The sequence below is a fragment of the Sciurus vulgaris genome (assembly GCF_902686455.1).
Source record: "Sciurus vulgaris genome assembly, chromosome: 12".
Classification (NCBI taxonomy): Eukaryota; Metazoa; Chordata; class Mammalia; order Rodentia; family Sciuridae; genus Sciurus; species Sciurus vulgaris.
Genome location: NC_136473.1, coordinates 74,462,621 through 74,689,469, shown reverse-complemented (window position 1 = coordinate 74,689,469; position 226,849 = coordinate 74,462,621). Strand labels below are relative to the sequence as shown.

Genomic DNA, 226,849 nt, shown 5'->3' with positions numbered 1-226,849 from the left:
AATGGCCCTGGGGATTTACCATGTGACTAAAGCTGGCGTGGTCCTATGTTCTAGCTATCCAGACAGTTGGTCAACTTTTCTGTATTCCTCCCCAGAACCAGAGAGAGAAGTGGGCCTGGAATGTTCCGGAGTCATGAAAGGGAGCCAGTTTCAGGCAGGGGCCAGACACACAGGACAGGAGACTGAGGCCACCTGAGATGGGATGACTCTATTCTCCACCTTCCCCTCTCCCTAACCTTTGCCTGCTCAACCTGAATATTTGCCTAGCTGACAGACATGCAAACTAGCTCAGGCCTAAGATCTTGGAGAAACCAGGCAGCCTGATAACCACAGCAGCTGACAATTACAGAGTGCCCTCAGTCTGCCGGGCACAGCTCTAAGTCCTCTCCATGTATTAACTCATTTAATGCCTGCCATACTGAGGTATATGGGGGCATATACCTCAGTGCCTTACTATGCAGATGAATGAAATGTGATCCGTTTTCAATCATTTCCAGCTAGTAACTGGCAACTTGAGCCAAGACTGGTTTGCTCCAGCACTCATATTCTTGATAGTTACATAGGGCTGCAGTTGTGCCACATCACCTAAGGTACCACCTGCACCCTCACTAGTCCACCAGACTCTGAACTTTATGCCTTTCAAATCTCATCAAGACCCAACATCTCAAAATTCCTACTCGTGCCCTTGTTCCAACCCTTGGAACACTGTTGTTGATTGGGATTCCAGGGTGGTCCTGATGCAATAGAAACATCCAGAACAGACACTACTCTTTTCCAAGTGCCTGGCATATAGTAAATGCTCAGGGACCTTCCTGTGGGTCTTCCATATCCACAACTTCTCTTATGTGGGAACAGATGGGAAAGGAGCTGTTTCAGTGGCTCTGGCACACACCAGCATGGCTCTCTTCTCCACCAACCGATTTGCTCCAAGGAAGGACAGGAGTGCACCAGGAGGGGTGAGAAGACAGAGAAGTTGACGGGGCAAACGTGGCAATGAGCTGACAGATTATTAATCGAGGGCATGATCAGATAACACAACCTCCCCCCACCAAAAGATGGGAATTCTCTGCCCCGGGGTCAGGATCCTGGGCCACCTTGGGGCCTCCACTCCTGCTCTGCCTCTCAAAGCACATTCCCAGTGGCTCACACTTCCTGAGAGGTACAGCTCAGAGCTGCCTGCAGCTTAATGGAGCCCTGTGCTGACCACAGCTGGCTGGCTCCCAAAGAAGAGGGAGGGATGACTGGACTCTCCTGCCTCTCCCTCCAGCTCCTCCCAGATTCTCACCTTCCTCCAGACAAGCTGGCCCATTGCCATGCCCCTTCCTCCACTCTCCACCCACTCTACCTCTGTTCAGCCACTGACCTCTGGGAACTGGGTTCTCAGGACCTAACTCCAAGTTCTGTGAACTTTGGACACAGATTTGCCATGTGGAGCTGATCATGTGGCAATGGCCCAGCCTCGCCAAGAAAAGAGATATGTACACCTGCCTGAAGGGGCAACATGTAGCCTCTCTGGCATGTCAGAGCATCTGGGGAAGTGGGGACATAAGTATGCTTGAGAGTGAGGGGGGTGTCTGCCTTCTGACATCCTTTCCCCAGCTTCCAAGGAGCTGCAACATGGGTTTTTAACATTCTAAACATGATCCACAAAAGGGCCACCAGAGAGACAGACCAAATGTCTTATGTTCGAATTGGCATTTGAGGGCTGAGTGTGGAGAAATAAGCACCTGTGGTTTGAGGGAAAGGGAGTATGGATTTGTCTGGGGACCTGTCTGGAAGTAACACCATCTAAAACCTTTTAATCAGCACTTTCTACAGAGCCTGTGGCCACACAAGGGTCTGTGTATGAACTTGACCTAGCTCCAACTCAGATAGTGTAAATTCAGAAAGCTTGAGGCTGGGGATATAACTCATTAGTACAGCATGCACTTACCGTGAACAGATCCTGGGTTCAATTCCCAGAACAAAAATTGAAAAAAAAAAAAAAAATTAAACACCTTGGGCAAGTCACTCCCTGGGTCTCAGTTTTGTCATTTCTAAATAAAGGGGTTTAATTCTCATCCAGGCTGCCCCTCAGAATTATTCAGAGAATTGAAACCATCATACACCAAGGTCAGACCAGGTCTCATCCAGAACGTTCATTAGCTTACAGATGGACAGGGACGTTCATGTGTTTTAACAGCTCCCCCAGGAATGCCAAGGTGTAGCCAGGGGTAGAAAATATTGATAACATCTCCAGCTCTAGGTGCTCTGCTTAGGCGGCTTAGGACACTAGTGAAAAGCTGAGATTTTATAGTGAAAGTGAAGAGGACTCAAGTCCCACTTCTGCACTCACCAGCTGGGTGACTTTGGACACTGCAGCTAACCTCCAGAAGCCCCATTCTCTCAATGGGAATCATGACAAAGCTCCCCACAGATCCTGTGAAGATTAAGAGAAACAACACATACACAATTCTCAGCAAAGTGCCTAGCTAGGTTTTTGCTCCACAAAAGCTGTTTCCAAGTGCATGAAAGCTCAGGTGTTGAGTGCCATGGTTGATAATGTTTGCAGTTATTAACAAAATGTAAATAGTACTCCCATCCAGATGTTTCATAACTCACCTGCCAGACAGTCGACTGACTCAGGCTGCTCCCTTGGTCCCTCAGGGGAGCCCCTGGCCCCAAACTGGGAATCTGTGTGTTCCACCCCATTTCTTAGAGGCTGCAAACTCACCTGGAGAGAGAAGCCCTCAAGAGACCTGTTTCCTAGGCATTGGCTGTTTCTGTTCTTTCTGGACAGGAAGGGAGAAGGAGTGGTGGTGGGAGAGGGAATATTTACAAACACAGAGTGCAAAGGGCAGAGGGTAAAGGAATAAGTGTAAATGTGACAGACATTTTATTTTATGACCTTCTAGAGATAGTGAAACCAGAGTCCAACACCTGATAAAGACTGCAGTCAAAGCTAGTCTGGATGGTACTTTGCAACTGAGCTCACAATGTCAGCAAGTCTGAGGGCAGTTGAGAAAAGGCCCCTTCTTTTCCTGGGGCCTCTGCATTCACAGATCAAAGTTTCGTCAATTTCCCATCAGACAAGGGTAATAAATCCTCACCCAATCTAATTCTTACCCCTCAAAACAGAATCTAAAACCAGCCCTCTTCTGATCTAAAATATTGATAAAGACATTTTTGTAACTTTGGGAAGTGCTTATGAGGTAGTTAACTAAAGGTGGGAGAAGAAAACAAATCTGAATAAAATCTACTTCACCCTAAAAGGATAAAAACAAGTACCCAGAGAGAAAATATCCAAAATGTTAACATTTTCCATCTCTTTATGTTTCTCTGTGTGCTCTCATCTTCCACAATGAGCTTATTGTAGTAGAATAAAATCAGAAACGATAAAGATAATAGGTTCAGGATAAGGAGAGTGACTTGGGTCCAGGACAAATCACCTTTCAGGATCTGCTCCCTGCTTCACCCTGAACCCCCTTCCACTAAACCCACAGACTGCCTGAGAGTTTGCTCTGTTCATTTTCAAAATGTATTGATGTACCCTTGCATGTAGATTTTGTAAGATATGGTTTCCCTTCTTAAGAAGCTTTGCCACCAGGGGCTGTGAGACATGTTACATCAGAAGAGTACTTGACATGGTTCCTCAATAAACCCATGTGTGAGAATGGAAGGAAAAAAGGCAGGAAGGAAGGGAAGGCTGTAACATGACAAGGAACCAGGACCATCTTATCTTCCTGCTTCAAAACTAACTGCTTATATGGATTAGGGTAAACCACAAAGAAACACTCATTGCTCATTTATCTATATTAGGGGGGAAAGAAGACAGGATAACTCAAATTATTGCCCTCATCCAACCTCTCCCATTCATTTCTCTGGATAATGCCAGCTGATTCTGATCTTTCCTGTTGTTCACTGAAAAATGTGTATCCCAGAAGCTGACATTGTTCAAGGGTAGATGTGCACATAAGTTCATGACTGTGACGTTGCATCTCTATCTTGTGCATGTGCACTGTCTCCAACAAGAGACTACATAAGCTCCCTATAGCCAGGATTGCCACAGAAAATACAGGAATCCCAGTTAAATTTGAATCTCACATAAACAAAGAATACTTCAGTGATACAAATGGCTCCAAATATTATATGGGACAGACTTATACTAAATTATTATTTGCTGTTTATCTGAAATTCAAAGTTTACTGGGCTTCCTGTATTTTTATTTGCTAAATCCAACAACCTCACCTGTCATGGATAGTTCATCTAGTCCCATAACTTCCAGATTTTTCCTAACCTGGTCATCATCTTTTAGAAGGTTTCCCATCTGTCAATATCCAAAATATGATGCCTCAACATGAATGTAGGTGTCCTAGTTTCCAGATGCCTTGACATTGTGGCAACCTTGGCTCTTTACCAAAGGACTCTCCAGGTGTAGGATCAAGAGCTAAGCCAACAATACAGAGATGAGCCTATCCCTCCATCATTTGGAGACTGCATGTGTGCTTCTTGGGTATTTATTCCTTTGTTTAAGTACCACTCCAGAAAGAAATAGCTGTATGTTTTGCTAAAAGAATACAAAAGAATAAAATATTTTCCAACTCCTGCTGTGTGTCAGGCCCCATTCTAAGTAAGACATACACAGTATCTCATTTAAGCATTGCTGAAGTCCTTTAGGAAGGCTGGGTGTGGGGTTGAATGCCTGTAGTCCCAGCTACTGGGAAGTTGAGATGAGATGATCACTTGAGCCCAGGAATTCAAGGTCAGCCTGGGCAACATAACCAGATTCCTTTTCAAAAAAAAAAAAAGACTCATCGAGGGTCATATTATTATCTTCTTTTTACAGCTTCAGTATTATTGGCAGCTTTTAAAAGTCACAGAGCTAGTGTTTCAACTCTAATATGTTGCAGTAATAAATTCACCATAAACTCTCAGCAGCTTAATTCCACAAAGGTTTATTTGTTGCTTGCACAAAATAATATGCAAGACAATGGTGGGAGGAGGGACCCTGTGTTCCACATAGTCACTCAGGGACTTCTGCTATCTTATAGCAGCACCAGCCAGAAACATGTAACCTGGAAAGTCACAGCAACAAGATTAGGGAGGACATGAAGGAACTCCCCGACTGAGTCTGTGCTTCAGTCCCAAATTGACACTCACTCAGGCTTCTACCCCAGTGGTCAGGACTTTTCACACAGCTCCTAAGTAATCTTCTGTGTGCCCAGAAGAGGAAACCAAAGTAGAATTTGGTGAACACATAGCACTCTCTATCACAACTAGTATAATGTGAAACCAGAATTCAAAGGCAGATCTTAAGCTTCCAAAGTCTCTTTCCACCAGAACATTTGCCCTCTCAAGATTGAGGCAATCTATTTTCCTGAAAGAAAATGTCATATGGCAAGATTTGCAGAATATGATGCCTCAAGGAAACTGATTGGAAAAGTGGCTGTGATGAATGCCTTAGATTTGCTAAGCCTAGAGCACAACATTCTCCTCCCAAGAAAACATTGAAAACATAGACAATGAGACCTCTACAAATTATAACCAGCAGACAGCTGAGATGCATTTGACTCTCCAGTCTCTGTGAGAAAAATCATGGGGGGAAGGGGTAAATCTTCAAAGTGAAGATTCTGGTCTGACTGGTTTGATCAGGGTTCTCCTTTTAACTGTGAAAGTTGCACACCCCAGGAAACCCTTCAGGCCCCAGCAAATTGGAACAGTTGGTCACTGCAGTTGTACGTCAATATTTTACTCCCGCAGAGTTTTTGAAAGTGTCACCTCAGGTGGCATTTTGTGACGGTAAACTCTATGTGAAGATGTACAACTATCTGAGAAAGTAAAATTGACTCTGAGTTCAAGAACAACCTGGAGGGAAACAGCCCATGGGAATAAAACTCTCCCATGAGAAAATGGAAAGTTCTGGAAAAAGGTTGGCTCACCTGAGCAAGCATTCCTCTTTGGCATAGAGATAGAAAACAGCATGCCAACACGAGTGTTATTCTGGAGACTACCCCACTGCTGCAGCCTGCTGGTCGGGAGGCTCATCCCAGGCAAGTCACACCATCAAATAGAGTGACCTTATAGATACTTGAACACCCATGTCTTTTTCAAGTCAAGTGCTGTTGAAACGGGTTGCTCCATCTTGAATTTGTGCCATTCTTAGAACACGTGAGCACACATGTTCACAGATGCTCACATGCCTTTGCACTTTTTCTTGCTGTGTTTTATCTTGTGAGTTTGGGCTTTTGCACCACTTGCTATGAGTTGGCTTTGGTATGGACTTTGTCCCACGCACACTCTCCATCATCTCCAGGTTAAAATCCAAAGTTCCTGATCAGGTATTCAGAGTCCAGCCAAAAATTTTCCTTTCAGGTCCTAACACACAATCCCCTTCACACGTGTGCTTTAATCCAGCCATCTGGTCCCTTGGCCACACATTCATCCAACTCTGCCTGTCTACACTGTCCTCTCCACCTTCTGTGAGCTTGGCAAAATCTTCATCCAAGACTTGGATTCAATTTCTGAAACAGTGGTGGCTTCTGTGGTAATGTCTGTAAATTCTTCCCAACTTGGGCAGCAGGTGTTACCTATACAATCGAATCGGCCATCAGTTCCATTCTGTTTTGTAAATCCCATTCATAAATATCTCTAATTTGCTTCCTTTGTTTACTCAGCTTTTAAATATTTTGCAATTTGTCCCCAAACATGGAATATAAACTCCTCAAGGTCAAGGACAACCCTTAGGTGCCCAGCTTAATGCTTGTAGTAGTATTCAAAAAATAGATAGTGACTTATTAGTATGTATTCTTGGGGCAAAGGAAGCCCTATGAATATGATGCCATGCATATTACTCCCTACATTCCTCTCAAGACTCCCTCTCCTATTCAGAAAAATAATCCTACCCCTAAGAACTGGACTCGAAAGTTCTGAATAAGCCTACGTGACCTAAAGTTCAATGCCAACTTCCTATTCTATCCACCATCACTGATGCTTAGGGGTTGGAAGACCAGAACCCAAACTCATGCTAATTTGGTATTTAGAAATACTTCTGGGTCCAACTATGAATCGAGTCACTAGAGGCTTCAAGTCCCAGCCTTTAGAACCTTGAGACATGATGAAAGAAGAACCTGTGGGTCTTCTGAGGAAAGCACAGACAGAGGGTGTTAAGGTGCAAGACAAGAGTTTTAAGGATTCTATGTCTCTCCCAAAGAATCAGAGAACACATGAAGCAAGTCTGTCAATTGCTCCTGTGTGCTAATAATGTGTCCACTGGGAGTTTCAGGCCCATCCCAACCCTTGGTCAGTGAGCACCATGCCTAATACAGTACACTAAGAAACCTCTCCCCACAGCCAAATATGAATATTTTTGTAAGTCTATTGCCTGGGGGTCAACAGTGTCAGAGACTAACATAGCATGGAAGGGAAGCTTCTCTCATCTACAGCCCATCTATGCATCCAATCTGCTGTTTGTCTGGTCTTTCTCTCTGGATCTTTGATGGTGCCTGTTATCCCTCCAGTCGTTCTGCAGCCTGAAGCTAAAGTCTGAATCCTCCCAGAAAATCAGACATCATATTATACCTTTCTACTTCTGTCTGGTCCTCTTCCTCAGTGCCTGAAATTTTCTTCAAGTTCTTCACATCAGCAGACCATTCTGACTTTTAATCTAGAAACACAAAACATCCAGAACCATCAACAAATATTTACTGAGCATCCACCCAATGTTAGGCACCTGGTAACACAGTAGTAAACAAGTTAGGCGCACTTACTATGCAGAGGAAGACCACTATCACCTGGGACACAGTTTATTAAGTTTACAACCAGCATTAATTCAACTTTTTTAGCCATCTAAGAGTCGCCCTTTCCTCTATTATATCAATAACAATAATTCTAAGAATTCTATGGTTAGATGCTCACATAAAAATTCATTCTAGCTGCTACCATCCTCAAACACCTCAAGCTTTTTTTTTCTAACCACTTCTCAAGCTGGCCTCAATCTCTGTAGCCTAGTTTGGCCCCCAAAGCAAAGGATGAACACATGTCCTTCCCTCCATTTTCTGAAGAACAAAATACACAGCCAGTATATATATATATATATATATATACTTTCACTGCCCCCCAGAATCCATCCAAGATCATAGCACATTTCTGTTGCCATCTCACCAAGTCTTGGCTTGCTGAAGTCAGGCCTCCCTCCCCCAATAGGAATACCTACCCCTTCTGTGAAACTTTTTCTCCCTTCCCAATCAGCGGAGATAGTCTCTTACCGGGTACAGTCTAAGCTGACCTGTCTACCTTGAGCTGAATCTGCTCACTACTCTTTGTCATACATCAGCCTGCATTCATTCATTTGTTCACTCATTCTGGAAATATTTAGGGGACCTCAGGAAGGTGAGGATGCCTCTTCAGGAGGGATAGAGAGGTCTATCTGAGGAGGTCATCTTGGGATGAGCCTGAAAGACTTAGAGTTAGATTTTCCAAGGCTGGTTAAACACATACTTAAGGAAGCAGCAAAGTAGCAGTACCAAAATTCCTTTTGAAATTTTGTCTTTTTAATATTTCAAAAAAGACAAGAAGTAGATACCTTAAGAAAAATTAGGATGCTGGAGGTCCCTCCCTACACATATTTTCAAGTTTAATATTGTTTTAACTCATATTTATACAACCGGGAGGAGGACTCAAACTTTTCAGGGATTAGGATCCTTAAACTCACACTCAAGGCCCTGGTGATACCAGAAAGGATTGTTCCAAGCAGAGGAAAAGCAAGCACAAAGGTCCTATGGCAGAAAAGAGCTTGGCCAGGGCTGGGATAGAGCTCAGTGGTAGAGCACTTGCCTAACATATGCAAGTTGCTGGGTTTGATCCCCACTTACACACACACACACACACACACACACACACACACACACACACAATAGAGCTAGACCTCTTTAAGGGATAAGAAGAAGGGGTGAGAAGAGCCTGAGCCAGATAAGGATTGAAACAAGGGTGGGAGGGACAGGCAGGGGCAGATCACACAGAAGAGATGATTCTCCTCCCTAGTTATGTATAAGAATTCCTTGGAATTTTTTTTTTTAAATTATGATCCATAGGCCTTACTCCAAGAAACTGACCTGGTCTGAGTAGGGCTGGGGAACTGATATTGTTTTAAGTTCCTCCAATAATTTTAATATGCAACCAGAGTAAAGACCCACTGACCTGGGGCCTGTGACCAGCCAGAAAGACAGAGAATTGAATGGTGAAGAACCTGGACCTTAGAACAAGACAGTCTGTTTTAAATCCCATCTCTGCTGCTGCTGACTAGCTGGATGAGCCCAGGCACCTTGCTTGAGCTTTTGGTTCCTCAGTTTCCTCATATGAAAAAAGCAGAAAATAGTACATCCATCTCATAGAATTGCTTGTAGGATTAATGTTAATACAGAGCCAGATCTTAGAAAGCACATAAGTAAGAATGCAAAGACTTTTAACTCCAACCATCCTATGGGAGTGACAACAGAAGCTTGGCCTAGGCCAGAGGCAGTGCAGACGCAGAGAAGTGAACAGAATCAAATTATCCATTTGCAAGTAGAACTGACAGGACCTGATGAAAAACTGGATGATGGAGATGTGGGAAAGAGGGAATAAATGGTGGTTTTTGAAAATAGAAGGGAGACCAGTAGAATAGAGGAAGAGGACTGGAGGAGGGAGAACGAGAAGGAAAAGGGAAGTACTGGGGAATGAAATTAACCAAATTGTGTTGTGTGTAGGTATGAATATGTAACAACAAATCACACTAACATGTATCATTAGAATACATCAATAAAAATTTTTTATAAAAAGGAAAACCTCATAGAAAAAAGTAACATATACTAATAATGAAGGAGGAAGTATGTGTCTGTAAAACTTTAATTTTTCTACATCTAGTATCTAATTGGGACTACATTGTACAGTTTTGTACTCTGCTCTTCTAAGTTTAATTGTTCACTAATAACATTTGCTAACTAAAAAAGAAACAAAAGATGATGGTGGCTATGGTTCAGATCTTAAATCCATATGCTAAAAGCTTGGTCACCTACCAAGCTATTGTGGCACTATTGAGTATTGAGAGGTAGTGGCACCTTTAGAAAGTGCATCCCAGTGGAAAGAAGTTAGCTCATGGGTGGCATGCCCTCGAAGGGGATATTGGGACATGGTTTATAAGTTATCCAATTCAACCTAAGACAAAGTGGTTGCTGTGTACTAAACACTTCCATGAACTATGCATTGTGCTAGCTCTGAGAACACTGTACCACACAAGACAGAGACTGTCCCTACCCTCAGGGCGCCTTGAGTTCTCCAAGGGAGACAGTCAACAGAGTTACAAAATAGAAAGTGAGGCAGCTGTGGGAACGAACAGTAAGGAGAGCTAGCTTCATCTGGACAAGAGAGGTCTCCCTGAGCATGACAGGACACTGACATTTGAAGAATAAGTAGGAGGTCACCAGGTGAGGGCGGAGGGGAAAGTGTTCCAAATGGAGAGAACAACATGAGGAAGATCTGAAGTCATGAAGGAAGAGAACGGTGTGGCTGACACCCAGAGAGTGAGGATTGAGGATATGGAATGAAGCTGGAAAAATAGATAAGGATAAGATCTTGCATGGCCCTATGAAGGCATGCTGAGAATCAGGGCATTATCCACAGGGCAAAGAGGAGGTCCACGGAAGGATTTGAAGGAAACCAGGGACACACCACGTTTGTACTTTATTCTTTTACATTTACACTGGTTAAAGTGGAGCAGAATGGAGTAGAGAGAAGTGGTCCAGACCCCAGACAGAGGCCAGCTGTGAGACCACACCAAGAGTCTAGGAGAAGATGGGGCTTAAATTCAGAGGGAGCAGAGAGGATAGAAAGCACATACAATCAACAGACATTTCAGAGGATGAATGGCAAGTCTTGGTGATTGTTTACAGATGAGAGGTGACAAAGGAAAATAAAGGAGGGCTCCCGGCCTTTAGAACTGAGCTGCTAGGTTAACATCTTAGACTAAGAAAGTTGATGGTAGAAATATTGAATTTGTCTTTAGACATGATAAGCTTGATATCTGTAAGACAGTCAAGTCAAAATGTGGACTAAGTAGAGGGGTAGACAGATGTAGAGCTCAGACTTGGCTATTGTATATGTAGAGGCAGAAATAGAAGTCCTGAGGGCTGGGGAGATAGCTCAGTTGGTAGAAAGCTTACCTTGCATGCACAAGGCCCTGGGTTCAATTCCTAGCACTGCCAAAAAAAAAAAAAGAAAAAGAAAAAGAAATGGAAGTTTTGCCAGTAAACTAAATCACCTAAAGAAAACAAAGGAAAAGAAAAAAAAAAAAAAAAGATGCTGAGGTACGCCGAGAATAGATTAGGATGAAAACTAGAAGAATACGGTGTCATGGAAGCAAAGGAGAATGTGTTTCTAGAAGAAAGGAGTGGCCAACTGTTCCTAATGTAAGCGATCATTCACACAACTGTTCATTATCTGGCTCCTGACTGCTACTTCCTCCTCATTTCCTGGCATTTCCAAAAACCCGTTCTTCATGCTGTGACACCAGTCTTGCCTAACTTCTCTTGGACTAGGCAATGCTTTTTCACACACCTCCCCTTTCAATAGGCAGGCCTCTTGTTCAGCTTCCCCCAGCCTGGGCACCCTTCCCTCCCACAGTCACCTGGTAAACACTGTACAGGCTTTAATTTCCTAAGCTGCTCACAGATTGTCACACTTAGAAACCTTGATCACCTCCTCCCCAAACTGAATATACATTCCAGTCTCTTTGTTCACCAGTCATATATGTCTATTTTTGTGCTTAGTCTAGTAAATTGTAATAATTTTATTGTATGTGTGGCCCCAACTGTAAGTTTCTGCAGGTCAAGAACAGTTTGTATTCTGCTTTCTATGACTATGTTTAAACACAGCATCAAATACATGGATGGCTTCAGCAAATGTTTCTGGAGCTTCCTGGGAGCTTCCTAAATGTTATCCAGGAAGTGTGAATGTCCCAGCTGGGATAAAGGATCATGGAAATTGCATACATGTAGCAGGAGACAAAGACAATTGAATAATAATGGCTAGCATTTATTGGTTGCTTCACTTGTGCAAGACAGCACTCAACAACTTACAGTTCTCTATCTCATTCTTTCTTCACCATACCCCATTTAACAGGAGTTATCATCACTCTCTATAGATGAGGAAATAGAGACCAAAGAAGTTAGGTTGCTTGTCAAAGGTCAGAACCCAGCAAGTGGAGGAGTCAGGACTTGAATGAATCCAAGTTTGCTTGACTCCAGAGCCCCATATTCTTAAGTCCAACTAGCATTTCAGCTTGAGGGAAGTTCCTGGTGCTGATTCAGACTTGTAAAGCATGCTGTTGTGATTCAGATGTGGTATGCGGGCAGGAGTGTGCAGGTGATTCCAACCACACCATCCATGGCAGTGTAAGGGTCCCTTGAACTGCCTGCCTGTTCCAGCAGCTTGGTGGTTCTAATTGACCAGAAGCCACAGGGTCAAATGCAAAATGTCCATGAAGTGTCTGTTCCTTAGTGTTTTGTCCCAGGGCCAATTTGGAGGGGGAGCCCAGAATGAGCCAATGACTGCAATGCCAGACACTAAGTTATGAGTGGAAGTGAAAGGTGAGGAGGACAAAGATGAGGAATTTGAGCCAAGTTGCCAGGTCTTGGGCAATTTCAATCCCAGTGCTCTGAGCCAAGGACAGGCTACCATGCCTAAAATAACCTCCCGAGAGAATCCTAACTGGTCATTTTGAAATATCTATCCCAGTACTGACTTTTTAGGTCAATGTAACTCATATTGCTTGGACCCCTATTATACCTTAGCACCATGAGAGATTTTATCTTCCACAGAGATGGGGCAAGCCCACAAGAAACAATGAGACGGCTGTATAACTCAGCGTACAATCCAGTGCCAACCCATGCAGGAGCAGTCACAAAGGCAGCTGAAATTCACAGAAAGGAGAGATCAAGGTGTGCTGGCGGCCAGTGGGTTCTTAGAGCACAGGAACTTGGACGAGGTCTCAAGAAACGCAGGAAGTCAGAAGAGAAAGGGCAGCATTTTAGGTAGGAAGAGCAGTGTGAGCACAAGGGAGCAGCAAGAATTGCTGAACAGCAACAAGAATGAATTATTTCTTGGTCTGAGAAGAAACTCCTCTGTGGAACAAAGGGTTCTTATGGGAGATGAATGGGAGAGAAAGCTAAATGGGTAGGGAAGATCAGCCAGAGAGGTCTTGGAAAATATTAGGTCATGAAATTTTATATCCAAAATTCAGAAGTTCATCATCTCAGGTTTTAAAGAGGCAATAAACAATAAAAAATGAAATTTTAAGAAGATTCATTTGATGGCAATGCTTGGGATGAATTAGAAAACATAGAACTAATGGCAAAAAGGAAAATCCAAATGCTTTATTGAGTATCTACTGACTGACTATGAATATAATAAACATGGTCTCTCCTTTTGCTTCCCAGTCCACTGCAGAGGCCATCTACTAATCCCACAGTTACCTGTTAAAGACCTACTATGTGCCAAGGATTATACTAGGCACTGGGAACACAATGAAGAGCAAAACAAAGTTCCAGCCCGCATGAAATTTATCCTCGAATGGGTGTGAAAGACAATAGAAAAACCAAACCCATCTCTCTATCAACATCAAGTCAGGTAGCAAGGGCTGTAAAGATAAACACAGCAGGACACTGAGTAGAGACGGGTGGAATCGAGTAGTCAGAAGCCTCATCAAGAAATGGACACAGTATTTCAAGCCCAGAGAACCAATAAAATAAAGATGGCACTGCTAGAAATAAAGATATTGAGAAAGGGACTTAATTTGAAAGAGTACAGAGAAGGCGAAGAGTCTTGTTTTAAGGGTGTCAAGTTTGTGATAACAGCAGGGTATCCACACAGAAATATCTAAACTCTACAACTAGTCTATAAGACTGAAGGAGAGAAAGGTTACACATGTAAATTTTAAAATCATCCACTGAGAGTTGGGGGTACAGCTCAGCAGCAGATCATATGCTTAGCATGTGGAAGTCCTTTGTTTTGATCACACACACAAACACACACACACACACACAGAGTCATCCATCAATATTTAAGGATAAGAAGTCTTCTCTCTAAAACTGATTTACATGAAATGAAAGCAACTCAAGGATTAAAGCAATTTTTTTAAGTGGCTGCAAAATAAGCAAGTACTTTTCTTGCCTATCTCAATGATGACCCCCTACCTCCAGCCTCTCAGAAACACAGGGCTGAGCTGTGACTTAGTGCAGCAGCTAGCAGCCGGTAACAAAAAAACAATATTAATAATTGAGGTTCATACACAACAAACCACCTAAAACACCTCTGTCCCCCATCTCCTCAATATCCAAGGCACAGTATTAGAGACAGCTCTTCCTCTTTGGCACTTACCCCTCGGAACTCATGTTGCCTCTTTGTGATTTTCTTCCTCTACAAATGGCTGTGTGTGTTTTAATGTGCAGGAGAAAGAATTGGAAAGCAAAATAAATTTTAAACTGGTCCTTCCAGGATTCTTGGAAAGGGCAAGAATTAAATGTTTGATAGACTCAAGGGTAAATGCTGTGGTGTGGATACAGTTTGAGTATGTCTGCTACAGTTCCATGTGTTGATAATGAATCCCCATTGTTGTCAGGGGTGTCTAGAGGTGGGGGCTTTGGGTGATTAAGTTAGATAAAGTCATTAGAGTAGAGCCCTCATGATTCAATCCATGTAGACTATACAAATAAGGAAAGAAACTAGAAGAGACACAGGTTCACACACATGTTCCCTGCCTCTTGTCATGCAATGTCCCATGTCACATGAGGATTCCACCAGGAAGAAGGTCATCACCAGATGTGGCCCCTTGATTTTGTACCTTCAGAACCATGAGCCCAAAGCAACCTCTATCTTTAAAAAATTTAACCAGTCTGTGGTATCAACAAAAAATGGACTAATACAGGTAGGGTGACTAACTGTCCCATTGTGCTCAAAACTACCTCAGTTTTAACACTGAAAGTGGTGCATCTCAGAAAATCCCTCAACCCTGAGCCAATGGAATGATTGGCCACCCTCTGACTTGCTCTGACGTTCATAGCCATAACCTGTCATGTGATGCAACACATGCTTTACTTCTCTAAAAGTGATGTCAGCCAGATGAAAGAACTTGTTTGGTTCCCAAGCCTGACCTAACTTCCCACACCCCCGCCACCCCAGGAACTGGGTCCTCTTTCCCTGCTCAGAAAGAGGAGGCATGCTCAAAACTTCCTAGGCATGAATTGACCCTGGATTCCCTGGCCTTCTACTCCCAAGACCTTCTACTGATCCTCAATTACCACCTAAACCAGCAACACCAAATCTCCCTGTGACCTTAATCCATGGCATTTTGTACCCTATGCCCAGTAAGGTGGGGTATGGGGGTGGCTACCTGGGGGTCAAATTCAGACAATCAAAGAGGAAAAGAGACAAGCTCATGGGAACTGGTGTGTGCTCTAGCACAGGAAATCACACAAAAGGGGAACCCCAGGGAAATGACAGCCTGCTGACCGTGAAAGAAGTATGGTTTACGTCTTCGAGTTACAGAAGCACAGGAAATGCTTACTACCCCATTTCAGAGTTTGGGGCTGGAAGCTGGCCTGACTCACCTTCAGAATGAAAACCAGGAGCCACAATACTGGGAACAATCCCCAATCATTCCTGCCAGTTATTCGGGGAATGCTCCGAAATTATAAGGAAGATTCAAAGAGAATGCCAAGACTTGGCTTGATCCTTGTTACAGAATTTTCCTGCCAGTCTAGGTTAAAAGAACAATAATCAGGGGACACAATCCTAGAGGGGTGATCTCCATTTGGACCCTGGTCACTTTGACTGCATGTGTACAGATTAAAATGCAAATCTTAAATTAGCTATTTTATACGTAACATTGACCAATCTCTATCCACAAATCCTCACCTGAATTACTAATACCCAAAGTAAAAGATAGTTGTTATTTATGCCTTTTTTGACTGAATTGTCCGGGGGAATACCTCAGACCACCCAAGTAAGGCAGCCCTTTCCACTTTAGCTACCAGGGCTCAGCCAGACGGACTGTGAAGGTTGTTGCGAGATTGCATCAGTGACCTTTACAATTTTCTAGCCAATGCCATTTCCCCTTGCTCCCTCAGCTTCTCCCTGTCCCTCTTAAAGTCCTTTGGCCTATTCACCTCTCCTTTCCCTCCATTTTGAGAGTTATCTGGTATATCGATAATCAAAGCTAAATGAGAACCCAACCTACCCACCACAGCGGATTATGTTTAATCCTAGTCAAATTAACCCATTAAGTCCCCAATTTTCAATTCTGAGAATATTTCAATGAAATTGACACAGGTGCAGTACCATAGGTTGAAAATCATGATCTAGAGCTAATTTGTCCTTTATTATCATTAAGAATGAAACTAGATTATCCTATAAGTAGAGCTCTGGGACAATATAATATGTTTATTTATCTAAGCCATGCTATGACTAGGGCAAATATGCTATCTAGGAGGCAGGGATAAAATATTAATCCTATATTCTCAAGTCTCCATGATTATCCACCCTGGTTTCTTACCCGACCTGTCTACTTCACCCCCTCCTGCCCTCTACTGCTTCTATGATACAGCTGAGGGAGCACATTGAAGTTGTATCCCCAGATCCAGGGAGGTGGCAAAGAATTATTAAAATATTTTCATTCTAAAGAAGCAAATTTTTACTAACAGCCCCTTCCATGCTTGCCTCCCCTAATGAAGTTGTCATTTTTCAAATGGGAGTGAGGACAATTTGGATTTAATGGCTGTTCCACAGAAACACCCTGGAGGTACAGGGACTTACCCCCACCCCACTACACACACATACCCCTACCTCTGTGCATTAAAGTCATCCTCAATGAATAGTGTTCTGTTAAGTGGCTCCAGCAATGCAGGCACCTTTGAATAAAGTCAAAAACAGGCAGGAAAGGAATAGTGTAAGAACATACTGATTTATCCATTATGTGACCTGTTTTCTTCTGTTCAGTACCTGGATACACTAAGAAATTGTCATGTCAGAAATGTACCCGGACACCTCCAGGGCCCTAGGTCCCTCCAGCGGCACACGCCGGGCGGGGGATCTTGGCATGCAGACCTGCCCTCCCGCGCAGCCCGCCGCAGTGGCCCTGTCCAGGGTTCCGCAGCTCACACAGTCAGGGCGTGCGCAACTCGTGGCACCTCCCGCCAGGTTTCTGCGGGGATCACCCCTCCCCCTCTTCCTCCCCTTCTTCCTCCTCCTCCCGCTCCTTTCTCTGGCCTGTGCAGCGCTAGCCCGGGCCAGAAAACCAGGAGGCGGGTCTCCCGCAAAAGATATAAGCGGCCCAGGGGCGCTGACGAGGTGCCAGCAGCAGAGTCTCCATCTGGAAGAGCTGCAGCTGCAGAAAAGGAGGAGAACGCCGAGGCCGGCCCGACAGACGGACGCGCTGATCGCTGCGCCGCCACCCCTGCTCACGCTGCGCCACCAAGGTAAACCCCGCCAGGGCACAGAGTCCCGGCCAAGGAGCCGGCGCCCTGTCCCGGGGAGGCTTACCACAGAGAGCTGAGGAGGGGAGGGGTGACCGGAAAGCTGGAGCCACCTTTGGGGGCTAAAGGTTCCCCCTTTTCTTCTCTGCTTCTGCTGCAGGTAACTCCCACCCCGAGACCCCGGAGTCGAAATGGAAACGGTCCAGGAGCTGATTCCTCTGGCCAAGGAGATGATGTCGCAGAAGCGCAAAGGGAAGCTGGTGAAGCTGTACGTGCTGGGCAGCGTGCTGGCCCTCTTCGGCATGGTGCTGGGCCTGGTGGAGACTGTGTGCAGCCCCTTCACGGCCGCTAGCCGTCTGCGGGGCGAGGAAGCAGTGGTGGCTGAGGGGCAGGGCGCTGGTGAGCGACAGGCCCTCGGCAGGCAAGCCCTGCCGGAGAAAGGCAAGCAGCAAGAGGCCCTTCTCGGTAGCCGGGCCCACTCCCACCGGCAGCATGCCTCCTAGGAATTTCAGTCCAGCAGAGGGAAGGGGGAGAGAGACAGACAGAGAAAGAAAGAAACAGACAGATCCTGACTCAAATGGGAGAGAAGAGGAGCCATGTGCCCTTTGAGAGAAGCCACTGACACCTAGAACTGACCTGCCACCAAAAAAAGCGGATCCACCAAAAAGAGTTTGGGATTGAGTTTTGCTGCTATGCAGTACTGCGTTGTGATAATATGTCCAAAACTCTGTATCTTTAAGCTATCTGAGAATATCATTTTGCACTAGGGAAGAAAGAGAAATGCTTTTTATACTATTATTATTTTTATTATCATTAAAGTGAACACCATTTTGCATTTTGAAATAAAAATGTTTTATACTATATCTCATAAACCAATTCCTGAAAGATGGGGTGACCTGGAATGGGCAGAATGGAAGGTGGGCATGCTGGTGACAGGTCTTCCTTGAGTACTGTGCACTGCACAGCTTATGACACTGGCCTCATGGGGACTCTGATACTGCTATTATATACTCATTCATATTGAGGACTCATTTTTGCTTCACATTAGGGATAGGAAGTGAAATTTTTATAAGTCCCACCAGAAGTAATTTAAAATCAGAACATAAATCAATTTCTGACCTAGAAAAAGCTTGCGGAGATAACTGATGAATTCCAAGGCAAGAAAAAACAAACAAACAAACAAAAAACTGTTTATTCCTTACACTTGTGTGCTGGGGTTCCTTACCATGACTGCTGATACCTTTTTCTTCCTAATTGTATTTTCATGAAAAGAGAGAGAAAAGGTGGAAGTCTGGGAGAAGAAGAAAACTACCTGGCAGAATAAGAGGCAGGCTCCCAAGAATACCTTATCAGATGAGTATTGCTGTACCCAGCCTTCCTCCCCAGGAACTTAAATTCTGGTAAGAAGTTCTAGGTTAGAAAGAAAATACTGCTTGTCACAGACCTGAGTCCTCTTCCTCCAGGAACCAGTTTGCTCTGATAAGAACTATCTCAGAATCTCTGTAGGACCCAGCAAAGAGGTAGCCAGGGGACTGAGCACAGCTTGATGCTCCTCCCTGGAATCGTTAATGTTGCCAACCCTAACTAGGGACAGACACTTTACTTTTGTTATCAAGCTGTGCAGTTTTGCCAGACCTGTGATTCAACTGACCCCCAGTCATCCCTGTACACATAAAGACACTGCATTTTATTTGTTTCTGCCAGCTCAAATTCCACCCAACACTCCTGGATTTGATCAAATACCAGCTCTCCCTAATATTTATTCTTATCACCCCAAATGAAAGAGTAATAGGCATGTGTTGAGATTAATCAAGAAAAAGAAACATATTGGGAGTTTGAAAGGAAAATAACGTCCATGACACCACTGCTCTTCCTGTTTACTAAATGGGAAATTTAACCTTATTTTAAGGCAGGGCCTAACCTTAAATGTCCAAAACCTTCCTAGGAATTCATCCAATCAAATCTTTCCATTTCAAAATGCATCTTCTATGTCTATACTCCTCTGCCCATTCAACCACCACCTCGTCCGGCTTTCAAAACCTCAAACCATGGCCTACACTCTAAAGCATGTTCACCCTAACCCAACCACTGCCAGATTGTCTTCCCTCAATACCTTTCATCTTCCTGTTCTTTGGCTTAGAAACACCAGACTTAACTCCCCTGCAGGGTTTCAGTGCCTCAGTGATCTGCTCCCAACTCTGCTCTCTACCAATTTCTTAAGCTACCCAGCATGAACACTGGTATCCTAATATTTTCTGAATCAAAGTTTTGATGTGGTCTCATAAGATTATGTCGGGTTGCAATCAAACAATTGTCCTTGGGCCTAGTTTATTTGACAATTTTATCAACAAGTAGGAGAGGTGACAGAAGGTGTGCTTATCAGTTCTGTTAGTGACACAGCACTAGGAGAAAAGTCGGGATTCAAAATAGCAGGCTGGAACCATGCATGGATATGAACCAACTGAAACTGAACAAGGAAGAAGATATGGTATAGAATTAGGTCCAAGAAAGTCAATGGCATGACCACAGAATTAGGAAGGCTTATTTTAGCAGCAGATCGTATTTTAAAAACCCAGAAATTTTCAGTGCTTACAAGCTCAATTAAAGCTAACAAGAGCTTGTAATTGGGCTGCTACAACAAATGAATTCCTTCTTAGTAGAAGTAGAATGTACAGATAAAAGAAATAGTGGGTGATTTGTTACATGTTGCAATCTGTCAGACTGGAAAACAAAGAAGTTAAGTCAACCCCTGGATTTGCTTGGGTTTGACTTCTGACTCCCCTATTTGCTATCTCCTAAAACCTTGAAAATTTCACTTAAACTCTGCCTTAAGTTATTTATATTCTTTCCTACCTACCTTCTTCAAAGGATAATTTTGCAGATTAAATGAGATACTACATGTTAAGTCCTTAAAACAGTACCTAATAGATAGTAGACAGTCAATATTATTATTACTAAAATGATTATCATATTTTAACATTATTATTTAAGTTCATCTGACTAAACAAGGATTAAGCTCATCTGACCAATGCTTTTCCATAAAATACCTTAACATAATGGTTGAAAACAAAGTTCTCAACCTTGATCATAGTGAAACACCTATTAGTTATCTTGTCCTTTATAAAACACCACAAAACTCTGACCTACTCATATAATAAATATATAATTATGCTGCACATGGTGGTACACACTGGGAATTCCAGCAACTTGGAAGGCTGAGCAGGATGATCAAAAGTTCAAGGCCAACCTCAGCAATTTAGCAAGAACCTAAGCAACTTAGCCAGAACTTATCTCAAAAAAAAAAAAAAAAGGAAATATACAATCTCATACTAGATCAGATACTATCTCATACTATACCCTATGAAAATGAATATTAGGTATCAATTTTGAGAATATTAAAAAATTCCCACGTTCTTAGGAAAAGTTTGGTTGTTCTTTAGTCATGGTAACAGAACCAGTTTAAAACCCTTTGGCTTAATCAATAACAACCCACTTGTTAACAAGCTTTTACAAGCCAAGATATGGGCAATCACTTATGAGTGCTGACCAATCAAAAATGGACTCACACCATTAATATATATCTCAATATGCCAAAAAACCAACAGTCATGCTTTTGCAGATGATGTCAATCTACTTACATCTAGGAAAATACACCAATCTCTAATCTTCATGCTCTCCAAAATCCCTATCCTGTACAAGATCAGCAGTCTTCCCTATTCAGAGAGATTGAGCAGCAAAACTCACCTTCCTATAATAAGCTATAAATTCACCTTTTACATTTTATCTCAGGCACTAAGTGGTGATTTCATCATTCTTTGACAATTCTACAGGGGTCTACTGTGATTGTTTTAAAGACCACTGCTTGGCAGTATTCCAGGATCAACAGGTAACTGACTGAACTTCCTCTGCCCAAATTCTATTTGTCTTTACATCTATTCCCAGGTAAGTAGATCTCAACAATAGTCTGAGCCCTGACCAGTCTCATTCGAGTTGTTATTGTTTTTGTTTAATTTGTAACCAAGCAAATCTTTGTATAAGATCATTTGCTCCCATTTTTTGTTTAAAAAAATTAGAAAATTTTAGTTTATGGGTGCACTTTCTGGTAAACAATTATACCCAGACCTTTGTAATTACTCAGTAATTAGACCCAGGTCTTTCTATAAGATCACATGACATTCTATGTGGGAAGTATATCATTAGCTAGCTCAAGTATGATTCTTTGTGAATTTATGGACATTCTGAGATGCATTTAAAAGATAGTTTGTGAAAGTTCATTAAACCTTTTGCTTTGGAGGCATACCATCTGATTAATTTATTTTACTACTAAATTGCTCATTCCCCTACTGCTCACTTTGATTTTCTTTGTTTGTCTGTATCATGATGTTTGTCTGGTACTGGGGATTGAGCCAAGGGGTGCTTAACCACTGAGCCACATCCCCAGCCCTTTTTTATATTTTATTTAGAGATAGGGTCTCACTGCATTGCTTAGGTCCTGGCTAAATTGCTGACGCTAGCTTTGAACTTACAATCCTCCTGCCTCAGCCTCCTGAGTCATTGGAATTATAAGCATGTACCACCACGCCCAGCTAACATAAAGTCTGGTTTTGTGTGTTTCTGTTTTGTTCTTATTTCTTATATATGAATAATGGAGGGGCTCAATGACAGAGCACTTGCCTAGCACATGCAAGGCAATGGGTTCAATTCAGCACCACATATAAATAAATAAAATAAAGGTCCATTGCCAACTAAAAAAAAAAATTATTTTTAAATAATGGAGCATTCTATAGGGAATGGATGGAAATATAGACCCAATAAGTTGCCAATGAAACACAAACTGGTCCTCCAGGGTAACCATGGAGATTCAAAAGACTAGTGCCTGATTCAGGAAAAGGCAATTGATGAACAGCTGTGAGTCTCCTACAAAACTTTCATGAGAGCACTCTTTGTCCTGTGAATGTGTGCAAGGTCACCTTCAGTCTATATTCCAGGGTCAAGGATTGGAAGGTCATTGAGTTAATGGCCTTTTTGCTTAGAAAGGGAACTCAAGATACCATTCATAGGCACACACTCTATTCAGTGGCCTCTCTTATTGTTCTTAATTTCTTCAATGTCAGACCTGTAGCCTACTCCCAAAGAACTGTTTCTCATATAAAACTGTACTGTGGTCCTAACTCTTGCACTTACTTCAGTAAAGGGCAAAATTTTGAGTCAAAATAGCAATGGCCATCATGTAGAACTTTTGTCACATCAAAATCAATAAATTAATAAATTTAGAGGTATGCCAGAGTCATTAGGAAACAAAACTCATTCCCAGCCCTTCTTATTTTTCAATTTTGAGGCAGGGTCTTGCTAAATTGCTAGAGTTGGCTTTGAATTTTCAATCCTCCTGTTTCAGTCTCTCGAGTCACTGGGATTACAGGCATGTGCTACCAGGCCCAGACACAGTGCAGGATTTTATTAGATATAGTTATGTGCTATATAATGACATTTCAGTCAATAATGGACCACATATACAATGGTGGTGGCTCCATAAGATTATAAGAGTTAATAAATTTCTATTGCTTAGTGATCCCCTACCACCTTATAGGTTTGTAGTGATGCTAGTGTAAACAAATCTACTGCAATTCCAGTTATATAAGAATATAGCACATACAATTATAGACAGTATGCAATACTTTCTATGATTACTTATTTTAAAAATTGACTATAAAATAGTATTCCATGTTACACCAGCAGCAGCCTCATACATCTCATTTACCACAGCATCGGGATGGTGATTGACCTAGACCCCTAGGTCTGCGCAAGAACTCTCTCTGCTATTCACACAATGATAAAAGCACCTAAGCATGCATTGCTCAGAATGTATCCCTGCAGCTAAGTGACACATGACTGTACTTATTGTTCTAAACTACAGATCCCTATCAACTGGTTCCATTGTTTTTCCCTCCACTACCAAAAAAAAAAAAAAAAAAGTTTAAAAGTAGCAGAGTAAGAAAGAAAAAAATTTAGGTTAGGGGCATAGCTCAGTGGCAGGCACATGTTTAGCATGTACAAGGCCCTGGGCTCAATCCCCACCCCACAAAAAAAAATAATAATAATAATAATAAAAAAGGAAAAAGGTGGGAGATAGAAAGGAAGGAGATGAAATAAAGAAAGAATGAATTTACTAACTCAGTCATAAGCCAGGTGCAGTGGTGTATGCCTGTAGACCCAGCTACGAGGAAGCTGAGACAGGAAGATAGCTTGAGTTCGGGAGTTTGAGACCAGCCTGGGCAACCCAGTGAGACCTTGTCTCAAACAAAGAAACAAAAAGCCCAGTTGTATAAAAGGAAGAACAAATGTCTTAAAAGAAAAAGGAAAAAAACTGAAAATTCAGTATAAAAAGCAATTTCAAAATCTTTCTTCTAAAGAAACTACTATAGCTTGAATGTGACTTTTCCCTTCCAAAACTCATGTTGAAACTTGATTGCCATTATGGTGATGGAAAGAGGAGGGACCTTTAAGAGGCAATTAGGCCATTAAGAAGGATTAATGAAATTCTCTCAGGACAGGATTATTTACCACCAGAGTGGGTTGTTAAAGCAGAGCTATCCCTCCTCCTTTGCCTTTTTCACACCTGCCTGCTTGCCCCTCCACTTTCTACCCTCCATGAGTTGAAGCAGCACACAGCTCTCACCAGAAGCTAAGAAGATGCAGGCATTATGCTCTCGGACTTCCCAGCCTCCATAACCATGAGCTGAATAAGCTTTCTTTCTATTTTTTTTTTTTTTTTTTTCCTTATGAATTACCCAGTCTCAGGGATTCTGGTACAGCAACAGAAAATAAACCAAGACAGGTACATTGGACAAAGATTAAAAATAATAAAACTACATAGAAATGAAAAGAGACTTCAGAAAACTTTCAAAGAGTATTCTGAAATAGACCCAATATCTGAAGTAAAGGAAAAGATTTGCCTTTTTTCCCCCTCTATTTTCCTTTCATTGGTAACATGAATTAAAGAGAAAAAAATGAATTGAAATGGGAACCTGGCAACATAGAAAATATCCACCATGTAGTTAGACATTTTCAAAGACCTTTAGAAAGTAACAAAGCTAGAAATTGAGATAATTCTCTAGAAAAAATAAAAAATAAAAAAATAAAAATAAGACCAAAAGTTTCCTAACCTCTAAGAATTGGGAACATACTGGTAGAAATACTTATAGATATTGCAAGCAGAAGATTCCTTGAAAGACCCAATATCCCATGGTGGCTAAGAAACAGAAGATCACCATCCAAAATCTGTCCAGTGGTGCTTCTCCAAAGGAGACATAAACACCCAAAACACCCAACCAGACTAAAATTATTTTCTAGTCCTTCTTCTAAAGTCCTAACTCTGAATCTTAGAGGTCCCAGTATTTAACCATGTGGATTAAACTCTATCTAGCATAGCTTACTACTTTATCCCTAGCAGAGTAGGTACTCGTAAAATATTTGTTGAATAAGGGAATAAGTAAAGAAAGGAAGTAAATTATATATATAATATATATGTATGTATGTTACATGCAAAATATATTGCATTATATATTGTATTTTATATATATGTATATATGTGTATGTACGATAATCCATTTCTTAATCCAGAAGAATTCAAACCTCTGAACTGAGATGTGATCTTCCATCATTAATTGATGTGGATCTGAGTGGAATTATTGTCTATACTTACGGAGTATCTACCCCTTATGGGTTCCACTGCAGACTCGTGTCTCCCCTCTATCATCCACTCCACCCTGCTGTTGCGATTACCATAATAGAAAACCTCCTAAGCAATTCCCAAGGAGTTTACAATTTAGAGGAATTTGAACATACAGGCCTCATAGAATACACCAGATTGCAAGAATCTCTCCTGGTAGGAAAACCTGCCCAAATCCAGTTCTTGTTCAGTAACTTCCTCTAAGGCAAAGCCAGGAATCTGAGAGTGAGCACCTGCTAAGGGTGGGACATGGGCTCTGCCTACTATGCTTCCCCACATTTAGAGCTAACAATAGTAATGGGTAAGTCTCCAGGGCAACCAGGACCACTTCCAAGTATTCCCATTCAGAGGTGCTTGGGGGGTCCTCTGTCATTTGGGGAGCCCTGATGCCCAATGCCCAGGACAGGCGCACTCTGGCTTCCCTTTGGGGCTCCCCCTGCAGGCACCTCCTGACTGCCAGCTCCGTCCTAGCATAAGGGCCTTCTTCTTGGCCTGGGTTTCACCTTCTTGTATCAGGTGGCAGACCAGCTGGTTTCAGTCCCGAATCAGGTCTTCTGACTCCTCCCAGAAACCAACCAACTTCTGAGCAGGAAATCCTGCCCCTCCCCAAAGAGTGGGAAACCACAAAGGAAGAGAGAGATGAAACAGAAGGAAAGGCAGAGGAGGAGGGAGAGAGAGAAGAGAAGCAAAAGAGAAAAGGAGATCAATAAGAAGAAGTCAAACTTATTTGAAACCTCAAGGTAAGACTTTTTAAAAAATCAGATTATATGTAATAGTATCACCATTTGTGTCAGGGCCTAGTCCATAGTAGGACCTCAACAACAACAACAACAAAAAAAATGCTGTTGAAATAATGAACTCATTGAAATGGACGGGAGGGCTGTGTTGAAAAGAAAAGAAATTTCAGTGTCAAATGCTGGTCGAAAAAAAAAAAAAGAAGAAGAAATGCCCGATGAGCTTTCAAATGTGTAGGAGGGAAGATATGATAAGATGCAGATGGAACCAGACTTCTGTTACTGGCACCGAGAGCATTCTGATCATTTTGGGACAGAAAGTTAAGTTGGAATAAAAAGTTGCAAAGATGGTATAACAAAATGTCTGCATGTTCTTTTGGAATTACACAAAAATTCCAAGTCATAAGCATTTTTTTTCAATCGGCATTAAACCAATGACAGACAAAAACCCTATGCTTTAGCTTGGAAATTATTAAAAGTACTGATATCCGCCTGTTGCATTCAATCATTGGCTGATTTAATATTGTTAATGTTTAAAGCTAGAGCTTTGAGAAAGGTTTATTTTATCTCAAGAAGTCTCATTCAATGGACCAAGGGAGGCCTAAATTTGTCCATCAAAATGCTTCATGTGCTGCCCACCTATACGTAATCCCCGTCCAGCCTGTCTGCTCGGGACACTGACCTTCTAGCCTTAAAAGGGACTGTTCAGAGAGAATTCCAAGGCACTTCTTTCAGGTCAGGGAGTTAGAGAAACCCTGACAGGAAAAGGAAATGCCATTCCCCTCCCTTACCACTTACCCAAACCCTCTTGTCGTCAATAGGCAGAATCATCCAGAGGGTTGCGGTTTACTGATCCAATCACTCGGAGAGATTAAAATAGCTAGACTCATGCTTCAGAAAACATCTATAGATGGTGATGATGTGTTTTCACAACAGTTGGCTTTTAAGAGTCCTGTTCCCCCAACTTTCCCCACAGAACTTAACAATATCAGAGGGATACACTTAAAGTGGGTTTTTTTAGTGTCCGTATTTTTCTTTGGGCTTTGCGTAAGCTAATTAGAGCTGGAAGCTGAAAGGAGGGTGGGAGAGGTAAAGAGAGACGGCACAATCTCGCTTCTGCTTGCTTGCCAAGATTTTAAAGGAATTGCCTTTCCCTATTTAGTATTATATAAAAATAAAATCCCCAAACCCTAGCTCTGTCTTAATACTCATTTCAGTACAACTAAAAGCTCCCTGAATCCAATTTCTGAGCTGGAACAAATCTTGAAGGTAATCTAATTTAATTCCTCTTGTTTGCCAGGTGAGGGAATTGAAGCCAAGACAGGGGAAGGACTTTACTCTAGGTCGTACATATGTCAATGGCAGCGGGAAGGCTAGAACCTGTTCTCCTGATCCAGGGGTCTTCAAGAAATCACCCTAACTTTACAGGAAGGTACCCAGAATGCCCAACAGCTCATAAACACTGCCACTGCTGACAGAATAAGATGTTTAGTTCAAAGATGCTCAAGTTATCCTTGCCTGGCAGAAACAGACAAAAGGAAAAGATTTTCTTAATAGTTAGGTTTTTCTAGAATCTGTTTCATTATTGTTAGGAGACAGACTTAAGGTAGGTTTGTCATGAGAAAACTAGAATATTTTCTATTCTTATTACTGATTCAGTATTTTACATATCTCATTTCTTTCTATAATCTTTGTATTATCCTCGTATTGCAAATTGTATTTAAAAAGTTTGTTTTAAGCTTGCTCACATTCACAAAGGTAATAAGATACTATTATTTCCAGATGTCTTATTGTAGGCCCAGGGTCCCACTCTGGCCTAACATGGATTTATAGCCAAGTGACTACTAACAAACTTAGTCCCTTCCCCAGCATGAGCCCTTGCTCTGGCCATTTCAACTGACTTGAGGTTACTCCGACATGTCATGCTGTTTCTAGACTCCTCACCTAAATACATACAGTTCCGTTTGGAATGCCTTTCACTCAACTTTATTTCCAAAAGTCACACTAAGTCTTCGAAATTCAGTTCCAAGGTCACCTCCTCACAGAAGTCTTTCCTGCCACTTGGGCTCTCTGAATGTCCCACTCTTTGTGCTGTGGCACTCTCTGTGCACTCTCAATATAGTACATTACCATGCCACTGTAAGCTCTGATTCCCTTGCCTACTTTCCTTCCACTTAACTACAATCTCCTTGAAGGAAGATGCCACGTATCACTTAGCCTTTATGTTTCCAGCACCTAGCACATTTTCAGGCATATGTTAGTGCTTAACAAACACCTTATTTTAAGAATGGTGGATGGATGAACAAATGAAATACCCCTCTTTCTTCTTTTAAAATCATTTAATAAAGTCTCATTTCTATGCCCTTGCCTCTTGGATAACTGGGGCGGCAGGGGATGGGGGGTGGGGGAAATAGAAGATGTCACTAATATAAAAGTCCCCTGCTTTCAAGCCTGACAGGCCACTCAAAAAAGCCTCTTTGGGGTTAAACGTAGCTCCCTGAACAAACGTATTAGTTTCTACTTCCTTACAATATACACAGATCCCAGTAGAAGAGTTTTCATGCTATGGACTGTAAGGACAAAGAGAACGAGAACACGGGAACAGGGAGACAGCAGCAGTTGAGAAGAGTCAACACCGTTTTTGAAGATGGAAAGCTAATGCCTAAATGATCAGTGACTTAGCAAATCTGAGCCTGCTGAAGCCCAAGTGCTCGCGATAGGAAGTTGACAAGAAGCCAGGAGCCCAGAAAGGGTCTCAGGGATCAGGAATCTCAGCAAACAGAGAGAGAGATGAGAGTAAAAGTAGAAGACTCTTGCCTTCCATACCTGCTCCACCTGGAGAAAGAAAGTTCATTTTCTGGAGAAACTAAAGAGACACCAGGCACAACCAAGGGTGGGGTTAGGCAGGGAGCTAGAAACAGTGGGATTAGAGAAAGCTTCCATCCTGAAAGATGAGATTCCCCAACCCCTTTTTCTGGCTCAGCTCCCAGAACAAGAACAGCCTGCCTTATACCCCTTTCCACCCACCCTACCACAGCCCACAGTAGGCAAAAGAATTAAGGAGTCATTCCTGTAGAAGGAACCCAACCAAAGAGAAAAATATGACCAACACTGATGAATGGGGGGGGGGGGTCTCCCAGTGAAATTGCCAGGTACCCTCTGGATTATTCCACAGTAGCCAGCAACTGACAGACCCTGTACTTACTTGCAAAGCTTCCAGCAGCCAGGGAATGCACTGCAAGGAACCCAGGTATGGGATGAAATCTGTGATTATTGAAGACCCCAACAGAGGCCATCGAGAAAGCAGAAGAAACCATTAACACAGCAACAGCAGCATCATTTCCCCCTAGAGAGAAGGGAAGACAACACATCTGTGAAATAAGATCAAAAAGCCTTTCCCCCACCCCCCTGAGTACAGAGAGCAAGAAAATGCTCTTCGAAATAAAAATACAACTGGAAGCTTTAAAATTATAATGAAGCCATGGAAGATATGATTATGGAAATCTCCCTGAAAGTAGGACAAAAAGGAAAAAAATAAATAAATAAGACAGAAAAAGATAAGAAACTTAAGAGATCAACCCAGGAGTTCTGACGTCTTCTAGTAAGAATCTAAAAGGAGCATACTGAGAAAAGGGAAGGGAATTCATTAACCAGCAAATAATTTCTCCAAAAATTTCCATAAATATTTAAATTTCCATATGGAATGGACCATGTGGATGCCCAACACAATGAACTAAGAAAAAAGAAAAAACAAAAAACCTTCATCAAAGCATATTATTGGGACTGGGGAGATAGCTCAGTTGGTAGAGTGCTTGCCTTGTAAGCACAAGGCCCTGGATTCGATCCCCAGCACCCAAAAAAAAAAAAAAAAAAAAAAAAGCACATTATTGGAAAGGTTAGAACCCCAGCAATTAAAGGATCTGAAAAGTTGTAGAGAGAGAAAAACAGTTCACAAACTAAGGATCAGGAATGCAAAACAGCAACCGGGCTTCTTAGTGTCAACCCTGGAAGCTAACTCTGAGAGGCAATAGAGCAATATCTTCCAATTTGGGGAGAAAATAATCTCCAATCTAGAAATCCTCACTCAGCCAAAAAAAAAAAAAAAAAAAAAAAACAAACAAGGGAAGGTAAAGTAAGGACAAGCAGACAGGGCTGACTGGAAAGACCACACTGGTGTCTGCCAGGGTCTGGTGGATTAGTGCCTGCGTAAAGATGTTAAAAATGTGAAATACCACTTCTCCATTCAAAGTCTCAACAAAGATTTCCCACCATTCCTGAGGAAGTAGCCCAAGAAAGAAAAATGGGAGCCTCCAGGTAGGATGGTCCATATACATGGCCTTTAAAGCTCCTAGTCCAGGTGGGAAGAAGAGGAAGAGCAGAAAGAGGGTCCAAGTGGGATGTCTCCAATTAAGTTGTTTTGTTTTGTTTTGTTTTGAAGAGAAATGATGGATTATCCAGTTCATGAGACCTATTTATTTGAGTTTATAGCTCCTGTTGGAGGGTTTGGAGAACAAGAACAACTAAGAGAGCAAACAAACAGAAATGAGATGATTATTAACTTCCGAGGGAAAACAAAGACTAGAAGAAAAGGGCTGCAATCCGAGTGCACTGCCTCACTCAGGGGTAAACAATGAGTCATGAAAACATGAGAACTGATCAGCCATTTGGATAAAATTGTGATCTTATAGCATTAGGAACCTAGAAAAGGTGTGTGTGTGTGTGTGTGTTGTAAAAACATTAAAAGGAAGAAAAGAAAGTTACAATATAACTCAGTAGGAAGTTAAGAAATAACTTCTAAAATTGCAAAAACCAAAAGATTATGGTTTTTAAAAAATGGAGGTGATGGTGGAATAGGAATTAAGATTTTAAAGAGATTGCCCTCTGAGTGGGACTAGGGCATGGGGACAGAAAGAGCAAAATTTTCTGTTATTCCTTATAAGACGTTTGGTACCATGTGACTTTTTAAGCCCTCCTCATGCATTATATTGATAAATATAAGAATTAGTTTTTTTTTTTTTTTTAAAGGAAATGTCTCAGTCACTACAGAGTAGTCTCCCAGGTATCCCATTCTATCTGCGAAGCCGAGGTGTTGGTACCTATAGCCCCTGCATCTCAAGAAAGCTCTGGTTGAAGTATTTACCTAATTGCCTAATGCAGAACTTCTCCAGTCTATCCACAGGTTACTTCAGAGTCATCTGGAGAGTGTCCAAGAAAATCGGAACTCAGAGGGTGGTTAGAATAGTAAAAATGGATTTTACATAGGACGGTTGCAATAGGACAAGAGGGACCTCGGTACAGAATTGCACTCAGTTTCAGTACAGCATGCACAAAGGAGAATGTGTAGCCAAATTGCAAGATGGGGACTGGTGGACGGAAAATTACCAAAAGAAAACATCAAGAGTAAGGGAGAAGGGAGGATTCTGATCTAACAGGATTCTTTCCAAAGACTGGCCAGGGTGATCAGACATCCCTGGGGAATGGTAGAGGATGAAAAAACGGATCAGATATCGAAGTTGAACAGATATTGAGGATGGTGTGTGTGTGTGTTTGTGTGTGTGTGTGTGTGTGTGTGTGTGTGTTGGGGAGGAGGCAGGTCTTACTAACTGACTTAGCAGAGTTCTTGCTAAAACTGAATTTTACAAGGATGTGCACAGATAAGCCTAGCACAAGGCCCAGGAGCCTGATCAGAGCTGAACCAAGAATCTTCGCCAGAAACTTTGTGAAAACGCAGACTTCTGCTCCCACCCTTGATGAGTCTGACTGGACAGGCCTTGGTGGGGTCTGAGATCTGCCCTTCCTTCCCCAGATGATTGAGCAAGGTTTGGGAACTACCTGACTAGAGCAGAAATTGTGAATATGTAGGGAGGGACCCAAGAGTCAGGTGATGCATATTTTGTGTGTGTACCTGTTTCTGGGCATATGTCAGTGCATTGAGTCTGTCTTTCTCCTTCCCACCCTCCTTCATCCTCTTTTCTTTTAACCCATAATTCCTGCAAAACTACTGAAAATACGATCAGAAATGAAGACTTCATCTCTGGTTTTAAACCCCTGCAGTCTGAGCTTTCTCTTCCAACCCTAGGGCTCCCTCTACTGGCAGAAGTCTGATAAAACTTTCAGTGTCCTAAATCCAGAATCTCCCTCGGTTCCCTCCCGCTTAGGTCATTTCAAAGGGCTGTTGCCAAACCCTCAAACTCCCACCAGACAGAAAATGGAAAATTAAACCTGGGAAAGATTTTCTTGACTTGAAGGTAGGAGTATATAAATAGTAGGAGGGAGCAGACGGAGGCAGAAATGAAAATGAGAGTTGTACACACATGGTGGTCAAGGCTGAGGAGGTGACACTTGAGGAATTTAACTCCCCACCTTCTTTTCTTCACCCTCTCCCAAGATTTATGGGTGAATGGGGAAGCCACATTCATCTGCCTTCCAAAAATGGAAGGAGGGAAATGAGTTAGGCCAAAAAGTTCACCGAACATGGAAGCAGAAGGCAAGGATTCAATATCCACCCTCTATTTTCCTCGATCTTCAAAAGAAGTGGTCTCCTCTTCCAAAGCCATATGCCATGTCATCTGGAATCGAGCTCCATAAATCATGTCCTTCCAGTGATTCTGTCTTCACATTCCCTTGGATCTTTCCCACAAACCAAAAAGATGCTCAGCCTAGCAGTGTCTGGCATAGAGGAAATTCTCAGAAACATTTGAATGAAAACTTAACTCCTTCCCACCCCAAAATCAAAACTCTCTTTCGAATGTGCGTGCTTCTCAAGCTCCTCAAAGGATGTCCCCGTGCTCAAACTAGACACTTCACTTCCTCGTGTGCCTCCAATCTTTAGCTCAGGTATTTCAGCTTTATTACCTTGGAACTCCCTGGCGTAGGTCTCCAGTGTGCTGGAGGAAACACCCCAGCGTATTCTTTTCCCTTCCCACCCTCCTTGACCTTTGGCATCTCCCTGAGTCTTGTCTCTGGGTTCCATATTCTCTTGAGAGAGAACAGCTCTCCCCGTTCTCTCTCACTGGTTTCTTTCTTCTGCTTGACTCTTAAGTGTTGGTGTAGTGTTCCCCCCTCAGCCTCCACCCTCTCCTGGATGGTCTTCCCAGTCCTATGGTTTCAACTTTAACTTCTATTATTTAATTCTCCCCAAAAGCCTAAGTCTTTCTCCTGAGCTTCAAATAGCTACCAGATACCTGCATCTGGATATATCATAACCACTTCATTCATGAACATGAAAAATGTTTACTCAGTGCCTATCATGTGCCAAGCACCATAGTAGCAATGGAGATTCACTGACAAGCAGGATGGGCCAGGCCTCTGTCCTCCCAGAGCTGAGTTTAGTAGGAAAGAAAGAACAGCTAAGGAATCAAGAGTGATGAGTGCTGTGATAAGAGACAAGTGTCCAGTGCTGGGAGCTCTTGTCTTGTCCATAAGAAGGTGAGGCAGCTTTCCTACAGGTGTGACGCTGAGTGGTCATACCTGAAGAACAAGAAGGGGTTGGGGGAGGGAAGATTCCTGAGAAAGGATCTCAAAGATCATGAAGAATCTGTAAAGCTGAAATAGGGACTTTGGACTTTATCCTAAGAACAATAGAGAGTCACTGACTTCTCTAAAGCTTTGAAATGTGCTGATCTGTCCCAGCATGAAGAACTGATGGATTAGAGCCCACAAGGACCTTCTCGTATGGGCAATGCCTGTCTTAAGTTGGATGGTGGGCCCACAGTCTTCACTGTGTTTATTTATTTAGTTAGTTAGTTAGTTGTAGATGGACACAATACCTTCTTTTTTTTTTATTGTGGTACTGACGATTGAACCCAAAACCTCACACTTGCAAGACAGGCCCTCTACCACCGAGCCACAACCCCAGCCTTCCATTATATTCTTATGCTTCATAAATTACTTACATTTTCATATATTCTTTAGTGCATATCAAATATTTCATAACTTTTCAAAAATGATTTGGAGAAGGTAAGATAGAGAGATGAATGAAAAGCTTACAAAAACAGAAAATAGTGACCAGCTGAGTTAGGATAGTCACAATGACTATGTGGAAATGGTTCTAGAGATGCTTAGGAGGTAAAATTTGTGAGATTTGGTGCTTAATGGAATGTGGGGATTTGCAGAGGAAGGTGCAAAGAAGGACTTCTAAGGTCCCTAGATTATCAGTTGAATAGATAGTGAAGCTGTTGATTGTAACATATATCCCTAGGAGATGGTGAGTAAAAATAACAAAGTGGTTAGAGAACTGCTTGGCAGTTCCTAAAAAGTTAAACACAAATTTACTATTCAACCCGGTAATGCCACTCCTGGGTATACACTCCAGAGAAATAAAAACAAATGTCCACACAGAAATTCTCACACCAATGTTCACAGCAGCACTATTCGTAATAAACAGGAAGTGGAAAATTCCAAATAGCTGTGAACTGGTGAATGCATAAACAAAAGCATTATCTCCATACAATGGTATGTACTTAGGCGATAAAAAAGAAACAAAGTACTGACCCCTGCCACAATATGGATGAACCTCAAACTACCATGATAAGTGAAAGAAGTCAAATGCAAAAGATCACAGAGCATAAGGCTCCACTACTGTGAAATGTCCAGAAAAGGAAGGCTATAGAGACAAAAGTGGCTGATTGATTGACTAGGACTGGGGATGAAAATAGGGAATGAATATAAATGGGCACAAGCAATCTTTTTTGGGTGAGAGAAATGTTCTAAAATTGGATCATGATGAGTTTCCCAAGTCTACAAATTAATGAAAAGTCATTGAAGAGTATGTTTAAATGAGATTATTTTATGGTATACAAATCATACTTTAATAAAGCTATTAAAATAATAAGGTTGGTTTTGGTCTGTTGAGTTAGGTGTTTAGAAATTGAGCAGACAGGTGATTATACTACCTGAAGCTAGGATAAAACACTGCTGCATAAGAGGGGGACTTAGGGCTTAGCAGTGTAAACACAGTAATCAAAACTATGTGAGTAAGGAAGATTATTCAGGGGAGAAAGAGAAGGAAAAATGAGGATGGAATCACTCATACATTGCTGGTGGAGCTGCAAATTGGTACAACCACTCTGGAAAGCAGTGTGGAGATTCCTCAGAGAACTTGGAATGGAACCACCATTTGACCCAGCTATCCCCCTCTTCAGTTAATACCCAAAGGACTTAAAATCAGCATACTACAGTGACACAGCCACATCCATGGTCATAGCAGTTCAACTCACAATAGCTAAACTATGGAACCAGCCTAGGTGCCCTTCAATAGATGAATGGATAAAGAAACTGTGGTATATATACACAATGGAATATTACTCCGCCTTAAAGAAAATCAAAATTATGGTGTTTGCAGGTAAATGGATGGAACTGGAGAATATCATGCTAAGCAAAATAAGTCAATCACCAAAATCCAAAGGCTGACTGCTTTCTCGGATATGTGGATGCTAACACACAATACGGGAGGAGATCTAGGGAAGAATAGAGGTCCTTTGGATTAGACAGAGGGGAGTGTAGAGAGGGGAGGAGCTATGGAGGTAGGAAGGACAGTAGAATGAATCAGACATTATTACCCTATGAGCATATACGATTATACAACCAGTATGATTCTATATCACTACAACCAGAAGAATGAGAAGTTATACTCTACCTATGTACAATGTGTCAAAATGCATTCTACTGTCATGATAACTAATTTTTAAAAAGTAAAAAAAAGAAAAGGGAAAACAAAACAGAATCAAGGCCAACTCCAACTTTCAAGGAATCTAAAAAGGAACAGCAGTCTATAAAAAAAAAAAAAAAAAAAAAAAACTGATAAGCAATCAGAGAAGTAGGAAGAAAACCCAGTGAAAATAAATTGACAGAGACCAAGGGAAGGGATGTTTGGGGACAGGGATACTAAAAAATCAGGTAAATGTACACAGGTAAAGAAAGGAAGGCATGGTGGAAAGACCTGGTGGGTATGGGAAGCTGGTAAGATTTTGGGGTATAGCTCCAGAGGGGCTGTAAACCCTCAAGGACAAGCCCACACCTGGATGGCAAAGCAGGGAAGAGGGAAGATGGAGGGAGAGGGCTGAATGGGTGAGCTACAGAGTGCAGAATAGCCATAATTTTCTGCATAAAGCAAAGAGTGACTACAAAGGGCCAGTGGACAAGCAGAGTTCTGGATGGGGATGCAGAGGGCCCAGAGCTGGGAGTCTTCACAACTGGAATAAATGGCCAGAACTACAAACTCCAGTAATAGCTACTTAGGACCCTCAAAGGTCTGCTCTCTGATGACTTCTCCAGGTTTATGTCTCACTGTGTAACCCCACCCCCCAAAATCCAGTGATATAGTCATATGGAGCTATTTGCAGTTTCCCAAACATGCCGTTCTCCTTCACACCTCCTTCTATTGGCTTACACTGCTTCCTGTGCATGGGATGTTCTCAAACCAACCCTCCTCTCTCCCCACACACTCCTGGAAGCCAGCTCAGTTCTCACTTTTACCTTCCTCATTTGCCTGGAGCATTCCTGCTCAGATTTCAATATGGATCAAGGTTAATTTCTTCTAGGAGGCCTTTCCTACTTGCCCATCCCACACATGGGATGGGTTATTTCCTGTTTTACACCCCCAGCATAGACTTCCACCAATGCCCATTGTCCACTAAGGTCTAGAGAGAATTTAACTTGCTTCTTCATTCATAGTATCTGACCCCTGGTAAATACCTACCTAAACAATGCTAGTAGGCGAATCTTCCACTCAGTTGCCACGTGCTATGGACCCTTTTCTTCTTTTCCTACTTAAGACCCTTTGGGGGGCCGTCTACGTCTACCATGGTGAAGGTGGGAGAGCGGGCTATGAGTAGCCATGCTCCAGGGTATTTCATCTACACCTGGGACAGAGTTCCTCAGGCAAAGCCCAATGTCACGTCTAAGGTTGCCAAGTAAAACAAGGCATCTAGTTAAATCTGTATTTCAGATAAATATTTTAATATCTCTCTTTCAATAGTTGAGATAGATTGGTACAGAGATATTCTTTTGAAAGTGTTCAATATTTATCTGAAATGCATTTAACTGGATATTCCATATCCTTCCACTTTTTCAGTGGGCTCCTCTCTCCTCTGTGCTTAGATGTGAGTCCTTGGGAGTCAGGCCCACGCTTAAAGAACTGCAGGGCAACTTAGCATCATCTGGGCCCCCACCACACTAGGAACAGAGATCAGACCAAATTTGTAAGTACAGGAGGGTCCCTCCTTTCCCAAGAGGCCAGTGGCTCTCCCAGGCAAATAAATTCCAGGTATCTGACACACCAGTGCCCCTACCACAGGCCACACATACCGGCAGGGACAGGACAGCACACATGGGGCATTGTATCCAATTTTCCCAGACCTGACAGTCCAATCAGTATAAAATATGAGTAAATCTGCCCATTGGGAATAGAGTTGAGGATAAGTGTTGCCAAATTAGAACTTCTCCCTTCATGAAATATGCAGGAAGAGAGAAAACAAGAAGGAAGGGGAGAAGGAGAAAGTCTGTTATTGGATAAAATTATATACAATGATTTTTTTTTTTTTTTCTGACATGGGAAACAGATTTTGGCAGCTGTGGCACAGATTTGAGTTCCTAAAATCAGATCTGAGGAACATTGGATTGGGGGGGGGGGGTGGGATGAAGAAAACGCATGTGAACACAATGCTAAGATCCTTCCCTGTTTCAAGGAGTTGGTGTCATTCTGCCTGAGGAAGGCAGAACCTCTGAACACCCACCTTTTGCCCCAAGGTCACCCCCTGTGCTTCCAGCAGGATTGGTTTAAAAGGCCACTTTCCAAACGGAGCGACTAAATAATCATGAAAAGCACTAGAGCTGCTGCCTCAGAAATGACAGGTGTTCCTTTCATGATCTACATTTTATGCCACATGCATGGAAATCCACCCCCCAGTTGCTCCTCCTCACATTCTTACATCTCTTATCTGTCCTCCCAGATCTGACCCATCCCACAGAGTTCCTTCACCCCCTACGCTCCTCTCACCTCCGTGCTAGTTCTTCACCCCATTTATTCAGACGGGAATGATCAAATCTATCGAGTTTCTGACCAGGCTCTGACTTGCAACTCCAGCTGGAAGAATCCACTCTGCATGGGTATTTGCAAACTTCTGGTTTTAAGACACACTCTGGGAGCCTGCTGTAGAATGTAGCTCCTCCAGGAGGAGCTGAACCAACGGCTAACTTCCTTGCTGTGGCAGGAAAAGGAACTTTGTCAATCAGGAAAATGTGACTCAAAACAAGTGTAGGGGAAACATTCATATTTTCTTTTGTCTTTGTTTTTATTGTTGTTTAGTTTTAATTTGGTGAAAACCCCCAGAAGAGGACATAGGAATGGGTTTGATCCATTCTGATCAGAATGCTGAATCCCAGGGATTTTCCTGGATTAAACTAGGCTCCAGGAAGATGGCAATTTTCTTATTGCTATAGTATCTCAGAAACTAAACAAAAACAAGAAAAAGTTGATTGAATGCCTATTTTGGAACAAGACTGGAGGGACTGAAGAGAAGCAAAGATGAAAAAGACATAATTCATGTCCTCCAGGAGATTACACGTTAATGAGAAAACCAACTGTGTAAATGTGCACATGCAGTAGATTTGATATTTATTATATGATGTGCAGACCCCAAGAGTCCCAAGACCCTCTTAAGAATTTGAAAGATTGAAATTATTTTTATAATCATACTAAGACATCATTTGACCTTTCTGGAGGCTACAGGATGTACAATAATGTCATTGCTCTAACTGCTAATGGGAGATTTGCTTATGTATTCTTGAGTTGAAAAAAAAAATCTTCAGTCTTAATTTCTAATGTATCAGTATCAGTATCAATAGGTAAAACATACATGAAAAAGTTCTTTGAGGTTCTGGATAAGTTTTAAGGGTATAAATGGGTCCTGTGACCAAAATGTTTGAGAACCACTCAGACTTCATATATCACTGCCTTTGGTGATTTAGATATTCAGTGTCCCCCAAAAGCTCATGTGTGAGACGATGCAAGAACATTCAAAGGTTAAATGATTGGGTTACTAGAGCCTTAACCCAATCTATGAATTCATCCCCTGATGGGGATTAACTGAGTGATAGCTGAAGGTAGGTATGGTATGACTGCAGGAGGTGGGCATTGGGGGTGTACTTTTGGGGTACATAATTTGTATCTGTTGAGTGAAGTCTCTCTGCTTCCTGATCATCACATGAACCATTTTCTTCTGCCACACTCCTCTGCCATGATGTTCTGCCTCACCTTCAGCCCCAAGGAATGGAGCCAAGCAACTAGAAACTGAGTCCTCTGAAACCATGAGCCTCCAAGTAAACTTTTCCTCCTCTAAAATGGTTCTTGTCCGGTCTTTTAGTCACAGCAGTGAAAAAGCTGACTAAAACACTACCATTACTGTGTACTTGTTTCTCATCAACGTATTTAATACAACAATTATTTCATCCATCTGGTTCCATGAAAAATCAATTTATTGGATGTTTTTCCTATTTTTATTGCATTATGATTGCTAGGTCATCTAATTATTCATCTCTTTTGTCTTTGGATCTTTTGAGGCTACACAATGTCGGGCTTCAATTAGTTGAGCCAACAATCAGCCATCATTAGTGCATTTCCTTTATGTTCTGCAGTTTAATCTCACTCATTAGTTTTGTTTTCTTTTAAATTTATGTTTTCTGCAGTGGACTTTACAATTCTTTATTTCTTTTTCATCAGACAATAAGCTTCTCTACTCTGCCCATCTTTCTATCATTTCAGCATCATTTGTATTTTAAAGCAACTCTTCATTGTTTCCTGACATTTACTATTAATAGCATAGGATTAAGGAAATAAATTCTAAGGATGAAAATGGAGTCTGATCTGTAATATCTGTTGGTAGCATAAAGTCCTTTATAAAATTATGCAAATATATCTGGCAGTTCTGACAGTATGTAATCTAATTTTCACTTGAATTGTATCTGTTTTCTATTTTTGTCCTCCATGAACCTTGAGCTCTATCTAGCTCTCCACTGTTCTCAAATCACCATTGTTTTCTGGAAGTGAACTTCACAGCTGTGGGCCTTTGTTGACAAATTGTTTCATCTCCTCTGGGTCTTAAATTATTTTCTCTTACTCTGAAGTGAAAATTCACTAAATATTTCCAGATACTGTATTTAGGGTCATAACTCAATTTCTCCTAAACTTGTATAAATTCCAGCCTCCCCCCATCTCTAAACCCCATTTCTCCACCTAAAAACTGATGCTCATTCTTAATATTTCACTGAAATTTGTTTCCCTGATCTATTGGTAATTTGCAGAATGTAGGATTTGCTTTGTGATGGGGTAATTTTCATGATTTGGTTGGTTGATTTTAAGTTGAAAAACTTAGCAATGACACATCTTCAATCCTTTCTCTGAGGATTACATCTCAGTGAAATCTTGTTACAGATATGCCAAGGTGGTTATTTCTATACTTCCCTGATAACAAATTCTAAATTGCTAGGGTTTTGCTCCCGCTGGTCTTTTTATTTTTACTACATTGGTGGGCATCTCACACTAGCTTTTCTTCAAGTGTGCTAGGTCTTTTCCTCCTGCCCTGGGTTTGTTCTTACTAGCGTACTCTCCATGTTTCTCATTTCTCTATAGCATTTACACGACTCATTTCAATAACTTGGTGCCTTTTTTGTTTTTGTTTTTTTTTTTTTTGAGATCATTATTTCTTCTTCATTTTCTGTTAAAGTAATAAGTGTATGTTCTGTTGCACTTGCCCGAGAGTCTTGAACTGGTCTTGGATTTCCCGCCATCTGGCTTTCTGGCTGCATTGCAATTTCCCTTTGATGTTGTAATACTTTTTCATTGAACTTGAGTGTGGGGCTTATAGGACTTGTTTGCTTTTATTTATTTTTTTCTCCCAAGATGTGCACATTTTTTTCTTGAGCTTATTTTGCTGTTTTGTGCTGTTATTTTTAATTGCTTCCGACTGGGGGGTGGGGTTGAGGGTGAGATTTGGCTTGAATTTGACTCTCTTTGCTATTACTCACATTTCTCCAGAAGCCCCGCATGCACTTCTCTCTCTCTCTCTCTCTCTCTTTCTCCCTCTCTCTCTCTCTTTCTCCTTCTCTCTCTCTCTCTCTCTCTCACACACACACACACTCTCCCCCCATTCTGCCTTTGACAAACCACTTTTGAAAAGCCATTGATCCCTGGCATAAATAGTGTTAAGAGGAAGATGGGCTCGGGGTAGGGATGCTCAGGAATCCAGTCCTGTACAGTCATGAGCTTGGCCATCTGGAAGTCTCCTCTTGCTCAATGAAATGGAGTAAACATTGTCCATTATGAAATCCACCACGCAGGCTGCCAGGGACGAATGGGATCCCACCCAAAGCCAATCGCTGCTCTGACAGGGAAATTGGCTAGCACTGCCTGAGACTACTCCAGCCTCCCCCGTCCCTGATGTCACAATTCAGAGGCTGCTGCCTGCCTAGGACGTTGTAGAAAGCTCTGTAGGTTCTCTCTGTGTGTCCTACAGGGCTCCCTGGGGCCAGGTCCTTGTCTGATGGCTTTTATGACAAAATATCTCCTCCCCATCCTGGTGCTCTCCTTGGCCTACTACTACTATTCTGCAAATGAGGAATTCAGACCAGGTAAGTACCAATGTGTCTCATTTGAGAGGAATACTTTAGAAACACAGGGATGTTAGTATATTCCTAAGGATCCAGATATATTCTTGATCCCTAAAGCTGCTGAAGAAGAAGGAACCGTGAAGTAGGATTGCATCTCTGTGTCCTCTAGCCACAGGCTGTAGGCAGAAGGGGTGCGAGGACGGTCAACCATGTAGCCAAAAGCTTGCCAAATAGATCATGCTTTACTTGGCACCCTTAATGGAAAGCAATTTCAACCCTTCTACAAAAAAGGAAGGTAATACCCAAATTCACAGCTCAGTCAGATAATTGGGCTCAATGGACAGACTGATAATTGGGGGGTAAAAAAGGACTCTGTTGTTGATGACTAAGTAGAAGTAAGGGAAAGCCCTGGAATCTCTATGAACATGTGTTTGAATGACTTTTTAAATTTTCTTTCAACTGAGCAAAATCAAATTAGCCCAGCAATGTCTGGAACTTCAGTGTTTTAGGTGAATCATGACCTTGCTGGCCTGTCCTCATGATCTCTGTACATGGAGGCTTTTAGGCATGACAGCAGACAGGCTCTGTTTTGAACATCCAGGCCAAACCCACTTCCGAACATGTTTATGAACAACTGGAACCATTCCCTCAGTGATTTACACAGTTTGATACAAACTGATCTGGACTCATCACCTTTAAATTTGGAATTTGAAATAAGCCTGCTCACATCCTTAGTGGGAGTAGGAATGTGACTGCCAAGTTAGATGTGGTCCTCACCTCCTTTTGGGGTTCTCCAGAGATGCTCCAAGGAAAGAAAGTGATTGTCACAGGGGCCAGCAAAGGGATCGGCAGAGAAATGGCTTATCATCTGGCAAAGATGGGAGCCCATGTGGTGGTGACTGCAAGGTCAGAAGAAGCTCTACAGAAGGTGAGGGTTCTCTGCCCACATACATATACTCTTATGCGTCCAGATAGGTTCTTCTATGTGCTCACATATGTACATAAAATCCGGCATGTCCTCTCTCTCTTTCTCTTCCTCTCTGTCTCTCTCTTTTTTCCAATTTTGCACTCTCATATACAAATTCAAACACCCATAAGAATATAAAAATATGCATTTCTACACACACACACACACACACATACTGTATAATCAGTCATAAAGTTCTTGAGTTGTACATGTTCACAGTCACACCTATTCACACACATTTACCCATGAAACCATAGATATAAAAATATATAGTTAGATACTGAAATTCCCATATCTGTTCAGGAAGACATATCCTTATACCTCATGCAGATGCTCAGGCACATGTCCTCTCATAGATTCACAAACTTAAACATATACTAACATTCACAAGCCTAGAGCCACCCATATAGAAACCAGCATCCCTAGCTACCATGCTTTCAGAAAGATCTAGTCACAGACCCCATGAGCATATATAAAGAATTTAATCCCCATCACAGTGATAATTTAACAATTTCAGCCCCACTGTGTTCCAAAAGCTATTTCAGAGGACAATAATCATGAGAGTCTATTTAGGAGCATACACACACACACATCCCATTTCTAAACAGGGCTATAAACAGCCTCTCATTTAAGCCCTAATTACTTCAAAGACTGTACCTAAAAGTCTACAGCCAAGACTGATACCATTTCTGCTGTCTCTCTGCAGGTGGTGTCCCACTGCCTAGATCTTGGAGCAGCCTCAGCAAACTACATTGCGGGCACCATGGAAAACATGACCTTTGCAGAGCAATTTGTTACCAAAGCAGGAGAGCTCATGGGTGAGGCTGTTTTCTCCTCTTTCTTCCTCTGAACCTTGCCCTAAAGTTCATCAGAGAGTTTTCGCAAGGGAAAGGGAAGGTATCAACCCCAGGTGGTTTCTCTCAACACAGCCATCTCTTGCAGGTGGACTAGACATGCTCATTCTCAACCACATCATCAACTCTTCTTTGGTTTTTTTTCATAATGATATCAATTTGGTGCGCAAAAACATGGAGATCAACTTCCTGAGCTATGTGGTCCTGAGTGTGGCTGCCTTGCCCATGCTGAAACAGAGCAATGGAAGCATTGCTGTCATCTCCTCAGTGGCTGGTGAGTGGGGCAGGGACAAGTGTGGAAGGTTGGAGCCAAAACAAAAAAACAAACCCAGGGATTGTGCTAGGCTGTAATGAACATGAGTTTTATCGTTTTCCATGCAGACAAGTAACACAGTACAAACTTGAAGTTGAAATGCTCATAGTGATATTAGGCAAAAGCTTATTAACAAATATGCATGGACAGGCAGAAATACTAAGGGACTTGGGTGTGTAAACTCAATGAGAGGCATGCAAACTGAGTAAAAGGGAAACTGCTAAGAACTAGTGGGCCATAAGAAATGAGGATTGGTCAAAGCAGTGGGTTACAAAATTCCTGAAAGTAACAGAAAAGGTGGTAAGTCAGGGTGCCCATGGGAAGCCTGGTGGTTTGTGATCTAAAAATGGAAGATCAAAGGGACATCAATAAGCTGCTGAAGGTACAGCCTCTCCTGGTCTCTCTAGTGGAGAGATCTAGTCACAATGCATAAAAACGACTTTGCTTCCTCTATGACCAAGAGTCATAGGATGGTAAAATTAGTTGATGCAAAGGAAGACATGAAATACTTTCACATCATACAATAAGCAGGTTAGCTAGGGCAAAAGGAAATGAATAAAAACAACAACAACTATTTACAAAACAATTAGCACAACATGCCTATATTAGGGACATTCTCCAAAAATCTCAACTTGTTACTTTAAAAGTCCAATTCAAACAACCAAGTAGGGAGGAAACATATAGAGAAATGTTCATGAACACATCTCTTTGGGATTGAGAAAGGACCCTTGGTGCTTTGGAGGGTGACAGTATCAGAAGTCATCACCAGTAAAAAGCCAGAGTTTCTGGGCTGAGAGATTCCTAGGTGCATTTCATCATGGACCCAAAAGAGAAGTTCTACACACTGTTGTTGATTTGTCAGTTAGAGGGATGTGCCTGGAAGGTCCAAACACCAGGATCAAATCCAGCCATCTTTAATGTAGTTCCTGGCAACATAAAAACAAATGACCTAGAAGACTCTGTAAACTGTGAAGTACTTCACAAATGTCCATTCTTACTGAAAATAATAACATCATCTCTGTTGTAAAGAGTTCCCCTTTCTGGTCCAGGAAAGGCCGCATAGTGATTGGATAAAGGGCCAGTGTGTCTGTGCTACCCGCCAAACAGAGTGATTGATATGCATCCCTGTGCTTCCCAGCCAACACAGACTCCCCACCCCTCCCCAGTCACAGACTCTCTCTGGCCTGAAAGGAAGGGAGAGTTTCCAGATGCATACTGAGTGGGAGGGTGCTGGGCACATCCCCAATGCATCCCGGGGCATTGGCCAAAACCTTCACATCGGTTATCGTGTAGGTGGCTTTAATGATTTTAGTTGATTAAACAATACATTCACTCTAGGCAAAGGATGTGTTTCATCTTTGGTTGGAGAATTTAAACTTTATAATGCATGCACTACCTGAATGTGCTCAGAAGAAATATGAATTACTGTAGAAGTTCAAGGGCATGATGAAATTCTGATAACCTCTGTTTTCACATATCTTCTACACCTACAGAATGACATGTGGTAATTGCTATGGATTTGGTGGAGGGGGTAAAAATTTAGTTGGATTACTATTCCCTTGTGCCTATTGTTTGTATAGCCAAGAGTTCTGCCTTTTTGTTATGAAGCACATCTGTGAACTTACAAAGCACAGACACATTGCTTTCTCTCCCTAACTGATGAGTATTCTGTGTTCCATGATGTATTCTAAACAGTCAGTAAACATATTTATTAATCCTCCCCCTTAAAATCTGAATTCCACAAACATGAGATACTAAACATCAGCGTGGTCCTAAGGTCAGTGAAAGAGTATTGGGATAGAAGCAGGGCATGGTAGTACATGCCTGTAATCCCAGCAATTCAGGAGGTCGAGGCTGAAACATCCAAATTGGAGGCTGACTGGCAACGCAGAGAGACCATGTCTTAAATTAGAAAATGAAAAGAGCTGAGGATGTTGTTCAGTGGTAAAGTGTCCTGGGTCAATCCCCAGTACCACAAAAAATAGAAGTATTGAGATAGAATTTTAATCATTTCCTCTAGGGGAACACATTGTTAAGGAATTACAGTGACAAGAAACTATTTTTGTTCCCAATACCTTTCCAGGTATTGCAATACATGGAAGTATTATATTTTAAATGTGTTCTTTTAAAGACTCAGATGCTACTTTAGCATTAAACAGTATTGATGCTTCTGGGAATCTATGGCACACATTCATCCCAAAGTAACACCTTTGTTTGGCACCTACTGATCTACTTTCTTGTATATGTAACATCCAGTTACATTTACTAGTCTCCCCTCCTTCCACCACGTGCTAGTTTGGACATAAGCTTAGCTACTTTAACAAATATCCATTTTACAATGCCCTAAGCAAATCTATTTTTTTTCTCCCATGAAACAGCCTAAGTTAGGCAGTCCAGGGCTGATATGGTAGTGACACCCCATAAAGCTGTATAAGAACCCTTCTGTCTTAGAGTCACCATCCCTATGGTGCCGTTTTCATCTGCATGTTCAAGATGGTCTGCTGTTATATCTGAATTCTAGCAAAAGAAATATGAAGAAAGAAGGATACAGTCTGAAAATTGTACTCTTCTCCTACAATTGTGATCTTTATTCATGTGTTCAGCTAAAATTCAAGGGTTCTATTTCTATATGAGGCATTGATATTGCTAAACAACTAATGATTTCTCCTGTGTCCCTCATGCCAAGAAACACTAAGTGTAGAAGAAAACACGCCCTTCAGGTGACCTGACACATACAAAAACATGCTTGTGGACACACACACATGCACACCCAGACCCACACTGTCTCTCACATTCAAGGTCCATCACAAAAACAAAACCCCTTCCATCAGTCAGGGGATACAGGCAGTGTGAAAGAACAGGAGAAAGAATGGAAAGAGAATGCCAGATAGTATTTGTTAAACAAACTGGAATTGACATAATTCTTGAATTTGACTTTTTTTAAAAATCACTGGACTGGGCAGAGAATATTTGGAAACATCTGGCAAAAGTTTATCTGTCATTAATCAAAATGGGTTGTCTTAGGTTTAATTCTAGAAGGTGAAGCTGATTCCATTTTTGAGCCCCTTGGTTTTGTGAACCCCATAACAATGGTGCATCCTACCAGTTACATAGGTGACTGTTGGAACTGATCATCTAATGCTGCTGCTCCACACCTCCTCTTTCCCCCTCAAACAGTCCTGGACAAACCCCATCATCGCTCCACTCCTTTCTCCTCTCAAATCTATTTAACTCACACCTCACATCAAATCTTTCTCAGGATTTGATGTGAGCCGTTTAAACATTTCCTCTTTGTCTTTATTACATTTTGATAAATTACCTTTAGAAATTCTACTTCCTCTCTATTTCTCTCTCTCTCTCTCTTTTAATTTCCCAGTGATCCCAATACTACTAATAGCAATAACACAAATGCTAAGCATACTGGGCAAGCATAAGCGTAGGGATAATGGCTCTTCTGTGTTAAAGAAAATGAAAGGCATATTTTGAAATGAAACTAGACATAATAAAAGACTGGGTTTCTTAAATCTCAAAAATGAAAATACTCTGAAAGGAATAAAGAAACTTGTCAATAACCCCTGAATGCTCAGTCCTCTCTTTGGAAGCTGTAAAACTATAACCTACAGTTACCTATTAAGTTTTCTCCCAATCTTCCAGAAGATCAACTTTTAAATATATATATGTATATGTATTTAAGGTATAAATATATTTTTAATTTCTGTATATTTATTTATCAATATATTAATGAATATGTTTATAAAGCAATTAGATTGTTGATTAAATTAATTAATTATATGAATATATAGTTTAAATAAATATATATAGAAAGAGTTTTATTCAAATATATTCCTTTTCTGGTTTACTCTTTTGCATCATTGTTACATACTATTTTTAAAATGTAAATGTACAGTATTTCAGTATACTAGTCAGGGGCAAATACTTCATAAGACAATGCTTTGGTGGCAAAACTAAACTAAGGAATGAAGTCACTTGTTGGACCTTAATCTATTTGTCAGTCGAGGGCTGCCTGTGTGGTCCAAACCTATTTCAAGAATTTGACATTATAAAGAGAAAAAAAAAAAAAAATGTTTCTCAAATATACATATCAACTAACAGGATTTGGAATAGCCATAATGTTGTTTTACATAAAGACAGGAATATACAGATGTTAATATCGTCTGCAGCTCTGGCACTCACTCCTTCCTGAAACACGGGCCAGTTCCTCAGCGTATGGATATGGCGGAGGTCCTGAAAAGATGTGAAAGGCCTTGGAACTAGAGTGGAAAGCAGTAATCTATTCGTCCTCAAATTTGTACTAATTATTCTAAGAAAATATGCATCTTATCCTTAAATCCAGTTACCTCAGAAGTAATTTTCAGGGAACACTATTTCCGAGATGAGCGGAAGTGTTTAGGCATGTGAAGAGAGCCATAGCAAAATACAGAGGAGTGGTCTGTTTATAGATGTGTCATCTACAGGACCTAGAAGAATGCCAGAGACCGAGAGCATGGGCATAAACATTCCAGGAGTCATTGTTGCCTACATTTTAGAGATTGTATTTGGGCAAAACCTGAAGGATCAAGACAGAACTTGCTAGATTTATCTAAAAGCTCTATGTTGTATCTGCCCAAACAGAAGGGGATAGAAGCCAGGCACAGTGGCACATGCCTATAATCCCAGTGATTCCAGAGGCTGAGGCAGGAGGATCTCAAGTTCAAGGCCAGCCTGGGCAACCTAGCAAGACTGTGTCAAAATAAAATTTGAGGATGTGGCATAGTGGTAGAGCACCCCTGGGTTCAACCCCCAGTACAAAAAAAAAAAAAAAAAAAGTGGGGAGACATGACACTTTTTGAAGAAGAAGCAACAGTTTGGCACAGGTTGAAAACAATATAATGCTATCCATAACAAGTATTACTTCAAGTTCCCCTAAAAAGCTGGGGTGGAACTTAAATAGTCAAAGCTACTTAATGACTAGACCACAGGTTTCATTCATGTGTACATCTAGATGAAAATATCAAATTTCTATCATTATTCACGTCTTTATGTTTCCTCACTAGGGGTTTGAATAGGCCTATAACAAATACATTCTATTTGGAAATATATAAATAGAAAAACAAGTCTTAAGAAGAACATAAATGTGCCCAAATTAGACTCAACGCAGATAATATATTTAAGTTTCAAATTTAGCTCTCAAATTTCTTAACAAGAAGAAAAAAAGATCAGTATACTATAGAGATAAGATTATATTCAAAAGAAAGCAAATAACATTTTTTTCATAAAAGGTTATAATAGAAGGCAAAAGTAATGGAAAGAGCAATTCCTCCAACAATTTTTAAAGAAGTTTCTATGACATAAAAGTTTCATATATACACACACACAATAAATATTTGGAAAACAAAAAAATGTATAAAACTGAAAACAAATTATTCATGTTCCTGTAGTCTAGATATAATCATGCTAATATTTTGCAGAATTTCCTTCCAAATATATAAACATATAGCTATTGTAAATTATATATATTATGTATAAATATAATTATATTATATATAAGTTATATATACAGATATAGTTACAGTCAATTCTTTTCCCATTAGTAACCACACTGAAGATACTCTCAATGTTTTCACATTGTAAAAATCCCACAACAAATGTTCTTATATCTGAATTGGTGATGAAGTTGATGACTATTTCCTTGACAGATTCTTACCATTAGACTGAGTACAATAATGGGAACATTTTTAAGACTATTGCTACATATCACCAAATAATTTCAGATAAAATGACAAATAAGAGCCAGGTATCGTGGCGTGCACCTCTAATTCCAGCTATTCAGGAGGTTGACGTGGGAGGATCACTCGAGCATAGGAATTCAAAACTAGCTTGGCAACGTAAAACATAGTGAGACTCTATCTCTAAATAAATATCAAATAAATGAAAGAAAGGAAGAAAGAAAAATAAAAACCTGGACTTTTTCAAAATATACAAAGTAAAAATCAATTTAAATGAATTTAAGAATCATTTCCCTTTCCCATTCCAAATAAGTCTTCATCTCACACCTACTTTGCAGAATTAACTAAGTTTTCAGAATTGACAATTCTGTAGGAAAAAGAAAAAGATGTTTAGTAGTTCTAATTTGAACTTCTTTGTTTACTCGTAAGATGGAACGAGGGCCCTGTCCCCTTGACAGCAATAAAATTCTGTTTTTTGTTTACCATTATATCCTCAGTGCCTACAACAGCACCTGGCATGTAGTAGACATGATACCAAAAGCTTGGTCCTCATCCCTGTTGCTGATCCAATAAGGAGGACAAGGTTGAGAAAAAGGAAAAAGTTGTATTGCTCTGCTAGCAAAGGAGAAAGGCAACAGACTCAAGTCACATAGACTGCCGTTCTAACTGCCAGGGAGAACAGAGGGTTTTAAAGAGGGCAAGACAAGGGCTGTTTTCCAAGGATTGTTATCAGTATATCTAATTGATATTTACCTTATATTCCTGAAGGAGCTGTAGTTCCAATGTCCATGTCCAGAGTTTCTTTATTCTTACAGACAGTGATTGGAGGGGCAGATAACTCAGCATAGGACAGAAGAAATGCTGATCTTGTTTCCCTCATACCTGCAGAGGGGAAGAAGGAGAAAAGGAAGGGGGTAAATAATGTCAGTTTTAAAATAAGCCACCAGCAGTTGAGCGGCAAGTTTTCTATTCAAAGCTCGAAGTTGACCCCTGTCAGATGAAAGGGACTCTCATTACATTTTACCCACTGTCAGTTTCTACCTTAATGGGCAAAGACATCTCCAAGCTGCTTTCTGCTGACAATGTACAACAAAGGGGGTCCCTAGAATTAAAGGTTTTTACCTGTTATTGTCATTTTTTCTTATGGACTTTTATGGGAAGGGATGGAGAGGTGATTCCAAACTTGGTGGTCCCTAGAAGAAACATACTAATTTACTGCAGTTAAATTTGACTGAGTTATTATACAAACTGTTTTAATCTACTTTTTTTCTGTTATAGTCATTTTCCCCTATCTCCTGAGGTACCAGGAAGGGTCTCCCATACACTATTTTATGAGGGTTCTATTTAAGCCTATTTCTGGAGTTACCCATATCTGGAGGACAGCAAGTGGCAACATCTTATCCCACTGCAGGTGGGTTTCTCTGGCAGAATTTAGCCACCATTTTCTTTAAGGCAAGATTCATCTTTTCCATTCTCCCTAGATTGGGGTCTCCAGGATATGCGTAACTTGCACTGTATATCTACTGTTCTGCTCATTTGTTGGGTCACTTTTGCAATGAAAGACAGTCCATTGTAACTTTGCATGAAGTAGAGGAACCTGTATCTTAGAATCAGCTCCTTCAAGAGGACTTGAATTCTTTCCAAAGCTTTTTCTGTCTCGCTGGGATAAGCCTCAACCCACTCTGAGAAGATATCTGCAGAATAAGCCACTATCTGGAGTTTCTTGTGGTGTGGGGCATTTGGGTAAAATCTATTTGCCAATCATCAAAAGATTGTAGTCCTACATATCATGTTCCTTTCAGTCTTGAGATTGTTTGGAGCACACAATACACTGTTGAGTCACCTGCTGAATAGTCTGTTGGACACATGACCCTTGCAAGTGGGGCTTGATGAAATTTACCAAAGAATCCCACCCTTAGTGAGTACTCACTCTCCTGTAGAGTCAAACCAGTGCTTCGGGCAGGAGGCTGATCCCATGGGAATTTCATCTCCACTTGGCAGTGCTATCCCAGGAGTCAAAACTCCACTTTGGCACATTTCTCATCCTCCTCAGTATAAAGAGATTTATATTGGTCTAACTTAAGGTGAAATGTTAGGGCACTGACAAACAGTTTACTCTTTGTGGCCCTTTTGGCTGCACTATTAGAGGTTTGATTTTTCCTGGCCATGGAAGCGTTCATTTCTAATGATTGGGTTAATTCATGATTGTCACCTGCTTTGGTTTGACCACAGTGTATATGAATGCCAATATTTTTATAGCACATTTAATGTCCTTGTTTTCAGCAGTGAGGACTCATCCTCCTGTTGAGATAGCTCCATGTGAATATAGTATCATGGACACACATTTTGAGTCAGTGTAAATGTTTACCTTCTTTCTTTTGGTCAGTCTTGTCAGAACAATTAGCTAAGCTTTCTGGGCTGATAGTCCCAGCAATGAAGGCTTGGCTTCCAGTACCTGTTGCTCTCTGACCATGGCATATCCAGCTATCTTATGGCCATTATGCATGAAACTGCCCCCATCAGCCAGCCAGCCCAGCCCAGCTCTGATAGGCTAATCAAACAAATTCAATCTACTGGAGTAATCAGTCTTTAAGATCTTTGAGCAGTCATGTATTGGCCCATCATTATCAGCAGGCAACAGTGTTGCTGGATTTAACATGGACATGGTTTTGAGGACATTTGGGTTGCCTGTTATCTCCCTATCTTTTCAGCAGTCAGCCAGTAGACACCCTTTTATTTTAATAGGACCAGGACTGGGTGAGGAACAAACACAGTAATGGGTGGTCTAAGATGAACTTCTCAGCCTCTTGTAGTAAATCACAAGTGGCAGCTATTGTCTGAAGGCCGAGGGGTCATCTTTTTTTTTTTTTTTTTTTTTTTTTTTGCATGGCCAAGGTGTTTTGAAAAATAGGCTGCTGGTTGCCATATGTCCCCCAAGGCCAGTAAGAGAACTCCAAGGACTGTACCTTGTTTCTCATGCATATGAGCTCCTTTGGTAGGTAGGCCTAGAGCATGCGCTGTTATGAGGCTCTGTTTTAACTTTTAAAAGACAACATGGAATTCTGGGGTCCAAGCAAAGACTCAATTTCTGTTCCTACTGAGTCCTCATGCAGGGGTTTAGCTATTAGATTAAAATGAGAGATCCAAATATGGTAGAATCCTGCCATTCCCAGGAATCTACATAGTGGCCTGGGGTTCCTGGGCTCTCTAAGTCGCAAGATAGCCTATTTCTAGTATGACATTCAACTTTGGGTTCCTTGGCTAATCTGGAATTCCAGATAAGTAACTTCTTGTTTACAAATCTGAGCCTTTTTAGTGGATACCTCATATCCACATGAGGTAAGGTAGTTCAACACAATTAATAATGTTTTTGAAGGGCATTGCTATAAGCATGTCATCCACATCAGGCAAAAGGATTCCTTCATCCATCCATAACCCTTTCAGGTCTTTTGCTATACTCTCATTAAACAGAGGACAGTTTTCAAATCCCTGAGGTAGGCATGTTCAGCAATACTGGGTGGTTACTTTGGTTTTGGGGTTCCTGCCACTCAAAAGCAAATGATAATTGCAACCTCCTTTCCAGTGGGAGGCAGAAGAATGCATCCTTTGAGTCCAACATAAGGAACCAGTTATAGTTACCTGGCACCACAATCAGCAAGGTATAGGGATCTGATACCATGGGATGAATATACTGGACAGTATTATTTATAGCTCTCAAGTCTTGCACAAAACAATACTCACCAATGTGAAGTTTCTAAACAGGCAAAATAAAAATATTATAGGGAATCTTTCAAAACTGATTCAATCTGTGTTCTACAAATTCATCTAGAAGAGGATGGATTCCTATCAATGTTTTTATCTCCTAAGAGGGTATGGTTTCTTCCTGGGGCAGGTTAACTCTTCCTTGAGTAAACTCTTGTTTGGGGTAGTGTTGACCACCCTTCCTAGACTCATTGCCCTAATGACCTTACTCACTTTCTCATTGACCTTCACTAGAGTGAACTCAGTTTCCTTTCCCTGGTTGGCAAGGGAAAGTTGGAACCAGGGCACATTTCCAGCGGCACTTTGAAAATGGTGTCATTGCTTTTAGGGTGAGATTATCTGTGCATTTAATTTACATAACAAAGCTCATTCCAAGAGAGGAATTGGACAATCTGGCATATGCAAGAAGTTATGTCTTAATCTTTGTTCTGCCAGTTCGTTTTCAAGGGGTTGGAGCAACAAATGCTGCTGAGTCTGATTCATCACTCCTATCACTTCTAGGGTTCTACTGCATGAAAAGGTTAATTTAGAATTTAAAACAGAAAAACTTGTGCCAATATTGATCAAGAAGCCAATCAATTGGGTTCCCAATGTCAGTTATACCCAGGGCTCTTGTGGGGCAATTGGTATAGGAATCTCCACTAAGGCCTGGAGCCCCTTGCCCTACCTTTTGTCATCTGAGCCTTATTTCTAGGAGATCATTTGTTTTACAGAAGAGCGACATTATCCTGGGGATCTCTGCTGCCTTAGACAATTCTCTTTAGTTTTTGCTCCTCACAGGGAATTATATACCTTAAAGGCAATATCAACTAGCTGTGATGGGTTTATGTCAACTGCCCCCTCCCCCTGCTGAAGCATCCTCCTGTCTGGGACACTCTGTCCAATGAAAGTCATATTAATCAAACAGAAATTTTCAGGGGTCTCTCTCTGAAGAAACAATCAGGGCCAAAGGCAGGTGTCTGTATACCCAGAGACTGGGGCATTTGCTCAGCCTGGCAGGCAGAATGCAGTGCTGGACCCAGATGTGTCTTCTGATGGGCAGGAGGGAAAGTGCAGCCATCCCCATGGTGTGAGGTGGTAGAGCAGAGAGTACAAGAGTAGAGGTACCCAGGTGGTTCTCCTCCTCTCCTGTTAAGGCCTGCTGCCCTGGCTATAGCTAAGGGGACTCCAGGTCCTGGAAGCAAAGCCAGAACTGGGTTCCTACTGAGGAAGCTCCTACTTGTTTCTCTGCAGCCACAGCCCCTGCTGCTCTAAGCAAGGTCCTAGGCTGTTTGACTTTCAGCCCTGCCTTTTGCCCCGGAGTCACAAAGTCTGACTGAAGAGGCTGTTTTTTGTTTTTGTATTTTATGTTTTATTTTAGCCTTGAATTCTAGAAGCAGAACCCAGTGTGGGGGTTGTTTTCTGTTTGTTTTGTTTTGTTTTTTTCTCTTGCTCAATTGTTCATCATGCTGATCCCCCTGTGTATTTATGCCAATGGGGCATTGCCCAAGAGGAATTGCCCAGCTCTGTGATGGGTGTTTCACCAGCAAAATGGGATGCATTGTTGAGTCTTAAAAAGGAAGACCATTCTCATACCTGGGTCATAATCTCTCAGGGCCTACAGTAGGGTACTCACTGCTGCCACATTCTCTTCAGTCGGCAGGTCCTCCATGGCATGTCTCACTCATCAAAAGTTTCTCCACAACCTGGACAGTTCACCATGATTTTTTCTCCAGGTGGGGGCCTACAGATCCTCAACTTGCAGTGGGGACAACTTGGAGATGGACCCGAGATAGAGGTTGGCCAAGAGATAGTTCTGGCCAGCCAGCACTAGGTTAAAAGGATTTAAAACTTTCTTAACTTTTCCTTTTGGTGGTCTACAATCCTTGCACACCAGAGGCTGTGCCTTTTATTGCATCATGTACTTCCTGGCTGTTCAAACTGCATAAATGCCTGCACATACAAAATTTCCTTCATTTATCTGACCTCTGATAGACCAAAGGATAGGTTATATAACAATTCAAAACACCATACAGTGGTCACCTTTCCTCACCTTCCAAAACATGCATTGACCAGCCTATGTTACAGTAAAACACCATCTTTTTCTTAGTTAGAGGCTTATAGCTCCATTAAGACAAAATCTTTCCCAAGAGACCACTGGCAGGAATTGACATGGTGTTGACCTTGTCTTAAAAGGGTCAGTAACAGATATAACAAAAACACACAGACACAGAGGGAACTCCTACAAAACCAAGGCCAGTAGATTGGAAAGCTTTAAAACAGACAGATTGGGGGAAGTTCCTAAATTCCCTATGCCCACTTAACTGTGATCCCTATACTAGTAGTGCCATAGCTATTCCCAACAAGAGGGACCAAACGTTCTCAAAAAGGGGAAATCAGATGTGTGGAATCAAAGTTCTCAGTACACACACCAGGAGAGCTTACCAGATGACTGAGGTGTCATTACTGCAGTGCATTTGGTTTTCTTTTTCTTAAAGTAGACCAAATGGTGGAGCAAACCATACCAGCTCAGGGAGAAAAAGTAGGATTTTCCTGAAGCAACAGGAGCTTCAGCAGCTGCTAGGACAGTTCCTCAGCCCCTCCTTTTACTTACAGGAAGAGCTCCTCCTGTCTGACTCGAGGCAAATTCATCCCATCTCCCTATTCTCCATTGATGGGCTCTCAACAAGCTCATACTCAGAGCATCACGCCTACCCAAGAAGTCTGGGGGGGGCCACTTTCATGTCCCACCTGGGTAGCCAGTTTTGTCCATGTCCCTGATTCTGATCCAGTAATAAAGTTTTGAGAAAAATAGAAAACTTGTATTGCTCTGCTAGCAAAAGAGAAAGACAAAGGACTCAAGTCACATAGGTTGCCATTCTAACTGCCTGGGAGAACAGAGGGCTTTAAAAAGATCAATAGAGGGGCTGTTTTGCAAGTATCATTTTCAATATATCTAATAAATGTTTAACATCTTCTTGAAAAAGCTGTACTTCTTAGTTCCCGGATCTGGAATTTCTTTATTCTTGTAGATAGTGAGTAGAAGGGCAGATAACTTGACTTTGGATAGGAAAAATGTTACTCTTGTTTCCCCCATGGTTGGAAAAGGGAAGAAGGAGAAGAAGAAGAAAAAAAAAAAAAAAATATATATATATATATATGTATATATCAGTTTTAAAATAAGCCACCAATAATTAGGCAGCAAGTTTTATATGAAAAGCATGAAGTAGACCCCTAGTATATGAAAGGAACCCCTGCTAGAGACATTTAATTAAAGTCTTGTAACTTGGAAACAAATTTCACTTTCATGTGTTAATGGGCTACTGATATATTTCATCCCATGAACCATTTTTCCATGACCTTGCCCATTGAAATGGTAGCAAACATTTTCTAACAAATATAAGTTAGTAGCTTCTTTTGCAAACTTTGAAAAAGGTATGTCATTGAAAATGTAAAATTAATAAAATAAAAATAAAATTTAGATATTTATTGAGGGTCCACTCTAAGCCAGGCACTATGCCAAGATGCCAGGGCTATGGCAATGAGTGAGAATGGCTAAGATGCCTGTCCCGGAGCCCATAGTCCAATGTGAGCCATTTTGTTATTGTATTGTTTCTAGTCATAAGAAAACTGGGAGCAACCTAAATACCCACCTCTTGGAACAGACTCCTAAATTGTAATGAAATATTATCCAAATGTTATATATATGACCACAAAACTATAATGTTTAAATGTAAAACACTTTACAGAATATTATACATAGTATGAGCTCAACAGTGTTAAATGAAAAGGAGCTTTTCATTTTGTACACTTTTTTTTTTTTTTTTTTTTTTTTGCAGTACTGGAGATCGAACTCAGGGCCTTGTGCTTGCAAGGCAAGCACTCTACCAGCTGAGCTATCTCCCCAGCCCCATTTTGTACACTTCTGAACTGCTTCTTGTACAATTAACATGGTACAAAATTTTATTAGAACAAATTTTTTAAAAAGAAAAGTAAAGGATAGGGTTCTATGATGGTAACCAAAAACAAAATATTTCTGTTTTCAGGATGGGTGACTTCAGGAGGACAGAGATGTGTCCCACCTCAAAGTAAACAAATAAATTCAAATTACAGTCACTAAAGACTAGTGCAGGAGGAGGTTATTGCTATTCGTTAGGGTTTTGTGGCTTTTACTATTGTTTGGCTTTTTGGTTTATCTACAAAGTTATCGATTGTTTAAAACTTTGTTAATGCTGCATAGTAGATTGTGAGATGGGAACTATCATATACTACTAATAGGAAAGGGTATGGTCCTTTTATTTACTTTTCTTTGACAGTGCTAGTACTCGGTAATAGCCTCACATATGCTAAGCAAGAGCTCTACCACTGAGCTACACCCCCATCCCTTTCTAATCATGTTAATTCATTTTCACTCTTGATTTTTAAAAGTTCAGTCTTTTATTTTTTTATTCAGTCTTAAGCAACTTGGCAATGTGTACAAATAACCTTAAAACTATTTCTATCATTTTGCTAAGCAAAGGAAATGCTAAAAATCTATCAAAAATAATCATCACTGCAATAACAGATATAGTTACAAAAACATTTATTGCAGAATTTCTTTCAATGGATCTATGGACTTATAAACAGATAATGATGCCTAAGACAGTCACCTGACATGTCCCTGAAATCAGCCATCACAGTCAACTGAAAGTCAAAACCTAATCAATAACTTTGTTGGTTTTACTTCGTGAGTTTTAAATTATTTAATATTTTTCCATGAAGTTGTCTCTTTCAAGAACTCCCACATAGTGCATAAAATAAATCCTTTATTTCTAGAATAAGAAAATTAGCCTTTCCCTGTACCCTTTAAATAAATAAATGTTGAACAGCATTTAAAGAATGTCATTTTGAAAATTGCCAGTTCTCTGGTCCACATGGGGCACACATCTGACTCAGTCCAAGAGAGATGGCTGAATTTATGAAAAATTGCAGTTGACAAGCCTCCAGGAAATTAGGCCACCCAAGGATCTCCCAGGAATGTCATGGTTATACCTGCTTCTCTGAAAACATCTGCTCCTCTTTCTTTTCTTTCTACTAACCTCTGCTTCATTTGGTGCATAATTCAACCTTAATGCCACAATCCCCTTCTCAGGAAACAACTCTCAGTGTACTGTTGATTTCTGCCACGTTGCCAAGTATCTTGATCATCTGTCTCTCAACTTCAGTTTTCCCCCAAAGAAAAGCTATCTCATTGGTTTAGCTAAATGGAAAAGAGTCAATCCCTCCAAGCCATTCATAATGACCAGCCTAGAAAGGTATAGTCATTGAGTCAGGTCTAATCAATCAAGGTCACAGGAAGGGCAGTCTTAGATCAGAAGGGTAGACAATGAGATGACTAAGAATATACCTCTCTAAATCACTTGCATACCCTTCCCTAAATATTGCTTCTGCCAGGCCATCCAAATGCCAATCAGGAAACCAAAGAATCCAAGTTTATCATTGTAACATTGCATGGTGAGTGTAGAATCAGAGCAAGGAAGGTTCATGGTTGTGATATGTTTCACTGATTTCAAAATGCACATTGATTAACATTTTAACAACACTGAAAGAGATGCACCTCACACAGAGTGCATCTTACAATCACTATCAGCTAAGCAGTGGTTTAGAATAGTTGACATTACCTGTACATGCAAACGTAGCCATTGCTGTTCATACTGTCATGCTTCAATTGAGTGGCATTATGCACTTTGTTGTTAGACACACTTACTTAGTGTAATGTCTTTTAAAAATTGAACCAGGATTCAGTCTTAAAACAAATAGTGACTGTGAATGTAGAAATGCATAGATTCAGAGCAGTGTGGTATAAATTTGACACTAATGAAGCAAATATTATTTATATAGGAATGACTAAAATTTCATTCCAATTGCTGTATCGGAACTAACAAAGGAAAATACTCACAAAAGATGAATCTCTGTTTTGTTTTATTAATGTGAGTATGGAAACATATTCACCCAGCAATACAACTGAAGGAAAAAAGAAATTCCCAACTCCTTTGGAATTGATGTAAAAAAAATCCAAAGTATCAATTACATCTGATATAATGAATTTAATGAATATTAAGACATTACTATCTGTCCATAACACATTATTATAAGATAAAAAGAGTGCCACCATCCAAAGTAGCAATTAGGTATCAGTTACTTGGAAAACACTCTTTCAAGAAATACTGCATGTTAAAGGGTAATATTGCATGGGGGGAAGTGACTTTGATTTTAAAAGAATCATTATGAATGTGTAGGAATGATACATGATTTAAAACAACTATGCATATATGTGTAAAGGAACTTTTCCAACAGGTACAGAATAAAAATTCTAAGGGATAAGAATCATGCTATCATTCTTGGCATTCATTGGCAGTCTTTTTCTTCCTTAGTATACAAAATAATTATGTGTCTTACAACTGCTTGCCCCTTAAAGCTAATGAAATTCACCATTTCATCCGCAGCGGCCTGCCTCTGCATTCTTTAAAGGCAGGCCCTCTGTTTACTCATCTCTGATTTTCCAGTGCTAACAAATTTGGCAAATAATCAACACATTCTTTCTGAATGAATTGGTGGCAAATTGACTTACTAGTACTTAAATCTCTAATTTTATGTCTTTTCTCAAACTATGATGGCAATGCACAGCCATATTTCCCCTTCTGTTTTTTTAACTGAATAGCTTACCTACTTTCTTTTTTAAACTGGTTCTTTTTAGTTATATATGACAGCAGAATTCATTTTTATACAATTATACAAGCATGGAATATATCTCATTCTAGTTAGAGTCCCATTCTTAGGTTATACATGGTGGTGGGATTCACTGTGTTGGTTTTATATATGTACCTGGGAAAACTATGTCAGATTCATTCCACTGTCTTTCCTCTGCCTATCCCCCTCCCTTCCCTCCATTCCCCATTGTCTAAACTACTGCACTTTCTTCCCCTCACCACCTCTCTTATTGTGGGTCAGTGTCCACCTATCAGAGAAAACATTTGGCCTTTTGTTTTGGGGGACTGGCTCAATTCACTTAGCATCATACACTCCAGATGCATCCATTTGCTGGCAAATGTCATGATATCTTATCTAGATTTTCATGGCAGGGTTTTTTAATGGGGACACGATTGGCTTTTGGGATGGGACCATTCTTCATTATGTGAAGAGGGTAAACATGTGGTCTGACATGGGCTTTAAGAGCCCAGGTGGGATGAGGAGGAAGAGGCAAACTGAAGGATGATCACATACAGGGGATATTAATCAAAAAAGTAATATATATTGAGAATAATCGAAACCTGTCTCACTGCTGGTGTTACAAATATAAAAAGGGAGAAAATGAACCCTGTGGTATTGTACTAGAATTGGTGGTGCAGGTATTAGTTGGTTTTTAATATACTTGGATAAATATGGAAATACAGATATATGTATCTATACACACATGCATATATTCCCCCTCATTATATCCACTGAGACCTGGGAACATACTTAGCTCCCAGATCTTATTTTCTAAATATCATTTGCCACTAAAAGAATGAAGTCTTCTTGAAAAGATGATTCCAGTAGTAGTAGTGTCAAGAAAGGTACAAGAGGAGCCTTAAAATCTTGTTTTGCCAGTAAACAAAGAACTTCTCAAAGAATAGTAAGTATACATTACTGGGATACAGGGACTAACTTTAAAGGTATCCCAGTAGCCAAATCTGGGACTACTGGAGTATTAAAATAATAATGACAATGATAGAATATGGTTCATTTCATATGATAGGAAAATTAAAAGCTCATGATGATATAAATACATACATGAATAAATAAATAAGTGAATAAATAAATAAGTGGAGAGAGGAGAAATCTTTTCCAAAAAGTGGAAAGTCAAATGACAAATATAGAAGGAATAATGAAATTGGAAAATCACCAATTAGCAACCATCACAGTAATAATTCAGCCAGGATGGATCAATGGGAACTAAAACAAGCTGTAAAAGTTTAATAAGAAACAAAATATTTACAGAGCCTCAAAATACCACTCTACTCAAAAACAAAAAAGTAAGAAACCTAATTGAAAAATGGGCAAAGGACTTAAATAGACATCTCCCCCAAGAAGATTTACAAATGCCCACATGAAAAGATGCTTCAACATCTCTAATCAATCATAAAGAAAATGTAAATCAAAACTACAATGAGAATTTGACTTACACCCTTCAGAATGGCCGCTATTAAGAAAAAAAAAAAAAAAGGATGTGGGTTAAGTAGCATATGCCTGTATTCTCAGCAACTCAGGAAGCTGAGGCAGGAGGATCACAAGTTCAAGGTCAGCCTCAGCAACTTGATAAGACCCTCAGCAACTTAGCAAGACCGCTCTCAAAATAAAAAAATAAAAAGGGCTGGGCATGTGGCTTTTTGGTAAAAAGAACACCCCTATATTCAAAGCTCGGTACTGCAAAAGAAGTAAAGGAAGGAAAAAAGAAAGAGGAAAGAGGAAGGGAAGGGAGGAGAAAAGAGGAGAGAAGAGTAGTCAAAGAATATAAAGAAAATGGAAACTGTGTACTACTGATGGGAATGTAAAATAATGCAACTGCTGTGAAAAACAGTACAGCACTTCCTCAAAAATTAAAATAAAATTACCATATAATCCAGCAATTCTATTTCTGAGAATATACTTCTTATGTCTTGAATGTAAGGTGTCCCCACTACCACCAAAAAAAGAGATCATGATAGACAATGCAGGAATTTTCAGACTGTTCAGAGGTGAAATGATTAGATTATGAGACCTGCAACCTAATCAGTAGATGAATCCATCTAATAGATTAATAATTTGACTATATTACTGAATGGTAACTGTTAGCAGGTAGGATGTGGCTGTGGAAAGAAGGTCACTACCAGTGTACCCCTGGGGATTGTATTTTGTCCCTGGCTCCTTTCTCTCCTTCTCTTTTCTCTTCTCTTCCTTTTCTCTTTCTTTCTTCTCTCTCTCTTTCTCTCTCACTCTCTCTCTCTCTCTCCTTCCTGGCTGCCATGATCTGGTCAGCTTTTCTCCATCATGCTCTTTTGCCATAATATACTGCCTCAGGCCCAGAACAATGCAGTTGGTTGACCATGTACTGAACCTCTGAGACCATGAGCCCAAATAAACATTTCCTCCTCTAAATTGATCTTTTCAGGTATTTTGGTCACTGCAACAAAAAACTGATTAACAGAAATTGGTACTGAGAGTGAGTCCATTGCTGTGACTAACTTTACCATGTGGTTAAGACACCTTTAGAACTGGCTTGTGAGAGAAGTTTGGAAAAGTTTAGAGATGCAGGGTGGAGAAGTTTAATGGATAATCCTGGTGGAAGCTCAGAAAACCAGAATGTCCATAGGAATGCGGACAATAATGACTGTGCTCATGAGGTTTCAGATAGTAATAGGACTCTATTGGGAATTGGACTAGAGATGATTCATGTTAAATCCTATCAAAGAATCTTTCCACTTTTTTCCCATGTTCTATGACTTTCTGTGAGGCTAAATTTAAAGGTGATGGACTAATTAATCTGATAGAGGAAATTCAAAGTAACATACCATTCAGGCACTGGTATAGGTATTGCTAGAAGTTTTTAGCCAGGTTTACTGTGAAAATTGGGAGCAGAAAGCAGAGAAGAAAGATTTTAAAAACTTATAGTTTGGTCAAAAAAAATGGTTATAAACTTGGGGTCAAGAAAAAGGTGATTGCTGAAGAGATCACTGCCGAAGAAAAGTTAAATACTTTTCACAGAGCAACAGAAAAGATGCCTTGATAGCATCTCAGGAATCAGTAAGACCATGTGTATGGTGGACTAAAGGGTGTAAAAGCAAAAATTAATTTAAGAAAACCAAGGGGAACCAGGCATGGTGACACATGCCTGTAATCCCAGTGACTTGGGAGGCTAAGGCAGGATGATCACAAGTTCAAATCCAGCACCAGCAACATAGGGAGATCCTCAGTAAATTAGCAAGACCCTGTCTCAAAATAAAATATAAAACCAGCTAGGGATATGGTTCAGTGGTTAAGTGCCTCTGGGTTCAGTCCCCAGTAACCTCCTCCCTGCACCACAAACACAGAGAGAGAGAGAGAGAGAGAGAGAGAGAGACAGAGACAGAGACAGAGACAGAGACAGAGACAGAGACAGAGAGAGAGTAAAACTATGGGGCCAGCCTGCTCACCTGGGGGTACATAGGAAAGTGCTTCCCCAGATTGCCATTATATAATAGAAGTGGGTAACTTACTTTGGGTCTTTACAGGGACTCACAGCCAAGAGTTTGTCTGGAGTTTCAGATGAGACTTTTAACTTTTAATTTTTACTTTTGGGCAATGCTATAATTGTTATGACTGTGGGGACTTTTAGAGATGAACTGAATGCATTTTGCACTGTGAGATGAACATGAGCCTTTGGAAGCCGGAGGCAAAATATTATGGTATGGATATGAGGTATCCCTAAAAAGAGCATGTTAGACAATGAAGGAATGTTCAGAATGTATATTCCATAGGTGAAATTATTATATTATTAGAACTATAACCTAACCAGTGGATTAATCCATTTGATAAATTAATAATTTGAATGGATTACTGATGATAACTATAAGCAGGTGGGACATGACTGGTGGAAGCAGGTCACTGGGGGTTATTTCATTACTGATGATGTAAATTAATCTTGATCATTTGATTACAATGGTATTAATCATGTTCCTCCACTGTGAAATTATTCTCTTTCCCTTGTAAGCAATTTATTTTGTAGAGTGGTACTTTTTTGCACTATGTTAATCACATTGTCCCTTGGGGATTATATTGTGTCCCTAACTCCTTGCTCCCTCTCTCTGCTTCCTGGCTTCCATGAACTGAAAAACTTTCTTTCACCACACCCTTCCACCATGATATTTTGCCTTGCCTCAGGCCCAGAGCAATGGAGCAGGCGACCACAGACTGAACCTCTGAAACTATGAGCCCAAAATTCACTTTTCTTCCTCAAGTAGATCTTGTCAGGTATTTTGATCATGGTGACAAAAAACTGACTAAACAATACTCAAAGATCAAAAGCAGAGTCTCAATGAGATATCTGTACACACTTATTCATAGCAGTATTATTCAAAACAGCTAAAACATAAGAGCAACCCAATGGATAAGCAAAACGTAATACATATATACAATGTAATAATAGTCTAAAAAGGAAGGAAATACTGACACATACTACAACATGGATGAACCATGGAGAGACATCCATGCAAATTAAAATAAACCAGTCACAAAAGATAAAAATTATATTAATACACTTATATGAGGTACTTAGAGTAGTCATATTTGTATAAAGTAAGATGATGGTTGTCAAGAACTGAGAGAAAGAGAGAATGAACAGTTATGGTTTAATGAATATAAAGATTATAATGAATATAAAGTTCCATTTTGCAACATAAAAAAGATTTTGGAGATGGATGATGGTAATGATTGCACAACAGTATGAATGTACTTAAAGCCATTGAACTGTATATTTGTATAAGATGATTAAGATCATACAAAAAAGTACTACTCTATAAAATAGTTACTGATTACAAAGAAAAGAGTAATTTCACAGTGGGAAGAACATGACAGATACCATCTGAATCAAATGATCAAGATTAACTAACATCACTAGTAATGGAATAAACTGAAATCATGTGTCACCCAATGGGATGGAATGTGAAGAACAAAGAATTATTTCTATAATTCTTCCAAAAATGCATAGCCCAAATCAAATAGCACAAGGATACATCATCAGACAAATCCAAACTGAAGGACATTCATCCATAGCGTATTGATAAATGTTTAACAACTAGCTCTCTGCAAAGAAATAAAAAAATTAAAACTTCACTTGTAGCATTTCCATAGTGTAAATACTCCCATGACAGTCATAGCCATATGATGTCGACTTGCCTGAAAAATTTGTGAACATTTAACTGTCAGTTCTCATGATCCGGTGTGAGCCAGTCCTAGCATAGGAACTTGTACAAAATAACTGAATGTACTCTTCAGCAACATCTAGGTCATAAAAGTCAAAGAAAGATTGAGTAATTGTTTAAAATTTAAAAAAATTTGGACTGGGGATGTATCTCAGTGGTAGAGTGCTTGCCTTGTACACATGAGGTCCTAAGTTCAATCCCTGGCATCACCAAAAAAAAAAAAAAAAAAAAAAAAAAAAATTGAAGGAATTTGAAGAATGATGACAACTAAATGTAACACATGATCATTGATTGAATCCTTTTGCTCTAAAGGATATTTAGATACATGCCAAAATGTGAAAGGGGTCTGTGGAATTAGATGACAGGATACATCAATATTACGATAGTGGGTTGACTAGCGACTCCCAAAAAAGGTATATACCACATACTAACTCAACAAACCTATGGATATGAACTTACTTAGAAAAAAATCTTTGCAGATATGATTAAGGATCTTGAGATGAGATCATTCTGGATTACCTAAGTGAGCTCTAAATCCAATGGCAAGTGTTCGTATAAAAGGGAAGAAGAAGAAACAAAGGGGAGAAGGCCAGAGATAGAGATTAGAGCAAAGTGATGTAGCCTTAGGAAGCTAACAGCAAGGAAAGATCCTCCCTGGGAGCATGGCCCTGTGACACCTCGATTTCACACTACTTAATTCCAGAATTGTGTGAGAAGAAATTTATCTTTAGCAGTCCAGATTTCCATAAATTATTACAACAATCCTAAGAAACTAATGAATTTCTCATTTTGATTATTATATTGTGGTTATGTAGGAGTGTCCCTATGTGTAAGAAATGGACACTAAAGCATTCAAGGGTGATAAGATATAAGGTCGGCCATGACTTCAATTATAGCAATTATCCTCAAAGGGCTCAGGAAAAAGAAAGGAAGAAAGAAAGAAAGAAAGAAAGAAAGAAAGAAAGAAAGAAAGAAAGAAAGAAAGAGAGAGAGAGAGAGAGAGAGAGAGAGAGAGAGAGAGAGAGAGAGAGAGAAGAGAGAGAGAGGGAGGGAGGGAGGGAGGGAGAGAGAAAGAGAGAGAGAGAAAGAAAAGAAAAGGAAGGAAGGAAGGAAGTTGCATGTACTTATCTTTCAACTTTTGAAATTATTTCAAAAGTAAAAGAAATTCCCCATCCTAGGTGTCTAGTGACTTGGAGGAGATATGAAAATATATTTTGTGGGGCTTTGTCATGAGTTCTTAAGAGATCACCTGCAGGAGACACCCTGCCACTGCAGTTTCGTAGGGGTGAGCAGTGCCTTCTCTAGGTCAATACTTTTGGTTTCGCCTTCTTCTCAGCTCCAGGGCTTTGATCAGCCCCACCTTCTTGGTTCAGTCCATTCCACCATCCCTGGGCAGGTGCTCTAGTCCAGCCCCCAAACACAGGATTCACATTTGATCTCTGGGAAGAATGCCAATCATGGACATAATTGATCCCACAATACATTCACATTTGTCCTCGGGGTTGCCTTTAAACTTCCAGATGTGAGTCAAACACCAGTTTTGGAACTGCAGGGGACATTTAGAAAGTTCTCCAGATAATGTTTTAGAAGCACCTCTCATCTGGCTTGAGGTGAGGGAGATACAACTGCCTCCTCTGAGTCTTGATAGGCAGACATGCAGATACTGATTATTTTTCCTTCTCCAAGCACTATTTAGGCTGGCTATGGATGGTTAGGTAATGTTGGTAGAACTAGTTTGGGCCCACCCTTCCACTCTGAAGGCTCTTCGAATCTATCTCTTTATTTTTGTCCTCAGAGAGGTGCTGATATTCTAGGACAACAGGAGGAACCACATTTCACATCCTGTTACACATAGGCCCCATACCAGCCTGGAAATACTCTTGCAAAAGTCATCTTGTAAAAATTTGGTAACAGATCTTATCTAACTTATCTCTGGAGCATTTTGTATTATTACAACACTATGTACTCCTCCCTTGTCTTCAGCCAAAACACTCCCCTGGATTTCCTGTCAGCTTTACTGGTCTCTTTTAGGGTTCTCTTCCTCTCTCCAACCTTGTTGGTTTCCTGGGATTCTTCCATCCTAAACCCACTTCTCTATCCACTCAACACTCTTCCTGGGCAATTCCATCCATCTCCATTGCTTCAGTTTTCACTGGATTATAAAGTTGTCTCAATACTTATGATGATATCTCAGGTGCTCCACGACCTGGAGAAAACAGATGGATTTATCTTTAGAACCGATTCAACCCAAAATACTATAGAGTTGAGACCATAAGAACAGATTTTTAGGAAAAACTGGAAAGAAAGGCGAGGTGGGATCCAGGATGTGTTTCCAGCCTCAAAGCCATGAAAGCATGGTGAACCTCGAATTGGTGCTCACTCAATAGAGGATGTGGCTCATTTGCCTGGGGTCATTCTAAAAGTCTGAAGGAAGACAGAAATGAAACTTTTCAATCCTGTACACTTTCTTCTGAGCATTCAATCAAAGCAGCTGAAAATATGCCTTTGAAATGGAAATCATCTTAAAGTCTCAGCAAGGCAGTTGAGGATGGAGGGTGGGGAGAGGATGAACAAAAGCACCAAAGCCTCCCTCTGACCTCTTCTGCTCAGCTAACAAGCCCCAGTGCATAGCTTCCTTGCCAGCTCTCTGGCTCTTGCTGTTTCTACAGTGGCTAAGTCCCAGCGTTTCTAGGACAGAGCTAATTGCAAACATTCTGTCCTATTTATCACCACGTCTACACTCATACGTGTCAGACTCCTCATTCCACATTTTGTTTCAGAAAATATGGTCACCATAGTTCAGTTTCTTTGTGGTCTAAAATTTCCCAGAAGAGAAATCTAACTGTCATATATCTATTTTATGCAATGACTCCATTCTCTGCAAATAAACCAAAACTTGACCTGGGGCACAAGCATTTAGGCTTCCCATCACCTCACTTTTATGATTACGTATTATTATAGTACACTTATTCATTGACTAATTTTATTTAATGACACTCATACTCTGGCACAGTTTTTTAACTGGTGGCTGGGTAAGTGGACCTTGTAGGATTCTATCAGGAAAACAAAACATGATGCTTCCCTCCCACTGCCTGTCCAAACCTGCTTTATGGGAACCTGCTCTTCCCTGAACTGTGTGATCTAGGGCAGATAGCAGCACTTTTCTGGTCACTTTGGGACAATAAAAGATGCTCTGGCTCCTCCCAGTCTCAAAAATGGACTCACTTCAGTAGTTAAACTGCCTATCCATGTGTAATCTAACTTTTTCACAGAAGTTTCTCCCCATATAAAGCTGGAAGCTGTTCTTGGTAAGAAACCTGGATGGGAAAGAGAGATGTGTTCAGCTTTTCCTCCTTTCTTCACCTCCTCTTCATTCATCAGGCTCCCTCAAGTCTTTCTTGGGCCAAAGGAAGGGGGACAATGCAGAGAAGAAAAGTTAGAGGTAGGAAAAGTCTTCCTTGGCTAGAACTGGGCAAGTGGAGCCTTGGTCCCTCTGACCCTGGCAGAGGCTGAGAGCTCATGCTTTCTGGTCATGGGGTGGATGATCAAATCCACTCCTGGCATGGGATCTTTCACAGGTTCTTTGGAGGCCCCTCATGGAGAATGGAGTATTAGTATTTCTTTCTGCAATTTGGCAGGAGTTGCTTGTTATTTCCTTCAGGGAATAAAGGGAAAACACACTCACACGTCAAGATGTCCTTTTGGACTGATTGAAAACGGCCCCAGGAGAGAAGGGATGAGCCCTGGGAAGAGGCCCACAGGGCCGTGAGTAGAGCAAAGGTTGGGTTTCAGCCCACCCACAGGGGAAAGTTCCCTGCATACAACACAACTCGCACTGACAGCAGCCTTTCAGTCCCAGCCTCTCGAGTTGGGTCAAATCCCAGTCCTCCTCCGTGTCCCATAGACTCCTGGAGACAGGTTCTCAAAGGTGTCTTTTAAGTTCCCCTTAAAAGGATTAACATGAGGAGAAGCCCCTACCCTTCTTGGAAGATCAATGAGACATTGACTCTGCACTTCTCCTGAACTCCCTCTCTGACCTCAACTTCAGCCCTGTGCTTCCCCTGGGGTGGTTGAGGGTTTAAGTGTTTTTGGATTTTGCCCATTTACTTGTTTGTTTGCATTACTGTGTCCCACACAGGTGAGCAGGTGGTCAGATACGAAGCTATTTGCCAACTACTGGTGTTCTTAGCCCTTGAGCTCAGCTGAAATTAGAGCAGGAAAAGTCAAATTTTAACAACCTGTTGCATATGGTTTATTTCACTTTCACTGTTCTTTTCACTCACAGAACCTTTTCTAAACAATAAAAATCTGGATTTTTTTGAGGGCTTTAATGTTTACAGCTTTCTGGAACTTTTAAACTATATTGTACATGGAACCAAATGCAGAGGTTTCTTCACACATACTAATTGGCATTATAGAGGAAAGAATGTATAAGAACAATATCTGTGAAGAGGAAACAATTTTTAATTACATGCACCAATATTGTTTTGGAATGATATGAACCTGAGAGATTTTTCTCTTTTTTCTGCTTTTTAATATATTCCAGCTCTCCTTTAGTGAGTCTGGACCAATTCACAATCTTTATCTGAAATTCCAAAATGCCCAAATCCCAGAATCCACAAGGGCAAAAGAAGAAAAAAAGTCTCTGAAAGCAAAGAATTTTATTTTCATAATAACTCTACATAATTAATTTAAGCTGAATTGAGGCAAAGTTGGTTTTTTGTCTTGTTTTGTTTTTTGTTTTTTGTTTTGCACAGTACTGGGTATCAACCCAGAGCCTTATGCATGCTAAGGAAGCACTAAACTTCACCCCCATCCCTTTTTAATTTTAAGATAGTCTCATTAAGTTGCCCGGACTGACCTGGAACTTGTGATCCTCCTTCCTCAGCCTCCAGAGCAGCTAGAATTACAGATGAGTACCACCATGCCTGGCAAAGCAAGGCCTTTTTAAAAAAATCTGTGTGAGCTTTCAAATGTTTAAATGCAGAAATTATAATGTGTTTGTTTACAGGACGCCTCCCAACATACTCCCTTCTAAATCCAAAAATAGTTCTGAATTTCATAACAAATCTGGCCAAAGAGTTTTAAGTAGGTACTCATAAGGCTGTGCTTTCATAAAGGAGAAAATGTTATGAACTTGTCTATTATTTTCTGGTCCTACCAGTTTCTCACAGCCTCGCTTGGTCCTGCCCCTTGTCTTTTTATATGAGTGTTAAAACATAAAATGGCATAATTTTCACTTCTGATAGTGAATGGTTATGTGAAAAATGCTAATGACTTTTTTCTTGGCATGTTAGAAGCTTTCTTTTTTTAAATTGTTCTTTTTGTTATACATGACAGTAGAATGTATTTTGACATAGCATACATATATGGAGTAGGACTCCTCTTTTTTGGTTGTACCTGATGTGGAGTTGCACTGGTCTTGTATTCATATATGAACATAGGAAAGTTATATCTGATTCATTCTTCTTCTTTCCCATTCCCAACCCCCTTCCTTCCTCCCACTCCCCCTTGTTCAATTGGGTGCACTTCCCCTTCCCTCCCCTCTGCCTATTGTGGGTCAGCATCTGCATATCAGAGAGAACATTTGGCCTTTGGTTTGGGGGATTGGCTTATTTCACTTAGCATGATAGTCTCCAGTTACATCTGTTTACTGGCAAATGCTATAATTTCGTTATTCTTTATGGCTGAGTAATATTCCATGGTGTATACATACCACGTTTTCTTTATCCATTCATCTGTTGAAGTGTACCTAGGTTGGTTCCATAGCTTAGCTATTGTGAATTGAGCTGCTACAAACATTGATGTGGCCGCATCACTATAGTATTCTAGACTTTAAGTCCTTTGGATATATACCGAGGAGGGGGAGAGCTAGTTCAAATGGTGGTTCCATTCCAAGTTTTCTGAGGAATCTCCACACTGCTTTCCAGAGTGGTTGCACCAATTTGCAGTCCCACCAGTAGGTCTAAGTGTCCCCTTATCTCTGTACAAGCCATTTCCCCACCTTCCTGATCCTTTCTTCATTTCCTTCATCAAAGCAAAGTTCAGAACTTGCCTTCTCTAGGTGGAGTTTCCTGGTTAGTTCATGTCCATCTTCACCTGAACAACCAGTTTAGATTTGGAACACATGTCTTCCCACCCCCATATTAGTTTGGGCTTTAAAGAGATTTAGTAACTAATAGCTCAGCGACTGCTCATCCAGCTGACACTGTGGTACTTCAGCCTCTTCCAAACACATTCCCTTCCCATTTCTCCTGGTAGACCCCAGACTAGGTCCAACAAGCTCATGCTGTCAGGTCGTTATGCCTCCACGCCAACTCTCAAAACCTACGGTTTTGCAGTTTATCGATAAAGCCACTCTTTTCTACTGAACACTTTTGCATGGCTGCCACTCCAGAATACAGACTAGAAAAATCAGGGCAGAGAGCCAGCTTCAAATTGTAGGTTAACAGGCCCCACATGGTCCTTATGTGCCCTGAATTTGAGAATTATTGGTTTAAAGATTTGCAAATCAATAGCAGGTCATGAGCTTTAAGAGATGAAATATAGTTATAATGAAAGTTAATAACAGTTGCAGCCACAGTTAGTTATATTATAGTGTATCTAATGCATAATCTTCATAATAAAAGCTAACAATTTTTCAACAGTCTTCATCTGGACTTGACCCTTGCCTGATACATTTTTTCCCCACTATTTACAAACATTTTTTAAGCCATGTATCTATGTTATGGATTTTTCAGGAAGTCTTCTGCCATGTCTGGCTCCTTTCCTACCTTTCTCTCTTCTTCTTTACCTATCACCTTCCTCTCCTCTCCTCTGCCTCTCCTAAATGGTTCCTGAAAAACCTTTTAGGACCCTTCTCTGTACCTTGAGCAGAAGGTTCAATTAAGGATGGGAAATTGGATGGACTGAGCCCCAAGAAGGGTACAAAAATCACCACTATAGATATTCATATTAGGACTTCTCACAGAGTCCCATTTCTATATCTCTGTTGCCCTCTGAACAAACACATGAAATACCATTGTCAATATCTTTATCACCATTGAGGAAGGGTATAGTAAGCTACAAAAGTGTAACCCTCCAAAGATATGTCCACCTGGATCCTGTGAATGTGACCTTACACAGACAAGGATCCTTGCATATATAAGATCTGAAAATGAAATCATCTGGATTATCGGGCTGGGACAACATCCAATGGTGAGTGTCCTTATAAGAAGACTACAAAACACAGACAAAAGATGAGCAGGCACCCAGGAAAAAGTGTTGTGAAGATGGAGGCAGAAATTAGAGTATAGCATCTATAAGTCAAGGAACACCAAAGACTTATAGCCAACATGAGAAGCTGGAAGAGACAAAGGAGTGTTCTATGTCAGAGCCTTTGGAGAGAAGATGGTCATGTTGATACCTTGGTTATGGAATTATGGCTTCCCGAACTGGTTTTTGTTTTGTTTTGTTTTGTTTTGTTTTGTTTTGTTTTGTTTGGAGTTTTTCTTGTTTTTGTTTTTTTGTTTTGTTTTGATTTGTTTTGATACCAGGAATTGAACCCAGGGGTGCCTAACCACTGAGTCACATCCCCAGTGCATTTTTTTTATGTTTTATTTTGAGACAGGGTCTCACTAAGTTGCTTAGGTCCTTACTAAATTGCTGAGGCTGGCTTTGAACTCACAATCCTCCTGCCTCAGCCTCCTGAGTCACTGGGATTACAGGTGTGTGCCACCACATCCAGCTTGTCCTCCAGAACTATGAGAAAATAAATTTCTGTCCTCTTAAGCCATCCATTTTGTGGTATTGGGAAACCAATATAAAGAGACTAGAAATGACTAGCCTATCTATTTATGGGTACCTCATATGTCAGTTTAAAACAGGAAATAATACTGCCGTTCAAAAATTTTGCCTATTTTGGGCATGTCTGTCAAATCAGAGACATGCCCAACACAAAGAGAGCTGGATTTGACACTTGGCTCCTGGAAAACACTCATATAAAAAACAGTGGTTTTGGTAGAGAAAATACCATGTAGTGCTTGAAAATGTTGACCACGCTGGGTGTGGTGGCGCACACCTGTAATCCCAGCTGGTCCAGGAGGATCTGGAGTTCAAAGTCAGCCTCAGCAATTTAGCAAGGTCCCAAGCAACTCAGTGAGATCCTGCCTCTGATTAAAATATACAATAGGGCTAGGGATGTGGCTCAGTGGTGAAGAGTCCCTGGGATCAATCACTGGTACCTAAAAAAAAATGTTGAAAAAGAATGTGTCAACCACTAGAGTCAAACTTGAATTCTCATTTTTCCATTCATTAACCTTAGAACTTTGTACAATTACTTAGCCTTTGAACACATAAGAGCTAAAAAAAAAATTTAGCTCCTATTCAGCCCCAACTTTTGTGGTTATATCTGCCCCATAGTCCTGCTTATTTCTGCAGGATACTTGTCTCTACTGACTTTCTCTTTCCATGACTGGAAACATATACCCAAGTCCCAACCTTATATAACCTTTTCCAAATCCATCAACAGCAATTAGAGCCCTTGTATCACTTATTTCATTTTTGTAAGAGAGAGACCATGATGTGGTTCAAGCCAGTGTGCATGTTACCTATCACTGAATTGACCTTCTGAGTCTAGGAAAATGTCTCTTTGAAGGTGATGTGTGTAGTAGGACAATGGTATGCATTTCTAGTACACTGAGTCTTTTTAAATTTTATATACTCAAACCTATTTATATCTTCCTTCATAGTGTATGCCTTTTATTTTATGCTTTAAAAGTATCTCTTAACTTCAGATGATAAATTCACCCATATCTTATTATTTTACTTTCCATAAATATTCTCTAATGTAATTTGAATTTATAAGAATGGCATTTTTCTTTCTTCCAAGTAACTAGTTATTTGTCACATCATAATTTTTTGAATAGCTTATATTTTTCTCACCAACTAAAATACTAACACTGTTAACAATAATAGTATTCTCTGAATGCTTTCTATGTGCTAGAGTTTGTGCTAAGTATATTACATAGAGCATTTAGCTCGGTAATATTATTATTCACATACTATGTCTAAAAACTAGCATACTTGGGATTCATATCCAGGTCATCTGACTCTAAAGCTCATACTTTTAACGACCATGCTATCCTATAAATAACTTGGATCTATTTCTTTGTTTTGCTTAAACATTAAGGAAAATTATTGATATAACTGGAAGTTCATATGTAGGGTGGGTTTCACAGTTGATTTGGCTCATGCTCATTGTTCCCATGATTTCTTTGGGTCTGCTCTCTTCCATGTGACGTCATCCTCAGGCTAACAGTAAGCTAGCTAAAATAGTTCTATGCCCTCATCCATGCACAAAAATGCCTATCAGAAGAGAAAGAAGATTATTGCTCTCAGAAACACTCCCTGAAGAAAAAAGCTTTCTGAGACACTCCAGCAAAATTCTCCTCAAGTCTTATTGGTTCAGAATGGGCCACATGTCCATTTCTGTATCAACAATTAGTAAAAAAGGATGAGAGTAAATATATTATCCAAGCGAACACCTAGAGTTTGAGATGGTATCAGATTTTTTTTGGCACATGGACTGTGTAGAAGTGAAAAGGACTATCAAATTCATCTCCCAGATGCAAAAAAAATAAAAATAACAGGGGATTTAACAAAGTAGGAGGTAAATCAAGTCTGAAGGCAGTATACTAAGTTGGCAGCAAAGTACCCAGGCTTTCTCCTTCTATCTCAATGTTCTGCCATCCTCAACATGTGACTTCTACCTCATGGACCAAGACTGCTCTGCAGCCAAGCTATCATATCCAATATCCAGACACCTGGACGAGGAGTGCAAACAAATAGACTGAATTCTCCCTTTAAGGACATATCTTAGAAGTTATATGATAATCTTCTTCCTACATACCATTGGACAGAACTTATCATTTGGCAACATCTGACTTAGGGAAGCTACAAAATGTGGACTTAATTCCAGATAAATATAAGTCCAAATACAAATCGGGGTTTTACTATTATGGAATAAGAACAGAATATATATCGAGAGAATGCTAGCAGTATTTGCAACAATAGAAACATGAGTGCAATTTGGGATTCTGTACAAGAATAAAAAAAAGAAAACTAAATGCTGGTTAAGCAACCCACAAAGTGTTCTTCAGCCTTGCTGAGATCATTGGCCCAGCCCTGGACTAACAAGTAACCCGGTGGTATTAAATGCTCCAGATGGAAACCCTATGTCACATACCCATTCCCATAACTTGGCCATGAGTCATCCCAACCCAATTTTCATGACTGAGATGGAGTTGGGGTAGTTTTCTAAAAAGATAAATTTGTATGTTTTATTTGTAAAAACTCTTTACATATTGAGTATTTAGGGCATAATACTTTTGTCCATCTAATGTGTTGCATATGGTTTTCTAGTTTATTATTTATTTTCCCTTTATACTGATATTATCATACTATTGACATATAGAAATTTTACATTTTATAAGATCAAATATTCAATGACTGCATTTTTTTTACTTTTCTATTAGAATGGTCTTTCATAACCAAGGATTTAGTAAATATTCACTTATATTATCTTTTTTCTCTAACTGAATTATTTTTGTGTCAGTCAGAAGTTGCAATCTGCTGTATCCAAACCCCATTTATAAGGCTTTAAAAAATCGGGTTCCCATGCTTTTACACTGTTGGTGGCATTGTAAATTAGTACCAACAGCTATGGAAATCCACATGGAGATTCCTCAAGACTAGGAATGGAACCGCCAAATATGGACCCAGTTATACCACTCCTCAGTGTTATCCTAAAGAATTAAATTCAGCATGTTATAGCAATACATGCATACCCATGTTTATAGAAGCGTAATTCACAATAGCCAAATTATGGAACCAGCCTAGGTGTTCGTCACCAGATGGATGGATAAAGAAACTGTGGTATATACACACAATGGAGCTTTATTTGACTATAAAGAATGAAATTAGACCATTTACAGGAAAATGGACAGAACGTAAGAACAGTATATCAAGCAAAATAAACCAAACTCTCCAAGTCAAAGGTTGTATATTTTCTCACATGAGTAGAAGCTAGAGAGGCGGAAAAAAAAAAAAAAAAAAGATGGGCGGAAATCTCATGAAAATAGAAGGGAGGGGCTGGGGAATGTAGATCAAGCACGAGGCCCTGGGTTCAATCCCCAGCACCACAAAAAAATAAATAAATAAATAGAAAGGAGACCAACAGAATAAAGGAAGGGGGCCAGGGAGAAGGAGGAGAGGAGGGAAGGGGGATATAATTGACCAAATTATGTTGTTATATTGTGTGCAATTACAAATATGTAACAACAAATCCACTGTTATGTATAATTATACTGCCCTACTAAAAAATCCAGAGTGAAAAACAAACAAGCAAACAAACAGGGGTTCCTTCTTCTAAAGTAATAAGTTCAGGGCTGTTTTGGTGAACTTACAAGGTCTTCAAAAATCCAAGCTCATTCCATATTTCTGTTCCACTATCCTTAATATTAAGCTTTTCCTAAGGTTCACAAAACGACTGCTATAAATTTAGGCATCACATATGAAGTTTATTTAGAAAGAAAAAGAAATAGCAAAATATGAAAGCTGAATCCATCTATTTTATCAAGAAGTCAGTGTCTTTCCTGGAAATCCCATGTTAGATTTCTCATTGGCCAGAATTATATCATGTAGCCAACTAGAGCAAGGAATCTTGGAGAAATGTTATTTCCCTCTGAGTACATGGCTGTCCTGAACAAAATCAAATTATCTTATTAAAGAAGGGGGAATAAATATTGGGAAGGCAATACTGTCTGCCATGATTTTCTACCTAATTTTTCATATATGCTATAAATAATTAACTTTATTTGTTTAAAATTAGCCAAATAACTTTCCCATAATCTTTATTGAATAAGCAATCCTTTTTTCACTGATTTGGCACACATCTACATTATACTTTAAAATGTAGAGGTTTTTAAAGTAGATGTTCTAACAATGTTCAGAAAAGAGTGTAATGTCTCAGTTCACTTCTACTCTCTTCTCTTGGAAAGGGTAAAAAGAATAGGCTATCCTATGAGGTATATATTCATATATACTCCCCAAAGCTATAGTGAGAATCAGGGTAATGAAAATTTTTTAAAAGAGGGGAGGAGTTCCATGTAAAACTCAAAGTCTAGGATTTATTACCCCCTTCACACAGAAAGTAAAACATAACTTTCCCATTATCAATGACAGGTCACTGAGTTGGCAGAGAGCTCTTCAATCTCCAGCACTTGGATCAGAGGTGAAAGAGTTAGCAGCTGTGGGATTGCATAGCTCTTCTGTAACCCAGTTTATTTATCACCCTTACTAAAAACTCTAACCAATCCCTCTTCAATGAACTCCATCTTGCAGCCCACCCCACACCCTACACCTTTAATGCCTGATATTTTTCTCCCCTCAGAAATTCAACACAACAGGATAATTTAAGTGTTAGTGATAAATACTCAAAGAGGTACTCCATAGGGGTTACAAAACCTATCACAAATCAAAATAAGTTGTCAAAAACTGAAATGAATTGCCTTGTTAACCCATTTCTTTAATCTATCATTTAGGGAAAATAGCTTATCCTCTGATTGCTCCTTATTCTGCAAGCAAGTTTGCCCTGGATGGGTTCTTCTCTTCCCTTAGGACAGAATATTTACTGTCCAAGGTCAATGTGTCAATCACTCTGTGTGTGCTGGGCCTCATAAACACAGGTAAGGTTAAAATACTGGAATAAATGATCAACAGTTGGACTATCTGCCTTACTTTTTGGATAAAGGGTGGTAAAGGGAGGTACCGTAGTCCCTGACACATGAGTCACTCAACAAGATGCAGTGACTGACAGAAGTCCAGAGCCCTCTCACTAATGAAGCACTTCTGTCACTGGTGGAGTCTCTAACCACTCTTTGACCCTCCTTTCCATTCTGACCACCAAGTTTATTAAGTGACACCACATTCATCACCTTATCCTTCCCTGAATATCTTATTCCCTCATGGACTCTCAATGACCGTTACATTTTTTTTCTTGGTACTAGGGATGGAACCCAGGGCCTTATGCTTGGTAGGCAGATGCTTGACCACTGAGTTATATTTTCAGTCCTATTTTTCATTTTTATTTTGAGACAAGGTCTTAAAGTGTTTCAGGCTGTCCTTGAACTTGTGATCCTCCCACTTCAGCCTCCAGTGTAGCTAGAATTTCAGGTCTGTGCCACCACACCCAGCTTACTTTTTTTACATAAGACTTATAAAATACAAATGTGTTTCTCTTAGTAATATAAATAGCAATACACGCTTATAACATAAGCCCTTAGTATCCACTGACACTAAGAAGTACACAATATCAATTTTTTAGTATTCTTGCCCAAAATGTATCACCTCACCCAAATCAGATCAATGGATAAACCCAAATGCAGGGACATTCCTCAAAACAACTGATCAGTACTGTTCAAAAGTAACAAGGTCATGAGAGACAAGGAAAGACTGAAGAATTGTCATAGGTTGGAGAAAAAATAAGAAGAAATTTCTACTAAGTAAAATCCTGGATATAATCCTAGCACACAAAAAAGACATTAAGGAAAAATAAGTTCTGTAACAAAGTTAATTTTATTATACTTATTCTTGATCATTGCACAGTGATCATGCATAATATGACAATCAGGAGAAGTAGGACGTGGTATATAAGAGGACACTTGGTACAATTTTTACAAGTTTTCTCTAAGTCCAAATGTAAGTTTATCTAAAACATTCATCAAATGTTAAAATAAAAGTGTATTTAAAAAGTAATTGAGACCAGGCATGGTGGTGCATGCCTGTAATCCCAATGGCTTGGAAAGCTGAGGCAGGAGGATCACAGGTTCAAAGCCAGCCTCAGCAAAAGCAGGGCACTAAAGTCATTTAGTGAGACCCTGTCTGTAAATAAAATACAAAATAGGGCTGGGGACGTGGCTCAGGGGTTGAGTGCCCCTGAGTTCAATCCCTGGTACCCAAGAAATTTAAAAAAGAAAGAAAGAAAGAAAGAATAATTGAGTAGCAGTTACAGAACAGGAGAGACAGAGGCACAGAGTGAAACAACAAAGGGAAGGAGAGAGAGGGAAGGTGTATGAGAAGGACATGAAAACTTGGAAGGAGAGAGAAGGTAGCAGTAGCATTTCTTCTCAGTGAGAGTGGTTAATGTTAAGAAAGGAGGAAAAACCTGGGCTGTATCTTTCCTTTGACAAGTCAGTAAGTCATCACCATACAGCTCTTTTTGCTCACTGACACTTCCTGTTAGCTGCTGGGTCATCATGTGACTTTCGTCCTTATTTTGCTCTTCCTGTATTAACTCCCCACTCCAACCAAAACACCCAAGATAGGAGCATGATTCAGTCTCCCAACTGATCACCTCTAACTGCCCCCACAAATCTCTTTCCAGGGAGGCAAAGCCTCTGTTAGAACCAAGGTGTCTCTAGGACCAACAGGCTTTAAACATACCCAACTCTCCATATATTCCCTATAGGACATGTGATTTCAGACATTGGTAAATAGTCCCCTGACTGCTATGCTATTGCTACCTGCAGTTCTTCAGTCATATATTCTCTACTCATCTTGGATAACCCCACACTTCCCTTGTCATTCTACAGAAACAGCCATGGAGGCAACTTCTGGGGTATTATCTGAACAAGCAGCTCCAAAGGAGGACTGTGCCCTGGAGATCATCAAAGGGGCAGCTCTGCGTAAAGAGGAAATTTACTATGGCACCTCATACTGGAATGCTCTCCTGCTGGGAAATCCAGGGAGGAGGATCATGGAATTTCTCTCATTGAGGAAATATAAATTTGACAGATTATTAAACAACTAGTAACTCCCTTAGGACTGACCATGGTAAGGGATCTTGGAGTATTCTGCCCAATATTTCTGCAAGCTCTATTCATGAAAATACCTTCTGAAAGGGATAAAGAGTGCTTCCAGAGACATGCAAATCACAGGGTACATCTCACAATTGGAAGGAGTTCCTCTAACACTTGCACAGTGGAAATTTAATTGTAATAAATGTCATGAACCACTTTACAGCCTACGTTTGTGGAAGTGATAGTAACATTAGGTATAATTAAAAGATAGTTATATCCAATTTACCTCATATGTAATAATATTATGATGCTTAATATGATATTAATTATAATAAAGGTCACATAAACTTTATAAAATCAAAACTGGGAGCTATAACTTGAGCTTACTCAGCATGATTCCTTTAAAACCAGAAACTACAAGTGACATTTTTCAATGTTCATCTCTTATTTTGTGGTCTGAACTTTTTATCTATTCTGAATTGAAGAAACCATCCTACTCATCATTTAGTGGACATCATATCTTTGTCATTTCTGCATATTTCAGATACTCTTCATATTATTGTACATTGCTTCTCTGAAAAGGAGGACACCTGAACATAAGTCACTAAGGCAAACTCAGAAGGTGGAGGGGTTCCTAGAAACCTGAGTCACAGAACTTAGGCTGGTATATTTCTCTTAGAATCCATTAAGCATCTACATAAGCATCTATCTATATTCTCAAAGTACATTGGAAGTTTGGAGAGAAGGGATTGGAGTTCAAATCCCACCGCTTGCTCATTTAGTCATGCATTCATTCAACAAACATTGCTAGGTATCACCTGACTATGACCAAATGGGAAACAAAACATCAGCTATACTGACAACTCAGCAAAACCCTCTATTGGTCAGCACCTAATAGGTAAGAGATGGTACCCACATGTTAGATGATTTTAGTAGAGTCTAATAAAAAGGGGATTATCTACAAAAGTGTGAGGAAAGCCTACACGAGCAATAGTGTAGTATCTCAGGGCTAGTTACAGTTCTTTCTACCCAGAGGCCTGTAGACACAAGAGGACAGTACTGTTAACAGAAGCCATGATAGACAGACCTGTTTGGAGAGTGCCACATGACAGAGCTGTGCCATTTGGTTAGAGGATGTAGTCACTAAAGACCAAGAAGAAGAAAACTGGGGCAATAAACATCAAGCTTCACTTTTTCCCCCTCTTTGATCTCTGGTCAGTACTTTTCATTAGCTGAACAGGGAGCAAAGCAAAAAACTGGTATAGACCATACTTTTCAGCTTCCCCATGCACCAAGCAGGGTGGAAATGAATGGAAGTAGTTCTAGAGAGATAGATGGAATATGAAGATAGATAGATAGATAGATAGATAGATAGATAGATAGATAGATAGATAGATAGATAGACCCAGCATGAGCTCAACACTCCCAAACATAGCGTCCTGCTAAGTGATGCTAAGACACAGACATCCTTTCCTGTCTCTGAATCTTAATGCCTGGGCAGTAGGATAGATTAGAGTCTATAGAAACCCACCAACCACATAGAAAAGAAACTGGAGCAAAGATTGTGAATATGGCTAGTCTTAGATAGGGATCCTTTCCAGTTATGCTCAACACACGGCAGTAAGAGAGGCCTGACTGCACTTGTGTGCAAGAAAAAACACCATAAGCATGAAGTCTGGTTTCTAACTAGACAGGATACTAAACACAAGCAGGCACGGCTGACACTAGCAAAATGCAATCTGATAGACGTCTCAGTTTCTAATCAATCAGATCAACACCACTCAATCTCTTGCAGAAATGAGGCTCCCCCTCCAGAATGAGAAGAGAAAGGATAGCAATTCCATTCATGAAGGATGGAGACAATATTATAGCTGAGTTAGAATTTGCTGGGGACTGGTAAAAGCTTTCTACAAGATCCTTCCCCAGAATCTAAAGGAGATGATCTCAAAAACGAGGTCTGAGAACTGAAACCATCTACACCCACATAGCTTATCATCTTCATTAATGTGACATTAAAATTCCATTGTCCTTATCAGTGTGACTTTACTATTCCAAGAAACACTTGTGCAGTAAAATAAATGTAAAAAGCCCATTTTAAAATGCTCAGTTTTTCAATAAATAGCATTGAATGACTGCTACTCCTAAAGACTCCCTGGATCCCTCACTTCCAAACCCTGGCTATACTGTGCTCACCAATTCCAAACTGCTGTATTATAATCCTTACCCAATACTCACTGAACCACCTTGCAAAAGCCCCGCCTTAAACTAGATGCCAGCACCTCATAAACACTCAGACTTTACCCTCCCCATTCTGGTAGACTCTGGCTGTATCGAGGTGGTACTCCTCTTTACCTGGGTAAGCAAGAAACCCAGTTTGCCTTATCAGCAAGTTGTTTCAGTTGTTCTCAAGGAGACAGCATTCAATAAGCCCTTCCCAAGAGATCATCTTTTTTTTAATATTCACTAATATTTAATAACAGATACATTAAAAAATTTTACATGATGACTTCACACCTTTTTTCCTTAATAAAATGTTATAAAGGGAGTCGAAGACTTTTGTACTCAGAAGTAACCTCATGAACCTCTTCCCTTTCTGCCATAGGTAAAATAGTTATATCTTAAAATTGGTTTGTAGGTTTCACATCCATGTTCTTGTATGTTAATTACATATGTATCCACCCATAAATGTTACATTATTCGATTGCTTTAAATTTACCTAAATGCCAAAATTCTGCTACTTGCTTTTATAATTTTACATTTTTTGATTTATTTTATTGTACATGATAATTATACATAATAGTGGGATTCATTATGCCATATTCATACATGTATATAATTTTTTATTGTTTGTTCTATTTAGTTATACATGACAGCAAAATGCATTTTGATTCATTGTACACGAATGGATGATAAGTATTATTCCACTGCTTTACAAACATATTACAATTTGTACAACACAATGTACACAAATGTGTATTTCCTCTATATAGTCCAAGAGATCATCTTAAGGGTTCCTAACCTGCTCCCCTGTCCCCCCTTCTCAGAAGTGTCAGGGTTTCCAGCAGCTGGAGTCAACTTCCAATTTTAGTAGTCCACCAGCAGAACAGTGGCCCTTATCATTGGATCAGTTTCACTTACCTGCCCTGTCTAGCTTACTTTATCATGAGCTTAATGATAAAGGCACAATGTCCATGTTCACATCACATGTGGAATCCAGGTGTATATCACTCACATCTCACACTGACATAAAATTTAGCATCACTTTGTGAATTATAAAAGGAATTCTGCCCTCACTGAAAGGATTCATGAGCACTCCAGTGTTATGGAGGGAAAAAAGAAGACTGAGTTTATATCCATTCAGTGTATGTCTCTTAAGCCAGGAGTTTACCCCTTGGCAGTGCCCCTCTCAAAGTGCTTTACCACTTATCTGAGTCCAACTCTCAGGTAGTACAACATCTTTCTTCCTTCTCTCCCATTTATCATGCACAGTGGCCATAGTTGAGGCCACCTAGCAATATCTTTTGAAACAGAAATAATATCTTCCCATGAAGAAGTTATTTTAATCATTAGGAAAATAAGAATTTCACCAAGTATTACATTTGTCATAGCCAAAACAAAATTGAAAACAGTCTTAATGTTTACCCACTGGAAAATGTTTAAATTAGAGGACATTAATATTATGAAACCACTATGTCATAGTAAGAAGGGATCAAGTTGACTTATATGTACTCACACAAAAGAAACTCCAAGGCATATGGAATGAGCAGGGATGGAGAATGGGAAGGCTAACTATATGAGGCATTATTCTCAGACCTTACAAAATTAGGAATGTCTTGCCCTAAGGGGTAGACCTGAGGTTCTTAAAATGGTAGTGTGATGGACCGAGTTGTAAAAGGCAGGTTTAAACCCTAATCCCTAGTACCTCAGAATATGACTCTATTTGGAAATAGATCATTAGTTACACTGAGATGAGGTCATGGTGAATGAGGATGGGCAATATGAGTCCTTACAAGGAGGCATCTATGGGGGGGGTAAAGGCACACAGAGAGAACAGTGTATGGTAACAGGAGCAGAATTCCAGTGATGAAGCTGCAGGCAACCAATGTCAAGGACAAAAACCTCCACCAGCAGTAAGAAGGGGCAAAGAAAGTATTCCTCTCCACAGACTGCAGAGGGACTGTGGCCCTGCCAGCAGTCTGATTTCGATTTTCTAGCCTCCAAGACTGAAAATGAATAAATTTCTACTGTTTTAAGCCACCCAGTCTACTTTGTTGCTGAAGCCCCAGGAAATGAATGCAGGCAGTTATATCATAACCTTGCGCTACCAACAAAGACAAGTCAAGAGGTACAGGTCTCTTGACAGAGAGTTTCACTTCTAGGAAAAATGTGATATGATTAAAACAGAATCATGTCATACCTACATCAAAACCCACTCGGAATAAAGATCTAAGTCTTACAGAGACCTAAAAATCCCACATGATCTCGTTCCTCATTAGCTTTTAGACCTACTCTCCTACTAGCTTCCCCTCCCCTCTCCCACCACATTGGCCTACCTATTCCTGGAATGCGTTCAGCACATTCTGTGTGCCTGGAATGACTCACAGGCCGGCTTCTCTCTTCCTTCAGTTTTTTCCTCAAAAGTTGCCTTCTCAACTAGGCCTACCTTAACCACCCTAAATGAAATTTCAGAACTGCCCAGATATGTTATATCTCCCTTCTCTGATTTTTATTTGTTTTGTTTTTTTGGTGCTGGGGATCACACCCATGGCCTTGGGCTTACAAGGCAAGCACTCTACCGACTGAGCTATCTCCCCAGTCCCCTTCTCTGATTTTTATATCTCCTGCCCGCCCCCCTTTTTTTGTTAATTATCTTGTTTATTTTCTGTCCCTGTTCAAATTACTATGGCTGCCTAACAAACATCCCCAAATTTAGTGCCTTAAAACATGAAATATGTGGACCACTCACAAATGAGCAGCCTGGGCAGAGATCAGGTGGGTTACTTAATTACTGCTCCATCACTGAGACCGCAGTGGCTTAAAAGAATCATCAGATAGTTTGCTCATGCACATGTCTGGCACCTGTGTTAGAAGTACCTAAACAATTGGGACTTGAAATAGCTACTGGGGCCTGAAGAGCATCTTGGGCATCTCTCTACCTTTCTATTGTCTCTCAGATTGGCAACTTCAGAGCTGCTGAACTTCTTACAGAGCCTCAGGACTCCAGCCATAAGTCCTAAGAGAAAGAGTCAGGCAGAAGTTGAATTGCCTTCTAGGACCAATCATACACTTGTGGTCAAAGCAGTTCTGAAGACCCACACATTTTGAGGAGAAGAGAACACAAACCTCACCTCTTGTTGGAGAAGTGTCAGCGTTACATCATAAGAACTACATGTGGGATAGGCAACATACTAAAGTATCCACCTTTGGAAAATACCATCTGCCACGCTCCTCCTCCTAGAACTGGCTTTGTCACAGACCCAAGTCCAGCTGCTTGCCAATTGAAAGGCAATGCTTGGGAGATGAGAGTTGGTGGGAAGGAAAGGAGGTTTACTCAATGCCCACCCTGAGAAGATAGAGGAGCTATTATTCTCAAAGTTCCATCTTGAGGAACTCAGGGAATGCATAGGGCTTTTATAGGGAGGGAAAGGAGGAACAGGGAGAAATGGGCAGGAAGACTATGTGCTGAGAGGGGTCTTTGTCATCCAGGTCTGTGTCTGAGGCTAGTTACAAAGTTACAAGTTAAATATTACAGCAATTTACATGCTAGGTCTAGTTAGTAAATACATGGAATTAAAGAATAAGAAGGGTGTTACACATTCCAGTGTTAACTGAAGGTCACCAGACGTTCTGAGTTCTGTAAAGCTAAAGAAAGATTATTTAGCAGTTACCATCTTAATATTTAGGTATGGCTTTCCTTTAGAATTTAGAATGCCAGGGAAAAGGAGGGGTAATCAAAGGACACTTCAAAAAATGGGCAGCGCTGTTACAGCTTCATGAGGACAGGAGTTTTGTCTGCTTAGTTTCTTATACCCCAGCACCTAGAGGAACACCTGCCACATTGGTGCTGAGCCAGAGAAAAACATGAGGGGTCTGGATGCCAATGATGAGCTATTGCATCAGACCCAGAATGCAGAGTTTCTGGGGCTGACGCAGGACAGGCAAAAAGCCAGGTTCGTAAGAGAAGAGCCCTGCAGATTGTCAACAGGATGGAGGAAGGAAGGCTGATCAGGAGGAGAGATGAGTGTTGAGACAGGAATATGATCAAAGGGCAAATCTACATCCAAAGTCAAGTTGAAATTAGTTTTCCTCAGGCCCAAAGACAAACTAAAGACTTCGGACTGTTCTATGTAAATAGACATTTCCCTGATTCTGCCCACTTGCAGTTTTTCAGATGACCCGGGTGAGTAGGAGAACAATGTAAGCAGTGAAACAGTATCGATGATGTTAATATTAAATTAGATCTTGCTTCTTTTTGGTCCCTGTTTAACAACTAGCGCTCCAGAAAAAAGCAGGGGTAAATGCCTGAATTTCTGATGTGTAGCATCTGCCTATTTCTGGCATGTAAATATGTAAATGGTCAGTTTTAAGCCTCCCACGTGATGTGGCTCTCTGTGAATGAGGAGATGGGTATCATGGGCTTCTCAAGCCTCGACAGCTGACTCTGGCACACCATAGTGACTCTCTCTTCCGCATTCCCGACAGAATTAATTCCTTTTAAACAGTCAGCTCACTGTCTCGCCCCTCCAGGATTTGAAATCAAACTCTGATAACATGAATCAAACTGAATTTTTTTTTTTTCCCTGTCAGCAAGCACGGCCAAGCTGACTAGCTTGGCTCCGATTGCCAGAGAAAGAGAGGGAAGCGGGGCTCCCAAAGACATGGGATGTCCACACTCTTCAGTTCTAAGAGCATTGGCATATGGATGGAACCAACAGCCTCAAAGTGTCAGAGAGTCCTACAGTCTAGACTTTCATATTTGTAAGCCCTGCTTTCCCCTGAGAGTAACAGAAAATTCAACCGTCTGACACGGCTGAATCATGTAGAGATTTACTTTCCTCCCATAATAAAAGTCTGGGTGGGGCAGACCAGAGTCTTCAGAGAGCCAGGCTTCTTCTGTCTTTCCACTCAGCTATCCATCTTCCTCCTCATAGCTGTGTGGCCTTGAGACAGCTGCTCTGCCTTCAGAATTACTCTTTTTTTTTTTTTTTTTTTTTTTTCCCTCAGCAAGAGAAAAGACAAGGTGAAAGGCAGAAGATGCATGTGGGCTGAATTCAATCCCTGAGAGAGTACATCCTGGGAAGCCCTTCATTCAGATCCACATTACATGATCACCTTTCCCAGCAGGAGAAGTCGATAAATGGATTTTCAACCAGGTATTTTGCCAATCCAAACAAAATTCGGGGTTCTCTTAGGCCAGCAGGCATTTGTCACAAGTGTAAATCACCACCAAAGCAGAAAGGACACATAATTCCTAAGATATCAGGCTCTCAAGCACACCGACAGCATCCATTCCCACGGACTATCTGTAAGATTCTAATTGGTCCATATGGCTCCATACTGGAAATCACGCTAGGCCTTCCACCTCTTCAGATTTCCCTTTGGGAAACTGTTAATCCCTCACCTTGGTTAAAAAAAAAAAAAAAAAAAAAAAAAGTGTAATCAAAGGTTCTAGATATCAGGTGTGAGGGAGCCCGGAGGATTGACACCCAAAATCCATCATTTATATTGGGATTCACTCTTGGTACTATATATTCTAAAGGTTTGGACAAATGTATAATGACAAATATCCATCATTATAACATCATACATAGTTTTACTGCCCTAGAAATTCTCTGAGTCCTGTCTTTTTATCTTCAGAGGAGATGACTCTCATTGACAGGCTTCCCACCTGCTGTTCCCAGAGAACTATTCTCAAGGACAGTTAAGTCTTATCTCTATACCAAGTCTTTCCCCAGAGCATCTATGCTTCTGTTCTCCATGTATACTAGATTGTTTTCCTGGGCTAGACTGCTCTCAGCCAGCATCTCAGACCCATCCCAGAGGATGGTTGCTGTGGTCTGAATGTGTTTCCCAAAAGTTCATGTGCTACAAATTTATCCCCAAAGCATCAGTGTTGAGAGGTGGAATCTTTTGGCTATTATTCTGTGCTGATTTTGACCTCATGGATGAAGTAATTAACTCACAGAGTAATGGATTGATAGGTTATCCTATTAATAGTGACCTTTCCTGGAAAATTTTTTTTTAAATCAAGCTCTCTGGTTTGCTTGCTCTGTCTCACTGCATGCTGCTCTCTGCTATGTTATGATGATGTACAAACAAGGCCCTTAGCAGATGCTGAGGCTGGGTATGAAGGGATACTCTTGGACTTCCCAGCCTCCAAAATCACAGACCAAATATATCTTTTCTCTACAAATTACCCAATATGGTATTCAGTTATAACAACAGAAAACAGAGTGAGACAATAGTCTATATGACAGACTTCAAGGGACTTCAAGGGACTGAATTAAAGATTCTCCAGAGTGGTGGTGTCCAAAGCTTTTGATCACATACTTCATCATTAAATCATTAAAAAATTGTGATTAAGCATATATACTTCTAAAGGAGATACAATAATCATTTATGTAACATATGCATATAATAATTACTAACATACAACATGCAGACATAAACATCTTTAAAGGACAAGATAAAATAAATATGAATTCTAATCTTTGCTTCTCAAACCCCAGTAGTTTTTACTACACGTCTCCTTTAGACACATGACTCTAAAGTTGCATTAGAGTAAGAAGGCAGCATAGGCTTCTAACCACTTCTTTAGGACTTGAGTTATGGGTCGGACCTTCTCCTGGCTCAAGATGAACTCCCATTCCCCTGTCAAGGTGCTGTAGGGTACCACCCCTTCTGATATTGCCTAAGTCTAAGAATTTTCCAAGAAATTTCTTCATTTGTACTCACCCAGTGCTCTGGGACACAAATACTAACAAGTCCCAGAAGCATCCCTTACTTTCTCAAGGGAAGTAAGTAAATAAGCTAATTTGTACTAGTAAGGGAAAGGGACATACATCGGCCACTCTGTATGAGTATTCATGACGTTTCACAATGTCAACATCTCAGCACCCCTAGTTTCCATCCTTCCCCAGGGGGGTCACCAGTTTTTGGCAAATGCCATGGGATTGTTTGGGGGGTTTTTTGATGTTATTCTATATTTTCCTTTTTAAACTTTGTACCTATTGCCTGTCAAAATTCTGCAGAAGTACAACTCTTAATAAAATAATGCTGGCCCAGTGCTTTGAAATGATAGCTATCACCCACAGGACAGAGAGAATAAAACTTTATAATGCACTTCAGGTAAACATAGTCTGAGAACCACTCCTGCTAAACCTCCTTTGCTCAAATGGGGCTAAGAGGGTTTTGACACTGACTCCCAGTGGTCAATCACTGCCCATCCCTTACCCTACACCCCACCCACCTACTGCATCCCCTGAAGTGAGACGAGACCAGAACAACAACTGGGAGAGATCCATCCCAATCCACAAGGATCAACCAAAACCTAACTACCGGATGATTGTTCAGTGATGTTTTCATAGAAAGATCTTGACTAAGATTAGGGAACATGAAAGAAATGGGAGAGTTGTCAAAATGCAAATCAAAACTACTCTAAGATTTCACCTCACTCCAGTCAGAATGCAATTATCAAGAATACAAGCAACAACAAATGTTGGCAAGGATGTGTGGCAGGAGGGAAGTACACTCATACATTGCTGATGGGACTGCAAATTGGTGCACCCATTATGGAAAGCAGTACGGAGATTCCTCAGAAAACTTGGAATGGAGCCACCATTTGAACCAGCTATCCCCCTCCTCACTTTATACCCGAAGGACTTAAAATCATCATACTACGGTGATGCAGCCACATCAATGTTTACAGAAGCTCAATTCACAATAGTCAAACTATGGAATCAACCTAGATGCCTTTCAACAGATGAATGGAAAAAGAAACTGTGGTATATATACACAATGGAATATTACTCAGTCTTAAAGAAGAATGAAATTATGGCATTTGCTGGTAGGTGTATGGAGCTGGAAAATATCATGCTAAGTGAAATAAACCAATCCCAAAAATTAAAGGTCAAATGTTTTCTCCAGTATGTGCATATTAATTCACAATAAGGGGGCTAAGGAAAAATGGAGATACTTTGGATTAGACAGAGGGGAGTGAAGGGAGGGGAGGGACTTTGAGGGTAGGAAGGACAGTAGAATGAATTGGACATTATTATCCTATATACATATATGATTTCATGACTGGTGTGATTCTACATCATGTACAACCAGAAGAATGAGAAGTTATACTCCAATTATGTACGATGTGTCAAAATGCATTCTACTGTCATGTATAACTAACTAGAGCAAATTTTCTTAAAAAAGAAAAAAAATGGACTCACTTATGTCAACCCAACAACAACAACAACAACAAAAAGTAAATAAAGCTAGGAGGTTATGAAGGAAGAAATCTTGACCTGAGATTTTTTTGCCTGAGAATAACTATCACAAAGGACTCTGCTGGAACCATGAGATTGCACAGAGGCCACTGCAGCCTTATACAAAAATAATTCCACAAACTGTTCATCTTTGGACTTAGGACACTTTTTATTAACCACTGAAACCAAGGATTATTGTTTGAAAATAACTGATGCAACCTCCTCATTTTTGCCTTTAAAAACTTACCCTTCTACTTATTTGAATGCGCCCATAGTTTACTATGCAATGCATATTCCCATTGTAACACTCCCAAGTAAATATCACTATTCTTTGAAGAATCTCTGATTACTTTTTATTTTGTTTTGTTTTTGTTTTATATTGACAAGTATGACTTGGCAATCCTTCTATTGAGTACCCTCAAAGAAATTAAATCATCCTGTGATAAAGGTGTCTGCACCTTTATCATCATGTCATTATTCATGGTGTGTGTGTGTGTGTGTGTGTGTGTGTGTGTATGTACACAAATATATACATAAATGTATGTGAATACACATATATACACACACACAATATACACATGATGTACATATGTACATATATATGTATACACATAATGGAATATTATTAGACCTTAAAAAAGGAGATCCTGTCATTTGCAACATGTATACATGTATGAACTTAGAGGACATTATGCTAAGTAAAATAAGCTAGAACAGAAAGATAAACACAGCATAACTTCACTTAATGCAGAATCATAACAAAAAAAAACTCAAAATACTTAGTATCGAAAGGTAGAACATTGTTCAATGGTTACCATTGGAGTCAAAATGGGGGATGGGGAGATAGAAATCAGAACACATAGCTTCATTTACACAGGTTAAATAAGCCTAGAGAGCTAACTACCAGGTAGGGGATGGCACCTCAATGAGGATCCCTGCTGGACCCAAGAATTAAATTTCATAAGATAAATTAATAAAAGAAAAGCTTTCAAATATATTTAATAAAATTTTGTGGCACTAGAACTCTCATAAGGAAATGAAGATCAAAAGAAGCAGTTAGAGTCAGTTACTTATATGCTGAATTGGACAAAGAATGGTAGACCATGAAAATCTGATAAGGGCTCAGATATTTAACGGGACACAGAAGTGACTAAAAGGATAAAAATTAGTTTAACAAGGTTGGTTTGCACATTTTTCTCTTGGCCTCAATTTCGTGTCCTTAACAATAAAAATATTGCTTTTTTTTCTTAGTTTAAGGAGGACAAGTATCTCATAGGAATTGCAACTTGTGCTTTAAAAAAAAAAAAAAAAAAAAAAAAGCTCAAAGGTCAGAGTGATCTTTTGACCCTGATGTTTCATAAGTGCCTTTAACTTAAGTAGTCAATATGCCAGAATGGCACAGCTTAACACTACACCAGAAGGAGGACAGTTAACAAAATTGTATTATATACTAGAACTTTACTAAGAGAGACTTTAGGTTCTTTCATGGCCCCCTCTCCCCGCACACACATACCAAAGTTTAACTATGTGAGTAATGGGTATGTTAGTTTGCTTGACTATGGTAATCATATATACAATTATAGCATAATATGTAAGTACTTATATACTACATATATATATGGTAAAACTATATTACATATCATTTTGTATTTACATATACTGTATGTAACTACATATAGATATGTTATAGATATAGATATATAAATTAATACTTAAAAAATAGAAAAATGTATATACCAAGCAGTGGATAGCTGAGTCAAATGATATACATATAAGACTGCATGACCAATGTGATCCTATAATAGGTACAATCAGAAAAATGAAAACTTACACTCCATTTATATGATTTATCAAAATGCATAAATGCATTCTATTGTCATGTACAACTCTTAGAACAAATAAAAGATTTTTAAAAAATAAAAGGCATCTAAATTGACAAGAAGTTAACATGCAGACAACATGATCTTGTATCTAGAAAATCTTCAGGAATTCACCAGAAGATCTATTCAAACTAACCATGACCCGTATGAGGATACAGGATACAAGAATGAGATGATGTTTTAAAATTATTTATGGGATGGCAGGTGCACAACTCTGTGAAAATATGGAAAATTGTTGAATTCAACACTTCAGATGGGTTAAATTTATGGCATGTGAATTTTCTCTCAGAAAAGCAATTTGAGCTATTTGTAGTTTGTGCCTCATTTGATAAGTAAGAATTTGTTTTCCTGAAGGTATGATAGAACCTCAAAATTTAGGAATTAAAGGAGACATCATTATATCATTTAAAAAAAAAATAGAAAAATGCCAGATGAACAGCAGCTAAATTGGGGAGGCTTTAAAGAAAGGAGTTTCTGAGAAGGTGGGTAAGAAAACAGAGGCCACAGAGGAGGACACATGAGCATTTTGCAAAACCTGGGGGCATGCCAAAGAGCCCTATGCCATGAGGGCTAAGGCCCAAAGGACACAGCGTTCACATGTCTCTGTGCGAAGAGACTGGCTGATCTGGGACTGTTGGGGTGAGGTGTTTCTGGGTTTCCTGCTGTCTTTGGACAGTCCTGTGGCACCCTGAGCCCCAGGTGACACAGTGGACCCAAAAGCTAGCCCACCCCACCACCAAAGAGCAAGACCCTGACTGGACTTCCCGTCACAGGCCTCCCTCTGCCTTCCGGGGTGGCAGCCCCACCCAGTGGCTGAACGCAGCACCATGGGATTCCTGGCAAGACTCTACTACCACCTCCTCTTGAAGGAGCCCACAAGCAAGTCACTGTTCGCAGCCCAAGAACAAACCTAGAGGAGGCCAACTCAGCCATCTGGTGACAGCCCTGCCCTGGCAGCCTTGAGCTTGGCCTTGAGCTGCGAGGAGGAGGACCTGTTCAATAGCGACAGCTAGTGGTCATCCTCAAAAACAAGGTGCTCCAAGCCTGACAGAAAGAAACAAAAAGGCACCCGGAAACCAGGACAGGCAGCTCTGAGTGGAGGTAGGCTCATATCCAAAGCCATTCTTGGGTACGGTGGTCCGTAAAAACTCCAAATTGTGGTCCTCCGAAAGCCCCTGCCATCTTCTCCGCTCAGAGTGCTCTTCATTCTCCCTTTTTCTGCTCAACCTTTTAAGGCTTAGCCTGACCATCATCGCCTCTAGGAAAATGTTCTTCCTGCCACCCAGGCTCACCTCTTAAGGTTGGGATAGATGATCCCCCAACTCTGTCCCATGCCTCTACAATTTTCTACATCCATCACTTGAGTTTATTGCACCTTAAATTTACCTTTAAAATTCTCTTCTGGGTCTGTGTGTAAATGTGTGAAGACACTGACTGTACTTTTCTTACTGTTGCATCCCTAGTACTAAATGCAGTTCTTAGCATGTATAAGGTATTTAATTTTTGAGAAATAATGCATTCACAGCCCCTGTACAAAGACAGTCTTTAGTAGAAACAGAGACCCTGAGCCGAGCATGGTGGCCACACCTTTAACCCCAGCTACTCACAAGTCTGAGGCAGGAAGATCACAAGGTCAAGGTCAACTTCAGCAATTTAGCAAGTCTGTCTCAAAATAAAAAGGGGTGAAGATGTAGCTCAGTGGTAGAAAGCCCCTGGGTTCAATCCCTAGTACTGCCAAAAAGGAAATAGAAAAGAAAGAAGAAACATCCTGGTAACACAACAATTTTGCATTTCAAAGAAGAGGTGTAAATGGATCTAAAAGTCATCTCTCCGGATTCCAGCCATTTCTCCTTGTACCACATCACCCCGGTTTTTGCCTCCCACTAACACCTAGCAGCCCTGAGCCCTTGAGCTGTTGGGAACACCCCCTCCTCTGGATAGCTTTCTTGATCTTGCCCTTGAGCTATTGGGAACACCCCCACATCTGGGCAGCTCTCTTGATCTTGCCAACTCTGGCAATTTCAACTGCCCCAAAGCCCAGTTCTAAACAGTATTCTTGTCAGAACAAAAATGCTTATTCACTAACCTGCACCATAAAATCCACTCCAGGGAGTTTACCCTAAAGAAAATATTTTTAAGAGAAAAGCAAACAAAAAAGATCTGCAAAAAGATGCCCATTTGCAACATGATCTGTAAAAGGTAAAAAATAGAAAATCTCCATATAAATAAAATTTCTTTGTATAACTTTCATATGAACAAAATTACAAATCACACTGTGCAAAAACTAGTAAGAGTTTCACCATATTGGGACAATTTTATTTTTATTTTATTAGCAAACACATCTGTAGTACTTACTATGTTCAAGCACTATTCTACTCTGAATATTAATGCATTTAAATCTTCAAAACAACCCTAAGAAGTAGGTGTGCTATTATGATTCCCATTACTTATCCCAGAGCACATTTGGTTTGGTGTGACTTAAAATAGAAGTTAAATAGCCTACAGAGCACTTACTTTGAAGGACGCTATGAGTCACTTCAAATATTTTTCTTTTATGTTGTATAATGTGACACACATTTTTAAAATAATCTGTGTTGGGTGAACTTAAAAATGTACATTTTAACTTTTGCCATTATTCCATGGATGGAGAGGTGCCACGTGCTTATTAATCTTTCTAAGTGATTGATTTTAAATGATTCTTTTTTCCTCCTATGGATGTTTTTATAAAATTATATCAAACAAAATGTACTCATCCACTAACCACTCTTCCATTTTCATTCAATTGTAGAGCTGATGAGAATCAATTTTATCATAACGATTAAAAAGTCACAGGTAGATGTTCCCAATTGCAGATGTTGCTATGGCAATAGTGATTGCTAACATTTATTGAGTGCATTATGAGTATATTTGATGTAATCCTAAAATAATACTGTAAACTAGATTTATTGCTTTGTTTTTTCCCAGTGCTGGGAATTGAAACCAGAGTCTTATGGGTGATAAGCACATGTTCTACACCCAACTAGATACTACTATTGTTATCTTACAAGGGAGGAAACCCAGATGCAAAAAGGTTAGATAATTTACCAAACTTAAACAGACAGTAAGTGGTAAGGTTTAAAGTGATTAAGTTCAACTTCAAGATCAAGCAGTCCAACTTCTGAGTGCACCTGCCAATCAATTATTCCTGGCTGCCATTCAAGGCAGAGTGCTTCAGATGAGCTACAGCCTTGAAGAGCAGAAACAGAAGTGATATGTAAATAAATCTTGTGGGGATGTGGTTCAGTGGTAGAGCATTACCTGGCAGGTTCAAGGTTCTGAGTTTGCTCCCCAGTACTCACTCTCCAAAAAAAGTTTAAAAATCTTATTACAAAGTTGGAAGTTATCTTAGCTCTGAATTATTATAATTACAGAAAATTACAGTCCAAATTTCATTTTTATTATGTGAATTCAATTGTATTTACATTGCATAATCAGTGGTTAATAATTATTTTGAGTAATACTAGGCTGCATGGCTACTTCTTAATAAATAGATTGTGGTATACTTATAAAGGATCATGACAGCATTAAAAGACAAAAAATATGGAAAAATTAAAAAATGAAAAATAATTATGATTTAGTATTAAGAATAGACATAATTATAGATTTAACTACACTCAAAATATGTATAAAAATACACACGCATGTGGACAAAAACTAATATATGAAACTGATTTGTGATTGGTAGTAGGATTAAAGTACTTATTTTTGTATTTTTAAAAATATTGGGCTGGGGTTATAGCTCAGTGGTAAAGCACTTGCCTAGTACGTTTGAGGCACTGGGTTCAATTCTTAGCACCTCCTATAAATAAATAAATAAATGTCCATTGATATCTAAAAATATATATTTTTAAAAAATCTTTTAGTGGTTCCATAATTTTTACAAAACTGAATATTTTTCTATCTACTTGTCACCTTTTTCTTCCTTTTTTTTTTTTTTTTAAATTTTTTTGGCAGTGCTGGTGCTGGAACCCTGGTTCTCAAGCATGCTAGGCAAGTGCTCCACCACTGAGTCACATCTCCAGTCCTATTTTACCTTCTTGATCAATCTCCAATGTAAGCCACTCAAGTGCTCTCTGCCAAGCAGTCCGACAAAAAACTACTGCATCCATTTTCTTAGTGAGATTAGACGTAGTTCAATTTTACTACATCAATTTAAATATTCTTTGTTAGAGATAAGTAAAAAACTAGATTGGAAAGTTATGCAGAAAATATGTAAAATGTAGGGGAAAAAAGTCTCTGGAAGATATCTCAGTTTGGAAAGCAAGGCCATTTGTGAAATAATTAGAGGCTGCGCCAAGAAGGGAAATTGTCACTTTCAGAAAGGGGACCACACTAGTAAATAACTAACCTTATTAGAGAGGCAGCATCTCCCACATTAGACTGTCAGCACACTCACTACTGTTGAGGTTCTCGGGATGCTCAGCTGGAAACATTTATAATGGTTGACTGCCTAAGCAATAAGAAAAACAATATGTACAGGAAGAAAAGGAAGTGGAAGCATATTTCAATGAATAGAAGTTTCATATCTTTAATTTCGTGTTAGGAGATGATTTTTGGTAACTCAGTAATACATTTGGTAAGTATGTTCTTTAATAACGTGAAGTTTTTGGTCATAAACTAGGAGTTCCCAAGTTCTGTTTACTAGACAACTCACATACACTGTGGAGAGGAGTTTGGAGCTTTAGTTGAGCCCTAAAAAGAAGAAAGTTTAGAAAGCAGTATTTCATACTGAGAGAACAAGTCATTCTGATATTTAATTCAGAAATAAGCATTATTTCATATTCTGGCAGGCTCAAGAAGACACACGTGAAATGAAGGTTAAAAGGGAAGAACCAAACTGCCCTAAAGATGGACATATAGTTTGTCCTTTGGAGCAAAACAGAGATGGGGTACCTGGAAGGCCCTCCTTTGTCTGGTCTACCGTATTCTTTCTTCTTCCGGCTCACCTACCCCAGGCCTGAGGCTGCATCCGGTCAGGGATCTTCAGAGTGAAAGCCTGTGAGCCCATCCTCCTCATGATGCTATGACAAAAAGTAACTTGTTCCTTGTTCAATGTTGGACCCACAAGAATAGACCCAAAGTTATTTGTGCCTTATGGTTTGGTCTTTCAGATTTTTAGCACTGTCAAACTTAAAAAAAAAAAAAAAAAGAAAAGAAAGAAAGAGAAATTCTCCAAAGATTCATTTGTTTTGAAATATCAGTGCAATAGAAATACACATGCCATATTAAACAGAGTATAGTCAAAGAGGCTAAGGCAAGGGCATGTTTTTAAAGGCAAAATGAGGAGGGTTACATAAGATCTTTTGAAACAATAACCCTTTATTGCAAAGATCAATAACAAGGGTGGCATCTGTCTAAGTCAGAACAGACAGCTGATGAGCAGAAGTATATTTTTGTATAAGATTGCAGGGGGCTTTGTTTAAGGTTGTGATTCTCATATCACTTTTTTGTGAATTTTTCTTGTTATCAGACATACGCACATGAGATTCCATCCTTCGTAACTTCCCAGCTTTATTTAATATCCTTCTTTTATTATTTTTTATTTGGGGTAGAGGTTAGGGCTATGAATTTGATTCTGAAAACTCACACAGCATCTCTACAACAGATAAAGCTCTTGCCAGTATTGAACTCTCTTATAGCACAACTTTTAAGCTGTATGATGCTAAAAAGCCTCTACCAACAATGGTGATACAAAGCCACAAAAGAGATGAAAAGGACTGAGTACTATATCCTGTCATGAATGTAAAGTCATAATTTCCCTGTAGAGAGGCAATCCTGCAAATGTATAGGAGTTGAGGAAATATTTTCCTCCTGATGAATTTAGAATTTATCACCTCTAAGAATAAATATTTGTCCTTGGGTTGTTTGTGTGAACATCTAATTAAATGCTTACCAGTTAGACACTCTGAAGGCCAAAGAGCAGAGTCTGTGAAAACTTTGAATAGAAACAGATTTAATTATGCCAACTCTGAACTGCTGTGCAAACTTAGTCAGCTTTTCCTTCTCTTCAGCAAATACTTGAGCTAGTCAGTGTATAAAGACAATTTATTTAGGCTCATATTTTGAAGGTTCCACTCCATGATCATGCCATTGTTTTGGGGCCTGAGGCAAATCAGCACATCACAGCAGAAGAGTGTGGCAAAGAAAACCACTCACATCATGTCCAGGAAATGAAGGAGAGAGAAGAAGAGGCCAATCAAAGTCATACCTCCAATGACCTAAACACGTCCCACAAGGCCCCACCTCTTAAAGATACTACCATCTTCTAATAGTAAGCTGGAGCCAACTCTTTAATACATGAACCTTTGGGGGACATTCCCAATCCAAACTATAGCAAGGTGCCAAGACCATCATGTATTTTCTTATTAAGAGTGCCTGTGAAACAGTACGGAGATTCCTTAGAAAACTTGGAATGGAACCACAATTGACCCAGTTATCCCACTCCTTGGCCTATACCCAAAAGACTTAAAATCAGCATACTACAGTGACACAGCTACATCAATGTTTATAGCAGCTCAATTCACAATCGCTAGATTGTGGAACCAACTTAGATGCCCTTCAATAGATGAATGGATAAAGAAACTGTGGCATATATACACAATGGAATATTATTCAGCCATAAAGAAGAATAAAATTATGGCATTTGCAGGTAAATGGATGGAACTGGAGAATATCATGCTAAGTGAAATAAGCCAATCCCAAAAAAACAAAGGCCAAATGATTTCTCTGATAAGTGGATGATGATACATAATGGGGGGTGGGAGGGAGACAAGAATGTAGGAAGGATGGATTGTATAGAGAAAAGTGAGGTGTGGGGAGGGGGTGGGGGGAAGGAAAAATAATAGAATGAGACAAACATCATTACCCAATGTACATGTATGATTACACAAATGGTATGTCTCTCCTTCGTGTACAACAGAGAAACGAAAGTTGTACCCCATTTGTGTAAAAGGAATTAAAATTAAAAAAAAAAAAAAAAAAGAGTGCCCGTGGCATTATTCTGAAATAAATAACTTGGACTCCAGGAATGCATTGCTGAGAAAACACTGTTGGGGGGTATAGAAAAAGATTCTAAGACAAAAACAACTCTTAGAGTAAACTTGCCATTTCCCAAAAGTTTAGTAGGAAATCACCCAGTAGACTGGAAAGAGAAGCAAAAATAGAACCCCCAAAAGGGGGTTCCCATGAAGTCTTTAACTTCTTAGTGTTGTCTCTTGAAATATGGGAAAAACCATTTTAGCATAAGTTTGTTTTCTTTTCATAATTGGTATCCCGTTTAGTAACCCCAATTCTACAATAAAATCTCATAATCCCACACATGCTTGTATGATATTGTGGGAAGTAAAGCAACCAGGCTATAAACCAAAGAGTTTTTCCCTTCAGGGGAGCCCAAACAAGGCCCAGCATCTATCAAGGAGTCTCTGTCCGGAAGTTCCAGAATATGACAATCAACAAGGAAGCCATGGTTCCCAGTAAACCAGGAAATGAGGAGAAGCACAGAGTGCTGGTCAATCGATGCCAGGTGCTCAGTTTCAAGATTAAACCTTCCCTTTACATCCCATACAGATGAAGGGGACCCTCAGGTAGAGGCCAGGTGATGAAGAGAGTGTTTATCACAACTTGAGTCTAATTTGGTGAACTAGTTTTCTTAAATCCATTTTATCTAGATTTTCAAAATCATTGACATAGTTATACAAATGATTCTACAATTATTGTAATTTCCACTGCATTGTGGTCACTTTCAAGGTATCATTCCTAAATTTTGTATCTTTTGTACACATTTCTTTCTGATTTTTAATGGACTGTAAATAGTTTTTTGCAGAAATTCACATTATAGTCTTCTGTCCCACCCAGTGCTCTAGGCCCTGAACTCCCTGTTTCAGTCAGCTTTTTCATTACTGGGACCAAAAAACCAAGAACAATTTTAGAGGAGGAAAAATTTAGTTGGTGCACATGGTTTCAGATGCCTCTGTCCATAGAGGGCAGACTCTTGCTTTAGGCCCAAGGTGAGTCAGAATATCACGGCAGAAAGCTGTGGTGGAGGAAAGCAGTGTACACAGAACCAGGAAGGAGAGAGAGAGAGAGAGAGAGAGAGAGAGAGAGAGAGAAAGAACTCTCTTCACCATCACAAAATATAAACCCCAGCTGACATGGTGGCACATGCCTGGGAATGGTGGTGACCCAGGAGGCAGAGATAGGAGGATCACAAGTTCCAGACCTGCCTCAGCAACTTAGCAAGGCCTTAAGCAACCTAGTGAGACCTTGTCTCAAAATAAAAAATGAAAAGGTTTGGGGATGTAGTTCAATGATAAAGCTCCCCTGGGTTAAATTCTCAGCACCCCCCCCCAAAAAAAAAGTATATATGTATATATATATTTTTATAGGCATATCTCCAATGATTCACCTCCTCCAGCCACTCCCCCTACCTACAGTTATTGCCCAGTTAATCCCTATCAGTGGATTAATGCACTGATTAGGTTAAGGTTAACATAATCCAATCATCTCACCTTTCAACTTTCTTACATTGTCTCACACATGAGCTAAACCATAACCCTCTGGAACCCTCTCACTCCACCATGTCAATAAAATTCTCTTATTTGCCCACATTGGACTCTCCAACCCCTCCATCCTTTACCCATTCCATCTCTGTGTGTCAAACTCCAGATACCAGCCTTGGACTACTGTGTCATCCTGAGGGAATGTCCTTGCCTTGCTCTCTAGTGCTTGAGAATCCATCCTCTGTTCTTTTCAACTGCCTGTTCCTTGTTTATTTCTCCTCAGAGAATAGAGGAAGTAGAAGCAGTATAGAGGATTCTGACAAACTCCTCACATTGACAAATGTTATCTTTGTTTGTGGCACTAGGTGTTGAACCCAGGGCCTCCCAAATGTGAGGCAAGCACTCTACCACTGAGTTACATCCCCAACCCTTTTTGCTTTGAGACAGGGTCTCACTAAGTTGCTGAGGCTGGCCTCAAACTTGCAATCCTCCTGCCTTGTCCTCCTGAGTTGCTGGGATTACAGGTGTGTGCCACCCTGCCTGGCAACGAATGTTATCACAGCTCATTACCTGCCTCATAGGAGCCCACATAAATTATCTAACCATCAGTGTGAGTGGCTCATTTAGACAAGGTGAATTACACAAGTTTACAAATCTGTTCAGTGAACTTGTCTCAATCCAGTGCCCTCTCCACTATTTTATCCTGAACTTCTTGGGAATTCCCTAACTAGATCATCTGTAATAGTTTCTTTTTAATGCATATAAACCAGTTCCTTTTATTTTTCCCCCAAATTTCCTAGTTTAATTGGCTGGGAAATTTTCTTTATAAGATTCTGCCTGCTACTTCACTCTTCATCTTTCAGCTATGTTCCTTTGCTTCTGAAAGAGCAAATCCAGAGCTGGCCTTGGTCCAGATTTCTGTGAAAGACCCCAGGTCTTCAGAAGAATGGAATCTCTTCCCAATCCAAGCTGGGAAATGGGAAAACCTTACACAGAGAACCACCCAGTACACACGAAAACCTACACTGAGAAAATCTCATCTAGGTCTTACTACTAAAAAGACATTTTCCCCTCCTAGAAACTGCAAAGTTGGAATGGGACCCAGAAGCCATCCTTGTCTAATCCTGGAAACAGCTCTTGACTTGAAACTGTCCAAGAGCTCAAACCTATCCAGCAGCAGGAGGAAGGGTGGCTGGGGTGCCCTCTGATGGGAGGAGCTCCTCAGCCCAGCCCTGGAGGCCCCAGGGTTCAGGGGCCCACTCTGATTGCACAGACAGCGAGAGGAACTGGGGCTTGCGAGCATTGTGGCTTTGTCTGTTTCCTGTTTCAGAGAGGCTGCAGTGCAAAAAGAAAGACAGTACCAAGAAGGGAAATGCTAAGGGGGCCCAGAGACTTGAATTGACAACTTGCACTTTACCCAGTAACTGCTGTGCTCCACCTGGGATCAGAACCAAGATCTGTCCAGGAACTGGAATGCTTTCCTGAGCTGCTTAGGCTGGAGCCTGGGACCCAGAGGTAACTGTGAAAGAGGATGCTTTTGTGTCAGGTTTGGGACCTTTGAGTTTGGGGTGGGGCAGAAGGCACTCCACCATCAAGCTAGGAACATAGAAGGGAGGAGGCCTAGGAGTGGGTAGTAGAGTTTAAGAGTGTTAGGGGTTTGGTAACCAAGAAAGCATCCTACATGGGATTCCTGAGTCCCCAGCCAGACACAGGGATACAGCTTCCACCATCATGCCTGTGCTCCATCCATTAGATTAGAAGTGAGTCACATGACCTGGAGTTCATGTTACTCGGTGACAGGGGCATGAATTAACTGATCTTTTAAAGTTCCTTTCAAAGCAGGGGTCTCATCACATGAAGCTGCTTTTCCAGTAGCTTAGGAGCAGGACCCTCTCCCTCAGCCCACATTGAGAGCTCTGGGTGGGAAAAGCCAGACCATGCAGGAAGCCATTCATTGTCTCTACATACATATAGCCAGGAAGAAGAGGCGGAACTTGGAAAGGCAATGACAAGCCACAGTCAAGTACAGGGTAGCACCCTGGTTTCTCCCTGTTGTAGTGAGGAAAGCCTCCCCCCACCAGCACTACCCCTTCCTCCTAGCTATAACTGGGACCTGTTAGACTGCCAGATAGCCTGGGCAGCGGTCTCATGACCTTCTGTGAACCCTATAAGGAACAGTACCTTTCGTTGCTGTAGCCTATTCCTGTTCATCAGTCATCCCACATGATTTCTTCTTTTTAAGAAAGTCAGTATGGTCAAGACATCCCAGAAAGCTGGGTATGACTCCACTCACCTGGGTCACTCCAAATCCCACCAGGTGTAGGGGCCTGGGGACCTCGGAATGCTCCTCTAAGGGGCCCTCTCGACCTCAATTCCCCTCTTGAGTAACAAATCCCAATGTCTGGCCTTGAGGTTGCAGAATGGAGCAGCAATAGGTTCAGTGGACCTAGGTGGAGTCCCGAGAGACCTCATCTCAGGCCCATCTTCTCCCCAACAGCCTTTTCCGCCTCACAGCTGAAAGGCGCGGGAATTTTCAACACTGGTGAATATATCTCCACTGCAAACCTGAAGGTAAGCTGAGGCCAAATAGGGAAGGACCTCACACCCCACATTTTAATGGTGCTGTGCAGGTAGGCGGGATGCCAGTTCCTCACCCCTGTCTCTTCTTTGCCATTCTGCTTGGCCTGATTGATATGGTGGTTGTGTCTGAACCATAGAGAAGTCCTTTCTCCCTGTAGCCCAAACCCAAACAAAGGTTAGAGAAGTAAAGGTGATTTTAAGCTGGGGCCATATCCCCTCCATCTGGAAAACAATATGCTTCTTCAGTGAGAGAAAGGGTTGGAGAAATTAGAGAAAGAGATCAGGCATTCTTAGTCCTGGGAGCGCTTTAGCTTGGGGCCTCTCTCTTACAGCACCAAATATTCAGTATCCAACATCAATACAAGGATAATAGTAACTTTGTTTATCATTATAAAAAGCTAACATTTATTGTATACCATATGCCAGGTGCATGAATGTGCGTTTTGCCATTTAGTTCTCAAAACCTTTCCGTGTAGGTTTTAGCCCCATCTTATAAATGAAACTGAGGCTTAGAGACATTTAATAGCTTGTCCAAAAATACACACAGGTAGGCAAAGACAGAGCTAGGATTTGAATCCACAGAATCACACCCCAGAGCAAAAGCTTTCCTCCACAATGGATGGCAGAATAACCAGGGGCTATGTTTCAGGGACGCTACAAGTATAGGTTCTAGACATAGAGTTTGTGTGCACATAATTTCAAATCTCTTTCATCATGTCATTTATAACAACACAAATGGACCTCTCAGATCCTTTACTAAGATTTTTAAAATATATTTTTTAGTCGTAGACAGACACAATACCTTTATTTTTATGTGGTGCTGAGGATCAAACTCAGCGCCTCACACATGCTAGGCAAGCATTCTACCACTGAGCTACAAGCCCAGTCCCCTTTACTATTTATTTATTTTTTAATAAATAAAGTAACAGGTGGGATGTCTAGGGACACCCAAGGAGTAGGAGTGAGGAGAAAAGCGATTCAAAGATGATATGTAGAAGATAAATATTGACAACCTCACAATTCTTCTTAGGGTCAGCAGTGCCCAAGGCCAGAATGTGTCCCTCCAGCCCTCAAGTCAGGCATTTGACAATGCCCAAGGCGTGGCTACATAATACTCCTCCACAGAGTGATAATCCTCCACCCATGTCCCCTGGGAATGAGTGCTATGATCAGAGAAAGAGAGCAAGAAAACCTGCAGAACTCCAGACTGAGCAGGGATGGGCAATGGAGCCCCAACAAAGGAGCAGAGAAGCGGCTACCTGTTGAGTTTCTTTGGCTTATAAATAAACCCAAGTGGCCAGAGCTGGCAAATGCCTACTGGCTGGTGAAGCTGAGAGACTCTTCTCCAACCTACCTAGAAACTATGTTCTCAGGGCAGTGGGTAATGAAGTCCTGGGTCAGAGAGAAAAGGCAGCAGCTGTGAGGGGGAGTAGCTCTTCCTTCATCAGTCCCTGGTCTGACTCCAGGGAGCAGAGGGGGCAGGGCACAGAATTTTCTATGCTCAGGAACCAGCTCATCCAAGTCCAACAAAGCTACCAGCGATTTCTAGGACAATAAACAAATTTACAGAAGGTAGGTAGAAGAGGGTAGGATAGAGAGGCACAGGAAGGAAGAAAGGGTTAGGGTTTGGGGACTATGTGGACAGCAGGTAAGGCCATGTAGAGGGACATCAAAGGAGGCCTCTTCACCAAGCCTTGTCCCCTGGGGACTTTGGGTTACTGCTTTTGCATGTTTGTTTTATTTCTCTGTTGTTTAGAGGAGCCTTATTAAGGTATAATTCATGCGTTTTCTGGTTTAGAAGGCAGAAGCTGTATCTGGGATAAGGAAAGCAAACTTGGCACCAGACAGCCTTGACAGGGAGATGACTCAAAATAAAATGTAACTCTCATCTCCAAGAGATATCATTCCAGATGCTTGGAAGTGGGTCAACAACTGGGTATGTGGCAGATGCTCAACCATTACTGATTTGACTTAATCTGCACCTGAGAGTCAGGGCCCAGTTCTGGTCATGGAGTAGACACCAGCGGAGCAACATCAGTATGTCATGATGGAGGAGTAAGGGCAGGTTTCCCTCCGAAAACATGCCAGGTCTGAGCCCACAAGTTGGTTGCTGAGGGTCAAGATGGGAGCAGTGGGTGCCAGTCACAGGTCTGATCACTTCCTGAGGGGGACATGATGATCCCTCCAGGTCATGAGAAGTACCGTTCTATTTTAGTAACAACTTGGGCCAAGACAGCAGTAAAGATGCCCATTTTCTTTTTATGTTGGGTGTAAACAGGGAGAATTTATTTCTCTAAAAGTGTGGAAAATAAACACACCTGCTATTCAAGATGCTATCAACTCATTGTGATTTTTATCAATTGTTTCTAAAGTTCCCCTGACTTAGAGAACGGGAGATGTTTAGTCAAGGAAGGGGCAGTGCACTACCCAGAGGTGGGGCACGGGCTAGAAGCAGGAATTTGCTTTTATTAGATTTTATAGGGTCCTTAAGGATTAAGCCCAGGAGTCCTGGCTCCCAGTGTGAAACCACTGCATCCTCGGTTTTCAAACCACAGGATGGAGCCCTGTCCTATTTCTGCCCCCTGATTTGGGAAGATAGTCATTTTTCTGCCCATCTTCTGGCTCCTCCCTCTTGGCATTTGGCAGATCCAGGCAGCTATTCAAGGAACTGGAAGCCAAGCACAACAGGTGCTCCAGAGGTCAGCATGATCAGCCCAGACCCCAGGCCCTCCCCTGCCTTGGCCCGGAGGCCTGAGAGCTACGAGGCCAAGTGTGAGCGTCGGCAGGAGACCCGTGAAAGCCGCCGCCGTCGCCCCAACATAACTACTTGCCGCCAGGTGGGGAAGGCGCTAAGGTCCCAGCGTAGAGAGCAGCTCCAGAGAGCTCGACAACTGCAGTTCTTCAGGAGGAGGAACCTGGAAGTGGAGGAGAAAGGCCAGGCTCAGAGACCCTGGGCCCGGGAGCAAGTTCCCTCCAGGAGGAAAAGCCAGGCAGCTGTCCTCAAGGAGCCCTTGTCTGCTAACAGGATCTCTTTTCCCGGACAGCAGGTGGGCCATATCCAGGGACACACTGCTTTGTGGGGAAAAGGGGCAAAGGCGTAGGCAGGTTTAAAGTCACTAATGAGTAATTTAAATTAAGTTCCTTCTTCCCCAGTCATACAGTGAAGTCTCCATTAGCCACTTATTCGGAGATTTTGGTTGTGGTGCTTTGTTTGTTTAGCTCTTTTTTTTGTTTGTTTTGCATTTGCCTTTCAGGAGAGAGAAAATAAATTTTAAAACGATTTCATAGTCATTACCTAGTATCAGTTCAAATTTCAGCAATCCGTACTTATCTTCCACATAGGTAGAATTTATACATATTTTCTACAGCTACCTTATAGCATTCATTCGTCCATTATTCAAAAGATATTTCCTGAATGCTTACTATATGCCAGGTACCCAGGCCAGTCCTCTTGATGTCCTCTCTAAACACACACACACACACACACACACACACACACACACACACACACCTATTCTCTATTCTGTGAGGCTTTTGCCCAACTCATCTCTTTCTCTTGCAACATTGCAATTCTATTAAATTCACTAAATTAAGGCCTCATCTAGTCCAGGAAGCCTTCCCTAGCTTCTCCAGGCCAACTCTGCTTTCTGTGAATCTGGGAGGTTATAAATCCTCTAAGATTATATAATTCATTTTTCTGTTCCAGAAAAGAGCAGTGTTGGTCAAAAAGCAGGGTCTATTTAGATGACCTCAGCCATCCAACCATCTCTGTCTTTCTATCCATGTTGTGAGCACGTTGATAGGAGGAATGGATCCACCATATTCCCTGGAAATGCTTGGCATGGTGCCATATCAGAGTAGGTGCTCTGTCAGGATTTCTTAATAATGGATTTGTTATGCGCCACCAGAGGTGCCATTCAAAGAAATAATTCTGGAGCCCAGTTGAAAAAGAGAAACCACTCTCTTTCTAAGACAAGTTTTCTGAATGCTTTGAGGGAAGAAAAATATGAGAATCGAAAATACAATTAACTAAAGAACTCCACCTCTGAGGCTGGGCATGGTGGCACATGCCTGTAATCCCAGCAGTTTAGGAGTCTGAGGCAGGAGGATCACAAGTTCAAAACCAGCCTCAGTGACTTAGTGAGGCCCTAAGCAACTTAGTGAGACCCAGTCTCAAAATAAAAAATAAAAAAAGAGCTGGGGATATGGCTCAGTGGCTAAGCACCCCTGGGTTCAATACCCAGAAAGAAAGAAAGAAAGAAGAGAGAGAGAGAGAGAGAGAGAGAAGAAAAAGTAAAAGAAAAAGAATTCTACCTCTGCCTATCAATTATTCAATGTTTTATTGAGATTGAGTTGGCCACATGTCTGGATACCACTGGTATTTATTTCTTTGCCCTTTTTTAATATACTGCTGTTGTCTGCTTGGTTTTGTTCTGGTTTGGGTTTTTGGTTTGGGGGAATATTTTTTGAGATAAGGTCTCACTATATTGCCCAGGCTGTTCTCAAACTGTTGGGCTCAAGTGATCCTCCCACCTAGCCTCATAAGTAGATGGGACTACATATGCAAACCACCAGCATCTTATCCTTTTTGTGTTATATTATCAATATCAACTTTTTGAGTTTTTGAGAAGAAAATACAAAAGGGACTGACTAAATTGTGACTATAACTGCTGCACTCCTTCCTTCAACTCCCAACTTCACTTCTCCCCACACGCAAACTCAGCAGTTCCACAGCTATGATTCACAGGCAGGAATCCATCTCTAGAAACTCACTGTATATAGACAGGAGACTGAGATGTAGAAAAGGCAGGATCTGAACCCACATGTCCCCCTGCCCATTCAGTCCAGTTCTCTTTCCACATCACCACACTGGCTGTTGTAAGTGGCTGAAACCAAACAAGGTAATCTAGCAAGAATGATTGGAGACAAGTCCAGCTCCCCATTTGCCTGACCTGAAGTGGCTACTATCCATAATTATCTCCCCAAGGCTCCGCCCCCTAATACTAGCACATTAAGAAATAGAATTTCAACATGAATTGTGCGACACCTTCAGTCTACAACAGACATGATCATCAGTTCTTCTTTCTACAAATCTGGAGAATCTTTTTCTAAGAGGCTCTAAACAGTGGTTTTCAGCATCCTTCACATGTTTTTCAGGTGACAAGGACCAACACCGAGGTCTCTCCAACCCCGCATCACCCTCTCCCAAGTGTCCAGAGGGTTGGGGCCGACCACCACTCCTCACAGGCAAGGGTGCTTCCATCCCAAGACTCTCCCATCAAGAAACTTCAAAAACACCACCGTGGTAAGACAAAGCTCCCTCATTCAATGAGGCAGTGGAGAATCCTTTTCCCTCCCCACTTCCTTCACTTCCTCCTATTGGGTTCTCAATCACCTTCTCCTCCATCTCTCAGGTACTCAGACAAAGGCAGAAGAGGCACAGCTAACAATTAAGAATGATGCCAGTCAACAAACCAAGTGAGTTTCTTTCATGTTCCTGGCCCTTCTCATTTTATCCTCACATGGCAGACAGCAGAGAGAGAAAGAGATGCTGACTTCCATCAAATTTCATCTTTTCTTTTCTTCTAAACTTTTACTTGAATACCCCCACCCAGTATAGTGAAGAAAGAACACAGCCAATATCCATGTTCACCCTAATTTTAAAAAGAAGGGTCACAGCAGCGTGGGAGGCTGAGGCAGGAGGATTTCAAGTTCAAAGCCAGCCTCAGCAACTTAGCGAGGTACTAAGCAACTCAGCGAGACCCTGTCTCTAAATAAAAATATAAAAAAAGGGCTGGGGGTATGACTCAGTAGTTAAGCACTATTGGGTTCAATTCCCAGTACCAAAAAAATAAAAAAGGGACCATTCCCCCACCCTACTGGCTCTTCAGAAGGGAACCCAGAAGGAATCCACCCACTGCCTCCTGACTTGCTTCTTTGGTCCATTGTTTTTTTTCCCTTCTCTTCTCAGTTATGGAGTTGCAGTTCTGGATAAGGTAAGAACATCCTCATTTTAAAGGGGTTGAATCAGATGGGGTCTAAGCTCTGACACTCAGGTGTTTCATGATAAACTGAGATAGGGTGGAAGACACCTTCTTTCTGGATGGTAAGGGAGCACTGAGCACAGACACGGGGCCTAGTGGGGCCCTGTGAGACCCAATGTAGAAGAGGTTGGCTCCACACAAGCCAGCCCAGGTTTTGGTTTTATGCTCCAGGATTTCAAGCGACCTTTTTTGAATACTTTTTTTCTTTTTCTCTAGGAAATCATCCAGCTTTCTGAGTACCTCAAAGTAAGTGGCTTGTGACCTCTCTGCTCAGCTTCTCCATCCACTACTCTCTCCTCCTGGTTAAACTTTATTTCTTGCATTTTGCCCCCAACCCTAGGAGGCCCTACAAAGAGAGTTGGTCCTAAAGCAGAAAATGGTGATTCTCCAAGACCTTCTGTCTACCCTGATTCAGGTCTCTGACAGCTCTTGGAAGGTAAGGGAATAAAACCTTTGTTTTAAAAGAGTTCATATGGGCATCTACGTGTGCCCATCTCATTTTTATTTCCATAGCACCCTGCAAAAGAAGGAGTGGCCTCAGGCTGGAGATATAGCTCAGTGGGTAGAATGATTGCCTTGAATGCACAAGGTCCTGGGTTCAATCCCCGGCACCACAAGGAAAAACAGAAAAAAAGAATAGTCTCACGGTCTCATGGTCTCACTACTGAGGAGTAAACTGGGAAAAAGCAGAAAGTGGGGAATGTGACCTTCAGACCTAGAAGTCAAGCAGGTCACAGTAATTAATGATATGGGTCATCAACTGAAGGTCATGCTGCTAAATTCACTAGGAAGGCTTGGAACCAAAAGTGGCAAGAAGGCTCATTTTTTTAATATTTGGGAATAAAAGGAGGAAGTTCCCAGTATAGCTTATATTACTGAATATGATAAATATCAAGTGATTTTTACATGGGATTCACACCAATATTCATTTATGCCAACCTGTACCCACTACTCAGCACAGACATGAATGTCAGAGTGGGAAGGGACCTTAAATATGATCTAGTTTAATCTTATTGTTCCCATGAAGAAATCGGGTCCCAGAGAGGTCAAGTGATTTGCCCAAAATCACATAGCTAATTAGTAGCAAAACTGGAAGTTCTGGGCTCTAATTTTAGTCCATTCATTCCAAAGATAGTCATAGATCATGTTCTTCCTAGTGAGCACTGGGCTAGCACTGGACATCCTAAGATTCTTTAGACAAAGATCCTGCTTTTAGGAAGCTCATGATTTTCTAAGGAAGTCATATACATAAATAATACAAAGGTATGAGAAACAGCCAGGTACAGTGGCACATGCCTGAAATCCCAGAGACTTGGGAGTCTGAGGCAGGAGGATCACAAGTTCCAGGCCAGTCTCAGAAACTTAGCACGAACCTGTATCAAAATATTAAAAAATTAAAAGGGTTAGCAATGTAGCTCAGTGATAGAATGTCTCTGGGTTCAATCTCAGTACCTCAAAAAAAATGGAATATACTTTGAAATTTTAATTTTAAAATAATAATAGTTAACCATTGCATGCTAACTTAAATTACATATTCTTTATTTAAAAACATATATTTGGGCCTGGGGTTGTGGCTCAGTGGTAGAGCACTTGGCTAGCATATATGAGGCACTGGGTTCTATTCTCAGCACCACATAGAAATAAATGAAGAAAGTAAAGGTCTATCAACATCTAAAAAAAAATTTTTTTAAACATTTACAAAAACAAAAAATAAGAGTGGCATTGCTTTACACTTTCGTAAACCCTTTTAAGTCCATCTGAACAAAAGACAGCTAAACTCTCTTACTTACTTTTAAATTCAATCTGTTGGAATACATTCTTTTGGTTGAAGTATATGAAGAATATTCAATCTCACACAGACATTTCACTGGAAAATATCCCTTGCAGATCCCCTGAAAGGGCCTCAAGGATTCCCATGTTCCTCAGACTTCATACCGAAACCTGTGTATTGAGAGAGTAATGAGGAGATTGATGCCACCAGGTATAAAACACCAGGTACAGTGAGGTAGAACAGAGACTTCACAGGCCTCCAGGAACACCTCGCCCTGCCAGGGAGATGGCTTGCACCTCCACAGAGAAAATTATCACAAGGGTGTTGGACATAGATAAGAAGTTTCCTAAGCTCAGCCCTTCCTTCTCCTGTCAGTCGTCAAACCAGGATTTGGGAGTCTGACCAGGGCTGCTGCTTCCTAAGACAGTCGTTTTCATTACAGAAGAGGAGCCTGGGGCAGACAGCTGTGCATGCCAGGTGGTTTCCAGTGCTGACCTAAATTAAGATCATCTCACTCATTTGCGGACATTTGATAAGTTCCTATTCCTTGCTGGGCTCTGTGGGTTTCAGGAACAAAAGAAGTCAAGTCCTCACTCTTAAGGAGTTCACAGTCCATCCAGGAAGAAGCAAACATAATAAATAACTCCAAAATAGTGTGACTAGGCTACAACAGCAGTATTTGTAACATGATACAGGGGGAAAAAATTATTCTTTCAGAATTATTTCCTCCACAGGAAAAAAGAGTATCTCAGCTGGGTCCTAAAGGATGAGTAGGAGTTCACCAGTACAGAATAGAGTGATGATAGGGGAAAAAAGCAGAAAGAAAAAGGATGCATAAGATAAAGGAATCAGAATGACCACAGGCCTAGATATGGCAGAGCACTGGGTGTGACTGAAATGAAGGGATCATAGCAGAGCACCACCAAAGAATGGTTCTCAAGCAGATTTCTAGAATTATTACTGTTGAAAAATACAATATATGGATCTCTTTTTAAAGGAAAGATATATACATATATAGATACAGGTTGCATGTCTGTGCACATGTATCTCAGAGATCTGTGAAAATGCATGCTACCACTAGTTTGAGAAACACTGCTACAGGCAAGAAACAGGGTAGCAATGGAACTATACCTTATTTGGGTTTAAAGTCCTATACTTAGCAGTGTCTACCCAGCCTTAGAAGGAACTTCATCTCTATCTGTGGAACTGAAATGAAATTGAATGATCAGATCTGTGTTTAACAGGTTCTCTGACAAGGACCTGGCTCTGGCTATGGGTGGTGGGGATGGAGATTTGTAATAGCACAGGGAAGCCACACTTAGAGCTTGAATTACAGCAAGTTTGATGGGAATGGGGAAGATACGTTAAGGGACATTTCTGATATAGACTCGGAGGGGGAGCTTCACTCCATGGTACAGCCCAAGAACAGAAGTTCCTCTGGTTGTGGTTTTCTCCTTCAATTCTTCCCACCCCTCCCAATCTTCACCTTCTCTATTTCCTCCCCACCCCCAAGCCTGAAGCTTCCTGTTTTTAAGAAAAACAGTATCAGACTGTTCAATTGAAGGCTTTTGCTTTCCCCAAAACAAGATAATTCAATTCTCTATCCATTCCATGACAGCTTCAACTTCAGTGAAAGGATAGAACCAGTCTGGTATTTGAGGAAAATAATTGGATGAATGTGGTCAGAACTGGGACTCTGACATCCAGCCCAGTTCACACTTTATTTTTTTCCATTTGGCCTCCGTGATTTGAATCTCCAACTTCATACGCAGAGAAGCCCATAGAAAATTCTCTCTATTAGGACCTCAATAGGAGGTCCTAATATTAGGAGGCACCTTTGGCTGCCTCCACTTCCAAGCTGACACTGAGCCTTTGGGCTTCACAGCCCTGCAGTGTAGCTGAGAACCTGAGCCGGGTCCAAACCTCAGAGCTGCAGCAGCTCAGTCAACTGAGAAAATTCAACCTTGGACAATATAAAAGAAATGGAGGCAGGGCACTCCCGGGTTTTAAGATCTGCAAAATGGAACCCAGAGCGGTGGTGCATTCTGTAATTCCAGCAATGTGGGAGGCTGAGGCAGGAGGATTGCAAGTTCAAGAGTAGTCTCATCATTTAGTAAAAGCCTCAGCATTTAGGAAGACCCCATCTCAAAATAGAAAAACATAAAGGACTGGGATGTAGCTCAGTGGTAAAGTACCCCTGGGTTCAATCCTCAGTATCAGAAATAAAATAAAAATAATAAAAGATCTGCAAAGTTAGCCAAGTATGGTAATACTTGTAATACCTGTAATCCCAGTCTCTCAGCTGGGCAGGAGGATCACAAGTTCAAAAACAGCCCCAGCAACTTGGCAAAATCCTAAGCAACTTAGTGAGGTCCTGTCTCAAAATAAAAAAATAAAAAGGGCTAAGGATGTGGTTACATTCCCCTGGGTTCAATCCCTGATACAAAAAAAAAAAAAAAAAAAAAATCTGCAAAGTAGAATCAAGATCTTAAGAAAGATCTTAAGATGACGGTACAGACGCGGATTGGCTACAAGCCCCAAGCAAGCTCTGCTAAAGCAGAGAGATGAGCTGTGGACTGGTACTTCTGTGGTGAGATGGTGGTGTTTCTGGGGAGCAGATCAGAGGCAGGGGAAAACCAAGCAGAAGCAGAAGTTGAAGCCCTCAGACCAGCACCAGGTGTGTATGGCCTCTGCCTTGCTTCCTCTTCCACCAGGGGGTAACTGTGCCCTCTGAGCCCAGGGCTGCCTAGGTCAGCAATAAGCCTGTAAGAAGTGCTTCTTCTCACATACTGTAATACTGGGCTTCAGCAAGGGGAGAACAGGGGCTCAGACCAAGAAATTCACATGGCCCATTTGCAACCACTTGGCTGCAACTTTCCTGCCTGCCTTGGGGAGTCTGGGAAGGCAGAGCTGTGGACAAAGATTTTGACCAAGTCCTGGACTTGGGTGGCCCTTCATCCCCAATGAAGGGACCATCATGAATTGTTTTGTATTGCAACATGAATGGAAAAGTAATTTGGTGTTGGGCTAAAATACAAAAACAGTTGGAAGAGACAAAATATTGATTTAAAGCCATATTGTGGAACAGGGAGAAAGAAACTACCCAAAAAGAATAGGAGACTCTGGAAATTTTAGGACTACTGCCTTGGGCCTGTTTTCTTTCGAAACTATAGCAAGGTAATCCTTAAATTTGGTGGGTTTGGTGACATTCTACAGAGTTTAGAGAAAGAAAAATGCAGAGTTAGAAGATCTGAACCAGGGGAGGAAGGTATGCAGCCAGTTGATTTCAGGACCTGTGGATTGACAATGCACAGGCCACTTTGGGGAATGAGGCTGTTTTACCAGTTACTCTAAGACCCAAAGAGTGGAAGTGTTTGTCCATCTCTTTTATCTGTCCCAAAGCTCTGTGGTTAATGTAGATGCCAAATCCCTGACTCTTGGCTCTCTCTCACATGAGACATTGGGAAAAACATTAATAGCAGGAGGCACTTTAAGAAATTATTTTTGGCAATGTTTTTTGCTTTTGCAAGGCCCAGCTGAGTAACGCAGGAAGCAGAAAGGGTGGGGGCACCCCCTGGCCCCAATGGTTAGAAGAATCAGCCAAACAAGATCAAAACAGGAGCTGTGAGATACCACTTCCTGCCTCCCCCAGGCACCCTAACGCTCATTCAGGGAGGCAGATCTCAAAACAGAGGTCCCTCCTTGGCCCCTAGACCATTATAGACTGGAAATGCTATGAGGTTTCCAGAAAACATTCAAACTGTCGGACTGAAAGGGACAACAGCATTCCAGGTCCGAGGAGAAGTGAAATTTGTAGACCCCCCAAGGTGGCCCACAGGGCCTGAATGGAAAAAGTCAGAGAAAGAATAATGAAAACTAGTTACTGCTAAAGAGGCCATGATGCTTTCTCCAGAAAACTTGCTATCACTGATGGCACTCCCCACCCCATGGACAGATAGGCCTGAAATAAAACTAAAGGCTAGAAGAACAAAACTCCTACCTGAAAAAAAGGGCACAAACATACAAAGCAACAAGGAAATTGTTAACTGCTCTGCTAAAATGCTAAAAAACTGAAAAACAATGGCTCTTTCTGCCCACTTTTCTCCACTTTCAATCTTGAGATCAGCATCCCCCTTGGAATGTCAAAAATGCCATTAGTTACCCAGCATGAAGAAGGTCCTGGGTTCAATTTCTAGCACCACCAAAAAGAAAGAGAGACAGAGAGAGACAGAGAGAGAGAGAGAGAGAGAGAGAGAGAGAGAGAGAGAGAGAGAGAGAGAGAGAGAGAGAGAGGGAGAGAGAAGAGAGAAGAGAGAAAAAGAAAAGAAAAAAGAAAAAAGGAAGGTAGGCCATAAGACTAATCCAGCTTGTGAAGAAATAGAATGTGACTTTCTGGGACGCACTCTTACCCTGCCCTGCTCCCACTCTGTTTTAATATCTCTCCCTCCATTACTCTCTTTCTTCAAGAATTTCTCATTTGGAGTCATAGGTATGTGTGTATGTGTGTGCTATAAGGAAGGGGAATGCATTAGTACAGCCAGCCCTATTTATTGCAGCTTCCATGTCATTGGATTCAACTAATCTCAGATCAAAACTAATTAAAAAAAAAATCCAGAAACTTTTTCTTCTCTTTATTGTCACTATCCCCTGAACAATACAGCAGTATTAACTATTTATATAGCATTTGCATTATAAGCAATCTAAAGATGATTTTAAGTATGGGGGAGGATATGCACAGGTTATATGCAAATACTACACAATTTTTATAAGGGGCTTGAGTATCCATGGATTTTGGCATCTGAGGGGGAGGAGGAAACATGAAACCAATCCTCAGTGGATACCAAGGGATTACCGTATTTCTAAGGCTGCCATAACAAAATACTACAGCCTGGGTGGCTTCAACGACAGAAATTAATTTTCTCACAGTCTGGAGACTGAGATCAAGGTGTCAGCAGGTGTTGTTTCTCCTGTGGCCTCTCTCCTTGGTTGCAGATGGCCATCTTAACTCTGTTGTCACATGATCTTCCTTGGTGTCTCTTGGTGTCCTGATCTCCTCTTTTTATAAAGATACCAGTCATGTTGGATTGGGGCCCAACTAATGACCTCATTTTAACTGAATTACTTCTTCAAAGATTCTGTCTCCAAGTACGGTCACATTATGAATTACTGAGGGTTAGAACTTGAACATATAAATTCAGGGGAATAAGGGAAAGAATACAGATTCCCCCTGTAGCCTTACTGGTCTATACTTTATGGGTAAAGTCCAGGTACAAGACTGAGATGAGGTGGAGAGGGAGGTAATGGAGAAAGGAAGACAGCTTAGAAACATTCCTTCCGGTGGTCCCCTGCTATGATACTCTTAAGAATATTTGATGGTGAACCTCAAAGTAAAAGAGGATTTAGGGAACCAGTCTGATTCATCCTGTTCTACTCCAGAGAAAAAGATCTTTTCCTTCTCCTTTTTCTTTTTCTTTTTTAATTTATTTCTATATAGGGGATTGAACCCAGGAGCTACCACTAAGCTACATCTCCAGCCTTTTTTATTTTTTATTTTGAGGCAGGATTTCACTAAGTTGCTGAGGTTAACCTCTAATTTGCAATTCTCCTGTCTCAAACTCCCAAAGATCCTCTTCTACTGCATTTCTTTGTCATCTGTGCTCCTCTGAACCCTCCTGAAAGAATTCAGTTCCATAAACATTTAAGCACTGACCATACGCTGAGCAATGGCCTGGGAATATAGAATTAATCTCTTTGCAGGCTATATTTTGGCCCAAGTTTATTAACTCCTCCTCACATTTGCTCCAGGGACAGCTTAATGAGGACAAACTGAAGGGCAAACTAAGGTCCTTGGAAAACCAGCTCTACACCTGTACCCAGGTAAGCATTCTGAAGGATACTTCCAGCTCATGAATGTGGAATTAAATGAGAAGAATGCTTGAACCTCAATCCTATTATCTAGAAATGCTACCAAATAGAGAGTAACACATCTATTCTTACCCAGTTCTGGCTTGACCGTTTTCACTTTGGTACGTAATTTGTTATATCACTATCTGTACCTTTCTCTCTTCTTCCCATTATCTTTTCTTTTGCACCTTGTAAGGGAATACCAGCTCTAAAAACTTTGTCAGTTCCAGAGGAACCTTGAAAATCCCCAAAACTGTAGGGAGAGGCCCTTGGTAAAAAATAAATAAATAAAAATATCGTGATATATATATATAGATAGATAGATAGATAGATAGATATAGATATAGATATAGATATATCACAATACCCAGATAACCTTCACAGGTCCCAATCTTTGAACAGATGAGTTGCACATTATAAAGAAGTTTTGTAAAATTACTTTCATTCCATGGGCAACTTTCTTCTAGTAGCAACCTCTGTAAGAAAGTAAGAGTGTAACTCTTGGCTCTTCTGTGACATTATTGTCCAGTTTCAGCAATCTCTTGATTTGGCCTAATCATGAATTATAAAAAGCAGAAATCAGCTTTCATACTTGCATGTGGAGTTAGAGTTAAGGTAGTCCAGGCAGTAGAGTTGGGGTCTTGCAGAACAGAGTTTATATAGTCCATAGGTTTTCCGGTCCACAAATTTTACTTTTTTTCAATCTGGCCTGCTTTGTTAGGCTCTTCTAAACTAAATAATACCAACCAAGCTCCTAAGAGATTGACATATAATCCAGAATGCCAGCCTATTCATTTTCAATGGGAGATGAAGCTGGCCAGACACCAGCATGGTAAGTCCAATAACTGGAACATCCCCCATGTACAAAACAAAAATTCCAAAAACAGAAGACCTATTTTAAATAAAAATTCTAAAAACATAAGACCTATTCACATATAAGTCCAAATTTTCAGACAATTCCAAACTAAATGGAAATGATTCATATTGATCCCTAAATTTTCATTATCTGGATATTTTGCTTCTCCCATGAGTAGTTCAGAATTGACAATGACAAAGCTGCCTATCTTCTCCTGAATCACAGCATGTAGAGATGAAGTGCATGGGAAAGTCAAGACCCCCAGTGAATTTGCAAATCTGTTCTTGTGTAATTGTCAATCCTAAAGCCAGGAATAATTTCAAAATCCAAATTTACTAATTCTAAAAGCATTAATTGAGTTTACTATGGATTTCTCAGACTCCTGAGGCCATACAGATTTTTTAAAAGCAATAGTAATGTGCACCTTGCTTTGAAGGAGTTTACAATCCAATAAGGTAGAGAGATGAATTGATGGAGTGAAATAATGAAGGCATACAGAGGATACTATGTAAACACTAAGAAAAGTACCTGGAGTTGGGTAATGGGGGAGTGGTTAGTCAAGATTTATCAGAACTGATGATACTGGGGCTAACTCTTGAGCGTGAGTGAGCTTAGCCATGAGAAAAAGGTGGGTAAGGGGGCTCTAGTCAAAAGAACCTATTTGGGCAATGACAGAGGCCAAAAAGCAATGCTTAGGAGATCTGCAACCAGTTTTATTTGGGCAGAGACAGCATGAAGAAAAAGTCTAGGTTGAAAGTATCCATGTCAAGGAGTTTGGACCTGATCTTTAGGACACTGAGGATCCACTGAGAGATTTACACAGGAAGTACCATGATCAGATTTGCATGTTAGAAAGAATCTCTGAGTAAGTTCTGAAGAAGGGCAAGACTTGAAGATAAGGAAACTACTGCATTAACCCATTTAATAGAGTCTGAATTAAGAAAGTAACAGTAGGGATAGAGAGGTGACAAGTATGAGCTGTTCAGGAAGTTGACTTGACAAGGCTCAAAGACCAATTAATTCCTGGAAGAAAGAGAAAAATTAAAAATGATTACCTGGGTTAGAGTTTGGGAGAGTGGGTAGGTTATAATGTTGATCACTGAGATAGGAAACTCAGGCAAAAAAAAAAAAAAAAAAAAAAAAAAAAAAAAAAAACAGGTAAAGAAATATGAGTTGTTTGGACATATTGGATTCCAAAAGCCTACACAAGGCCTAGGGTACAATGAACAGAAATCCAATGGCACTCACCTTTCAGATCACCTGAGTTGACTCTCTCTGCTCAGCTTCAACCCAAATCACTGGTATCTCTACCTTAGGGGAAAGGACCAAATTTTCATTTCTGTATCCATGCTCAGTATTTGGCACATAGAAGCTCAATGTATAATTGTTGAACTTCATCAAATTTACAGAAATACTCCCCTTGGGGAATGAGAAAGGTGCTATTGGAGATGGAAGACCAGAAAAACAGCTACGAGCAGAAGGCCAAAGAGTCACTGCAAAAAATGCTGGAAGAGAAAATAAGTGCAGAACAGCAATTGCAGAGCACACAGGTGAGGATGCTGCACAGTTCTTGGGGCTAGGGACCCAGGGGCAGTTCTGGGAAGCAAGGCGGCTAGCTACACAATTTCTTGGAAACTTCTCTTTCATTAAAAACACCTAGAATTTATTAATCTAAAATAAAATGTGTATTTAGAGGGAATACAATGTGCTTTTGCAGCCCTTCCACCGAGCTGTTGCCTTGATGGGGGAGGCTTTCACTGAAACCCTCTTCTCTCTGATCTCCCTCAGCGGTCCCTAGTTCTGGCGGAGCAGAAATGTGAAGAATGGAGGAGCCAGTATGAGTCTCTGAAAGAGGACTGGAGGGCCCTTGGGACCCAGCACAGAGAGCTGGAGAGCCAACTTCATGTGCTCCAGTCTAAACTGCAGGTACAGGCCCTAGGGGTGGGAAGAGGAGGAAGGTAGGAGAAGGAGGGTGGTAGTGAGAAAAGCTGCTCCCAGCTTGGGGACTCCAAGGGCATCTCAGAGCATCTAGCTTTCAGCTCCTCAGTCACTACCCACTTAGTACTAGGCTCACTGGGCTCTGAAATACAGTTTTGAGTTTAGTAAGGATGCCTGTATTATTCATGTAAATGAACTCTGTGCTTACTGGAATGACACTATCCAAATGCACATCTCAACCTTTGTTGTTCTCATCTTCCCGTCAACTACAAGGCAATTCTTAGAAAGATGTTTGAGTTTCTTAAACCTTAATTCTTCATGAAAAAAAAATGGCTCTACTGTCCTCAAAACAAACAAACAATAGTGCTAGAATGAAAAGTAAAAAGGAAGTGAAAATATTAAGAAAAGGTATGACTTGTTATGCCTTAATTTCAGGATTTATCAGTGTTAGGACATGTTCCTTGTAAATACCAGAAGTCTAATGCACTCTTAAAAATGTGAGGAACAAAGAAAAGGAGAGAATACTTAGAGAAAGAGAGAGATCCACATTTTTCCATTTCCCTTATATTCCTCTCTCTCTAAAATTATATAATCTTCAGTAATTTTCCTCTTCCACGGGACCTGCTCCCCACCTCCACCCTGTACTGACCTGCTTCTATGCTGGCCCTTCCCTCCTCCTTGCAGGGAGCAGACAGTAGAGACTCGCAGATGAACCAAGCTCTGCGTCTTCTGGAGAATGAGCACCAGGAACTGCAGGCCAAGATTGAATGCCTGCAAGGGGACAGAGACCTGTGCAACTCAGATACCCAGGACCTACAAGGTACTCTTCTTGGAGGCCTCAGGAGCATAGGAACCATGACTAAGTGAGCTCAGAGAAAGGAAGCTGAGTAAAAGACTCATCCTTCATTTGTTTGCTTGATCTTAGGATTTCATTTTACCTTGAGGGAAAGGCAGGGCTATTTTAATCATCCAAGATTAAAATTAATTTTACTACACTAGAGGATATCTTGTTGTATGAGCTCTCTTCTCCAGCCCATCCCTCTGAGCTTGATCACAGTCATTCCCATATTAGTCACAAGTATTAAGGCCACATTCCTAATTTGAAAAGGAAAGGTCAGTTCAAATACAAGGCAAAATGAAGGTCACCCAGTCAGTCTGTATCTGCTGAAAGGACCAGATAATGTACAAATGGAATCCTTAATCCAGCCCAACATTGTTGATACAGACCCCTGGTGGTTGATGTGGTACTTGGGTGCTGGTCTAACTCTTCAGAATTGAGGACAAACAGAAGACAGAGCAATTTCCATTTGACACCTATCAGAGGCACAGACAAGATAGCACCAATTATTCCAATTACTCACTTCCATACTCAGGTGTTGAGCTCTTTAAGCTGGGTTCTTCTATTTTGGCTTGCACCATTTCACTTTCAGATCAACTAAAGAGGTCAGAGGAAGAGAAAATTGCCCTGATGACCAGAGTACAGCAGCTGCAGAGTAAGTTTCCTTTCTGGATTCTCAGATAAGCTTGTTGGTGTTCCTTGAGCTCCTGCCCCACAACACACATTCAGAAGGTCTAGGGGCCCAGTCTCTGGCATATCCTCCTATATATTCTAGACCTACTTCTTAAGTAGGGTCACTTACATAGCTCTTCACAAGTTGTCAGTCTCTATTCTTTTTTTCTACTTTTCTCCTTCCATGCCAATGACAACCACTTGCATTTCTACCAGAATTAGATTTTTAAAAGTACTGGATTTTCTAGGGTAGTTCTTCTCTTATGTATGCTAACTTATTAGGCATATGAATGTGCCACTTAGACCTTTCTCACTAGGAATGGTTCTGAAAATTAACCACTTACTGAGCCATACTAAATGTGAGGATATGATAACAAACTTACAGTTCCTTCTTTTACATTCTAAAAAAGGTCTACGAACCAGTGCATGAAAAATATTAGTGCTATGTCAAGTCATGATAACAGCTATAGAGGGAGTAGGCTAAAGGGAAAATAGTCACTATTTTATATAGGATCATCTAGGAAAGTTTGTATTATAAGATAACAGTTAAGCAGAGACTTAAGAAGATAAAGACATGGTAGGAGGAGATATAAGGATGATAAAATTGTAACAAAGCATCACAAACTGAGTGACCTAAACTACAGAAAAATATCATCTCACAGTTCCAGAGACTAGATGTCAAAATCAAGGTGTCAGTAGAGTTAATTCCTTCTGAGGGCTTTTGAGGACTTTGATCTATTCCAGGTGTCTTTCTTTGGCTTGTAGATGATCATATTCTCCGTCGTGTCCAAATTTCTCCTTTTTACAAGAATATCAGTTACTTGATTTTGGCCCACCTTACTGACCTTACTTTTACCTGTACTCTTTCTCCAAGGATGGTCACATTCTGAGGTATGGGGGGTTAGGGCTTCAACATATAAATTGGGGAGCACAAAATTCAATCTATAACAGAAGGGCACATTATTAATAAGGTTCTAAGCAAAGGTCTGTCAAGAGGCTCTTTGCATCTTTGCAGTAGCAGGGACAAGCTTCTTGTATTTTCCAACAGGTCTGCTTCAGAATCAATCCTTACAGCTTCAAGAACAGGAGAAACTCTTAAAGAAAGGTCAGCAAATTTACTACCACCAATTCTAAGGTATTGCTCTTTCCTTGCCTGCTAGAGGCAGGGGGATGGACTACATGATCTCTTGGGAGTCCCACCCAGTTTGGGGAGTCTGTTGAGTCAGGGATAGAAGGTAGTCTTTTAAGGACTGATCATTGGTCCTGAGGACAATTTTAACTAGTTAGCCTCCTATCTGGAGAGGTATATAAACTGTGAAAAATAATTTCTACTTTCTCTGAAAACATATGTCTATGTGGAAGATTATAATAAATTGATTTTGAACTCAGGATTTCATGTCAATTCTTACACACTTAACTTTCCAAATCACATTCAATTCCCCAGTCCCAAATCTTATAGCATGCAAGAGTCCTCTCACACTAGCCCTACAGTCTGACCAAGTTTCCTGAAAAGAATTTGACATGTATACTGGGGGACAATAGCTCCTCATGATATTATCCATAACACCCAGCCTTTTGTTTTCTCCTCATAATCACTGGGTATAATATGAAAGGCAGAAACCATTTTGTCCACATAGGATGGATAAGAAAATAAAGGTCTCTGGTCACACAAATTAAGGATAGAGCTAAGATAATCAAGAACTTCTGACTTCTAGTCTAGTGCTCTTTTCACCAAAGCTAAGACTGCAAGGGGGCTGAAAACCCATCTTTAAAGCACATTAGATAAAGTCTAGGATATGACTGCCATTTTCAGGACTTTGAAATGAGAATGTAAGGGAAAAGGAAAACCTGCTTCATGAACTAGAAAATGTGGCATACAAAGAAATTCAATGAGTAAGTATTCACTAGAAATATCAGGCAGGTCTAGGAGATACAAAGTAAAGTAAGATGCCAAATTTGCCCTCCAGGTGTTGTCCAGGCTGAGCAGGGTTCCCCCAAATGGGAATTTTTTTAAGCCAGAAAATTTCATCTCAGTCTAGCCAAAGGGTAGGCCCTTCCCATTCCCTCCCTTCCCCTATTCCTAGGGGTCTCACTCAGTGACAGGACCCTCCCTCACAGGTGTGGGCCTCACTATCACTGAGAATCTGGCTGCTCTTTTAGATGAGGCTTTGCCTGTGTGGAGTGCAAAGCCCTCCCACAATGAAGTGGAGCCTGAGGGTACAGGGAAAGAGAAAGACTGGGATCTCAGAGACCAGCTGCAGAAGAAGACTTTGCAGTTCCAGGCCAAGGAAAAGGAGGTGAGCTGTTAACCTACAATTACAAGAAGCTCATTCATGTGTGGCAGAGAAAACTGCTGAGAGAAATAAGACAGCAGGGATTAAACTGTGTTTAAGTTTAAATTGTGATTAGATGCCCATAGGTTTTTCAATTGCCCTTATAAAATGTCCACTCTTGTATTGATTTGTCATTCTTTTCCCTTCCTTATTTATTCCCTATTTAAGGTTTAAATAGTTATCTTTTTTAAGAAAGTCAAACTAAACCCAAACATAACTGATAAACATATTTTTGGTGTGTGTGTGTGTGTGTGTGTGTGTGTGTGTGTGTGTGTGTGTGTTGCAGTGCTAGGGATCAAAGCCAGGGGCTCCTGAATGATAGACAAGCACCCTACTATGATGCTACACCCCCCGACTCACATTTGATAAACATATTAACTTCCCAAACTTTGTCTCACATTAAATATCTTAAAGCGTTACACACAGCATCTTTTAAATAGCAGAAGTTTATATATATATATAAGCTTTACACATATATATGTATATATATATACACACACACATATGTACATACGTATGTATGTATGTATGTATGTATATATATGTTTGTGTGTGTGTCCCTGAAAGCACACATAAGCAATAGCTCCCTGGAAAGACTTGTATTACAATCACTTTGAAGTCTTTTGTGCCTTAAGAATTTCATTTTTTGGTCTTCCCATTTACAAAGTTCTTGTACATACACTGTCACATAAAACCATTTACAATGTATAAAGTATAATACATGAAGTACAATTTTTTAAATGAACACATTCCAGAAAAACAAGTGAGACAGTGCAAAGACTAAAATTTATGAGGAAGGTTGAGAAGGGGGACTGGTTCACTCAAAATGAGTGAAGGAGTGAGTACCTTACTCAGAACACTCTCCCCTTCCTGGGTTCTGTCTCAAGACAGAATTGATGGTAATGACCCCAATGATATTCTCCCCAGTGCAGAGAATTGCATTCGGAGTTAGACAACCTCAGTGACGAGTACCTCTCCTGCTTGCGTAAGCTACAGCACTGTCGGGAAGAGCTGAACCACAGCCAGCAGCCACCTCCCAGAGTAAGAGGGTCCATCCTCCTGTACAACCCTAAATGGTGGGGGATAATTTCTTTCTTAGCCAAGTCTTACAGATAAAATTTGCCAGCCCACACCAATATCTGGTCATCCTTCCTACTCTGGTTGATTTAGTCTATATTGAAAGTTCAGCAATCATGAAAGAAACACTGACCCATGCATCCAAATCCAATTTTCGTGGAACTCTTGAAGTTTAAGGGAAAGATCTGCTATAGGCTGAGCATTCCTAAGCTGAATATTCAAAGTTGGAAATGCTCTGAATATAAAACTTTTTGAGCATTAACATGATATTCAAAAAGTTTCAGATTTCAGAGTGTTGGTGGTGTTTCAGATTTTTTTTCAAGTAGCTCTTCTCAACTGGTAAAGTCTATTCAAATATTACAAAATCTGAAAACCTCCAAAATTTGAAACACTACAAGTCCTAAGAATTTTGGGTAAGGGATTCTCAAGCTGCATTAGCCCAGGCATGAAAGGGTGTTCTTTTAGTCCACGTCAGCATGATGACAAGGACAGGGAAGGAGAGCAAAGGTACTGAGGCATATAAACAAATAATATAATTTTGCTGAGTTATTTTCCACCCGGAATTTTTCATATCAGCATTTAAACATTTGGCCCCTACTGGACATGGTTCCTTAGGCCAAGGACCATTAGTAAAGTGGTTTTATCCCAAGGGAGATGACAGAAAGTGAGACATTGAAGTAAATAGCTTTTTCTGTCACCAACCCTAGGTCTTCCCTTGGGCTACAATAGGAAGGACTGCTTTTGCCCATATTTTCTCTTAAGTGACTTATGGCTGCTTTCTCCTATCCCCCTTCCCTCCACACAGAAGCAATGTGGCCAATGGCTCCCCATGCTGATGGTGGTGATTGCTACAGCACTGGCAGTATTCCTGGCCCACAAAGAAAACCTGAGAATCTGAATAACTTGTGACAGAAGTCTACGGTAAAAATTAGCTGCAAACAACTCAATGAAAAATGCAGAAGGTTTGCGTATTTTACAGCTTGGGTTTTCCCTCCAACTGAACTGGGATTTCTGATTTTTTTTTTTTTTTTTAACCTACAGTAAATAAACTTTACCTCACCAAACTGTCCCCTGGAACCTTCAAATTATTCCTAAATAACACATCACAAGTGTGACACTTAAGCATCCTGGTCTATAATTGGAGGTGCAGAAACACCCACAGCCCTCCTTTTCTAAAGACTCTGTATCTACACAGGGTAGGATACCACACAAAGGTATCATACTGCTTATCCTCTACAACCCTTCTTTCCCCCTACTGTCTCTTTCCTTCTTATTCAGTGAAAAATGAATACACATCTCTGCTAACTAGAAAAGACCTCCTAGTATAGAAATGGCAAATATGTATTACCAATGCTACCACACCACCACCATCACCTATTCCCATTCGTGTGTAGGCCAGATGAATACAGCACCCTTCCCTAGGGTCCTCAGGCACTTAAAACCTGCATTTGAAATGATTCCTATTCAACATCCCAACCCAAAGATGAGCACTTACTGAATACCTTCCACATAGGAGGACAATTAAGGTCAGAGGGCCACAGCCGGCAGTGTGACTATCTCAGAAGAGATGCTGAGGTCAGCAAAGTCATTCTGAGTCCTAAATTGGGTTCTGAGGTTCTTCTCCCAGACGTTTAGAGTGTCCCTCAGGGCTGGGAACAAGATTTCTGGGACACTAAAGGAATAGAGCAGGACTGAGGGTTGACCTAGTAGCCATGAGATCCGGACACTGAACACCCGTAGTGGCGTCAGGGCTAAGCAATTGTCATCGCCCTGGTTCAGGTGAAAGGTGTAAGAGAGAGGATAACCCAGGAGGATCCCAAATACAGTACAGAGATTCCAGTCTGAGGAATGGAGCATGCTGTGGGAGACTCCCAAGGATACGTCCCTCTGTAGCCCCTGCAAATGAGTGATGATCTCTGTCACAATGTCCTTCAAATCCTGAAGCTGGTTCAGGGAACAGATAGAAGGGTGAGGTTGGGAGCTGGAAACATCCACAAAGGCTATGGTACCAAGCAGCACCTGTTCTAAGTGCTGACATACATGAGCAGGACTGACAATGAAGTTATTTTCTCCAATTTCAAGAATGTGAAGTCCCAGAGTAGGGAAGCCCAGCCCCTGCAGCTCCTCCAGATAGTTCTGGAGTGCCAATGCTCCTGCACAGTTGCAATCATACAGCACAGCTGGTTTCAGCCCCCGGGACACAGCCAGCACCTCTCCAGCTAGGTGAAGGCAGATGGCTCGAGGTGGATCCTTTTTCTTTCCCATGCCCAGGGTCTGCTGAGCAACTGCCACCAGTAACTGAGGGCTCAGTGTTGACATGAGATCTGGAAGTAACATCAAGCTTTCACGTCTTAAGTCACAGTTCCCTTCCCTGGGTTGCAACTCAGCTCCAGACACTTGAGGAAGAGGCTGGAAACAAAGTGGTAGCAGGAAATTATTAATACCAGTCAGTGACACACAGGAAACCTGCCAACAGCCTTCCCATAAAGTCTTACAGCTTTTCCCAAGTTATTTGCCCTTCCCTCTATTTGGGAAGGCTCAGCCAGGAAAGACAAGATGGGAGTCACCAACTCTAACCAGTATCTCTGGTGGACTACATCTCCCTTGATCCCTAATTTGTCTTTCAAACCTTATAGCTAAATTCCTATTATCTCTGACTTCTATTCTAAATTGTACCTATTACCAATTACATTCTCTGAATCTAACTTTAGGGAATTCAGGTCAGAGAAGAGGCAAGACAGTCTCTGGCAAAACTCAACACATTTCACCCAAAACTACCCTTCTGGGACAGAGCTCTCGATTCCAAATGTACTCTTTTACTCCCAACTTCCCCTTCTCTTCACAAGAATAGCTGATTACACTAGAACGTGGACTAAACCACCACCTCACCCTGAGACATAAAAATAAATCAATGAAATAGGTTAGAACTGCACAAAGGTTGTTTTAACTTTTGTTGACCCTGCCCTTCCCTTATAGAAGTTATCCAAGGACTCTGGGAAGATGGGCTCCAACCCACATACCACACATCTGAGATTACAGTGACTTGTTAAATGAGGTAGCTGTCTCCCTCACAAACGTTACACTTCCACTTCCGCTGCAGGTTCGCGGGCTCAGGGACCCCTTCCGGCTTCCTGCCCGCTGCCGGGAAGGTGGCTAGTTCTCCGCAACCCGCCAAAACATTAGAAATCCCGCCAGTTCATGAACCCTTGCAACCCGCTCCGCTTCAGGCCGGCGAAAACATCCTCTTGCGCACGCGCACCCACTCAAGCCCCGCCCGCTTCTCCCCTTTCCGGTGATGTCATCCAGTCAGCTCCAGCTCCTCACGTTAGAACCACTAGCAAGGCAGCCCCACGGAGTAGCGGAAGTAGGGGGCCGCCTTCGGCACGCCCCTTCCGGCCGGCAAAACCTGCCCCGCCCATATTCCAGGAACTGGGAGGGGCGGAAGTGGACTAAAGATGCAGGCACCTGTTCCAACTTGCTGTAAGCAGCTGCCCTTTGCTTCCTGGTGTGCTCTGTTTGTGTTATACAGTCCGATGGCCCGCTTGACTGGGAAGCTAGACAGGACACAGAACACTGTCTTCCCTTGTGGAGACAAGTGGAGGGGCCAAGGGGAGGAGGAGAGAAGGGAAAGGGGAAAAACTGGTGAATGATAGTGGCCAAATTATATTGCTGTATTGTTTGCAGGTACGAATATGTAACAAGAAATCCCTACCGTGTGTACAACCATAATGCACCAGTAAAAATTATGGAAAAAAGAATAAACCCCCTTTGGATCTGGGGAAATCCAAGTTTTCTAACAGATGGACTATGTCTCAAGTCCAACGGACGTTTTGTAGAATATCCTTAGTCGTGAGTGGAGCTGTAAGGCTTCTAAATCAAATTTGATAGGTGAGTTCCAAGGATCAAATATGTCTAGACAGGATGTACTGAATAAATATGTGCTAGGCATGCTCCTAGGCTTCAAAGGTATTACATTGTACAAAACAGATAAAACCCGCCACCTTCATAGAGCACAAGTCCTAGGAATCCTGTTTGATGATTTCAAATGGGATGCGAAGCTGGGAACTGTGGCATATGCCTATGACTCCAACTATTCAGGAAACTGAGGCAGGAGGACCACAAGTTCAAGGCTAGCCTCAGCAACTTTTCCAAACCCTGTCCCAAAATAAAAAGTAAAATGGACTGGGGATGTATCTCAGTGGTGAGGTGCCCCTAGGTTCAATGAGAAGAGAAGATCCAGAGGTTTTTCAATCAGGTTATTACTAAGAAAAAGTTTTATTTGACAGATTTGACCCATCCCAAGAAAGGAAACATTTTCTTGAGAAAACCAGAGTATCTGAGGAAATGACCCAAATTTATGGGCAGTAAGATAGAGACAAAGGAGCTGCAGGTGCCTGTGTACTAGAGGTTTACACTCCTGGCTCTATCTTGGTGAAGGACCAGCTTGTAGGGGTTGCCAGCCTAACTGGTTCTTAGCACAGAGGGAATCAGAAGCAGAGACTAGAAAATGATATATCTAGTCCTCTAATTTTAGAATCTTTTTCCTCCTCATATTTATTTTATTTATTCATGGTGGCTAGCAGTAAATCCCAAAAATGGAAGGCTTATTTCGTTCATTCATTTATTATAGCAAAAAATATTTGAGAACACACTGTATCAGACACTGTTCTAAGGCTGACAGCAAAGTCCAAGACAATCTTCCCCTTCAACAAGTTTGTAGTCAAGCAGGATGCATGCTTAACAATTATAAGAGACATGATTATTCTGAAAGAGAAAGTTTAGGGTGCTATGGGAACATATAACCAAGGACCTAATTATAGAGGGAACAGACCAACCCAAATCCAGCACTTTCCCTCCCAATTCACTACAGTGGTTTCTTTTTAACTTTGAATTAAACTAGTGTAGTGGGGTACACAGTGAAAAAAAGTGAGAACTGACAATCTAACTCCCTTCCCAGGTTTAAGCAAGGTGAAGACAAGGCAGTAAAAGATGCTCCAGAGTGAGTAGTGTAACCAGCAGACAGCAGACTGAGTCCCCAATAAATGAAAGACATCTGGTATCTATCAAAACCAGAAAAAGAGGACTGGAGGTGCTAAGAGAAGATCCCAGGATGTATTTTCCCAGCATCCTGAAAAAGATTTAAAACAAGAAACCAGGCTATCTAGTTAAAATCACATAAAACCATTCATCCATCCCTTTGACACATTCATAAACTTTTCATTGCAATCACATACTAAAAAGTTTGGTCCTTCTTGACACTTCAGAACACTTATTTTCAACATTCTTTACCAGCTCACATCATCTAGCCTCCCATCTAGATAGACATCCTGGCTGTTAGCATTCTACAAAAGAAGGGAAAGAAACCACCCCATATTCAACATTGCCCTCCCAAATTACTTAAAATGGATATCTTTTTAACTTTTCTTTCCCAGGTAGAGATAAGACAGCCAAACATCAGAACCAAATCTCTCACTTCACCTACTCAACAAAATAACCAAAAAACGCAATTTTATTTCTTGCATGATTCCTAGTCTCTAAAAGCCCAACTCTTCCCTGTGAGCACTTGATCTTTACCCAGATTTCTCTTGGTCATGCTTTGAAAAATACCAGATTTCATTAAGTCTCTTAAGGACCCTAAATCAAGGCTTAAGTATTTTAAATAACTACCACTGTCACCTTGGATTAAGTTGAGCTTCTAATTTCTCTAAATAAAGCTAGCACAACTTTTGGTTATTTGAAAAGTAGGAGGTGGTTTAGTTTACTGGTGACACATGGGCTTCCTTACTATGACCTGACACAAATAGACACCAGTATTCAAGTGAACTGGGGCCCACAACTAGAGACTACCACCTTGTTTTCTACTAGGTATTGGAGTTTAAATCATGTATAATTTCTTCTTAGAAGGGTCAGGGGCTAAGCAAAGATTACTAGGTAAGACAGTTCATGATATAGCTGCAGTGTTCTATACCACTCTTCACCTTCATTGATCACACCCAGATACCTGCCCTAGTAAGGAAGATGAGCAGGTTTGTGTTAGGTGAGTCTATTCCAGAAGAGTGCTGCCCAGCCCTTCTTCACCCTGGCCTTAGCACACCCAACATCTCATTTTTTCCAACACCAAAAATCCAAATGACAGGAAGACTCTTAAAAGTGTCCAAATAAAAACAGGCCCTTTTAGAGTCAGAGGAATATATCCTAGATGGCCAGCTCATTCCCAGGCTTTCCCCAGAAAAGGAAACAAGAAAAAGAGAGTTCCTGCCTCTGAAATCTACCACTGAGTCACCTGTGCTCATCTCTCACACACACAAGGTGGTATCTGAGTGGTGACAAGGTGAACACCAGACAACTCATTCTTTCACAGAATCCATAGGCTTTCTGTGTCATCATTAGCTTCCTTTTAGAAGCTCATTTTATAAGCTTTTACTCCACAGGCAGGCCAGGTGACTTTCAGACTTTGGCACCCATTTCTATTTAGATATCCAGCTTGGTTCCTAAGCAACCAGTTAGCTCCTCTCCCTCTTACTTCCCCCATTAGGGAGCCAGCTTACTGTACTAGCAGAACAGGTCAAACAGAGCTCAATCCTGGACAGATCAGTGCTTGAGGGAACTTTAATGAAAGCAAGAAAAAAATGTGGTACATGAACAATGCAGGCAGGTTCTGATCCAGGCGGTTTTGCCTTGTACAAGTAGAATACAGTACCTGAGTCAGAGTTTTAAAACTGAACATAATTCTGGGCATCGGTCCAATTCTGATTTATTTACAAATGATAAATTTGAAGCCCAGAAGTTAAATGACTTGTTCAAGGTCACATTGGAAGCAAAGCTACAGCTAGAACACTGGTGTCCAAACTCCCAGACTAAATTTCCTTCTACCATCTGATGTTTTTAAGAAGAAAAGGAAATTTGAGCAGTGACTTTTTTCCATAAATTAAATCAACTTTAAAAGCTAGGTATATTTGAAAAGTCTCAGAATTCTAACATTGTTAAAAGAAAAAGATTTTAAAAGCTGGTTAGATCTAAATATTTTTTTTAAATTGAAAAAAAAAAAAAAACACCACATATGTACAATGTTGTAAAAAAGAAAGAGAGAGGGAGGGAGGGAGGGAGAAGATGGCATTCATGATTACTGGGAAGGCAGAGCAGGGGGGAGTTGCATGCTGGGAGTGGGCTGCATGGGCTGCCAGCTTTCTTGGGTTTGAAGGATGCGATACAATTGCTTCAGCTGAGCAACAATGTTATCTTTGATGTCTGGAGTCGAGATCTGGAGGCGAACACTGCCACTGTCAAAGGATCGTGTGAAATCACCAGAAAACATCTCATAGATCATCCGAGCCACCACTGGAATGACCTGTTCAGGACACAAAGCACACAAGTATCCAGTGAGATCAAGGTAATCTTTATCTGTTTGTTTGTTATTGGCACTGGAGATTGAACCCAGGGATCGCACCCCCGCACCTGTTTTTTGAGAGGGTCTTGTTATCCCCAGCCTCAGGTCCCTGACTCTCTGGGATTACAAATGTGTGCTACCATGCCAAACTTGAAAAGGTATTTTTAAATAGCAGGTGGGACCCAAAACTGAAGGAAGAACCAAGAAGTCTCTGAGGAAGTACCGACTGCAATGTCCATATATGGATATACCTTCATCTCTCCAGACCATCTGCCAACTTTCACTGTAGTTGGTTCAGTTGAAGGTAAAGCATTTAAATGTAGCATCACATCACATGCCTAAATAAATGACTGCTTACTTAGCAAGACCAAATGCCATCTATTGCCAGCTTCATTGCACAACCCTGGGCCCAACCCCAAGTGCCCTCGCTGCCACTCCTAGAATAAGGTTACATTCTTAAAAACAACTCAAAAGATTTTTCTAAGAAAAGCTGGCAAGAGTCATATCTTATAAGGTCTCAGTAAGATTCTAACATCATAAGAGAATGAAAAATAAGGTCTTTGCTAAATCAATCACCCATTTTAAGAACCTCTTCCAGGTTGGCTATACTGCACAAAGCCTGAATCTGCTACCCTATCTTATGGGGCAAAAATTCATGCAGGCTGATGGATGCTTAATCAGGACACAACTCAAACCTGGGGGCTAAAGCATTGGCAAAAAGAAGAATTGTTTTCTTCTTATCTTATCTCCTTGTTTCCTCACCTGAACCAAGATGAGTTTCCTTTCCAGGGGTTTCCCATCTGGCCATTCTTCCCCAAAGCATAAGTAGATCTCAAATGGTGGCTGCTTCTCTATCTGTCCTTTCTGGTGGGCAATGAGATCTGCAGAAGGTAGAAGAACAAGTTTGATACACTAGGTCAGTCCATAACCATTCAAGAAATACCATCTTTCATGCTGCCCCTTAGCCACTAGCTATATGTGGCAATTAATTTTAAATTAATTGAAAGTATATAGTCCCATTGCCAGACATAGTGGCACATGCCTGTAATCCCAGCGCTCGCTCGGGAGGCTGAGGCAGGAGGGTCACAAGTTCAAGGTCAGCCTCAGCAACTTAGCAAGGCTCTGAGCAACTTAGTGAGAGCCTGTCTCAAAATAAAAAATAAAAAAGGGCTGGAAATGTGGCTCAGTGATTAAGTGCCCTTGGGATCCATCTCTGGTACAAAAAATAATAAGGAAAGGAAATAGTCCCTTCGCCACCTTAGTCACACTTCCATGCTCAATGGCCACATGTGGCTACCAGCTACCATACTGGACAACACTAATATAGAATATTCCAATCATTTCAGAGCGTTTTATTGGATGTAGTTGATCTAGTCTTGGGTTCAAAGCACATTGTGAAATTCACATCTTAATTCTCTTCCTAAAATTATCTGTTTCAATTCACCAAATATTCCTCAAAAGCAAATAGTATATATTTTCCTGACTAGGATGAACAAGGCTACCTTCTCAAGTTAAATAAAAGCTAGTAGCATTCAGGGATTTATGACAATACTATCTTCCTCTTGCCACTGAAGGAGCCACAACCAGTCTACAAATAGCTTCCAAGTAAATTGCCTTCTAGTGGATTTCCCTTCCTCATGCCTAGGTCACTTTCATTTTCAGAATCTAGGTTCTCTTCTCCCTGGACCTCCACCAGAAGAAATTTTTGATTAAGATCACTACTGAGTCAGGAAAGGAGGGAAAATAAAAGAAAGGATGGAGGAAGATAAAACATCCAGAGAGCAGTTCCGATCATCAAACTTCTGAAAAAAGACTCACCACTCAAGAACGTTTCCAAACAAAATAGCTTGACCTTCTTTTGTCTCTCAATCAGGTTGGGAGCAACAAGTGATGGGGCACATGGCCCAGACCAGTACACCTTACACTGGCACAGCCTTATGGCATAAATGGCATGACCGCTGACCTCCAGGATCAGTCCTCTGTCCATGACGTCTAGCAGCTTGCTGGTGAACAGCTTCTGCTTCTCATTGGTGATATGTTCTGGACCTGGGAATTTGACCTGCTCCAGACTGACAGGACCAAAGAGCTCCTCCTGGTCAGGCATGGGACCCAGGTCCCCATAAAAGAGCCGACAACCCTGAGGGTTGCTCACTGTCATGGTCTGCCCATATTCCTTCCCACGGTACTGAAACTTGATGTCCAGGTCAGTCACTGCAAGGTGAGAGATGACAGTGAGAGTTCTGCTCCACTTCTCTGCCTGTCTATCCCTAATTCATGCAAGTCCATCATTATCAAGCCACCTTTCAAATGGCACTCAGGAAGGCCATTGCCACAGTTATTCTTCCTGAAATAAAGGGAGACGTCAACATATCCCTAGAATACTCACACAAATGTTTGCCTTGAAACAAAGTGTTTAATGCCTATCTATACTATCTCTGGTCAATCACCACTCCTAAGGGCTAGAATTTCACCAAAGTGCTGAGTTCTTGGTATCCCATATTCACTGACTGAATCTCCACAACAATAAACATTGGAAGGAATTAAAAAAGTAAGATGTCTGGTTTGTGTTTAATTTTTGGCTCATTGTTTAAAGAAGCTAGAAGAACAAAAATAATACCCAACCATCTTTCTGGAAATCACATGTGAGTGTATACTGGATCTGTTCTAATATATCCCAAAAGCACAGTGCACTTCAAAGTAAATTTTTACTTGGTATGTCTTCATTACACCCAATAGGCCTTATCAAAGCTACTTAGCCCCTTGAACAAAATATTTGCTCTCACACCTAAATGTAGTGTGAAAGGGAGATCAGGGTAATGACATAGATGTTTAAGATAAATTTGTACCAAATTCAGAAATACCCCTAAAGCCCCCTCAAAATCAAGAACCTCCTTGACCATATCCATGGCCATTAACCTCCCTATCCCACAACTGGTTTTTTCACAAATCCCCTAGTCAGACTAATAAACTCAGGCCTCCTACCCACCTAAGAGGTGAGTAACCTGGAGGTGTAACTAATCAGAGCACCCCCATGTGCAACCAGACATGGGGCAATGTTTCTTTTCTTCCCTAGTGACTCATCTGACAAGAAACAGACACAGGGGCACCTGAGGGGCAGGTAACTACTCTCTACATTGCAAAGAAATGGAAGCAGAAGGTGCAATAGGAAAGGGATTATTGTAAGAGATGAAGACCCAGAAAGATCAGAGCTCACTTACTTGGGAGAGAGCTGATCCACAGCTCTGGAGAGCTATAGAAGGGCTGAATGGGTGCCTGGGGCACTTCCATCTCCAGAGGTTCTGTTTTGGGCCACACCGCTTCAGGGCTACAGTTGCCCACACTGCAGTTGCCCACACTAGCTGGTGCCATGGGAGAACCTAGAACAGAAGGATGTGGGTGAGCAGGCAGGGCAGCACACATGAACATTACCTGCTCTGAGACTCTAAGAACTAACAAGACGCAGACAAGAATCAAACACTTAAACATGATCTAGTGTGATCTCCCAGCCCAATTATTCCCACAACTCACAATACAAGGTAAGATTCCCCAACCCCTGCCTGCTTCCTAATCATATTATTTCCCCCATAAACTCACAGTTTTAAAAAACTTGTATTTGCCAAAGGTTAACAGAGACAGTGATTTATCTCAGGGAATCGAGGGGGCATTAAATTAGAAAGGGCCTGAGTGTGAGATGCTTTGCAATAAAGTTTGGTCCCAGCAATTATATAGAAGCTTGTTGTCTTCCATAAAGTGAACTTAATTAGCCAATTAGCTTCAAGTAAATATTAATATATAGAAATCCTATTAAAACCAACAAATATTTTTACATGTATAAAATATCTGGAAGACTAAAAAGGACAAAGAAAAAAATTAAAAGTATATTTAAAAAAAGGTCTGGAAGGATACTCAAGAACATAGAGCTGTCTTCTCCAGGGAAAGAACTGGAAGGTTCAGGGAGAGAATAGGAGAAAACTTTTCATTTATTACCTTATTGTACAATTATGAATTTTAAACCATGTGAAAGTAATATTTATTCAAATGTACTCAATTAAATCTTTAAAAAGAGTGAAAACCCTAATCCTATGTCCCTGCTACTGTCAAAGTTGGCTTGCTCCAAAGTCAGATTTCTCCTCCTAGCCTCACCTCTTAGGCATCTATTCTTCAATAATTCTTCTTCCTCTGCCCCAACAGCTCTGAAATCACAGAGGTTAATGTTTCTTTGACCCTCTTTGTTCAAGTGTAGTTAAATCTATGTATCCAATTCACATTTTTGTTTTTAATATATAATCCACACCTTTCCAAAAACAATCTAAGGCAGCCCAAAACATAAAGACACACATTAGCTTTAATAAAATATGAGCAGAAATAGGAAATCAGGATCCTGGAATAACTGGTTTCATCCTTTTAAGGGGTGAGAATAACAGAATAAGTCAGCCAAGAATTTGGGGGAAATCTGCATTTCCAGATGTCCAACTCTTAAAATTTCTCTAAGTGGGAATATAGCATGTGGCAATACTGACCTAGAAGATTTCCATGAAATTTTTATTTACTCATCACTTGGCTACAAAAATCTAAATGGCAGGATAAACGAAGGGGGGGGAGTGGACAGACAACAAGTGTCATTCCTGGTTCTCAAAGATAAAGACCCCCAAATCCTTAAGAAAACATCTTGATATACTGTTTTTTAGGTGGCAGTCATTTCAAGTGACCCATGACATCCACGTGGTACTAAGAATACGGTAAAAAGCTGAACAGGATATAAATCATTTAGCTCAGAGCATTTCAGTGGACAGATGAAGTAAAGATATTGCAGAAGAACAATTCAACTTGTGTTTGAGTATCTTCAGAATGTGTGCGGTCACATAGTGGCTTCCCAACCTCTCAACTAATTTTTCCTGGGGAGCTGAATTTCAAAGTCCACAAAAGAAAGGTTTCTTGCAGATAAATCCCATCAGAGTCTAGTAACAGCACTATTAAAAATAGCAAGTTTTCCATGATATAGCCTGAGTAGAGTACTCCCTGTGGAGGAAGTGATACAGAATTTATACCAAAGGAAATAATAGAAGAGTTTTCCTACAATTCATAAAAATTATATCTGTACTTGCCCTGAAAAAAAAATAGGCAGAATTTATAACCACTGATATGTTTGCATATGAGATCTGGAATGAGTTTTTTTTTTTTTTTTTTTTTCCTTGAATTAGATGTCCTCTATGCCTAGAACCCACTTCATTACACTGAAATAATTGAGCTAGTAGAGTTTCCTTTCCTGTGACTCCTGCTTGCTCACAGACCAGCAGTCTGACCGCAGGGCCCAATGATTGCTCCCAAGGTAGGAGTAGCCAAGGGGTCAGCAGTTTCAAGGCCAAAATCCCTTACATCCTCCTTATCCCTTTGTACCACCCACCAGTCCACTGACCATTGATGTTCAGGAAGGGGAAGGTGTCCTGAATAGGAACATGGTGCTGAGACTGATCAAGTTCATCTTCTTCATCTTCTTCATCCACATCATTATCCTTCTCATCCCAGGGAGCAGACCCTGTAGATCCTACCCATAACACATATGCCCATAGGTGAGTGCTTCAAGTTGAATTGTCATCGCTGCAGCTGACCCACCACCTAAGCTAGGGACTACTAGCACAGAGAGCACAGAGTCTCCTCAGGATTAGCATGCACTCTCAATGCCCTAACTTAAAAAAAAAAAAAAAAAAAAAAAATGGGAACCAATGATGTATTAACTCCCAGTTCCAAATATTCCTATCCAAAAGCTGCATATCCTGTTCCCTTCTCTTAAACATTAATCTCTGCACATTAGCATTGCTACCTCTAGCTTCCTATACACAGGCACCCCTTTTAAGAACTTAAGGATACCAACTCTCCACCCTCTGAGCTTCATATAAGGCAGAGACTCTTATCTTAGGGTGGGGCCTCCCTGGATTCACTGTACATGTCTAAATTTTCTGACTCTCACTATTCAATAAGCATTGAGTAAATAGGAGTATCAGGTGTTTTTCTCTTAGTAAAAGTATCCTACAAATTAAATGATCACTCATCCAACATTTCTAAAGAACTTAATACCTTTTACAAGTCGTATCAATTGATTCTTACAATAGTCTTTGAAATAGGCAAGTTGAGATCCCACAATTTAGAGCTGAAGAGGCCCAATGACTTGATTCAAGTCCCACAACAGGTGAAGTGATAAGAGTGAAGTTTAGAACTCAAACCTTCTAGGCTCTAATTCCTCCTCCTACAAAACAACCTGACCTCTCAAGTCCCAAGAGAGGCTATTTTTACAGCAGAACTCTATACTCTGTCTACCTTCTCATGTTCTAACAATGCAGGCAATAACCATTCCCCTATACGAGCAAGAACACATTTACACCATTTGCTCTCTGGAGCCTTCCTACAGAAAGGTCTTCATGTTTTTCCAGTCTAAAACTCTGAAAATCAGACTGTTTTTGATTTGACTATCTCTTTAAGAGTCAATTCCACAACCTGGCATATGGCCCACCTTCTTCCCAGCACCTTGGGCCTTACCTGGGTTAATGATCGAACCCTGGGGCTGAGGGATGTCACAAACTTGATATATCTTCACTGGGTTCATAGGCACCTCCTTGGTACCATCATACATCAGGTTGAATTCCCTGCTCTTGTTGAGAGCACAGCGGAGCTGGGCCTTCCATTTAGCTGGGTCAGGGTCATCCACCCCTTCCTGGTACTTCCCCGTTTCTACAGCCCAGGCCTAAGGAACAGGAAACTGCAGTGAGTGCCTACTATTGCCTGGGAGCAGTGCATGCTCACCCCTTCTCATATAGACACACACACACACACACACACCTGGGGAGTGTCCCACATCTTATCCCCATTTTACAGAGATTGCAGCAGGCAACATTGCCCTTAGGACGAGGAGGGGCAGGGCCAAAGGGAAATAAGCTATGTGCAAACACAATCTTTTAAGAGGAGGAACTTTATCTCAAGCCCAGTACCAGCACCTGTCAAGACAACAATGCTACAATGAAGGGTTGAAAATAATAAAAAAGTCTGAGTCAAATCTTTTTTCTTCTTCTTTCTTTTAACTGTTTTTGTTATGGGTTGCTTATATAGGAGTATGTACAACAAAGAGGAGTGGCCGAGCTATCTCCCCAGCCCTTTCCTTCAGTCTTTAATCTATGCATAAAGAACTGTAGAAACCCAGTGCCTTTAGGAGGACAGGAAGCACACTATGGGGGATCAGTTTGCCCCACGTGGCCAAGGATTGAAAATGCTAATAAACCCATTCTTCTCATCTTTCTCTATTCCCAAACTCCTACTGCATTGGAAACTTCATGCCACCAGCCACACTGATGGCTGGTGGCATGAGATAAAACCACTTTGACTCCTCCTCTCTGGTTTCAAATAGGGGAACTTGCAGCAGCATCGGTAGATAAGAGAAACAAGGTAGCCTCCCCAGTGAGGAAAAGGAAAAACCAGGCTGCTTGGCCTATAGACCAAGTTCCTTAGAAACAAAGCAGGTAGTAGAAACCTATCCAAGTCTCACAGGCAATTAAGTTTCCACTCACTGGATACCCACTCTCCTTGGTTGCTAACATACACTCTGCTGTCTAAGCTGTCTTCAGGAGTGTGACATCTTCTCATGCAGAATAAGGAAATGTCATTAGATAAAATCAACATATGAAGCACACATTAACTATTCAAGCTGAAAGGGCATACCACTTGTGCAAACCCAACATCTCTGTCTCTGGTTCTGAACACAGACTTCTTCCTAAAGCTGAAACTGAATTTTACTACCCTATTCTGGAACTCTTTGATTTCCCTCAGTCACCCCCTCTACCGGCAGTCACAAGGAAGATTCTTTCCAGAGCTAATCTAAACCCTCTTCCTCCTCTTCCAATTCAGACTCACTTCCTCTTACCATCTTCTCAGGCTTGGGTTCCTACATCAGTGGCTTAGCAGGAACTAGAGGCTTAACTGCTGCTCCATTTCATCTGATCCCCTAGGGGATTTCAACTTCACTGGTCCCTAGTGTTTGGGAGACACATCTGCAGTTACTTGCTGTACCTGGCTGCTGCCTCCCCATATTTTCCCTTCTGTTTGTTTGATCCTCCACATTCTTGCTCACTCTGGTCCCACCCAGCCAATTCAGGCTGTGCAGATTTTGGCAGAAGCCTGCGAATTTCTGTGGTTCCCTAAAGCCCTGCCACTCCATGGAGAGCAGCCAGACTAACTCAGAACCACAGCCCCACCTTCCTGCTTACCATACAGCATCCTCCTGGCCTACTCAGATGACACTGAGGATTCATGTCTAATGCAGCAGAGGACTGTACTCTTTTCAAAATCAAGAAAGATGGTCCTATGTAGTAACATGTGGCAATCTCTGGGACTTATAAATATTACTTGTTCAAACCCATCCTGAGTTGTGCTTTAGAGAAATTCTGATCTCTATATAGGTCCCTCCTTCCTTCCTTCCTTCCTTCCTTCCTTCCTTCCTTCCTCCCTCCCTCCCTCCCTCCCTCCCTTCCTTCCTTCCTTCGTCCCTCCCTCCCTCCCTCCCTTCCTTCCTTCCTTCCTTCCTTCCTTCCCTCCTTCCCTCCCTCTCTTTCTTTTTTAACTGTGTATTGAAAAACCCAGAGGCACTTTACCACTGAGTCACATCCCCAGCCCTTTTTATGTTTAAGTTTGAGACAGAGTCTTGCTAAGTTGCTTAAGGGCCTCACTAAGTTGCTGAGGCTGATCTTAAACTTGCAATCCTCCTGTCTCAGCCTCCCAAATCACTGGGATTACAGGTGTGCACCACTGTACCCAGCCTTTATTTTTTTTTTTTCTAAAATGAAGATAATCTCTATATTTTTATGATGGTTTACAAATCCATTCCAAAACTTTCTTTCATTTAATTCTCACAATAATCCTGCAAGTCAGGTAAGACTGATTTCATACCCAATTTATTACATGGGGAAACTGAAGTCCAGTGAGATTGCATGCCTTGCTGAAGGGGCAGTTGATGATAAAATGATTTGAGGCCAGATATTCCAATTCTCCATAAAGCTTAGAAAAGGCAGTCTTATAGTAGGAAGCGGGTAGAAGAACAGACAGACATGAGTTCAAGTCCTGGATCTACCACACACTGGCTGTGTGATTTTGGCATAACTAGTCAGATCCTCAGAGAGTCAGCTTCTGCATCTACAACATACAGGTAATACCTCCCTTACAGGGGTATCATGAGAATTAAATGAGACCATAGACAAAGGCACCCAGTGCATGCCAGTGCCTCTTGTGTGTCTTACCAAAGGCGCATCAGAGCTTGGGCTCTGTGAAAGCACCCTTACTCTTCTCCTGACCTCCCAGCCCTCCCTCAGCATTCTGCAGACACAGTGATACAAATAAAACCAAACAGACTCCTCGGAGCTTTCCTCAACTCCCTAAGCATGCAGATCACCCTCATGAGTGAGGCTTTCGGGAACCAACCTCTTCCCCATGACCAAATGAACACTTCAATTGTAGATCCAGTTTCAGACCAAGGCCACAAGGGAGGCCAAGGCAGGCCAATCCCCTTCTCAATGCCAACTTCAATAACTGGCGGGTTTGCAAATGTTTTCTACAACACTTCTTTATTATTGATATCTACATTAGGAGTGTTCATTTACATTCCTTCTAAGTACCCACAGCCCAGTTTTCTCTCTGCCTCTCCTCTCTACACCTGACAAAACCCAGTCAGGTGGGGACACATCACTAGGAGCTTTCTGCTGGGCTCTGACCCCACCTTTTCTGCCATTTCCTGAGCCAGTATCAACAAGAAGCTAGGACATCAATCTGGAGAGGCCCACAGTCAGGACTGGATTACACTTTTGCCTTCCAGTTCACAGGGAAAAAAAGGGCAAACTTGCTTCTCTGAGTCTTGGGACTTCAGGAATAAAATCTACTTCTGAGATGGAAGGGAGCAGCAGGGAGAAGTTGGTCTGAAGTGGAAGTGCATCTCCTGGAAGTACAACCACATGGAACCTACTGCCCACCTACTTCTGTCTGAAGTCAAGCTTTGGTTTCACTTCAATTTTGTAAAATGCTATGTGATCAAATCTTGCTTTCAGTTCAATAAAATGACTATCATATCAGAGCTATTTTTTTATTTAAGAAAACATAATTAAGCTGTAGTTCAGCGGTGAGAGAGTATGCTTTGCATGTGCAAGGCCCTGGATTCAATTCCAGCACCACAAAAAAAAAAAAAAAAAAAAAAAAAAATTTTTAAAGAATAAAATATTTGTACTTAATCACTCTTAACTGTTAAGGAGATGTTAAGAATATGGGCAGGGGCTGGAGTTGTGGCTCAGTGGTAGAGCACTTGCCTGGCCTGTGTGAGACCCTAGGTTCAATACTCAGCACCACATATAAATAAAATAAAAATCCATTGACAACTAAAAAAAATTTGTAAAAATAAAGAAAATGGGCAATATATTCTAATATTAAAAGAATAACTTCCTGAGGGCCCTCTACACCCATCTTACAGGCTATGACAGGGGCCTGCTGACACACATGTTCTGTCCTGATCTAATAGCCATCCTCAGGCCCAAGCATCTCTTCCTGGCAAGAGCCCTGAAGTGTGGGGAGCCATCCACATCTAGCAGAATCAGACTTGGCTGAGCCATGGGATACAGAGGTCTGACTCCCAGGAACTGGCAGTCATGGGAGTGTTTCAGAACTCCGAGGAACAAATGGCCCTATATAGAGTGGCTCACTGTCTGAGGATGTGCTAATTCCCTAAGCAAATGGCTTCCCTAACTCTGCCCCAGCCTGTTTCTCACAGAAGAAGCCCCACCTGGTCCGGGCCCCTTTACCTATGTATTTATAAATAAAGGTGAAGGTGGGGGTTCTCCATCTTGTTGGAAGCCAGATCTGGTATGGCCTGATCCGTCACACCCCCTTCCTTTTGAAAAGAGTATTTAGCTCTTGTGTATTTATTGATTAGATAAGTTGATTGGTAATTAATTGATTTATTGCCAGCACCACCGTCCTCCGACAATTAACCCTTCCCTCATCCATGTGGGACGTGGCTGAAATCCCCACACTGAAGGAATGAAGAAAAGTGGCTGACCTAAGCACATCAGTACTACCACTTACAGATTAGCTGAACCCACCTAAACTCCTCTGGGATATGAATTAAATGCCTTCAACCAATGGGAAAGAGATATACCCCAAGAATTATTATGCCTGCTAAGTTTGGGTACCTCTATCATAAACCTGTTCCATCAGTTTTGGATTTAGTGTATTCCCCGTGCCAAAACAGACAAAGAAAACAAACCAACCCAGGAAGTTCTAAGAAAACTGGAAAAAAAATTCAACTCAGATGGTAGTTCTTTACCTTAAAAATGGTATTTTCCTCTTCTTGCTGGGGGCTATGACGTGTGGCATGTTTCCAGGGAATCTGGAAGCGTTTGGAGTCTCTGTGTAGCCAGATAAGTCCAGGGTAGAGACCACTATCCACCTGAGCCACCAGCCAGGGCTTCAGTCGGACTCTGCGGGGATGGAGGGCCATGATCTGGGGGGTGGGGGGACATGAGAAATGGGGAGAGCAGGAGAATTAGGGCAGTCACTGGGAACTTTTCCCAGCTACCATTCCCGTATGCTAGAGCTACAGTTTCACTAGATTACAGCAAAGAAACTAAATAGGGGAATAAACTGAGCCAGGTGGGAAAGAGGTAAAAAGGTTCTTTTGATTCTTATTCCAAAGCCATTTATACTTCATGCTCTAGCCAAATCAGACTTATCATGCAAGTAGATCACATTTCTTCTATTTAAATCCTGAAGTTGAAAAATAAAAAGGTGATGTCATCCCTGCTGGAACAGTCTTTTCTGAAGTCCTAAGGGCTTTGGAAAAGAAGGGCAATTGCTCTTTTCAATTTCTCCTCAGGAGAAGGAAAGAAAAAAGTTATGGAAACAGCAAGGCAAGAAGTATATTGTCTTTTCAAATGAAATAACTGAAAATGAGTGGGAATGTTTCAGTAAGAAGTTCACATCATGACAGTAGGTGAGGGGCGAGTCCTGGATTCCAAAGTCCTCACTTACATGGGTGAGCAGGCAGTCTGTCCAAGCAGTCTGTTCACCGGGATCTGAAGAGCTGGGTTGAGTTTTCTTTCTCCTGACTGCCCAAAAATTCTGTACCGAAAAAAAAAAAAAAAAAAAAAAAAGTGGTCTCTAGGAGAAGGTTCGGGAACAGTAGAGACAAAGTCTCTGAGAACACCTCCCCAAAACTGAGTCTGGTAAAGCTCAGAAGCCCCACAATAATCAAATCCCACAGTTGCTAACTTTAGCCTACAAGAAACAGACACAGGACAAGCCCTGAATGGTTAGCAGAGCCTCTTCACCTGGGTCTGTTTATCTCCCCACAGAGGCTGGAGTGAGTCGATTAGTTAGAGGCGCCAGCCTGGGTAAAGTCTGCAGTTGATTCTCATAAAAATATACGGGCACAACAGATAACATTCGGCAGCAGCCAGCACTCAGCAGAAAACAAAGGCCTGCCTGGATTAGGTGCCCAAAGAAAAAAACAGTCACTAGAGAATTATTTGCCTGAGATGTTATGTTTGGACTTTTTGGTGGTTTTATTTTGCTTTTACTTAAGAAATAGATGCCCGGAAAAACAACAGTCATTCAACAAATATTTGTTCACCCACTACTGTGTGCCAAGCACTGTGTTGGTTATTACACGAAGCCCAATGTTTTCATCAGATGTCCATTTTTGAGAAAAATCCACATTGGAACTGCTCAAGCCCCACAACATCCTGAAAAGAAGTGACATTCACACCCAGAAAGAGCCCTACCTAGAACACAGTTCTGAAACCACACCAGTTGAGTAGGCTGAAGGCTCCCACTCAGACAAGGGGTGACCCCAATCCCACTTCCATCCCCAATTAGACTCCCAACAAATGTGAAGAACCCAAACCCAACTCAGCCTCTGGCACTTTAAGAGCAAGGTAGAAACTGCTCTCATCTGATCCTTCTGACCCAATTACCAAGTCCTGCAACTGAAACCTTCCCCGGGGGAGCACAGCTCACAGTAGGCAAGTGAGCTTGGCAAGCAGTGTTCAAGTGCCCCTGTTCTTCACCTTGGCACAGGGTGTTTTGAAGGGCAGCATGCAAGGCCATTAAACCGTGGAGTACACGTACTCCTTGTAAGCAGGAGGGAATGCATATTCTTCCAAGGGCAAGTTCAACCTTCTCCTTCCCAGTCATAGCCCTACTAAAAGGAGAATGGGGCAAAGGAAGGAAAAAAGAGAATAAGGAAATGGACTGGAAATCAATCAGTCTAGCAAGGAGCTTTTGAGAATTTCCATTGCAATACTGGTAAGTCTGTGTCAGAGCCTGTCAGACACATGAAATCCACCTCTTGACTGATCATGGACTTGAAGATCTTATTGTAGTTGGTCCATAGCCCATGAAGAAAAAAAAATATATATATGAGGCAATCCAGCCATAAGTAGCTGCAGCTAGTGATGGGGAAGGAACAGCCCCCATAGAGATCAGTGATGAAGATACAGAGCCTGGGTTCTCAGTGTTCTCCCCAGATGGGACTATACCTAAGCAACCCCACTTCAGTTCATGGGAAGGAGCCCCAGCCTGCCCTCCGTGGGCCCTTCCTCCCTCAATGCCAGCCCGCTCCACCTTTTGAAAGTCAGCATGATCTCCCCCACCTGCCATCTGGTAACTAAGACTCTTAAAACAGGCAGAGAGAGAAAACTGAAAACAACCAAAATGCCAAGAGTTGGAAATGGCTGTTCTATATTCAGGCTGCAATAACAAACAGCCATTAATACAAAGTGTCTGAAGAACTTTTATGGAATTTGGGGAAAAGTTTACAATTCAAAGTTGGGAGGGGAGCATCTTACAACACTGATTATCTAGCAGTATTTCCACTTTGTAACATAACATACTATTACACAAGTGCACATACACACAGACATGAAAAAGGGAAACAAATATACCAATGCAACATGATTTTTACAATGGTTACCTTATGATGAATTACGGGTACTTTTTATACTTTCCTATACGATTTACATTTTTCTATAATGACACATTTCAATTTTTTTAACTGCCAGTAATATTTTTTTTAACTACAGGAACATACCATTTCTTACAAAAGATGATAACGATCCTTCATCTCTGCATAAGATTTTCAGTTTTACATGTACTTTTACTTAGTGTGACTGATTTTCTCCTCAGGATCCTAGAAGTAGTATTATTCCCATTTTACAGCTAGGTTAACTGAGACACAGAAAAATTCTGTGCATTATCTGGGCCCCAGAACCAACACTCCTAAGTCAGAGTGAGCTGTATCAAATCTAGCTAGTTACTGCACCCTACATTCCAAGACCCTCCCATCTTCTTCTACACACTAAGAGAACAAACCAAAAACAACAATACAGCCTCGGCAAAGGACCAACAAAGTGAGTGGGGAGGAGATTGCGTGACACTCATTCTCAAACACACCTAAATCAGAGCTCTCTTTCTAAACATTCTCGCCACTCAAACTTACCCTAATTAAAATCAGCCCTGGTATCTTCATCTGCCATCACAGCAAAATTCAAGGTTTGTATCTCTAACAGGTATTTAGCCATCCAAAAGACAAAGATGCCACCCATCCTCTCCCCTCACAGTGAACATAGAACAGGGACACTTTCATCCTCCCCAGGGCACTAACTGTCCTCTCTCACACCCTGGTTCCAGGGGACACGACCTCTATAAAAACTATCAGCACCACGTTCACAACCCCTGACCAGGCCAGTTTCCAGGGACACTGCTAGCTCAAAGCCGAGATTTGGTTGTCATTAGTTTTGCTCATAGTAAAATACACCCACCATTTCTTGCAGACAGATCTTCAGACAAGTCCCACTTGTTCCTTTCCTCCTGAATGAAACTGAAATGCCGTCCTGAGTTCCTCAAGCTTCTCTCCATTAAATTTAGTCCTACTTAGGGGAAAATCCTGGATCTCTATGCATAATTCACCCTTCCTTCTTGCAGGATTAAAATTGGGGGATGACAAAAGGGGATGCACGATATTGGTGACACAGTCATGTTTTATACACACATCTAACCCTAAACGTCTTCAATTCTTGTTGAAGCAACTTCTCTCTCTCCCTTCCCTGGCTTTCACTCTTGACATCCACCAAGAGAACAGGGTAGGAGCCATAAAGTAGGCTCCCTATAAAGAGTGGCACCCCAGGCCTCCTTTCCAGTCAGGCTTTGGAGACTTTCCCCATTTCTCCACACCTGCCTCCAGCCCCTTCAGGCAGAGGGCCTCACCCCCGAGCGGCCACACCTAGCGCCACCCTCCCCAACACCTAGTTTGGCTACTTGGAAATTCAAGGGTGTCTCCCAGGCCCAGGGCAGAGGCCTGACTGTGCTAAACAAATGCAGGGAAGGAAAACAAACCGGCCAAAGTTCCAGGTCGCCCTGATTCCCAATTTCCCAAAACACCCACCAGGACCGAGGGCCGGCGCGCCTGGGAAGTTCCCTCTGGGGCACAGGGGCCAGTGACCAAGTGGGTTAAGACAGAAGGGCCGTGGAGGGTGGGGGCACCTTGGCGCGATCCCATGGTGAGGTGAGTAGGTGGGGGCCAAGGGCAGCGAATTCCATTTCCGCGGGAGGGAATGGACTTCGGTGTGAAGCCAGGAGGGGACCCAGCGCTGCGGAACTAGGACCCCAAAGCTACCTGGAGGAGGGCAACCGGCACTCAGCCCCAGTGGGTAGCAAAGCAGGCTCTCCCACCCACACCAACTCCGTAGTGGAACCCTTCTCCACCCACCGAGGTGTCTCCCCTCGCTCTAGGATCTCCAGAAGTTGGCGTCCCCACCTTTCCTCAGTTGGCTACCCGACGCTGACGTCCCTCCGAATCAAATCCGCAGCTAAGATCACGCGTAGCCACCGTCCCCCTCGACGGCTTGGCCCAGTGGCACCTGGCTCTGCGCAAGTGGGGACTGCGGATTCTTCTCAGAGTCGCGCACCAGCCCTTACCTGCCCAGCCCAGGTGCGCGGAGCTCACGTCAGCGCCTCGCCCCAGAACGCCACAGCCCCCTCCGCCGTCGGGCACGCCTTCCAGGTGTGGCCACGCCCTCCGGCGTTCAGGATTGGCAGCGGGCGAGAAATATGATACCTGAGTTCCTGGGCGTCCACCCGCCCAGCCTCTTCCCCAGCCCACTCCCAGCTTCTAACCTGGGCTAAGAAAAGTCCCAGATGTAGGCCTCGCCTTTATGCCTCGGGGCTGGTGGTCCTGGGAACTGGAAGCCACTGGGAGGTCAAATCTAAGTTGAGAGGGTGCCTCCCCACCTTCATGCCCCATAATTACCCAGAAGTATGCAGACAGTTAAGCACAAATAAGGGTTTAGAGATTGGCCCTACTACCCGTGGAGTTGGCTATGGGGAAGGGACTCTGATACTAGGCCCTGTCCTGTGCCTTCCAGACTGAAATTCTGCCTTCACTGTCTGCCTCTTACGGTGTGACCCTGGATAAGTTAGTTTCTTGGTTTCAGTTTCCTCATACAGTCAATTAAATAATAATCCCTGCCTTTTCTAATCACTATCAGGTAATGATTAAAAACATAACCTCTGGAGCCAACTATTGGGGTTCCAGCCCCAACTCCATCAGGTACTACAGATTCTTGAAAGTTTCTGAAGTTCTCTGGGTCTCAATTTCTTAGCTGTAGAATGAGGTTAGTAATGGTATCTCCCCATAAGGATGTTGTGGGGATTCAACAAATCACTGCATATAAAGTGCTTGGGGACATATCTGGCACTTATCAAGTGCTATGTTAAGTACTTGGAATTATGGGGGTAAGGATTTAAAGAAAAAACCTACAGACAGTGCTTCACAGAATAAGAGGGCACTCTTTGTTATTTCTTGAAATTCAAGTCCCATTTGCTTAATGAGCATTCTCTCACCTTCCCCATCATATAGAGCACATGCTTACTGGCAGTTATATACCAGTAAATGAAACAAACCTCCCATTCTCAAGCATTGCACTGTCACAGGTGAGATGGGGCATGGGCAGAGCACTTAGGTTTTGGAGTTTAAAGTAATGAGGGGGAATCTGGAGGAGCGGTGTTATGGCTAGATTGTGCCCCACCTCCAAATGTCGAAGTTCTAACCTCCAGTATCTCAGAATGTGACCTTATTTGGAGAGAGGGTCTTACAGAGGTAATCAAATTAAAATGAGGTCATTAAGATAGCCCTAATCCAATATGACTGGTGTCCTCATAAAAGGAAGAGATTTGGACACAGAGGTAGACATTCATAGAGGGAATATGATGCAAAAAGACATGGAGAGAAGATGGCGCTCTACAAGTCATAGAGAGAGACCTAAAAAAGGTCCTCCTCCCACAGCCCTGGGCAGACTCTAATGACACCTTTAAACCCAGGGGTGCTTTACCACTAGAGTACATCCCCAGACTTTTTATTTTTTAAGACATGATCATGCTGACTTCTCCGTGTGACCCTCACTTCAGTTGTGAGGCTGGCCTCAAACTTGCCATCCTCCTGCCTCAGCCTCACAAATCCCTGGGATTACAGGTGTGACCCACCATGCCTGGCTATTTTGGATTTTGAATCTCAAGAACAATGAGAAAGTTTGGCGCTGTGGTACACACCTGTAATCCCAGCTACTCAGGAGGTTAAGCCAGGAAAATCTCAAGTTCAAAGTGTGATTGGACAATTTAGTGAGAACCCATCTCAAAGTAAAAAACAAAAAGGACTGGGTTGCGGCCAGTAGTAGAGCACCCCTGGATCAAATCCTCAGGGAGAATAGAAAAGATGAAAAATAAATTTCTCTTGTTTATGCCACCTCATCTGTGGTGCTTTGTTATGGCAACCCTAGAAAAATAATCCAGTTGGAGAGCCCCTGGTAATAATGTAGGTTTGTTCCTAACCCCAACTCAGCTTTGGAATGTAGTCAGCAAAGGCCTGGGAAGGCAGCAAGGCCCTGAGGCCTGAGTGTCAACCACTGCCCCGTGGCCACTCTTCCCTTCACTGGGGAGGGGCTAGTTTACCAACCCAGCCTGCTCTTTACTGCTAATGAACTCGCTAAATAAGCAGCATCTTCCAACTGGCCCAGGGCTGGGCTGCTGAGACCAAGCGAACACTCCACTTCGGGTGAGTATGCAGAATCAGGGGGATACCACTCCATTTGCCATTTGAGGGGAGCCAAAAACCCACACACAGTCACTTACTTTTGCACTAGTTGAAATTCCCATTGCTAAAGTGATTTCTTAAGGATCTTCATTAGAAGATACACATTTTAGGATCAGGAAAATTCAAGATAGGGGAATTCTTCTAGATTCTTTATTCCAGGGGTAAAACTGGCTTGGAGACTTTTGTTTGACCCATGCTGTATTTTAAGTACCAAGAGATTTCACATACAACATCTACATTCACAGCCTCTCTCTCTCTCTCTCTCTCTTAAGTTGCAGATAGACATAATACCTTTATGTTATTTACTTATTATTATGTGGTGTTGAGGATGGAACCCACTGCCTCACACGTGCTAGGCAAGCACTCCACCACCGAGCCACAACCCCAGCCCTTCACAGCATCTCTTGAAGGGTCATGTGCTTCTGGACACTCTGGCCAGAAGTTCTACCTGGCACCAGCAGCCCAGAGGAAGCCTGTACATAACAGTCAGGACAACCCCACTCTGTTGAGCTTAGTCCTTTACTTTGACTGCCTGACCCTGTAGACATCTGAGTCCAAGTCCCCACTTCTTATAGATGAAAAAACTGAGGCCCTAGAGGTAAAATAATCTATTCAAAGTCACCAGGCAAATCATCCACAAAACCAAGACTAGACTCAAACCCAGGGCTCTTTCCAGTGGGACCCTGTTCAGCATTCCAGCCAGAATCTGTTCTGAATGGTGCTATACTATTTGTTATCTTTTTTTCAAAATCATCCATGGATCTAGGTGCCATTGTTATAGTGAATAAAATAAAACCCCTGTTTTCATGTCATTCCACTGAAGATTCAATGAAAGGACAGAACATAAGAGCAATTAAGATGGAGATAAACTTAGCAGTAGGCCACCCTAAAGTCTTCTTTGCTTGAGACATGTTTCATCTGGTTTGGTCTGGGGGTTAAGAACATCTTGTGAGTCCCTCCAAAAGACAATGGAGGAATCCATTCTTCAGTATTCCCCACATAGCCCCTTCAGGATTCAGGGACTTGGGCCTGTGATGTTCTTTGTTGCTGCTCAGGTGGGGCATTGCTGACTCACTTGTGCGTCTGAGTTTCAGGCACAGTGATGTACGCTTCATTACAGGGGCCCTGATTCACAGCACGGGGAACTGGGAAATTCCCTTCTTCCACTCCCAGTCAGCTCTTATTTTGTGGGAAGTGGTCTCTTTCACTACTCAGAGACTCTAACCTCTGTAATTTCAGACCTGTGGCAAAAAAAAAAAAAAAAAAAAAAAAGTCGTGAGATCCAAATCCTACTCCATTCTTGGCAGAGCAGAGGGTGTGGCAACTGGGAACCTTCCCAAGGGCTCTGTACAGTGGAGAGCTTAGTCTTGCTGGAGTCAATGATAATAAATAATATCTAAGACTAGACAGCAGTTTGGTTGGGGTGCTGAAAAAGGAGTGGGGCTATCAAGTTAAGCCAATTCTGTGCTCCCACAAAGGAACTCAGACCTCAATCAGCCTGAGGGATGGTATTCTGGAGTCCATCAGGTCTACTCAAAATCCTTTCTTGGCCCTGGTTTATCTCTGCCTCCATCCAAGTATTTCAAGGTACCAGGGATAGAGATGAGCCTAACACATTGCCTGAACCACAGCCTACACTGAATACACATTGTTTGCTTTTTTTAACTTTTTCATTGTTCTTTTTAGTTATATATATGAGAGTAGAATGTATTTTGACATATCATACATACATAGATTATAACTTCCCATTCTTGTGGTTGTACATGATGTGGAGTTACACTGTTTGTGTAATCATATGGGAACATAGAAAATTATGTCCAATTCATTCTACTTCCTTTCCTATTCCCATCCTCCCGCTTCCCGTCATTCCCCTTTGCACACATTGGTTGTTACTCTGTTACTGTCCCTGCCTCTGTCCTCTTACGCTGTGTGAATTGTATCCCAGAATATACTTCAAATTCCATAATCAGGGAGATGGTGTGGAGCTGCAGCAGGCTGGCAACAGAAACACATGCCTGAATCTCACTTTGCAACCCCAGCAGTGGAACAGACATAGGCTTGGAACTCTAAGACAATTCCCCTCTATTGTGTTGAAAGTTCATCTGTGACCCTCTTTATCCTTGAATCAAAATGAGAATGGATGAGTGTCTCAAAAAGCAGCTTTCTTTATTCCAAAGTTGGCTCTGCGTGGAAGGAGGCGGAAAACTGAGGCTCAGTTAAATCACTTGGAGGTAGGCCTCCTCCCAAGCCCTTCCTTCCCTGAGAATCCACTTCCCATCTCAGCCTGGCCAGGGGAGTTTCCATGGCTCTCCACACACACACACACACACACACACACAAGAAAAAAGCTCAACAAGAAACTATAACCATCATGAATGTGAAGATTTACAGTTCTGATTTCAAATATGCTGTCCCATGGGGATGGAGCAGTGACCTGATCGGCACCAAAAAACCTATCCTGCAATTATATGCTGCTTTGAAATGAGCTACTGGATATGGAAGTTCTCTGAGATTGGCAGAGTGGCATGTGAATGGCCTTGACCATCACTGCTATCACCTGCCTTTTATTTCCTCTGTGTGAATCATTCTCTTCAAACCTCTGTCAAGTCCTTGAGGGTAACCAGACAGGAACTATTGTAGGCCACGAACAAGCACAGTGTCCTGTCCTCAGTGAGAGCTAAAGAAAAATTGGGCAATTTGTTGACTTTGGAAAAATGAGATATGAATGGATACAGAATCTTTTATGGGGAGTAATATATCAAGAAGCCAGACTTCTGATCAATATGATTGATAGACCAAATGTGGTTGTCTCTTCTCCATCCCCAGGTCATTATAGGACAATTATAATAAAGGAGTGTGTGTGTGTGTGTGTGTGTGTGTGTGTGTGTGTGTGTGCACGTGCGTATGTGCACGTGTGTGTGCTCGTGTGTGTACGCCTGTGAGTGTATTAACCCACAAGGTTTAAGGGAGGACAAAAAGTCATGGGAGGGGAGACAAGAATAGATAAGAGGTTTCAACAAAAATATCAGAGACAAAATATTATTTCAGCAAAAATAGGGAATGTGGAGTGCTGATGTTTTGGTTATAAACTTACAGTACTACTTTATTTTTATTTTTATTTTACTTATTTATATATTTTTGGTAGTAGGGATTGAACCCAGGGTGCTTAACCACTGAGCCATATCCCTAGCCCTTTTTATGTTTTAGTTTGTGACAGGGTCTTGCTAAGTTTCTTAGGACCTTGCTAAGGTGCTGAGACTGGCTTTGAACCTGTAATCCTCCTGCCTCAGCCTCCTGAGCCACTGGGACTACAAATGTGCACCACCATCCCGATGCAGATATGCATTACATTTAACAAAAATATTTTCATCATTACTTTTGGATTTTTTTTTTTAAGAAAGAAGAAAGAGCACTTGCAAAGGATGTGAACAAATTCCATAGATGTCTTCTAGTTCCAACAAGTTCTAGCGCTAAGTAAACTGCAGAGGCAGCAATGAGATCCAAAGAACGAACTGCTTTCAAAACGTATCTCAAATTCCCTTCTCTTATTTCTTAGTTGTATGAACTATCCAAGCCTCAGTTTACTAACCTCAAATAAGAGTACTACCTATTTCACAGGACTGACAATAGGATAAGTTGAAAAAAACAAAACAATAATGATCTCAGCAGACATTATTTTTCCTTACTTCTGTATTCCCACCCACATTCATCTTTAGGCAAGAATATGGCATGGCTCTGGGCAACCAATATTCATTTAATAAGAACCTGTGAAATAACCAGGTGCAGTGGTGCACACCTATATCCCAGCAGCTTGGAGGCTGAGGCAGGAGGATCATGAGTTCAAAGCCAGCCTCAGCAACTTAGCAAGGCCCTAAGCAACTCAGCGAGACCCTGTCTCTAAAGTATGAACAGAGGCTGGAGGTGTGGCTCGTCGGTGGTTAAATTCCTGGTACCAAAAAAAAAAAAAAAAAAAGGAAGGAAGCAAGCTGTGAAATTCAGAAATGTATTCCTGTATCTTTATACAGAAATAATATGAGGCATCTCATATTTCTGTTGACTGTATTAGGAGTAAGGCCTAAGTGTGAACCTCAGAGCCTGGTGAATAACTCTCTTAAGGAGATGCGGCTCACTAAAGGACAGAGAAGGAGAGTATAAATGAGAGGTTCTTTGACAAAGTAGCAGCCCCACCCCTTCACCCGTCCACTGTGAGAACTTTCTCTTAATGCAGTCCACATGCCCAGCCTCAACCCAGATTAATGTCCTAGTCAACAACCCTGTGGTTCTGTAGATAAAGCAAAGATGGTGTCTCCAGGGATTTCCACTCTCTTGAGTGGCTCTAGGCTGACCAGAGACATCCTACAAACCCCCTTCCACCCTAATTTCTCCACAATGCCTAAAAGCTTCACGTTGCATAGTATTCAAAGAGCTCCCTGGATCTGGTCCCTACCCCTAACAGCTCCTCCTCAATTCCTATGTCTTAAATCCCCGTTTTGTCCAACTAAGGTGCTAAGGTCTAAACCACCTTTTAAAATAGCTAGATGCCATAGAGGGTTAGCTCAGACAAGGAAGAAAGGGAATATATATAAAAAATACAGGAGTTCAGCCAGAAATGGTGTTGCATGCCTATAATCTCAGGGACTTGGGAGGCTGGGCAGGAAGAAGGCAAGTTCAAAGCCAGTCTCAGCAACTTAGCGAGGCTCTAAGTGACTTAGTGAGACCCAATCTCCAAACCAAAAATAAAAAGGGCTGGGGATATGACTCAGAGATTAAACACCCTTGGGTTCAAATAAAGCAGGAGTTCAGAGTGGATCTCATACAATACCTGGTTAAGAGAACCCTCAGGAAAGAGAGGAATTTAGGTTTGTTTGTTTGTTTTGTTTTTGTTTTTGTTGTTTTGGTACCCAGGATTGAACCCAAAGAAGATTAACCACTGACCCACCTCTCAAGCACATTTTATTTTTTTATTTTGAGGCAGGGTCTCACTGAGTTTCTTAGGGTCTCTCTGAGTTGCTAAGGTTGGCTTTGAAATCCCCATCCTCCTGCCTCAGCCTCTAGAGTTCCTGGGATTACAGGCATGCACCTCTGCACTCAGCAAATTTAGGCCCTTTTAAGACAGACTGAGACCAGAACTCTGGGACACAGGTGACCCAGGCATCATTCCTTCATTCATCATTCAGTCAATATTTATTGAGCATCTACTATACAACAGGAAAAAATCCGTGCCCTTTCGAAACTGCCTGCCTCTGATTATCTCCTGTTCCTCTGGAAGCTCTCTGTTTAAACGTCCACTTATAGATTCTTCCACTGTCGTAATCATCTCCTAACCCAGGTTCCCGCCCCACTACGATCTATCCTACAACCCGCAGGAACTCTGATGCCACCACTCTCCTGCTCAAGAACACTCCACGATTTCCTCATGTTTATTGAATCAAGAAACTTCATTCACTCACTAAATGAATGTGTATTGTGTATCTAATCTTGGTGGGGACATAGCTGTAAAGCAAGACCGAAAGATAACAATTTCTGTTCTCATGGTATTTACATGGATAAATAAGTAAAACTTGTTCATTAATGGTAATATCTAAGAACAACAGGACAACTGAAGGATGTCGGAAGTAGCGTGGATGCGACTAACTTTTAGATACACTAATCAGGAAGATGATAGTTGCACAACAGCCTAAGACTGTGAAAGGAGACGTGAAGGCTGACAAGTGACAAGGCCCTGAGGCAGGAGGAAGCTTGCTTGCTAAGGACAGGCAAGGAGGTTCAGTGTGGCGGGAGCAGAGTGGGCAGTGAGTGAGGGGGGAGTGGTAGCACGTGAGATCTGAGAGGTAAAGACTGCTTATTTTACTCTGGGAGTAATAGGGAGCCCTGGAAGCCATTGAGCAGAGACTGATAGGGCATGACTTGACTGTGGTTTTGCTGAGTTTCAGAAAAAATGCCAGACTGGGAAGGCCCTTTTCTGGCCCTTGCCTACTTTTCCAGCCATATATTTTACCATTCCTCTGCCCTTCAACCCTATTCAATTTGTCTTCCTTGAATACACTTTGCACCTGCTGACCTGCCATCCTTGATGAAGTTCCCACTGATGTGAATATTAATAAAGTAACAACTGGACAAATAGTTACTGCTTATGAAGTATCAATAACTCCACTTAGACACCTTTTGTGCCTTATCTAATTTCATTCACAGATATTACCTCATTGAATAGTCATATTTTTGTCCTCATTTATTGGGAAAATTGGGACTTTTTACAAATTGTCACCAATTGGAAGGTTTCTGAACCCAACTGAAATCTCAAGTGAGCCATTTGCATCTTGGAAGGTCTCCAGACTATGTGACTTTCTGGGCATTTCCTCACAGGAAGTCTTCACATAGGGAGAAAAGTTGTTTAAGATGGTCCTCAAGTGTCAGTTTTCTGGATAGAAAAATGAAAGTAAAAAGCATTTCAAGCAAAGACAATTGCATTGCAATGGTTCAGAGGTACCTTTCAGGATAGTCAGAACACTGTGATTTGCTGGAGTATTTGCAGGGTTAAATTAGGCAGATAAGAGATCTAGAAGATCTCAAACGTCATATAGACGACTGGACTTTCTCCCATTTACAGTGAAAAGTCATTGAAAGGTTTTAGATTAAAAAAAAAAAAACATGATGTAGGTTGAACAAGATAAGAGTGTCTAGAAATGGTGAGGGTTGCAGTTACCTGGACAGCATACTTTCTGTCTATAGTAATAAGATACCAATCTCTGGTTGATGGTTACCATACATATATCCAGGCCTAGAGCATGGTGATGCATGCCTGTAATCCTAGAGATTCTGGAGGCTTCTAAGACAGAGGATCACAAGTCTGAGGCCAGCCTCAGAAACTTAGTGACAACTTGTCTCAAACTAAAAATAAAAAAGGGCTACGGATATAACGGGGTAGTAAAGGGTCCCTAGAATCAATCCATAATACAGAAAGGAAGGAAGGAAGGAAGGAAGGAAGGAAGTGAGGGAGGGAGGGAGGGAGGGAGGGAGGGAGGAAAGGAAAGGAAAGGAAAAAGAAATACCGGTCCAGTTTTGCCACTGGGAAAGCTAGGTTTTGATGCAAAAATCTAATTTTTTATACATTTGCAACAAATTTTTAATTATATGAGACATATAAAACACCCTATAGGAGATTTTATTCAGGGGCATCTCTCCTGGAAGTATAAATAAGTTCCAAGAGAGTAGGGGTTTTGTCCATCTTGTTGGCCAATATATTCCGAGGGCCTGGCATACAGCAGGTATATAATACACATTTGCTAAATGCATGTGTGGGCTAGTTAATAGCACTCTAATTTTACACTCAAGTAAACAGAGACTCATGGAGAATAATCCCCAAGATTACATGAAAAATGGCCACAGTCAGGTCCAAATCCAAATCTCTGACCTCCAGAAGAGAGAAGTTGATGTGCAAAAGAGATGGAATAAGCATAGAAAGAGCTCTTCCTCAGGCTCTTACGTGACCCCCTAACATAGGGCTGTCCTCATATTACCAATGTCCCGTGGATGACTCCACCTACTTTTAATCCCCAGAGAAACTTCCGATCCCTCTATCTGGGACTGTTTTTTCCCCTCTTATTTTTTTCAGACTTAGGAATCAGAGATGAGGCAGCCCACACACCACCTGTCCCTCCCTAGCACAAAGACATCTGCATAACACTGAGCTGCTGGTGGTAACAGTTGCTTCCCAGCCTTTCAAATCCAAAGAAGGACCCACCAACCAGGCCTATGCTGGCCAGATGCCTGGACAGCCAAATCCCTTGGGGTAGCCGGGGAAACTTCAAAGCTCTGTCTTCTCTAGTTCCTATTTACTAAACATTCTTAGCAAAGCTGGCCATGGCTGCTGCCTGAATACAAGAGGAAGGAGGTGGGAAAACAGTAGATTGAGTTGAAGGGGTATTTGAGGAAATATAATACCAGCATTGGAGGCTTCTAAAATAAGAGTCAGGATTTCTGCTAAGCTCTCAGTTGAAATAAAAGCAATCCTTCGTTTCTCTCTTCCTTCCTTCCTCTAGTCAGTCAGTCAATCAATGAACAATTAATAAAGACCTTTCATGTTCCACATCTGGCTGGTAATGATTCGAACAAAGTCCATGGGTTGAATGTATCACACTGTTCATATTTCCATGCACTTTTCTTAAGAAAGGATAAGGAGGGGTGGAAACATTGGTATGTTTTACCAACTATAATAATTCACGGGGCGGGGGGGACGGGTTGTTGTTGTTTAATATAATGAGTAATTTTCCCAGTGTGAGCTTTTCTGGAATCCTTCCAAAATCTTGGAAGGAAAAGTTGTGGTTGGATATGCTGCCCCTCTCTGCCCAGGGATCACCTGCACAGTATTGCTAGCCAGTCAGCCAAGTTCATCTTAGACACTTTCACTTTTCTTAAGTGGCTTTATTTTCAATTATATCAGAGGATTTTTTAAACATTTAATTTTGAAAAGAATTTTATCCAAGGTCCCAGAGCTAGTAAGTGGTGAAGAGGAAGCTGGCCCCACCTGCTCTGTTTGACTCCAAGACTTTCCATTAGGTCATGATGGGGGACTGAGGGTTGGCGCTTTGGAATGTTAATCTTGCCCAGAGGCCCAAAGTAATATCCCAGGATGTGAATGTGTGTGACCATCTGTCTGTCCTGGGGGTGTGAAGAAAGCAACATGCTCTGTCCTTGACCCTGGCTGAGCCCAGGGGCTCAATCTGGAGCTTCAAGGGCCTGGGAACTTTCTACAAGTGTCAATGTCTGGAGGCCCCAAGAGTTTCGCTCTGGCTCAGATCAGACATCGCAACCTCCCAGTTACTATTCTGTGCTGTGGCAAGTATCAGCTTGTCTTCCCTTCCCCACCCTGCCAGGGAAACCTGCAGCATTTCTAGTTCAGGCCCAGACCCGTCCTGGCAGCCCAGATTCCACTGCCTAGGCAGGAAGCTGATCTCAGCCCAGTGACCATTTCTCTCTAGTTTTTGTCACTGAGGAATTTCCATTCCAGCAGTTTGGGGCGATGGGGGCGGGTTGCCACAGATTTCTCTCTTAAGCTATAGAGGGGTTGGCAGAGGTAAGGGTATGGAGAAGGAAAGATAGGAGGGAAGGGTGAACAAGATTTAGAGATTTCATGCCCGAGGCTGCTTTATCCCCAAATTCCAAGTCGAAGAAAGGAGTTGGGAAGTGGAAGGCTGGACTGTAGGTCCAGCTGTCCAGACCTTGAGTTGCTGCCCCCAGCGCTGAAAGGAATGTTCTCACATTCCCAGATGAGGGTGAGAAAGAGGCTGGGCCTGGGCAGGTCTGCAGAGTCCTTGTTCCCTGTGCCCCTGGGGGAACACGCCCTGACTTGCTGACCTCTCAGGTCTGGGTCTGTTGGGTAGGAATCAGGCTCTGATAGAGTGTGTGTGTGTGTGTGTGTGTGTGTGTGTGTGTGTGTGTGTGTGTGTGTGTGTGTAGTACCTAGGGCAGGGTTGCCAGATTTAGCAAATTATTTTATAGAAGACACAGTTAAATTTGAATTTCAGATAAACAACAAATATATGAATACACTAAGCAACTATTTGTTGTTCATCTAAAATTCAAATTTAGCTGGATCTCCTCGATTTTATCTGGTGATTTCAATATAGGGGAACTGAACTTAGAGAAAGTGGACCTTGGCTGACACTCCATTGCACCACTCTCTGATCCCAGATTCCGGCCTTGTCCCTTTCCTCACCCGGAAGCAGAAGAATTCCTTGGGCATTGGCTTTCCAGGCCACTGCCTGGGGCCCCAGCCCACACAGCTAGACTCCTCCAACTTTAGTTCTCAAACTCCAGAGACTTTCATGTCGACCGTTAATGCTCCATCCTGGAGCCCCTTTGAAGATGAAAAGCTCTCCTGAGAAGTGAAATGCTCTGTTGTTATAATTAACATAATTAAAAGCAATTTTTCTCATAGTCCCATAGAAAACTGCAACCCCAGCTCTAGTCTCTGTTCCCACCCCATCCTGACTTAGACTGGAGTTGTTTTGATTTTCCTCTCCAGATGATTCTTTGGCAGGCGAAGGCTGCCAGGTACAGTCCTCACCCTCTCCTGGGAATGTCTACATGTACTTTCCTAGGTTGGAACCACCTGGTGAATAGTCAATCCTGGAGCTATCATTTAAACCCTAGCCCTAAACCAGGATGAAAGGGATGCCAGGGACTGCAGTGTCACCCGTCAACCCAATGCCCTGCTTGCTAGGAGCAAACTCTTCCTTGATTCCAAGAGCCAGGGTATTGCTGTGCAGAGTGACCATGCAGGAGAACGTGCAAGCACTTCTCTCCTAAGGTAACTGGTCACACAGTGGTATCCATAGCAGCTGGAGACCATGCCCAGAGGCCCCAGATGAAGCCTATTGTCTTAATTATTTTTAGGATGAGCATCCTTCTGCTTTCCTCAAGGAGGTGATAAATTTGTCCATAGAAGAGCTGCAGTATTTCATTCCCTAAAGGTCTAGCATAGAGGAGATGTTCAGTGTTACTAATTGGGTTGTGCTGAATTAACTCATTCATAATAGGCCAAAGAAGCATCTTTGTCTGTCTCTCTCTCTCTCTCTAGATTCCCAGAGCCTCTAGCAGACAGCTCTAGGGCTTCCTGTCATACTTACACTATGATTAGTGTCTGTCCAATAATGTGATTGTCAAAAATTATAGAAACGTTCTATGTGACTTTTGTTGGCAATGTAAGGTCTCTGCCCAAACTGGCCAGAAGCTCAAGAATTTTAGATTGTAGACTAATGATGACAAATGAGCAAGAGATTATAAAATTATCTAGAATCTATTGTTAGTATCTTTATGTTGGTCCTGTGTTAGATTCTCTTCAAAAAACAAAAAGGAATCTTGGAACTCAGATGAGTATGTTCTCAGTACCTGGTCTTTCTGCACTGCTCCTCTCTCCATGAGACACACACACATACACACACATCCCTGCATTCACATGCATGCACATACTTACCTGGGAGCAGCAGAGCTAAGTCTTCCCAACCCTTTCTATTTCACCAGTTTAACTTAATAGGAGCTAGTGCCTCGGCAGCAAATAGTGCTCAACAACCTAGGGCCAGATCATTCTCTGCACTACTGACCTGGTATTTTTGAAATTCCAAGTCACCAGAACATGTCAGATGAACTAGTTGTGCCTGCGGAGGTCTAATGACAGACAGATGTGATTAAGAAATAAACTTAGCACTGGGGACCCAAAGCCTAGAGGGTGTCCAAGAGGAGGGCTGGCTCTGGGACAACAGGCGGTTGACACAGAAACCTTCTAACCCGTTTGCCTAGGAAAATGACCATGCATAAGTGAATCGAAGAGCTTAGATCTGAAAGAACTGCATGATTGCTGGTCTTGGCATGGAAGGCCTTCAACTGAGCATAACTAGTTGCCGGGGTGGAGAGGGTGGAGGAGGATGGAGAGCAGAGGAGGGAGAGAGGAGTAAACGAGATTTCAGCAGTGACTACTCAGGATGAATGGAGTCAGCACCTTTGAAGGACTTGGTCAAACCAGTGGAAGAGAGGACTTGTTGCTAATATAATCATGCATATGCTGGGCAGAATTGGAATTATATATTAAAAAGCAAACTCAGTCCTTTTAAGCACAGAGACAACTTTCAAAGTGATTGTTCATAAAATAATATGACTGATTTAGGAAATAAACCTTAACCATCTTTTCTTAGAGAAAAAGCTAGTGTTTTCATTTTTTAATCAGGAAAACCCAATTCTCTGGATTTCTTTTAATGATTTTTTCTTTCAAGGTCTTTGTTGTTTTTTGAAGAGCCAGAACTAGTTCCAGGACATATTCCTGTGTGGTTAATTTTTTTTTCCTTGAATCCCAACTGACAATCTTCAACACTTACCCCATCTCTCCTTATACTAGAACCTGCCCTATCCCAAATATACTCACCATCATCCACCTAAGTCATTGAAAGAACCACAGTTACAGTTACTTTAGAACTAGAAGGCAAAATTATTCACATATTACCCTGGCTCCAAAATCCCTAGTTGTGTCTTCAGACACAGATAGAGGAGCCGAAAGTTCAAAGAGCAAGGAAAATACTCAAAGGAAAATATTCTACTGCATTCACCATCGAATTACAAACAGGTTTGCAATCAGCTTTTGTGGACTTTTCAATGCAAAAATTTATAATAAACTCGTGAAAGGAAGTTTTCAGTTAAATTTCATTTCTGAATGTCTAGTTCTAACTAAAATGAATGCTTGGAGAAGAAATTGAAGGGAAATAAAAATGGACAAGAGAATGATGTAAAATTTTTTTTTTTTTTTTTTTTTTTTTTTTTTTTTTTTTGGTACTGGGGATTGAACCCAGTAGGATAGTTAACCACTGAGTCACATCCCCAGCCCTTATTTTATATTTTATTTAGAGACAAGACCTTGCTAAGTTGCTTTGACCTCGCTATCCTCCTGCCTCAGCCTTCTGAACTACTGGGATTACAGGTATGCACCACCTTGCTCAGCAGAAAATCTTATCTATTAGAATTGTATGGTGGTTGAAGTAAAACTGAGGAAATCTGATATTTCAGGAGCTTTACTATTTGAAGAAGAAAAGTTGTACCTAAAATGAAAGGTAAATTATTGCTCAAGAGAAAATGGTTATGATCTCTGACACCAACCACACCAGGTGTAATAGACTCAGTAGCTGGGCCTGGGAGTCAGGCTGCACTGATGAGTTATCAGTGGGAGACCATTGATTTAGGCTAATTGGCAATTATAGACTCAATTTCATTTAAGATTGTATTTCTTACTTTGTACAAGTAGGACCACAGGGCTGGGGATGTAGCATAGAAGTAAAGCACTTTCCTAGCAGTCACAAGGCCCTGAGTTTGCTCCTCTGCAAAAAATAAAAAAATAAAAAAAATAAAAAAGTAGGACCATAATGTGTATATATGTGGAGGAATTTTTCCTCCTTGTATCTTAAAAAAAAATTTCATAAATCAACAAATAGATTGATTGTTGGTATTCAAAAAGTCATAATTTTCTTAGGCCAGATGATGTGTTAAAGATAGACAAGGAAAAATAAAAGAATCATAGTCATCCTTAAAAGGTGGAGCCTCAGAAGAGGACTTCAGTCACTGATGATGTGCCCTTGAAAGGGACACCTCCTCACTTTTTTACTTGTTGGCCATGAGGTGACTGGTTTTGCTTCGCCACACACCCACGTCATGAAATCTGGCCTCACCACAGGACCTAAAGCAAAGGGTTCAACCAATCATGAATTGAAACTTCCAAAACTGTGAGCCAAAATAACCCTTTTCTCTAAATTGATTTGTCTCAGGTTTTTTCTTTTGTAAATAGTGATGGAAAGCTGAGACATCAGCTATGACTATTCCCCAATTCTGGCTGTGAGTTCTCTGTCCACAATGCAGTGATGCGTAGTCAATAATTACTCAACAAACGAATACCCTTTAGGTCTTATACTAGACCTAGTGGCAAATATGAAGTGTTAAAGTCATTTAGCATCAAATGCATGACCAAGATTCAAATCAGGATCCATCTGAGTCCAGCACCCTCCATCTTTATCCCATTGTAAAGAATCTGTCAGTAAATGTGGGACAATCAACTTTCCTCCTCATCCAGTGATTACTCCTTTGTCACCTTGCTGGTTATTCCTCATCTCCTCAGCCTCTTAAAACTTCAGGGTCCCAGGGTTCAGTTCTTAAACTTCTTGGTATTTATTTAGGTGACCTCATCCGATCACTGGAGTGGTCTTTTTTTTTTTTTTTTTTTTTTTTTTTTTTTTTTTTTTTATGGTGCTGGGGATTGAACCCAGAGGTGCTTAACCACTGAGATACATCCCCAGTCCTTTTCCAATTTTATTTTGAGACGGGGGTCTCACTAAGTTGCAAGATTAGCCTTGAACTTGAGATCCTATTGCCTCAGCCTCCTGAGTTGCTAGGATTACAAGTGTGTGCCACTGCACCAGGTGCTTAGCCCATTTTCTGTTGCTTTAATAGGCCCGAGACTGGGTTATTTATAAAGTAAAGACATTTATTTAACTCACAGTTCCGAAGGCTGGAAGTTCAAGAGCATGGTGCTGGCATCTGGCAAGGGCCTTATGCTACTTCATCTCACGGCCAAAAAGCAGAAGGGCAAGCAGACTTGTGCACAAGGTTGTTATAAAGGGGTGGCCTCCCTTTATAATAACCTGCAGTTCCTTGAGAACTAGAACTCACTCACTTCCTCAACAATTAATCCACTCTGTGAGTGTGACATTTAATTCCTTCATGAGGGCAGAGCCCTCAAAACCAAACACCTCTTAAAGTTCCTTTCAAAACCATTCATTGGTACACAAAACAAGAGTTTTGGAGGGGACAAACCATATTCAAGACATAGCAGTCCCATTTATATGCTGACCATTCCCAAGATGCATGGGCATCTTGCATCTCTCCCCTGAACTCCAGATGTACACACAGATGTGTGTACCTCATGAAACTTTACACTTGAATGTCTGATAGGATCTCAAACTTAACAAGTGAATTGAATTATCTGGGCATGATTGAGCAGATTGGATGCAGGGTCTCTGAGCCCTATGAATAAAGACAGAAGACTTTAAAAACTGTGGGGAGCAAGACCTTTAGGTGTCCCATGTTATCCCATCATGTGCAACCACACAGTGACCAGCAAGGATGGCATAGAAATCATTCATTAATATTTATCAATAAAACTCACTACAGTCTGAGATTATGGTGCCTATTTCAGGAGAGACGTGAGATTCTGGTTCCAAGAAATGTTGAGAAGTGGGAGGAATCATTTGATTAAAATGTGAAAAAGACTCCAAAGTCTTAGTGGGCAGCATCAATAGCAAAGTAACTGCTTGAGGAAGGCACTGGAAAGGAAGATCTAATAGCTGTGCCACCCACACCAGACATCACTACAAATTCTCTAAAGTTCAGATTTTATCACATAACCCTTTGTCTGAAATGCTTAACAACTCCTCATCTTTTATGGGATTAGACCTAAGCCCTTCAGCAGGGGACACAGGACTTTGATGGACTGGCACCTCACCTCCTTGTCTCTTCAACAACCCCCACACCACTTCCCGTCTGCTTAAGTACCACGTGCACTTGGAAGTTCTCCAAACACATATCACACCTTTGCCCATCCTATTCTGTCTGCCTGGAATGTTCGTTCCCTACTGTTTACCCAGGAAAATGACTCCACCCAACCCCTGTCCCCTTCCTACAGAACCAAGTTCTTTATCCTCTGGGTTCCTATAACCCTTTGTACATCTTTAATCCCATACAGTGTAATTATTTGTTAATTGATTTGTCTTCCAAGTAGATTATGAGATCTTCAAGGAAAAGTCTGAGGTTATAGCTTTTTGAAATTTATTTAAGTACTAAGGTTTAAACCCAGGAGCACTTTATCACTGAACTATTTCCCCAGTCCTTTTTATTTTTTTATTTTAAAACAGGGTCTCACTAAGTTGTCAAGGTTGGACTCAAACTTGAGATCCTCCTGCCTTAGCCTCTGAGTTGCTGGGTTTACAGGCAGGAGTCTTTGCACTGGGAAGGTTTGAGCTTTTTAAATCGTTGGTGCCTAGTGTCATGTCTGGAATACTGTTAACTGCTTAGTATTTGATAAATGCATAAATGTGTGCATTGCCAGAAAATATTTTAAAAAGAGTGCAGTTATACCAATATTCCAATAGTGATATAAAAATTTGTCCCATCTAACACAGAATTGTAGGCTTCTTTTAAAATAGATCAATATAAACTGATAAAAAATATATTTAGTTGTAGACTAGACCTAATGTGAATCAGTCCCTGATATTCAATCCTAAGGAAACATATTTATCAAAAGTCAGTGCATTCCAGACTCTGGGTTTAACAGTGGATACTTGTTTTGAGTACAGGTGAACAGAAAGGGTGGCAACCATATATAATAATGTTTTACATTTCTACATTAGGAAGAATGCATTACAAAACTCATTTTCTACAATCTGCTCTACGTAGAAAGTTTATTTATCTGTATACAATAAGTGTGGAGTCCAATGACTTCGCAGCTTTCTAATTTCCAGTTGCCCTATAACTCTCATATCCTGCCTCGAACCACACACACACACACACACACACACACACACTCACACACACATACACACACACTTTGTTCATCTGATCAACAGAAACAACTCATATGGCCTAAAATTTAGACTAATTAGAAAATTTTGAATTCAATATGAATTTTCAGTAAATATGCCTGACTGACAAAGGCTCAGCCAAAGCAGATTCTCCCAGCCTGAGTAAACACTTAGCATCCAGCACTGATCAGCTCACCATTTACGACAGTGTAGTGTAATTGTCTACGTACTTATCTATACTCTGACATGACTGTGAACTCCTTGAGGAAGCAGACATGGATCTTATTCTTTTTCCTAGCTCGAGCAGCCAACCTAGCACCTGGCATATCACAAGTGTTCGGTAAATATGTTTTGAATTATTAACTAAGTTAATTTCATAATTTCTTGAAGGTAGTGAGAGATTAATTTCTGCCTGTAATCTCAGAAAGAAGCTCAATTGATTTGAAGGTGTAGAGTCATGTGTATATGTGTGGTGGAAGAGCTGGTCTTACGAATAGGAAACTTTCTGATTTAGGACCACTAAGAAGACACATAATCACATGCACATGCAGGCGCGTGCACACACACACACACACACACACACACACACACACACACCTTTCCCAGAATCTTCTCAAACCAGAGGTAAAAATGTCTAAATTTTCATCAATGAAGTCATACCTTTGGATTATGTATGGCTCCCTCTCAGATATGACTTTGGTGGAGGGTACTGGGATTGAATACAGGGACTTTACCACTGAGCTACACCAGATTTTTTCATTTTTTATTTTGAGACGGGGTCTCTCTAAGTTACTTAGGATCTCATTAAGTTGCTGAGGATGGCCTTGAACTTGTGATCCTCCTGCCTCAGCCTCCGGAGTCACTGGGATTACAGGTGTGAGCCACCCCACCCAATCAGATGTGACCTTTTTTAATCACAGAAGTTTTGTTTCAAATCTCAAAAATCCCCAGTTTCTGAGATGCTCCCCCAAACTGTGCTCTCCTGTCTCTATTGAGAATCTCAGCTAGAACCCTACTTCCTTTCTTTAGTTTACATCAGAAAGTGTTTATATATATTTATATACATATATGTGTGTATATATATATACATATATGTATGTGTGTGTATATATATATATGTTGGCAATGGACCTTTATTATTAACCATTATTTTATTTACTTATATGTGGGACTGAGAATCAGACCTAGTGCCTTGTACATGCTAGGCAACTGCTCTGCCACTGAGCCACGACCCCAGTCTAAGAATGTGTTTTTATCTGTTGCTTTGAGAAAGATAACTATATATCAAATAAGCTCATTCAAACCATATATGTATTAGGTTAAAAGGAATTTAATCACTTGTGTAACTCCGTGAGTTCATAATGATACTGGAAACAAAATCACAAACTCAATCATCATCCTTTAGAAGACTTAGTGACCAACTTTTTACATTGAAAATTGGTAAGTAAAGGGAAATAATTAAGCATTTATTCTTCCTCTACAAGTTGTACTACCGGGAGATCAAAATTCACGTAAGGGAGAAGTCTGTCAGTAAGTAAAGAAGAAAAGATGGAATTAAAATATTGCCCCCTAAGATAGAATTAAAATACACTAATGAATTTATACATTGTGTATCATGTTTGGTAACATCACAAAAAGAAAGGTAATTTTACATCATATGCCTATGATAGAGGTATAAAATATCAACTCTAAAAAATTTGTTCAAAATTCTAGGTCCAACAAACAATTTATAGAACAGCAGAACATAGTAAACCAATAAAGGGCAAACAGAAGTTAGAACACTGTCTGGATATATGAAGCTATTAGACAGCTGATACTTTTTAGGTGAAATAATGCAATTATGGCTATGTTTGAAAAAAGAACACCTGATCTTTTAGAAATGGATACTAAAATATTTATAGATGAAATAATATGATTTCTGGGATTTCTTCAAAAACAATACAGAATATATGCAGGGGCAGTGGTTGCACAAATATGTAGAACAAGATACTTTGAGTTGATAATTGTTGAATAACGGGTAAGTGGAGTTCATCATACCAGTTTGTCTAGTTTTGTAATTACTGTACTTAAAATTTTCCATAGAATGTTTTCTTTTAAATTATTAACAGCTTTCAGAATATTCTGATACTCCTGTCCTAAATGGGTAATCATACTTTTCCCAACTCTTAAGATCATTATCTGAGGGAGTCTTCTGAAAATTGCAAATACCCCAGTAAGAGTAACTTATTAATCCCTTAACATCTCTTTGCAAACTAATATGGAAGATTATCTCCTAGACTACTTTTAACCCTGAAAATACTGAATGCCTGTGAGTAGATATAAAAGAAAACCTAAGGAGAGAGAAAAGACAGGGCTGAGGGAGGGAAGAAGAAAGAAGAACAAACTTTGTCTTCATTACAATGTCCCTAGGCCTTTCATTTGTTGGCATGTACATCTTTGTGTGAACTGTACTAAGAGAACTTCCACTAGGGCAGGATAAAAAAGATTAAATTCTTGGTTATCAGGTTCATCTTTCACAAAGGATCCCCTTTATGTTGTCAAAAGCTAATATAAATAGTTTGGGGAGAAAAAGGGCTTGTTTTCCATTACTCAGTAAGCCAATGATGAGACAGGTTAGGTGGGGCCAGGGTGTATTTTTTACTGAACCTAAGAATAGCCTTGACCGCTCTACACTGAACCACAAGAATGTGGAAACTAGGAGACAGTAAGCATCACCTCAAGTTCTCAAGAATATAGTTTTTCATGGAAGCTCTCTCAAAGAACACCAAGAAATTGGATGCCTCTGGGGAAGAAAAGTAGGGTGCTTGCAGTATGGTAAAAGGAGAAAAAAAAAGTACAGTTCTTTATTCTTATGACCAGGTTATACTGGATCAGTACCTTAAAACATATGATGACATTTTGCAAACAGTCTTTTGTTGACTTGACTCTACCTTTTATCTTGAATCTAGACAGAAGACAGATGTCTATTTATGGGTTCCTTGGCTGGGCCAGCTGCTTGGCACCACTGGCTCTGTTTGCACATTGTCTTGGTATTGTTTCTCCTGTCCTCTGTCCCACCCCAGCCTGTTGGGCTCCAATTAGGAGTATTCAATGCCCACTAGAATGGACAAGAATAGCATTCTAGTAGTTTTATGTAACATCTACAATGTGGCATGGTGTCCAGCAGAAAAGGTTTCACTCTGCTTATCCTGTGGTCTCAAACAGCCCTGCACACTGCTGCATATTTCGGTTCTGTGCTGTTTTCTTGCTGGTTTTTTTGTTTTTGTTTTTGTTTTTGTTTTCATATCAGGGATTGAACCCAAAGGCACTTAACCACTGAGCCACAGCCCCACTCCTTTTTATTTTTCATTTTGAGACAGGGTCTCACTAAGTTGCTGAGATGGCTTTGAATTTGCAATCCTCCTGTCTCAGCCTCCCAAGTGGGTAGCATTACAGGTGTGCACAACCACACCTGGTTTGCCTTTCCATCTTTATTTATTTAGGCATTTTGCAGTGCTGGGGATTGATCCTGGGGCCTCTTGCATGCGCTCTAACACTGAGCTACACTCCCAGCTCCTATTTGTTGTTATTTAGACACAAATCCACCCCTTTTAAGTGTACATTTTGATTCTTTTTGGTAATTACATACAACAAATAAGCACCACTGTAATTGAGATAGAATGGTTCCTTCACCTTAAAAAGTTTTTCATCCCCCTTTGCTTGAGGTCAGGTTTGAGACACTAGATTTAGTTATACAGTGTTCTCTGACATGGACTCTCAGGGTGATTTTAGTAAAGTCACTTTACCTCTCTGGATGTGTTTCTGCTTGTGTCAAAAAAAAGAATGTTAGGAAAGATTTGTTTCCAGGGTGCTCTGCTAATACTCTCAGAAAATGCAGGGGTCAGTGAAGTTGGAAACCTCACCACTGAAGTGGTATTCTTCATGTAAAAGCCCACGTCTGCATTAGACAAAGTCAGGTTTTTCATCTCATCTCTTGCTAGTGGGTAACCTTTCTAAGCATCAATTTCCTCATCTGCACATCAGGTTTATTAACAAGACGAATTTGTATACGGCTGTGACGAAGAAGTGAGATATGACAGCATCCTTAAAGGTTGGTAGTGTTTAATATAAATACAGTTACTGCATTCATTTCTGCTACTACACATTTACGCTGGCTGATTACAACAACCAAAACAGAAGCACAAAGCAAATCCCCACCCTCGACCCCAACCTATCCTCCCCGTGAAGTCCCTAGGCCGAGGCTGTCAAAGTTCTGGGGTTCAGAGGACGCACTGGCACGCGCACACATTCTCCTACGAAGCCTCGACAGGGGGCAGGATCTGGACCCGGAAGTTCTAGCGCCTGTCGTACAAGCGCGACGTAAAGCGGATCTGCTTTACGGCACCCTGCTTCCGCCGTAAAGCGCCGTGGGCGAGTCCACGTGCGAATGTTGATGTGACAACTTCCTGGTCAAAAACTTACCGAGGTGGGCGAAATGGGCAAACGCAGGAGCAGAAGCCAGAGCCAACTGCTCAGTACCTTGACGAAAAAACAGAAGAAGCACCTGCGGGATTTCGGCGAGGAGCACCCCTTTTATGACAGGTCTGGAGGAGCTTGCCTGGGGCCCGCGGTGCCGGCGAATGTTCTTAGTGTGAGCCGCGTTACCCAGATTTGGTCCGCGGGTCTCAGGAATAGTGATAGGGCGGCTCCCTCCTGTTCCCACGTTTCCCCGGCTCCCATAGTGCCTGGCTGGGAGAATTCTGGAGGCAACACGCTGGGAGAAAGGGTTCTTCACGGGTCTTCTAGCTCGTGTTGAGTCCGAAACTAGATTAACGACACGCTTATCGTGTGGGCAGGTTTTCCTATGGTTTAAGCTCTTCTAAGGTTTTTTTTTTTTTTTTTTTTTTTTTTTTTTTCCTCTCGTGTGTGTTTAAATAATTGGTGGGGATTTTCGACATTACTCATATATCCATTTACAGTAGGGGAGCAAATGTATCGGTGATTGTGGGTCCTCTGGAAATGTCCGGATCAGTTGTCTTAGTGCTTATCCACCACGTTGGACTGCTTTATCTGTAGTTAGAGGTACATTCTAATTAACAAACTTGCTCGGAAAAGGTAAACCTCGAAGCATCTTATTTGCTAAATTGTATTCTTTTGGATAAGAGCCAGTTACTATGTGACTCGTTTTTGACATGTAATGTCATCAAACTTCTCATTTGCCAGTTACCGGTTTGTCAGTCTTGTAATCCCTGTCCAAGTGAGTATGTCGTTTTTACATGACTGTAGTTACAATGTACTTTTTTGTTGTTTTTTTGTTTTTGGCTAGTGGACACTTTTTACCACAGGTTCTTTTACCCCTGAGCTACATTCCCAGGCCCTTTTAAATATTTTGAGGCAGAGTCTCACTAAATTGCCGAGGCAGTCCTTGAACTTATGATCCTCCTGCCTAAGCCTCCTGAGTAACTGGATTACAAGCATGAGCTACCACACGGGGTTATAATGTCCTTTTGATAGTATTCTACCCTTTTCATTTAAAATTATGTCATTAGACATTTTCATAATTATTATAAACTAGTAGAGTTTAACGAACTGTTTCTTCCCAGGATTTCTGGAAAGGAAGCCAAACCACAGATTTGTCAACTGGTAATGCTTTATACCTTCTTTATAATCATTGGCTCTGGATTTATACCTTTAAGATTACGTGTAATGTGTTATTACATTTCCGTTCTTTTCAGTTTTACATGCAAGCGACTATTTAAGTAATATTACTTAGTTTTTAATGTAAATGTCTATAAAAATTCTATTGTGATAATTTGTACAGAAGCCAGAATTTGAGACTGTCCCTTGATACTAGCCTGTTAGACCCTGTTAAAGAAGTTTATCAGAGGGTCTTTTAGTGCATCCCCAGGGGGAGTATCTTTTTTTTTTTTTTTTTTTTTTCTTAGCATAAAAGGAGCCACAAATAGAGTACAAACAAACAATGTTCCTGGCACATCTTTGAGTTAGTTAACAAACTCAAAGATTCTACATTTTTTATTGTTGTTGTTTTATAATTTTCCTATTGGTCCTTTTAACATGTAGACTGATGTCTGGGACATAAGTTCAATCTCTTTGTAAACTAAAGTTCTGTGGGGCGTTTGTTTGTTTGTCTTACTGGGGATTGAACCCAGGGTCGTATGCATGCTAGGCAAGCACTCTACCACTGGCTACATCCCCAGCCCTTTATATTTTATATTTGACACAGAGTCTCCCTAACTCGCCCAAGCTGTCTTCAAACATGTGATCTCCTACCTCAGTCTCCTGAGGAGCTGGGATTATAGGTGTGTGCCACCATGGCTGACTAAGTTCTATGTTTTAAAAGTTAGTTTCTAACCATCTGGGGCATTAGTGTTCAGAGAATATAAAAACTTTTAGAATGCAAGCTAGATTTCCTGTCTTAAGTAAATATGGCACTGAGCTTGGTTGAATAAATGAGATTGGGTATATGTAGCAAAGTTGATTTTTATTTTAAAAAGCGTAAACCTGTTGGCTTGATGATAGTCTTAGGCTGACCATGAGAAAAATAAAAATTTTGTTCTTGAAGTTTCCATTTTCCTTTTAGTCAGAGAGTTCAGATACTTCAAATTCAGAAAGTGAATCAGAAAGTGAACCAGAACAAGTTTCTGGGTACCACAAACTACTTGCTTCATTAAAGAATGTTTCTGAGGAAGATGAGGAAGAAGAAGAGGAGGAAGAAGACAGTGTTGTAGATGATGCAGAAGTGAATAGTGAAGGTGCTGATGATGATGTCATTGTGGAAGAAGAAACTGCAGCAGCATCTGCTAAGATGCAGGAGAGTAAGTATTTTGATGTTGGCTGGTTATCTTTGCCAGATGGTGCAGTTTGGGCACAGTTCCTTGTATGGTGTAAGTTGGGCATGAGCAGAGATTTGATTTGTTTGGGTTTGGCTGTATATTGAGAATCTGATGGAAACTCAGGACTTCCTCATCAGAAAAATGCAGAAATATCATTTTGCTTACTATTTCAGGGACTTTGTCAATCGAGGAAGAACATACTTGTTATTGTGACCTCTCAATTTGTTGAAGAGGTGATTGTTCTTTCCTTAAGGAGATCAAGTTCGATGAAAGATAGACATAAAAAATACACAAATTTTCAAGCAGTAGGTTTGCATTTGCATGGAACAACTAGAGAGAAGATGTTGAAGAGATACAAAGTGATTGTATGGTTGTATACTGCCAGGGTAAATTAGGGAAGACTTCAGGGAAGAACTGGAATTGAATTGAAATCTCAGAGGGACTCCATCTCACTCAGATCTTTATTTTTTTTTTTTTTGGTACTGGGAGTTGAACCCAGAGGCACTTTACTACTGAGCTACTGGACTACATCCACAGTATTTTTTTTTTTTTTTGGAGACAGGATTTCACTAAGTTGTCCAGGCCGGTTTCAAACTTGCGGTCTCCCTCCTCCTCAGTTTCTGGGATTAGAGGTGTGTACCACTGTAGCCAACCTCACTCATACTTCTTGGTAATTTTTCTTTAACTTTAAAATCAGTTTCATTGGGGTTATGTTGTACATATGATAAAATATGCCAAATTTAAAGGTACAATTTGATAAGTTTTGACAAATGAATAAATATCATTGCCACAAATCAAGATACAGAATATTTTCATTACTTCCAAAAAGTTCCATCCTGTCTTTTTGCCATCAGTTTCCCACCTTTGATATCAGGTAACCAGTGGCCTGATTTCTGTTACTATAGATTATTTTTATCTGTTTCAGAAATTTGTATAAATGAGATCTTGTGATCTGAACCCTTTCCTGTCTATCTTTTGTTCCTCATGTTACTGCAGTACATCCACGTTCAGACCTTACTTGTTCATTCCTTTTAGTTTCTGGAGCAGTATTCCATTTGTTGAATATGTCTGGGTGACTTTACATCTTATCATCTTAATGCCAATTTTTCTTTCTGCCTCCTTTTTCTCTATACTTTATCACATCATTCTTAGTATTTTAACTGATCAGCTTTACTGGGATAAAAATTCATTACCTGAGATTTAGGGCTTATGGGTCTTCAGTTTGGGGTTTTTGTTGTTGTTTTTAATTAAAGGGTTGTTTTTTTTTTTTTTTTTTCTTTTAATGATAAAAAGGCATATCTACTTTGAAATTTCAAGAAGTTAGAGTATGGTTAACCTGTATCTTCACCCCCAAGAAAAAATATTGTATCTATAACTTTTTAGACCATGTTATTATTGATATGTAAGTTCAAGTACATACTTATATTTGCATGTTTATATGTGTAATGATCTCATATATATTTGTGACTTATTTTTTTCTTTAATTATATGCCATGGACCTTTTTCTATATCTGTAATATAACTGGATTCACATTAACTTGTTAACTATATATTTCTCAGTTGTAAATTGAATGTGGTAATTTATTTAATATTTCATTTATAGACATTTCATTTTTTTCCTAGTTATTTCTTTTCATAATTAGTGTTGCTTTGAAAATCCTTTCATGTACTTCTTGGTGTGGCATTTTAGAGTAATTTCGTAGAACTGGAACTGGATGTATTAATCAGAGTTCTCCAGAGAAACAGAACTAATCAGATGTGTATATATAGAAAGAGATGTATTTTAAGGAGTTTGGCTCATGTGGTCGTGAAAGCTTGGCAAATGCACAGTATCTGATGGAGAATGCTGACAGGCTTGAGAATCAAGAGACAGTTGCAGTTCAGTTCCAGAGGCATTCAGGAGATTCAGGAGGAGCCTTTGTTGGAGTTAAAATTCAAAGGCAGTTTACTAGAAAGTTTCCCTCTTGGTTATAGGAGATCAACCTTTTCTTTTGTTCTCTTCAGGCCTTCCTTCAGCAATTTGGATGAGGCCCACTCACATTTTGGAGAGTAATCTTTTTTACCCAAAGTGTACCAATTTAAGTGTAAATTTCATCTAAAAACACCTTTACAGAAATATCCCAGGTAATGTTTAGCCAAATATCTAGGCATTGAGTCCCAGCTAAGCTGACAAAATTAAACATCTACTAGATCAACAATCAGGCTTAATTTTGAAATCTATGTCTTCCACCTGAATTATTTATTATTTAAAAGTACATAACAGCAGTGAACATCAATGTTGGTATAAGCTAAAGAATTTGTATTTTTCAACAAAAGTATTGTTACATTTATGTAACAATACTAAATATCAAAATAAATATAAAAATATCAAAATATTTCTCAAAATAGATGTGACCTTATCTGCTGACCCTGAAGGACAGGATGGGGAAAAGCCACCTGACACATCAGACAAATCCCCAGAGGATTTCACAGATGCCAAACATGAGTCACTGTTCAGCCTGGAAACCAATTTTCTGGAAGAGGAAAGTGGAGATAACTGTTCTCTGAAAGCATCACAAGGTCAGAGCGCAGAGTGTATTGTCAGAATTCACCAGGTGTTTGGTGGGGTTAAACACTAATTCATGCTTTGTCTGTCTCCTGATACTGGAACTAGCAACAATAAAAACAGATAATTAATTGGCTAGATCTAGAGCTGGGAAAAATTACTTCTCAAAGATATTTTGTGTTTTTCAGTAGTTGGTATTGGGGCATAGGGATATTTAGGAGAATAAATAGCTTAAGAATGATAGTGGGGAAGGCTAATTCCCAAGGTCTCACATTTCTAGATTTGGGGTTAGAGGAAGACTACTGATTTCCTTCCCAAGCAGGAAAAGAAGAAAAAATAAAATGAGAAAATACTTCCTACTTTTCTTTTTGTACCTTACTTATTCTTCCTTATAGCACTGAATTTTCAGATTTGTGAGACCCAGGAGTAGCCAATGTGAGTGGTCCTTTTTACCAAGGAGAACTTCCAAAGCTTAAACTCCTCCCTGTCTCACTCATCTTCCTTAGTCTCTCAGTTGTTCCTTTGACCAAATGACATACAGTTGGACAAGATGTTCTATGGCAGGCTTAAGCAGGACCTCTCTCAACAAGGTCCTTTTTCAGTCTGTGCCTGGGTCAGGTTAATGTCATTCTGTGTCCTGACTACCTTTGCTACTTCCATTGTCCTTCTTCAGTGTAACTTTCCCACTAATAAAGCTGAAATTTTACTCCTCATTTGGCTCATTTAGTTGTGTTTGCTGTTATGCAAGAAAAGGAAAAGCAACAGGTAGAATTCTAGCACAAACTCAATTTCTTTTTTTTGTAGATGGACACAATACCTTTTATATTATTTATTTATTTACTTATTTATTTTTATGTGGTGCTGAGGATTGAACCCAGGGCCTCACATGTGCTAGGCAAGCACTCTACTAGTGAGCCACAACCCCAGCCCAAAACCCCATTCTAAGACAACAATTTTAGAAACCCTGGAGGAAGCATTAAGAAACTTAACTGTTCTAAAATTTCTCTGGATACTTTCTCCTGTATAAATATATTAGCATATAGATTTCTTATGTAGTATTACTCACTCTTACCTTAGGCATTTAATACAAATTGCTTTTTTTTTTTTTTTTTTTTTTTTTTTTGGTGGTGCTGGGGATTGAACCCAGGGCCTTGTGCTTGCAAGGCAAGCACTCTACCAACTGAGCTATCTCCCCAGCCCACCATTTGCATTTTATTTGAAGTTTTCCCATTTAGATCTTTAAATGAGTCATTTAACTTTTAATATTCCTTTTTGGGGATTGGGATCCAGGAATTGAATCCAGGGGTGCTTAAACACTAAGCCATATCCTAAGCCCTTTTTATTTTTTATTTTGAGACAGTGTCTTGCTAAGTTTCTCAGGACTTCATTAAGTTTCTGAGGCTAGCTTTGAACTTCAATCCTCCTTCCTCAGCCTCCTAATTGCTGGGATTATAGTCATGTGCCACTGCGCCCAGCTAAATGTTTCATTTCTTAATGAGCAGACTGGGAGAGAAGGTTGGGTGACCAGCACTTTAAAGCACTAAAGATTATTCAGAATGTAGTACTATCATTTGGATAGCCATTTGTGCTAAATGTATGAATATTCTTTATTCTGCATTAGATCCATTTGTACAACATGTGAGCAAAGAACTGAAAGAAAAAGAAATTCAAGCTGTTGCCACAAATCCCAAAACTACCCATCAGCTAAAAGTAAGTGTTGTTTGGTAATCCCAGTCATGAATGGAGAAAGCTCTAAATAAAACAGAAGTCGTGGATTTAGAGGGCTCCCAGAATATATGGTATATACCAGTAGTACTTGATTTGATAGAGAAGCAGGACATTGGAAGGCTGGAACAGCCTAGAGGGGCACAGGTATAGTTAGAAAAGGTGCTGGGAGGTGGGAGTGGGAGTGCTGTTTAATACAGTGATGTGAAAGAGATGCTTTGGAGACAGGTGCTCCAGAATTTAGACCAGAATGCAAGGGGCTATCACTAACCCATGACAACTTAATCTTTCTCTCTGCTCTTCTCATGTTAGAGAGAAACCGTAATGCCACTTAAAAATAAAGAAATTTAGCTTACTGACTAAAACAGTAGATACAAGCTGAATATCCCTTATCTGAAATGCTTGGGACAAGAAATATTTTATATTTTGGAGTTCTTCAGATTTGGGAATATTTGCATAGACATTACCAATTGAACATCGCTAATGTGAAAATCTGAAGTCCAAAATGTTCTGAAATTTGAAACTTTTAAAAATTTAGATTTTGAAGCATTTTAGATTTTTGGAGGAGGGATGCTTATCTTACACCCCTATTGTTCCTTTGAGGTATCTGAGATAGTTCACAAGTAAATTGTTGAGATATTGGACAGTGTTTACTTTGTTTTCACCACTGTTATTGTTCATGAGAGTTGGTCATCTTTTTTTAATTTTTATTGCGGTTTTAATTACAGCTACACATGCAGGTGTAAGAAGTCATCCAAAGTCACCTGTTGTGCCCTTACTCAGCTTCCCCCAATGTTAACATCTAGTGGAACTATAATATCACAACAGGGAAATTGACATTGATGCCATCTATGTATCTTATACAGATTTCTCTGCTTATACTCCTATTCAACTCTGTATGTTTAGCTCTGTACAGTTTTATCATTGTGGGATCCTGTATTGATCATCACAGTCAAAGTACAGAACATTCATAGCATTGTGGGTGGGTCTCTGTTACCCTCTTATAATCATATCTACCTCCCTCTGCACTCTACATTCCTAACCACTGGTATCCACTAATCTAGTCTCCATTTCTATAATTTTGTTATTTCAAAAATGTTAAGTGGAATTGTCTTGTCAGCTTTTCCACTATGGTGACGAAAAGACCTGACCAGAACAATTATAGAAGAGGAAAAGTTTATTTGTGGGCTCATGGTTTCAGAGGTCTTAGTCCTTAGAAAGCCAACTCCATTCCTTGAGGTTCGAGGTAATACTGAACATTGTGGTGGAAGAGTGTGGCAGAGGAAAACAGCTCACATGGTGATCAGGATGCAGAGAGAGAGACAGTCTCCATTCTCCTGATATAAATAAATACCCCAAAACCATGCCCCAATTCCCATCATCTCCAGCCATACCCTACCACTTCAGTTACCACTCAGTTAATCCCATTAGGGATTAATTTTCTGATTGGGTTAAGACTCTTACAACCCAATCATTTCTCTTCTGAACCTTCTTGCATTGTCTCACGTTTGAGCTTTTGGGAGACATCTCACATCCGAACCATAACAGGAATCATACTGTAGTTCATTTCTTTTTACTGCCAAGGACATCTATTTTTAGAGCAGCAATTTTGCTTCAATGTTCCTAAACTTATATCCCACAAAATGATATTCCTTAGGATTCTAATATGTATGTCTCAAATAAAAGAAGAAGAAAAAGGAGAAAAAGTTAAGAAAAATTTATTTCATTCCGAAGTAAATTTGAAAGACTCTGGGGTAAACAAAGTGGAGAGAGTTCTTGTTTTAAGATTTTTTCATAACCTTTAGGATCTATTGTACATTTTTAATCTGAGGGGGATTAGATTTTGTGATATTTATCAAAGGTATTTGACCACAGAGTCTCTTTTTTCTAGAATGAATTTTGACTCTTTCCAGAATGTGTTCCACAGAACAGTGTGGGAAACACTGATAGAGTAAAGAGCTCGGATTTGAAGTCAGGAGCCTTGCATACTAGCCCTCTGCTCCATTCCCTCTTGCGTAAACTTTGTTTGGATCCTACTACCTCTGTGTAAGCTACAGCATTTCTACACTGTAATATGAGTATTATTGCATCTCCTTTGTGGGGTCATATGAGGGCTGAATGAGATGATCTATAAATCATGAAGGTTCTTGGTACTTAAATTAATAAAGTACTTGGTGAATGCCAAGTGTTATTATTCATTTCTAACTTAGCTCTTTATCTGACTTTCCCCTAGTGGCCGATCCTGGGCCAAATTGTCTTTTCATCCAAGTTTCAGAAGTTGGAAACATTTAAACCTCCAAAAGATATTGACTTAAAGTCACTTCATCTCCAGAAGCCTCTGGAATCCACCTGGACCAAGACTAACAGCCAGTTCCTATCTGGAGCCCCCAAATCAAATAGTCTCTTCACTCCCCTTCAGAAAGAGCTCTTCTTAATTATGAATTCCTACCAGGACCTGTTCTACCCAGAAAGGACTGCCCTGAGAAATGGGGAAGAAATCCGCCATGTATACTGCCTGCATGTGATAAATCATGTCCTCAAAGCCAATGCCCAAGTGCTTGGCAACAATAGCAGGCGCCGAAGCCAGAAACTTGGGGTGGGTGATGATGATGACTTCAGGGACCAAGGGCTAACAAGGCCCAAGGTGAGTGACAATAGGAAATTTTACCCTCAAAGAAACTTCATGGTACTGTTATATAGATGTGTAGCACTAAGCTTGTATTTGAGTGTTTTAATAATTGACTGGAATAATGAATGAACCCAAAAATGAGCATATTAAGTTGGCCAGATAATATCAGAGCAGTGCTTTTGAAAGCTCAGTGGGCTATTTCTGACAATGGAAACTATAAAAAGGATATACCTCAGGATATTCTTCTGAAGGACAAACTTAGAGCATACACAAAGAACACATATAATCTTTTCCTTGTGGTTTTTAGAGCTGGATGGGACCCTAATGAACCTTTTACTCAATCCTTATATAACACAGCTAGGGTCAGAGACCCAGATTTATAGAGGATCTTATTAAAGAGAACCAAGGAAAGAGTCGCAGAGATGGGACTGGAATGAGGATTCTTTTTTTTTTTTGTGGTACTGGGGATTGAATCCAGGGCCTTGTGCTTACAAGGTAAGCATTCTACCAACTGAGCCTTATCTCCAGCCCTGAATGAGGATTCTTTTCACTAAGCCACATGAATTGGAAACAAAAATCTCTTCTTTCTTCTGTAAAGTTAGTGCTGCTTAAAGTCATGACTACATTTATTTGTGCTTATAAGTCTTAAGTCCCAGTGGATTTGAAGCGTTAATAGGAAAGGCACTTCTTAATTCTGTCTACGCTTTTCATGTTATGGAGCTAGGCTTTGTCCCCTTGACCCCTTAGCCTATATCTCTCCATATTGAAGAAGACTCATCTTTTTAGATTTTGCACTGAGCTTAATTGGGTTCTAGGATATTGATAATGATGTGGCTCCTAGAGATTTCTTAGTCAAACTGCCTTGTTTGCTTGCTGGGGAAACCAGATCCAAGCTGGGATAGTAACTCAGCCCTCTTAAATCTTGGTTCACCATTTCTTTTCTGAATCACAGCACTTCTTTTACCTAGTTGATTCCTGTTCTGAGAAGCTGTGTTAGAGTCTTGAATCTCAGGATTATAAGGTTATCTGTTTACATTTAGCATTGCATGAAAGAACAAGAGCCAGATTACCCATGAAGCATATTTATAGTTTGGTGAATTGCCTAGTTTGACTGGGTTTGCATTCATTAATTTACAAAAAGATAGTTCAGAATTAACCATTTAGTAACCATCTTCTTTGTTGTCAACAGTAACTTTAAGCATTGTTTTAAAAGTTTAGAAAACAAACTCCTGTTTTTCCAATTGGATCACAGTCTTATTTCAGAAATACTTCATCAAGAAAAATATACTAGGAATGTACTCAAAAAGTAATAATGTATTAATCCTTTATCTTCTTTATTTCTTCTCTACTTATTTCATGTATTTATTCAGCATTTACTTGTTGAATAGGTATCATGGATAAAAATACTATACTAAATTCTGGGAGTCAGAAATGTATAATAATACTTGTCCTCAAAGTCATTGTGTATTTATATTCTTGAGTTTTTGTTAGTTAACACACCTGTTATAGGTATTGCCTTTTGCTAAATTCTGTTTGAGAAATGTGCTCCATGGACCCTTTGGACCAATGTCCTGTGCTATGGCTACAAAAGATGTTTAGCTTCTAGTTCTGAGCCATGCCCTATGCAAAGTGGGTAGATTAGATATAGTCAGGACCACTGCTTTGCACAGGCTTTTGAACTCCAATTCCTCAGCAAGTTCATCCGAGCTATCGTTCCTTCCTTTTGTCCCTACCACTGCACTCATTGCCCTCCCCACACACAGGTACTGATAGTGGTGCCATTCCGGGAAGCTGCTTTGCGGGTAGTGCAACTCTTCATCAGCCTCCTCGAGGGTGACAGCAAGAAGAAAATCATTGTGAGCAACAAAAAAAGGTTTCAGGGAGAATATGGATCAGATCCTGAAGAGAGACCCCCCAACCTAAAGAGGCCTGAGGATTATGAAGCTGTGTTTATGGGCAACATTGATGACCACTTCAGAATTGGTAATTTCTCCTTGTCAAGCCTAAGCTACCATGGAACCTAAGCTCCAGCTAGAGGCTAGAAAGTTGGAAATTAGTGCTCTTCCAGTGGGTCACTTACTCAGCCTCTAACAGAACCATTGTGCATTGGAGAGGTCTTGTTTGCCTTGGCTGGTGTGGTGAATGAAGTCTCTGAAGCCATGTATAGAAAGTACATGCACATTTGTAACAAATGATTTAGTCTACCTGTAGCCGGTAGCACATCAACAGGAGCTACAAAGGCTTCTTAGGGAAGTTGGAAAAGACAGGGTCTGGGTAGGGTCACCTGGGAGGTAGATAGATTGAGCATCAGTGCAGAAGAATGAATTTCCACCCTGTCTGCTCTGTAGAGTGTCTCCACATGTGATTTAACTCTCATGCAACTTTTTACATTTTTTGCCTTTTTTTTTTTTTTTTTTTTTAACAAGGGATTGAACCCTAGGATGCTTTACCATTGAGCCACATCCCCAGCCCTTTTTTATTTTGAGACAGGGCCTTATGAAGTTGCTTAGGGCCTTGCTGGATTGCTGAGGCTGGTCTTGAACTTGTAATCCTCCTACCTCAGCCTCCCGAACCACTGAGATTACAGGTGTGTACCACCACACCCAGCATTTTGCTTGTTTTTCATCCAACTCTCATTTACTCAGTTGGTTATATTTTGGTAGAGTAAAGTTCTTGGGAAAATATGCATTAGTCATGTGTATATTCACAAACATTTATGGAATATCTGTAGCATGCCAGGTACTGGTAAGAAGCTGGGAATATAGAAATCAAAGTTATGGTTCCTGCTGCCAAGGAAGTCCAACCTAAAGAGAAAACAGACCATATTGGATAAGAAATATGCAATGGGTATTCTGGGACCATTTAAAGCCAGCCCTTACCCAAGATGGAACTGGGGTGGTTAGGAAAGCCATCTTGGCATTGCTGTCTATTAGGGTGAAAACTGAGTAAGATTTAGCCTGTTGCAGGGGCAGGGGAGGGGTGTAGAGTTGGAGTGGAAGAAAATGTTTCAGACAGGAAACTGCCTGTGCAGAGGTATTTGGGTGACAAAGCCTGAGACAGCCTAGGATTCACACAGGCTTTGGTATATATGCAGTGTAAAGTGCAAGGAAATAAACTGTTGTTCTTTCACTTGAAATGCACAGAAGTCTAGCAGGCAGTTGGCATATTGATCTGAAGGGAAGAGATATGGACTGGAAATATAATTTGTATGAAGGTGCTGTTAGAGTCATGGTTATTGAACATATTTATCAAAAGTTTTATTAGAGTAGAACTGATGGGCAAATCCAGCCAAGGGTCTATGGAAGAAGAAGCATTTGGTTATGGAAAAAGGGTCAGGTTAATGATAATTAGAACTAAGTGTTGAAGTCATGAAAATTATTAGAAAGGAGAGTACTCTTTTAAGGAAGATATGCACTTGTGTATTCTTGACAAGGAATCCTAAAAGTATCCTTTGAACTGGCAACTGAGGGTTGTTGGGGACCTCATCAGAGTCATTTCCATGGAGTCCTGAGAATCAGCAGCCAGATGCCAATGGATTGAGAAGTAAATGGCAGATTCAAATGTAGAGAAGACTGTATGGAGAAGTTTGACAATAAGGAAAGAAAATGAAAGTGGGAGCTTTCTGAAGGGATTATAGACACAGGAAGGATTATCATTATCCTTATTTTTTAACAATTAAAGCATTTTGAGTTGCTCATGGTGGTGCATGCCTATAATCAGGAGGCTGAAGCAGGAGGATCACAAGTTTCAGACCAACTGGGCAACTTGACAAGACTCTGTTTCAAAAATGAAAAATAATAAAGTCTGGGGACATAACTCAGAGGTAGAATGCCCCTGAGTTTAGTCCCCAGTAGTGCAAAAGAAAAAAGCACTTTGAGCACAAGTATATGATAAGAGGAGCAGAGGGAAATGTGGAAGGTGTAAGAGAGGAGGATGTTTTAAGAGGATGCTTGTTAGCAACTAATGAGCCAATATGCACTTGGTGTTTTGTGTAGGAGTGGCAATACTTCAGAGGAGCATCCGACTCTATGCCCCTTTTTACTCCTCGGACATCCTCATTGCTTCCCCTCTGGGCTTGAGGACCATCATTGGTGGAGAAGGAGAGAAGAAGAGAGATTTTGACTTTTTGTCTTCTATTGAGCTTCTCATCATTGATCAAGCTGACATTTACCTGATGCAGAACTGGGAGCATGTCCTGGTAATGCTGATCATTCACATTTAGAAAGGTGACATTCTTATTTATAGAGACAAGAAGTTCAATAGTTTAAGTCTTAAAAGGTACAAGACCAGATCAAAACTGTTTGAAAACAGGGAAATATTCTACATTTTCCAGTTTGAAAAAGTCTTTTCCCCTCTTTTACTCAGAGATGAGTTAACAGTTAAACTATTTGGAGGGTAAATATTCTTGTCTGTATTTTCAATTCTACAGAAAAGATTTCTTCCTCTTAAAGGTCTCTTCTGATGAATGGATATATGCATGTGTACATGCATAAATAGGTAGATGAAAATGCTCTCTAGTAACATCTGTACCTAATAATTTCTCATTCAGTTTATGCTCATTCTCTTCTTTTTTTTTTTTTTTAATAATTTTAGTTGTTGATGAACCTTTATTTTATTTATTTATATGTGGTGCCAAGAATCGAACCCATGCCTCACACATGCCAGGCAAGCACTCTACCCCTGAACCACAACCCCAACCCAATGCTCATTGTCTTTTGTTTGGATTTCAGTGGAGATAGGAAAACATTGCCTAAGATTTCTTAATGTGGGACCTTGTTTTATGGAAGTCTTTATCCCCCTACTCTGTTTATGCTATAATTTTTTGCTCCTCTTCCCATACTCTGCAGTGTTGTTTTAGGGTTGAAAAACTGTGCTTTGGGATATCCTTATTACAGAACTGTAGGTGTGGTTCTTTAAGGCATGTGGAAACTCACTTTTCCTATAACTCCAGGACTTGAAGCTAAAAGAAGAGTAGTAACCAGGGTGACATTTCAGAAGTTCCTTTTAAAGGAATGTTCTGTTTTTAAAGGAACAGATACCATTTTGATCTTTTATTTTTAAAAGTCTAGGAGGTGGCCAGTTTCAACTTAATATTTGGGGTAGTTGTCTGATGATGGGTAGGTCACTCATCCTTCTGTGCCAGTTTTCTTGCTGTAATTTTGGGAGATGATAGTACATCCCCCATGAAATTAAGATAATAGACTTATAAAATGCTAAGCTCTGCTCATCACATAAATGCTCAGTAGACACTAATGGTAGTATTATTTTTGCTGAAAGCATTTGATGAACCACATGAACTTACTACCTTTGGACTCTCATGGGGTTGACTTTTCTCGAGTGCGAATGTGGAGCCTCAATAATTGGTCCAAGTACTATCGCCAGACACTGCTCTTTGGAGCCCTGCAGGATGCCCAGATCAACTCAGTGTTCAACAAGTACTGTGTCAATTTACAAGGACAGGTAGGTTCTCTCTGTTTCCTCTGGATCTTCATGAATCTCTTTTTATTATTGGGTCATACATCAGAAGAATATGATTTGGTCAAGAAGGGAATGCCTCGCCTCCTAAAGTTTTCATTAACTGCTGACAGGTGGCTGTGAGGAATGTCCCACTGACAGGCTCCATTAACCATGTTCTGGTACAGCTCCCACATGTCTTCCAGAGGATGCAAGCTGAAAACCTAGCTTCAGTGATTGATGCCAGGTAACCCACTCCTCTTATTGGGCCCCTTGGGGCCACATATATTTGACTTTGACTTAGAAACTTATAGTTGGATTATGTGTTGCTTTTACTGATTATTGTCTACCAAATTCAATGGTATAATTAAACTCAATCACACTGTTTGACAGAGGAGGAAACTGAAGCCCAGAAAGAAATGGTGACTTAGCTTAGGTCTCCTAGCTAGTTAGTGGTGGGATTGGTACTGTCAGTGCTACTTCCCCTTTGACTGGCATTTAAAAACCACATGACACTGCTTTGTGCTGCAAGTTAACCCCGTGTCAGCAATTTAATTGTCAGCCCTTTGGAGCTAGAACTTTTTTGAATTTTGTATGAATTTTTTTCTCTTTTTCCTTATTGAATTTAGTTACCAGAATGGTGCTTAGCATATGGGAGATGTTGGTGATTATTTGTTGACTGACTGACTGACTGAATGAATGAATGAATGGTTTGGTATATATTTCCTCGAGTAATTCTCTGGGATATAATGGCATTGCATATGTTTTTTATGGCAAATAATGGTAATACATTTTAAAATGTGCATATCAATGATTATATCCTTATATAATCTCTTTGAGAGGAGGTAAGTCATATTGACCTCTAAGGAACTAATCTCTTAATGTGAAACTGTGATTTGCTTGGGTCACAAGTTAGTGGATACTAGAGGATCAACTCTCAACCATTAACTTTGCCCTTTTTTCCAAATCAGGTTTAACTTTTTTGTAAACAAGATTTTGCCTCAGTACCGTGATGCAGTCATGTCCCACACACTCATCTATATCCCCTCCTACTTTGACTTTGTGCGCCTTCGAAATTACTTCAAGAAGGAGGAACTGAACTTCACTCATATCTGCGAGTACACCCAGAAATCTGGTGTCTCCAGGGCCAGACACTTCTTCCTTCAAGGAGAGAAACAGTTTCTGCTCCTCACAGAACGCTTCCATTTCTACAAAAGGTAAAGTAGTGCCCAGTTTTCACCTCCGTTCTGAAGAAGAGATGCAGTGCAGATCATGGACTGCTTCCCAGCACATGGTAGGCTTTGCATTCTTACAGAGAAGCCAAAGGATTTGGGGCTGGACAGACTCCTCTTGCTGGGTTGGTTGCTTGCTTGTTTTCCTCCCCCAAATGGGCATTGTTGGAAAGGTTGTAAGGACAAGAGCGTATCCTGTATATAGATCTGGAGTGCATCGCCAGTTGCACACTTCAGGGACAACTCAGATGAATACAGGCAAGGCAGGGACCTGTCACTGAAACACAGACAGAAGTATTGAGGGCTTTGTGGTCAGAGGAGATAGAGGCTGAGCACTGTGTTAGTGTTCCGAAAGTTGCAGTGATCCGAAGAGATGTGGACACGGTAACTTCTTTGCCTTTCAGGCTTTGACTTTGGATCACATTAGATGGTGCACCTTGGTGTTGCATGACTTTAATTTGTGCTGATATTAAAATCGTGCTCCCAGCCAATGTTCCCTTTTCCAGGATGGTGAGGGAGGAATCCCAGTTGCTTGCTTGAGTGCAGCAGGGCTGACCTGACTTGATCTCTTCAGGTAGTCTACTCACTAGTTCATCTAAATGGAGAGTTGAAAATTGACTAAATTTGTGTTTACTTAGCTCCATTCTTGGCACATAATACTGCTTGTCCAAAGAGTGTTAATGAATGGCTGCTTGTTGGTATCATTATTTGCTTTGTTCTAGTAAGTTGTGGTTTCATGCTTGAAGGTATTTTGAGCAAGATGTACTCACTAGGTCTTAGAAGCCTTGAGCTTTCTATTGCTTGAAAAAAGAAAGCTAGCTCTTTAAGTGAAGTGGGTGGATTGGAAATCTTCCCAGCATCATTGTCTATAGCAAGTGCTGGGCTGAGGGCTAATCTCAAATATCTTAGCTGCTTTCAAAGAGGGAATAGTGTCAGAGAAGCCATTTGTAGACAGGACAGTTCCTTGTCTTATAATTTATTTACAAGCCTTGTTGCCCCCAAAGTCACCATTAAGTCAAATCTCAGGATGTGCTATTTGCACTTTGCTATGAACTGATTTAATGGGTGTGTCTTGTGATGAAGATGAATGAGACACAGTAATGTGTTTCAGAGTTCTACACAGCTAATTATTTCAGGGTTTCTAGCTATTGAATTTTTTGCTTGAGAGATCACCAAACTGATCATGGATATTTTGTTCTACAATGCCTTTGTGATTTGGTTTTGTATTTGACCTTAGAAAAAGTGTGTGTGTGTGTGTGTGTGTTGCTTGGGATTGAACCCAGGGCCTCACATGCTAGCAAGTGCTCTACCACTGAGCTACATCCCCAGCCCTTGAAGTACATGTAAACTGTGAAATTCCAACTCTGAAATTGTTTTATATTCTCTGTGACAATTGACAGTGTTAGAAAGATGAAAATTCATTTTTATCCTGAAGATTTATTTTCTCTGGGGAGCTGAAACCCCAGATTGGATGGGCATTTGGTTATGATTGCCCTGCCAAGCACGATTCACAGCTCTTTTCCTGTGTATTCATAGTGGATTACCCCAGCAGAAAAGATTCTTAACCAGGGGAAGTTGGAAACCCTTAATAGTGTGATTTACAGAGTTTGAAAAGGCCACTAGAGTACTTCCTGCCCCTATATGAGAATCCCAGGTTCTTAGAAGTAATAGACTTGGTCTTTCTAAGCCATACAAAGGGACCAGCCTTTCAGGTTAACTGTGGTTGCCTCATTAATAATTGGCAGGTAGGAACCCTTGATTTTAGGTCCTGTCAGGTTAGGAGTATTTGTAGAGGTCACTGAAGATTCAAAGCATATATGAGGCAGGAGCAAAGCAGATGAAAGGGTCTAGGAAAAGGGATGCTCAGGAAGTAGAATCAGTACTAACTGCCTTTCTGAAAAGGTCGAGTCACATTCCAGGAGAATTTAGTCTCTATTGTGGGCAAATTGGGATTAAGAGATTTCCTTGGTCATATGGGATTTGCTTTCTTGGTTGTCTTTGCATGTGTTTTCATATAACACTTAGTGGTTTTCTTTTTCCCAATTACAAGAGTATTGCACAATTATTGTAAAAACTTGGAAAATCTAGGTTACAAAAGGAAAATGTGATCACCTACCACCTCACTTCCCTGGTACACATACTGATTTTTGGTGAAATTTTTCCTGCTTTTTTGTTTGTTTGTTTTTAATATGCAAAGTATGTGGGCACACATATATATTTACAGGTTTATTTTTAAAATACCAAAATTGCAATTACACTGTATACATAGGGATTCATTTCCTTTATTTTGTGTTTTATGTGCTTATTAAAAATTTCTAATATTTTAATATTTGGGGGATATATATCTGCAGATTGTGTATGTATTTTTAAATTAATACATATAATTTTATCACATATCCTTCTTTCCCCCAACTTTTTGTTCAGAAAGATTTCATTTTGCAAACATAAAATAAGCATCTATAAACCCTTTCACTCAGAACTTGCCAGCATTTTACCATACTCACACTCTCCATATACCTCTTGCTTTTTCTTTCTGAAGCATTTGAAAGTAAATCGTAAGCTGGGTACAGGGCTCAGGCTGAGGGAATAGCAAGACACTGTGGCAAAAAAAAGAAGAGAGGAAGACTGTGTTGTAGGAGGTTTCTTGACAACTTCACCCCTAAATATTTCAGTTCCTAAAAATAAGAAGATTGTTTCATCTAACCACAACATCATTATCACGCCATTTAATGTTACTACTGTATCATCTAATGCATGATCTGTATTCAACTCTTCCTAGTTGTCTCCAAGATGACCATTGTAAATGCTGTCCTCCCTACACACACAATTCAGGATCCAGTTAAATATCATGCATTTTGTTCAACTTGTTTCTTTATCTACCTTAGTCCTAACTAGGGGCAATCTTGCTCCCCAGGAACATTTGGCAATATCTGGAGATTTTTTCAAACGTTAGACCTGGAGGTTTAGCTGAGAGCAGGATGCTGCCTAAACATCCTGCAGTACACAGAACAACCCCTGCAACAATTTGTGGTTCAGAATATCAGTAGTATTGAAGTTGAAAAACTCTAATAGTATAATTGTCTTGCTGTATTTATTTTTTATAAGTGACTTTTTTTTTTGAAGAGTCCAATTCAGTTTCCTGTAGAATATCCCATAATCTGAATTCATCTAATTGTTTCTTTCATATTAGATCAGTGTTTCCCAAACTTTGTTGTGTATTACAGTTCTCAGGTCACATCCCATTACTGATTAAATCACAATGTCTGGGGATGGGTGCCAAACATAAATTTGAAAACTAAAACCAAGTGATTCCAGTGTGTATTAGTTTAGAGACTGCTGTTTTAGCTCAAACTTTTTTGGGTAAGAATGCTACACAAGAGATATCATGTACTTTGTACCTTATCTCATAAAGAGGCACATGATGTCACTGCCATTCCAGCTGCATGTCGGAAATATTCCAAGAAAAAAATTGCATCTGAACTGAACTCATACAGACTTTTTCTTGGCATTATTCCCTAAACAATACAGTGTAACAGCTTCTTACATTGCATTTACATTGTATTAGGTATTATAAGTAACCTAGAGATTATTTAAAATACACAGGAGGCATAGATTATGTGCAAATTACAATGCCATTTTTATATAAGAGACTTAAGCATCTGTGGATTTTAGTATCTGAGCGGGGACCAGAAACCAATCTTGTACAGATACCTCAGGATGACTTTATATACCAGAATGCAAGAACATCTATATGCATATATTTTGATGATATTCTTACCTAAGTTATTTCCTTAGGATAGATTTTGAAAGGAAAACTTACACAAGTAAAAATTTGGTGTACATTACTATTTATTTGCAACTTCCCATCCTCCCTACATCTTCTCCCCCCACCAAGAAATAGATTCACACACAAAATAACTTTTACTCTGTTGACCTATTGTTGTAAAACCCCACAGAATTGCCAGTGACTTGGTAGTCAAAGTAAAACTTGATTGTTTTAGTGTCTTTTCTTGCTCTTCCATGTTTTCTGTAATTTTCAATTGAACATGGAGTCTGAGGTAATAATACTTAAAAGTGTGTTTTACCAGTGTAGGTGGGTGTTCCAGTGTAGTCTGAATTTGATGGTTACCATAGTGACTTTCTATATACCTGTCTTCAGACTCCTCCAGCAAAGGGCTTAGTTTGGGATCTGGAGTGCTGGAGGGTTTCTGTCAGTATCTTGATCTTGCAGCTGTCATCAAGTCCTATACTCCTGTGCCAGAGGAGGACCTGCCTGTGTACTCTTGCCCTTCACCCAGGCTCCTACTATCTCCCTGTAAGACATAAAGCAGCAGTTTGCTGGTTATCCTGGTCCTGCTCAGATTTAGCATGTCATGTTCATTCCAGACTTCCTAGGCAGGGCATTCTCAGGGTAAAAACCAGACCCTCCACACTCTATCTTGTATCTGTGAGGTGGTAGGAAGGAGTACCTAGTTTCTCCCCCCAGTACTGAGAAAAAGAATACATTCTTTATGGAAAGGCAATGTTGAAAAGTGAACCATATAATAGATCACAGTTATAAATTGAGAAAAAGAGAATCTTCAGAGAGATCAGAATGAGCCGTGAGATTAAAAGGCAAGGAAAACTTATGAATAAAATAATATTCTCAAGGTACTATAACATCAATGTGTGAGACAGTCTTCACAGGAAAAGTCAGAACTTTGTCAGTGTATAAACTCTTTTGTTATGAAGTCCCAGAGGGAATATTTGACCTTGACTCGAACCATACGGTAAGTCCCTAGGGTCTACTCCCCCCTACCACCACCGCACAGCACTGTGCAGCAGGGAAAGAGGTGGAAATGCATAAGCTGTTGAAACTAATTGCTTTCTCATGATGCCTAATAGGTCCTCAGGCAGGATCCTGTAAATGGATGAAGTTGGGACATCTGCCATGAAGCTAACATGTCTACAGGATGACAAGAAAAGACTAATGGAATGCATTTATGATTTGTGCAGTTTATATGCTGCGTCTGACCTCATCTCCATTAAAGCATATCATATTTTGCCTGATTATAAGAAGGATAATATTGTAAATGTTTAATTTTCTGTGACAGATTTTTTTTTTTTTTTTTTTTTTTTTTTGGTACCAGGGATTGAACCCAGTGGCAGTTAATCACTGAGCCATATCCCAGCCCGTTTTATTTTTTATTTTGAGTCAGGGTCTCGCTGAGTTTACTCAAGGCCTTGCTAAGTTGCTGAAACTGACTTTGAGCTTGCAATTCTCCTGACACAGCCTCCCAAGGCTTTGGGATTATAGACATGTCACTGTGCCCAGTTCTATGACATTTTTAATCCTGGTCTACTGTCTTCACCCAACCTCAACCTGTGCAGATGAGGCTTAAGAAATGCAAATTTATGTTATTCTTGTTAGCCAAACAAAATAACCTTTGCTCGGTCTATTGCACCATTGTCTCCCTCCTCTCTCATGAAGCAACAGAAGTGAACTCTGCCCCTGTAAAGCACTGAGGTAGCCTTTCTGTGAATTGTTTCTCGGTAGACAGCTTCTCTTTTCCATTCTTACAGGTATACAATAAAAGGCATCAGGAACCTGATATTCTATGAACTGCCAACATATCCTCACTTCTACAGTGAAATCTGTAATATGCTGAGAGCCACCAGCAGAGGAGAAGAAGCCACATGGACTTGCACTGTCCTTTATTCCAAATATGATGCCCAGAGGTTAGCTGCTGTGGTTGGTGTAGAGCGGGCAGCACAGATGCTGCAATCCAACAAGAATGTCCACCTTTTTATCACTGGAGAAAAATGAAAATTGGTTGGACAGAACATGGTATTTGGCACTGATGCACTGATGCTGTGCCAGTGGGATCCATTTTGATTACTAGCAGGAAAGGAATTGATACAAGGAAGGAGCACCGAGCAGCGTCAGTCTTGTCAGTACTTCTTTCTTTTCAGTCCATGTGTTCCTGAAAGGCTAAATGGCAACCAAATTTTGATAAATCACAGCCTTTGGAGGTCAAGAAGGATCTAGAAAGACTAAAAAATTAACAAATTGAAACTTTCATTTGTGAATCTTTTTGTTGTAATCTTATTGTTTGCCATAAATTCTTTTATTATGATTTTTATCTATAATTTATTACACTTATGTTCAGATTCGCCTGTTTGATACTTTCTTAAAGCATACATGTAACATAAAGCATTGCTTCTGAGGATTGGTTGAGAAAGTGGAATACTTCTTGCTATTGCATGTCATCTTAATTTTAGATGGCACAGATTTTGTGTAACATATTTTCCCCAGCCAAACTTTTTAAAAATGTTATAAATATTCTACTTTAATCCAACCTAGAAAAGTACATTCGCTCACTGATCATTTTATAACTCATAATGGTAAATGTTTTAAATTAGTTTAAAATATACATTAAAAATCTTGTTATATAAAGATAACAGTTTCTACTGTGTCTCAAGAAATAGCTTTGTTGGAACTCACAGCTGAAATATCCATCTTCAAACCATTGTCTTTATCATTACTATTGATATTTTTGTTATATCACATAAAAAGAAAAAGGGAATTGCTCTTTTTAAAAAAATTTTTGGTTCTTTTATGGTTTTCTTGTTTGGGTTTTTTTGTTGTTATTGTTGTTTTGTTTTGTGGAACTGGAGATTGAACCCAGGGGTGCTCTACCACTGAGCTCTATCTCCAGCCCTTTTTATTTTTATTTTGAGACAGGGTCTCATAAAATTGCCCATACTGGCCTTGAATTTGCAATTTTCCTGCCTTAGCCTCCTGAGTAGCTAGGATTATAGGTACGCACCACTTCACCCAACTCAACATTTCTGTTTTGAAGTATTCTCAAATAGGAAAGTTGCAAGTGCATAATTTGAGCCATTTGAAAGTAGGCTGTCAAGCTGGTGGGCCTACCATTTCCAAATCCTTCAGTGTGTTTTTCCTATGAGCAAGGGCATTATTTTGGGTAACCACAAAACAGCCATCAGAATAAGAAAACTGCCATTAATACCTTATTACCATCTAATCCTTGGACCCATTCAGGTTTTGCCAAATGTATTAATAGTGTCCTTAATGATGAAAGGATATTGTTCAGAGTCACACATTGACTTTAATTATAGTGTCTGGTTTAGTGCCCTTTATTCTGGAAGAGTACCTTGTTTTTCGTTGACTTTCTTGAGCTTGATATTTTGGAGATTACAGACCAGAGTTATTTTATAGGATGGTGTTTTCTTATGATTAAATTTAAGTTATGCATATTTGGCAGGAAGAACACAGTAGTGATGGTGTGTCCTTCTCACAGCAACCTATTAGGTGACATGTGATTTCAGTGTGTTTCTTCACCTATAACAAGTCACCGATAAGTGACTTTGACCACTTGTCTGAGGTGGTGTTTTCAGCCTTTTCTGCTATAAAGTGACCATGCATTCATTTATATCAGTATAGACATGTAGTTTCTTTTATTTAATTGGTTACAATCAGATACTGTCCTTATTTCTTCAGATGCTTACATGGTCTCAGATATGGCCAGTGAGAACACCTTCAAACTAGACTCTATCCTTTTTTTTTTTTTTTTTTTTTTTTTTTTTTTTTAGTTGTCAATGGACCTTTATTTTACTTATTTATATGTGGTGCTGAGAATCAAACCCAGTGCCTCACACATACTAGGCAAGTACTCTACTACTGAGCCACAACCCCATCCCTCAACCCTGTATTCTTTTAATGTGTCCCCCTTCTGCTTGTCCATTGCTGAATTTCCTTTTTTCTTTTTTTGGAGAGGAAAGGTAACAGGGGGTACTGGGGATGAAACCCAGGGTCTGTATATGAGAGGCAAGGCCTCAACCACTGAGCTATACCCCAGCCCTTTTTGTTTTTATTTATTTTTATCTTGAGAAAGGATATTTCTGAGTTTCCCAGGCTAGCCTGGAACTTGGGATTCTCCTGCCTCAGCCTCCTGAGTAGCTCAGATTATAAGCAAGAAATCTTTCTAGGTTTTTCTATTTTAGCCTTGCTTTCTTTCAGAACAAAACTATTTTGAAAACTAAGCTTTTGAGTGCTAGGTGTGTTTATAATATTGGTTCCACTTACCTGGCCTAGTCCTGGGTCCTCCTAGTGGCCTGAGCTTGGGGATATTTGCAGTATGTGAACATGTATACACAAACACATGTGCATACACTAACATCTGAATTTACTCTCTCTATATATATATTGGAAATCATGAATTCAAACTAGTGCCTTCAGTTCCAATCTGACACCACAGGGTTCCTTCTAATTTTCTCCCTTTCCTTATTAAACTCCTTTCTCACAGTGGTTCCCATTATCTTCAGTGTAACAACCCATAATTGGCACAGATTTTTTTTCCAACTTGGAAACATTTAAATGGCTTATCAAAAAATATATATCATTTTGGGATAGTTTTCCTGCTAAATATTTAAATATGTATTTTTACTTTTTTTTATTTCCTCAGGATGGTATATATAGATTGGTTCCCAAATTTCAAAAATTTTAGGTGATAGATACAAGCTAATAAAATCCATGCTAACAAGAGCTTTCTGTATCCTTAGATGTGCCCTGTGGTTATTGGTGTATTTGAGCTGCTATTTACCATAGATCTATACTTTATAAGAAAAGAAACGAATCTTACTTGCTTAGTTCACAAATATGAGGCAACATGATTACTTCCGTCTTATTCCATATTTTTTTTCCTGTGAATTGTAGTTCATCTTATGGCTTTCATTATCACTATTCACAAAAGTCCCAAATGTGCAACTTCTCTGGCTGTCTATTCACATGTGAGCCTGGATTTCAGGTTCATGATAACCCTAGTAGTACACGTTTTATTAAGTAGCCCCATGATTTTCATGCTGGTTTAGAGCCAAACCCAGCCAATTTCTGCTATGCTGCAGAGAATTTCAGGTGTGAACAAAATAGTATTGCTTTGTTCCTGGCTGAGCATATAGAAAGTAAGCCTCAGCATTGGTCCTGGCTCGAGTGGATTGCAGTGAGTTGAGTGTCTGGAGTGTTTTCATTAAAAGGAAACCTTAACATCCAGTATCTCTCACACATACCCAAGGGAGAAGAGGCCGTAGGGCTGTGGATGATAATTTGCAAACTGGAATTAGCATCTTAGTGTTTCTTAGGCTCATTTGCAGCAAGTGACTATATAAAGACTAGAGAGTAGAGAAAGGAACCATCCCAGTCCTGGGAAGAGGTGGAGTCATATATAGAGAACTTACCCAGAAAGCAAGACTTTTAAACTTTTTTTCTTCATAGTAATAACAACTAGCTTAGCACTTTCTTTTTGAAGGGGGGGAAGCTTTGAATAGTGAATACTTCTCACAGCTGGCTGCACCATGTGGCAATATTCAAAAAACAAGAACAAGCTAATCACAGAGAACCAGCAGCAGCAAAACAGCCCTCTGCTGGCTCCCAAAGGGCTTATAATTGAGTGCAGATGGTCCCGGCGGGGATGGGGAGTGTGTCCCTGCTGACTCCTCACACCCTGGAGGACCAAGGGGGGCTCCTGAAGGCCCTCAGCCCTGATTGTGCACTCATTGGGGCAGGAAGCCATGCTGCAGAGGGAGGAGAGGGAAGGCAGGTGGTGCCTCAGCCTGCTGGCTGCCTTCTGCCCGGCTTCCCAAGGCCACGTGAGCACGTCTTCAGGCAGCCCACGTTTAGATTTGATGAGTCTAAGGTCTCGAGATTACAGAAGGCCTGGGGTGAGGGAGCAGGAGCTGGAAGTTCTTTATAATCATCTGAAGAGCCTCATGTTGTGAGCTGCCAGTGGTCTTCCAGAAGCTTCTTGGAGGATGAATGTCGTGGAAACAGACTGCTCGTTTCGGGGTGCTTTCTCCAGTTGGGTGAGCTACCTAGCCTTCCCTACAGCTAGCCTTCCCTCTCCTCTCCCCGCCTCTCCTTTCCCTTTCCCAATTTCTTTCTTGAAGAAGTAGGGTGGTGATCTTCATTACCAAATTCTCACTTCAGACTTCTCCCTTTAAAAAGCTTTTCTGGAAGTCTGGCTACATAGAATTCTGAACAAATTTCCATTTTTAATTGTAGGCAGTGAATGGGGAGTAGATAATCCAAATCTGATGTAATTTTTGGAAGGTGATAAAGAGAACTTGTTTCCTTTTCCTCTGGGCCTATTTATTCCCTCCAAAGTGAGCCCACCATGTTCAGCTGACAGAGAAGCATGTTTCTAAAAACTTGTGTTCTTCCTTCTATAGCATATGCTCCAACCACAGTTGCAATAAAATTCTGCATTTCATGTTCTGTCTAAAACTGAACACATTCCTCTCTTCTCCCCAAGTTTATTTTTGTTCCCCTTCCACAAGGAGCTTCCTTTTGTCAAATGTGGAAAGAGTTTCTCCTGGTGTAGCATGTATTTCAGCATGAGTCCTGGGTGCCTCTTATGCCCTGGCCACATGGCTGTCCTCCTATGGGAGGTAGCCACATGGTAAAGAAGAAGGCTCCAAATCTCTCTCAAACAGATGGTGGTGACTTCAATAGTTAGAGCCCTGTGCTCAGAGGAGGTCAGGACTAGATCTGAATGCCACAAGGGGATGTTTCCCTGCAGAGATCAGAACCTGCCCATGGTGGGCAGCTGTCCCCTCACTGCTATTAGAAATCCCTTTACTTGTTTGTCCTTTTGATGGCCCTCACAGTCAGACAAGAGATGGCACATTCTTAGGTATTCCTGACTGAGCTGTCCAGGTCGTAAGTCTTGGGCCTCTGTAGCTGGCTGTGACCAGTTGGGAACAGTAGCCTCAGCTGACACACAGAAAGAAAACAGTCTGCTGCTTGGCTAATTTGGAATCTGCGCTGAATTCTTGCCATCTGTTGTTCCAGCTGAGCCAAGGCCAAAGCTATTTTACCTTTTGTCAACCCAGGGAATGACACAACACCATCACTGAGGTATCTGCCCAGTGTCCTGTAGTCCTCGTCCTCACTGACCTCTGTCGCCCTCTCACCTGCCAGTTTGACTCCCCAGGGAGAGATGACCCTGGACTCAGAGCTACTGTTTGTTTACAGATGTTCATGTTTACAGGGTTTCTGTCTTTGTGTTCTCTCATTATTCAAAGCCAGCCCTGAACTGGGTATTTAGACCAACATTGCCACTAACACTGGCTCTGAGCAAGTTTTCACAGATACTTCTCAGTTTTCTCATCTTTACAAAGTGGGGAATAATCCCCACTATCTTTGCAGGGAAGCCATGAAAGAAAGTGGAAGAGATTGCTATTGCCTGACCTGTATCCACCTACCTCCCTAGTACTGAACTCTGGATTCTAATGGGGTGACAAAACACCCAGTGAAAATAGACTTCCCAGGCCTGTTTCCCCCAGCATTATGCTGTGGCCATTGAGACATAAGCACTCACCACTAGGTGAGACCTTGGGAGAGTTCTTAAAACTGAGAGGAACACCCGCTTTCCCTCTTGTTCTTCCTTTTTTCCTGCCAGGAAAACATCAGTGATGGTGGAAGCTCCCATGGATGGAAGCTTTGCAGAGAGGATGGTGGAGCAGAAAACAGGTTCTCTAAGCACATTCTGTAGCAGGTGTACCAGTCCTGCAGGTTCTCCTTTAATGTAAATAAGTACCTATTATTTTTAAACCACTGAGGCCAGACCTCTGTTACTAACAGTTCCTAACTGAGATGAACACCAAAAATGCTTCCACAGACTTCTGATGTCCAAAGACCCTGCCTGCTTATTCTGTTCCCTGTGGGTATCAACTTCAGGACAGTACTCCAGGGGTGATGCTTGACTCTTTGGTGGCAGTGAGGAGTGAATGCTAAGGAGTGTCTGTGCTATCACTTCTGACACCTCCACACTGAATCCATGAAAGGGAGGGAGGACAAGTATCATAGGATTTTTGGAAACAATGAGATAATAGCAGAAAAATAACTGGCAAGAAACAGACTGGAACCCTCTGGATCAGGTGACCACTTGCTCTTCAACTTCTGGTATATTTCAAAGCAAAACAAGTCAACAAATCAGAACCCAAATCAGGAGGAGCCAGGAGGTCTTATGACCCAATCTGCCACTTGATTTATGAACTACCTGAGGTCATCTCTGAGAGGTGGCCTCCAGTCTCTGCTTGAATGCCTTCAAGGTGATGTGCTTGCTGTGGCTTTTCTAATCAGCTCTGATTGTCAAAGATGCTATAAAACTTCGTCCATCAATTCTACTTCTGTTTCTAAAGCTACAGGTCTTCATCCCCTTCCACTGGCCAAACCTATGTTTGAAGACATCTGCCATGTCCTAGGAGTCTCTTCTCCACACCAATCATCCTTACTGCCTTCAACTCTTTTTTTTTCTTGAGAAGGTATTTGTTATTTTTATTTATTCAATACCAACCCATTCTCCTTCAGCAAAGACAAGTGAAACAGTGAAAAAGAAAATTCACAACTATACATGTTTGGTAACTATTATTAATGTCTTCTTATATTTCCTCCCAGATTCTTTTCTGCATGAACAATAATAGTAGGCAACAGTGCATATGTAAATATAGACTTTTGCATTAAAAGGTAGTTTTGTTCAGTAATCTGCTTAGCACAGTGCCCGACACTTTATAAGACAAGGTAGCATTGGTTGAAGCACTTAGGAAGTGCAGGAAACTCTTCTACGCTCTTTGCATCTGTTCAACCAGTCCTCACACCCATTTTAGGTAGCCATCATCCTTTCTTCTCATCCCATAGAGAAGGAATCGGACACAGAGATGTGAAATAACTTGCTCAGTCAGGAGCACCCCTCCGGGTTGGAACACCAGCAGTATGACCTCAAGAACCTATTTGCTGGATAATTACTTCTCTAAAACAAAAACAGAAAAGAACAGCTAATGTTATTACCCCTTTTAAAGGAGCAAGTTTCTGAATTGTTGAACTGTTGAAAGGGCTAAGGAGATTATGTTTTCTTGGGGAGGGTTGTTACAAAGGCTGCTTTGTGTGCCATCTTTCTGGATTTTATGACATTCTAAAGGGGAATCTGTGCTTCTGAAAAGCTTCGTGTCTCATGTGTCATGGAATTATTGAAGGCATATTTTTAGCTCCTTTGTTACCCTGTTTATCTTTGGTCCTTCAAGCTTTATCCAGAGAAACCTAATTCCTAATATCAGTCCAAGTAAAAATGGAGAAGGTGGCTCTTCTTGAAACACATGTAGCATAACAGTAGTTAAAATCATGAGACTGAAGCCAGACTGCTTAGATTTAAATCTTTTTAAAATTTTAAAAAATTTATGTATTTACTTATTCATTTATGTATGTATTTTTGTACCAGGGATTGAATCCATGGGCACTTTACCTCCAAGCTACATTCCTAGCCCTTTTTAACTTTTTATTTTGAGACAGTGTCTGATTAAATTGCTTAGGGACCTCACTAAATTGCCTTGCAATCCTCTTGCCTCAGCCTCCTGGGTCACTGGGATTACAGCCACATGCCACTATGTCACCGTGCCCAACTACTCAATAAATCTTAACTAGTATTATGTAGACCTTCCCTTCTACATTATGAAGCTTTAAAAATGAGTCTTAGATCATTAAATATTATTTTATATGGCTCTTATATGCTTATACATTTTGTGTGAAATAAAAGAGGTTTTGAGATAGAGAACTTCAGAAAATAACTGTGGGGTTTTACTCAGCAAATTCCAATTCTTTAAGGATAAAAAATACTTAAGGGTTGGAGTTGAGGCTCAGTTATAGAGTGCTTTCCTGGCACGTGCGAGGCCCTGGGTTCGATACTCAGCACCACATATAAATAAATAAAAGATCCATTGACAACTAAAAAAAATATTAAAAAAAAAAAAAAGCCTGAAGTTTTTATGCACTATAAACACCAGGCGGCGCTATGAGCAAGAGCAGTAAGGCCGTCTTCCCCTCCCTGAGGCACCTGCTGCCTCCACAGCAACCTGGGCTGTGCAGCTCCGAGTTGAGAAAACCCAGAGATCCAGGGTTTTAAGGAGATTCAAAGAGAGTAACAAAAAATAAAAATATGGTATTGTTTAATTGTTATATGTTGACACCTTATTTAAATGGTTCTATACATAGTATGTTTATTTCAGGAAACAATTTTTATAGAATAGTGAACATTGTATTTTGAGAAATGGAAGGTCTCCAGTAGGTACTATGACATATTTAAATTCACAAATAAATTTTTTTATCCCCAAACTATAACTTTAGGAATAACCCCCTTGGAGATAACAACCAAATTCATATACATGAGGCCCAAGCCAAATGGCTCCCTGGACCAAACCCCGTGGAAGAGATTGGCCACAATCCTTTGGAATTCTGGTTTCTTGTCTAAGCTTTCCTACCAGAGAGGTCAGAGTTTTCCTCACACAGAGAAGGAGATTTTCTTTATGGGGTGCCTTTCTTAGCTTCTTATCTATTCTCTTCTCTCAGGCGTAGCTTGGCACTGTCTACCTTCTTGAGACATTTCCAACTGTGCCTGCCCTGGGTAGGTTCCTCCTGACATTTCCTTCCTTTTGGATCCTCCTCTTGGAAACATTATTTTCCAGGTCAAAAGACATCAAGAAACCATGGGGAAATAAGTGAATCAATACACATTGAACACTTGCAGTGAGCTAGGAACTGTCCTGAGTACTTTATGTAGATCATCTCAAAACAACCCTTGAAACTAACCACTTAGCTACCACCATTTTGCAGGGGAAATGGATCTCAGAGTAGTTAAGTAAGTATTCTGAAATTAAACAGCTAGTTAATAGCTAAGGTTACTGTTTTCTGTTGTTTTGTTTTGCTTTGTTTCTGTTCTCCCCATGTGATTGACTATAATGGAGCAAGAGGTCAGGACCAGCTGCTCAGATGAAGATGAATCTGCAAAGGGATCTCTCCCTTCTTATTGTGCCCACATCTTAAGCATTTTATCAGTGCATTGCCTCTCAAGCATGAGCTCATCTCTCTAACTCCCTTCCCACTTCAGTAGTCTCTCTGCCATATCCAGGCCCTCAACCTGATAGCCTAGACTTTCTGAGTCCCAACTTTCTCTTTCACTGGGGATGCAACCTTACTTCGTCTTACCTTAGTTTCCTTACTTGTAAGGTGAAGTTAAAGATGTGTTTCTTGGGGGCAGGTGGTATTGTAAGGAGAACTGAAACCACATATGTAATTTTAGAGCTCACAGAGTTCCTTTCTTTCTTTTCCCTAGGACTGCCCATTGATTCATTCACTCTATGAATATGTACTGAGCACCCACCATGTGCCAGGACTTATTTTAGGTACTTAGGATACAGCAGTAGATGAGACAGACATGTTTCCTGTACTCACAGAGTGCGTGGGAGAGACAGAAAAGAAACAATTGGAAACTGGATAAAAATATAATCTCAGATGGTGCTAAATGCTGGGAGAAAATAAAGCAGGGTGAAAGAATAGAGATCTTTGACCATTCTGTTTCCTTTGCCCAGAATCCCCAGTCATAATTTCTACCTCTGTTGAACTCTATTCATCTTTCAAGCCTCCTGCAAATGACAATCTCTGTGCTTGTCAGTCATCACCGTCCATTATCAACTGTAATCATGTCTTCCTCTAGATTTTTCCACTGGTTGTCTAAATCTACTGTGAGGCTAAGGACACTCACTCTGGTTTTACTCATTGTTGTATTGTCCACCCTCAAGAGAAGATGCACAACAGGGCACAGTGGCACATGCCTGTAATCCCAGCAACTCTGGAGACTGAGGCAGAAGGATCACAAGTTCAAAGCCAGCCTCAGCAACTTAGCAAGCTCCTTAGCAACTTAGTGAGACCCCATCTCAAAATAAAAAGCAAAAAGGGCTTGGATGTGGCTCAGTGGTTAAGCACCCCTGGGTTCAATTCCCAGTACCAAAATAAAATAAAATAAGCTTTCCAAATATATTGAAGAGGAAAACTGACATAATCTCCCCCAACCATCTGACATGCTGGTTTGCAAATGACAGCTCACTGTGGGCATGCAATGGGAGGAGAAAACAGGCACCCTGGAACTTCAAGATGGGGACAAAAGAACAAACTTCCAAACAAATAAAATTAAATATCCCCACAGGGTGTGTGTATGTCCATGTGTCTGTCTCAGAGACAATGATAGGTTGGCAGGAGGAAAAGATCCAGGGATCTGGTTCTCTTTTCCCTTAAAAAAAAAAAAAATTTAAAAGCCCCAGAAGGATTTGTGCAGGAAGCTGGATTTCTGGAAACCACTTGAATAAAGGCACTTTGCAGAGGCTGAGTGAGGTCGCCTGGCTCTCAGTGCCCCTGGTGAGCCATCAGCCACCTGCACTGCCCCAGCTCCAGCAGCAGAGTAGCAGCTTCAGAGTTTTTAATGAGATACTTAGAGTGTGTGTGTGCTTCTCCCTAGGGCCCTAATCATTTCCCAGAAAGTGGCCACCCAGCACCACCTTGGAATTGGAGGTGGTTGTTTTTTTTTTTTTTTTTTTTTTTTTCTACCTCCAGCCATGACAGGGTGAGGAGATGTCAACAGGACGGGGAATGGCTACGTAACACCTGTCACAGAGTTCCTCCCAGCTCCTGTGGGTGTGCGGGGAGATTTCCCGGTTTGGTTCTATCTGTTATGAAACCTGAGGCGAAGACTAAATCTGGATGCATTATTTAACTCCCATGGTCGGGGAAAGCAGCTTGAAGCTCTTGGGCACAGTAAGGAATCTAGCCCAGCAGTCATCATTTGTGCCCCACAGGAACCTGAACTCAGAGGAAATGCCAACTGTCACCCTTTGGTGACAACATTCCAGCTGTACCACCAAAAATCTGGCTTGGAGAGTATGGCAGCCTCCTTACACTCCATCAAAACAAAGCAGAGTGATTTATCCAGATGCTAATTTATGCTGCTTTTTATTGCTTTAGCTGTCCCTGCAAATTTCCATTGAGTTAACCAGTTCTTTGTGCTCTTTGCCTTGGGGAGCTTTCAAAGAGGTAAAATAGCATTTTTCAGGCTCAGAGAACTTAGTGACTTGTCCTGGAGGTAGAGGACATTGATTCTAGGTTTGGAGGAGACAGCAGCCAAGGAAGAGCTTTGAGGGTTCCTTCTAGACTGGAAGGGTATTGCCATGGTCCTTTATGCCCAAGCATGGCATACAGGCAATGAAATCATCCATTTCAGCTGGGTGCAATGGTGCACACCTATAATCCCAGCGACTCAGGAGGAGCTCAGATTCAAAGCCAGCCTCAGCAACTTAGGGAGACCCTGTCTCTAAATAAAATATAAAAAGGCCTAGGGATGTGGCTCAGTGGTTAAGTGCCTCTGGGTTCAATCCCTGATACAAAAAAAAGAGAAAAAAAAAAAAAAAAAAAAAAAAAAAAAGACTGCTAGTACAGCACCTCAGGCCTTCTTCCCAAGAGCAAACAGTAGGGCAGAGCTGGGAAGCAGAGCCCCAAGTGGCCTGTTCACAAAGGTGGCCATTGACATTCTGGAATGAGTCATGTGTTCATTTGCTAGGGCTCCAGAAACAAAGAACTTCAGGTTGGGTGGCTTTAAAAACCAAAGTTTCTTCTCAATTCTGAAGTCTAAAAGTCTGAGCTGGAGGTGGCAGCCCCTTTGGTTTCTTCTGAGGCCGATCCTCTTGGCTGATAGATGACTGTCTTCTCTCTTGTCTCCACCTGGTCTTCCCTCTGTGTAGACCAGTCTCCCGATCTTCTCTTCTTATGAGGGTGCAAATCAATATTGGATGGGGGTCCACCAAGTCACCCCATTTTACCTTAATTACCTTTTTAAAGACTCTCTCTCCCACTTGTGTCAGGTTCTGAACTACTCTTCTAAGGGTTAGGATTTGAATGTGAATTGGGGCTGGACACAAGTCAACCCATCACAGGTATTCATTCCCCTTTCTGCAGGCCTTGGAGCAATACAGACTCACGATCTATCAGTAAAAAGAAAAGCTACTAAGAAAGGAGACCACACTTCCAAAGGAAAGCAACATTTGGTAGGAACAAATCCAGGCCTTGGAGCCATGCTTACTAGAAGGGGAAACTGAAAATCTGCTTCTTGCCAACATAGGCTTTGATACTTGTTCCACCTGGGCTGCAAGGCCAGGCTGTGCTACCCACAGTTCAGCCCCACTGGCCCCCTTCCATCCACTCCTGTTCTCTTGGAGCAGCCTGGGGAAAGCACTCCGATGTTTTGATTTTCTTTTCCCAGCTACTCTAGAAGAAAGTCTGTGGGGCATCTTTGCAGAAGGCTGCAACTATTTTGCTATAGAAAAGTACCCAAACCTCTCGATTAGCAAACAGTTTTTAAGAAATTCCTCATTAGACCTTTTAGTGGCAAAAGCCTGACCCTAGAAGATTGGTCCTATGGTGGTTCTATTAGGGAGGCGGGATTCAAAACAAAGGAAAGACTAAGTCATTAATAATGACTGATTAGTAATAAGAAGAATTCTTCTCCCCCAGGAGGCCCACTTGTCTGGACCATATCTGGGGACTGCTCAGGCTCTCAGCTGGGACTACCAAGAGGAGCCAGGCAGACAGAGTGACCACACTGAGGCATTGGCCTCCTGCTCCTCCCTGCTGGGTGGCAGGAGCAGTGGCTGCTTTCTCCAGGAATGCCACAGCTCCTGTTAGACCACCCTCTGTGCCCAGCCCGCTCTCTGGATTCCCTCCCTTCGCCCACGGGACACTCCACCATCCATGGTTAGGGTTCCCTCACCCTGGCTCTACCTTTAGACACTTCGCTAATCTCTCATTGCTAACTCATTTCAATGTGTCATCTGTTTCCTTTCAGGACCCTGAATGTTCCTATATGCCAGGAAGTTATAAATATAGATGTACATCTCTTTTTTATTGAAAAAAAAAAAACCCAACATTGTTGGAATATAACTCACCATACAATTCACCCATTTAAATGTACAGCCAATTAGTTTGTAGGATATTTACAGATTGTGCAAACATCTCCACAGTCAACTTTAGAACCTCACATCCTTAAACCATTACCCCCTTTCCCTTCTCCCCACCACTTAGTCCTAAGCAATCACTAATCACCTTTTTGCAGATTCCCCTGTTCTGTTTCTTTCATATGACTAGAACGACACTGTGGTCTTTTAAGACTGGTTTCTTTTGACCTAGCATGTTTTGAGATTCTTCCAAGTTACAGTTTGTATCAGCACGTCATTATTTTTTTTTTGACTGATTAATATTCCACTGTACAAATAGAACACATTTTATTTCTCCATTTGTCAGTTGATGGGCATTGGGTTTGTTTCCACCTTTTGGTCATCATGAATAATGTCGCCATAAACATTCAGGTACAAGTTTTTGCGTGGACATGGGTTTTCATTTCTTTTGTGTCTCCACCTAGGAGTGGAATTGCTAAATCATGTGGGAACTTGCTAGACTGTTTTCCAAGGCAGCAGCACCAGCAGCTATATGAGGGTTTTGATTTCTTCACATGCTCAACAACACTTGTAATTCTCTGCATTTTTTATTCTAGCCCACCCTCCTCGAGGAGTGCAGTGGTATTTCATCATGGTTTTGATCCATTTCCTGGATGATTAATGATGTCAAGCATCTTTTAAAGTGCTAATTGGCACATAGATTTGTGCTCACAACTACTTCATGAGGTGGATGGGTTATCACTTCCATTGTACAGATGAGAAAAATGAGGCACAGGGGTGTGAAGCAGCCACTAGGGTATGCAGGCAGTGAAGGACCTGCCCCTAACCACTAGAGAATACTGCCCTTGCCTTGAAGAACAAGATGAATTGAAGGATGGTGACACAGCAAGAAGGCAGGGTGGCCGTAGGACTTTCAAGAAGAGGAATATCTTCTCAGTTTTAAATAGTTTATACTGCTGCATATAAATCTCCTTCATCTCCATGTGTGAATGGTTATTTTGTGGAAAGCAAGGAAAGGGGGCCAAGTTCTTTCATGTCTGGGCTAAAGCCAGGGTGAAAATAGAGGAACAGCCACAAGATATAGGGCAGAGAACAAGAACTCAGCTGGGGAGAAAGCTGGAGCCAGCACTCATAACACCACAGAGGTCCCTTAATAATTCACAGAATGTGGGAGAAGGCCCCAGCTTTCCAGAGTCCACATAGTTCAAACCAGCCTTATCTGGATCTGAGGGCCTGGACAACCCCCAGCTGGATTTCATTTCTAAAGTGGTAGCAGAAGTATGGCAGAGTTGTCTCGACGCCTCCCCATGCTGCCTCCAATTCTTGGCCTCTTATCCAGATGAACATGTGGGTCCCAAAGCCTGCTCTTTCCTCCTCCTCTCTTCATATTTTTGCTGAACACCCTGGCCTTTATTTCCCACCTTGAAGAGACAGGAAAATCAACATCATTCTCCAAAACATTCCTCCAAGATGGACCCATAAGAATTCAGGAAAGTTGGAGGACCTCTGCTTAGAAGCTTTCTGCCCTCGAACTCATTCAAGAGTCTTTTCTTTTTACCACAAGTGCTCCCATTCACACCCTCAACACACACACACACACACACACACACACACACACACACACCTCTCCTGATTTGCTGCCAGACTGCCTGATGATTCTCTCTGAGGTGAGAAACCAAGGTAACAAGGAGGGAATGAGTTTGTAAAGCAAGTATATTTTCCGAGTTTCCATTCTGTCTTCCCAGCATGCGTCTGCTGATTTATCATGAGAGCCAGAGATGGTTTAGGAATGATGGACAGTCCTCTAAGGAAGCGATGCCAGAAGCATGATGAGCAGAAATGCTGAACAAGATGCTGGCTGGAGGGGAAATCAATCTCCCAGGCCGATTACTTTGGGTGGGAGCCAAGAGAGGCTGAAACTTATTATAGCTACAGTCATCTTTCTTGCTACTTTTTTTTTTTCCAGATCCTAGAATAAAATCAGATTAACCTCAAAGCTCAAGGTAGCTAAGTGGTCCACACATAGCATAGCAATGCCTCAAAGCAGATGACAATTATAAAAATGCATATAATGCATCTCCCTACTCTCTGTAAGTTACTTTCTTCTGTAATTTATGACCTTTCTTCTGTAATTTATGGAGTAACCAGTACAGCACTGGGTCAAAAAGGTCACCTAGAAACTTGCTGAAATGAACTGCCTTAAAGTAGACGTGAAAGGAACTTTCTTTGCTTTTCTTTCTTTCTTTTCTTAACAAAGAGACTTTGTCTAATTTGCCAACTGAGAAATGAAAGCCAGATGAGTCCAATTCATGATGATGCATGGAGAGGGGGATGGATACTTGTAAACAAGGGAAGCCCACAGTGAATTTTGGAGGAGAAAGTTTCTATACAATGTTCAAAATATGATTCTCATACACACATATAGTCAAAGACGTTTCTAATTCACTAGTGAGAGAACCAACAGGAGGAGAGAATCAAATCAAAGGCAAAAACACAGACTATTTTCTATGATCACTGTGGAAGAAGGTTCCAAAACTACACGGAACTGGTTAACGTTCTACACAGAAATAAGATGAGAACCTCTGGGGTTATGTTTTCCATTTGACAGAGTTCATTTGCATTTCTACTTAACAAAAGTAATTTGCAAGTTAGCAACCTTCTCAAGAAAACATCTAAATTTACAGAGTCTGGTCCCTAATCATTAGTAATTAGTGAGTCTAAGTTACTCCCCTACCATCAGATGACTGTCAGTTGGGCTCATTAGACAACATGATACTGACATTAAATGGCACTTGTAACATGTTTGTCTTATTTTCAAATTTTGGATAATTTTTCTGAACACACAGCTTCATTCTTGGCAAGATATCCCTTGCCATAAATAAAATCACCGTATATGATTGCATGTAAGCCAAGAAAATGATTTTCAGAAGTGATCTAATCCAAAATGCAAAACTTCCCTTTACTCTTTTGCCATTTTTCCACCTTCCAGCATAATTCTTGAGTTCAGTGGAAATTTACCCCTCTCATGCTGACTTGTTTTAAGTCCTAGATTTATAAGCCAGTATTTCCTATTGTGAGAGGTAATCCTAATTGTTTTCTTTTGCTTTTCTCCTCACAGGTCAGAAGCCATTTCTCTGGATCCCACTCAAGCTCAGGCCGGCTGTGCCAATACCATCAACAGCACTGACTGTATTTATGGGCAAGCAGCATCTGACAGTGCGAGAATTTCTTGTTGAATAGCTTGGAGTATATCCCTGCCCTAATGAACCAGGATTAATAAACTCGGCAATAGAGTTTTGGAGGCTTTTTTGTCCAGCTCAGAGGATAGGACGTGGGAATAGCCCAAATTTGTCTCTATAGCACTTTAAAACTGGCAAAGGCAGGTGAGAGGATTAGCACTTGTAACTGCTACTGCCACCTGCTATACCAGCCTGGGATCAAAAAAAGAACATTTCTCTGGTTCAGTCCCATTTGCTACCATGAGCCCTCCAGTCTGCTCATTTTCTTCCCTGGGTTCCAGGATACCCTGAGAAACATTTCACATGGGTGCATAGAACAGCCCCCTGGGTTATCACTATCATCTATTTCTTATCTCTAGTCCTACCCTGGCTTGCTGTTTACGTTCTATTAGAAGGATCACATGTGTCTGGGAAGCCACCTGGAAACAATCATAGAGACCCCATTCATTGGTGCCAAAGCCACTAGCACTGGGATCACAAATCCCCTGTGTTGTCTGATGCCTACCATGTCCCTGCTAGTGATACTGAAATTTCAATCCTTGTCCCTGATTGCAATTCCATAATGAGGACAAGGTTTTGAGAAAAAGGAAAAAGTTTTGCTTTCTTTGCTAGCAAAGGAGAACGGCAACAGAATCACGCCATAGAAGCTGCAACTCTGACAGTGGAGGGGAATACAGGGATTAAAAAAGGGGGTACAAGGACTGTTTTCCAAATATCATTAGCAATGTTGCTAACTAATGCTTAATTTATATTCTTTAAAGAGCTGTTGTTCCAGTTTCCAGGTCCAGAGTTTCTTTATTCTTGTGGACAATGAGCAGAAAGCCAGTCAACTTGGCACAGGGCAGGAAGAATGTTAATCTCATTCCCCTGGTGGTTGGAGAGGGGAAGAGGGAGAAGAGGAAAGAAAGCAAACATGTCGATTTAAAAATAATCCTCCAGTGATCAAGCAGCAAGGTCTATATTCAAAGCATGAAGTGGACCCCCATTGCATGAAAGGGCCTCTTTTATTCTAGACTCTATGAAACAGTTTCCTTAATTCTTTCTTTGGAGTTCCCTCTCTCCCTAGGACTCAGGCAGGTATTTTTAATGCCATCCTCACACATGGACCCAGATTTGTAAACTCTACTCTTCACTTTTCAAAATGAACTCTTTCCTGGGAGGTTCAGGGGAAATGCCTCTTAGGGGGCCCCGCCCATGATTCTTCAGATATGTTCAGGAAGAACAAAGCTGGGGTTCAGGTCGAGACCCTGTCACTCCTAAAAATGGACATGGTGGGAAAACAGGACCACACCTATCAATTCAGAGAAGGAGGCTCACAAATATTTCCTTTTCCTTAGTGAAGGAAAGAGAGGGAAAAATTTCCTGGCTTCTTCTGAATCAAATCTTCGAAGCGAGATTTTGTTATTCAAGGGAAGAAATAGAGGGATATTCAAAGAGAGAGGGCAGTAAAACCAAATGTAAAGTCTCAGCTGTATAGTTAATGAGTCTGGGCAAGTCATGTCCTTTTCATGGCCTCCCTTTCCTTATACATCACGTGACAGTGCTCCTTCAGATCTGGGGTTGACAAACTTTTTCAGTGAAAGCACAAACAATAAATATTTAAGTTTTATGGGTCATTCTGCCTCCGTCACAGCTACTCAGCCCTGCTCTTAGTTATAGCACGATAGCAGTTCTGAACAATGTGTGGCTATATTCCAATAAAACCATTTATACAAATGGGCAGTGGACTGAATTTGACCCATTTACCATAGTTTGCCAATTTCGGGTCTAGATGACCTTCAAAACCTCTTTAGATTTCAATATTCCTTCAGGTTAGAAGTAAATTTCTTTGACATCATACATACGATTCATTTAAATATAAAATCCCAAATACCATAGCACCAACAATTTAGCTATTATTTCAGATAAACTTTTTTTCTTTCTCCAGTGATAACTTGAATTTCAACAGCATCTATTGAGAGCCTAGCATGTGCCAGGTGATGCTTTTGCTGATGGAAAATCTAACAATAAATATGACTAAATCCTAGACCTCAAATTGCTCACAGTGTAATGAAAAAGACACGTAAAATGCATAATTGTGAATCATCACCGTAATTGCTATAATCATGTTAAAATCCAGTATCAAGACTTGAATCAAGTTTTATTACATCCAAATTTCAAGTGCTAGAGGGGACCAGGTTCAAGGACATTACAATGCAACGTGCAGAATATACAGAAAATCAGGTGGGTCATCTGAAGTGCATTCCTGTGAGAATTTATGGTCACAACTTTTTAGGGAAGTCCTGACTAGGATTGGTCCACAGGGCAAGGTAAAAACAGATTGGGCTTAATATCTAAAGACTGGCCATCTGTGGCAAAAGTCAGACCTTTGTTCCACTGCAAAGAAGTAAAACATAGCTCTTGGCACAGAACACGCCCCAAGAACTTCCTGACCTGGAGAGCCACTTGTGACAGTCCTTAGGAATAGAAATGTCCAAGAATGCTGTGCTTTCACTCTCACAGGGCACCTCCCCAACTGCACACAGTGTTTTATTTCTTGCTGTGTCTTTTTTCAGGGAGATGAGGGACTGGTGGAGGAGATGATTGGACCACAAGCAAGTTATTGTGCTAAGAGTTCATTTTTGATATATTTATTTCTGAATTATCATCATGGCTTGATATATCCTTTCCATAAAGCTTGCAATAAATTTGAAGTTCCTCTGACGATGTGGCCAGATGAATCAAAAGGCTTCTCTCAGTCAAATCTTGAATAGCCACTCAGATGTAATTGGAAGAAAAACAACACTGATGATTCAAAACACCTCAACTCATTTCTAGTTGTCTTTGGTATGTTGAGCCTTTTGGCAGGAATATATACAGATATATTTATTTTCCACATTTTAGAGATGCACAGAAGCTTAAAATTTTACCTGAGGCCTTCATTGCACAGATGATGAAAGGGAAGTTTAAAGAAAGAAAATGAAGTACTTGCCTAAGGTCACATAATTAGTTAATGAAAGAACCAAAATCAAAACCTCAGACTTCAGATGTCAGATTGCAAGCTTTGTGAACTATTGTAAGAAGTGTATTTTACCCTGGCATTTCTTAAGAAAAAAAAAAAAATCTGGTATTTTCTCTTCTGTTCTCTTCTAATTGATGATTTCCTTTTAAAACATACTGTTCGTGGCCGATGAGATTGACTTCACAACCCACTACAAAGTCTGAGCTGGCGTTTTGGGAACGGTGCTCTAGATCAGAGTTACTCACATGCCATCCTGGCCAGACACCAGATGAAAGGGGTGCTTTCTCATGACAGTGTGAAAAAATATTTTCCTTTGGAAGATTACATTTCTACTGGCACTTTTCACAAGCGAATAGAATGAATTTGTGACTCTTTGGTTTTCTTGGGGGGAAAAAATTAAAAATGCATAAAAAGCAAGCTGCAAATCTGTCAGATATTTTCAAACTATATTTAAAATTCACCTTCTCCATGAATTCTTTCCAGACTAACCTCAGGAAGCTCTGATCCTCTCAACACTGATGTACATTGTTGCAATACATTCAGACATTCATCCTAAACCTAATTTTTATTCCCTTTCTTCTAGGAAAATTGCACCCCCCCCCAAATTTCCATTGGCATCTGGGGAACTCTCTCACTTGCTTATTCCCAAATCTGGGAGGTGAGGATGAAGACTCATGTGTATAATGCTGAATTACAAAGCTTCTATCTATACATGTCAAAATATTATATATTTGCGTGTTGAAAATATTATGGGAGTGCAACAAAAATGTCAAAATCAAATGATTCAAAATGGAAATTGGGCTTTATTTTTTTAAAGATCAGATTTCTAATGCAAATTTAGAAACTTTTTAGCCTATGGGGAGTACAGACCCATCTGGATTCAACCTCTCACTTTTCCTCTTCTTCTGCAAGGATCCCTTTGAAATTCGTTTTGTTTTTCTCAGCCACCAAAGCCCAGGAAACCATGGCTGGGAGGAGCAGAAGGGAGACACATAGGAGCAAAAGACTTGAAGCGTCCTGGTACTGCAGAATAATGCTACGCATGGGAGAATGAGCCTGAAGCTGTGGCTTCTCTGAAAACCTTACACAATCGCCTTCAGGCCTGATCTGTTTCCTTTCCCAGCTTGAACTGCCGTTTCCTAAAGTGACTTCACTTTCCTTCTTCTCCAAGAGGCGGCAGCAGAAAGAAGGAAGCGGAAAGGCAGAGGCCAACCGCCCATCTCAATGGCTGCCTCAGCCACGCTCTGACAGCTGAGCTGATGGGAAAATTGCTCCTAATTAAATCACTTCATAAAAAAAGACAACATTTTCCATCTGAATGCACTCTGCAATTCTCACGGTGGGTAATTTGTTGTTTTAATATGCTGGAGAGGTTGAATTCCAAGGTTGTAGCCGCTGACAGTCCGCAAAAGCAATGCCCTTGCTCTGTGGAGGGTTCTGAGGAAAGCTGACAAATGACAGTTCCTTGTGATAATCCTGTTTGCTAGAGACCTGGGGGCTGAGATCGGGCCTTCTTAGTCTGTAGGTTTAAGATGATTCCAAGCGAACAAGATCAAAACAAAACAAAACAGAAAACCAGGAAAAAAAACTTTGCTTAACTGAAAAGTAGGGGAAGGCGTCCTTTAGCAGATCCCTCTGGGATAGGGGAAGAGGGCGCCCCATCAGCCATCTTTAAACAGAAGCATGTTCACCTTCATCCAGCTCTGATTTTAGGGCAACTGGAGAGGCAAGGCTGATGGTTTCAGGCTGTGGGCTATGAAGTTAGACCAAGTTCATCTCAGTTCTAAGGCATCCTGGTTGTGTGAGCCTGGACAGCGTGGTAACCTCTCTCGGTCTCTTTTTCCTGGTCTATCAAGACAGCAATAATATCTCCTTCTTGGGAGGTGGTGGCAAAGAGTAAAGTCAATGATAGTTGTACAGCATCTGGCGATAGAAAATACTCATTAAATGGCAGAGGGAGAGGCGCTTTCCCCACTTTACCAATGAAAAAGTGGAGGATTAGAGAGAAAGGAACTTGGCCAAGGTCATAAAACCAGGGAGTGGTAGAGTCTGGGTTCTGTGTGGTTCCAAATCTAGGCACTGAGGCTTCACATTGGTGGCGCAGAGGCAACACTTAAGTACATACAGTTTTATTAACTGTGAGCCAAGAACTATTTCTGACGTACATACCTGTACAGGGCAGGTCAATCACAGAGCACACAGATTATATTCCTTGAGATATATCCTGGCCAAAAAGATGCCAATCCCTTTTAATTCATGGGCCAATGTGCTCAAGGATTCTGTTGCTGAAAACTCCTGAGCCTATTTTTCTTGAATTCTGGAACATTTGATCTTTTGGGTTTTTTGTAGCCACAGCCTGCTCATTCAATTTTTTTCTATCTGAGGAAAAAAGAAATTTCTCTCTTAATTTCCCAAGACCCTAAAGAATATTGGTGGTCCTGGCTCCTTGCCTTCTGATTTCTACTTCTCTCCCAAGTTTCCATTTTAGTTCAACCTCAGTGGAAAATTCCACTGTGGCCTTCTATGGACAAACGCAGACTCTTTAATTATATTGAATCTACCGAGATCTATTTTATAATCCTAACAGGGTCAGCCACTGGGTTCCTGTGACTGCTGCATGATCCATTCTGCTGGGCATAGGGGTCCCTCAGGGAGGCTAATTGACAGTGGCCAGTCATCTGTCATGAGTCACTTCTATTGTGCTAGAAAATAGAAATTTATGGCTTTGATCAATAATTCCCCTTAGGGCTCAGCATTCCCTGGCTCCATTTCTAGTTGGCACTTTGAAGCAGCATCAGGGATTTTTTTTTCTTTTTGGTGTGTTTGTTTGTTTTGTTCTTTTCTATTAGAAATAGATTCCCTCCTTGGTACAGTTTCTCTGACGGCCTTCATTGAAAGAAACCAGAAGCTGCCATAATTTGGATTGTGTTCAATTCTTTCCTCTATCATTTGGATTTCCTTCCTCTATGCTTCCTGCTCCTTTCTTTCCTCCCTTTTTCCTTCCTGTTTATCTTTTATATCAGTTCTTTTGCTTTCCTACTCTTTCCCTCTCTTTCACCATTTTTTTTTTTTTGGTGGGGGGGACTGGGGATTGAACCCAGAGCCTTGTGCTTGTGAGGCAAACGCTCTACCAACTGAGCTATATCCCCAGCCCTCTTTCACCATTCTTCTTAATTAATTGACTATCAATTAGGCATTCAATCAATCGTGCTAGGTAACCGAGCACCCAAGAATGAAATGGTCTCTGTTCTCAGGGAACTCTGAGTTTATAACTGACTAGAAAACTTTCCTATCCTGTCTTCTTTATTCCAATTTATATGGAAGTCTGAAAATCTAGATATTACTTAGGGTCAGTAAATATTTTCTTATGAAAACTCAAAAACTCTTTAAGAATTCTGGCTTCATTAGTCATTCACACATTAGTGTGAACTAATTCAATAAGATTGCTTTCTCTCTCATACTTAGTTAAGCAACTGCTTTGTAAAAATACAGATTCTGATTGGAGAAGGAGAAATAGGGGATTTGAAGTTACAAAACAGTATTTGGAGGTTTGGCAACTTCAGGGAAGCACGAGAGAGATTCTTTTCACCCAAAGCTTATCAAACGCCTCTGTGACCTATAGTTTTCATTTAAACCAAGATTGTATCAGAGAATTTGGAGGCTTTATCATTTTTATTTCTCCAGTCACAAAAACCTTTGATCTTACTCTCAGCTGCAATAGGTGGAATGATTTTACTGAATGTCTTCCTCACCAGAGTAAGGCTATGAGATCGGTATGTTATCTGTCTTATGGATAATTTTGTCTTTGTTGCCTAAAACTATGAGTGATCCATACGTAGTAGTGCCAAATAGATATCTGATGAATGAATGAATCAATGAATAGTCAGATACAAACTGCTACGGTAGCACAAAGGAAGGGGGAAATTAATCAGGTGGAAGGTTTGGTTTAGAAAAAACTTCACTGAGAAGAGTTTTTCCGGAAGAGCTAGTAAACTATTTGCCTGGAGCTCAAAGACAAAAGAGGAAGAAAGTACCTTTGCTGAGAAATAGTAGGAAACCTACCTTGTTGAAGCATTAACACTTTTAAAAAAGGAACAGTTTGATAGTGAACTCTTCCTTGAACACAATGGAAAGTGTAGCGGGCTACAAGCATATAGGCTGGTGGGATGGATGATTCCACTTCCCTCCTGAGCAGTGTAGAAACTCAGGAAAGCGGAGATACCTTTAAGCTGAGAAGAGGTTGCCAAGGGAATTAACTACCTGTGGTCCTGTAGTCACAGGGAAGAGCCTCCCTTGAGGCCTCTGTGGACCATTGGAATTCTCCAAAGGGCTGAGTGCTGTCTTTCTCAAGAGTCATCACTCCTCCCATCCAGGAGTCTTCTCCAAATTTGTTCTATAGGGTCATGCCTATCCAAAGTGAGCAACAGGGTGACCATGCAGTCTCTTTTCAGAGCAATCTACCTAATACCCCAGGCCAGCATAGGTGTGAGGATGGTTCTGCCCCCAGGCAGGGAGAAAAATCAAAAGTCCCTTGGCGAGCCCATTTGGCCTGAGGTTCCATGGTTACCACACATGACTGGCTGCATAAGCTGACCTAGTTTTCAGCTCCCCTACTGCTGGCAGGTGTGGTTAACTCAACAGTCTTGCATCATCTGCTGCATTCACATCCCTCGCCAACTTGAACCTAGGGATGATTCCTTCCTGGTGTCCTTTCTTTTTTCTTTGTCTCAGAAATAACAAGGAGTCATGGGCCTGCCATACATCACCCTAACAGCAGAAAGTGGCGGTTTCTGATTAGTGGGATCCACAGGAGCAGCGGGAGGATTGTGGCAACCCTGGCTGCTCTGCCTGGCAGCCCTGTCATCCCTCAGAGACGGGTGTTCTGTCTGTGTCAACAAGAATCCGTCTGTGTATTATTCATGTAGCCGGACATAATGAATTCAGCTGTTTGCTAGTGCAGCAAATGGGTTTTTTTCCCAGAGATATTAGGATCAAGCTGAGTAATAGGATGTGTCCATACCCAAGTAATGTCCATTTATTAGCTTCAGTGGGAACACACACATTAAGAAAATCACATTTCATGTGGCTCTGTAGCTGAGAGAACTGCTTGTTAAAAATTTCCACTCAAGCAACCTCAAGCTAAGGATTCGTATTCCAAAGAGCTGGACCTATTTCACTAAAAGTGTTTACTTGAGAAGTAGAAAAAAAATCCCACAAGCTCAATGAGCTCAAATGACTCTGCCTTATATAAAATCCCTATGGGAAAGTTAACCTTAGTGGAGGAGAAAAGCTATAGGTCTACAGAGAGGGCAACCCAGGGGAAATGGCTGACACATGCTGTCTTTCAACATAATGTCAATTGGCTTTTTAAAATGGTAACATGGGGTTGACTTTAATTGCCTATGAGGTTACACTGGGGACAAGAATAGGCTTCTCAGTCATCAGGAGGAGCAGCGACCTACTTGATTCCAGGGACTGGGGGAAGGTTCCTATAGTCCTCTTCAGAAACTTCTCAGCAGCTCCACTATGACTAAAATCTCACCATTTCAGATTCATTTCTTGGCTTAAGATTTACTTCTTTCCAATGAAAGATATCGCTAGAAAGTACCACACATGAAACCTTTTGACTTTGTATACAGTGCCAGCATCCACAATTGTATATTGTGGACCTGCTCAGTATTATCAGCACAGATGATTTGAACCTCTTCCTTGTGAATGAGTTTTGATGGAAGGGAGGGTGAAAACTGGAATGTTCTGGGATCTCATGCAAGGGGAAGAGACTATAGATAGGTAGGGAATGAGGCAGAGTTTCAGAAAGGTAAGAAAAAGTGGGGCAAACCCACTCTTCCTTTAGCAGCATAGAGGTCCCAAGGCAGTCCTGAATGAGAAGCTGTTCCTCCATGAGTCTGTCAAGCATGTCCCCCACAGAAAGAGGCCCCCTTGGCACTAACTTGGCATTTGGAGCAGTCAGTGTTATGACCTAGTGAAACTAACTATCCATGTTCCCTGGCAGACAAGTAATGCTCAGACCATCAGGTCAGAAAATACAAGGGTCTCTTGCTAGGTAAGCACCTCTCTCATCCCATCTCCAGGGCCCCTGGTTCCCGTTCCATTCAGATCCCCCTCCAGGCATCAGCTTGCATTTCTTGTCCTTCTCAGATGTTGCTCCCACCTACTCAACTTCTGGGGTCTTCTTTTCCCCTAATTTCTGAGTGGGTTTCCAGCTCAGAGCTGTACTCATTCTTCTTTGCTTTCCTAAAAGACAGACACAGACCTCCCCCAACCCCTACCAGTTTTTAATCACTTGCCACCAGGGAAAATCAGCCAAGGTATAAAACATGTTGTAATAATGGGGTGAACACAAAGTTTCCAGAATTTTGCTCAGTTTTTCTGGTCACTGGCCCTCACCAGATGCAGAGCAGATGCCAGTAGTATGCTTTTGGACTTCCCAGAGTCCCAAATGTAAATAGACTTCTGCTACAGTTTGAGTCTGGAATGTCCCCCAAAGGCCCATGTGCTGAAGTCTTAGTTCCCATGTTGGTGCTATTGGGAGGTGGCGGAACCTTTAAGAGGTGGGGCCCAGTGGGAGGTTTTATGTCCTGGGAGTGTGACCTTGGCAGGGATGTTGGGAACCTAGCCACTCTTCTTTCTCTCTCTTTGCTTCTCAGTCACTCAGGTAATAGCTTGCTCCACCACATACTCCCCACCATGATGTTCTGCCTTATCATAAGCCCAAAATGAATGGGTCTGCCCTACCATGGACTGACCATTAGCAGAAATAAGCATTGCCTTTTTATTGTACCAAGGATGGATGTTCAATCACTGAGTCACGTCTCCAGCCCTTTTTTTTTTTCACTTAAATTTTGAGACAGGGTCTTGCTGAGTTTCTTAGGGCCTCACTAAATTGCTGAGAGTCTGGCTTTGAACTTGTAATCCTCCTGTCTCAGGCTCTCAAGTCACTGGGATTACAGGCATGTGCCACCATGTCCAGCAATATTTCCTCTTTTAAAATTGATTATCCCAGGCGTTTTTTTACACTGAGGGAAAGTTGACTAACACAACTTCTTTTCTATTACCTCGTCTCAAGGATTCTGTTGTAGCAATAGAAATTAGACTAAGGCCCTTTTCAAAGGGTAGATATGATTGTTGTCCTCCTAATTAAAACTCTACTGTGGATGCCCTTTTCCCTCAGCATACTATTCAAGCTTCTCACAATGGCCTGTGAGGTAGACCACAAAGTGTCTCTGCTTAACTCCCCAACCTTTTCTTTGGCAAAGCTGCTCGCCTACCTTGCCCAACTGTTTTGGGCCAGCCTATATGGGCAATGACCAAACAGATTCCATTTTACCTTGAGACTCCATGTTATGCAGGAAATGCTTTCCCCATGGGAACACCCCTCCTCTGTATCCATCAACGGTTACTCAGCATGGCATGTTTGGCAACACAAAATGACAATTCTTACACAATGTAAGATTGCTCTCCCTCTGGGTTCCATTTTTCTTGGGTAGTGTACCCTAACCACATAAAACATTAACATTTGTTTAAATGTTAGTAACCATTCTCTGATTGTCATAGCAACAGCCTCTTATGATTAATGTACTAACATGCTTTACTTATAATATAAAAGGTGTACTCTAACCCCTGGAGGGGGTTGAAGGGTGTAGACTTGGTTCCATCTCCTGCTTTAAGATCGATTGACTCGGTGACTTATTGCAATCTCGCCATAACACTATTTCACCTTTTCCATTTCTGAGGGCAGAACATTTCTTCATACCTCTGGGCCTTATCTGTGGTGTGCTCTCTGCAACCCACTGACTCTAATGTTATTGTCACCTTTATCAAAAGGGCCCTTCTCTCTAGCAGGTAGGTTCTAAATTAGACTTGAGGAAGAACGCTGGTTGTAATGTAGATGGCCAGTAACTTAGGGCAATTCTACTCCCATTTTGGTGATCTGGCATGATGAAGATGGGCTCACCCTTTATTTCTAATATAATAGAAATACATTTTAGCATATATAATATAGTTCAACTAGATAAGGACAACTCTCTGGAGTTAACATTCTCAGCTTCAACTGCTAGCTTAACACTTAACCCTTAGTTTCTTCATTTTTAAAATGGGCATAATGATACCTACCTTATAGGGTTGTTGTAAGAAATAAAGGCATGAACACAAGGTCCTAGATCTGAAAACATTGGAGAGCAAGTGCTTAGTGAATGTTGGCTTTAGGTATCGTCATTAGTAATAATATTTATAGAATTTCATTTTCCTCATGAAATCATCAGAAGGATTTTGCCCCCATAACTGTTGCAGAGAAGATCATGTGATTCAGCAGCCATGCCTGCATTCTGACTGGTGACAGAAACTGACTGACAGGAGTAGTCAGCCAATGAAGACAAACAACTCATTCCTCCCTACCCACCCAGCTCTGTATTTTGCAAGTGGATCCATGACCTGATAGATATGATGTTGTGCAAAGTACTTCTGCCTCTAGTCTTAAGGCCAGGATTTAGCTGGAATCCAGGTTACTCCAAATCACTACATCATCCTACCTCTGTAGGAAACAGTATAATGCTCTTCTAACTTCCATGATTTCATATGATTCCCACAGCGACCCCCTTAAGGCTTTGGACAGACTTCTCTTTATCACGTGCCTCTGAAAATGCTTTAGCTGCTGACATTTGGATGGAAACCAAGATAACACTTTAAAATAAATTTCGTTTTGCTTTGTTTTAATCTAAATTGTTTGCTTTGGTGGTTTTGTACAGACGCAACCAGAGGGACAGAAAGAGATGCTTTGCAGTTAGAGTTAACTCAAACCACTGGGCAGGAAAAATCTGGGGAATTTGGGCTGGTTTTATAAAAAGAACCATACCATATTTTTCAGCTGAACAGAAAGTGTTCAAAGGGAAAAGAAAGGAAGATAGGAAACAAATGAGACATCTCTTTCCTCACGGAGAATGTGAGCTGCTCACCCAGTGGTTTGCAGTGGCTGTAGCATCTGTCACACTTCAGTGACAACCAAAATGCCTTGGAGATAAGGCAACAATTATGAGACCTGAGAAGAAATGAAAGAAAACCCAATCGTAGCCAAATAACACTGCCATCTATTAACAAATTATTACAGGCTGAAGCAGGCTTTAATGAGATTTTAACAAAAGAAATCTAGCCGCATTCCTCTGGGGCAAAGAGATTTTTATTATGATGTGAATGATTAAGCTGGAAGGGGCCCTCCCTGGGAGTGCCAATAAAGAGGAAATGTGTGAGCCCTGCCTCTCTCCTCTCCCAGTGCTGACTAGGAGAAAAGGACCCATGTAATGCTGTTCCAGGTTTAGTTCTGTACACGGTCTGGTGAACCAAGCAAATCCTTAGGAAAATTGCATTAGATTTTTGTGTGGTGAATCCAATAATCCATTGTGCTTTTGGTTATCCTAAAGGGCAGCATGAAATTCTCAAGAGATTGTAAGTCAGAGGGCACAGTGATGGCACTAATTTGGAGGAACTACCTAGAATCGAGAACTGCCTGCCTATGATCTTGCAAAACCACTGGGGTTTCAGAAGAGAAGATAAGAGTGTAATGTCCTTGGTTCTTCTAAAGGGGAAAGAGAAAATAGTTTACAGGAGGAGTAGGTCAGAGCAAGGGAGGAAAATATGCAATCCAAGAAAGTTAGATGAACTAGGCCTCCTGCATGGGTTGAATCTTCCTTTTTAATTCTCCCACTCCTTTCATCTAGCCACTAGATAAAAATGCATAGGGAGGGCTGGGGCCGTGGCTCAGTGGTAGAGCGCTTGTCTAGCATATGTGAGGCACTAGGTTCGATCCTCAGCACCACATAAGAATAAGTAAATAAAGTAAAGGTATTGTGTCCATCTACAACTAAAAATGTATATTAAGAAAATGCATGGGGAGTCAATAATATCAATGGAAGATTTAACCATTTCATTACTAATATTTCTGTCATATAGGAATTTGTTTTATTTGAAATAAGAACCTTCAGTGCCTCACTGAGGGACACTGAGGAATAACTGAGATGATCCAAGAAGGTCTGGAATGTTAAATAGCAAAATATCTTAGGAAAGGGACACTGGACCTCCTTCTGGGAGGAACATCAGGTCCCCTGTCTGCCGATGAGTTAGGGAGACTGACCCTCAGCATCTGGGGCACAGTATAAGACTAGGTCACATTTTGTGGCAGAATAACAACCAGAATAGCTACATACTGTGCTGGTTATACTCCCCCTGAGACTGATGGCAGACATGGGCTGTTAAAATATTTAGTGTCTGATAATGTATGATAAATGGGGAAGGAGTATAGCAGCACTTCTCTTAATGGCTCACACTGCAGGAAAGGCATTTAATAGAATTGAAGATGAACTTAAGATGACATAGAAGATAAATCTTAGGAATATACATCTTTGGGAGAAAGAGCTCATTTTGTTAGAATATAGTGCTATTTTTATTATTAGCTAACATTTATTAAGCATTAAGTGCCAGGTGCTCTTTTAGGGGTTTTACATATGTTAACTTAGTGCTTCTCATGTTATCAGTGATTATGAACACATATTTTAAAAACATTTTTTAATCTCATGAACAAATGCTTTTGTAGAGTGCATTAAAGATTAATTACTAAAAAAGAATTTTTTAAAAAAATTCAAAATTCAAGTTCAATTGTTATTATTAGCTATCACTAGATTTAATATATAAAATTATTCTGTCAAGTAAGTTCTCATGCAAGTTTCTAAATGCATACTCTTCGCTCTTCGTTGCTATTACTTATCTCTCCACAGATCAGTAACAAACCTTCACAGACTAGCACAAGTATATGGACAATATGTTGAAGAGTACTATATTATTTTATCTAAATCTCATTAAATTTTCCTATGATATACTTAATATCTTCATTCTACAAATAAGGATACTGAGATACAAAGTAGTTATCTTGTGATTGAGGCCAAATTACATCTTAAAGCAGTCAATTAGCTTTGCAAAGAGAAAATTTTTTATTTCATGATCATAGAACATTGTCCTACCCAGTCATTGTAAAATTAAGAGTAACTTTAAAAAAGCAAGCTTTAATGAGAAAGCATAGATGGAGCATTATAACTCAAGTTTTTTTTGAAAAACCATGAAAAAAATAAATGACACTTTAGTATTATCCTCATTACTTTATTGAACAACATGGCAAAGTGTTTCAGACTGTGGCTTGGTAGCTGCCTGCGTTTATTTCTTGGCTTGGGCACCAGCTTGCTATGTGAGCTTGCTAGTTCCAACCTATAAGAATCATTAGAGGTGTGTGTGCGTGGGAGAAGGGATCTGGTGGGGCCGTGGACAACACGGAGAGACGCTGGTGCACGTGGCGGGCCCAGGCCGCAGCCGCAGGTGTCTTCTACCTCAGGATATCAAGGCAGCAGTCTTCCCTTTCCCGGAAGCTTGAACACAAGACGTTCTTTCATACATCAGAATTCACCTGAGAGTGGTACTGCTGCAGCCAGTGGGAATTTCAAGGGAAAAATTGGGAAATGGCAATGGATTGAAGGTGAATGCTGGCTTTTTACATATCTTATAGGAATTTCAAGCATTATTCTTTTTTTTTTTTTTTATTGTAAACAAATGGGATACATGTTGTTTCTCTGTACATGGCGTAAAGGCATACCATTTGTGTAATCATAAATTTACATAGAGCAATGTTGTTTGATTCATTCTGTTATTTTTTCCCTTCCCCCCACCCCTCCCACCCCTCTTTACCATCTATACAGTAGTTCCTTCCTCCATACTTGCCCCCCTCCCTAACCCTAACTCTAAACCCTTCCCTCCCCCCCATTATGTGTCATCATCCACTTATTAGCGATATCATTCGTCCTTTGGCTTTTTGGAATTGGCTTGTCTCACTTAGCATGATATTCTCCAATTTCATCCATTTGCCTGCAAATGTCATAATTTTATCATTCTTATGGCTGAGTAATATTCCATAGTATATATATACCACAGTTTCTTTATCCACTCATCAATTGAAGGGCATCTAGGTTGGTTCCACAGTCTGGCTATTGTGAATTGAGCAGCTATGAACATTGATGTGGCTGTATTTCTGTAGTATGCAGATTTTAAGTCCTTTGGGTATAGGCCAAGGAGTGGGATAGCTGGGTCAAATGGTGGTTCCATTCCAAGTTTTCTGAGGAATCTCCACACTGCTTTCCAGAGTGGCTGCACTAATTTGCAGCCCCACCAGCAGTGTATGAGTGTACCTTTCTCCCCACATCCTCGCCAACACCTGTTGTTGCTCATATTCTTGATAATCACCATTCTAATTGGGGTGAGATGGAATCTTAGGGTGGTTTTGATTTGCATTTCTCTTATTACTAGAGATGTTGAACATTTTTCCATATGTTTGTTGATTGCTTGTAGATCTTCTTCTGTGAAGTGTCTATTCATTTCCTTAGCCCATTTGACGACTGGATTATTTGAATTATTGGAGTAGAGTTTTTTTGAGTTCTTTATAGATTCTGGAGATTAGTGCTCTATCTGAAGTATGATTGGCAAAGATATTCTCCCACTCTGTAGGCTCTTTCTTCGCATTGCTGATAGTTTCCTTTGCTGAGAGAAAGCTTTTTAGTTTGAATCTATCCCAGTGGTTGATTCTAGCTTTTATTTCTTGTGCTATGGGAGTCCTGTTAAGGAAGTCTGGTCCTAGACCAACAAGGTGAAGATTTGGACCTACTTTTTCTACTATAATCTGCAGGGTCTCTGGTCTGATTCCGAGGTCCTTAATCCATTTTGAGTTTAGTTTCGTGCATGGTGAGAGATATGGGTTTAGTTTCATTCTGTTGCATATGGATTTCCAATTCTCCCAGCACCATTGTTGAAGAGGCTATCTTTTCTCCATTGCATATTTTTGGCCCCTTTGTCTAGTATGAGAAAATTGTATTTATTTGGGTTTGTGTCCGTGTCCTCTATTCTGTACCATTGATCTACCTTTCTATTTTGGTACCAATACCATGCCGTTTTTGTTACTATTGCTTTGTAGTAGAGTTGAAGATCTGGTATTGCAATACCCCCTGTTTCACTCTTCCTGCTAAGGATTGCTTTAGCTATTCTGGGTTTCTTATTCTTCCAGATGAATTTCATAATTGCCTGCTCTATTTCTGTAAGGTACGTCATTGGGATTTTAATTGGAATTGCATTGAATTTGTATAGCACTTTAGGTAGTATGGCCATTTTGACAATATTAATTCTTCCTATCCAAGAACATGGAAGATCTTTCCATCTTCTAAGGTGTTCTTTAATTTCTTTCTTTAGTGTTGTATAGTTCTCATTGTAGAGGCCTTTCACCTCTTTTGTGAGATTGATTCCCAAGTATTTTATTTTTTTCGAGGCTATTGTGAATGGGGTAGTTTTCCTAATTTCTCTTTCTGAAGATTCATCACTTATGTATAAAAATGCATTGGATTTATGGGCATTGATCTTGTAACCTGCTACTTACTGAAATCACTTATGAGTTCTAAGAGTTTTCTGGTGGAATTTCCAGGTTCCTCTAAATATATAATCATGTCATCAGCGAACAGGGATAGTTTGAGTTCTTCTTTTCCAATTCGTATCCCTTTAATTTCTTTGGTTTGTCTAATTGCTCTGGCCAGAGTCTCAAGAACGATGTGGAATAGAAGTGGTGAAAGAGGGCATCCCTGCCTTGTTCCAGTTTTTAGGGGGAATGCTTTCAGTTTTTCACCATTTAGAATGATATTAGCCATGGGCTTAGCATAAATGGCCTTTACAATATTAAGGAATGTTCCCACTATCCCTATTTTTTCTAGTGTTTTGAGCATGAAGGGGTGCTGTATTTTATCAAATGCTTTTTCTGCATCTATTGAAATAATCATGTGATTCTTGACTTTAAGTCTATTAATATGGTGAATTACGTTTATTGATTTCCTGATGTTGAACCAACCTTGCATCCCTGGGATGAAACCCACTTGATCATGGTGCACTATCTTTTTAATATGTTTTTGTATGCGATTTGCTAAAGTTTTGTTGAGAATTTTTGCGTCGATGTTCATTAAGGATATTGGTCTGAAATTTTCTTTCCTTGATGAGTCTCTGTCTGGTTTAGGTATCAGTGTGATATTGGCTTCATAGAATGAGTTTGGGAGGGTTCCCTCCTCTTCTATTTTATGGAATACTTTGAGAAGTATTGGAATGAGCTCTTCCTTAAAGGTTTGTAGAACTCGGCTGAGAACCCATCTGGTCCCGAACTTTTCTTTGTTGGTAGGCTTTTGATGACTTCTTCTATTCAGTACTTGAAATTGGTCTATTTAAATTGTTTATGTCCTCCTCATTCAGTTTAGGCAATTCATATGTCTCTAGAAACCTGTTGATGTCTTCGAAATTTTCTATTTTTTGGAGTATAGATTTTCAAAATAGCTTCTGATTATGTTTTGTATTCAGTCCTGTCTGTTGTGATATTTCCTTCTTCATTCCGAATTTTAGTGATTTGGGTTTTCTCTCGTCTTCTCTTTGTTAGTGTGGCTAAAGGTTTATCAATTTTGTTTATTTTTTCGAAGAACCAACTATTTATTTTGTCAATTTTTTGTATTGTTTCTTTTGTTTCAATTTCATTGATTTCAGCTCTGAGTTTAACTATTCCTGTCTTCTACTACTTTTGGTGCTGTTCTGTTCTTCTTTTTCTAAGGCTTGAGCTGTAGTGTTAGGTTGTTTATTTGTTGAGTTTTACTTCTTTTATTAAATGCGCTCCATGAAAATAAATTTCCCTCTGAGTACTGCTTTCATAGTGTCCCAGAGATTTTGATATGATGTTTCTTTGTTCTCATTACCTCTAAGAATTTTTTAATTTCCTTCCTAATATC

General features: G+C 40.9%; 6 protein-coding genes across 21 annotated transcripts; 4 read left to right on the top strand and 2 right to left on the bottom strand.

Moving 5' to 3' along the window:
• Window positions 1-5,902: 5,902 nt before the first annotated feature.
• Window positions 5,903-128,639, bottom strand: LOC306642093 (UPF0739 protein C1orf74 homolog). Of its 7 annotated transcripts, XR_013758377.1 has the most exons (7): window positions 127,873-128,109; window positions 126,355-127,261; window positions 69,969-70,035; window positions 50,163-50,291; window positions 29,149-29,289; window positions 7,558-7,642; window positions 5,919-6,566 (listed from the first exon to the last, which is right to left on the bottom strand). XR_013758377.1 is itself a non-coding variant. In XM_079107526.1 (3 exons), the coding sequence occupies exon 2, from the start codon at window positions 127,187-127,189 to the stop codon at window positions 126,380-126,382; it is 810 nt and encodes a 269-aa protein (XP_078963652.1). In that variant the 5' UTR covers window positions 127,190-127,261; window positions 127,873-128,109; the 3' UTR covers window positions 66,177-67,313; window positions 126,355-126,379. The 7 variants fall into 7 exon arrangements, 2 of the variants coding, with proteins under 2 accessions (XP_078963652.1, XP_078963651.1); XR_013758375.1 differs by lacking the exon at window positions 69,969-70,035 and having other exon boundaries at window positions 5,903-6,566; XR_013758374.1 differs by lacking the exons at window positions 69,969-70,035; window positions 127,873-128,109 and adding an exon at window positions 128,318-128,639.
• Window positions 17,315-18,343, top strand: G0S2 (G0/G1 switch 2). The gene is made up of 2 exons (XM_079107527.1): window positions 17,315-17,483; window positions 17,641-18,343. Exon 2 carries the CDS (start codon window positions 17,672-17,674, stop codon window positions 17,981-17,983), a length of 312 nt encoding a protein of 103 aa, XP_078963653.1. The 5' UTR covers window positions 17,315-17,483; window positions 17,641-17,671; the 3' UTR covers window positions 17,984-18,343.
• Window positions 25,716-80,161, top strand: HSD11B1 (hydroxysteroid 11-beta dehydrogenase 1). 2 transcript variants are annotated; one of them, XM_079107524.1, is made up of 7 exons: window positions 25,716-25,949; window positions 41,456-41,570; window positions 42,347-42,477; window positions 43,223-43,334; window positions 43,459-43,644; window positions 77,689-77,832; window positions 79,738-80,161. In XM_079107524.1, the coding sequence occupies exons 2-7, from the start codon at window positions 41,483-41,485 to the stop codon at window positions 79,953-79,955; spliced, it is 879 nt and encodes a 292-aa protein (XP_078963650.1). In that variant the 5' UTR covers window positions 25,716-25,949; window positions 41,456-41,482; the 3' UTR covers window positions 79,956-80,161. The 2 variants fall into 2 exon arrangements, with proteins under 2 accessions (XP_078963650.1, XP_078963649.1); XM_079107523.1 differs by lacking the exon at window positions 25,716-25,949 and having other exon boundaries at window positions 41,368-41,570.
• On the top strand, window positions 101,874-125,919 carry TRAF3IP3 (TRAF3 interacting protein 3). Of its 6 annotated transcripts, XM_079107510.1 has the most exons (17): window positions 101,876-102,354; window positions 103,337-103,410; window positions 106,066-106,466; window positions 108,577-108,724; window positions 108,834-108,897; window positions 109,391-109,415; window positions 109,680-109,709; window positions 109,804-109,899; window positions 117,040-117,111; window positions 119,404-119,544; window positions 119,783-119,920; window positions 120,617-120,752; window positions 121,363-121,425; window positions 122,491-122,547; window positions 123,561-123,739; window positions 124,703-124,816; window positions 125,658-125,919. In XM_079107510.1, exons 3-17 carry the CDS (start codon window positions 106,125-106,127, stop codon window positions 125,748-125,750), a joined length of 1,698 nt encoding a protein of 565 aa, XP_078963636.1. In that variant the 5' UTR covers window positions 101,876-102,354; window positions 103,337-103,410; window positions 106,066-106,124; the 3' UTR covers window positions 125,751-125,919. The 6 variants fall into 6 exon arrangements, 5 of the variants coding, with proteins under 5 accessions (XP_078963638.1, XP_078963636.1, XP_078963635.1 ...); XM_079107509.1 differs by lacking the exon at window positions 103,337-103,410; XM_079107511.1 differs by lacking the exon at window positions 103,337-103,410 and having other exon boundaries at window positions 105,975-106,466.
• A 2,804-nt stretch (window positions 128,640-131,443) lies between the features above and the next one.
• Window positions 131,444-148,285, bottom strand: IRF6 (interferon regulatory factor 6). Of its 3 annotated transcripts, none has more exons than XM_079107726.1 (9): window positions 148,236-148,285; window positions 144,291-144,380; window positions 143,587-143,763; window positions 138,774-138,978; window positions 137,656-137,784; window positions 135,458-135,616; window positions 134,058-134,450; window positions 133,002-133,120; window positions 131,444-132,200 (listed from the first exon to the last, which is right to left on the bottom strand). In XM_079107726.1, exons 3-9 carry the CDS (start codon window positions 143,758-143,760, stop codon window positions 131,976-131,978), a joined length of 1,404 nt encoding a protein of 467 aa, XP_078963852.1. In that variant the 5' UTR covers window positions 143,761-143,763; window positions 144,291-144,380; window positions 148,236-148,285; the 3' UTR covers window positions 131,444-131,975. The 3 variants fall into 3 exon arrangements, with proteins under 3 accessions (XP_078963852.1, XP_078963851.1, XP_078963850.1); XM_079107725.1 differs by lacking the exon at window positions 148,236-148,285 and adding an exon at window positions 148,027-148,229; XM_079107724.1 differs by lacking the exon at window positions 148,236-148,285 and adding an exon at window positions 148,075-148,229.
• Window positions 148,286-170,914: 22,629 nt separating this feature from the next.
• Window positions 170,915-193,373, top strand: UTP25 (UTP25 small subunit processome component). 2 transcript variants are annotated; one of them, XM_079107507.1, is made up of 12 exons: window positions 170,915-171,095; window positions 172,097-172,136; window positions 173,095-173,329; window positions 175,736-175,906; window positions 177,514-177,602; window positions 179,851-180,261; window positions 182,010-182,229; window positions 184,242-184,444; window positions 185,524-185,706; window positions 185,835-185,947; window positions 186,672-186,917; window positions 192,495-193,373. In XM_079107507.1, the coding sequence occupies exons 1-12, from the start codon at window positions 170,989-170,991 to the stop codon at window positions 192,736-192,738; spliced, it is 2,262 nt and encodes a 753-aa protein (XP_078963633.1). In that variant the 5' UTR covers window positions 170,915-170,988; the 3' UTR covers window positions 192,739-193,373. The 2 variants fall into 2 exon arrangements, with proteins under 2 accessions (XP_078963633.1, XP_078963634.1); XM_079107508.1 differs by lacking the exons at window positions 182,010-182,229; window positions 184,242-184,444.
• The last annotated feature ends 33,476 nt before the right edge of the window (window positions 193,374-226,849 follow it).

Coding starts and splice junctions, on each gene's coding strand:
- HSD11B1 (XM_079107524.1), top strand. CDS start 41,483: ATGGCTTTTATGACAAAATATCTCCTCCCCATCCTGGTGCTCTCCTTG. Junction 42,478..43,222: donor CAGAAGAAGCTCTACAGAAG/GTGAGGGTTCTC, acceptor GTCTCTCTGCAG/GTGGTGTCCCACTGCCTAGA. Junction 77,833..79,737: donor GCTGGGCCTCATAAACACAG/GTAAGGTTAAAA, acceptor GTCATTCTACAG/AAACAGCCATGGAGGCAACT.
- LOC306642093 (XM_079107526.1), bottom strand. CDS start 127,189: ATGTTACTTCCAGATCTCATGTCAACACTGAGCCCTCAGTTACTGGTG.
- UTP25 (XM_079107507.1), top strand. CDS start 170,989: ATGGGCAAACGCAGGAGCAGAAGCCAGAGCCAACTGCTCAGTACCTTG. Junction 177,603..179,850: donor AAACTACCCATCAGCTAAAA/GTAAGTGTTGTT, acceptor ACTTTCCCCTAG/TGGCCGATCCTGGGCCAAAT. Junction 185,707..185,834: donor GTGTCAATTTACAAGGACAG/GTAGGTTCTCTC, acceptor AACTGCTGACAG/GTGGCTGTGAGGAATGTCCC.
- TRAF3IP3 (XM_079107509.1), top strand. CDS start 106,125: ATGATCAGCCCAGACCCCAGGCCCTCCCCTGCCTTGGCCCGGAGGCCT. Junction 108,725..108,833: donor ACTTCAAAAACACCACCGTG/GTAAGACAAAGC, acceptor TCCATCTCTCAG/GTACTCAGACAAAGGCAGAA. Junction 119,921..120,616: donor TGCTCCAGTCTAAACTGCAG/GTACAGGCCCTA, acceptor TCCTCCTTGCAG/GGAGCAGACAGTAGAGACTC.
- IRF6 (XM_079107726.1), bottom strand. CDS start 143,760: ATGGCCCTCCATCCCCGCAGAGTCCGACTGAAGCCCTGGCTGGTGGCT. Junction 137,785..138,773: donor GGGTTCGATCATTAACCCAG/GTAAGGCCCAAG, acceptor TGTTATGGGTAG/GATCTACAGGGTCTGCTCCC. Junction 134,451..135,457: donor GTGGATCAGCTCTCTCCCAA/GTAAGTGAGCTC, acceptor CTCACCTTGCAG/TGACTGACCTGGACATCAAG.
- G0S2 (XM_079107527.1), top strand. CDS start 17,672: ATGGAAACGGTCCAGGAGCTGATTCCTCTGGCCAAGGAGATGATGTCG.